Source organism: Lissotriton vulgaris, chromosome 11 (genome assembly GCF_964263255.1).
Source record: "Lissotriton vulgaris chromosome 11, aLisVul1.2, whole genome shotgun sequence".
NCBI classification, from domain to species: Eukaryota; Metazoa; Chordata; class Amphibia; order Caudata; family Salamandridae; genus Lissotriton; species Lissotriton vulgaris.
Window position 1 is genome coordinate 419,945,165 of NC_141699.1, and position 234,249 is coordinate 420,179,413.

The 234,249-nt window shown below is 46.0% G+C and overlaps 1 protein-coding gene across 1 annotated transcript; it reads left to right on the forward strand.

Annotated features, from left to right (window-relative positions):
• Positions 1 to 78,171: 78,171 nt before the first annotated feature.
• Positions 78,172 to 213,288, forward strand: NFU1 (NFU1 iron-sulfur cluster scaffold). The gene is made up of 8 exons (XM_086943488.1): positions 78,172 to 78,346; positions 103,538 to 103,647; positions 123,756 to 123,891; positions 132,355 to 132,421; positions 132,571 to 132,685; positions 154,191 to 154,254; positions 208,023 to 208,197; positions 212,129 to 213,288. The coding sequence occupies exons 1-8, from the start codon at positions 78,294 to 78,296 to the stop codon at positions 212,195 to 212,197; spliced, it is 789 nt and encodes a 262-aa protein (XP_086799614.1). The 5' UTR covers positions 78,172 to 78,293; the 3' UTR covers positions 212,198 to 213,288.
• The last annotated feature ends 20,961 nt before the right edge of the window (positions 213,289 to 234,249 follow it).

The following is a 234,249-nucleotide window of genomic DNA, read 5'->3' on the forward strand; positions in this document are numbered from 1 at the left end:
CACACCGATGCCAACTGGACAGCAGGTTAAGCCTCCAACAAAACCTAATTTCTTTGGTAGATGTAGACCCAAAGAACTTCCAGCAAGTCTGCGGATTTAGCCCTGCACAGGTCATTCAACAATTCGGCAGATGCAGACCCACACAAGACTTTTAGAGACATGTAATCATAGCCACGACCAGGCCTTTGCCCACCATATTGTCAAAGATTGTCAATTCTCACCAACTTCAGAGTGCATAAGATCCAACTGGCACACTTGCTTCAGTTCCTGTATTTTATTTATGCCCCATCAAGGTATAAAAAGAGTAACTGCAAGAGCATTAACAGCAGCAACAATACACAATACAGCATACAACGTCTTAGCATACTTTGTGAGCTTAAAGATGGTACTAACTTGGTGAGGAAAATTGTGGCAAGATAGGGTATCAACCTGCAATATTGATACTGAAGGTATATGATGTTTCCTTCTGAATCATACTTCTTGCAGAATGAATCCCAAAATCCCAAAACAAAATCTGCAGATTAAGCAAGGAAACCTTGTAACACAACCACAGTAAAGTATCTCACTGCCTGTTTGAGCTGTGAGGAAGTGTTGAGCAAAATTATGTAAGGATGACCAGGTATCTCACTGGAAAAGGACAACCACTTGAATGCCTCTGATGAGAGCAGAGGAGGCAGCCATTACCCTTGTGGAGTTGGTATGAATGACACTTTTGTGGCAAAGAGATAGCAAGTTATAATACAAAGGGTAGTCCAAAGCGAAATGGTGCACTCAGTCACTTCTTTACTCGTCTTGGAACTGGCGAAGCCCACAAAGATCCACACTATCCTATTGTGTATGGTTGATGTAGTGAGATACAGGTAGCTAGTATTCAGCCTATGCATCCCTCCTTCTCTTTGGTGGGATGAGGAGGGAAGAAAGATGGAAGAGTAAAAGACTGTTCCATGTAACAGGTAGAACCCACTTTTAATAAGAAAGATGGACAAGTACAAAGAACCATTTTATCCAGCTAAAAGACTGTGAATGTGGATAAACCAAGCCTGGAAGCTGAACTGTCACCATTAAGAATATAGTTTTCTCAGTCAGGAGATGACCTGGGCAACTATGTATTAGCTCAAAAAGGAATTCTATAAGTGATGTTAATGTAAGATTTAAATTCTGTGCTTGGTAGATGCACAATTTATACACTTTCTACTGCAGGAGTTCCATGCCTTTTTCAAGGTTAAATAGGGAAACAAGGATTCTCCCAAGTCGCTGTGGGCAGCAGGGAAGGCTGCCTTTTGGGACATAGCTCAGTCATACCTGAGAAATAGAAAGCGGGTGAAACACGCTCAAATTAACCACTTGGAGACTTCTATTTTTGCCCTGGAACAGGAAAACCAGGTGTGTAAATTATTGAGGAGACAGGTCTAGCAAATTCCTGGACTGGCTATTGATGAGAGGTATCGCATGTCATATGGTGCCCCATCTCATAACTGAGGGAGGGAGACACGTTTCTGCAGCCTCGAAGATAGCCACTAACTGCAGACTACTGTCACTCATTATGCATTAGGCTGCCAAGCTCTGCTCGTGAACATTAGTCCCCACTTATTGCGGATCGTCCCGCCTGATGTCAACAGAGATGGAAGACCTCGATCAACCCCTCTAGCTTGTGGAGATAGAAGAAGCCTTACAGGATATGAATCTTTGTAAGACTTTAGGTTCGGATGGCTTCCTAGTTGAGTATTACTGAGAATTCAGATTAGCGTTGCTTCCAACCCTCCAAGAAAAGTATCAGAAAGGGATAGTTATTGATCCTTGCTCCCAAAGGTGGATCTGGCAACTATAGTACTTCTTGGGGGGGCGAAGCTTGCCGGCGTCCATGAAAGACGTGTGAGCGCTGAGCTCCTCGCCTGAGCCCCTTTAAAATTCGACAAAACTATCCTTTCGGCGCCTAGCTAGCTCTGAAAGCTGTGGTGGACTCTCTATCTACGCCCCGACCTGGTGGGGGGCTTTTCCCCGGTCGAAATCCGGTGTGGTGTCGCTTTACTGTCTGGAGGAGGGCGCAGTGGCGGACCAGGCCGTAGCCACGGTCTATCCTGAGAAGCCGCCCGAGCTGCGTCACGCTACGTGCGGCCCGCGATACTAGAGTGGTGCCGATCTGCCTCTTTTGCGACTACACAGCTGGTCCTGCTGCGCGATATCAAGCCGTGTTCCTGAGAGCAGCTGTGGTGGCCTGACCCTCGTTTGTGCACCCGATGGGAGCAGAAGTGCTGGTGCTTTGAGGTACTATTGGACGCTGAAGGAAACCACTGGCGGGCCGCCATCTCCTTGGGGGGGGTTCCATCGGCCGTTGCCCGAACCTTCCGCGTCTCAAGGTCCGCTGTGGAGCTGTGGATTTGGAAGTGTCCTGGAGTGTGGTGGCCCGACTGCTCGACATTGGTGTGGCCCGGTTCTGAAGGAGTGCTTGGTGGTGTGCCTCTCTGGCTCTTAGGCCTACTCGTACTGCAGGGCGATTAGACGCCATCTTGGACGCATTTCTTGCTGCGCAACATCTCCCCTAGTGTCTCCTCTCTACCCCACTAACTCTCGCTGGCGATATATTGCTGGCGGTTGAACGCCTTGCTGAATGACAACCAGGAACGCTATGGGGAAAGGCGACAAGAATCAACCCAAACTGTCGTTTGATCAGCGGAAAGCGAAAGGTGCTGCGGGGCCGGCCCCGGATGCCTCACCGCGGCCTACGGCATCTGACAGCTCCTTGGGTGCAGACATTCGTGAAATGCTGAGCGCCATGGAAAAGGGCTTACAGGACAGCATGGCAGTGATTGGCACTAAACTCGATGCACTGTCATTTAGGATGGACCGCATGTCTGAGAGGGTGGATAAGCATGCTGAACGGCTGGATATGGCAGAACGGCGGCTAACGGAAGCGGAGGAAGCCCAAACGGAATGGGATAAAGACCGCAAGCAGTTCGGACGCCTCCTCCGAGTCATTCAAGACAAGACGGAGGACTTGGAGGCACGCTCAAGGCGCTCCAACGTTCGCATTACTGGGGTGGCGGAATCTACCAACACTGGCAAGATGGAGTTGTTCGTGGAGAAGCTGCTCCGGACACTGTTGGGGGAGGAGGTCTTCTCCCCTATGTTCATCGTCGAGAGGGCTCATCACACTCTGGGGCCGAAACCGCAACTAGGACTCCCACCGCGGCCGATTATTGCGAAGCTTTTGAACTATAGGGACAGAGATCTGGCGCTCAGGCTGGCGAGGGAGAAAGGAAATTTGCAATTCGAGGGCATGAACATTTCCCTCTATCCGGACTTCACGGCGAGAGTGCAAGAAGAGAGGAAGCGCTTCGCCCCGTATAAGAAACAGATGAGAGACCTGGGGCTGGACTACACCATGTTGTATCCTGCGAGACTCCGAATCAACAAGCAGGGACACTCACACTTTTTCACTGACCCTGCGGACTTGAAAAAATCTCTGACGGAGTGGGCCAAGGAACAACGCAACAACCCGAGGAGCCAACTTGAGGACTCGGATGAGGCTGCTACCATGGACGGCCAGGGGTAATCGAATATGTGGACTCTACTCTGGGTCGACTGGGCCCTTCTGTGTGTTTGACGCTGCTGCAGGTGCTGTGATCCTACTTAATCGAAACTGTGGGGTGCGATCTTGCTACTGGTGGACTGCACTAGGGGTATAGCGGCTGCACGTTTTACTGTTTGCTGGTAGCTTTTGGGAAGGCTCTCCCGCGCGCGGGAGACTAGTTCTTTGATAGTGTGTTTCTTGAGCTGGTGAGGGTGCTGAATAGTACTGGGGGGCTGGGTGGTGGAGCCACTGAGGTTTGAGGTCCTTGACCCAATTGTACTGTTGTCTAGCTGGGAACCTCTGCCCCTGCGCTTTCGGCTTTTTTGGCTCTCCTGAGGGCCCCTTGGGTTTGTAGTCTTTTTCTTTGGGGTAGGGGGATGGTGGGTGGTGGTGGGACCTGTCTGACCGGGTTGGGGTTGGTCGGCTGTGGGTGGGTGGGTGGTTGCTCTACTCTTCTTTTGTTGACCATGTTACGTATGTCTTTTGGGGTCTGTTGGGGGGAGGGTTTAGTGCGGCCTACTACTGGATTGTGTCTACTCTGCCACCTGTGCGACGCTGATTTGTTCCCTGTCCTGCAATGGTGGATGTTGAGATTCTAGGGCCGGAGAGTGGCCCCAACTCTCTCAGACTGCTATCTTGGAATGTGAGGGGGCTGAATGATTTCCGTAAACTCAGGAAGGTACTAGCTTATTTGCAGCGGCACCGGGTTGATCTCGCCCTACTCCAAGAAACCCACCTGCCTCTGACTAGTCCTATGTTGCTGACCAGGGGTCTTGGGAGAGCTTATGTTGCTGCAGGGTTCACTACACATGCGAGGGGTGTGCTTACATGGGCTAATCCCAAATCTCAGTTGACACTGCAGAAGGTTGTTGTGGACCCGGAGGGTCGGTATGCTGTTACCCGCTGTGTGGGGAAAGGCCACGACTTGTTGGTTGTGAATGTGTATGGCCCCAATTACGACACACCCGCTTTTTACACCTCACTGGCGGACCTCTGTAGACAGTATGAGGGTTCCAGGTTGCTGTGGGGGGGAGATTTCAATTTCGTGTTGAACCCGGAGCTGGATAGGTCGGCTGGTGCTTCCAGGACCCCAGCGGCCTCGGCGTTACTTATGCAAGCGGAGCTGGTGAAACTTGATCTGCTGGATGTGTGGCGCCATAGGCACCCGGGGAAAGGTGGGTTCACTCATTACTCAGCCTATCATAATGTACACACAAGGATTGATTATTGGTTTGTCTCCCACTCCCTCCTTAATTCCGTGAGGGGGTGTGCAGTATTGCCCCGCACGTTATCTGACCACTCGCCGTTGCTTTTGCTATTGGAGGCCCCGGCTAGAAGGATACCCCCGTTCACCTGGAGGTTCCCACCGTATTCACTTCTAGATGAGGCCTTCAGAGGGGAACTAGCTGAGGAAATAGACACTTACTTCTCGACCAATGTGGGGTCTGTGGATAGTGTCCAGGTGCTCTGGGATGCTTTTAAAGTGTACATACGTGGGATGACGATGGCCAAACACTCAGGGGTGCTTAAAGCTTTCAGGCAGCGATTGAAATACCTGGAAACTCAACTGTCTGATCTGGAACGTCAAGCGGGGGGTGCAGGAGATACGAACATAACTGAGAGGCTTAAGCCCCTGCTATCGTAATTCCATGATGAGGCGGATAGGGAGACACAACATATGGGAAAGTACGCCACAGCGCGCACGTATGGGGAACGAGACCGCCCTGGCTCCCTGCTGGCTAAACTGATGCGAAATAGCAGACCGCCCCTGGTGGTTGAGGAGTTATTGACAGCTAGTGGTGAGGTGGTGACCGGGGAACAGGATATACTGGCGGAATTAAACGCTTATTATACCGCACTGTATACATCGAGATCAGGCCACCTAGAGGAGGAAATAGATGACTATCTGAGTTACATCCAGATGCCCTTTTTAGCCAATTGGCAACGGGAATTTCTGATGGCGCCATTCCAGAAAGAGGAGATTACGGAGGCGCTGGAGGGGATGAGGTCAGGCAGCGCTCCGGGGTTGGATGGCCTTACGGTGGCCTTCTATAAGGCTTTCAAGACAAATTGGTACCCTACTTGATGCTCCTCTTTGACGACATTTGTCAACAGGGTAGTATGTCGAAATCTATGAGGGAGGCGCTTCTCATCACCATCCCGAAGCCGGGAAAACCCCCCAACGAATGTGGCTCGTATAGGCCGCTCTCACTGATTAACGTAAACGCCAAATTATATGCAAAAGTTCTGGCGGCCCGGTTGGCTCTACTTGTCCCAGACCTAGTTGCCCCGGAACAGGCAGGGTTTGTCCCCGCTCGGAACTTGACTTACAATATTCGTACGGTGCTAGGCACCATTCAGCATGTCCGGCAGGAGAACAAGGCTGTGGCTATTTTCCTGGACATGGAAAAGGCCTTTGATTCAGTGGAGTGGCCATTTATGCTCTGGGTCTTGCGTAAGTATGGGCTCGGCGAACCTTTCCTTCAGATGCTAGGGGCCCTGTACTACAAGCCGACTGCGCGGCTAAAGATATGGAACTCGGTCACTGCCCCAATTGAGATCAGTAGGGGCACTCGGCAGGGCTGCCCCCTCTCCCCGCTTCTGTATGCCTTAGTGGCGGAACCTCTAGCCTGCGCTATTAGGGAATATCATGGGTTCGAAGGGATCAACTTCCCTACCTGTCAGATTGGCATATCGACGTACGCCGACGATACTCTGTTATATGTCCGAGAGCCGGAGGTGAATCTGTCGTCTGTCTTGCGGGAAGTAGTGAGGTTCGGAGCCCTTTCGGGCCTTCGGGTCAATTGGAACAAGTCTGTGGCGCTCCCTCTGACCCCGGTGACCCTCCCGTTTGACTCGGAATACCTGTTGCAATGGACCACGGACTCTATTCGTTATTTAGGGATTCGTATTCACACCGATCCTGAGATCCTGGTACGCAAGAACTATGGTGTTGCGTACTCTAAACTAGTGGATGATGTGGAGGTGTGGTGCAGGCTATCACTGTCTCTGATGGGCAGGATAGCAATTATGAAGATGGTGGTTCTTCCCAGGTTCCTCTTTCTCTTTGCTAACATACCTGTCGTGCTCTCAAAGGCCTTTTTCCGTCAGCTTACGCAGACACTTATCAGGCTTGCGTGGGGTAGTAAACAACCGAGGGTTTGATGGCAAACTTTAATGCTCCCCTATGACCGAGGGGGCCTGGGGGCTCCTGATCTAGAACGGTACTACAGGATAGCACAAGGGGCTCATCTCCACACTTGGATTCATGGGGACCCTGGCATCCCGCACGTGAAGCTGGAGCGCCTCTTCGCGGACCCCACCCCACTCCCGGCCACGATATGCTGTCCTGTTGATCGCAGGGTTGGTAATCTGGACTCTATCGCAGCCACAAACCACGCTTGGCATGAGCTAGTCCGCTCCCGGGATAGCGAGCTGTTGTACTCTTCCCTTATGCGAGTGGAATGGGCGGTGTGGTTGGCCCCGCTGACAGAGAAGGGAGTCCTGAAGGCGTTACGGGACTTGGGCATAGAAAAGATGGGGGATTTCTTTTTGAATGGCACGGTGAAGACATCGCAACAGGTCCTCCAATCCCACTCTAAGACGACGCTGCTACACAGCTTCCAATATCATCGGGTCCGTAGGGCGTTGCAGGTGTTGCTGGGCCCGGAAATGGCAGAGCCGCAGGAAGTACTGGAGCTCACATATGTTATTAAGAATCCATCGTCCAGTAAGTTGGTAACTAACCTTAAGAAACTGGGGGACCGGCACCGGCAGTACCCGCTCTCCAAGGCTAGATTGGCCTGGCAGTGTGATCTCCAGTTGACGATCTCGGATGAGATGTGGCAATACTGCTGTACGAATACTAGAAAGATCTCACTTAATAGTAGACATCGTCTGATACATTTTAAGTATTTACTCTGGGTCGACTGGGCCCTTCTGTGTGTTTGACTCTGCTGCAGGTGCTGTGATCCTATTTAATCGAAACTGTGGGGTGCGATCTTGCTACTGGTGGACTGCACTAGGGGTATAGCGGCTGCACGTTTTACTGTTTGCTGGTAGCTTTGGGGAAGGCTCTCCCGCGCGCGGGAGACTAGTTCTTTGATAGTGTGTTTCTTGAGCTGGTGAGGGTGCTGAATAGTACTGGGGGGCGGGGTGGTGGAGCCACTGAGGTTTGAGGTCCTTGACCCAATTGTACTGTTGTCTAGCTGGGAACCTCTGCCCCTGCGCTTTCGGCTTTTTTGGCTCTCCTGAGGGCCCCTTGGGTTTGTAGCCTTTTTCTTTGGGGTAGGGGGATGGTGGGTGGTGGTGGGACCTGTCTGACCGGGTTGGGGTTGGTCGGCTGTGGGTGGGTGGGTGGTTGCTCTACTCTTCTTTTGTTGACCATGTTACGTATGTCTTTTGGGGTCTGTTGGGGGGAGGGTTTAGTGCGACCTACTACCGGATTGTGTCTACTGTGCCACCTGTGCGACGCTGATTTGTTCCCTGTCCTGCAATGGTGGATGTTGAGATTCTAGAGCCGGAGAGTGGCCCCAACTCTCTCAGACTGCTATCTTGGAATGTGAGGGGGCTGAATGATTTCCGTAAACTCAGGAAGGTACTAGCTTATTTGCAGCGGCACCGGGTTGATCTCGCCCTGCTCCAAGAAACCCACCTGCCTCTGACTAGTCCTATGTTGCTGACCAGGGGTCTTGGGAGTGCTTGTGTTGCTGCAGGGTTCACTACACATGTGAGGGGTGTGCTTACATGGGCTAATCCCAAATCTCAGTTGACACTGCAGAAGGTTGTTGTGGACCCGGAGGGTCGGTATGCTGTTACCCGCTGTGTGGGGAAAGGCCACAACTTGTTGGTTGTGAATGTGTATGGCCCCAATTACGACACACCCACTTTTTACACCTCACTGGCGGACCTCTGTAGACAGTATGAGGGTTCCAGGTTGCTGTGGGGGGGAAGATTTCAATTTCGTGTTGAACCCGGAGCTGGATAGGTCGGCTGGTGCTTCCAGGACCCTAGCGGCCTCGGCGTTACTTATGCAAGCGGAGCTGGTGAAACTTGATCTGCTGGATGTGTGGCGCCATAGGCACCCGGGGAAAGGTGGGTTCACTCATTACTCAGCCTATCATAATGTACACACGAGGATTGATTATTGGTTTGTCTCCCACTCCCTCCTTAATTCCGTGAGGGGGTGTGCAGTATTGCCCCGCACGTTATCTGACCACTCGCCGTTGCTTTTGCTATTGGAGGCCCCGGCTAGAAGGATACCCCCGTTCACCTGGAGGTTCCCACCGTATTCACTTCTAGATGAGGCCTTCAGAGGGGAACTAGCTGAGGAAATAGACACTTACTTCTCGACCAATGTGGGGTCTGTGGATAGTGTCCAGGTGCTCTGGGATGCTTTTAAAGTGTACATACGTGGGATGACGATGGCCAAACACTCAGGGGTGCTTAAAGCTATCAGGCAGCGATTGAAATACCTGGAAACTCAACTGTCTGATCTGGAACGTCAAGCGGGGGGTGCAGGAGATACAAACATAACTGAGAGGCTTAAGCCCCTGCTATCGGAATTCCATGATGAGGCGGATAGGGAGATACAACATATGGGAAAGTACGCCACAGCGCGCACGTATGGGGAACGAGACCGCCCTGGCTCCCTGCTGGCTAAACTGATGCGAAATAGCAGACCGCCCCTGGTGGTTGAGGAGTTATTGACAGCTAGTGGTGAGGTGGTGACCGGGGAACAGGATATACTGACGGAATTCCACGCTTATTATACCGCACTGTATACATCGAGATCAGGCCACCTAGAGGAGGAAATAGATGACTATCTGAGTTACATCCAGATGCCCTTTTTAGCCAATTGGCAACGGGAATTTCTGATGGCGCCATTCCAGAAAGAGGAGATTACGGAGGCGCTGGAGGGGATGAGGTCAGGCAGCGCTCCGGGGTCGGATGGCCTTACGGTGGCCTTCTATAAGGCTTTTCAAGACAAATTGGTACCCTACTTGATGCTCCTCTTTGACGACATTTGTCAACAGGGTAGTATGTCGAAATCTATGAGGGAGGCGCTTCTCATCACCATCCCGAAGCCGGGAAAACCCCCCAACGAATGTGGCTCGTATAGGCCGCTCTCACTGATTAACGTAGATGCCAAATTATATGCAAAAGTTCTGGCGGCCCGGTTGGCTCTACTTGTCCCAGACCTAGTTGCCCCGGAACAGGCAGGGTTTGTCCCCGCTCGGAACTTGACTTACAATATTCGTACGGTGCTAGGCACCATTCAGCATGTCCGGCAGGAGAACAAGGCTGTGGCTATTTTCCTGGACATGGAAAAGGCCTTTGATTCAGTGGAGTGGCCATTTATGCTCAGGGTCCTGCGTAAGTATGGGCTCGGCGAACCTTTCCTTTAGATGCTAGGGACCGTGTACTACAAGCCGACTGCGCGGCTAAAGATAGGGAACTCGGTCACTGCCCCAATTGAGATCAGTAGGGGCACTCAGCAGGGCTGCCCCCTCTCCCCGCTTCTGTATGCCTTAGTGGCGGAACCTCTAGCCTGCGCTATTAGGGAATATCATGGGTTCGAAGGGATCAACTTCCCTACCTATCAGATTGGCATATCGACGTACGCCGACGATACTCTGTTATATGTCCGAGAGCCGGAGGTGAATCTGTCGTCTGTCTTGCGGGAAGTAGTGAGGTTCGGAGCCCTTTCGGGCCTTCGGGTCAATTGGAACAAGTCTGTGGCGCTCCCTCTGACCCCGGTGACCCTCCTGTTTGACTCGGAATACCCGTTGCAATGGACCACGGACTCTATTCGTTATTTAGGAATTCGTATTCACACCGATCCTGAGATCCTGGTACGCGAGAACTATGGTGTTGCGTACTCTAAACTAGTGGATGATGTGGAGGTGTGGTGCAGGCTCCCACTGTCTCTGATGGGCAGGATAGCAATTATGAAGATGGTGGTTCTTCCCAGGTTCCTCCTTCTCTTTGCTAACATACCTGTCGTGCTCTCAAAGGCCTTTTTCCGTCAGCTTACGCAGACGCTTATCAGGCTTGCGTGGGGGGGTAAACAACCGAGGGTTCGAGGGCAAACTTTAATGCTCCCCTATGAACGAGGGGGCCTGGGGGCTCCTGATCTAGAACGGTACTACAGGATAGCACAAGGGGCTCATCTCCACACTTGGATTCATGGGGACCCTGGCATCCCGCACGTGAAGCTGGAGCGCCTCTTCGCGGACCCCACCCCACTCCCGGCCACGATATGCTGTCCTGTTGATCGCAGGGTTGGTAATCTGGACTCTATCGCAGCCACAAACCACGCTTGGCATGAGCTAGTCCGCTCCCGGGATAGCGAGCTGTTGTACTCTCCCCTTATGCGAGTGGAATGGGCGGTGTGGTTGGCCCCGCTGACAGAGAAGGGAGTCCTGAAGGCGTTACAGGACTTGGGCATAGAAAAGATGGGGGATTTCTTTTTGAATGGCACGGTGAAGGCATCGCAACAGGTCCTCCAATCCCACTCTAAGACGACGCTGCTACACAGCTTCCAATATCATCGGGTCCGTAGGGCGTTGCAGGTGTTGCTGGGCCCGGAAATGGCAGAGCCGCAGGAAGTACTGGAGCTCACATGTTATTAAGAATCCATCGTCCAGTAAGTTGGTAACTAACCTTAAGAAACTGGGGGACCGGCACCGGCAGTACCCGCTCTCCAAGGCTAGATTGGCCTGGCAGTGTGATCTCCAGTTGACGATCTCGGATGAGATGTGGCAATACTGCTGTACGAATACTAGAAAGATCTCACTTAATAGTAGACATCGTCTGATACATTTTAAGTATTTACAGCGGGTCTACTACACACCGGAAAGATTGCACAGGTACGGATTGCGGGAGTCGGCGGAGTGTGAGCGATGCCATTTTCCCACGGATGATTTTTTGCACATGTCCGGGACTTGCCCTAGTATTCATAAGTTTTGGCGGGAGGTATTCTCGGAACTTAGTACGATGTTGGAAACGGAGGTTCTGCCATGCCCGGCCCTGGCGCTGCTGGGTTTTTCCAAACCGTTGCCAGTGGCGTTGCGACGCTTGGCCGATATTGCTTTGCTGACGGCCAAGCGCCTGGTTGCGCTGTGCTGGATGAGCGGGCCGGTTCCCACTAAAAAGCGCTGGGAGACGGAATTGCTGTATTGCTGTACACAGTCTGAGGTGTATAATGAACTGCTTCCCCCGAAGAATTTCTGGGGGTTATATAGGGAATATCAGTGCGCAAAGGGTGGCGCTGAGTCGGACCCTGAAGGGGAGGAGTTGGATGAGCTGCAGGAGGGTGGGGTGGAGGCGGCGGAGGTTGGCATGTTACATGGTTGACTGTCCTCTTCCCGGTGGTGGTTGTCTGGTTCCTTGCTGCTGCTAGTTGAGAAGTTGGGTGCGTGAGTCCCCGGGATAGTTGCGCAGGGAGGGTGGTCTTAGTGGTCCCATTTGAAATCTGCATCACACCATAGGGCCCTCGGGTCCTTAGCCGTAGGTGCAATGTTCATCTGTAGAATCAGAAGTTATAGCAGGTGGGTGGGTGGACACGCGTACGGGTAGGCTGGCTTGGTTGAGGGGTGGGAGGTTTTTTTTCAGCTGTGGGTTTATTGCACTTTTTTTCGTCCCTCTTTCAGGGTATTTTGTTTCTGTGATTCTGAGACTTTTTTTGGCACAAACGAGCTATCTGCATTATTTTTGCACACCAATCTATGGTCATGGGTGTCGGTACTAGCATTCACTATTTTACTCTTGATATTTGTCAAAAGCTATTTCTGCAGAACGTTTTTTCTTTCCTATCTGTACGCCGCCAGGCCTCTGGGATGCTGGCACTACGGCTGTGTATGCGACTACTGCCCATTGTCCTAAGTGCTATCTATTGTTGCCGCCGGCCTCCGGGTTGTAGGCGATGAGTGCTGTGTGATTACATTGAAGGTGCAATAAAGTATAAATTTAATTTAAAAAAAAACTATAGTACTTCTTCACAAATCCGGACAACCACCAAATCAGAGAGCCTCTTATCACTTGATCTCTCTTAGTAACACAAAGCTCAAACTTTACCCGAAAGCTTTCGCGAAGAGGGTCCTGCAGGTGTTGACATACCTGGTTCACCAAGATCAATGCAGCTTTATCCTTCACAGCAGTACATGCCAGTGCATACGTAATGGTCCATATAGCCCTTGAACGCTTACAGCAGGTAAGATGCATTAATGCTTATAGACTACTTTGAAAAAGCATTTGACTCCCTGGACTGGACGTTACTCGAAGGGGTACCGCTCAAAGTAGGGTTTGGTCCCAAAATTAGGTAAGATGTTTAGGTGTTTTACACACACTTGCAGGGCCAGGTTTTGGTGAATGAGGTCCTCTCTCCCCAGTATTGAGTTTGCATGGGTACCAGGCATAGGTGTTACTTCTCACCCTCCTATTGGCCTTAGCTATAGAATTTTTGGTGGTATGGGTCCGTTGTGACACCCAACGTTGTGACACCCAAGTATCGGACTTTGACTTTGGGTTGGCTGTGGAAGACCACATTGCTCTCTTTGTGGATGATAGTTGCATATTTCCTTCCTGTCCTCTATCATGGAGCCTGACAAACATTCTCAAGTCATATTGGGAGACATCCAGCATTTAGATTTACAGGTCCAAATCCCTCCTGGTGACCCTGAAAGGCAACTGGTTAAGGAGACATTGCAGCCATGCCTCCTGATTAGTCACCTCAGCTTTCTATATCTGGCAGTTTATATCACTTAAGCTAGGATACACTTGGAGACTCAATCTGAGACCACTGATGCTCAAAACTCGTAGTGACCTGAATAGATGCCGCTCAGTATTTTGGACAGGGTGGCTCTGTTTAAGATAATGGACCTCCTGTGAATAGTCTATGAGCTGCAGAACACCCCCTACTTACTCCTCAGAGTTGGTTCCTATTGGGTAGAGCACATCCTGACCCTCAGTGCCTGGCAGAAAGGGGAGTGGGACAACCCAGCATTATGTGGGGAGATAGGTTTGACTGGCAACAAGAATGTCCTAGGGCTTCTTCATGGCGACCCTATTCCCAGTGCCCTTGTGGAGGTCACCACGGTAGTCCTACTTGTATGGAGTTCCATGCGGAAATGGATTAGCTAGGACCACAAATTGACTTTGGAGACCCCCTGTGGTAGGACTGATGGCTGGTGCACTAAACCCTCTTGAGGGCTTTTGAGGATAGGACCTTTTCAGGATACGAGGGTCGGGATGTTTGGGCAGGGGTGCAGAGTAAATCCTTCATGCTCTCACTTGCGACAGGGAATCCCTTGCAGACCTGCTGAACTATAATTCAATTGAAGCAAAACCCCTTGCCAGCCCGCTGGTTAAAGGGGGGATTTCCCAGATTTATAGATTGCATGTTATTAATTTGTCTGAACAGATGTGGGGACTGTGGACATGCTGAGAGAGGTATCTGGGTTCCCTGGATAATGGTGACTGGCATGATGCTGCTTGTATGGCCCGCAAACGATGGTCATTCATGAGACTGAGGCTAATCCAGCTTAACTACCTACATCACACCTATCTCCTACCCAAGAGGCAGTGGAAGGACAATAGGCTCCCTGAACCCAAATTCTTCCGCTGTCCCACTAACAATGGGGATTGTTATCATATGGCCTGGGAATGCCCAGTCAAAGCAGTATATTGGAGGGGAATTTTTACTGTGCTTTCCAGGGTTCTAGGCAAATGGGTTGACCGACTCAGAGTGGATGGCACTGTTTTGTATTACCGAGGATATGGAAGGTGCCTGTGGAAACCACATTTCTGTGCGGATTGGAACAGTTATTGCTAAAAGAGATATTACTAAACACTGGAACTCTGCACATCCTCCCGCTTTAATTGAATGACTGTCTTCCATGGACTGGTGTGTGAAACAAGAGGTACCTATATATGATATATATGTGGCAAGGGAATGTCCTCAGAAACATGGGGAAACTGTGGGAATAATATGGCCTAGAATTAATTGCCCTGGCTTTTATATGCTGTATTGAATGTGTAACCAAGACTTTTTATGTTATGATGATACTAAGTGCAGTATTTTATTATTTTTTTGAAAAGCAATAAAATTTGATATAAAAAAAATCCAGTTGAGGAATTTATAAAGAGGGTGGGAGGAAAAAAGTAAAGCAAACCTTTTAGAAATTAGCCACTAGAAGCGACTTAAACTTAGAAGGCTTAGACAGCAGATATGTTTGCCTAAAACAGCCATTGCAAGCCCTGCAGCAGTGGAGAACAGTAGAATTGTGGGACTGAACTGGGTTCGGAACTTCTGACATCCACCACTGAACAAACTTGGTGTGAAAACCAGTATGAATGGATTTTGTGACCAGTTTCTCTGCCAAGATGACATCTGCAAATTGAGGCAGCAACCAGAAGGACTCAACATGACATATTTCAATACTAAAGCATGAGACCACAGTGTTTGTCAACTGTAATGAACAAACAGACCACAATGCTGCAAGAGTAGGTCCACCCTTTGCAGGGGAGGAATCGGGGGCAGAGTACTGATTTCCAACTGATCAACCTACCAGATGCCCCTCTCCCAGTCTGGAGTGTGCAGGATCTGATATGCTTGGTTCTCCTGCACCTTCTACAGGACCCTTGACCGAAGCAGGAATATGTACAGCACACCCTCTCGTCCAGTTGAATGTGAAGTTGTCCCCTTGGAAATCATTCAGAGAAATGTACTACACAAAACCAAGAACGCTTCCTGTTCTGGGCAGTGGGGAAGACATCCCCGTATAGACACCTCAATATAGAATATATTGCGTCACTTCGGCATGAAGTTTCCACTTATGGTCCTCTAGGGAGATGTAACTTAGAGCATCTGCTCTCACACTGAGTGTGCCTGTGTGGTGTGCAGCAACTTGGAAAACGCCCTTTAGTTTGGTTCATCTTCACAGACAAATTGCTTCCCAGCACAGGTTGCATGACCCCATGAAGTCTGTCAATATAAAGGACTGTGGTGATGTTGTTGGACGTAATTAGAATGAAACTCCCTTAGATGGAAGTAAGGTCCTAATAGCAAGATAAGCCACCTGCAGCTCCAACACGTTCATGTGTAGCCATTGCTCCGATATAGACAAAAGGCCCCATGCTGTTATGTCACCCACATGAGTGCCCAGCCCAGTAAGGAGTTGTCCGTAACCACGGTAGTCTACAGCTGCATATGACTAAAGGGAAGACCCTCCATCAGTATGGAGAGCCAAATCCAACAGTGCAGATCCAAGATAATAGTTGAAAATCTTCACTGTACTGAAAAGGCTTCCATGACATTGGAGCCATTGCTTCGTTAGCACCACTAATGGTCTCTCATTCTACGGTGGCATTAACAGGATGAAGCCATCAGATCTAAAAGGAGTAGGACTTGCACAACATCTTAGGGTCCAGAAACATTCAAATCACTTCTAGAATATCTGCAAATTGTCTGAGGATGAAGTGTTGAGCCTAGCACCGCTCCTCTGAAAGTCAGCCACTGTGTGGCTGGGAGTTGGAACTACTGGGAGTTGCTCATGATGCCGAAGCTGGGAAGAACAGTTCTAGTCCACTGAAGATAACCAGTACCAGTCCCTGCCTTCAGTAACCAGTCATCTAATTGTGGAAATATAGAGACTCCTGACCTCCACAATAAAAGCACATCTACAGCCATCATGTCCGAGACCCCAAAGAGAACACCAAGTACCACCTGTAAGTGGGCAGGATTGGTAGTAAAAATTAAGCTCCCTGAAGTTCCAGAGACACCAGTCAATACCTGCACTGAGGAACAATATGTCCTATTTGGCCACCATCTCTATGGCCCTTTTATTCAGAAGGGTGAAAACTTCTACCTCCAAAACTGAGGTGTGTTACAAAGAGCACATTCTGGTTGATGGAGGCTGGTCTGGAGGAGAGGAAAGGAAAGGAAATGTAAGCGATAGATCTAATGTATTAGCTGGATGAACCACCTATCCATTCTAATTATCTTCTAAATGGTTGAGAAATGGGAGACTCTTCCCCCATTGGAACTTGGTAGTGTAGGAGGGAGGAGTAAAAGAGGTTTTGAGGCAACGGAGCCGAGGGAGGATGGCAAAGATTGGGGTTGATGCAACATGTAATAATGGCAAATCCTGGATCCACCCAAACCCCCAAAATGAAAAGTAAATTTTTGGGGGGGCATTTGACTGCGAACTGTTGGGTGCTGCAGGGCTATTGCTCTCCTATTTTAGCCACAAAACATCCTGCACTGCTGATGGAATTGTTTCACCAGTGAGGATAGGCCCAGCATGTGCACGGTGGCTCTGCTCTTTGCGAAGTGGTCCAGGGAGGAGTTGGCCTTCTCTCCAAACAGCTGTTCACCACTGAAGGTCAAGCACATTTCCAGTGGAATGCATTCAAGCATTATAATGCAGCGCAATGGCCATGCTTATTGATTAATCCATGATGTCTGCAGAAACCAGACCGCACTTAATGGTCTGTTGAAAGTGCCCAAATATTGCTGACTACATCAGAAAAAAGTTTTTTCCATGCATTGAGATAAACAGATATTAGTTTAGTGTGGACCAAGCAGCCCAGAAGGCAAGTGGTGTTTGTTTTTGCAAGCCTTCCAGAAGAAATGTATTATAACTTGGCCCTTTAAGTGGTATGCATCCATGTTAATGTTAAATGCATCACTAGAACCTTTGGAAGGTACTTGGCAGAGGCAAAGTGGGAAGCTCTGGACTGGCTGCTGGCTGTGCCTCCCGGTGGGTGCTAATGAACCTAAGTTTTTCCATAAACCATGTGTCTACTTCATTTCATCACTGGCGACGAACTGTAGACATGGTTAGCCCCCACCAGAAAACTCTGTGTGAAAAGCACAAAATGTTATCCTAAAGTGGTGTGACATCAAGAATGTAAGGTTACAAGGTACATGCTTATGTCACCTTGCAATTTGACTGTGGACTACCAGACAGAGAACGCTCCCCTGAGGAAGCCAGCGTAGGCTAAAATAGTGCCTCATTATTAAACAGTGGAGACTCGGACTGTGAAGAAGGTTGCAATATTTCAGTCAGGAAATACAGACTTGGCCTTGTAATGGGCAAAATCAAATCAAACACTTCTGCTGCATTTTGAGATTACCAAAATGAATGAAGAAACTTTCTCTTGAGGAAGTCAGGAGGGGAAGAAATGTTCTTATATAGAGATCCAGACCACTTGTATTTTTTTAAGTCAGTAAGAGACAAAAGGGAAGGAAGTTATATGCATCCGCATCATACTCTGTACAGCCATTGTCTTTTTGGGCATGATGATAGCACTAGATTCAGACTTGAAGAGTTCCTTCATGTGGGCAAAGCTCTAAGGAGGTGTTTTGCAAAATGTTCATCAACAAAACAAGCCTTATTTTTTTTCATTTTGCTGGTTGGATAATGCCCAATATTGTGGGTGTCAAAGGCAATCCCGAAATCACCACTGACGGCGCTGATGTTGACCTCGTATTTGGTGCAAAGAGCACAGTCTTCAGCGCCCTCTAAGACACATTGTCAGAAGCAGCTCCAGTTTGTTAAGATGCAAAGCCAGTGTATTGAGGTCATGTTGCTAAAATTACTAAACTGGCACAAGCAGACTTACCCTTGAGCAGTAGCCCAGAGAAAACCGGAGCCATCCTATTATTATGCGACATGTTTTGATAGAATACCTTTACCTGCACGGGATCGGATGAAGGAGTCAAAATTCTGTCTTTATCTTTGTGATTGCCTAAATTTACTCCAATGAGGAGGAACAGCCCAGCATTTAGGCTCCATACACTTCCAGGAGTGGGGACGTTTCCTCAAGGAAGAAGTGTTGTAAAGCATTTTAGAATCAAGCGTAAATTTACAGATTCATGCCCTTATATAGCTATAATTCACATTGCCCTTATATAGGCATAGAAATCATACCCATATTTAGACATAACCCATCCATTCCAAATACAGGCATGGCTACTTCCACTAGTGCCAAAAAGCCACAACGATTTCTTGGAAAACTCGGTTTCAGCAGTCAGGGACATCCCCTTACTTGAATATTGATTTGTCCTAGAAATCATGGCGTTTTCAAAGAACTACCATTCCCTTGGGGTTCTTTGGTGATGTTATTATGTCCGAGTTTACGTCAAACAAGGCACCTTCCAGGAATAAATATACCTACACTTGCCCAAGCAAACACACAGTGGTTCGGAGCAGCTCGGCTATCTACTTGCCGGATGCAGTTCGCTACAGCAATTTTGATGCCGACCCTCCAGCTGACGCATTGACAGAGAAGCTGTCCTTTCTCTCACTGAGAAACCAGCTCCAGTGTTTCCAAGCTCCCCTCGTGGGATGTTGGGAAATCGAGTCCGGACAGAGATACCAGACCTCCTTTATTCTACAACCAAGGTACGGAGCTGATCAGACCCTAAGAGAATAGTTAGATTCTTGGCAAAAACAGACTTAAACCTATGCTACACCTCACTTACTTCTTCCCTCGTACTAGACTTAGGTTAGGTACATTTAGGTACATTTGGGGTAGGCGTATTTTAGAAGCACCAGTTGAGTACCTTTAGCCTTTGTGATTTATGTATGAAGCACCAAGAAGAGCTCTGGACTCACATCATTGCGGTACGGATAAACAGGAACTGATGTCAGCACACCAAGTTGGTGCCTTATATACTTATATGTTGTCAGATCCTGGGCGGTCAGAGCTGCGACCAAGGCCGGATAACGCCACCTGTCGGCCTGAGAAATAATTTCTGATCCAGTGTGGCACTTGGAGGATATTGATAAGATTAGAAATCTTGAGAACAAAATATCAATAGTAATTGCAAAAAACATAAGAGCACGGGCCTAACGTTTTTCTCATTTAACTACTGGCGGTGCTGCCCAGTTCTGGAGTTGCTAAATCTCAAATTTCCTAGTCTTGATTTCATAGCATGTCTCTTTCTTCCACCTCCACTCATTTGCTTACTTTTTATTTCACTCTTGAAGGTTAGTTTTTATTTGTGCTTTCTCTCCATGTTATTTTATTTCTCTTCCTCCTTTTTTCTTCCCTTTCTAACTTCCTTGCTCTGAGTCAAAACCTCATGAAAAACATTCCTACTCCCCAAGAATTAGTAGCGGTGTTTAACAGCTAAAACTACAGGAAACACTTAAGCACTGGCTACCTCCCTACTGAGTGTCTGGCCCACAGATAACACTAGATGTAGGCCATTATTTAATAGGAATATGACAAGAAAAGTTGAGATTGAAACCGAACTATCTAGGCTTTAGAGACAATTAGACTTCTGACAATAGGCACATCCCCACTCTTTTACCTAATATCAGTTCTGTAAACCTACACTAAGTGTTAATTGCACATCATCCGACGTATTAGCATTACAAAAATTACAATGGATGCACACGAATATGGGGAAAAGCAAAATATGTGTCAGGATTTGGTTTTCGTTTTCTGGGTGTGACTCAACTCTGTGCAGAAACTGTGGTTGTTATTGGGCATGACATCTTGTCCAGAGCCCAGATTACAATGAAAGTAACAAGGCAACATATGACCTTCAATGTAGTGCTGCCTAGTGATTCCATTATATGCGTCTCACCTTCAGCCAGCTTAAGATTTCGTCCAACAAATGGCATTTTGGAATTGTAGTTTTGCTAGTAACATTGAAAATACAGACATAAAATGTCCAGCATGCAAATTGCTGCTGCCCAAAACCCCAGGAGTGCACGAAGGTTCAAAAATCTTAAGGGGTAATTTGGCAGCTTAGAATCAATGGGTAGTGTATTACAAATACTTTAGTATATCTCTGATCAGTATGTTCCTGTAACAGCCCACCCCGTTTAAATTCCTGGAAAATCATTGCAGATCCTGATGCGCAATTGCTGCCTCAACAAACTAACAGTGCAAAGAGAGATGCCCAGTCTTTTAGGAAGGCTCGCAACAGAATATATTTACCAGTGTTATATTACAAAACCAAACTCCAGAAACAGTTATTAATTTATCATGCTTCTCATCATATCCAAACTAGAGGAGTTGAGGATGATCTAACAGTCAGAAGTCCCAAAAGAAGAGGACATGCATAAACAAACCAGAAGCAGTCCATCGCCACTCTAAAGGGCAGAGTAGGGCAAACAATAAACAGGAGGAAAAAAAAAGAGACCCCATATGGAACCCACTCTGGAAATAGAAGAAACACCTGAACAGAAAATTACTCCATCTGGCAGATTAAAAGGAATAGAAAAAGGATTGAAATAACAGCATTTGTAAAGTACACAGCTACCTCCTCAGCTACCTCCGGAGAGGTGTCCTGGCGCTGGGGGCCGTCGGGAAGATTAAGCGAGCTATTGCCCAGAGTCACATGGTGCTGGACTAACCTGCCGCAGGGGAACGAACTGTGAACCCCATGGTCCGGAGTCAGTCACCCTGGCCGCTGCGCCACACCCCTTCCTGTGCGCAGGAAAGACCTACCTTAGTTTGACTAATACAACCTAAGCTAGTTCAACCAAGAAAAGTGATGATACATGGAGAGGCATTATACATTTACAGAACCAAGGTCAGAAGAATAAGTCCAGAGCTCAGACCAAAGACCAGTCTTAAATAATTGATGGCAGGCAAATTTGTCCACAGGAGGGATACAAAATGACCCAATCAAAAGTAGAATAGAAACTGTACGCTATCATTTTAGGTCCAATGGCAACAAAAAAGTGCTAAAGCAAAAAAGCTGTAACCCTTCTTAGAAGAAAATACTGGCTCCAGAGCGAAGAAAGGGGCCATATCTAATATACCATGAGTGACTGGCCCACAGAGTGAGTAAGAAACCCTTTGAATCCTCATGAGCCGATCAAGAATGACATTACAGGGGGACAACAACACAAGACCAAAACTGGTGCTCTCCCTCCATCATGCATGCAGATCAAAACCTAATTTGAGGCCTTAGAAGACAAGGAAGGATAGGCACCATCTCCTACCCCCTTGAGGCACAGAGCGGTCAGCTCTTGAAAGTCCAGAAATAGGAAGGACCCTCTTCTCCACTGGCTTCAAGTTTTATGGATATCTCCCCAATGAAAATCCAGAGTAACCTGGAGTCTGAAGGAGACATTCTATACCAGAACCCACCAATCAACCCTCCTCCACCTTACAATTATGGGTCTCGTTTGGAAGGACATCAGAGGTGTGGATAGGTAGAGCAGCCTAGTACAGGTGGTCTCTACCTACAGGTCAACTCTGCCACCTCCATCAGTCACAGAGACTCCAAATATTGCTGAGCACCAAGAAAGATAGGCTGTGGGCTTCACATGTAGAGAAGGTACAAAAGGAAAAGCTTATGCATTTTCCTCTAGGAGACAAAGGTGCATCAAGTGATAGAAAGGTAAACTAACCCTTAGGGGCAGCTTGGGGCATGCCAAAATGTGAACATTTGTAGTCTACACTCCGCTGAAGGAGGTGATGGAGATATCTCTAATATGCTGTTTAGCCCCTTATGAGAGGCAGGCATCCTGTCCCCATTCACTTGAAAAAAGGAAAGATACTGAACACAAGTAAGATCTACAATAATGTTTCACAGCACCTGCCAATACTGGGGAATAGTGATGCAAGAGGGCAGACACCAGGATAACTCCTTCCAGAGGTTGGCATAAATTCCAGCCAAAACAATCCAGAGGATTTAACGTCACATACCTTTTATACATAATTAAAAATCCAATAGCCAAACGAATGTCTCAATGGATTAATCAAACCCCAAACCTGCAGGCATGTACCTCATTAGTGACTCATTGAAGCCTGGTAATGATGACCAGCAAGTGAAGGTAAAGGCAGGAATGAACAAAGTACACTTCATCTGAGTCATACATGAAACTTATATGCCCTCCCCTCGCTGAGATCCATGGACTAAAAGCCTTTGCATTGAACGTTGTGTACATGTGAAACTCTCCACACAGCCAAAGCTCGAGAAACAATGCTCCAATATTACAGAAATTAAATAGAGGAATAGAGGTCATGATTTAGCTCTTTACACAGCTCTGCTAACAAGGAAACCTTTGGACAGCAAATGTGTCAGTTCTGGGAGTCCAATGCATGCCAAACGTTGTGAGGCAATGATATCTATATTTAGAGTTTCTTGGATGGGGACTCAGTAATAAATGTGGTGACTATCCAGTCCAATGCATAACAAGTGCCATTGACAATAACTGGTGAAGTGGTTATCTGCCACATTTGTGGCATAGTAGCCTATCCATTAAACAAAGGCTCTAAATAAGGCCCTGAGAGTTCCTTCGTTGCTTGCACCTGTGCCAATGAAGGGATTATGCCCAGCGCTCTCCCTGCACCTGCTTCCACTTAGTTTTACTGAAGCACCTCTGCTCTTTTTCTGCAGTTGGCTATCCCTGCCCCTTTTAGGCAACCTGGAGTGAAATGCCCACAAGTGGACACACCTGGTGCTTCTACCATGCCCACCCGCAACATATTCTTCCACCTATCAGATCTGGATGGTAATGATCGACTTTCCTAAACCTCAGCTCAAGAAAGGATGCAGGGAACAATGAGTGCTATGGAAGTGGGTAACTGTTACCTTCCATTGGACTTGGAACCTCTACACATCCAGTTGCTAATGCCTGTAGTTCTTCTTCCACTTTGTCTTATGTTTTTGCAGCTGACAGACAGCATCCCTCTGTAGACTCAGTCCCTAGCATTCTTTCGACTAGTGTGTCTCTGTCTAATACTGATTCTCCTTTTCAAATTTTTTCTTGGAACCTTGCTGGTTTGTGCAGATTCGGGTAATTTTGTGTACCATTTTGATATATACACGTTCCAAGAACCCGGGGCTGTCACTCCACAGTTTGGGTCTGGGTTTGCCAGTTTCGATCGACCTGCCTCATTCTCTGGTATGTTATGTTATGTTAAAGAGATTTGTAAGGCGCAGCTAACACCATTAGGTTTCTTGGCGCCATAATGAAGAGAGCAGATGAAGAAGCAGCAGAGGACGTTTTATTGGTAAGATTCGGTAAAAAGAAAAGTTTTGAGAGAAGATCTGAATTTGGGGTACGGAGTGGACAGTCTGAGGGGCAGAGGGAGGGAGTTCCAAAAGGTGGGGGCCAGATAGGAGAACTTAAGCCCGCCATGTTTCTTCCTCTTATATCTGGGAGTGGATAACAGGGCCAGTTGGGAAGACTGGAGAGTGCGAGGGGGAACATAGGGTTGAAGGAGGGAAGAGATGAAGTGGGGGCCCTGACCGGCAAGGGCTTTGAAAATGATGCAGCCCAGCTTGAACCTGCAGCGGGCGGCCACTGGGAGCCAATGGAGGCTCTTCAGGAGGGGGCGAACATGTTGATCTCTTGGGAGAGAGTGTGTCAGGCGGGCAGCCTGATTCTGAATGAGCTGAAGCCGCCTAAGCTGGTAGGCTGGAATGCCAACATAGAGCGCGTTGGCATAGTCAAGCCTCGATATTACTAACGCTAGCAAGGCTAGGGTAAGGGCCTCGAAAGTAAGAAGCCGGGAGATTTTCCTTAATTGAAAATGGCTGGAGGAGACTACCGCGCTGATCTGGGGCGTCATAGAAAGATCGCTGCTGATGACGACTCCCAGACTTTTGGCGCAGTTGGCAGGGCGGGGTGGACTGCCGAGGCTGACCGGCCAGAAGGAGGAGTCCCAGGGGTTGGAAGGGCCCCCGACAAGAACCAGCTCGGTCTTGTCGGGGTTGAGCTTCAGATGGTTTGAGCTCATCCAATTGCTGATAAAGCAGAGGGTGTTTTGGAAAGTAGAAATGGAATCAGCAGAGGAATCAATGATGAAAATTAGTTGTATGTCATCAGCGTAATTGAACGCTGTGACATTGAACTGCCGGTAAAGGCAGGCTATCAGGGAGCCTTGCAATATGGATTCAAACAACCTAGGACTGTACTACAAAAGTAATTGAGTTGGGTTCTCCAGATGTACTATGTGTTATTATGCAATTTTCTGTTGGGGTTTCACCATGTTTGTCTATTGTAGACATGACAGCAATAAATCCAATTTGGTTGTCATTGACATAATTAATGCCGATCAACTATCCATTTCTATTGATACATACAGAATTGTAGCCGGCAATGAATTGTAATTTTGAACCTCTCGGTATTGCCACTGGTATATTCAATGGAGAGGAGGATGAAGTGTGGGCTGTCCCAGGGCTTTTTTTAACATCTGTTAAAAAATTGTTGGTTGCCGTCCTGCAGATCAATGCTTTCACCCTCAATAATGGCTAAAGAGCCTGTAATGGGAGAACACTATCTGACAGGGAAGGTAAACATACATTCCATAAGCAAGGTCAGTGTAGTCGTATTCATTATATACTGATAGACTCTAGATTATGGCCACAAGTGGTAGATATGGAGCTGGTGCAGTGGCAGGACAGTGATCATAATGCCCTGGATTTGTCCTTGAGCCCACTGGAGTCTTCCATTCCTTCCCATTATTATACATTTCTGGACAGGAGACTTGTTCTCACTAGTAACCATTGTAGGCTTAAATGGAGTGCTATTGCAACTTCCTCTGTTATCCAGACTAAATTGTATGAGGCACTTGCCACTACTCTGGAGCCAGTGCTGACGTTGGGGGGAATGCTCGTACAGCTGTACCATGGGAGGCTTATAGTTCCATTCAGAACTCATTATTTTGCACCCTGAAGGGGTTATTTCCGGTGGAGTCTAAGCCTCTCCCTAAACGGGCTAAAAAAGCAGAATGGTACACTAAGAGCTGCAGGTTAGCAAGGCATACCATGACAGCTGTTATTAACAAGCATTGGCATAGCCAATAGGTCTCTCCTTTGGGACTTTATATGTGTTTAGCAATGGAACAGTTGCTGTTGCAGCAATGATATTGTGCTGCATAATTAAATATGTATAAGGTCCTAAAGGCGAGACCTATTGACTAAGTCAATGCTTGTCTGATTTGGATTCTTGGTTGTAGCGTAAAGTCTCAGCGCGGGGACACAAACAGGCGCTTTATACATCCATATTTTATTATTATGAAATGGATCATTAGTGTTTTGCTTGCAAACTGCTGGAGGCTGTCATACTGCGGTGGTCATTGCACTGCATGAAGAAGCGCATGCTGCTGGAGTCCTTTAGCACTGCCAAGGCACTGCAGGGAGTAGTCACACTGCAGTGGTCATAGCACTGCAGGAGGAAGCGTGTGCTGCTGGAGTCCTATGGCACTGCCAGAGCACTGCGGGGAGTAGTCACACTGCTGTGGTCATAGCACTGCAGGAGGAAGCGTGTGCTGCTGGAGTCATATAGCACTGCCAGAGCACTGCAGGGAGTAGTCACACTGCAGTGGTCATTGCACTGCATAAAGAAGCGCATGCTGCTGGAGTCATATAGCACTGCCAGAGCACTGCAGGGAGTAGTCACACTGCAGTGGTCATGGCACTTCAGGAGGAAGCCTGTGCTGCTGGAGTCCTATGGCACTGCCAGGACACTGCAAGGAGTAGTCACACTGCAGTGGTCATTGCACTGCATGAAGAAGCGCATGCTGCTGGAGTCATATAGCACTGCCAGAGCACTGCAGGGAGTAGTCACACTGCAGTGGTCATGGCACTTCAGGAGGAAGCCTGTGCTGCTGGAGTCCTATGGCACTGCCAGAGCACTGCAGGAAGTAGTCACACTGCAGTGGTCATTGCACTGCATGAAGAAGCGCATTGCTGCTGGAGTCATATAGCACTGCCAGGGCACAGCAGGGAGTAGTCACACTGCAGTGGTCATTGCACTGCATGAAGAAGTGCATGCTGCTGGAGTCATATAGCACTGCCAGAGCACTGCAGGGAGTAGTCACACAGCAGAGGTCATAGCACTGCAGGAGGAAGCGTGTGCTGATGGAGTCCTATGGCACTGTCAGAGCACTGCAGGGAGTAGTCACACTGCAGGGGTCATTGCACTGCATGAAGAAGCGCATGCTGCTGGAGTCATATAGCACTGCCAGGGCACAGCAGGGAGTAGTCACACTGCAGTGGTCATTGCACTGCATGAAGAAGTGCATGCTGCTGGAGTCGTATAGCACTGCCAGAGCACTGCATGGAGTCGTCACACTGCAGAGGTCATAGCACTGCAGGAGGAAGCGTGTGCTTATGGAGTCCTATGGCACTGCAAGAGCACTGCAGGGAGTAGTCACACTGCAGGGGTCATTGCACTGCATGAAGAAGTGCATGCTGCTGGAGTCATATAACACTGCCAGAGCACTGCAGGGAGTAGTCACACTGCAGTGGTCATAGCACTGCAGGAGGAAGTGTGTGCTGCTGGAGTCATATAGCACTGCCAGGACACTGCAGTGAGTAGTCACACTGCAGTGGTCATTGCACTGCACAAAGAAGCGCATGCTGCTGGAGTCCTATAGCACTGCCAGAGCACTGCAGAAAGTAGTCACATTGCAGTGCACCTCCACCCTCACCTTCAGCCCCTCCTGCACATTTCCCAGGACCCTGACATCATCACTGAGGAGCAGCACATGTGTCCCGAGCAGGGGCCGGGAGACCCACGGTCTGCTGGGCACATGGATGTAAACAGACAGGGGAGCAGGCAGACAGACTCAGACAGAAATAAATAACGAACATGCATGAAAGCCCATTCACTCTTTGTAGTCCCGTCTGCACTTTTCTGCGTGTGTGCCCGTCCGTCCACCAGCCTGCCATGCTCATGGGTTGGTAGACGTTCTGCCAGATATGACTGACCATTAAAGTATACGCAGCATGTCTACATCTAACCAAATTAATTAAACCATTTTAGCGCAGAGCATCTTCAGTCCAATAAAAGGTGCAAAACCCGGTCTGCTTGAATTTATGGGTCAGGCTAACGGCAGAAAGGCCCATGGCAGATAAGGACAGACAATACATGGTTAGCTTCATATAATTAGGGGGACCAGATTATTAACAAGCATGGGCCGTAAAAGTAACACGGCTCACTGAGAACATTAAAGCGGACAAGGAGGGAAGGGGAGAAGGGAGGGGGGAGTGCGAGCAGAGGAGTCATTAGAACAAGGCTTAATGAGATAAGAAAGGCAGATGGCGCTGTGCGCGTTCAAGTGCACATGCACGCAAGCTTTAGGCCAGGAAAAGCTTGTGGGTAGCACTTTGAAAAGCCCCTCACTAAAAGTCGAGTCGCAACGCATGCGCTGCTCTAGGCTCGACCTAAAAATGGAGACAGACTTTTAATCCAGGAAGCGAGGGCCTCTTACAAGGCCCCACCCGATAGGTCAGACTAAACAAGAGTTTGAATTGGCCAAATGGGAATCACTTCTTCAGGCAGCTAAACCATATGATCACCACCAGTGGATCGTAGCTGACAGGGGCCCAGATCCTGATGCATCCCTAACTTGTAATATAATGGCGGTTGCGTGGGCTGACCACTTTACAGATCTATATGCCCGTAGACAGGAGCCAAATAAATTTAGCCCCAGGAATAGCTGTAAGTGCACTTGGTGTGGTGCCCCATGTTCCAGCTACACTATGTTAAGATGGTGGCCCACCCACATTATTAGAAACGACTTAGGAGGGTCGCCCAATTAGTTACCCCAGCTCCGTGAATGAAGTAGCCATTGCAATTAAGTAGATCACCATGGGGAAGGCACTAGGGCTGGATAAGGTTCTAGGGGATTTATTTACAGCAGAGAAACAGATTAGGAGTACTTACCTTGCCCTTTATTTTAATGGTATTATGGACTGGCTAACAAAGCCTCATGGGTGGGGGCTGAGATCATGCCCATCCACAAGAAGGGCTTGAAGCCTCTACCATCCAACTGTTGTCCCATAAGCCTTATTAATAGTTCACAGAAACTCTTTAGCCTGATTCTGTTGACTAGATTGCAGGCTTGGATGAAGGGGTCAGGCCAGGGACAAGTACCACTGACCAAGTGCTTCGACTTCAACTAATTCACTGGAAATATGTCACACTGGGGAGGGGGGGGGAGGCGGTCGACTAAGTGTTATCTTTGTTGACTTTCAATCAACATTTTACCTTGCTCCTAGGGAGTCCCCGTGGAAAGTTATGATTGACCTGGGTGCCCCGAGATATCTTGTATATGTGATGTAAGTTACATAAGAACAGCTATGCACAGGTCAGATGCGGACCTCTTGGGGAGCTGACAGGCGAAATACTAGCGACTTGGGTTGTTAGGCAGGGGTGCGTTCTTGATCCGACCCTGTTCCCGTTATATATTAATGATATGTTGGTACAGCTTGAGCTATGAAAGCATGACACACTGAGACTTGCCAACAGTAAGTTCCTGGCCCTCCTGTTTGCTGACGATACCTTACTGGTCTCGAAATCTCTGATGGGGATCCAAAACGTATTAGACCAGTTTGGTGTCTTCTGTGGGCAGCAAAGGATGGAGATCAACCTGGATAAAACTAGGTAGATGGACTTGAATCCCTGTGCCTCGACTCGTCCCACCCTGTCCTCAATGGTGAATGTATGAACACGCTCTAAGGGGACACCCATAGAGCATGTTCATACATTCAATTATCTAGGGTATAATCTCAATGAACACTTTGGTTGGTCACCCCCCAGTAACAGAGGTGTAAACTCAGACTTGAGCACTATACAGGAGGTCTCTCTTAAGGGCCCTGCCGTCTCTACTGTTCACCCAATAACCCCAGCCCTGCATATTTATAACTTAAAAGCTCTATTTGGTTGTCTATATCATTGAGAACTCTGGGGGAACAAGAACGCCTGTGATACGGAGCTGGTGGAGAACCGTTTTTTCCGCTTCCTTACTAATTTGCCTTCCAGTACTCCACTCATTCCTTTCTGGCTAGATTTGGGTCTTAGATCTATTGTACACAGAATCAGACTTAGACCCCTCTCATACTAGAGGATGAGGATTTGGTCCTCCTCAGACCTAGAAACTTAATGAATGGGTATGTCTGAAATCCTAGGGCTTCCAGGGGCAGCTAAGATTTGGCTCAATTTTATCAAACACGGTCTAACAGAGATTGGGTCACAGAACCTTTTGGAGTATTCAGAGTCTGCTTGTAGAGTACCAAAGACCATTCTTAAAAGGATGTATTGGAGACGTGTGGAGGGTGGGCTCCTTGACCTCAGCTTTTCTCGTATTCAAGGATGATTACTTTGTTGAAGAATATATGAATCTGATAGAGCCCCCGCTTACTAAATCACTGTACATCAAATTTTCAATAGCGACCCTACCACGGCATTCTTTTACTGCTAAATGGCACTGCCCCCCTTCAAAAAATGATATGAGCTGTCCCTTTTGCCCTGATTTTAAAGAATGTATTGATCATGTTCTTTTATTTTGTACATATATTATGCCCATTAAATCTGACACTGACAAAGGAACCATGGTGCTGGTACTGATTTACCGGCCACCTATATCCATGCCTACCTTCTTAGTCTCCCTGTCTGAGCAACTGGCCGGTTTGGTCGTTGATTATGATAAGGTCATGTTAATAGGGGATTTAAATTATTGGTATAATAACTTGGAAGCAGGACCTCATGCCACATAACTTTTTGAACTCTTCTTCAACCTGAACTTCCTTCAACATGTCTTGATTCCTACCCATGAAAAAGGACATATCTTGGACCACATTTGGTCTCATAATATTCCTATTTCCAGCCCCACGGCCTTACCTTGTATATGGTCTGACCACCATCTACTGCAATTTTCCATCACCTCTCAGGGCAACTTAAAAAACCATGTGCCGTTGGGAGGGCTAGCCAGGAAATGGAGATCTTTAAACATCCAAGATTTCCTTTCCACCTTGACTAATTCCCTTCCTACTCTGGCCCCTGACATCAACTTGATGGATAAAGCACTCACTGATTGGCTTTTTTCTGCTTGTAATGAACATGTTCCCTTAACTAGGTTTTCCCGTGCCCGCCGTATGGACGCCCACAGGTGGTTCTCTACCGACTTAAAAAAACAAAAATTAGAACTCCCCCAACTAGAAAGAAAATGGAGGCATGGCTATCATGACAAAGATAGATTATCATACATGACAGCTCGTAGGAATTACAAGAGCGCCATTTTTTCTGCCAAAGCAGCCTTCTTCTCAGAAAAAATCTCCAACGCTCAAAATAAATCGAGAGAAATCTTTAGAGTCGTAAACGATCTGTGTAATGATGCCAGAACCTCTCCTTCTCAACCTCCATCCCAACTGATGTGCAATCAGCTTAATGATTTTTTTAAGGAGAAGATTGACATCATAAAGGATAGTATTCAGACTACCCATGTCACTGCAGTCAGCTCGGAAATCTGCAGAAACCCACACAAACTCCAGGCTATCCCTCCCATCAACCCACCCAAATTGTTGGAGCTGATGAATCGAGTAAAGTCTGGTTCCCCCAATGATCCCTGTCCTCCGCATATACTGAAGGAAGTCTACTCAACACTCCCTCAAGGAATACTCCCCCTCCTGAACACTTCCTTATCACAGGGAATAGTCCCCAACTCATTTAAAAATGCTACTTTAGTCCCATTAATTAAGAAACCGGGTGCTGACCTATCCAATCTATCAAATTATCGCCCCATATCTCTCCTTCCATATGGCGCCAAGTTGCTCGAAGCCCATGTGGCCAGCTGCATTTCCAACTTCATAGAGACATCTGACTACCTGGAGCCAAACCAAGCCGGATTCCGCCAGGCACACTCCACCGAGGCGGTGATCCTCGCTGTCCAGAATACTCTAAGGACCAACGCCGATAATGGCATACACCAAGCCCTCGTACTCCTGGACCTGTCGGACGCGTTCGACACGGTGGATCATACCATCTTATTACACCGTGTCGAACAAGCCGGCCTTAGCGGCTCGGCTTTTGGCTGGATTAAGTCCTTTCTGATGGACAGATCCCAGGCAGTAAAGCTGGAGAACTTTATGGCACCTAAACTCCCTACTACCTGCGGTGTTCCGCAGGGTTCATCATTATCTCCCCTCCTTTTTAATTTATATCTCAAACCACTACTGCAATCACTAAAAAACAGGAAAGTCACCATCTACAATTATGCGGACGACTTGCAGCTGGCATTCCCTCTCAACTCAACGGACTCTGCTGAGGAATTCCAAACTACTATGCTGCACATTCAGAGCTGGATGGATCAGAACCATCTAAAGCTCAATCCTGGAAAGACCGAGCTGGTACTCCCAGGTAATAGTGCATTGAGTTGGGGCCCTCATTTTTGGCTGACCTCGATGGGCTCTCCTCCATCTCCTTCTCAGTCGGTGAAGAGCCTTGGGGTCACTCTTAACTCCTACCTTTCACTGAAAAGTCAGGTCGGAACGGTGATCTCTTCCAGCTTCTTTCAGTTACGAAAGATCAAGAAAATTGCCGATCTGCTTACTCAATCTGCTCTCATTCAGGTGGTAATCGCCTTGGTCCTTTCCCGACTAGACTTTTCCAACTCCATTTATTTGGGCCTCCCCCTTGCCCTTTCTAAACGCATGCAGATTGTTCAAAATCAAGCTGCTAGATTAATATTTAAAAGCAATCGCAGGAATTCGGCCAAACCTCTGTTAGCCTCCCTTCATTGGCTTCCTATAGCCCAACGGATCACCTTTAAGGTAGGCTGCATAATTTTCAAAGCTCTCCATGGCAAAAGCCCTAGGTACGTCAATCATCTAATAAACAAATACAAACCGACTCGTGACCTTCGTTCTGCCCACTTGTCCCTCCTCACGTTGCCTATGTTAAAAAAGAAACGACTTGGTGGATCCCGATTCGCTTACCTTGCTCCAAAAACATGGAACTCCTTCCCCCTGTCACTCCAGAATTGTACTAAGCTGGCGGAGTTCAGGGGAGCTCTGAAGACCTGGTTATTCAAGCAAGCGCACGATTAGAGTATTGCTTACCATCTGTCTCATTTTAGCGCCATGAAACCCCTGGGTGACCGTGTGCTTGACAAATTCCGAATAACATAACATAACATCAGAGGAAATGGATTGTGCCGCTGTCATAATCTGGGGGCCAGGGACTAGAGAACAGCCTCCAGCCTCTAGGATCCTTAAATCTGTGATAGCACAGCCAATACTATTGGCTGTTTCTTGTTTTCTCTTGTACATGTGGCAGAAGGGGAAGCCTAGCATATTTGAAGTCTAGGATTCCATTTTTCTGTTGGCCGTAGCACACACCTGGTTGTTAACCCATGATCTATTTGTGTTTTTTTACTGCGTTACTGGATTTTTCGTAGCGTTGTTTACTTTATTTATATGTCTAGCACATGGTGCTATTAGAGTGTATATATATTTTTACTTTTTACCAATATGGTTTAACTGTTTTTTATTGAATTGATTTGCTTGTATATTATTTGCTTTTAAGGCAAATGTTGCCGAATAAAGAACGAATGATGATGATGAAAAAACACAAGTGACAATTGGTGACTTGCAGTTCGAGTTGAGTAGAACCAAAAGAAGGGTAGAGGTGATGCAGGTTTCAGGACCAAGGCCTGACAGGGACACTGCACCCCAACCCACCAGTTCGCTGTACGCACAATGGCATATGATGACATCACAGCACTCACTGATCTAAAAGCAGACACTTTCGCTTTTAATCTTGATGATGTAGACAAAATCTATGCTTTGATCCCCGAGGTGGACAATCCGCAAGGATCCGTTAGAAATAAAGAAAGTTGCCTTAAACAGCTACTCTACTTTTCCAAGAAGGAAATTAGTCAAAGGCTTCATGCCAGTACATTAATTCGCTATCACCGAGCTCAACGCATCCCAAGGGGGCTCCGAGTCCCGCTAAAACCACTCTTATGCAGGAACAGCTCGAAATTTGTGGAGAGATGGTATGCCATCTTAAATAAATGCTCGTTGGACTTGATATTACTAATAGTTGATGAACTATCCAGAGCGTTGGAAGAACTCAATAGAGACATACAACAATGTAAACAAGAACTAAGTGACATGTTACCCAAGGAAGAATGGTCCAAGATACTAGAAGACATAACCATCCAACTAGACAAACATACCAGGGAAATCAATGAACGTAAACTACGTAAGTATCGAAGAGATACTATAGACTACAAGCTGGGTGAGGTATACTCCTGGGCTGAGGTCTACGCCAGGAGACATCAAAATAAACCACCGAGGGACAACACCAACACTGCTACAGAGACTTCATCCTCAGAGGAAGACACACGACCTGAACAACGACGTGTCAACTTACAAAAACCGTCAACCAGTGCTGAATCTTCCACCCTCTCTGCGGTTCCTTTTTTAGAGGAAGGCCCGGGAGAAAGAGACGACCCAGGAGGAGCCAGGGCAAAAGAAAAAGAGAAAGAAATAGAGAAAGAGAGGGAGAGGGAATTGAGAAGCACCACGCTGAATCAGAGGGTGGACAAACCGAAGAAGAAGACAACCTAGTGATCAACATATCCTCACACATTTTGTCTGATCAAGAAATAAATGTACTACAGAAGGGTACCTCATTTATCCATACCAGACACACTAATGAGCTAGAACTTGAGGTCAGCTTATTTAAGTTTATGCGCAATTTACGTTTAAGACATTTTTTTGAAAATGTTCTACCTCCACAAGACACTATTCATGAAGATCAACTAAGAGGATTGCGGGCTAAAAGCTCTTTTATGGCACCAATCAGCCATAAATCATTCGACATTTTTGAAAGCCTGGTCAAAAATGACATCAGCAGCATCAATTTTTCTAAAAGGACTAAACATACAAACTTGACCAAAAAAGAATATTCGCTACTGAACAATCTAGCCAACAGGAAAGAGATCACATATCAAACTGCTGACAAGGGGGGTGCACTGGTCCTCATGGACACCACATTCTACAATGAACAAGTTCGTCAACATCTGTCAGACACGAATACATATGGCCTCATCCACTTCAACCCAACTAGACAATATGGAGAAGTTTTGATCAACATCCTCACCATGGCTGAGGAAAATGGTATTATAGACACTAAAACCAAGAAATTTCTGACTCCTGTCAACTCTAGCACTCCAAGCATGTATATGCTGCCGAAGGTTCATAAAAACATCACTCAACCCCCGTTTAGACCCATCGTGTCTACGCATGGCAGCATCCATGAGAACACAGGCAAATTCATTGATCGATATCTCCAACCTCTAATTCAGCAATCTCGGACCTACATAAGGGACACCACACACTTCTTGCAGAAGATTATTGACATCCGATTTGATGAAGACGATACCATCTATCTGTGCTCCATTGACGTGAAATCTTTATACACGAGCATCCCACATGACCTTGGTATGGAAGCAGTGGAAAACATCCTACTACAATCCGATCTCTCTAATGATTTCCAAATCTTTCTGATGCAACTGATGCATTTCACTTTATACCAGAGTTATTTCTCTTGGAACGATCAATGCTATGCACAGTTGTCCGGGACTTCCATGGGCAATTGTGCTGCTCCTGTCTATGCCAACGCATTCATGATCTATTTTGAGGAGAATCATATCTTGAATCATACACCTTGGACTACACATGCCATGGCATTCTTGCGATACATTGATGACATTTTCGTGTTATGGAAAGGAGACTATGAATCTCTGGACAAAGCAGTAACGGATTTGAATCACATCAATGACCGCATACAATTTACTTATGAAATCAATCAAAACACCATCACATTTCTTGATGTGCGAGTGACAAGGGTTCTGGATCATCTGGAGACTGATTTATACAGGAAACACACAGACAAAAACAACACCCTTCACTACAGTTCTTACCATCAAAAATCACTCAAAAATCATCTCCCATTTTCACAACTTCTCCGTGTTAAACGGATTGCATCTGACACCAGTAAATACGAGGAACAAGCTTCCAATATGTTGACACGCTTTGCCAAAAGGGGATATCCTCAAACCATCCTGGCTCATGCCAAAGAACGTTGCGACATAATCAAACGGGAGGAAGCACTAGCAACACAACAAAAAAGTGAAAAGAGAAGACCTGTAATCGTATCCAAATATTCTGAGGCCTCTAGGGCTTACAAAACTGCTATCTTGAAACACTGGCCAATCATCAGCAGAGAACAGGACTTTAATGGAATCTTTAGTGAACAACCCCTATTCGCCTACAAAAGAGGAAATAACCTAAAGGAGATCATAAAAAACCCCAAATCCACACCTAACATCAACTATAAAGGAAATCAACCTTGTTTGAACTGTCAGAACTGCAACAATATGATCAAAGGCCCTGTGTTAAAACATCCCATGAAGGGCACAGATGTGAAATTAAAATTGAATGCTACTTGTGACACTGAAAATGTTATATACATCATCAAATGCCCATGTGGACTGATGTACACTGGCAAAACCACACGCAAATTGAAAGTAAGGATAAATGAACACAAGAGCAATATAAGGACAGCCAACATCAAATCGAATCTGGCACTACATTTCAAAGAAAGTAGACACAATATCAGTCAGCTCAGGTTCGCTGCTGTAGAAGTGGTTAACAAGCGAGACGACAGAGACAATAACAACTTTATACTACAGCGTGAAAACCACTGGATTAAATTCCTTCAAACCATGAAACCATCTGGTCTCAACGATCGGATGGAGTTTCAATGTTATCTGTAGAGCAACTATTTGATCTGATGTGTTTTTTATCATGCATTTACCATTGAACACATATGATTATTGTTTCACTTAATATGTTATGTTTCATTTATATGTTATTTTTTCATTTATATATTGTTTTGCCTTTAACTTGAATTATAGGGAGTGCAGTGATTTCACCCGGTCTATATCTTTCACCCTTTCACACTCTGACGGGGTATCACGCTTTCACTAACCATTCCAATATGGCCGCCACACTCACAGTCCCTCTTCTATGTCTCTCGCCACTTTCGTTATACTTCCGCATATACGGAACGCTTGGTTCCCAAACTAATGGCGAAGGGCGCATGCAGCAGGACGCGTGTTCTTGCTTCCAGTCTATCGTAAGTGTGCTTTACACCGCGTTTCACGTCTATTCTCTTGTATGATTGAGGTTTAAACTCGGGATAATAACGGACCTTACTTTTTGTTTGCACGAAGCACTAATAAGTACGCGAGTTGTCACTTTCTTTGAACGTCTAACTCACCCCGCACCGTTTGGCATTTTGCTCGTATCCTACAACTTTATTTATTTTTTCACTCCATCATGGGTATACACGTTTTTCTCGGGTGCATTCGTGTTATTTTACATTTCGCGCACTTTATTATAAACGGATATTCACTACAATGGTAATTTTTGTAGATACCTTTCTACCTTCGTGGATCATACTTAGTTTATTTCATTATGTTTTAGGATTCCCCTGATGAAGGATCTAGTATCCGAAATGCATTGGGAAATGATGCCCATCCATACACTTTGATTTTGGATATATCTATGATATGAGATTTCATTGATTCTGAAGAATAATTCATGTGGAATTAAACATGGAGAAAATGATAACGAATTTGGTTTAATTATTTGATGACACTTGGAAGAATCTACCAAAGAAACTTCGTTTTGTTTCAACAGAGGTTGTGCGCCGAGAGTTGGCATCTACCCTAGGTGCCACCAACCATTCAGTCTTTAATTTTACCTGGCTCAAGAAGCCCAGGTGCAGAGTTATCCTAGCTGTTCTTGGTGCTGAAGCGGGAGCCGCAGGGGAGCTGGTTTTATCTCTTAGACAGTGCTGGTGAGGAAACAGGTGCAAAAAGCTGATGAGGTCACTGCTGGCGTCGAATGAAGGTGTTGCAGTGTTCCCTCGAGTTGTAAATGTATTGCGATTTATATAGCGCACGTATCACCCGAAGGCATCAAGGCGCTTGCCTTGGGAACCCGTCCTGGTATTCCCCTGTGAGATAACCCCAGCAGGGTATCCACAAGGTGAAAGCCAGGCATCCCGCCGCGAGGGGCCGTAGTGGAGATTAAGCAAGCTATTGCCCAGAGTCGCAGAGTGTGAACCCGTGAGTCGAGTAGGCACCGGAACAAGAATTATCGAGTCCGTGGAATTTTTTTTTTTTTTAGCCCAGACCCGCCGAGGCGGGGAATTGAACCCTGGTCCAGGACCGATCTCAGCTTCCAGGTCTGCCGCCTCTAACCCTTGAGCCACACTTCTCCACTTGCAGCTTGAGTAAAGGTGGTGGTTGCCAGACTGGCCACCAACAAGACTTGGCAGTGATAAACTCAACAGAAAGCTATTTCAATGACCATAGGCCTGGGGAAAAATGGTAGTTACCTGAAACTTGCTGGAGGTCAGGACTACATTTCCTACAGTGCACTGGACCATCTACTTTTGGGAAATCCCTTGGAAGGCCCAATGGCCAGTGATTCTGGTTGTGGTACATTGTTTAACCTGTGGTGTGCAGGGGACTAGTGCCACTAGTCCTAAAGGTTCCAGAGTTGCCTATGGCTCTCAAAGGGGTCCCTCTATCCGGGGGACCTGTCTTTGACCTGGGACGAGTCGCAGTTGTGCAGTTCCAGGAAGGTTGTCACAGGTGCAGAGTATCACGCCTTTGGTTTGTGTAACTCCTGCTGTTGCAGACTCTAGTCTCGTCTGTGTTCTTTGTTGCAAGTCAGATCAGACCTGAAGTTCTGGTGTCAGGGATACCCCATAAATCCTAGATTTAGGGGCGTCAGGAGTGTGGGTGCAAGTGGGCAATAGGTTAGTAGCCCCAACTGCTAATTCGACCCTGAGGAGATCACATCCAGGGGTGTGTGTCACCTCTTCTACCCACAACCCTCTATTCTGCCACTTTTAAAAAGGGCAGAAACCGTCCTTAGATGTACAGACTAGGTAGCCCACCCCAGCAGTTGGCTACCCTTCTGAGGGTACACCTAAGAATACCTCATTTTATTGCCTGCCCGGGTGAAATGTGCCTGGGGGCAGGGTGAGGGCCGTTTCCTCCTTTGAGGGCCAGCCTGGTTGCATATGAAGGCTTTGAAGCTCACCGCCTTGATGTGACACTTCACTAGCCATCCTGTCTGGGAGGGAGGTGTGACCTCCTTCCTGTCCAGGCCATTGTTTCTGCTCCTGGGAGAGTTCACACCTCCTGGCAGGGGGTCAGATTCATGTCTTGTAGGCAGCAGCTGCGGGCTGGAAGCCAGAGCACAGGAAAAGCTGGGGCAACCAGGTGGGCAACCTGTAAGGAAGCCACCTGGGTGCATGCAACATCAGTGGTGATCCTATGGACTGCTGATCATTTATAGTAGCCTTTAATGAAAAAGGCTACTGTAGGGACATATAAGCTTGCACTTATACGTCCTCACCTTTAATATAATTAAGGGTCACTTTTTTCCGGTTTTACACATTTTTACATATAAATACAGACAGAAAACATTGTTTCCTGTCTGTATTTATTTTTTAAAGTAGAAAAATACAGATGAATTGGCTTCTTTTGAGTGACACGCCATGCATAGCTCAATGAATTTCAGACAAATAGCTGTACATATTGGCAGCATGAGGAGTCAGTACGCTTAATGAGATTTGCTTATATTTCTGCATAAAACATGTGTGTGTGATATAATGCAATTAGTTTCATGTGTGTTTATTATATTTTGGCTGTGTAATGGGCTAAAACCTGACAGGCATCAAAGTTTGAGTGAATGTTTATCGGTTAAATAAAAGTGGAAATATACGACATCACTTTTTCTGTCCTCGAAACACAAAATAAATATGGTTAAGTACCAATTAGATGGCTATAAATTAATGTTAAAAAAATAAATACCATAAAACCGGGAGAAATAAATATAATGCACCTTGCCTTCTGTACTTCCTATGGGTGTACTGGCATATATTAAAAATAGTGCATTGACTTTGCCACACATGGTAACGGCAAAGTTTCCGTTCAAGCAGTTTAGAATGCTCCTGCATTCTGCAATGGTGGAACTGATGTAATTAGTTTACTAAGGTCAATTAGGTTGGCACAAACAGTGCTTTCTGCCCTGGTGACCCCTTTAACACCCATGCCCTGGGTACCACAGGTACCATATACTAGGGACTTATAAGAGGATTAAAGTCCTTGCCAAATGGGGTTGCCAATTCACATGTATCAGTTTTAGGGAGAGAGCACTGGCCCTGCCACCAAGCAGCAGGCTCCAGTGTACTTTCAGAGTCATAACCATCAGCATTGGAGCAAAAAATGGGGGTTGACCATACAAAAGGGGCACATTCCTACAGTTTGCTTATTATATAGGGTGACATGTTTTTGTTGTTTATAATGCTGTACACCTACAATCAATATGCTGATCAAGATGACGCATCTGTTGCTATGATTGTTTAGTCTTGTTGATGCTTTATTTCCTGAAAATCAAGCAATTGTTTAAAATTGAAGATAAAATCAATGATCAGTTACTATAAAAACTGAGGGACTCGAACCTTAGGGAGAGAGGGACTTCGTGCTAGGACTATCGAGGCATAGGTCTCCAATCAGCCTCAGTCTGGAACAATAACGCGGGCAGAAGTGGCCTTCAGTTTATTCTCCAGCCCCAAACAAGCTTTGATAGAGAATAGCTGAATTGTTCTTTCATAATGAAAACAGGTATGCTGTGCGATCCATCTTAGAAGCCCGAATACAGGCAAGCAATTTTCTACTTTAGCTAAAAACTTAGAGCCTGATTTAGAACATGGTGATACTACCGTCGTCCTGCCACGGCGGCAGGTCCAAGTACTCCATTAAGCTGATGACGGTCCATCCGCCATACTTAGATGTTGCGGCAATAGCCACTTGATCTCTGACGTGGCAGTCTTCTCTGCTGGCCAACAGTACTCTGTCACCATCAGGCTGGCGCGTTTGCACCAGGGCGAATTAGATGTTCCTGTTGTGCTGACGGTGTCCTGGCGGCGTAGTTCTGACAGAGTGAGGCTATGGTGGTGTTGAGACAAGTAAGTACTACTCAATATTTTACTACACATTTATGTTGTGAATGTGACATAATGTAATGTAATGTAATGTAAGTTTGCATTTGTACCGCGCATATGCATATGTAGGTAACGTGTAATGCCTTCTTTGTTTTTTTACAGATAGCACAGTACACCAACAGCATAAACATACTATTGAATTTACATCCACAATCACCCAAAAATATTTCTATGTGTCAATACAGGTGTGTTCAGTAAACCACAATAAGTCGTAAGAGGAACACTTATGCATGACATTAAAAAAATGCACGTGAGACCAATGTAAAAAAAAAAGACGAAAGCAAATGTTACACCATCATTCATAGGAAGACAAGTTACACAGAAGGCTGCCTTAGATTCCGGCAACAACAGGGTTGCTGAGCATCAAGGTGAAGTAGCAGCAGCACTGGAAGGACCTGGACTGTTGGGTTCCAGACGGAAACAGAAGTGGGAAACTGGAAAAAGGTAAATTTTCACCTCTTTTTCTTTGATTCTACCAACTTGAGTTTAGAGGATTCCCACCACAGGGCTTGATTTAGATCTTGGCAGTACTAACGTCCCACTGCAGTACCGGTTCCCAGTACTCCATCGAGCTGATGGGGGTCCACCCACCGTATTAGACGTTGCAGTAATAGACAGTTGACCCCCGCCACTGTGGTCTTCTCTGCTGGCTAATAGTCTTCTGTTGCCATCATTGCCGACGAGTTTGCGCAAAGACGATGTAGATGTGCTGGCGGTGTCCTTGCAGAAGAGTCCTAACAGAGCGAGTACTACTCATTAGTATCTTACTACGCATTTATTTTGTGAATGTGTCATAATGTGTTTGTATGTAAAGTATAATGCCTTTTTTTTTTTACAGATAGCATAGTACATCAACAAAATAAAAACACTATTGAATGTACACCCACAGGCACCACAAGCAAAACACCCACAAACACAGCACACAAAAAAAATGTATGTGTCAATACAGGTGAATTCAGTAAAGCACAATAAGTTGTAAGATGAACACTTATGCATGACACATAAAAAAATGCATGTGAGAGCAATGTAAATATACATGCGGTGAAAACAAATGTTAGCACACAATTCATAGGGGAACAAGTGACACGGAAGCTTACCTTAGATTCCGTTGACAATGGGGTTTCTGAATGCCATGGTGAAGTAGCAGCAGCACAGGAAGGACCTGGACAATGAGGTTCCAGATGGATATGGAAGTGGGAAACTGGAAAAACGCACGTTTTCGCTTCTTTCTCTTCGATTCCGCCAACATAGAGATTGGAGGTTACTCTGCCACAGTTGGCTTGACGGAAAGACACTTTGTAATAGGGATGGCGGTATTCTTTGTGGGACTCTCTCCGAAATCCGCTTCTGCCTCTGATGCAATTGAAGCAGGAGCAAGATTGTGGCAAAGGAGGCGGGACACAGACGGTCTTCCCAGACCTGCCAGCATCTAAATACAGCAGGCAGACTGACAAGTTGGAGGACGGGGAAAACCATTAAAAAAGTGAAAGTGGGACCAGATCTGCCGACATCTAAATCAGGCCCTTAGTATAGCTCCTAGAATTAGCATCAAGGTGTTACCATGATAAGAACTCAGTAGCCATGTTACAAATGTTACTGCTGTTTTTGCTGTCCATGACATGTTTAGTTGCATTCCTTTTTGCATTTTGTGTGATTATCATTTATATTTAAAGCACTAGGTTATGATTTTAATATAAACATTCAAAAAAACATTTCCTTCTTCTTAGTGCTGTTATAGGTGTGTTATCCATTTAGGAAAGGGTCTGGAGTTCCACTGTGTCCCAGAACTCATCTTGTGGGACTGATTGTCACTAGTAAATGCTTCCTGCACAGTACTGCTTAAAGCGCTGTATATGTGTTGTAGTCCAACTGGATTTTTAATTCATAATGGTGAATTGACTGTGTTTTTTTGTCAGAAGGTTAGAAATCCAACACATGTGGCTTTAGGGAGAACCCCCAATTCTATAATTTCCTGATCTTCCTTAGAAGTCAGGCCTGTAGGGGTAGCGGAGGGGAGGCATACACAAGTCACGAGCTCCACTGTAGGTGCAATGTGTCTCTGAGAGAGAGCCATCTTGAGAAATCCAAAGTGCAAAATAGCTTACACTTCTCGTTCTCTGATGAGGTGAAGAGATCGAGCCAGGGTTCTCCCCAGACACTCTATGCCACCTCCAGGTGTGACTACCACCATTAACGCTCCACTATGTGTCAGCGGCTTCATTCGTCCACACTGGTCCCGCCAGGTGGTATGCCCCCAGGAAACTCATTTTGTGATCCAGCCACTTACAAAAGCATAGTTCCTCCTGACGCAGAGCCCAAGACCCACCCTACCATGCTTGTTGCAGGCGGGGTGTTTTCCATGAGCACCTGAACGAGCTTCCCTTTGAAGGTGGGCAGGGAAGTTTTCAACGCAAAGTGAATGTTCTGAAACTCTAGCAGACTAATGTGGAGCCAAGCCTCTGGTGGATATCTGAGGCCTATGATCTGCACCTCTCCCAGATGACCTACCCATCCATCCATCAACATGGTCAGCTCTAGGTGAGGTAAGGAGAGGGTTTTGCCATTGACCCAATCACAGTCCATCAGCCATCACTTTAGGTATTTTACAGTCTCCTCTGACATTTGGACCTGATTGGGCAGATCCATCTGGTAGTGTGCCCACAGGGACTCAGATCCCACTACATAGCCCACATATGCCGTCTGGCATGCTTCACTTGTAGGATGTAGGAGGCCAATATTCCCAGCAGCCTCAGATTCATCCTCAATCAGATCGAGGCCAGAGGCTGAAACACCGGGATCATAGTCTGAATCTCCTGGACTCTCTGCTCTGGGAGAAAGGCACGCAACTGTACCGTGTTCAGAATAGCTCCCATGAACAGTAGCATCTGCGAAGGTGTCTGGTGTGACTTGGGCACATAGATAATAAACCCCAATGATTTTAGGAGCCTTACCGAAGTCTGGAGACTGGTGATGACTGCCTGAGGCGAGCCCACCTTAACCAGCCATTTGTTAAGATAGGGGAAGACTGGGGCCCCTGACATCTGAAGATGAACTGCGACCACTTCATTCCTTTAGTGAATACAAAAGGGGCACTTGTGACGCCAAAGGGGAACACAGCAAACTGAAAATGCTCTTGCCCCACCATGAACCGCAGATAGCGTCTGTGGGCCTGCAGGACAGGGATGTTGGAATAAGCATCCTTAAGTTCCAACACTACCATCTAGGGTAGACAAGACTTGGGCTAGGGTCTAGAAAAGGAAGAAGGCCTCAGTCCTTCTTTGGCACCAGTAAGTAGCGGGAGTAACAACCAGCACCTACTTCTGATGCCTCTACCTCCTCTGTGGCTCCTTTGGCCATAGGGGAATGCACTTCCTGCTACAAAATGGATAGATGATCCTCCGTCAGCCGTCTTGAGCGGAGTGAAAAGGAATGGAGGGTGAAGCCTGATGGCCCACTTGTAGAAAGTGATTGCTTGCCACTCTGGGATAAAAAGCAAGATCAAGCCTCAGACATGGAAATGTTGTGTCTTGAAAGACACACTAAATCAACTTTGTGGCCACAGCAGCTGGAGGAACGGGACTGCAGGCTGCCCCTGCTATTCACTTTGTCTATGAAGTGTCTGGGAAGCTTGATGGACTGGTTGTGGAGTTTGTTGCTGGGGATATTGCAATTGGAGACCCCTACCGTAGCCACGGAAGGGCGTAATTGCTAGTGAAACTCTTTCCAGGGCAGATAGACCCAGGAAGTGTGCTGTGGCCCTACTATCCTTGAATTGCTCATGGGGTGGGTCTTTTTCTCTAGCCAAACAGGAGGGAGCTACTGAAGGGCATACACACTTGTGAAGATTGGGCATTCAGAGAGAAGCTTAAAGATCTCATCATGGCGGGTTATCTGAGCGCTACACTGGTGCCTATTGCACCGCGGACCAGGGTTCGATTCCCCGCTTCAGCGGGTCTCGGGCTCAAAATTCCAAGGCCTCGATAATTCTCGCTCCGGTGCCTACTCGACTCACGGGGTCTCACTCTGCAACTCTGGGCAATAGCTTGCTTAATCTCCACAACGGCCCCTCGCGGCGGGATGCCTGGCTTTCACCTTGTGGACCCTGCCGGGGCCTCTCACAGGGGAATACCAGGACGGGTTCCCTAAGCAAGCACCAAAATGCCCTTTGGGTGACAGGTTGCGCTATATAAGTACACCTACATTTACATTTACATTTACAGTCTAGGAAGTCAGGAGTACACAGCCCGCAAAGTATGACAAACTCTACTGCATAACATCCATCTTGGATGACCTATGTGAGAGAGTCCCGAGGTCCTTGATTATGGTAGTAAACCTGAGCCATTGAATGCAGACGTGTATGCAAGTAGCGGCCTAGGAGACATCTGCCATTGACATAGTGCGGTAAAAGGCTGGAGGAGGTTTCTCTGAAACATAAAAATCAAGCACTGAGGACAGCAAACGATTAAATTAGCACAGCCAGCCACCTACAACCTCATTGGGCCGGTCGCATAATAATGAGAAACACAAATATTTCGAATTCTGTGTCAGGTCACAAGTCAGAGCTATAATACTAGGCAAAAATAATATCATAACACATCATACATCAACATATTCGTCGTTCAAGAAGACAGTGCATGTGAACAGGCATTTCCGGCATCTCATCAAGTCACATCCCATTATCTGCTAGTAGATCAGCGTTCTGGGCCCCTAGCCCTTGGGTGGGGGGAAAGGTAGTGGGCAGCAAACAATGTACTTATTGGTAGTATTACGCATCTTCTCCCCGAGTCTCATCCTGCAAGTAAGATAGTAATGGCGACCATATATCCCTGGGTCGAGATGTAACGGGTAAGAGTTCAGCATACAGCGCAGATTGTTCCTGGCAGAATATCATATCACTAAGCCAATCTTTAAACTTAGGGGCTCTCCCTCTGCTCCATCTGCAAGCTATTCGTCTTTTAGCCATCAAAAGTGCCAGCGCCGTATATCGACTGTATGGCAATGGGACATGCTCCACATAACTCAGCAAAGCCACCAGTGGTGAGGCTTCTATACATACATTAGTCATGTGATTCAATGCTGTAAACACCCTATCCCAAAAATCGTGTACAGCCGGACAGTTCCAGGCCAGGTGTAAAAAATCAGCTTGTGGTGCCTTGCATCTATCACATCTATCAGTCTCTCTGAGTTTGCGCTTGTGCAAGCTAACCGGAGTGTGGTATAGTCTATGAAGATATTTGTAGTGTATTATCCTCAATCTGCTGCTGGCCGAGATTCGTTCCGTTTGAGAGCAGCAGTACTCCCACTGCTCCTCCGTTATGGTTTGTCCTAGATCCTCCTCCCATTTTGAGTGCGATGGTGTGACCCTGGCAGTATGTTGAGCACGCGTTGTGCGATAAAGCAAGGATACTAGTCGTCTAGGCGTGGGCTGCAGGAGGAGTGTCTGTAGTGGCGGAAGAGTCTGGGGTTTGCATGGGAAGTCTGCGTGTAAAGATCTGATACCCTGCCGCAGGCGGAGGTACAAGAACAGATCCATTGGAGAGCCTTGTGCTTCTCGAAACATGGCGGCTGCCTCTCTGAACGTCCCATTCTCGTACAGTTCCCCCCATGTCTTTAGGGATAGGCGGTCCTGTAGTTTATGAAAGAGTGCTTCCTGCAGAAGGGGCATATCTGGATGATAAACTAGTGGCAGGAGTGGTGAGTAAAGCAGTGGGATCTCAAAGCGACGCGCAGTCTGCTGCCATGCAGTGATCGTGGCATTTACAGTAGTCTGAGTACGTTCCATGGTCGGCACAGGTGCATATATCGCACCCTGTATCGGTATAGGGTGTGCTAACCAATGCTCCGCTGCTAACTGTGGCATATATTTAGGTTGATGAATCCAGAAATATAAATAATGTGCCTGAGCGCTGACATAGTATTGTTCGAAATTCGGTATATCGAAACCTCCGGTTGAGTAGGGCCTAGTCAATATAGCCCACTGCAGTCTGGCTTGCTTACCCCCCCATACTAACCGAATGATCTCGGACCTGAGCGTCTTAAAAAATTGTCGTCCCGGAAAGAAAGGAATATTCAAAAAAAGATACAATAACTGGGGCAGGATCACCATTTTAATCAGTGATGCCCTTCCCGCCATAGACAGAGGGAGCTTCACCCAGCGATCAACCTTATCTGTTATTCGAGTGATGGCTACTCCATAATTGAGCTTCATAAGTTCTTCCTTATTTCTACTGATCCTAATCCCCAAATAGCGGAGCTCATCCTCACACCATTCCAGCGGGTAGTCTAGAGGAAAGCGTGCCACTGAATCAGTGAAAGGGAAGAGGCACAACTTTCCCCAATTAATCTTGACGCCAGATAATTGCCCGAAAACAATAAATTCCCGCAGGAGCGTGTTTAGATTGTTCTGTGGGTCTTTCACACATAAAGTGATGTCACCTGCATACATTGAGATTAATATTGGTCTCATGTTGCATTGTAGGGCCATAGCGTTGTGATGTTGTCGCAAACGTGCTGCAAGGGGTTCCGTAGCCTGAGCGAAGAGTAAGGGAGACAAAGGACACCCCTGCCGCGTACCTCTAGTAATCAAGAACGCTGGGGACACTTGGCCGTTGATTAGCACTTTGGCTCCCGGCCTGTGATACAGGAGACGAATCCATGATAAAAAAAGCGGTGGAAAAACCATTCTTCTCATTACCGCAAATATGTAGTGCCATTCAATAGAATCAAAAGCCTTAGTGGCATCTAAAAATATCGCCGCAAAAGGCAATTCAGGGGTGACATTATTCAACAGGGTAAATAGGGTTCTAAAATTATGAGAGGTGGCCCTCCCGGGGACAATCCCAGACTGATCCGGAAGGATGAGGTGTTCCATTAATAGGTTCAGTCACTTGGCTATGAGTTTCGCCAGGATTTTGTCATCGGATTTGATCAGGGAAAGCGGTCGATGCGACCCGCACTGGTGAGCCGGCTTATCTGGTTTCAGCAAGGACACTATCAAAGCTTCTCGCATAGATGGGGGGAGTGTTCCCACCTCTAGTGACTCTTCATAGACTTTGCGAAGGATCGGGCCATGACGTCAATATACGTCTGGTAGAATTCTACAGGGATACCGTCCATGCCTGCGGCCTTCCCAGACTGCATCCCCATTATGGCCTCACGGACCTCATCTATTTCGAACGAAGCACATAGGAATTCACGATGCACATCGCTTAGCCAGCCAAGGGCTATATCTCCCAGAAAGTCATCTAAATGTATATTCGGAGAACCGGAAGTGGTATACAGCGTTTCATAATGCTGTGTGAATTCGGCCGATATACTGGCCGTATCCCAACAGCGCGTACCATTCCGCCCTTTCTAATTCTACAAATCGCTGGAGTATCGTGGTTTGCGGACCACGTCCGCTAGAGTCTTCCCAGGTCGTTCTCCCTCCTCATATCGGCGTGCGTGCCAATGTTTCCCCCGGAAGTTGGTTACCCTGAGCGCCTCCTCGGTGTATTCCGTGAGTTTAGATCTGATTTTCTCCCTTGTGTCTGTGTCGGGTGCATGATGCAGTGCATGTTCAAGTGTCTGCAGCTTGCGCTCTAACCTATGAAGTGTATTAAGTATGTCCCGAAGTACCCCAGAGCCCTTGGAGATACAGAATCCCCTCAGTGTTACCTTGAAGGCTTCAAGCGAAGTCAAGTCAAGTTAGGATTTTGTATAGCGCACTACTCACCCAGAGGGTCGTAAGGCGCTAGAGGGAGGGGGGTATGTTATTTATCGAATATCCAAGTTTTTAGTTGTTTTCTGAAGGAGTGGTGGTTCTGTGTAAGGAGGTAGGTGGGAGGACTGAGAATTCCAGGTATTAGCCGCTAAGTAGGAGAAGGATCTTCCCCCCATGGTGGATCTTTGGATGCGTGGAATCGCGACAAAGGCTTGATTGGACGATCGTAGTTGGCGGGTGGGGGTGTAAAAGGTCAGGCGCGTGTTGAGGTATTCGGGTCCTAGGTCGTAAAGGGCTTTGTGTGCGTGGGTGAGGAGACGGAACGTTATTCTTTTGTTGACGGGGAGCCAGTGGAGGTCTTTCAGGTGACCGGAAATGTGAACTTGGCGGGGGATGTCTAGGATGAGTCTGGCTGAGGCGTTCTGGATGCGTTGGAGTTTTTTCTGTAGTTTGGCTGTGGTTCCGGCGTAAAGGGTGTTTCCGTAGTCCAGTCGGCTTGTGACCAGTGCATGGGTGACCGTCTTTCTTGTTTCGGTGGGGATCCAACTGAAGATTTTTTTAAGCATACGTAGGATATTGAAGCATGATGATGAGACGGCGTTGACTTGTCTGGTCATCAAGAGGGAGGAGTCCAGGATGAAGCCCAGGTTACATGCGTGGTCAGTTGATTTGGGTGCGTTTCCCAGGGCCGGTGGCCACCATGAGTCATCCCAAGCGGAGGGGGATGATCCTAAGATGAGGACTTCCGTTTTGCCCGAGTTCAGTTTTAAAAGGCTGTTCTTCATCCACTCGGCCACTTCTTTCATCCCATCGTGTAGGTTGGTTTTGGCGGTGTTTGGGTCTTTGGTGAGGGAGAGGATCAGCTGGGTGTCGTCTGCGTAGGAGATGATGTTGAGGTTGTGTTGGCGCGCGATAGATGCGAGGGGACTCATGTATATGTTGAAGAGGGTGGGACTGAGTGATGATCCTTGTGGTACGCCGCAGATGACTTCATTGGCTTCCGATTTGAAAGGGGGAGGCGGCCTCTCTGGGTTCTTCCGGCGAGGAACGAGATGATCCAGTTCAATGCTTTTCCTTGTATTCCGACGTTGCTGCGGCGTTGTATAAGGGTGCTATGACAGACTGTGTCGAAGGCTGCGGAGAGGTCAAGTAGGATGAGGGCAGCTGTTTCTTCGTTGTCCAGTAAAGTTCGAATGTCGTTTGTTGCTGCGAAGAGGGCGGTCTCAGTGCTGTGTTTGGCTCGGAAGCCGGACTATGATGGGTCGAGGGAGCCGTTGGATTCGAGGAAGGCGGCGAGTTGACTGTTGACGGTTTTCTCAATGACTTTGGCAGGGAATGGGAGGAGCGAAATGGGGCGGTAGTTCTTAAGTTCAGTGGGGTCTGCTGTGGGTTTCTTCAGGAGGGCGCTGAGTTCGGCATGTTTCCAGCTTTCCGGGAAGGTATCGGAGTTGAGGGAGCAGTTGATGACGTCTCGGAGATGGGGTGCGATAATGGAGTCTGCTTTGTTGAAAATGTGGTGGGGACATGGGTCGGTTGGTGATCCTGAGTGGATGGAGTTCATCAAGCGGATGGTGTCTTCAGTGGTGATTGGGTTCCAGGCGTAGAGGTTGTTGGAGGGGGGTTTTGGTTCGGAGGTGGGTGGGGTGGACTGGTCGCCAAAGCTGTTATGTATGTCAGCGATTTTGTTGTGGAAGAACGAGGTTAGAGAGTAGCAGAGGTCTTGAGAGGGAGTGATGTCGTTGGTGCCGGCGGTGGGGTTGGTAAACTCTTTGACGATGTTGAATAGTTCCTTGCTGTTGTGGGCGTTGTTGTCGAGTCGATCCTTGAATGCAGATTTCTTGGTGGATCGGATAAGTTGGTGGTGTTTGCGGGTGGCGTTCTTGAAGGTGGCCAGGTTGTCAGTGGTTGGGTTTTTTCGCCAGGCTTTCTCGAGGGTGCGACAGATCTTCTTGGAATTCTTAAGGTCATCATTGAACCAAGGGGCTTTTTTGCTACCTTGCTTGATTTGATGGTTTTTCAAGGGTGCTAAATCGTCAGCGCTGTGGGTGATCCATTGTGTGAGGTTGATGGCTGCTTGGTTAGGGTCTGACGATTTGGCAGGAGGGTTTTGGTGAAGTGATGTGAAGAGCTGGTAGGTGGTAATTTTGTTCCAGTTTCTGCGGGGAATTGGTTGTGGGTGGTTGTGGTCTTTTTGTAGGTGAAGTGAACGCAGCTGTGGTCCGTCCAATGGAGTCCTGTGGTGTGATTGAAGGAGATGTGCTTGCTGGAGGAGAAGATTGGGTCGAGCGTGTGCCCGGCATAGTGGGTGGGGGTGTCTACAAGTTGTTTGAGTCCGAGATTGGCGAGGTTGTCCAGAAGGGTGGTGGTGTTGCTGTCTTTGTTCTTTTCCAGGTGGAAGTTGAGGTCTCCCAGTAGAATGTAGTCCTCGAAGGGGAGGGCGTGTGAGCTGATGAAGTCAGTGATGTCTTCGCTGAATTGTGTGCGGGGTCCTGGTGGCCTGTAGATGAGGGTGCCTCTGAGTGTGGTCTTGGGGTCGGTGTGGATCTGGAAGTGAAGGTGTTCCGCGGCTGCGAGGTTGTCGTCGGAACTGGTCGTGATACGGATGGTGTTCTTATGGACGATGGCGATGCCTCCTCCTGTTTGGTTGATGCGATCCTTTCCGATGATCTTGTAGCCGTCCGGGATGGCTATGGCGATGTCGGGCGCTGATGAGGCGTTCATCCAGGTTTCTGTAAGAAAGGCGACGTCCGGTGTTGTGGTGTCTAGTAGGTTCCATAGTTCAGTTGCGTGTTTGTGGACCGAGCGGGTATTGAGCAGGATACACTTCAAGTGGTTAGTTACGGAGCTCTGTTTGGAGTTTGTGGATTTGGTGTGGGTCCTGATGCATTCGAACTTGCAGGAGTGGCAGGTGAAGGGTCCATGGGTGTGTCCTGGGGCGGCTTGGTAGCAGTCTGGGAGACGGCCGGAGTTGAGTGCTGAGAGGGTTGCGGCGTCGTACGTTATGCGGGTGGAGTGGATTTTGTGGGGGCCAGGGGGTTTGGCACTGGGCGCGGTCCAGGCGCGGACGGGCGTAGACGGGCTTACCTTTGGCGCGCATGGGGCGCGCATGGGGCGCGTCCGCAGCGCGTAAGCTGTTCTGACATATGTGGATAGTGGGGGGGCGGAGCGAGGGAGGGGCAGCTGGGAGGCCGGAGCGGGGTGGAGAGACGGGCTGGGAGGCACAACAACAAAATGACAGCAAAACAAAAGTGAAACAGGACGAGATTGGGGCACAAGCAGGGATATCGCAATTATGTGGGCAGAGGCACCGGCACAATCAGGCACAGATTATATCAGGCACAGATTATATCAACAGGCAATGCGAACTTTACAATATAGTGCTACAGGATCAAACAAGCACTAATGATAATGCGCGCAATGTGGACTACATGCAATATAGCGCTACAATAATTCCAATCAATGAGAGCAGAGCACAAGGTATTGGCAGCAATGAGCAGTAAAGCGCTACGATACCAGGTGACTAGGGAGCGTGGGGAGCAACCGCTTTGTACTGAACCCTTGTTGCGTGCAAAAAAAAATCAAGTATCTCCACACGCAGTTCTTCCTGGAAGACTGCGTCCATCAGCATGCGGGGATTCATTCGCCAAGCGCTGCGTGGGGGGCTGAAGTCTGCAGATGAGAGCATTAGCTTAACAGGGGCATGATCTGAAAAAGTCCGGGCCAAGTGCTTTACCGCACAGATGGCAGGTCCAAGCCCTCGAGTGACGAGGTAGTAGTCAAGCCGCGCCCAAGTGGCCGCATGTGCTGTGAAATGCGCGCCCTCTTTCAACGAGGGGTGTAAGTGCCTTCATGCGTCTAGCAATTGATGGTCTGAGATAATATCCTTAAGCAAACCACCTGCCCTAGTGTGGTGTCGTGAGGCAGGGTGAGATCTGTCCCAGGTGGGCGCGTATGTGACATTGAAATCTCCACCCCATATAATGGGGTTCGACCCAACAGCTTTCACTGCTTCCCATAATCGAAAGAAAAACTCTCGGTCGTCGACATTAGGCCCGTAATCGACTCTACACCTAATCTTCCCCACATCATGCAATATCTACCTTGATCATCACTGGACGATCCCACCAAATGGAAGGGCACCTGTTTCTTAATCAATATGGCTGTGCCCCTAGCATAGCTGGAGTACGAGGAGAAGACCCTGTGCAGAGCCCATTTTGTGTCGAATGCAGCAGTCCGCTGGGGCAAAAAATTAGTTTCTTGCAGCATAGCTATATGTGTATTATGTCTATCTAAATATGCCAGCACTTGAAGCTTCTTACGAGGATCGCCCAGCCCTCTTACAATACATGTGACAATGTTCAGTTGTTTCGTAGTGTCTGTTGCCATGGCTTAATCAAGAAAAAAAGGAAAAAGGCCTCCCTCAGCATGTCTTCTCAGTTCAACAAAATAATCACACACTATAAATCGCAGAGCAGCCAGTGCATGTTGAGCCTTCAACTTTAAGTCACAATTTAGTAGCCATACGCTGTGTGTACCAACCATGAACCTAACAGTGAAACTAGCACTAGTTACTGCTAACCTGTGCTCCCCCTCCGACCCTCCCCCCTCCTACTGAAGCTACCCCAACTCGCCAGCATAGTGACCATCCCATCCCTCCCTCCCCATCCATGCAAACCAACACAAAGAAAAACTCCCGCCAGCTCTTGAGGCCAGGCATTGAAAGGGGAACACCCTATGAAGGCCATCTAGGTGGCGACACGAACCTCCCCACACCCTCGGAGCCCGTGTTGAAACACACCACAACTCCTACGGGTAATTGGGGGGCCCGGTGAGGCGTCCACCAGCAGTCCAGAGTGCCCCCGTCTTTAATAGTACACAGTTCAAACAGTCTTTATCTCATTCTGAGCTAATCGTACTCACAGGAGCGATGTATATGCGAAATCTAGCATAGTGTAGGGTATCTTATTGATCCTCTGCCCCTGCCCCTTCCATTGGCGACTGTCGTCCTCCATCTTCTCCCTCCTTCGATCGGGCTGTGTGCCGAAGGTGCTTGAGAAACTCATCCACCTGCTGTGGTTTGGTGAAGAAATGTTGGCAACCCTGATGGGTCACTCTCAGCCGTGCCGGGTACAGGAGGGCATAGTCAATTTGGGCTTTTCGCAATTTTGCTTGGACGTCTAGGAATTTTCGCCGTTCCTCCTGTACTATTGGTGTGAAGTCTGGGAACAACGTGTAGGAGTTACCCTCATAAGATAGTGCCTGTTTGCCACGGGCTGCCCTTAGTGCAACATCTCGGTCTCTGTAATTTAGCAGCTTAGCAATTATAGGCCTCGGGGTCGCACCAGGCTTGGGTCTAGGTCCCAACGACCTGTGTGCCCGTTCCACAATGAATTGGGAGGAAAAAGCCTCGGTCCCCACCTCGGCTAGCGGGAGGAGAGCCTGTCGACCTTGTCCGCAATTGTAGGAAAGCCGTGTCGGGGGGGGGGGGGGGGGGGGGGCAATTCCATCGTAGAGATGAGAGTTCCCAGTCCGAGTCCTCACTGCAACATCTCCTATCAAACTGCCCAAGAGGCCACCGGACCGCTCAAGGGGTCAACTGGTACAGTGCTGGGGGGGGTCAAGCAGAGAGCAGTAGTAACGCCTCTTTCCAGGAAGTCCCCATCAGGCTAATGTGAGCTGGCAGTCTGGGCTCTGTAGGGAGAGCAGGTTATACGACAGGCATCTTGTGTATGGAGCACAGCACATGTGGAGAAGTGTGGCTCAGTGGAGAAGTGTGGCTCAATGGTTAGAGCGGCAGACATTGATGCAGAGCTCTCGCCCGGGACCAGGGTTCGATTCCCGCCTCGGCAGGTCTCGGCTCAAATATTCCTCGGACCTAATATTCTCGCCTCAGTGCCTATTCTAATCATGGGTCCCACGCTGCAACTCTGGGCAATAGCTTGCTTAATCTCCACAACGGCCCCAACAGCGCTGGGATGCCTGGTTTCACCATGCGGGTGCCCAGGAGTGGACACTCCACAGGGGAAAGCCAGGAAGGGTTCCTACAGCGGTTCGAATACAGCGCTGGGATGCCTCCGGGTAGCCATGCGCTATATAAATGCGTATTCATTCATTCACATGGGCCATTCAAGCAGTTGTTGTCAGTGTCTGTTTAGGCCCAAAGAGGGGAGTGTCCCCAGGATCTCAGCAGAATCAGCCCCCTAATACCGCTGCTCGCGGCTCCTTACTCTGTAATGAGTGGAGGGGGCAACCACCTGCACGACTAAAGCCTGCGCTGTTATCTGGGCTACGCGGGGGCCGCCGTCGCCCCCCCCTCCTTACCGCTGTTGCTCGTGTGGTTCCCCTCGACCCCTGCCCCTGCTCCCGGTCCGGGAGGGGAGCTCCCCCGAGTCTGCCGTCCCAGCCGCTCTTCACCGGTACTCAAGGCGAGCAGGTCGCTCTGCGCTCCAGTTCTTGTTCTGTGCGGATTGTGTTCCCGCGCCGCGGTCTCACGTAATCAGTATGGCCAGCCAGCTCACAGTCCGCGATCAGCCGCCTTCCACCTTACCAAAGCAATATCGGGGGTTCTGCTGCACGGATCGCCTCGAAACTTGCAGACTACGTTCTGGGGGTCCGCGACAGGGATTGCTACTGTTGGGGGCCTCTGGGAAGCCGATTTAGCAGGATAAATGAAGGATTATGCACGCCGGGCAGTGAGAGCCTCACGTAAAGGCAGCCATTCACCAGTGCGCCACCTAGCGCCTTGCTAATTTCTATGTTGCAGGTTTCCAGTGAGGATGCAAATAGATGGAGCGTTGGAGGCTGCTACATGGGAGTTAGGCATGCATATGTGAACTGGCATGCAAAAGCTGAAATAGAATAAGCCGATTAAACTGTTCTGGGTCCTTCCATCAAGTTAGGATTCGGAGAAAGACAGGACAGGCTTGATGAACCACAATCGGACTGTCCCCAACTGCTAAGAACCAAACCATAGCAAGTTGTATTCAATACATGAAACGTAACAAGTGTACACTTATGTAAAAGAAGAAACCAGGTGAAGAGACAATGTTTTTATATTGGATAGCTGTAAGAGTTATTGTTCCACTACCCACCTCGATCCCTATAACATATTAAGTGCTTTCTTGTGTCCCTTGACCTTTCTGCTAAAGGGGCACAATTAATCTTTTCTCTGTGCTGTAGTCATCAGGTGTAGCAGTGCATGCTTACCTCAGAGCAGAAGGACCTCAGAACCAGCCAGATAATTGTCAGGATCTGCATGGTATCAGGACCAAGAAGGCTATCCTCTTAGCCAATAAGCCTAATCCCAGGACCAACAAGACTAACATCAGGACGCATAAGCCTCTCCGCTGGACCAACGTATTCCCCCTCGAAGTCTAATGTCTCAAACTTGCAACCCAACAGCCAGACCTAGTGACCCACCAGGCAGACCGCCTGAGCAATATGATTTGTTTAGAGCATTAGGGCCAGATCTCTGGACCCACAACTTAGTAAACAACAGGCAGGACACAAATCCAGCTGCCGTACCCTCCAGACTGTCCTCAGAATCCACACACTTTACCTTGGCATTTACATACTGACAACTCAGCTGTGCTCACTTCTGAATGAGGCTACGTAAGTTGGTACTTCAAGGTATCAAAAGAATTGTTACGTTAAACCAGACTTAATGCCCAAGTCAAATGTAATGCAACTTTTAGGGAAATGGCAACTTTAGAAAGTTTCCACTATGTTGCCCAAGTTTATCAGTGATCTTTTAAAGGTGCTAGCCATGACACAGCCTACTGCCCTCCTGTGGGGTGGTGTGAACGAATCCCGGGATGGAACACAGAGGGCCTGCCATTGGAAGAGGTGTTAACTCTCTCTGGTAGGAAGGCCAAACAGGGGGTGGCCAAAAGGCGGGTTTCCATGGGGAAGCCGCCTTAAATGGTGGGCACTCTTTTGTTCTGGTAGACAGGCTGTCGTTGGGAACAGAGAGGTGGAAACCCCCTGCCAGGCCAGTTTTTCTGTGAGCATGTATCCCTCAGGTAGCCACCTCTCTAGCATGGACTACCCAGCTCCACACACCAAGAGAAGTGATCTGCCATCTTGGAAGTGGGCAGAATATTGTATCCAGGGATAGCTAGGTGGCATGCTTTACAGAAAGTGATCATCAGGCAGTAGGGAGCCTTCTAGCCCATTGGCAAATAGTGACTGCATCTCCAGAGGCCAAGTTCTGGGCACAGAAGTGGCACCACAGGCTCCCAGACCTGAGATCATTTCTGCACTGGAAAGAGGATGGAAGAAGGAATGTCCTGCTGTTCCCTTGACCCAGCAAAGAGCGGCTGTGTCAAAGACTAGAAGGCACCTATCGCTTTTTGGGATAGCAAAGGGAGAAAGTGCCTGAGGTGCTCTACTCAAGGAGAAGTCATCCCCTAGCTCCAGACAGAAGTGTCTCCAAGAGTCAGTTGGCTGACTTCCTATTAAAGCTCCATGGTCACAAAAGCTGAAGAAGCCTGCCTTGGTGAGTTAGTAGCCACAACTGCTTGATCACCACTGACCGCTGAACCACAGCCAAAGTCTGCTGGACCCAGGAGAGTAGTCTGAGTATAGTTTGGTCACCCAAGATGGACACTAAACCTCAATTAAAAGGAACTGTTGGTTTCTCTGTAATGGGGGACCAGTAGCCCTCTGTTTATTACCTAGCGTAGATGTAAGTTTCAGGTGGTACAGTTCCTTGCTACCTGACTTAACCACTTCTTTATCATAACCACTCTTAAAGAATCACCATTTTTATTATTCTTGGTATGACACCTTGTCAAATTTTAGAAATGTTTCTAGATTACTTACACCAGTGATACAATATTTGCCAACTGGTACTTGTTTGTTTATCTTTTTCTCCTTGTAAGTGGGTTAAAAGCTCGACACATCCATCTATATATTTGTTGTGTTTATAAACTTTTAATAAAGAATTCCTATCTTTTTCGTTAAATTAATTTTTTGGGGTCAAAATATGTCACATGAAATTATTTTTTTTGTTTTTGCAACTACTGGTGGGCGAAGGTACAATAATATTGTGTACCTGTATGTATTTTGATGTATGGTCATTTATTATTTTAGCCCTGAGGAGGTTGGAGGCGAATGTGCCACAACAACAAAACACGGGTTGCCTTGTAGAGTGTATAACTTTTGTACATGAACTGCTGTAAAGAAATAAGGAATCAAAGAAGCATTTGTAGAACAAATAAAAAAGACAACAGAAATATTACAACTCCTTGTTGGACATTTAAACTTTTTCTACCTTTGAGTGCTAAGGACAATTTAATGTGTAAATTTCAACCATAGAAGCTGGGTCTTGGCTTCTATCAGTCATGTGTCCGAGCCCACCAGTCAGACTTTACAACCTTCCAGTTTTACATCTCAACCCTCCAACTGGACCGGGGAACTTACCAGCTAGACTACAGGACTCAGCAGCTTGACCTAGGAATTCACCTGTTAGACCTCTACTCTGATCACCAACCTCTGCTACCATCAAGAAGACCTCTGCCTTTTCAAGCTAGAAGCCTGCACATCGTAACCCACAAGACTAGCATGTGGATTCACAAGACAAATCTCAGAAATGGTCAGTCAAACCTTGGGAAACAACATGTCAGACCTAAGCACCAGCCAGATCTCTGAATGCACCAGCTAGACCTCTGCTGCTTCTAACTAAACCATGTCACTAACCATCAAGTCATTGTCTTCACTGCTGAACAGAATCTTCCACTACATGGATCTGAGCTCCCTGCAGAATGTTCTCAGCTTACCACAGACTGAGCCCCTGACACATAAGCTAGACCTCACCACCCATCATCCAGATCTTGCAATCCACCATCCAGACCTCAACATCCACCAGTGAGACCTCATCCCCCACCAACTAGGCCTTGCTTTCCACTACAGCACACACTGTGAGGTAAACTCCTTCTAGGAAGACCTCAGATACCACCAGGATCCACCAGCCAGACGTCTGGCTCATTGGAAGGACCTCAGCTCTTACCAGTTTCACCTCTCACCAAAAGGACCTCAAAACCTCAACACCAGCCATTCAGACCGCTCACATCCCCCCCCCCACCAAGACCCCACCCACCAGCCAGGCCTCCTCTCCACCAGCCAGACCTCGCCTCCCACCATAGCACACACTAACTTGATGTTAGCTCTACCTATGAGGACTTCAGAGGCCATCAGCCAGATATCAAGATCTTGTTTCCAACCAGGCCACCACTACCTACCATTAAGAAGTTCCCACTAATCAGCTCAGTCTCGCCACATACTAGCAAGATTTCACCAACTACTGACTAGATGTCAGGACCCATGAGACAGACCTCAGAACCCATTTTACTAACCGCTGGAGTCACAAGACAAATCTCAGCAACCACCAGTCAGACCTGAGTAATGGCAGGTCAGATCAAAGGGCACACCCGACAGATTTCAGGATGAACCTTGTTGCAAGACTCTCATAAGATGGACCTCAGCTGGCACCAGACAGAATCAGGAACCATGAGAAAGACCTCCAGACTGACCTCAAGACCTCACTACCCAGCAAGCAACCAGACCGACCCTGCCACCCAGCCTGACCTTGCCATCCACAGCCAAGCCTAGCCAACTAGCAGTCTTCCTATTACCACAATTCAGACCATATAACCTATCAACTTGATTGATCAGCCAGAACTCAAGACCCATAATACTAACATCTGGATTCGCCAGACAAATCTCAGAGTCCACCAATCAAACCTCAGGAATGACGTCAGACCTAATAAACCACTAGCCAGTTCTCCAAGTGCAGCAGCTGGACCGCTCCTCCCACTAATTAGACTTTGCCTCTCACAAGCCAGTCCTTACCTCCCTCCAGCCAAATCCTGCCTACAAACAAATCTCACTTCTCACAAGATAGAGCTCAGTTCAAACAAGTGGTCAGACAGAGCTCACGGCCCACCTTTTTGACCCCATCAACCACTAGCCCGGCCTCTTCTACCACCAGCCCTGCTTCACCTTCCATGGGAAGGATTGGTGACCTTATGACCTTGAACCACTTCATGTGATTTTGCTGTTCCAAATGCATGTGGAATTTAATGAGCATTAAATGATCAAGGAGTATGACTAAGGCTGTTTATTTGGAGAAGGACATAATATCTTTTTTTGTCGTAGAGGTTAGAATCAGAGACATTTGATTTTCTTGGAGAAGGGATGGTGGTACAGGTACATGATGTCATTCCCTCACAGGGCAGGCTTTAGCGCTGGTGGACATTCTTTTTTAGGTTTCGTTCGCCTGGCGTCCGCTGCGCAGCAGCGTTCGCGCAGGCGAAATCTTTTGAGAAGCAGTATGTGGCTTTGTCCCGCCTCTCTCTTCCATTGGCTAGCTCCATAAATGGAGGCTAGCCATTGGAAGAGAGATATGTCCGTCATTGTCCGAGGCGATTCGTGGGCTTTCCGGCGATTTTTTCCCTCTCCGCCCCTTTTAAAACGTCATGCGGCGGTGGGCAGATGTTTTTTTTTTGGGGGCGGGGGCGGCATGTTGTGTTCAGTTCATCGTGGCTTTTGCAGGAGTGGGCTGCGCGATTTCTGTTGCCGGGATGTGTTCCTCGATTTGCGAGCAGGTAAGCAGCATATTGTAACTTTGTACGTCTTTCCGTTTTTGTCGTCTCTGTGTATTGTTGTGGCTTCTCTCCGTCTTGTCATTTCCGTGTATGGCCGCTCACAGAATTGGTGTAAACTCGTGGCTGTCGTCTTTGTTTGCCGTCTTTGCGTGGCTCGTCCCCCTCGCCCCACGTTGCTTGTGTGCGTGAGCTTCTCACCCTCTCCCCCCCTCGTTGCTTGTTTGTTGTTGTTTACAAATGAACCAGTGATAGGCCCCATCTCAGTGGCCCTTAGTCGTTCATATCCCATGTTGTTGTTTCTGCCCTAGACTGCGCATAATAGGGAAGGGGGGACATGTTGATTCACAGTCCTGGATTGTGGCAGAACACAGGACAGTGTGGTCATGCACAGTACTGGAGTTTGCTTCTGGGGCCATGCTTGATGTCCTACAACGAATTCGGTGTGTGTGGGGGGCCGAATGTTCATGCACAATCCTGCATTGTGGTAAAAGGTAGCACACTTGGGTCTTGCACTTGCCTGGAACTCGACGATGCATGGGGCAAAGTGCTGATGTGCAGTCCTGGATAGGCAAAGTGTTGATGTGCAGTCTTGGATAGCGCGAGACCATAGGACAGCACGTTATACTTTTTTTACACAGTCATGAGCTGTTTCAGAGCATAGGGAAGCATGCTTGCGCACCAAACGTATGGCAGTGTGTTGCACGAGCATTGCTGGTCTATGAATGTGCACCGCAGGCACGCTGCAGAACCAGTGGTGTAACGCAAAAACCCCATCACCCACACACAGAATGTGGTGCGATGTCTCCAAAACTCCTGTGCCTTATATATATGATAATTTGTGGGCAGAACGGGGGCCACCAGTTGCGTGGGCGATCCCCTGCACTCCACTGCCTATAGGGGCCTTTGTTACGCTCCTGCATAGATCAGTGACCCTGTCTGGTGACGAGGTTAGGAATCGGTTGCTGGGTGCCAGCCAGGCATTATTATTATTATTGGGAGATTTGTAGAGCGCATGGTGACGCCGACGGCGTGTCCCCGCGCTGAGATCCAAGTGCAGGCTGGAGAGAAGGGGGAAGGAACACTATTGGGAGTAGAGAAGTGTTTTCAGTTTAGCTCTGAAGCCTTACTTGTGAGACAAGAAGCTGCATTCCCATCCCTGGGAAGAGAGGGGGGCCCTGCACGATCTGTGCTTGGATTATCTGCGAGGCGACAAGAAGAGACATCTGCCTCCAGTGTGGGGCTCGCAGTGTGTGGGGGGTCTCGCAGTGTGTGGGGGGGCTCTGTGTGGGTGTGTGGGGGGGCTCGCAGTGAGTGGGGGGGCTCGCAGTGTGTGGGGGGCTCTGTGGGTGTGTGGGGGGTCTCTGTGTGGGTGTGTGGATGGGGCTCTGTGTGGGTGTGTGGGGGGGCTCTGTGTGGGTGTGTGGGGGGGCTCTGTGTGGGTGTGTGTGGGGGGCTCTGTGTGGGTGTGGGTTGGGGGGGGCTCTGTGTGTGTGTGTGTAGGGGGCTCTGTGTGGGGGGCTCTCTGTGGGTGTGGGTGTGGCATTTGCGAGAGATTAAGCTATTGGCATTGTAAATGACAATGCCATTTATTTATCTGTTTTCAAAACCAACACATAAATAAAAATGTTGTCATTTACAATGCTAATAGCTCTAACTTTTGCAAAGGCGAAACCGTTGCATTGTAAATGCTTGTTGTGGCCTCCTCCCCAAGACCACCTCCTTCCTCACTACGACCTTAAAACTGTGCCCCTCATATCTCCATAGCCCCTCTCTCACATGCATTTAGTTTGTTATATAGCACTATTCATACAAGTGACGGATGTCAGAGCACTTTACTTCACACACATTACAGAGAAACAATTAATCATACATGTCTAAATCAGTCTACAGGAAATGTTACATAAGATAGTACTGCTCAGATGCAATTCTTCCCAATTACCCCTAGAATGGATTATAGGACTAACAATCTTTTCCGGGAGAATAGAGATTTTGTGTGCCCAACCTATAACCTTCCAACCTATAATAGATTCGATGTGTTTTCGGGCCTTGATTATGTGAATTGACATGAAAAAGCTGCCGATTACACAAATTCTCGGAGTCTGGTAGAGGCTGACATACCTAAAAGTAACCCTATAATGCCCTCCTTAGGGGAGGAAAGTCAAATAATCTTTCTCTCAGAACTGTCCAGTAATATAAATTTTGGTGCTGGCGAGGAGCCTCCTCCTCCTTCTAGCTCTATTATAGCTCAGAAGGATGAGACCGGGAATAACAGTGGGGAAGTGAGACCTCAATGTAAGGAGATAGATTGTGATATCTCTATGGAGCAAGAGGTAGGAAGAAATAAAAAACAGGATTCCTGTACATTCCTATCCTGGAATGTAGCTGGTTTAAACAATAACATAGACAATCCATCATTTGACCTAATCCTAAATGAGCGGGATGTTGTGGTCCTTCAAGAAACATGGACCACAGAGCCCGTCCATTTGAGTGGGTATAGAACTTTCTTTACCTCAGCTGAGGGCGGTCTACATGGCCGTGCGAAGGGAGGTTTAACAACATTCCTCTCGAACAAGCTTAAATATGAGAAAGTAACTTTTAAATCTAATTCGAATTACTTTCAACTTATAACCATATGTACCAATGGACTTATTGTAATTGTGATTAACTTTTACAATAATATCCCGAAAACTGAAATACTGATTACCTTAAGAACACTAAGAAAAAACATACAACATGAAACAGAAAAATCAAATAAGGAAACAGTAATTTTATGGGGGGGTGATTTTAACTGTCCACTTTGTACAAGGGGAAAAAAGGGGATTTGTGGCCTAATGTTAGAACAAGAGACACATCTAACACATTTTGAACACTCCCTGATTGGGGACCTACTTAATGAACTAGTATTTATGTATGATTTGGGTTTTGCGAATGAAATAGCTCAGAACCCCACTTCATTTAAACCGACATTTGTTGGTAGAGGAGCAATGTCCACTATTGATTTTGTTCTCGTATCAAATAGTTGTGGTAACAGAATCAATAGCTTAACGATTTTAGAGTTGCCCCTAAGTGATCATCTGCCCTTATCATTAGAGGTCGAGAACCTTTTTTATGAATGTTCTGAATATACCCTCATTCGAGACATAGCCTTAGATTTGATTTTAGGTAGACAAAATGGGTATACTCTAAAATGGGGTAAGGTTATGCCAGAAAAGTTTCTGGCAAAATTGTTAAATACCTGTTCAGATAGTTTTTCTATTTGCCTAGGGGGATCGGCCTGCTCCAGACAGATCTTAGAGCATTTTGATAAAATAGCCCTAGAAATTAAGAAAAGTTTGTGGGTGGAGCTAGGAAATAAAACTAGGCGTACTAAAAGCTGGTTTGATACTGCCTGTACCAGGGCACTAAGTGACTTGAAAAATGCCATTCATAGATCACTTAGTAATAAGAGGGTTAAGGAATTCCTATAATAAGGCCCTGAAAGATAGGAAAAACGTTATAAAAAAGGAGGCCCTTGAAGAACTCTGCGAGGCTCCACAGTCTAAAGATGCATCTGCATTTTGGAAGGCAGTTAATGCCCCTTTTCTCTTCGACAGTCATAAGGCTCGTATTGAGACGGCGATTACCGAAGAGGAATGGGTGGAACACTTCTCAACTTTATATAGCTCGCAGGATGCCCCATGTTCGACTAATGTTCTTAAATCTGTGAATGGTGTAATGGGCGAGGAAAAGTTGGTGATATCCCTGGAGGAAGTTTTAATCGGATTAAATGCAACTAAGGGTGGAAAGGCCGCTGGCCCAGATGGGATCCCTGCAGATTTATATAAAGCAAACGTGGAGATTTGGGGTCCCATGTTGGCACAGCTTTTTAATGCCGCGCTAGCCAACGGTATGCATTCTTCCTGGTTTACTTCGATAATCGTGCCAATTTTCAAGAAGGGTGAGAGACAAAATTGTGCTTGTTATAGGCCAATTTCCCTTCTTGATTCAACTGTAAAAAAATTTGGGAGAATAATTCTGGCAAGACTTCAGAATTGGGCTGATGATAACGAAATTTTGAGTGACCTACAGTACGGCTTCCGGAAAGGTTTAGGAACCGTGGAACAATGCCTACATTTAATGATCATCCAACAAAATATATTAGGGTTAAAGGGGAACGGTTATATTTTACATTTGTTGATTTGTCTTCATCATTTGATTGCGTATCGCATACCAAATTGTGGGATATTTTGCAAGGGTTGGGCGTTGACGATGCCATAATTTGCTTCTTGCGAGATTTATACTCAGGTGCTACAGCATCAGTCCGCTATGGCCGTGGGGGAGAATGTACTAGAAGATTTGGAGTGGGGCGCGGAGTGCGCCAGGGCTGCGTTCTGGCCCCGTTCCTATTTCTTCTTTATATTAATGGACTTGAACATCGTCTTCTGCAAGAGTGCAGGGACATGCCTAGAGTGGGGAAGAGGTCGATCCCTGCGCTCATGTATGCGGACGATGCTGTTCTAATGGCTCGAACCCCCTTGGCCTTACAGAAACTGCTAGTATCCTTTGAAAAGTTCATGTTAAGTTTAGATCTGAAAATTAACTGTGGTAAAACATATTCCATGAACTGCGGCACAAAATCTGGTAAAAAATCGAAAACCATGTTTTTAAATAACGTTCCCTTGGAAAATATTTCGTTTTTTCCCTATTTGGGTATTCTGTTTCATGAACGGGGAGGATGGTTAACTGCCATAAAGGCCAGAACTCTTCTGTTCCAAAAAACTTTAATGGCCGTTAGGACTTTCATGAAAAAGCTGGGGAAAAAACCAATAAAAGAAATCTTGACCATTTACAATGCCACATGTATATCCGTAGCCCTCTATGGTGCGGGACTTTGGGGCTTTTGTAATATTGACCGACTGCAAATTGCAGAAAACAACTTTCTATGGGATGTTTTATCTGTACCATAGAGTGTTTCTACTTACATTTGCCATGTGGAGTTGGGACAATCTTATTTATCGGATTTAATTAGAATACAGCCCATTCTTGTGTGGCACAGGGTGTGGACTACTAATGAATGTGTAGTTAACCGGGCTGTGATACAGGATATTTTGAATATGGAAAATTCGGCTAGGGTCGAATGGTTAGCATATATCAAACAATTTATGTTTGATATTGGTCACTGCGAATACTACGAGGATCCATTATCCATGGGAACTATACCCAGAAGATCTTTGAAAAAACTGAGTCTGGAATACCTCATGGATAAAAGAAGAAGAGCAGAGGCCAGTAAAAAGACAGTTGCTTAGCATAACCAGATACTGACTGGAGTAAAAGTACAGCCCTATTTGACCCTGTTAATGTCAAATTATGATAGATTTCTTTTAACCCGCTTTAGATTGAATCTTGTTTTTAGACTTTTATCTTTCCCAAAGATGAATTTATGGTCACAGACTTTACCTACCTGCCCCTGTGATGATTCCTCCTCCCAATCCGACATTCACATTTTATTTTTCTGTAAATTTTATTCTATTCCCCCTCGAAAGATTTTAATCCCCTTTATCAAAGATATGAATTTAAAAAGATGTCGTTTAGCATTCCTTGAATGTCAGAGAATGGATACTGTTTTTACTGTTGTGGTTCTTTTAAACTATTTTAAACATGTTTTGAAATTAAGGAAAACTATTAGTGAAAATGAAATATAACAGTATGTCTATTTTTAAGTCAGTTTCTTTATGTAGTATGCTATTTACGTTGTTGTTACTTTCATGGTTAATGATTTTAGCCGAATAAAGTACTTTCTGATTCTGATTCTGACATAAGATAGTGAGGATTACAAGCTGTAGGAATCACGACATCCATACTAGTAGGCAGAATATTTTTGTTTGGTCTGGAGAAGCACAAACTCTGGATTTAAAACGTACCACAGTGGTTGGGGTTGGGTTTAGTGATAAGAATGTATTTCTACCCAAACTAACCTTTTTTAGCAACAGTAGGATAATGAAAGACTTGGAAAAATATACGGTTCCAATACTATATCATTTTTGATGGCAGTTCATAGGTCACTGTGCTATATTAGGATTGTAACTTATGAACTGCGAGTAACTAAAGGATCTCTGACAAAATCAGTAACCCACAGAACTATACACATTAAGCAGAGTTCTATGGTCTGTGTGGTATATGTTCTTTGAAGCAGGCATATTAACCGTTTGAGCTACTTTAAGATGAGTCACAACTGTCACTAGACAACGAGATCTCTCTCCAGCATGCACATTACTTGCTAGAGTTATCGTCACATTTTTATAGACGGTTGAAAATTGGCTGACACACAAGGAACTCTGCCACGGGTGCTTTTATCCCCATACCACCCCTCCCCCACCGACCATCCCCCACCCCCAACATCCTGCGTTCCTTCATTTGGAGGGTATCACCCTCCTTCAGCTCACCTTCAAAGCAAGCAGAATGCATCCGGTAGATTTCAGTGGGATCACTAGGTCTGGTAACCTTCCTCGCCCCCTCAAAAACAAGCATTTACAATGCAACGGTCTCGCCTTTGCAAAAGTTAGAGCTATTGGCATTGTAAATGACAACATTTTTATTTATGTGTTGGTTTTCAAAACAGATAAATAAATGTCATTGTCATTTATAATGCCCATAGCTTAATCTGTCACAAATGCGAGACCTATTGCATTTGCACCCACCCACACACACACACACACACAGCCACACACACAATGCCACACACAGAGCCCCCCCACACACACACATAGCCAAACACACACAGAGCCACACACAGACACACAGAGCCACACACACACAGATCCACACACAGAGCCACACACAGACACAGAGCCACACACACACACAGAGCCACACACACACACACAGAGCCACACACACACACAGGGCCACACACACACACACAGGGCCACACACACACAGAGCCACACACACACAGAGCCACACACACACAGAGCCACACACACACACAGAGCCACACACACGCAGAGCTGCACACACACAGAGCTGCACACGCACAGAGCGACACACACATCCCCCCCACACACACACAGCCACACACACACACACACACACAGCCACACACACAGAGCAGTGCCGGCTACTCTACATTTCATTTATTTTTTGGCAGTTTTATATAGAGTGAACTCAAAAGTTTCAGAGTGCTTTACACGAGCAACAGTTGCACTACAGAGGGAAACATTCATTTTGTTGTATATTATTTTTCTTGTAGGCACAAGGAGATTAAGTGATTTGCCCAGAATCACAGGATGCCTGAGTCTCCCGCCAGACTCGAACCTGGTTCCCCAGCGTCACCGTCAGCCACTCCAGCCCTTAATCCACTGCCTGCTTCACCTTACAGAGCAAGCGAGCTTTGTTATTAACCCTACCTCCTAGAGGAGCTCATTTCCCTGGACACCTCCGTCTGAGAAGGCCCTCTTCGTCTAGCGCCGACTTCTAGGTTAGCACGCTATATCTGACAGACACTCAAGGAAAAGCACGGTGTACTGCCCTCTACTCCCTATGGCAGCAACGCTGTCCCCGGCACCTCGTTCCTAGAGCAACATATCATGACCCCATGACTGCTCCCTAGTTCCCAGGGATATACACTTTACCTGGTTCCTTCTTCCTAGACCACTCGTGGAGCGTTCTACATAGGATTTAATTATAATTGAATGTGATTTTATATAGCGCAAACATTACCCGAAGGGGTCAGAGCGCTTTACAAAAGAACCAGTTGCGTTACATAAGGACTTTGGAATACATGAGTTACATAAGAGATACAAACAGAAAACAATGCAAATATACAAGTGAAGTGAAAGGAGGGAAAAATTGCAAATGTTCAAGATGCACTCCTTTCAGAGGGTAGCACGGGCCCCTGACTCCTACTTATAGGGCTGAGCGCCACCCCTGACCCCTCTTTCGTAGGGCAGTACGCCACGTCTCTGTCCTCTGGCCACGAGCTGCTTGAGAGAATCACTGTATTGTCCTGGCTTCTTGCTTCAGCTGCGCGGCGCGTGAGGGAAAGAAAGAATGGAAAGTTCTGATAAACCGTAAGTGTACTTGGGGACTGAGGTTACAGCCTCCTCTGTTTGGGATTGCGGTTAGCTGCCGCAGGCGGAATTCCCTTGACGAGGAGAAGCGGCCGTGCTCTTTGCAAGATGGCTCTGCTGCAGCGCGAGAGCTGACCGGTCACCTCCCTCCTCCACAGCCCCATCTGGGCACTTTCTTTCGAAGCGGACAGAAACCCACCCACGGGGCTGTCCGGAGCAAGAGCCGGTCAGAGGGGGACTGTGGTGTCTACAAAAACATTTATTAGGCTTCTGCTGTGACAGTGTTAACCTCCCTCATTCAGATGTTTGCAGCCAGTAGGAAAGATAACTAGAAAACGCCATGTAAAGGACACACCTTACACTTTCACCATTTTACTCATATTGCTACCGAACCAAATACAGCGATAAACAGATGAAAGATGGTCAGTCAGCCTTTGAGAATTGGTTACAACTTTGAAGGAACACGGGTCGCCATTATTTTAGTAAGGCTTTGTCTCTAAGCCCCGTCCTTTTCAGACTGGGCGCCCCGACTTCCTGCTGAGGTAAAAGATTCCTTATCTTCTTTATGGGGCCATCTGGACCCATAAAGATGATAAGAAACCTTTTACTTCAGCAGTAAATCAAGGAAGCCAATCTGAAAAGGACGGGGCTTAAAGAGAAAGAAGAACGTCACCAGGACCTCTTCTCCAATGGCTAGACACTGTTTAGGAGGCCAGCCAATGGAAAAGAGGGGCGGGGCTTAACCCTCGCTAGTGAAGTTCACTCTGAAACATAAAATCTCGCGAGCTCGGCTGCGCATGAGCGCAGTACGTCACGCGAGACCTAAAAACTCTCAATTTTTATTTCTATGTCAGTCCACGGAGGCGAGGATTATGCTTCTCTTATCTTTACTGACAAAACAGCAGCCAATAAAAACTTTAAACTGGCATGACCCCGGAAGGACAACCCCCTCCATCAGTCTGCACCAATCACTGTCCAGTCCCATACATAACAGTCCATGCAAAACCGGAACCTTCCTCTTTCTTTGCTGCTGCAGCAGCGAGTTAAGTGCCTTTCCCTTATTTGCTTTGCGGATGGGGGTTTATGGTGTATGTCTTTGTAAAGGTGTTTGAGTGCGCGAGTGCGTGGCTGATTTGTTTTTGCGCTTTTGCGATTGTATTTCGGCGTCGGGTTTCGTTTCCCGGTCCGCCGTCCTGCGGTGCGCTGTGTGTCTGAGCGCGTTAGGGGGCGGTGGAGCAGGAGGAGGCAGACGCGGCTTCGCCGCGCGCAGGGAGCAGTCGAATGTGTGCCCCCAATGCAACGCGCATGCGCGAGGAGCCGAGTTCCGTTTTTACATTACCGGCTCCTCGCGATCTGCGCGTTAGTGACTGCATCAATCCTTGGCCTTGGTCTAACGCTGACCGGAGCATGTCCGGAGCAAGAGCTTTGCTCTAGGGGAGTTTGGTTGTGCTAGGGGTCTCCTTCCACCGAGTAGTGACCTGCCTCTGTGGTGTGTTGGCAACTGGGGTTGCGGAGTGTGTGTAGAGGCACCCCTGGGTTACTCCCCCCCCTGTTAATCTCCTCCTCACCTCCTTTCCCCTTGGATATGGCGTATTACGCAGAGGAGGGTGACCAGTGGGTCGAATTTAATGAATATGAGCAGTATGAGCCTGAGGAAGAACAACTGGAGGAGAACTTAGGTGAAGCCCTGGCTACCCACGACCAGAGCTCTGTCAGTAAAGCCCTGATTAAGGCGTTAAAGCCTTTTACTAAGTCCCATCATCCATCGGGCAAGAGGAAGTTTAAATCCTCACGAAAGGGGGATACTTCAGATCAGGCCCAGGCCCACAAGTTAGCGCAGATGGCCAAGTCAGTGATGAGGGACCATGGCTCTATGGCTTGTCAGACCTCGGGGGATTCCTCCTCGATGCCACCTGGTACTTCAGACTCGGAGGTGGACTCGATAGCTTCTAGGAAGAAGACTAAGAAAACTAAGCACACGGCATTCAAGGCAGATGATAGTCAGATCTCTAGGAACCTTCTGTTTGACCCCAATAATATAGTTCACCCTAGATCCACGGAGTGGGTGCCCTGTGCCGAGGTTGCGCATTATGTCACCAATAACTTGCGGCAAGGCTTTGAGAGTGGGGTACGAGCCACGTTAAGATCGGAATGCCCCAGACCTTCAGTGACAGGGAAAGTGGCGGATACTCGGTTCGGTTCAAAAACTTTATTCGATTCAAACAAAGAATCATAAAAGTATACATTTTAAATTACAAAACATGATTACAATTTTAAAATGAACCATCTATAATTTACACATTAAGAAGATTAAAACATAAGTTGATACATTCCACAGATCATTTGTCAGGATAAAGACATACAGACAATAGGACCCATACTAATCACCCTAAGTCAGCGAGTATTATTACACACAATAATTATAATTGAGTGGCCATCATACAGCAACAAGTAAATACAGGTTCCCACAACAATGTACAGGTCTAAGGCCAAATTAGCCATACCGTTTCCTAATCTGGAGTGACACTCGTATAAAGTTTAACATGGCGCAACATACTCCAGAAGATGATAGCGATAACAAGTAGTCATAACCTTCTTTATAATTACATGGTTGCCGCCCCTTCAGGATGGGCTTGATAAATCTGGTCCTTGGTTCCTGATATAAAGAACAAAAGAGGACAACATGCATAGTACTCTGACTAACTCTGTTATTGCAGGGGCAAGGGGGCAGCCTCTCACACCAACCCCCTTGTTTAGGAAAGGCGAAAAGAAAGTGAAGAATTTTTAGCCTAAACCTTGTGAGATAAAACCGCCATTGCACATGGGTTGTAAAAGTTAAATAAAACTGGTGCTGTAGTTTATCCACACAACCTGTTGGCCTAACCGAACATAGTGTGTTTAAGGATTTCCGGTAACTTGTTTTAATTTGGGCTTTAATGTCTCCCTGGATATTTTCAGGATTGTCATAAACATGACCCAAACCTATTTTATGTAACATATCACTGACATATGACAACCAAGGGATCTGCTTTGCATTATCAAGACTCTTACAGTCTTGGAGAATATCTCTGGAAAGCTGGAGGTCCTCAGATAGCCATATTTTACCCCATAGTAATAAAGGCGAGAGACGAATGATATCAGTCACATAACTCATTCCCATTTCATCATGGCAGAAACTATTTGATGAACCCGATGGAATTGATAATACGCGCTTTAAAAATTTGTTTTCCATGACCTGTATCGTGGCAGGGCTTTCAGTCCCCCATACCCCTGCCCCATAAGTGGCCACAGATAGGAATTTAGATCTATACAGGGTTTTTAGGTGTGCGACCGGTTTTTGACCCAGCTTACCACAAAAGCGGAACAGGCCCTCTATGGATCGACTGGCACTCTGAACTCGAGCCTTAATTAATGAGGCCCACCTCAATTTGTTATTAAAGAGATTTCCCAGGTAATTAAAGTTGTCTACCTTTTCAAGGGTAAAGTTATTTACCATGAACTTCCTGGATTTTGACCCTTTCGGACCACAGACAATTGCGAAAGATTTTGCAAAATGTACCTTCAGATCCAGGTCCAGCATGAAGGTATTAAAGGCATCAAGACAAATCTGCATACTATTTCCTGTAAGGGTCATTAGTACCGTGTTGTCGGCATAAGAAAGCATGGGGATACTCCTACTATTTACCTTTGGAAAGTCACAGCAGTGATCCAACAAGTACTTCTCCAGGCCGTTTGTATATACTAGGAACAAGAAAGGCGCTAAAATGCAACCTTGTCGCACACCCTCGGTTGAGGGAATAGATTTTGTTTCCCCCCCCCTGGTCCGAACCTTATAGCCACAGTTGTTGCTGCATGCAATCTGCGGAGCAATGTAACTAAGGGTTCCTCAAACCCATGTCATCCATCATTTGCCACAGCTTGCTTCAACAAACAGTGTCAAAAGCACTTGACAAGTCCATGAAGGCAAGGTGGATGGAGGAATTCTTTGCCTTCATGTACTTGCCTATAATTAGTGCCAAATTCAGACACTGTTCGACCGTCCCCTTTCCTCTTCTGAATCTGTATTGGGAGTTCACAATAAGGCCCACAGAGTCTCCCCATGTTTCCAGTCTGGCCAGGATAACCCTTCCCAACAATTTGCATGATGCATCGATTAATGATATAGGGCGATAGCATCGGGGATCACACCTATCACCCTTCTTAAAAATCGGCACCACCACTGCCTCCTTCCATGATGCAGGGATACGGCCAATAACAGCTGCCCTGTGGCGGATACTCCGGACCTTGACCCTACCATGACAGCGTTCATGAGGAAGTTTGCTAAGGATCCCAAAAAAGGACTGGATAGGGCATGGCGGGGGTGCCAGGACAAATTACTGGACGTCTCTGGACCCCTTACTAAGATTCTGGAGGCCGCAGTCAAGGCCAAAGAACAAGACGTGCCTATGGACACGTCTGATATGGAATGGGCCCAACGCGCCATGTGCTTTTTGGGGAACGCGAATGTGGCGCTGTCTACAGAGCGGAGACGCTCTTTTCTGATGCGTATTGATTCCCAATTAGCAGAGATGGCCACCAACGAACCTGGTTCTATGGCTAACGGCATGCTCTTCGGAGACAAGTTCGTTAAGGAGATGGGCAAATACGTCGCCACCTTTTCCGCGCTTGACAAGGCGCAGACCACGATAAAGAGGGTGCTTCACACCGGTGTTTTTGACAGGGCCGGACGTCAGCGAGGTCGAGGGTCCGGCCGAGGTTTTAATCAGACCTCACGTGGAGGTGAGCAGAGAGGCAGAGGTTACCAGCGCCCCAATTTCTACCCCTCCCGTAACCGAGGAGGTCGTGGCAGAGGACAGAAAGGAAATTACCGAGGACAGCAAAATAATTCAGGTACGAATTCTTTGTGCGACAGAACACAAGGTGGGAGGCAGGTTGGCCTTATTTATTCACAGGTGGCGGGAGCTAACAACAGATCCCTGGGTGTTACAATCCGTCTAAGGGTATCACATAGAGTTTTATGCCTCCCCCGCGCAGCGTCAAGCGCCCGCGCCACTGCATTTTTCCCTACAAGAACAGAGATTCATAGACGCAGAGGTGCTGGCTTTGCTCAGAAAGGGAGCAATAGTGGAAACTTTGCCACACGTTCAAGGCTTTGCGAGCACCGTCTTCGTGGTTCCAAAGAAAGACCAGGGCTTTCGATTAGTTTTAAACCTCAGGGATTTCAACGCATGGGTGGTGTATCAACACTTCAAAATGGAAGGCATACACCTACTGCGAGACATTCTGTTAGAACAGGATTGGATGGTACGTCTGGACTTGAAGGACGCTTACCTGGCGGTGCCCATTTTTCCACCGCATCGACGGTTTCTTCAATTTCAGTGGCGCAACAAGTGGTTCGAGTTTGCCGCCATGCCCTTTGGCCTCTCGTCCGCTCCCTGGTGTTTCACCAAACTGATGAAACCAATAGTTCAGTGCTTAAGGGAGAGGGGCGTAAGAATGATCATCTACCTAGACGACATCCTGATTTTGGGATGCTCTCCGGAGATTGTTTCGCTCCATTTTTCATGGACGGTTCACCTCCTTCAAGAACTGGGCTTCCTTTTGAACTTACAGAAGTCCATTCTGGCACCTTCACAGGTTATGGAATTCCTGGGGTTCCATGTCGACTCTGTGAAGGCACAATTGCTCTTACCGCTCAAGAAGAGGGTAGCAATCAAGAAGGAGTTGAGGAAAGCGCTTATCTCTCCGACAATTTCCTTGAGGACCTTAGCTCGCTTGGTGGGGCTGTTGGCCTCTTCCATCCAGGAGATCTTTCCGGGTCCCTTGCACTACAGAGTGATGCAACGATTGAAGGCTTTGCATCTTCGCAAGGGCGTGACTTACGCTCAACAGGTTTTGTTGTCGACGGACGCTCGCACGGAGATGAACTGGTGGTTGGAGCATTTGGAGGCCTGGAACGGCAGAGCCATTTTCGCTGCCACCCCAGAAGTAGTGATAGAGTCGGATGCGAGCCGGTGGGGCTGGGGAGCCCAGTGCGGCTCGGTGGAGACCGGGGGCCGTTGGTCCCGCGAAGAATTGAAACTCCACATCAATTGTCTGGAACTCCTGGCGGGTTCATTTGCGGTGCGGACTCTATCCCCTCAAAAGATCTCTTGTTGCATTCTCCTACGCATGGACAATGTGTCCGCGGTACGGTACATAAATCGCCTCGGGGGCACTAGATCTGGTCTCCTGGCGGAGATAGCCAAGGACTTTTGGCACTATTGCCTGGACCATCAAATATCGGTGACGGCAGAGTACATTCCGGGATCTGTCAACGTGACAGCGGATTGGAATTCTCGGTATTTGAGGGATGCCAGCGATTGGAGGTTGCATCCCAGGATTTTCAGGGCTTTGGACCACCTTTGTGGTCCGTGTGTGATAGATCTGTTTGCCTCACGACTCAACAGACAGTTGCCCCATTTTTTCAGTTGGCGCCCGGATCCGTTGGCGATCAGCTTGGACGCCTTTCTTCAGTCATGGACGATGGTCATTCTTTATGCTTTCCCCCCGTTCATCATGATCCCGAGGGTTCTAGCTCAGATTCGGAGGCAGAAGGCAGAGGTGATCTTGATCTCCCCATGTTGGAAAACCCAAGCGTGGTTTCCGGTCGCGATGAGTCTTGCATGCGCACCTCCGGTTCAAATCTCATTGTTCCCAGACCTTCTGACGGATCCTGTGGGCCTTCAACATCCGCTGGTCCTTCTGGATCAGTTGTCTCTCATGGCGTGGAGACTTTCAGGAGACGCTGGCAAGTGCCAGGAGTTTCTCAGGACACTCTCTTTTTCTTGTCACAGGCATGGGCGCCTTCCACCCACAAGCGTTATGAGTAGGGTTCCCGGTTTTCCGTTTTTACGGATTTATACACATAAATACAGACGGAAAACTATTTTTCCATTGTCTGTATTTATATGTAGAAACAGAAAAATACTAGTAAAACGGTACATGGATGAGGTCACCTTTTGGCATGTTCCAAGAAGCAGTGAGGAAGCACACCTCGGGCGCACGTTAAACTCCTGCTACAATCTTCTGGCGCCAAGCGAGACACTTGCAGTGCACAATATGTTAAAGGCAGGCGGCGGCCCATTGTCATTCTAAATGTGGTAATCATCTGCAGTCAGAATGACAATGGGCTGTCCACAGCCTGTGCAAGGGTGGGGAGGGGCATTTGAATCCCGTGGAGTTCCAAAGAAGTGCGAAGTGCGATTCTAGCTCCAAAAAGCCAGCATGATGGTTTCTGTTTCAGATGCTCACTTCTATGAAACACAGTCATTTGAAGGTCAGGAGTTCGAATCCCAGCGCTGCTGACTCGGCCTTCCTTTATTCTGAGGCTGGTGAATGGTGAACGTTTATATTGAGCACTAATACCATCTGTTATTTTTCGCCCTTGGTTACAGTAGAAGCACTATACATAAAAAAAAATGTTATTGTTATTAAATTCCTGTAAGGTAGCTTAGTATGGTAAGGTTACTGCTAATAAATGTGAATACTTAAATTCTGGGTTGCACAGACCTGGCCATACGAGTTTTACTGAACTGAACAAAAGAAAGTAATATATATGAGAGAGTGAGGCGTTCTCCTTTCCACCCCTTGCAATGCTTCAAAGACACTGCAAACACAAGGTACAGAGATGCGTTTTCCAGTACAGAGTGTAATGTGACAGTGTATTCATTTATATAGCGCTTGCTGTTTCAGGTTTGCAGCTTCGCAAAGCTACAAATAACTACTGCCACTAACGCCCAACTATATCTTACTCATTTTATTGCACTCAGAAGGATGAAAGCCTGAGTCTGCTGAGCCGGGATTCAAACAGAGCTCTGCAGATTTTAGCACTTGCTCGGTGTGCTTCGGGCTGTTTGATTTTATTTTTAATCCAGTGACAAGCAGATTAAAGGGAACAGGGTCCCTGAATGAACTATGGCTACAAAAGCACCGGTAAGGAAACATAAAAAAAAATGCAGCTAATGTATGTAGCATGGCAATCGAAATTTGGATCAATTAATACTGTGATACTAACAAATGCAATGCATTTCTTGTATATTATAGAAGTAGTGCAGCACTAAGTTTACTCAATGCCTTCAAGTTCAAGTGTAGAAAGGAATTTTATTTTCGCTGTGTTTTCAATTTAAATAAATGTGGAAAAATACTAGCTGTAGCGTCGTCTTTTGCGTGTGGCAAAAATAAATGTGGATAAATACAGAAAAAATGCCCAAAAAATAAATACAGATAAATACAGACGGAAAAGGCAAAAAAATAAATACCATAAAACCGGGAGCCCTAGTTATGAGTCAGCTTGGAGATGTTGGGTTGGTTGGTGTAACGAACGACAGGGAGATCCGGTAAGATCCGATATCTCTATGATTGCGAATTTCTTGGCAGATTTGGCTCAGTCAGGCTTGGCATACAGATCGGTGAACACTTTCCGATCAGCTATTTCGGCAGGACATCCGCACGTGGATGGTAAACCTGTCGGTGAACACCCACTGGTGTGTAAGGTTGTCAGGGGGATCCGGCTGGTGAACCCTCCTCAGCCTAAGTATACGGAACTTTGGGACGTTTCTGTTATCTTGAGTTTTTTATCGGCTTGGCTGGCGAATGAGGGTCTGTCTAGGAAACAGCTCTCAGCGAAACTTACGATTTTGCTATGCTTGATTTCCTGCAGAAGAGTCTCGGACATTCGAGCTCTGGATTTATCAGGTAGAGTATTTACTCCCACGGGAGTTTCCTTTACTATTTCAAAACGTACAAAAACACATTCAAAATGTATTTCCTATCCTGCTTTTCCTCACCACAGTAAATTGTGTGTAGTAAAGTGTTTGAAGGTATATGAGGATTGTACTAGAGAGTTTAGGAACGATTTTGGTAAATTATTGATTTCTCTACAGAGACCTTTCCGCCCAGTCGCAAATGCTACTCTGGCCAGGTGGGTTTCCTGGTTGTTGAGTCTGGCGGGTATTGATTCCTCCAAATTTGGAGCTCATTCTGTAAGAGGGGCTATGGTCTCAAAATCCTTTGGTGCCCGTTCTCGGCTTCAGGACATCATGACTGCGGCTGATTGGTCATCTGAATTTACTTTTAAAACGTTTTATCATAAACCTATTGTGGATGTGGCCTCGGTGGTGGTGGAGAAACTTTAAACTAGCATAATCAGAGCCTCCGTGGACTGACATAGAATGAAAAATTGTCTAGCATTCGCGACAAAGAATTTTCAATTCTATTAAGGACACGGAGGCGAGGATTATCCCACCCGGGTTGACAGTGATGTACTTTGTATGTCGATTTGAAGATGTGATGTATTTTACCCACCCGAATGATGTTATGGCTTGTTGTATTCCTTGATGTTGGAATAGCCATTACGATATATCTTTTCCTTTCAGGTGATCAGCACAAACAGACTTGAGTAAAGATCCTGTGGACTGAGCTGGGTCTCAGCTGAGGAGAAGTTTTTCCTTCGGACAGAGGATGCGATAGTTGCCACGTTGGGCTCCAGTCTTGGTTGGACTGCGGAGGACATCGCAAAGAAAGAGGAAGGTTCCGGTTTTGCATGGACTGTTATGTATGGGACTGGACAGTGATTGGTGCAGACTGATGGAGGGGGTTGTCCATCCGGGGTCATGCCAGTTTAAAGTTTTTATTGGCTGCTGTTTTGTCAGTAAAGATAAGAGAAGCATAATCCTCGCCTCCGTGTCCTTAATAGAATTGAAAATTCTTTGTTGCGAATGCTAGACAATTTTTCATTCAAAGGGACCCCCCTTAAAACAACTCGATCTGACCTTTCTTGGCAGCTAAAAATGTTCAGAACTAATACAGTGTCACAGCTTCAGCTCAGTACAGAAGGTGCGATCTGGGAGCATAATTATACTTAACACATTTTACACAGTTGCACGGTATAATTTTTTTAAAGTAAAATGTCTCTAGAAATCAAGAGCTTACCAACATTAAAAACACACTTCCTGACAAACTGAATAAGGGTTAAGTCGCAGCACGTCTCTAAATAGATCCCTTATTGCCTCAATGACTTTCTGAAAGAGGGTCTGTTAAGGCTGCACTTCAGAAACACCCAATCGGAAACAGCTGTTAACCAATCAGATCCGGCGCTACGCTACACCGAAATCGCGTCTCAGGATAAACAAACTCAAACCTGCGTTGCCAACGTCAAATACCAAGCGTTTGCGTTTACAGCCTCGTTTTCAAACAATCGCCTTGCCTTTATTCGTCGCTGCTTTTTGTCGTTGAATGTTTGCATCCCACGCCTCGTTTTGGAGTCACGCTTCCCAGAGGCAACGTCATTGATCGTTTTCGACTTACGCAAGCAAACGAATCCGCGGATTGGCCACCGCACACGGCTATCCTACAAGCGTGACATAACATTTTCACGTTTTGTTTATAGTTTCTTCCTAACTGGCGTTCAGGAAGGGCACCTTTAGTCGGGTCTTTCTGCCACAGAGGACAACAAAGATGGCCGCTGCAATGGGGCGACTTGCCCGGGGAACTGTGGCCCTTAGCGTACGGTGAGTGCGCTCCCAAAGCCTCAGTTTAGACTTCCTGCTTTTATTTTATATTTAAAAGACCATGCATCTAGCGGACACTGTCAGTTTAAGGTTGTCAGTCCTTTGCTTGGATGCTGTGTTACAAGCATGGATAGGTGACTCTGCATCACATCTTAGTACCCCCCCCCCCCCTCCGGCTTTTATTTATGAACATTTTTCTATAGAGCCAATATATATTTACACTTTCATTGTTTACAGCCATCGTATAACAGGAGGACATAGCATGTCTAGAGACTTAAACGCTCAGTTTAGAAGAATGCCGCTTAATTATGGCCTGCTGATTGCTGGTACATGTTTATTTTTGCAATTTTATATAGCGTTAACATACATTCCAACATTTCAACTTCGATAAGAGGGAGAAATATGCGTGGGTAGAAAGACCTGAATAACGTGTAACACGAAAAGGGTCACATGTAACACAAAATGGATCGCAGGCAGTGGTGGCTGGTTACATTTGAAAGTGGTGGGCGCAAACTTTCTGTCGGAGTGCACTGTGGCGAGTATGCGCAGCGTGCAAGCCTGAACATCTTAAAGGGGGTTCTCCCCTGAGAAATTTTTGACAAAAGAGTGGGTAAATGGTGCATTTTCAAGCAAATTTGAGAAGCAAGACGGTTAATAAAGCAATTGTGAAAGTGCAGTTATTACATTAACCCCTTCGCTGCGGCTGCGATTTTACTGCTGTGCGGTAAACAATAGAACAGGGCGGGCCGTGACGAACCCCAGCCGTCATCAGCACATGCCCACCCCGGGGCGGGACGGCTGGGGTTAGTCACCAGCATGGGAGGGGTTAATAAAGGGATGTCATATAACAACATGTAGATAGAAATGTTTCTGAAGCTAGGCCCTGCCAGTGCCATGCACCTCTGAGCAATATACACTCTGTGTGCCAGCAGGACTTGGCGTCAGAAACATGTATATTGTTATGTTTTTGAAGTTAGGCCCAGTGCTGGCACTCAGTGTGTATGCTTCTCGGAGGTGCATCATGCATGGTAGGGCCTGTAGTTTCAGAGTGAGAAACTATTTCTGCACCAGTCTGCGTTCTCACTCTATAAACATTAACACTCTTTGAAGTTCAGAGTCACTCTGCACGTCAAAGAGTGTTAGTGTTTAGAGTGGGAACGCGACCCAAAGGTAGTTCAGAACTGCTTTTGATGAAGGCGCACATTTACTTTGTGCAACTGTCCTTTAATTGTTCCAATTGCCTCTGACGGTCAATGATACAATGTAGGTTTGGGCCATAGAGACTACGACTGTTGAAACCAGTAACAGGTAACTACTCTACCACCAAATTTCGTGGGGGCGTGACTTGTGGTACTAAAAAAATGTCAGGCAAATATTCCATTTGCATGGATGAGTTCCAATGCATACCTAGAGTGTCTAGCTAGCAGTGCAATGTGTACACTGTAGCAGCTCACATGCTCCCGTCTCCCCCTCCAAGAATTAAGGTCAAAGCGTTAACTTTGATGTCTGAGGTAATTCTTGGAGAGGGAGATTAAAGCGTGCATGAATGAAGACTTGCATCAACATTTTATTTTTAAAGAAGCAACTTGTGCACACGCAATTATTAACAGTATTACTACTAGATGTATCCCATAAGTCACACAATCATGCAATATATGATTGCATGATATTACTACTGGATGTATCCCATAAGTCACACAATCATGCAATATATGATTTCCACTAAGTTCTTGTTCAGGTTCATTTATTTTTCAAGTGCCCAGCCAACACGTGTTTCTTGTGTGAAGTCTTGGAGGTCAATACCTTCTTTGTAATGTATTGCCTTTATACACTTTAGCCCTGAAGAAGTCGTGGGATATTCCCAGACGAAACACGTGTTGGCTGGGCACTTGAAAAATATATGAATCTGAAAAAGGAGAAAAAGAACTTCGTGGAAATCATATATTGCATGATTGTGTGACTTATGGGATACATCCAGTAGTAATACTGAAATTTGATTTGTAGAGCGCATGGCTGCCCGAAAGCGTCCCAGCGCTTGCTTAGGGAACCCGACCTGGTATTCCCCTGCGAGATAACCCATTACTGGGCATCCCCAAGGTGGAGGCCAGGCATCCCGCCGCGAGGGGCCGTTGTGGAGATTAAGCAAGCTATTGCCCAGAGTTGCAGAGTGGGACTCCATGATTGGAATAGGCACCGAGGTGAGAATTGTCAGGTCCGGGGAAATTTGAGCCCAAGACCCGCCGAGGCAGGGAATTGAACCCTGGTCCGGGCCAGACCTCTGCATCAGGGTCTGCCGCTCCGCGTGTGCACAAGTTGCTTGTTTCATGTATTAGGACTACTGTCCGCTTTGGAGGTTGTGGGTTATCCCCTCACTTGTTGCACCGTGGATAATATTCAGTTATTCAGATTTACGTGAACCCTAGAGGCGCCAATACTTGCCACACTACTGCTAACCCAGCGACTAGTATCTTATCAACATTTTATTGTTGGTAGTTTTACAAAGTGTTCAAACAAAAACAGAGTTGGAACACCTATTTCTCGGTTTTACTGAATGTTCTTTTTTCTTACCTTGACTTCTTAACCTGTGTCAGGAGCAGGCTACAGCAGTGACTGGGAGCTTGCCAATATTGTGCACTGGCCTGCAGGAGTGTGTTTTTTTCCCTCCCCGCGCCCCCTCGCCGGTCCCGCTTCCCACAGGAACGCCACCCGCTAACACCATCAACTCATCAGAGCCACCAAGAGGGCCTCCATCAAACACCGCCTAGATAACAACGCACACAACAGCTAAGAGCTCTTCAACATCTGGAAGGAACTCTCCAACACAAACACCAGCTCCAACACCAACAACATCCCGCCTTCACAAGACCTGTGCGACTCACTGGCCACCTTTTTCCACCGCAAGGTCTACGACCACTTCAGCGCCACGACCGCCCGACAACTACCACCCCCACGACCACCAGCAGCACCAACCGCCTGCTATCCTGGACCAGCATCTAGGACGAGGACACTAGCAAGATCATGAACACAATTCACTCCAGATCACCATTGGACCCATGCCCACACCACATCTTCAACAAAGCCAGCACAGCCATCGCACCCCATCTCCGGAGAGTAATCAACATCTCCTTCGAGACAGCAACCTTCCCAGAGAGCTGGAAGCACACAGAGATCAACGCCCTACTCAAGAAACCCAAGGCGGACCCCAAAGACCTCAAGAACTTCCGACCCATTTCCCTGCTTCCGTTCCCAGCGAAGGTCACAGAAAAAATCGTCAACAAACAACTAACCCGCTACCTCGAGGAGAACAACATCTTGGACCCATCCCAGTCCGGTTTCCGCAGCAACCACAGCACCGAGACCGCCCTCATCGCCGCCACCAATGACATCAGTAGCCTTGACAACGGAGAAACAGCGGCCCTCATCCTCCTGGACCTGTCAGCCGCCTTTGACACGGTCTGCCACAGCACACTACGAACATGCCTACACAACGCCAGGATCCAAGGGAAGGCCCTGGACTGGACGGCATTGTTCCTCTCCGGCAGAACCCAGAGCATCCGCCACTCCCCCCTTCCGCTCCAAAGCCACCAAGATCATCTGCGGCATGCCCAAGGGCTCTTTCCTCAGCCCGACTCTGTTCAACATCTACATGGTCCCCCTCCCCCACGTCGCCCGACAGCACGATCTCAACATCATCTCCTACGCCGACGTCACCCAGCTGATCATCTCCCTCACCAAAGACCCCCACACCGCCAAAACCAACCTCCATGAAGGACGTCGCCGAATGGATAAAGAACAGCTGACTGAAGCTGAACTCAGACAAGACGGAGGTCCTCATCCTTGGCCCCACCCCCTCAGCCTAGGAAGACTCCTGGTGGCCGACATCACTGAAAACAGCACCAACCACGCACGCAACCTAGGGGTCATCCTCAACGCCACCCTCTCCATGACCAAGCAGGTCAATGCTGTCTCCTCATCCTGCTTCAACACCCTCCGTATGCTCCGTAGGATCTTCAAGTGGATCCCCACCGAAACGAGAAAAACAGTCACCCAGGCCCTCGTCACCAGCAGGCTGGACTACGGAAACGCCCTCTACGCAAGAACGTCGCCAAGCTCCCGAGACTGCTGCAATGCATCCAGAACGCCTCAGCACGCCTGATCCTCAACATCCCCCGCCACAGCCACATCACCCCCCACCTGTGAGACCTGCATTGGTTCCCCGTCGACAAGAGGGTCACCTTCAAGCTCCTCCTCCACGCACACAAGACTCTCCACAACACCGGCCCAGCATACCTCAACAGACGTCTCAGCTTCTACACCCCCACCTGCCAGCTCAGCTCCGCAGGCCTCACCACAGTTCCTCGCATCCGAAGAACGACCGCCGGCAGCAGATCCTTCTCCCATCTCGCCGCCAAGACCTGGAACACCCTCCCCGCTAAACTACGGCAGACCCAAGACCTACTGGCCTTCAGAAGACTCCTCAAGACCTGGCTCTTCCGATCAGTAGCTGCACCCCCCTCCCCCCCCCCCATACCTCTCCCAGTGCCTTGAGACCCTCACAGGTATGTATTGCGCTTTATAAATGACTTGATTGATTGATTGATTGATTGACCAGCAGTGCAGTACTTCCAGTCTTTCACTCTCAAAGAAGATGCCTGCTGTGCTGAAGCCCGCCAAGAAATACTATTACGCAGGGCATATGAGGCAGGAAAATTATTTGTTTGCGGGGTTCTCAACCCTAGGCCAGCCCAAGCTCACATTTAAACCAATAGCTTTTGGGGCAGGCTCAGGCTATTGTGTGGTGAAATGCTTTTTTTTCTGTTGATTTCCCTGACAGTAGATCAAACATGATTCACCATTGGGGAGGCACCTTTTATTTTGATGTCCATGACCTATTTCCTATGTCAGTATGACCTTGCTGGCTGCTGGTACTCCTGTAATCCGGTAACAACAATAACAATGGTTTAAGGGTCCAAGGGACTCAGTTTTAAGACCCACAATGAAATAATCCCCTTCTTATTCAAATAAAAAACACAAAAAATCCTTGGGTCTGAAATAGCGGCCTATGCTAGAGAAATAACAGATCATGTGAAAGTATCTATTCTCCCAATGGGGGAGAAATCCCTTTAGGGCGAATACCCTCACTCACCATAGGTGACATGCTTCATCATTTGGGTATCTCCTCCCAGTGGAAATTCCTAGTTCCACTGAGGGCTACAACTCCATCACTGAGAGGGAGGAGCTCTGGGATGTTTTAGTATATAGAGGCTGCTACACTCTCTGGGATCCTAAAGTCCCTTGGTGAACTAGGAATTTCCACTGGGAGGAGATACCCAAATGATGAAGCATGTCACCTATGGTGAGTGAGGGTATTCTTCCTAAAGGGATTTCTCCCCCAGTGGGAGAGTAGATACTTTCACATGATCTGTTATTTCTAGCATACACCGTTAATTTAGACCCAAGGATTGTTTGTGTTGTTTACTCCTGTAATCCGGTCTGGAGTTTTATCTATCACCTTGTGAATTTTGGACCTTTCAAATAACGTAATTGTAACTAAGATTGTCACTTTTCCGGGACAAAAGTACATTCCATGCTTCACGTTTAAAGATTCTGCAAAGGCCTGCATCTGATCCAGATATTGAAATGCTTTGCTCCCGGTTCCCACTCAACATCACCAGCGCCGCGGAAGAATTGAAATCTTGCGTCACTTCACTGAAGGGCGCTGAGGAAGGCAGGATTTGATGTTTTTAAAAGGGCGTTTCTGTTTTTTAAAAAGCGGGTCAAGTGCATGAAACAGACTCTTTATAGCATTTCCTAACCTTCAAATGGGTGTTATAACTTATCTCAGCACAGTGGGGAGCAATGGTGACAGGTCAGTAAAGGAAGCAAGGAATATATCAGAGGAGAAGGCTGTTGGGGCAGATTGCTCTTCTAAATAACTTGGTCGCATGAAGATGCACGTTGGAGAAGCAGGTAACCTATTTAGTGCTGGCATCGGGTTTCTAAATGCCGGAATCAGGAGGCAGGAGACTAGCCTTCAAATCAGTAGTCTCCCGCCTGAATCGGGAGGGTTGGCATGTCTGCGTTAACGTGGCTCGGAAGCATCCGAGGTCTTTACAGAGATGGATTTTTCAGAGTGCAGTGTAAACAAATGCTCAGCAAAAGAATGATAGATTTAGGTAAATATAAAAGTATGTTTCTCTATATAAATGCAGTGAAAGTAATGTTTTCAGGCTTGAGCTGGAGGGGGGGGGGGGGGACTAGAATGTTGTGGAAGAGGGGAGAAGTACGTAGAAAGAGAATGAAAAGTGGAGAGAGCTCAGGTGTGGGGAAGTCCATGGTAGAATAATTATTTGCGACTGGAGGATAGAAAGGAAAGTCAAAATAGGTAGGCCCAGGATAACTTACAAGAAGATATCTGTAGGAAAGTAGGATCTGCTTCTATGGTGACCCACTTTTTGCCTGGTGCTAAACTGTATTTGTCTACTCTGACTGGGATCCTACTAATTAGGACCCCAGTCTATTTGCTTTCTCCCTAAATTGTTACGTTCAGTGCATGGGTACACTCCATATTGGATGCTGGTGTATCCTTATAAGTCACCATGTATATTGTATTGTATTTGCATTTATATAGCACTTACTACCCCTGACGAGGCGTCAAAGCACTTTTTCGGTGAGTAGCACGCTACTCCGGAACCCATAGAGGATTAGTGTTGAATTAGTATAGTGAAACATGCAAGTACATTTGAAGTGGTGGATAGGTTAGTCAGTTATTTGGATTTGGAATGATAGCAGAAGGATAGAGGAGGACAAAGGTTTGTATTTATATAGTGCTTGTTGACGCACGCTATTCAGGAAGTCTACAAAAGATTAGTGGTGAATTAATATGGTGAAATATGAAGTAATTTCAGTGGTGGATATTAGTCAGTTACTTGGAGTGAGAAGGATAGTGGAGGGATTAAAGGGGAAGAAAGATTTGCATTCATATAGCACTTGTTACCCCTGATGGGTGTTGAATCGCTTTTCTGGCGAGTAGCACGCCACTCCGGAACCCATAAAGGATTACTGTTGAAAATTAGTATAGTAAAAAAAATATGAAGTAATTTGAGTAGTGGATATGTTATTCAGTTATTTGGGTAGTATAGTTTAATATGGAATTTGAGAAGTGAACATGTTAGCCTGTTAATTTCGATTGAAAAGGATAGTGGAGGGATAAAAGAGTGAAAGATTTTATTTATTTTTTTATTTTATTTTTTAGGTCTAAGCAATAGGAGGAGGCTTTTGGATTAGTAGAAATGAGTTTTGGAGGGGATGACTCGGAGGAAAGAGTTTAGAAAGGTTTGTTTTAGGGGATTGGTATAATAAAAGAGGTGTCAGATGATACATGGAGGGGTAGAGTAGGAGAGAGTCTAGAAAGGGTTAGTTTGGCATTCATAGTAGTGGTATGGGGTTTGGGATAAATGAGAGAGTGGACGTAGAGGCTATATTGATAGATGTATAAGATGAGAGATAAGGTAGTGCATTGGAAGGAAAAGTTTGAGATGAGTCAGAAGGTTGGGCTAGAAGATATATTGAGCGAAGTATAGGCTGAGAAATAGAGTAGTGCATTGGAAATGCTAAATTAGAAGAAAGTGATAAATATGTAGGTCCATAATTACATTGAAAATATATAGATACATAAAGGAGGTAAGTATATGTAGATTAATGATATTGATAGATGCATAGGATGAGAAATAGGGTAGTGCATTGGATATGCTTTTTCAGGAGAAAAGTAACAGACATACAGATCCAAGTACATGGAAGGTACATAGATGCTCAATGGAAGTATGTACATGTGGACCAAAGATGATTTTTATTTATTATTATTTTTTATCTCAACAACATAATTATTGTACATGTTTATACAACGTAATACGCAAAGATAGGTACATATCTATAGTGAAAAAAAATGCTTGTATACAGAGGGATATGCTGTAATTTTCTGTTTGCGTATGGTGCTTATGTGGGGAAGAGCCAAATCTTGAGTAGTTTTCTGAAAATAAGGTGGTTGTCGGTGGACCTTATGATCGGGGGCAAAGAGTTTCATAGTTTGGCTGCTTGAACAGAGAAGGATGTGCCACCCATGTTTTTTTTCCTGTATAGTGGGATTTTGAGGCGAGATGCTCCTTTAGAGCGGAGGTTCCTTTGTTGAATGTGTTTGGTGATTTTATTCCTGATGAAGAGCAGTCCCATTTCATGTATTGCTTTGTGGGTGATACAAAGCAGCTTGAACGTGGATCTTCTGGCAACCAGTAACCAATGCAGGGCTTTCAAAGCAGGGGAGATGTGGTCTCGCAGCTTGATATGCAAGAGTAGTCTGGCAGCCGAGTTCTGAATCCGTTGTAGTCTTTTCATGGTCGTTACAGGTGATCTGTGGTAGAGGCTATTGGCGTAATAGAGTTTGGACAGAACAAGGGAGATGGTAGCTTGGACCTTGTGTGGAAATCCCAAATGAGGGAAAATTTGTTGCAGCGTTTTTAGTAGCAAAGCTTGATCTTGCTACTTTATCCACTTGGGCATTCATCAACAGTTTGGAGTCCATGGTCATTCCGAGGTTTCTTACTTCCTTTGATACTTAGGGCAGTGATCCCAGTTCATCAGGCCATACGGCAAGCGGGTTGTAATGTTTCCAATCGCCACTCGTGAGTATTTCAGTTTTTGAAGCATTCAATTTGAGATGGCTCCAGGTCATCCACTGATCCACGGCTCTGAGACAGCTGAAAATCTGTGATTTTCCAATGTCTTTGGGGCATTCCAGTTGAAGGAGTATTTGTGTGTCATCTGCATAGTTATAGCACATGAGGTGAAATTTATTGATCAGTACTGGTAATGACTTCATGTAGATGTTAAAAAGCATGGGCGAGATGATAGAACCTTGAGGGACCCCTACTTTTGTGGAGTATGGTTTGGATGACATTAGTTCTGTTTCGAAGGTAGGACGCTAACCAGTCTAAAGCAGTTCCCTCTATGCCGGCTTCATAGAGTCTTTGTTTCAGAGTGTCGTGGTCAACCGTCTCACAGGCAGCTGAGAGGTCCAAGAGGAGTAGCGCAGCAACCACGCTGCGGTCAACTGTATTCTTTAGGTCATCCCAGATGGCAAGGAGGGCAGATTCAGTGCCTCTTCCCGGACGGAATCCTGTTTGGAAGTCTGAAAGTATGTCATTCTCTTCAATGAATTGTGACATCTGGGCGAACGCTGCTCTTTCTATCAGTTTGCCCAGGAACAGTCCATTTGTAATGGGTCTGTAGTTGTCAGGGTTCAGCGGGTCCAAGTTTGTTTCCTTCAGTAAAGGGCGTAGGTATGACTTTTTGAGTTCTTCTGGCAATATTCCAGTAGTTAAGGAATCGTTGATGATTCTTCTTACTGGAGTCGCAGCAGAGGTTGTTAAAAGAATTGTCTTGACAGTTTGTGGCGGACAGGGTTCAGAAGGGCTGCCGGTAGGCCTGCTTTCTTTGACCAGGTCTATAAATTCATCGTGTGAGATGTGTTTGAAGGAACGGAGAGGCTTGATTAGAGCATTCTTGGATTGTTGTTTTGTACAAGTCTTAGTGCTGGTGCTTTGTTTCTGTTTTAAGTATGATTTCAATGTGTCTGTTCATTCAAAATGGAACTAACGGCCTGTCTTTACAGCCTGTGTAAGTTGGTGTTTGCACCACTTACTAAAGTTATAGGTTTCCTATATCTAGGGACACTGCACTTAAAACCTATAAGTCACCCCTCTAGCAGGCCTTTACAATCCTGAAGGCAGGGTACTTGGTTCTAAGTGAGAGGGTTCCCCTGCATGAGCAGAACACCCCTGCAGCCTACGGAGTCCATTCTCCCGGGTTGTCAGTGAAGCAGCCATATACTATGTAGAGGGGTACCTTTTAATTACGCGATGACCACCTTGAAACTGGCTGCAACAAATTCTATCATGTTTGATATCAAACATGTTGGAATCATACCCTCAAGCCGTAAACGGTGTGGGAGCATGATTCCAAGCACTGGAAGAGCCCTCCGTTAGGCTCTCAGTGTTCCCGGTACCAGCCTTCTTGACCCGGACAGCACAAAATGGTTGCTGCCGACCAGAGACACGATTCTACCCACCTGCTGCTGAGCCAAGCTTGAGCAGGGGAAGGCAGAACAATAGGCTTCCTGTATTGGGGTGGGGTGGGGTGGGGGCGCTTGCTAGCACCACTCAGTCTGCATGAGGGGCCGTTGGCTCCCGCTCTGGAGCAAAACTGAACAGAGGACATGGGAGTAACCTCCTCCTGTCCGGACCCTCTCCAGGGAGGGTCCCCTGAATCTTTCCAACCCTTTCTCTAGGGTACTTAAGGGCTTACCTTGGTGTAGGTCCCTAAATTCGTCGTGGTATAAGATTCAGATCAGACACCACTTCTTCTACCGACTTCGTTGGACTTCGATTGTGCCTGACTTCATGTCCCTTCCAGTCTGTTGCATCGTCTGCGCATCATACAGGAATCTTCCGAGGCCTGTGAAGCATCAAAGGTACACTCCCGTGCATTCGCAGCACCGCAACTAAGTCGACTGATCTACTGATCCTGAGCTCATTCAGACTCTGCAAGGTTCTGCAACACAGGTGGTGGGGATGTACCATGTTACAACGCATACCGTTACAACTACCTACCATTACAACGCGACCATTACAACGCGACCATTACAACGCATACCATTACAACGCATAGCGCTTTGAGGTGCTGGATAGTGGTAAGTATAATTTACTATTCTAACTCCAGTCCCCGTGGACCCTAGGGAAGGTGTTGGATAGTAAATTATACTTATTCCCTATCCTAGAGCGCCCCCCAGCGCAATGCGTTGTAATGGTATGCGTTGTAAAAGTCGCGTTGTAATGGTAGTGCGTTGTAACAAATGCGTTGTAACAGGTGTATATCGGTGGTGGTTTCCACAGCTCGTGAGGCCTGCCCTGCCCTCTCACCAAGTTTGAGGGCTGTATCCCTTGTGGGGGTTGCAATAACCTAACCCGTGTGCACCGGTTCAACTTGCAGTTGCAAAGGCTTGTTGGATTCCTTCCAAGATCATCTTTGGGCCCCAAGTAGCCCCAACCTCGAGCACCTCCATTGACCAGAATCTATAACTACACCGCATCTTGTGCTCCGTGGCTTGCTTCTTTTGGTGAGCTGCTTGAGGTCCTCTTGCGGCTCTAGCGCCTCCGGCCTGTGGGTCAATTTCATTGTCCCACTTGTTTCTTTTGGGCTTCCCTGCTTGCTACGGGCCTGAACTAACTCCCCGGCTTGGAGTGTTGCTGATCCTGATGGACAACGACCTCCTCAGCAATCAACATCCTCCTTTGGGCTGCTTGTACACAGCTGCTGGTCCACCTCAGCATCGCTTGGACCTCACACCTGCAGAGTCAAGGTCATCGTCACCCATCCTGCAACACCCGGTTTCGGAAGGCATTCTTCTTCCACTGTCCTGGTCACTCCTGAGTGACATAGACTCTGTCATCTCTGCTTGCATGTACCTCTCATCTAGAGTCCACCTTCAAATTCCACCAGACATTTTCCCCTTCTTCAGCACAAGCATTTTCCTGAAGTCCTCCATTGGATTTGACGGCGGTTTCCGACACCACCTCACACATATGCACCCGGCTTCCCTGGTGGTAACCTGGGTACTAGGGTATCCACAGGTGGGGTGGCTCTCCAACCATCTGTCTTCCACAGGGTTTCTTCAGGGTCCATTGGGAAGCGTCCTTAATCTTTAAAAATCCAACCGCGACTTACACAAAGAGTTGTACGGAGCACGTAGTCGTGTTCCCACACTGCACACACTCTCTTTCTGGGGTCCCTATCTACTCCCCATGGGTGGTTCCTTGGGTCCCCAGCACTTCTACATCCTCTCAACATTGTCTTGGCCTGAGTCGTGGTTCATATACTACTTTCTTAGTATGTGGTTTGGTCCCCCCCCTGGGTCCACTGTGTATTACGTTCTATTTACAGTTTTTTTTTTTTTTTTTTTTTGCTAAAGTATTGTGTGCATTGTGTTCATCTCAGTGTAGGAGATATTTGAACGTACTGGAGAGTTTCATATAATAAATACATATTTTTATAAATACTTGGTGTGGTTCTTTTCACTTAATCTATACTATAAGATTGCATTCTGGTGAAACAAGCTGCTTTACATTCCTTCTGGACTAAGCCTGAAGGCTGCTCTCCACAGCTACTACTTAAAAGAGCTTTCTACGGTTGTATAAGACCTCTTAAATCACCATAAGGATTGTCTGGACTTGTGCAAGGTGCCCACTTACATAAGTGGACATCATATACCAGGCCAGCTTCTCACAATATCTTTGGAAAATAAATAGTTTCAGCTCTCACTTCTTGAAGATAATAATGAGGGAGTAGTGCAGAGGCAAAAAGGTAGAGAGTTCCATATTCTGGTCGCTTTACTAAAAAAAACAAGCATTTACAATGCAACGGTCTCGGCATTGCAAAAGTTAGAGCTATTAGCATTGTAAATGACAACATTTGTATATATGTGTTGGTTTTGAAAACAGATAAATTGTCCATCCCAATAGCTTAATCTCTGGCAAATGCCACACACAAAGACACAGACCCACATACACACAGAGCCACCCCCCCCCCACACACACACATTGAAAATGCAATAGGTCTGGCCTTTGATTAAGTTAAAGCCATTTGCTTCGCTAATGGTATTGTATAGCAAAGAAAATGGCTTTGACTTAATGAAAGGCAAGACCTATTGCATTTTTACATGCTTGTTTTCCTCTGTCACTTTAGCCCAAGCCTCCCACGAGAGGGTTGTCTCTGCACACAGTAAATGCAGATAGCAAATGAAGTGAGAAAATAAATGTACTAGTGCGAAAGAGAAACAGTTCATGTGCACATCATATGGCAAGAACACAAATCCCATCACACCTGGGATCACTGTACATTGTGGGAATTTTGCTGAGACTGCCCTTCCCCATCCCCCTCCGCGTGTTGATTTTGTGTTCGTTGTATTTAGTTTCAAGTGTTACTACAGGCAACTCCAGTGAGCCGCTGGCTTTAGGAAGGTGAGAGGTGGCAGCTGCTGATGACACTCTCATTTCATCAGATCTGAGATTCTGATCAAATTATTTGACTGACCGGTGCTTTGAATTGCCAATGAGAAAATAAACGTGTAGGCACTAGCTAGTACCCTCCCTTTGACTTTCGCCCCCTTTCAACTGCCCTAAGGGCCTCACAGCAGTGTCTGATTTCTACACCTCCTGTGTAAATGCTCCGGTTACTATAAAATGAACGCTTTAAACGAGGTTCATTGGTTTTCCAGCCGCTGGCCCTTGCCACTTTTCCAGGTGTCGGAACAAAGTGTAAAATACAAAAGCAATAAAGACGGCGTCTGGGCAAATGTTGTTAGTTCTTTGGCACGCCTGTTAGCCGGCTATCCACGGACAGGACAGGGTTGCGGATGCCCTCTCTAGTCGGGGCTGTGCGAAGATTTGTCTTTGTTCTGTTGAATGTCAGGAAAAGAAAAAAAAGATGCTTATCAGGGCGGGCCGCAGGACAGGACGTGGTGTTACTTACTGCAAAGGCTGCCGGCTTTGGAATTAGGGAAAGGGGTTCAAGTCTCAGCATCGACTCAGCCTCATGTGGTTTTTGTTAAATCCCTAATTCCCCGTGCCTAAAACGGAATATGTAATGCAACTGGTGTTCATGTAAAGCGCCCCAATGCTTTCGGGTCGAGTTTGCGCTGTGTAACATTGCAAAAAAAAAAAACAACGGAATCCCTTCCCATCCTGCCTTCTGCGATCCTGTTTGGAATATAAATCACGCCAACACCTCTTACGTTCAAGCTGGTCCTATCACATATCAGCGCTGCTCGCCTCTCTGCAGACTCCCCCTGCATTCCAGAGAGGCGCGCGTTGCGATCCGGTCTGCCATGCCATGCTGTGGAGACAAGACCTGGCCGAGCGCACCATGTTATCCTATGGGGAAACGCTGCGTGCGGCCAGGTCTTGTCTCCCTTCGTCATTCTGAGACGACGACTATAGTTCTCTGGCGAGAACGCGCTTCGTGCGTTTCTAGCCGAGACCTAAAAAAGTATTACATTTTACTTTTATTTTGAAGATGCAGTCCTAGGAGTAGCGTTCTGGTACTGAAAATTAATCTGCCCCCGCCCAACCCCTGATGTTTTTACTTCAGATACAATATATCAGTAGCTGTTGTGTGTGCATGTGTGTGTAATGCAGGCATGTATAGAGATCAGACTTCCATAGCGGCCACTGGAGAAAAGAATATATCAGAGAGATATTGTTACTTCTTTTCAAGCCCGAAACAAAATATACAACTGCTCGTATTACTGATTTTAGATGGGTTAGATACGTTTTAGGTTGATCCTTCTGAAAAGAGTTCCCAGAACCAGAGGTTGAGCAGGGGTTTTATGGCTTGTTAACCAATCAGTTGGCAGATCCCCCATAGAAGTCGTAGCTGAAAGTGTGCATTTTTGGCCATTGCATGCATTTGAGTTTGAAAATGAAGTCTGCTGTCTAGGATGAGTTTTGTCAACAAAACTGGGATTGCAATCAAGCACACTGCAGGAATATTGGTAGCTACGAGTAAGTAGGCTAGTTGAGAAGAAAATATCTTTCAATTGGATTGAGTTTTAGGCAATTTAATGTAATCTAACCTTGCATCATTTGCAAAGTTTTGGGTAGCAGTTAAACCTTCTCAGACTAAGGGATCATGAGATAGATTTGAGTATCTTCAATGTAATGATGATAAAAGTTGCCAGGACTTTTGAGCTGGACTCCAAGGGTTCTACATATAAAGATAGGAGACCAGAACAGACCCTTTTGGCACCCCTTGTGCCAGGGCGACAAAAGGCATCCGATACAAGCTGTCGAGTGCAGTTGGTTAGGTAAGTTGAACCAGTTGCGGGCTAAGCCTTCCGTGGCTCTGTTATTTAGAGTCTTGGTACAAAGAGAGTGATTCACTGAATCAAATGATGCTTAAAGAACCAGGAGACCGGAATCGCCAACTTCTAGAATACGTAGTGCGTCAATTACTACCTTCAACATTGCCACAGTCCTACTATAGCCTTGTCTAAAGCCTGATTGAAACTCATCTAAGAGATCGTTATGTGCTGTGTATTGAGTGAGTTGCGCAGCAGTGCAGATTTCGAGAACTTTTGATAGGAAGGGCAGACGTGAGACAGGTTGTACTTTTTTTGTATCCCTGGGTCTGCTGTTAGTTTCATCATTGATGTCGTTGTATGGCTTTGTTAGATCACCGGGATGACAAGAAAGGTTAATCAGATTGGTCCAGTTCGGCAGAATGTGTGGTGTCAAGCCTTTTGTCTATGTTCCACGGAAAAGGGTCCAATAAGTGATTAGAGATTTTAACTCTAGCTATGCTATTTAATAGATCGCAATCTGATAGGGCCTTTAAAATGAACCATTTGGTCTTACCTTTACAAACAAAGTAAGTTTGTCTTTGGAAACTGGGATGTGAGAAAGAGGAAGTTCTACGGAATCAACTTTCTTTTCTTAAAAGAAATTCCCAACTCCTCAGATTTGGCCTCACTGTCTTCAGATCTTAGAGTAGGGGAAATTTATCGACAGTTATGATGATATTAAGTAGCTGTTTTGGGTGTTTTTTGGCAGAGTTAATTAGGAATTTGATATGGATAGCCTTTGCCTTGTAGTCGTGACCCTTAAATCAACCACTTTCAGGCTGGTCTGATGATCTCTAGGCAAGAGGGAGAGGGTGATTTCCCCCCCCCCCCCCCCCCCCCCCCCCCTTTTCCTTACTATCATTCTTGGTGATTTATATCTTAAATAGCTCTTTGCAAAACTGGTGGGCTGATGGATTTGGGCTTTTCCATGTACTTTTAAGCAATGCTAATTTGTCCAGTGCATATGCCAGGCTGTTGTTGAGACTATTGGGTGGGATATTGAGATCATCATTGGATCTTATCAAAGGAAGGCTGTCAAGAGTCCGTGCTGTGCAGCTGTTTATATCAATTTTTTAGTGTCCCTAAACCAACAAAGCACCTTTTTTATGACTATAAATTATTTTCTGTTGAAGGAGCACTATGAAAGGAATCGGGTGGTAATAGGCCGAGTTTACAGGTATTGTTTCACCTGTGGAAATAAGTTCCTTTTTTGTGATTATGAGGTCAAGTATAACTCTTTTTTTAATGTGTGTATGTTAGGAGCAGTGTTGAGATAAGTCCTTCTCGGAGAGAAATTATGAAAAAAGTTAGTTTTTTTCACCATTTAGGCCAACCCGCTGGAGGTTGAAGTTACTTAGAAAGATGTTGGTATCCGCAGAATGAGTTAATTGGTCATGTGTTCCGTGCATTCTTCAGTAATGGCCTAGTTTTTCCCAGAAGGGAGATGCATGATTTTTAATCTGATGGAGGAAGAATTTTCAGTTTTAATTTTACCAGCCTGTCTCGACAACAGGGTACCATGCTTGATTGGTTCAGGCCCTTCTTTGCTTCCCAGTCTCAGGTGGTATTAATAGGTCTATACCATTCCTCATTCAGAGTACTAGGATGTGTAGTAACACAGGTGTCTGCTTTTAGCGTGGCTCTATTCAACCTCTGCATGGTACCTCTTGCAGACCTCATCTCAACCTTTGGCTTCCAATTTTATGCATGTCAGTGATACTCCGTTAATTCTTCCCTTTGAATATGGATATAACTTCCAAGATTGTTTTAAATCATGCATGGTAGTGATTGTTAAATGGATGACAACAGTTCACTGCGGCTCAATTTGGATGAAATTGAAGTCTTGGTTTTCGGTAAACCTTCCTATTGGTCCTTATCCTGGTGGGCTCACTCTCTGAGACCTTCCCCTGATTTTACCACTAAAGTGCAAAATTTGGGAATCTTCTTTGATACTAATTCTGTCTTTTGACGCTACTTTTCAGGAACGTAGATAACTTGTTTCCTTATTAAGTCCTACCCAATGCTGTTCTAAGTAGATTGGAATGCTGCAATGCCTCATTCGTAGGCGCTCTCGCCCTATTTTTCCAGCAGGCAGCAAATCATTCAAAATTGTGCAGCTTGACGAATACTGACTATTCCAAAATATTCAAGTGTATCAATGCACCTTAAATTGCTTTACTCGCAACTGGTGCCGAAAAGATGCATTTTTAAGGTGCTATGCTTCTGCCACAAGGCAGCACATCTGCACTTTTCATAAAAGCTACATTTCTATGCATGTATTTGAGGTATATTTCTTCCAGACCTCTTTGCTCTGCTACCTCTTTTTTGGGTTTCTGTTCCTTGTTTTCAGAGGGCGCGCTTTCTTTGTGATCGCTGTTAAAGCTCAGAACAATCTCCTTCTTGCCATTTATTTAGGTTCAGAAAAACCTTACAAACATAGCTGTTCCAGTAACTTCTTAATTTCCCTCTTTTTTTTCTGTTTTCCTTATTTCAGTTTGCAGCGCCAGAATACCCTTGGGTAGTTGCACGCTCTATAAAATCCAAAATCAAATCATTGAAAGGAGTCGTAGTAGTCTGCCACAATCTTTTTGCATTGGATTGAGTTTTAATAAATTACTTCTATTCCTCCTCCAGCCATAGCCCCTGGTCAAAACGTATGATGAAGTAGATGTTGGAAAGAACATCTTTAAAGTTATGAGATGTGATGTTGAACCATGTTTCAGTGAGCATAAGGAGGTCGATGTCATGCCTTTCAGTGATGCCAGTGATTTCAAGCTTGTGTTTCACTGCAGACCTACATTTTGTACTAAACATTGCAATGTTGACTTCACTTTTTTAATGAACAGGGTTGTCATTGATTCAAGATGGTTCTGGATAAGGACATTCTAATCAGTTTTTTTAAGAGAAAGCTTTCAATGGTGGCCTGTGTTAAATGTCAATGGGAGGCAGGCTCGCTAGGTGAGTAAGTTGCCTTATGCTTTGGAATAGTTGATGCAGGACCCAGGTTATGCAGATTGAAGAGTGTAAGCTAAGTAGTGATGTTTCAAATTGGGTCATCAAGTTGATCAGCTTGTTGGAAAGGAGTCTTAGAGAGAAACGGTTAGATGAGATATGAGCTGAAAAAGATAATTCCAACATGTCAGCCTTTCTGTTGGGGCTAAGTGAAATGTTCGGGATGGGAAGGCTTGTACAGTTATCAGTAGCGCTGAAAGAATTAGCCTCAACAGACTTGGATGGGATGATGAATTGGTATGGTACAGCAGGGGCAGTATCTCTGGGGTTTGTTGCTTGCTCTGGTTTGTTCTAGTTGGGTACGTTAGTACCAACATTCAAACTGACCAGGTGGAAAAGATCAATGGGGTAAAGCTCAGTCATGGCAGGTGGAAAGAGGTCAAAGGGGGAAGGAGGAGTAAACAACTGAAGAGTGGAGAAGTGTGGCTCAATGATTAGAGCGGCAGACCCTGATGCAGAGGTCTAGCCCGGGACCAGGGTTCAATTCCTCGCCTCGGCGGGTCTTGGGCTCAAAATTCCACGGACCTGATAATTCTCGCCTCTGTGCCTATTCCAATCGTGGAGTCCCACTCTGCAACTCTGGGCAATAGCTTGCTTAATCTCCACAACGGCCCCCACAACGCTAAGGATGCCTGGCCTCCACCTTGGGGGTGCCCAGGAGTGGACGCCTCACAGGGAAAGCCAGGATGGGTTCCACAGCGGTATTCGTACAAGTGCCTTGAGACCCTTGCGGGTGAGTAGTGCGCTATACAAGTATCAATTTACATTTAAAAGGGTGATGAGAGGTAAGGGATGGTGCTGGAAGGGATAATTAATGAGTAGGGTAATTGTCTCCGGGGTCTGTTGGCTGCTCAGGGTTTTTCAAGTTTGGTATCTTGAAACCAATTTTAGGCCTGAGCAGGGACCGCAGTCTCATTTGTGAGCAGTTTAGGAATGTATCACTGAGTGATATTATTCCAATCTGGGTCCAATTCAGTAGTGTAGTTATGTTAAGGGCCACCCATCTGGTAATATCCTTAGTTTTGTTGGTATTAACTAAAGGCTGTTGGTCGAGACTGTTACTATCTCCATTCGGAAACTCTACTTTAATTCACCGTAGTCTCATTTATGAGCACGTCCGCACTGTGTAATCCAGTGTGTAGTTCAGGAGTGGGGCTATGTGAGTGTACACCCCACAGGTACCAACTTTTGCACTTAACCATTAACTTGTTTCTCATCACAGTGTCTAGGTCCTGTTTGGCAGTGATCATGATTCTTCCTTTTTTGCAGTACTGCCCATAGGCCTCTCTCAACGGGCATTATAAACTTCACTTCCTGGACTAACTGATGGTCACCCGGTACAAGTGGTGGAGATCCTACCACCTCTTCTTAGGCTGTCTTGGTCATTGTTGGACCAATATCTTTGTTTATCGTCTGCAGTGTTTGAGGTGAGAGTCCAGGAAGGTTCAGTTGGATTGGTGTCTCAGACAGCTCTTCCAAATAACATGGAACCAGGATTGAATTTGATGGAGTGGTTTGGGAAATTGTGGTAGCTGGGGAGGAAGTTGTGTATTGATCATTGCAAATCTTCTAATTATGATGCAAAGATTCAGTATGGATAGTATGCCGTCCCCCCATGAAAGACTTTGTTAAACATATTCTGTAATGCACAGAACACCAACTGTGAGTCAAGCTCTCAGTGACATTGCTCTTAAGGAATATTCCTCTGTGAATTGGACTATGCAGCTTACATAAGTCTGTAGACACTTGTCATTGCCTTTTGCTACCTTGATTTTTTTTTTGAGACTCATGGTTCTAAGGCATGTTTCCAGCACAACAAGTGTAAGACGTTCCATGTTTACAGTCTGTTTACATTCTGATTTTTGTCTGTGGTCCTGGGTGTCTGTACAAGCTGCCAGCTGGGTTTTTTACTCTTGACATTTTAGTACATGGCAATACCGACACACTCTAGGCGCGGAGGTTTTCCCACTGGTGATTGCCCCTTGACATTTTGTATTTACAGTGGTTCCTCACTGCTCCCCTGTACCGTCACATCCTCTTTCCACCTTTGTGCCAAGCACTTTGCCACCTGAATCTGCTCCATTGTTTATTTAAGCAGTGCACTGCATGCTGTGAAATACCAGTCATAATAAACAAAAATGGTTCTGTCGGGTTTCTGATTATTTCTGTTAGCGCATTAAGTGTCGCAAACGTATCTTAAATGACTAGATGCTGAGAGAATTTTTACAAACAAAAGGCACATGACTCAAATTGCCGTCTAATGTGTAAGTTTTATCCATTCACATATTTTACACATATAATCATGGCTGTCAACACAAATAAAATATCACAAGTAAGAGGTGGCCAAGTGACATTGGTGCTCAGTGGTGTGCAATATATACAAGGTGGAGAAAAATGATGTACACGTGGGTAATGGGCCAGATAATATAGGGAAATGCAACAGTTCTGCAGGATGATGATTCATTCTTTGGGCAGAGCCTTTTGGACGATCTGGGCCTAGTGTGTTCGTCGACGTTTCGACCCAATATATGCTCCTTTTGGTAGTCAAGAGTGGGTCTTCATCAGGACAGGAAGGGCGGGGAGAGGTGAAGGACAGCCCTAAAAGGACCATAGTAAATCCTGGAACAAGACCTGGTGGTGCAATCGAATGTGGCCCAGGGGGCATGAGTCTTAGAAGCAAGTGGCTGGGTTATTCAAAGCATGACATTGGTGTACAGGCATGTGTCCTGTAACGCTGCAGCGTTACAGGACACATGCCTGTACACCAACGTCATGCTTTGAATGACTGAGCTACTTGCTTCTAAGACTATTTGAGTCATCTGCCTTATTGTTTGTAAAAATGTTCTCCGCATCAAGGCATTTGAGATACGTTTGCGACACTTAATGAGCTAACAGAAGTAATCAGAAACCGGAGAGAACCGTTTTTCTTTATTATGATATACCCAGGTTCTGAGGGACACCGGGTCACCCGATTTTTGTACGGCTACCCGTGAAATACCAGTCAGCAGGAAGGATGAGGCACAAAGGCCACACACCGTTTACACTTGATCGGTATGCAACGAGAAATCAGTATATTACCAATTACAGTGCCCAATTTTATATCTTGCATTGTGATTGTGTTCCTGTGCCCTGGAACTGAGATGTATAGCATGTAGTCCATTACCTTTCTGAATTTATTGCATTAGAGGCATAGATGAAAATGTTCGCACCCCACTTGATGTCGATTGTCTCTCTTTCTACTTTGTAGAATTAGTATTCCATGTTTGTAAGTGCTTTACTGGCTACACCTTTTGCGTATTGCTTCTAGAGCAGCACAGCCACTGTGTTACAAGGGTTGCTGTCGGGTATCAGCGCAGTGTTCTTGACAGTGTTGAAGTCCTTCTTAACGTCATCCTGGAGTATTGCTGTAGTATTGTAAGGAGGGGAGACACAGGGAAGTGTTATGGTGATAACTAGATGCTTTATTATGGAAAAAGGGAACAGTCAGTTTTTGTTCTTGTCTTAGTCCGGCTGAAGGCTCATAGTCTTGTGTGGGGAACTTCATTAGTTTGTGTTGTGCCCTCTTCTCAGGTGCCCCGGAGGCGTCACATCACTCAGGCGCAGATGGGGAAACCAAAACCAAAATAGGCTTTTAGAAGGGTGTACATAAAACCGACCACAGTGCCACCTTCACCAGTCACGATGTTAGTGAATAGGGGGAGTGAGGAAAACATTTGCTGTGACACTACGCCATGCTTTCCTCTGCCCTCCAACTGAGTCCTTAGACACCTGTGGCGCCCCACCAAAAGGATGGCTTTGTTGGCACTTGCCTCTGGCCCGACCCATATCCAAGGGCGTGATGTATGGACCCGGGGCGTGCATGTCACTCTCCTGGCCACCGGGCGCGGTGGCTACATATAGAAGGGGGGGCTCGTCCGGTTCTTCCCGTCTCTCTATTTTAGGGATGCCACCTGCTTCCCTCCACCAGCCTAGTCCTACGACGTGACTTCCAAGGAAACTGCCTGTTTCTCTGTCGTCTCACGTGCTGTGCTTCTTCCGCTGTCTCAACCCTCTACTTCTCCTTGTTCTGACTCTTTGATTGCACTGGGTTTCAAGACGTCTCTTTGTCCGTACGATTCCCACGACGACGTGACGTTCTTTCTGTCCTCCTTTATGCTTCCTGAGCAGCGTGACCACTCCCCTGCCTCCTTTTCAGGCAATACTGGAGTGCTGCTAGTCTCCTGTGCGGGGCCTAATATGTCGGCTATGATAGATTCCTGATCGACTCTTCGCTCTCTCTCACAATTGCGTTCTTTGAATCTTGTCGATCTTTTTAGTATCTTTAAATCCTTGACCATACTGTTTTGTTTTTGGTCAGATTCTGGAGGGGCTCAGTCGTAATGGCCAAGTTCGGAATCAGTCTACCACAATATATAGCCATCCTCACAAAGCAGAGGATGGACTGTTTTTTAAGGGAGGGGAGAATATTTTAACCTCATTTACACTTTTTCTTGCGCAGAGTTGAGGCACAACCCCATATTCTATGTAGAGCATCTCTCATGTTCCTGTTATGTTCTTGAATATTTGTTCCCTAAATTAGGATGTCATCACTCCTTACATGACTACTTTGAGTCCAACCAGGACTTCTGTTCTAGCATTCAGGAAGACTTTGAAAGCTAATGAGATGTCAATGGGAAACCTCCAGCATCACTATATCCCCTGGTGGGTGGGTCACGATGTACCTGCTTGAGTCTTCTAATGACAGTTGGTGGCATCCCGCATTGAAGTTCAGCTTTGAGAGCCACTTTGCTCCATTCAGGTCAGCAATAATGTCAATAGATCATGTCTGTCATGTGTCTTTCTTTCTTGATTGCCTGATCAGCTCGGCACATGTTGATGCAAATTCTGATGGCACCAGGCTGTTTCAGGTAATGGAGATGCCCTTGGGGACACCCATGGGCCGAGGCCAGTTACAATCTCAATTACACCCTCTTTTTCCAGTTTGTTCAGCTTCAGTTCCTGTTGTGGAACTACTCAAGAATGGATATTTCATTGTCTCATGGCTACTGGCCTATCTATTAGATCAATGTTGTGCCTCATCAACTTGGGGCTGAAGCACTGAGACCTGTGCCGGAATTCATGCACCAGATGATCTGGGAGGTGCTGGTATTCCTTGCAGATTGTGCTGGGTACCTCGGTCTGCCAGACTTTTGCTTTGACCTGTTCTTCTTCATGGTCATTTCAAAAGTACCAACTAATGGCAAAGGCTCCAGATTTCCCTATGATTAAATACAGGTGCTAGTTTCAACCTTGGATGAGCTGACGGTACTTAGTGTATTTGTTAGAGTGTTGGGTCCCTGACCAAAGTGTAAGATTCTGGCCATGACATTTTGGTTTCATGCTTCTATCGCCAGATGACAATAAGAATTATTTCTTTGCTCTTCACTGAGCACAGGGCCCACGTTAGGAGTGTACCCCTCGCACTTAGGACATCAAAAAATAAGGAGACGGATGGAACGCTTGAATTAATCTCCGCCACTGTCAATCACACAGGCAGCATACTAATACAACATGTGTTTGATGTAATGCCCTAAGTGGTTATGGCATTGTTGGGCTGGACTGTTCCTGATGGAGCAGGAATTAGACCGTTTTGCATAGGGCTGGGTGTATTCTGAGGTGGCATGTTGGATAATAGAAGAGTGGGTTGGAGTGCTAACCTGAGCAATTGCCAGCGTTTAGACTTATTGCAGGCATCCTCCGACCACCCTTTGTGTGAGCCTAACTGTAGGTGATGTAAAGGCACCCGGTAAAAGGAAAGTGTCTTCAATGCTCACAACTGAAGTGAGCTGGTATGGTGGTGATGTGATGAGAAAACAGGAGATCTGTAGTCTGTCACTTCAAATGTTATGACACTGCCTCCCCCCACCCACCCAATGTTTACCACAGGTAGAGGCACCTGCCTGATAAAATGCAAGGGGGATATTATCCTATGTGTAGGTTTTGTGATATCTTACTAGTTGCAGCATTTGCAAAAAACTGTTTTCTGTTCTTTGCATGGTCAATAGATCGTTGTTGCTTTCATTGTTGGATCAGTGCACTGTAAAGAACCTAAACACGGAGATATCCAGTCTGGTAATTTATGTAGAGGAAAAGCAGGTACCCTCGTCAAGCACTGTTCATGGCTGGGAGATTGGGCACATAATGTACGTTTTCAGATTTTCTATGCCTTTTTGTAAATTGGCCAAGGTCAGTGCATGTTTGGGCCCACATTGCACTAAAACTGTATCTGCACGCTAACAATTTAACAAGCCTAAAAACGTGTTTAGGGAGCCCGTACTTTTGTTCCATATATGAAGTTCTGGGACACAAGGAAACCCATTTAAGCAATATATTTTTAACATCTGCATGCCATAAGAACTCTGTTGCTGGCTAGGAGATCTCGTTACTATTGATTGCTGAAACCCAGCAGAATATGAAATGTTCGTGTTTTCTGTAAACTTGGGCAAATAAGGACGGTTCCCATTAGGACTCTCTTGCAGAAGCATATCTGAGACAAATAACTCTGACATGGCCACAAGGTGAGTTTGATTTTATAAAAAAGACCCCAATAAATAATTACATCAGTTTAGAAGATAGCTGCATATGTCATTTTTCAGTTTGCTTAGTTTAGAAATTGATCTTTCTAGTGTTTTGAGATGTTTAACGTAGGTGTTTTTGTTTTGGGGAAAAATTGAAAAACAAGGGTTTCTTTAGTAATTCAGAAAGTGGCCTAGAAGAGTAGATGTGATCTAAAAGAGGTGAAAACCTTTGTTTAGAATCGAAGTTGGATAAAAAATAAATCACATTATCCTTGTCAACCTTCAGCTACTCCTTGCAGGATTTGTATCCACTTGCACTCAAGGGAAACTGCATTTTGTTTGTGGTTTGCATCACTGAGGATTATGGCTCCATTGAGAGGCTGACTTGGAGCCAGTTACATAAATAACTGTTGCCATCACTTTTTCCAGAGTGCGCTATTGCAGTTTAGAGTTATGAGGGACGAAGCTTATTCACCCACCTGTGCACAGCAGCATAGACAGAAGCAGCACAGCAAATCTTAACTGATTTTTAGAAACCGTTTTGAACTTGCGATAGCCTTCCACTGCCATTTGGCTCTCATGCCTTTCTCCTTGTTCATTACATACAGCATTTATGGGAGGTGTGCTTAAGAATTTTCTAAATACAGATTTATACCATTTGTCCTTTCTAAGGTTCTGTCGACAGGAAATCAAGAGAGAATTGTACTCTACATTTAAGCCAGCTTTGAACCAGGTGGGGCGACAGAAGCCATCTCTTCCCTCAAGCGTGTTGCACAATTCAGGTAATGGTTCATTGTTTGAAGCTTTTCAGTTTTTTTTCTTAATACTTTTCGTAAACCTCAGTTAAGTGCCATCATTTAAGCATTCTTTGAAAGCAATTGTTCTTGCACTGCAGAAGCTGCAGTGTTTGGGGCATGTGTTGATACTGAACTTGCACTGTACATGGTTTCATTCTTGGTATTCATTGTAGTGTTTTGTTCCCATCAGCACATTATTGTTCAGGCCTTCTTTTTATTTAGTTCACCAAAAAATGCTCAAGACTCGACCAGTGGCCACCATTCTGATCAGACCCCCTCTTAGGATATTGGAGCATAGATTTTGAAATATTGCAGCTCAATAATGTAAATTTTGCACTGCATTATTGCTTTTTTGTGTCAATTCTGCTGCTTTTTATTTTTAACCATGCATTATTCAGATTTAGGAGTTGTGATTTAGGTTTAAACCAATGGTCTCAAATCTAAATACCTGCCAGGTGCTAATTACGACACCTTAAGTCAGTGCTGGCTTTTTAGGGACCCGAACTTTGTATTTTGAAAATGCACAGTCTCTTCTGTCACAAGGGTTGAAGGTATCGTGAGAAAAGGATTTTACAAGTTCTTGCTGAGCTCACACCTGCAGGTAAGAACCGTAGTATTCCATGCTAAGGCCTTCACAAAATATGACTCCCTGTGCCTGTCTTGTCTTTTGACAATCTCTATACTGATCCCATAAGCCCCCCCCCTCACTCACTACACATTATCTATTCATATTTCTGTACCAATTCTCAATTGCGCGCTGAGGTGACATTTGTGTAATGTGTAGTGCTATATAAACCGTAAACAAATTAATAACCAAAACTCTAACCTAAGAAAAGCCCTCAACTGAGGGTTCAGACCACAGAAGCACCTAGCAACAACATCAAGCCAAGACTGAGTCAAAGCGAGAACAAATATTACCAAAACAAACATTCTGAAGTCCTAAAGAAGGAACGGTACCCAAAAACTTGCCCTTGAGAGCTCTTTTTAGAACAAAGATAGTTATACCCAGGACCACTGAAAGTATGCTACACGGGAGGACCAAATGGCAGGGCTTGCTAAATTATGTTGTATGAACATGCAAATTATGCGCCACAGTTTGTGGTAGTATCAGTTAAACATTTTGTCATGCTTAAACGGGTTAACATTGTCTGGACAAAAGTTTCACCTTATGAGTACTAGTTTAACACCCAAGTACTGCAATATGCAAGTAAAAAGTGGACAGTCAACCTTTGCGAAGTGCAGTCCACTGGACAGCAACACGTTTTGCCACATTTTTAGTAACCTTTAATCTGAATAATGAACTAAAAACAATTATGTTTCGTTAAAATTTGCAAATTATGCTGCAGATGATAGATAATGTGACAAATGAAACCAAAAAAAATCGCTGCTGCAGCAGAATCTCATAATTCTAGTGGCACTGGCTATACCATAACAATTTATTCTCTATTAAAGATTGTGATTATTTTGGTTAGTTCTGGGCGTTGTGGGTGGCCTTCCATCCACAAAAAGTGTGAGGTATCAGGAGAGGATTAAAAGACTATATCAGTCCTGGATCCCTGCTGACAAACACTGTGTTAAACACCTTCCTCAGTCACCTTTCAGAAACTGTTCAGACCCTCCCTGCAAGCCAAGGAACAAATGCTGTTTGAATTCAACAGGCACAGGCTGGTAATGAAAAATTATGACCCATGCTGGGGGATGGGAGTGACAGCACAAAATAAAAAAAATAAAAAAACAATGGGCACAAAGTTCAGCATTTGCAGCTAAGCTAATTACTAAAGGCCAGACCGTTGTGTGGGTTTTATCTGCACAGCATATTCCGACACCGAGATATGCACATGACTGTGTCCCTGCCCTGGTGGACACAGTCAAAAACCTTGGCATACTTCTTGATTCTAATCTAGCCTACACTAATCATGTTGATAATGTTGCAGGTAAATGCTATGGCATATTGAAGGTCCTGAGGAAAATCCTTGACCTACTGCCTCCCAGCACCAGAAAAACTATGGTACATGCCTTGGTCACCTCCCATTTAGATTATGGGAACTCCCTCTTATGTGGACTCAGTAAAAAAGGCCTAATGCAGTTGCAACTCGTCCAGAACGCAGCTGCCAGGCTTGTCCTGAACCTCCCTAGGAGGGCCTCTGGGAAACATGCATTGCGTTCCCTGCATTGGCTTCCAATAAAGGAACGAATTAAATTTAAAACTATGTGCATTACCCATCGCATAGCTCACAAAAAAGCACCTTCATATCTCCAGGATTTGCTTCCAATCTATCGTCCTTCACGCCTTCTTAGGTCGATGGGCAGCGTGCTATTAGTGGTTCCACGGATCCACAGAGCAAGGATGGGAGGACGGTCCTTTAGACACCTGGCTAGTAAAGACTGGAATGACCTGCCCATCGAATTGAGGATGGAACCGTCTGAAGCAAGGTTCAGACAGAGGTTGAAAACCCATCTTTTCCCCAAGACATAATCAGTTTAGTTTCCCCTGGCCCTAGTGCTCCTCCTCCGTGAGCTAAGCTGAAGAGATGATTAGTGGGATTTTCAGCGCGGGGACGCACTGTTCCTTGTGCAACCATGCGCTTAACAAATGTCATTAATAATAATAATAATAATTAATAATAATAATAATAATGACAGCTAGCATGGCATTCTACAGGTGGGTTGGTCACTGAAAGCTAAAGCCAGATGCCTGGATCTTACTGAGCTCAATGTCCTTTTGGAATCTCAAGCCCAAAATTAACATAGCTTTTGCTGGATGAGCCGTGGTCAAACGGTTAATGCTGCTAAGCCAGCCATGTTTGGGACCAGATTTGAAACCTGGCCTTGCTAAACTAATATCCTGTGAATCAAAGGAAGATAACTCTGTATTTCCAAAAATGCATTAATTAGTTTGGATCTTTTGTGAAGTGCTTTTATGTCCCTGTAATAATTTCACACTATGAAGAACTACAAAAAAAGTTGGCTTCTGTCTGCCACCTACACACTAACATATGTCAAGAATTAAAGCCAAAGCATTAACCTGTGATATAAGAAAGGGATACTCACCTAGTGGCTGAATTACATAGTGTGCAACCTGAAAACCTGTGCTCAATCCTGACTACCCCGCATGTCCAAATTGTGTGATCCAAAGTGTAGGAATCTGGCTCTGTATATGGTATAACAATCTCACAACAAGGTCAAGAAGGAGAAATGTATACCATCCACGGTACCACTCCACTCTATAAATCTCACGAAAGGTAACCGGATGGTGTATCTACTATACCTCAATGTAAGTGTGAAACCAGGGTGATAAAAATGAATAAAATAGTGGGAGGACAATTCTATTTGAAAAGACAAGAACCCTCACTCACCAGAGGTGACATGCTTCATCATTGGGTTCCCTCTTGCACACTACAACCGCAAGTTACACAGTGTCTGCTACAACTCTCCCTCAGGAGAGGAGTGTGAGGTGTTTTTATCATCCAATGTATAAATGAGTGAGGGGCAGAGTGCAAAAATAATATCAACAAGTGAATTAAAACTATCTCCTCCAGGGACAAAAATTATTTTATTGGCTGTCCCAACGTGGATTGAGTTAAAAGACAGTGTGAGGAATAGGGATATGGATGTACTCTAAACGATTAGGTCAACATGTTTCTTCCTTGATGACCATAAGTTCTTGGTGTTCTTCAGGACCAATATCATGTCACTCTGCTGTCAATATGAAAAAAAATTATATAAATGTACCATTCTTAGTTTATATGGACCATCTAAGGACCATCTGCAGTCTGGTATGTAATCTGTAAATATAAAAAGAATACATTCAAAATCAAAATGTTAAATATCAATATAAAAACCAAAAACACCCAGTGTATATAGAAAACAGTGCATCATCCACCTGCACACGTGAGAGTTGAAATCTATTATTTTCTTTTCCTCTCACCAATCTCAAAACGATAGTCTACTTCATCCTTTAGACGCTCCTGTATGTTTGAGTCGCAACAATCTAGAAATATGGCGATGCAAAATAGTTAAAAAACAAACTCATGTCAATGATCTTATAAACATGTATATTTCTTCTCTCCTATTCATAATCACTTGACAGATCTGGGGCCCATATCCTTTGACAGCCTAATCAATCGAACACGGGGCAAAAAAGTTTATTTCCATGGCACAGTATTAATAGTCTATATTCTAATACACCATGTTAGACCTGTCTGGCTTTTTGGCGAAGTCCCTCCTAATTTTTATTTATTTTGTCCCCTTTTTGCCCCTCATACCCTTATTAATGTTTGTGTCTACTGACTTTTTGTAGGTGTTGGCCAGGGGGATGGGTGTTCTTTCTCCCCCTCATAATCTTTTACCTCAGGCCCAGAGGCCTGTTCTGACAGGAAAGTTGGCACCACCTAAAATGGTGGCCACCAACTGCCCTAACTGTCACACACAGAACTTGGCCATAGCCTAACATAGGGCATTCCAGAACCTTCTGGTCCATTCTGGACCACTGAAGGGCAGCCTATATAAGGCGGAATGCGGGGCAGCCATTTTGTCTACCTGTGGAAGTCAGCTGGAGGACAGGCTGTAGCTAAGGGCGGGAGAGGTTAGACATAGGGTTGACCTCCTAGATAGGGAAGCTGCCTTGGGTTGTCACCTCATTATCCCCTTTTGGGTTACTTGTCCTGACCCCGCTGTGAAGGGTTACTGGAGACCCTGGGCGCCTAGCTTGCCCCTTGTCCAAACTATACAGGGGAAGTCCTAGGAGAAGGAGACTGCAGTGCTGCGGTGCGCAGTCCTCTGCCCAGCAGAAGGAGACTCAGCAGAAGGAGACTCAGCAGAAGGTTAGCCTTCTTCCCTAGATCCCAACCCCTATCTCAACTTGAGCACTAAAAGGACCTGGCAGAGTGGGCACTGGGGTTAAGGAAACGAACTAGCACAGTTCTCCTACCTTCCTGGGTGCTGAGGAAGACTTGTCCCCTGGTTCCCTGGAAAGTCCTGGTTGTTCATGCAGCTGGCCTGTCACTGGAGTGCCTAGTGAAGAGAAGCGCCTGCCCCAGGATCCACTGAGCTTGAGAGGCTTCTCTCTGTGGACGGGACCCCCGTAGCGCCTTCCGCGCTGCTGGCGCGTTGCCTGGAAGAGTACTGTCTCCCTTAGAAAGGGAAGGGCGAGACACACCTCAAAAGCGCCTTCGCGCATGCCCGCTGTCGCGATCACAATCCCCGCAGGAGGGGCCTAGGACCGAGCAGGCCCAGGCGAGTAGCGTCCTTCCTGGGAGCGGCCGCCGGGAGAGGCGGGAGAAGAGTGAGCGCTTCCGCGCATGCCCGGCGAGGGAGTGTCTGCCTTGAGGAGAGGCGCTGAGGGAGCGTCTCCGGATCGTCGAGTGCTGCCAGATTGATCGACGCGCAGTGGGCGCAAATCCTTCCTGGTGAGGAGCCGAGCAGAGGCTAAGGTGTGTGGCTTCGTCTTCCCCCCGCTCGAGCGCCTCAGGAAGGAGCTGGCGCGAGCGGGAAGGGGGGAGTTGTGTTCACCGTCGTTCCTCCGCCCCAGCCTCAAGTAAGCAGCTGGTACGGCGGGAGTAAGTAGAGTGAGGCATTGAAGTTCAGAAGGAGCCTTAAAGCAGCGGCGACGCGTGGGGACTGGGACAGCATCGTCCCCACCCTAAAGTAAGGAGTAGAGAAGCGGGGCCCCTGGGGAGTTCTGAGTAACGGGGGATAACTTAACTCTGGTCATTGTCCTCAGCTGTGGAGAGGAGGTGGGGCCAGCTGAGTAGATTAGAAAACAGCTTCTCTTGGAGACTGTTAATGCCTTTGAACCTCTTGTAGTTCTGAAACCTCACAGTGACTGTTGAGTTGTTAGGAGAGTGGGAGGAACTGTGGGAGGAGGAATAAGGGCACCATATGGAAGCCATAGTTAATTAATGTTGAAGTCCAGCTATATATCTCAGAATATTTACAGAATTGAATGCAGAATATTGAGGCTGGAGTCTGATGCAAGGTTCTATTGATAACAGCTACTGAAGCAGGTTACATCTCTGGAGGTGGCACTACTGACGTACATGACATCTAAATATGATGAAAGATATTATTAATGCGGATTCTTAATGCCAGTTATTCTGTTGAAAAGATTGCTATTAATTCTATGATATCTGCATTTGTTTATATCTGGTAGTATCTTTCTCTCCCAAGATTCTAGCGGATTAGTATTTAGCCTGATTGATTATAAAGTACTGTAGATGCTGAATGCAAACGTGTGATAGGAGTTCAAGAGTATAGTAAATGTTTTCAAGACAGTATTGTAATGCCTAAACTGTAAGATTGTGAATTCAAAGAGCGAAGATTTATTTTTATATAAAGCAGTACGTATTTTCCCACATTTTTGGTGTAGTGTTTTCTTTTTGAGTGCTATTGCGTGGAATTACTTTTGGGTGGTCTGCAACCTTTACACTGTGCCTCTGATATGCTAGTCTTGCCCTAGGCCAGGCTACCCCAATTCCAACACACCACTAATCCCAATAGTCCGTTTGGAATTCATTATGGGCACAGGTACAGCGCACAGAAAAATTGTGGCATTGCCCTAGTGAGGGGGTCCCTGGGTACCCTCTTCAGCTCCCAGTTCTTAGGTAATCCGGGTACCATTTACTAGGAGTAGGAAGCTAGGTTTCTGTTGCAGTAAGCCCCCCTCCACACTTTTTGCTTGACTACTGATGCACTTTGACTTGATGTGCTCTGGGACCCTGCCAAACAGGTTCCCAGGGCCTGTGTTTTTTCCCCAAAACTGTACCTTGAACCCCCAATTGTCACCTTTCTGGCCACATGTTGTCCAGTGTAAAAGGTACCATGGGTACTGTGGCCAGGGAAGACCTCGAAGAGCTGCAGCCCACATACGCACACTACCATTGCAAGCTGCGTGTTTTGGTGCAGAACAAAGTGAAAAGTCGACATGGCACACATGTGATGTTAAATGGGTTTTATAAATCGCTCGTACACTGATTGGTTTCATGGCTCTGATACCAGGAAATACCGAACCTGGAGCAGTTTATTCGTAGGTCTGGATGTACAGCCATATTTTGAGGGATTTTCTGAATATCAATAGATCAGTGCTTGACCTGATATCTAGGGGGATGGAATTCCACATTCTGGGGGCCAGAGTTGCAAACCTACAACCCCTTGGCGCTTCAGCTTGAAGGTCGGTACAGTCAAAAGTTGGAGAGGAGCCGAGACGAGGTTGCGTGAGGGGGTGTAGCGTGATATGAGGCTGTCTATGAATTTAGGGCTCCGGCCATTCAGGAATTTAAACACCAGACAGCCAATTTTAAATGCGCAGCGTTGAGGAATAGGAAATCAGTGCAGTTTCCTTGGGTGGGGGGGGAGGAGGGGAGGGGGGAGTCATTTTGCCACCTGGGTTGTTTGTATATCAATCTTGCCACTTTGTTCTGTAACCATTTTGTAAGGCAGAGTGGTATGCCAAGATAGATTGCGTTGGATTAGTCTAAACATGAAAGGACCATGGCTATCAAGACCTGTATCAAAGCTGCTTGTGTAAGCAGCCTGCTTATCTTCCTAATTTTACACAGCTGAAAAAAGCAGGTGGAGATCACAGAGCCTACATGAGTTTTTAGGGAAAGGTCATTGTTTATAGTGACCCCAAGGCTTTTTACTGTGTGCCATGCCTACAAACCACCGCCCTGACATAGTTCAGCCACCCTTCTAGCTAGGTGTACTATACCAGTGGTGAGCGTACAGGTGCATGAGCCCTGTACCCCTACAGTGTCTAGACCAACTCTTAGACAATACCATTAAGAGTATATGATGCTGGGAGTTTGCCATTACGGACTCCACAGCACTGTACTGAAAACTGGGAAGTTTGGTATCTAACTTCTCAGCACATTAAACCCACACTGATGCCAGTGTGGGATTTAATGAAAAATGCAATCAGAGGGCATCTTACAGATTCCCCTTGAAAAACGACCATCTCTGGTGGGATCCTTGACTGGTACACACCAGCCAGCCACCACAAGACCTGTTTCTGGACCCTTGCGGTGGGAGCCTTCACTCCCTGAGCCCAGAAACCAAGCCTTTCCTGGGCGGAGGTGGCACACCTCCCCAGGCCAGGAAGAGCCATCTGTCGCAAGAGAGCCTCAAAGGCCTTGGAGCCCTTGTAACGAGACCCCCAGCCTCTCCTGCTATCAGGAGCAGCCCCCCTTCCTTTTCTGTGGCAAGACTGGCGGGAACAATTCGCACAGCCCAGAAGGTGTGCCCACCTCTGCCAACCCCACCCCTCAGGTGGGGGAGGCGAGGTGAAGCCCACTCTCAATGCCCGCCATCTTGCACATGGCAGGCTCTCTCCAGTCAGGATTAGGAATTGTGCCCACTCCCCCACATGGAGTGAGCACTCCAAGGGTGTAGCCACCCTAAGGTCAGAAGGGATGAATGACGTAGCAGAGTGGATGAAGAACAGCTGCCTGAAACTGAACTCAGACAAGACGGAAGTCCTCATCCTTGGATCATCACCCTCTGCCTGGGACGACTCCTGGTAGACCCCGCCCTGGGCAGCGCACCCAAACCAACTGACCACGCACGCAATCTAGGCTTCATCCTGGACTCCTCCCTCTCGATGACCGGACAAGTCAACGCTGTTTCCTCATCGTGTTTCAACATCCTTCGCATGCTCCGAACATCCTTCGCATGCTCCGAAAGATCTTCCGATGGATCCCCACCGAAACCAGGAAGACGGTCACCCAGGCACTCGTCACCAGCTGACTGGACTACGGAAACACCCTCTACACCGGAACCACAGCTAAACTACAGAAAAGACTCCAACGCATCCAGAACGCCTCCGCACGACTCATCCTTGACATCCCCCGACACAGCCACATCTCCGGACACCTGAGAGACCTGCACTGGCTCCCCGTTAGCAAGAGAATCACGTTCCGTCTCCTAACCCACACATACAAGGTCCTCCACGACCTGGGGCCCCAGGTACCTCAACAACCGCCTGACCTTCTACACTCCCACCCGCCAGCTCCGATCAACCAGCCACGCCCTCGCCGCCGTTCCACGCATTTGAAGAGCCACCATGGGGGGGAAGATCTTTCTCCTACCTGGCAGCCAAGACTTGGAACTCCCTCCCCATTCACCTCCGTCTTACCCAAGACCACCTCTCCTTCAGGAAGCAACTCAAGACCTGATTGTTCGAGTAGTAGCAGAACCTCCTCCCCCAAGCGCCTTGAGACCCTCCGGGTGAGTAGCGCGCTATACAAATTCTTGATTGATTAATTGATTGATTGATTATCCCATTTGCTTATCCGTAATTCAACCAACTGCATTTGAACGGTTGTATGACGATCCATCGCCCACAATATCATCGCGGGAGTTCTCATTGCGGCAATTACATCGCAAAGGCGGTCACACCGGCAATTTTCTCATCGCACGTTGTTGCAACGCAAATGCGGCCATGTAATTGGATCACGTATCACATCGGCGACTTTACATCGCGCAACATGACACCGCGATGTTTGAGCTTACACAGCTGAAAATGATGGTGAAATGTTAGCTGCTTTGTTTACCCTCTGCACCGAGGGAAGTGACAGAAACCAAGCCCCGTGCAGATCGTTTCTGCAATGTGCTTTATATGTTAGTTTCTGTAGCGATATCTTATGATTAGCCTTCTTTCTCTCCAAGGACCGCGTCTTTGTATTAGAAAAATCCTCAGACAAATATAATTAAACTGCATTCTTAGCTTTCTGGTCCTCTGTACTGGGTGGGGTGGGGTGGGGTACAGAGCGCGGCGGCAGAGGGGCGGTGGCCTCTGTTTCCCTCGTTTTTTGTGGCCCTCTGCCCTCTGTTTCCCTCGTTTTTCCCTGGTTTTTTGTGGTCTTCTGCCCTGTTTCACTCGTTTTCCCCTTGTTTTTCGTGCCCTTCTGCCCTCTGTTTCCCTTGTTTTTCGTGCCCTTCTGCCCTGTTTCCCTCGTTTTTCGTGCCCTTCTGCCCTGTTTCGATCGTTTTCCCCTCGTTTTTCGTGCCCTTCTGCCCTCTGTTTCGATCGTTTTCCCCTCGTTTTTCGTGGCCTTCTGCCCTCTGTTTCGATCGTTTTCCCCTCGTTTTTTGTGCCCTTCTGCCCTTTGTTGCACAGACTGGGCCCTGTCAGTTGTTACCTCTGGGATTGTTAGTTTGCTCTCCAATATTACTACAGATATTGGGAAAATGTTAGTTACACGCAAATAAGAGTAGCAGGAATATTCTAAAGAAATACCGAAACAAACAGTATGACTCTATGATAAATTAATCAGGAAAAAGCAATTTAAGAAAGACAAAGGTACTGAGCAATGTCTTGTCGACACATCTTGTTGACACGATATGTGCACCTGGCACCTGTTTCTTAATAGTTTAGATTTGCAACCCGTTGTAACGGGTGTTCCCCAGGAAAAAGGCTTGGGGTATTACAAATCAGTTTATGGATGTGAGTAGGCAGAACAGAAACATGACTTTTCCCCATCCATGCATCCATCCAGCCGCCCACCCACCACACACTCATCATTATACGGTCCGCCATCATGCACCCATTCATCCATCCGCCGCCATGCACCCATCCACACGTTCCCCCATCCATCCAGCCATCACCCATCCATGCATTCATCCAGCAATCACCCATCCATCCACCCATACACCCTTCCATGCATAGCCATCTACCCAGCACCCATCCATGCATCCATCCACCTATACACCCATCCATTCATCCATCCATTCATCCACCCATCCATGCATCCATCCATACAGCCATCCGCCATCCATCCATCCATCCAGCCGCCCACCCACCACACACTCATTATACGGTCCGCCATCATGCACCCATTCATCCATCCGCCGCCATGCACCCATCCACACTTATCCCCATCCATGCATCCATCCAGCCATCCACCCAGCACCCATTCATGCATCCATCCATCCATCCACCCACCCATCCATGCATCCATCCATACAGCCATCCGTTCATCCATCCGCCATCCATTCATCCACCCATCCATGCATCCATCCGTACAGCAATCCATTCATCCAGCCGCCATCCATGCATCCATCCATCCAGCCACCACACACTCATTATACGGTCCGCCATCATGCACCCATCCAGCCATCCACCCAGCACCCATTCATGCATCCATCCATCCACCCACCCATCCATCCATGCATCCATCCATACAGCCATCCATTCAGCCATACAGCCATCCATTCATCCATCCGCCATCCATTCATCCACCCATCCGCCATCCATTCATCCACCCATCCATGCATCCATCCATACAGCAATCCATACAGCCATCCGCCATCCATGCATCCATCCAGCCACCCACCCACCACACACTCATTATACGGTCCGCCATCATGCACCCATTCATCCATCCGCCGCCATGCACCCATCCACACTTTTCCCCATCCATGCATCCATCCAGCCATCTAACCAGCACCCCTTCATGCATCCATCCATCCATCCATTCATCCACCCATCCATCCATTCATCCACCCGCCATCCATTTATCCACCCATCCATGCATCCATCTATACAGCCAGCCATCCATTCATCCATCCGCCATCCATCCATTCATCCACCCACTCACCACACACATCCTTCCACCCATCCTTAATTCATTCATCCATCGACCCAGTAGTGATACATCCATCCACCCAGCCAGTCATCAATATTGACATATGCTCTATTATAACATCCACCATAAGCCATCCTTCCACCCATCCTTAATTCATGCATCCATCCACCCAGTAGTGATAGCGACTATTTTTTTTAAAATTTACATCTTCGCCATTATAATTTAGGCTGTGAATACATAAACAGTTAAGGTAGCGCTGCACTTGTAAGTGTGGCGACTTGATAGGAGGCTCGAACCCTGGTTGAGAGCACCAAAGTCGGCAGAGCTATCCGTCAGACTAACATCCTCTCACTGTCAGCGGTAATTCTAAGATATATAAAATAATAACAACGTTTCTGTTGCGATTGTGTCGCCCAACAAGATTGTAGCCAGCATCTCAGATTGTTGCATGCGTCGCATCTCCGTTTCTGTTCTGCATTTTTATAAAGTTTGGCATGTACGTGACATTGTATTGGCATCATTTTTTAAAGTTGTCTCAGCCCGTTAATTGCAACAAGATTGTAGCCAGCATCTCAGATTGTTGCATGCGTCGCATCTCAGACCGTTTCTGTTCTGCATTTTTATAAAGTTGGGTATGTACGTGACATTGTAATGGCATAATTTTTTTAAGTTGTATCAGCCCGTCTCAGCCCGTTAATTGCATGTGATGTTTCTGTTCTGACAAGGAAAAGCCCACTTTATATTGCGTTGTAATGGCATCTTAACATCGCATGCGTTATAATTGCATGCGATGTTAATGCCAACGCCCCGTTGTAGCATGCGGACTAAAAGGCTGCCATGTCAATGACCATGCGATGTAGAAGTCGCAATGTATTTACATCGATGTAATGGGTCTTTCTCTCCCTCTGTCTCTTGTCTGTCTCTCCCTCTGTCTCTTGTCTGTCTCTCCCTCTGTCTCTCTCTCTCTCTCTCCCTCTGTCTCTTGTCCGTCTCTCTCTCTCTCCCTCTGTCTCTCTGTCTCTCTCTCTCTCTCTCCTCTCTCTCTCTCTCTCTCTCTCTCTCTCTCTCTCCCTCTGTCTCTCTCTCTCTCTCCCTCTGTCTCTCTCTCTCCCCCTCTCTCTCTCTCCCTCTCTCTCTCTCTCTCTCTGTCTCTCTCTCTCTCTCTCTCTCTCTCTCTCTCTCTCTCTCTCTCTCTCCCTCTCTCTCTCTCTCTCCCTCTGTCTGTCTCTCTCTCCCTCTGTCTCTCTCTCTCTCTGTCTTTCTCTCTCTCTCTCTCTCTCTCCCTCTGTCTCTGTCTCTCTCTCTCTCTGTCTTTCTCTCTCTCTCTCTCTCTCTCTCCCTATGTTTCTGTCTCTCTCTCTCCCTCTGTCTCTGTCTCTCTCTCTCCCTCTGTCTCTCTCTCACTCTCTCTCTCTCCCTCTCTCTCTCTCCCTCTCTCTCTGTCTTTCTCTCTCTCTCTCCCTATGTTTCTGTCTCTCTCTCTCCCTCTGTCTCTGTCTCTCTCTCTCTCTCTCCCTCTGTCTCTGTCTTTCTCTCGCTCTCTCTCTCGCTCTCTCCCTCTGTCTCTCTCTCTCTCCGTCTGTCTGTCTCTCTCTCTCTCTCTCTCTCTCCGTCTGTCTGTCTCTCTCTCTCTCTCTCCGTCTGTCTGTCTCTCTCTCCCTCTGTCCCTCTCCCTCTGTCTCTGTCTTTCTCTCTCTCTCTCTCTCTCCCTCTGTCTCTGTCTCTCTCTCCCTCTGTCTCTCTGTCTTTCACTGTCTCTCTCTCTCTCTCTCTCTCTCTCTCTCTCTCTCTCCCTCCCTCTGTCTATCTCTTCCTCTGTCTCTCTGTCTCTCTCTCTCTCTCTCTCCCCCTGTCTCTGTCTCTCTCTCTCCCCCTGTCTGTCTCCCTCTGTCTCTGTCTCTCTCCCTCTGTCTCTGTCTCTGTCTCTGTCTCTGTCTCTCTCCCTCTGTCTCTCTCTCTCCCTCTGTCTCTCCCTCTCTCTCTGTGACACACCCACCATTTGCAGGCGACACAATACTGTGTCGGGACACACAGTTTGGAAAGCTCTGGCTATGCCAATGCTTGTTCTTTTGCCATTTAACTAATACAGGGAGGGCTATTGGATGGGGAGCCCTGTATCTCTCTCATCACTCTGTTCTTAAGTAAGTCCTGTATCACTATTTCCTTTCCCTAATCTTTTCTGGTGATATTTTGTACTATGGCACTTGTGGCAGAGGAATATTTTGTTTCATAGTTATTTGTACAGGTGCCATTGTCATATGTCCCACATCATTCCTTCGGAGGCCCAAACATTGTTGTCTACTTTGTCAAACACCCATTCAGGTACTGCAGTTTGGGGTCGGGCTAAGTAAAGAAATATGCCATCTGTGGTGCATTTAATTGTTGCATGTAATTTTTTAAGTAATGCTATGCCCAACAAGTTTAGGGCGCAGTTGTCTGTCAATACAAAACAATGTTTATCAGTTATTGGGCCAATGGTGTATGTCAGTGAGGCGGAGACAGGGACTGTGCACAGGTACATTTGAAAAATCGCACAGATCTATTATATTTTTCTGAGAAGGATGCATGTATGATTATTATTCTAGTAATGGAGGAATTAGTGGCCCCTGTGTCAAGGGGAAATTTTACCTTCTGTCCTTGTACCTTTAACATATGGCTCTCTTGGATCCACTGGAATTTCCACCCGTACTCCTTCCCGGGTCCCCCTGTTGGACAAAATCATAGTCTGACTAGGGGACAGTTACCATATGAGATTTGGTAGCCTGTCTTTATAAGTAGTTTTGTTGGTGCCCTCAATAAGTGGTGTCATTGGCATGATATTCGGCATTGGGGCGATTTTTAGACACATCAATGTTAAAAAGGAATTTCTGTATCCCCCTTGGGCACGTCCTCGTGACTTGTATTGTATTGTATTGTATGTTGGATTTATATAGCGCTTATCACCCAGGGGTCTCTAAGCGCTTGCCTTGGGAACCCGTCCTGGCTTTTCCCTGTGAGATAGCCCCTACAGGGCATCTTCAAGGTGAAAGCCAGGCATCCCGCCGCGGGGGCCGTTGTGGAGATTAAGCAAGCTTAATGCCCAGAGTTGCAGAGTGTGAACCCATGATTAAGTCAGGCACCGAAGCGAGAATTATCGAATCCGTGGACATTTGAGCTCAAGACCCTGCCGCGTCGGGAATTGAACCCTGGTCCCGGGTCTGACCTCTGCTTCAGGGTCTGCCTGCTCTAACCAGTGAGCCACACTTCTGGAGCACCCTCTGGTAGTTTTCTGTAGTAACGAGCACTCTCCAATCTAATTATTGGGGTCTTTACAATTATGGAACCATTTTGTGTTTGGGCTTTATGGAGTCTGTAAGTTGGTACAGAGTATCCCCTTGTTTCCAACCCGCTCCTGTTGTCCCTGGCATGTGGACCTGCCTTTTCCTTGCTGTAGTTGTTAGAGCAACACTTAACTCTTTAACTCCTTGTGTTTTTTATCCTTATTCTGTTCTTCCTGCACCTACCTCTCTGCGTGTTGTTGGGCGATGGCCAATACTTCTGTTAGTGGCTTTTACTCCCCATGTTGGCTCATAGGTAGGGATGGATAAACTTATACAGTCCTGGGTGTCATTTACAACTGGAGAAGGCTTTTGGGGCCCCCTCGTCAGCAGCATCCATCCCACTATGGGCAGAGAACACCTTTTGTATTCAGTAGAAGAAGGCTGCTACATTTTCATCCTTTTCTTGTTTAGTTTTATTTTGTCTAATCTAATCTCTTATGAGGCACTCATTCTTGCAGTCTAATACTTTATTTGCCTGGCAGGGCATCTATTTCATCAGTCACTTGACCATCAGCTTTCTGGGCATCTCCTGTAGTATTAATTGTGGGTCAGTCAACATCTTCAAAGTTTTCTTTCCTACACTTTTCCCATATATCAAGTGGGAGAATGCAGGAAAAAATTTGGTCTGTGTCATTCAATGTTAACTGCCCTACGCGCAATATCTTTTCTGTTTTGGCATACCATTCATTAGTGTTTACCTTCATGTCAGGGTAGTCTTTGGAAAAGGCAATGAGTTTCATTTTTTGTCCACGCGGCATATATATGATGATGATATTGGCGTCAAAACCTGCTACTTCATGCGAAGTGGCCATCATAGAAGCACATAAGCATTGGTATGTCAATCCATTCTGGATATAGAACAAACACAGTATTGCATTCAGCATCGTCAGGCCAGATGTCTCCGATTCAATGTCATAATGGGTGAAATTATTGGAAGGCGTCCGGTTCTGCGACAGACCCTGTTTAAACCTTATTGGATTATAACTAATGTACAGGGAATGTATAATCTTTCCGATTTCTTGTATTATAGAGTTTTTCAAATCCTTTGTTCCTTATCTGCATATTAATTAGTGTCATGTTTCATGCAGTTCTGAATGAATATTTTAATTTGAGCTCTCATTTCCGGTGCTATGGTACTTCTAAATAATTTAGTACTGGGAGCAGGTCCCCATATAGGCGGCAAATTGGGGAGGAGGAAAAGGAGGCTTATCCTCCATTGGGTCTCCCTGTTCTTCTAAGATAGGCATATCTGAACCGAAGGTTTCTTATATGACCTGTGTTTGCCTTAACTGATCAGTGGACGCTTGCATATTTTTCCCAACGGTTCAGCAAACTGCAACAGTCTCACTTTCCTCTTTCCTTTCTCAAATGTACATTCCCTTAGATAATTCAATTGATTATTATCAGAAGTGCCACTCAATGGAAACTGTTTAGTCCTTATCTCCCATACTGCAATTCCTTCTACTGGACATGGCTGTACTTCCACTACATAATGTTTTTGTACCACAGCATTTACTACAGCAACTGCCCATATTTTTACTGTATAGCTATTAAAATTCACCAAACATGTTGGACTTTCACATAACCAAATACAATGCACTGTACTGTCCCTATGGCCATATTTATCATTAGACGTTGCTTATATCATTACACATCATTAGACAAATGCATGGTACTCCTCACTAAGTCGAGGACACTGTGTTGCCTCTGGGTTCTTTGGATCCAGCCGAGTCAACCTCTTGTCTAGGGGTTCCAGTGATCTCCTCAGACCGTGGCAGCGGTAAGCGCAATCCCCTCTGCGGGTACGTTCTTCAAAGTCAGCCGGTTCACCAAATAGCCCCTTGACGGTGGCTCTTTCTGGTCTGTTCTGATTGACTTGGCAGACCCTGGATCATCCTCCAGTTTTTAAATGCACTAATTAGGTACCCTTGTCTGTTAATGAGAGACAACAATCAAACTCCGTTTTGGAAAGAATATTTATTTAAGCTTAAGTCTGAGAGATACAAAGTATTCAGCTTCCAAGTATATTCTTCCAGACGCAGCTGGACAATCCTTTCATACTGTTTAAACATCATTGACCTATATTGAAATAACTGAGTCGAAATCATCTGCACAAAATAAACTTTGAAAGTTAACGCCTTAACCGCGGCGGTTTTTCCGCCGCGGTGCGGATGTTCTGAAGAGTGGGCGATGCTGCGTCGGCCGTTGGCCGACGGCAGCACTAGGGAGGTAGCAGCACGCAAGGAGTTAAGCTAAAAGAAAACACTGACCGGAATCTTATCAAAGCATGAATACATTCTTGCAGTGCTGAGGACAAGTGTGGTTTACACATTTGTTGCTTGTTGTCCTTTCTTATCTATCTACCTGATACTTCAGTTCTTGAAAACAAAGGGGAATTTGGCATAAATAAACAGTTCATGGACGCTTACCCTCCTCGTTTTAAGTGCAAAAGCCAGGGTTTGTACAGCTGTATGGCTCGTGAGGTCACTGCGATTAAACAACATAATGAACAGTTGCTCAACATTCTATTTATCCTCCTACTTTCCTCTTTCCTCAGCCTCATAACTGTAGGACCTAGGATTGTGTTGCTTACTCAGATAGACAATGCACAAGATGTTTACAGGATTATCTTAATTTCCCTTAAACAAGTTACCTAGGGACCTGTGACCACTAGAGGTTTGAGCTTATCACCGACCATGATTACTAGTTTAGTTGCAAAATAAAATAGTCAAGCCATCTTGGTTGCTCACATGGAGATAAAATATCTAGTTCGGGCAGCACATTGATTATGCTTCGAAAAACAATGTCCAAGTAGTTTTAGTCTTTAGAAAATGACTTCTGTTATCAATAAAGTCATATTTATTTTAACGTCTTCTTATAGCATTAACAATTATTCTGCATATGCATCTCTGTTACTCTGTAATTTCCTTGGGTTTAACACCTTTGCACACTTTTCAGAGAGTACCATTGTAGGTCTACTTTCTGTGTTAGTGAAGTGCAGTACCTTCTTGCAAAGCTTTCTTTTTGCCACAGTTCAATACATGTTTCAGAGCTATTAGATTCTTATACACTGCTGCACTGGAGCGACTAATTGAGCTTGGACAGTCTAAGGCATCCAGGTGGGGGGAAAGCATCTATCGCAGCTCCAAATGAGAGGTCTGGGGCAGAGGTCCATGGACCCTGCGCATGGGACTTGACGCTCAACAAGCAAAGGCTTACAGCTGAAATGTGGGTGTGCTGCACTTGAACCTCGAATGCAAAACAACATGGTGTGGAGAAAAGGGGTACACTTCAGGGAGTATCCAGGCACATAGACCTCACATGGATATCTTAGTTACTTGAAAAAAAGCACTATTAGCATTGCACTGTGCAGGCACCTGAGCCTCATTTGGATACCAGTTGTCCCTAAGAAAGGGTGTATGTCAAAGAAGTGTGGCACACCACTCTCATACAAATATCAGCGTTGTTCATACTGCTGACTGTGTAGCAATTGCAGGCACCCTGTCTTGAAATGCTTGGGCTTTTGGAACACTTCATAGCAATATTATGGAATCCTGCACTTTGTTTCCGGCTGAGCAGGACAGGTCATCTAGTCTCAGAGCATTCCATCTCCTCAGGCAGCCCTGCAACTTACTACAGTCTCTGTAGTACACATTTATTATAAAAAGTATATTCACTTTCCTCCTTTTTTAAACTGCACCGAAAACATACTCAGTCGGTCAGAAATTAAACAGATACTTATATCTAATCCAAAGTACTGACTGTATCCTGCATATTGCAGCCATTCATATCTTGATTATAAGCAGTATTCGTAAAAATACTGTAGACACTGAATTTTTAATGGTTCCGTTTTTATTTTAATACATGTATGATTTTATAAATGTTTCTTTAATTGAACAAGGATAGGGTCAATAAGAAGGATAGGTGATATATACTTATACACAATAGAGACTGGCGTAAGATGCTTATTTATTAAATTAGGGCGTTGCTGGTGAGTAAAATTAAAAGTGTGATATTGTAATTTTACCTGAAGATAGATCAAAACTAATTTAAGTCACTGTATACCTTAAAGCTTCAGCACTGACGATTTTAGTAATACATGTTGTGGTTAGTTACATAGCAAGAGATCAGATTATTCGAGTTATGTCTTTTCAACCCTGTGCTCATGGTTTTGAAGGTTGGCTCTGTTGAAACTATAATATTTCAGATAACTCTCTAGCCAATCAAATGTTGATGAGGGCCCTCTCCTTTCCAGGGATCCAATCTGTTTTTTATTAGGTGTACAGGCTTAGCCATACCTTTTGGCCACTTCATTGTTCAAATGAAGTTCCTATTGGCTCACAGACTGATCTGCTTGAACTGGCTTGGGCCAAGCCCAGTGATCATCAAAAGGTGCTCATTCTTTATTCACTGGGTATCTGAACTTGAATGCTTTTGGCTTCACTGTGAATTCCACGGATATGGGAGAATCACAGAAGCAGAGAAGGGGCACTCAGGGAGAAGTAGAGAAGGAAGCATTGTATCCCCACATAAATTCTGGAGATCCATTGGGCCCAGTGATGACATACTCTATGGTTTTACTAGGGAGAGCGAGTAGATTCTCTCAACTGGGGTGTGGGTCAAACTAGCTGCCACCAGCCATTAGTTGTGCCGTGGGAGGGGGGGGGGGACAACAGGAGTACCAGCATGGGGAATGCCTCTGAATGTCAACAGGGTGTATGTACCACTCTGTGAGTGCACACAAAATAATTGTGGAGCACTTTCATGAGACTCGTAGCATTTGTCGTCGTCTTAAATAAAATTTAAAGTGGGTCTATTAGAATGATAAAATGGTAAGCAGCATGTAAAATGGATGCAGAGCTGGGGACTTTCGAGCCTACCTATAGCAGAGACTGAGGGCACCTGCACAGACATGGTAATGCGTTTTAGCATATTTACAGACTGTGAGTTGCTGGTGGCTCCCAGACATAGTTTTTGAGATGATTCGGAGAGATGAATAGAATGAATGAGGATGTTGAGGCATTAGGACAGTGGGTGCAAAGAAGTGGGACCGATGGATACACTGCTTGAGGTTTTTGGCTCATTTTGGTCCTTGTTTTTTCCCATGGAAGAAGTAATGCTGCGGCTTATCACGTAGCTGGGATACAAAGAGCAATGTGTTTAATTTTTCCACCTTTTTTTTGGTTTACAGTGAGGTGCATGTTCATTCAGACGCAAGACACGCCTAATCCCAACAGTCTGAAGTTCTTGCCTGGCAGGGCGGTCTTAGAAGGAAGAACTATGGATTTCCCCTCTCCTGCGTCTGCCTTTTGCTCACCCTTAGCCAGGTATTTAGAAAGATGTCAGTAACCTATGAATTTCTCTGCTGTAACATATCAGACACAAACACTAATTAAACACTTCAGGATAAGAGATCTAGAAACAACATTTCACAGCGAATATGCACCTCCCAGCCTATTTATTTTGCATAAACTTAGCCACTACTTGGTGTTACGCTTCATACTATACAGATAAACAGGGCTTGACAGTGGATAGGAAGTGCTATGTGCATTCAACCTTCACATGTCCTGTCTATTATTCACACACATCAAAACACACATACATACATTAACCCGTGTTGTGTGCACAGTCTCCATCTGGAAAATGAGCAGTTCAGACCTCCTGCTTCAAACCTGCCAGCGCTAAAGGGTGGAAAACGAGAGTATATAGGTGTAAAGGCGTTGTCAGACACGTTCTCAGTGGGCAGGTCTGTCCACTTTTCTGGGTTTACTTGGTATCATTTGGTGAATAGGCTAGTCTGGCTGCACACCCTGTATGAGCTCTAGGGTAGACTGCTCTCTTGATATGCAAATATAATTGCCAAGTACTTTACCAGGATTGCTGGAATTTACATGACAATGCCAATTATCACAAGCTAGTATTTTTCCTTTAGAAATATACACTTAAAATACCATTACTAAGAAGAAATACCTTCAAACGTATTTTAAGGGTGTCTAACTCTTTTTGTATGACATACAAAGTAAAAGTAAACTGAGTTGCAGTGTTAAAATGAATACAACAGATTGTATGTTTTTTTTAAATTTTATTTTATTGTTCTTTGTACAGCCAAACTGCAAACGGAGTCACAAATAACAGTATATATCACATTAATCATAAGAAAGAAATGTCCGAATTTTTGCTTTCAGGAGAGAAAAACTCATGATTCATAATAGTCCAGAAACGCGCTCCAAATTGTTATACCAAGTCTCTTTTTCCTTGATCCTTTAATTGAAAATAAACTCCACTCTAAATTATATAGGCTCAGCATTTTAGCACGCCATTGATGAAAATCTGGTTGTTTTTCCTGTAGCCACTCCATGGCTATGCATAGACTTGCAACAGTCATTGCAAAGAATATGAAATGTCGATATTGGAAAAAAAAATCCGAAATATTGTCTTTTTGTATTTTACCTAACACCATCATTGCTGGGGAGATAACAACCGTTGTTTTAATCACCAAGGAAATACATTTTTCCAAATGTTCAATAAACCCCTGCAGCTTAACACAACTGTAAAAAATGTGTATCGCCCCAGCATCCCTATCCCCACACCGAAAGCATTTTCCTTCATTTCCAGCTCCCCATTTTGCCATTCGCTTAGACGTATAATACAAATCATATAGCGTTTTAAAAAACTGAGCTTTCAAGTTTGCAGACATGAGCGCCTCCTTTGACAAAATTAAAAGGTCCTCATCTTCAATCTCTGAATCTCCTAGAGATTCTCTCCATTTCAGCTGCACTTTCTCAACATCATCTTTCTTAGCTGAGACCAAGGATTGATATATCACTCCAATTTTAACCGATCTACTAATTCCTTCAATGACTTGATGTTGAATTAAGTTCGTACCTCTTCGATTTAAATAATCTCGAATTTGTAGATATTTTAAAAAATACCATCTGGGCAGTGAATATTTTTCCTTGATCTCTTCAAAAGATTTACAAATCCCATTCTCGTTTACAATGTGTCCTAAGATCTTGATACCTTTCTGCTGCCACTTATTAGTCATTACGTCTGAAAAAATTCCAGGTAAGATCCTATGTGCATTGAGCGGGGTATAATATGATACTCTTGCTAAATCCATAGTTTTTGTAAACCATTTTCAGACCTTAAATGCCCCCAGGGTTACCTTAAACCTTGTTCGTTTATAATAGCTCCCATCAATTTCTTTGATTAGAATATGCTTTGCATATGGCCCTAGCTGTATATCAAAGATATTCGGAATGTTAGCATCATCAATTTCTTGCTCTCCAGTTATCAGGACCTTCATTTTCAGTAAAAAACAAGTTATATAATAAAGAAAAAAATCAGGTACCCCCACCCCTCCCCTTAAGACCGGCAGCGTCATATAATTCATTGCCCTTCTAGGTCTCCCAGGGCTCCATATGAATTTCCCGCATTTGGATTGTAACGCCTGTATTTTATCTTTAGTAATTTCTAAAGGTATAGATCTAAATAGATACAAAACCTTTGGCAATATATTCATTTTTATGACATTTGATCGTCCAATAATAGTTAAATACAGCCTCTCCCATCTGTCCGGAGATGACGTGATTTCTGCCATTAACATATTCCAGTTTGCTTGCACTAATTCCGTCATATTTGCCCTAATTAAAATACCTAAATACGTTACTTCTTTAACCACCCTACTATCTTGCCATTTAATCGTCTCAGAGCAAAGAATTTGGGTTTTTGACTCTTTTTTTGGGGGATTGTATGAATGTTAATTTTCAAGTAATGTCCTGTGGCCCTTCCAGCATCTCAAAATACCAACAAATGGCCAGTGTTTTCCCCTAGGAACGGTGGTAACCCTAACTGCAATCAGAATGAAGGGAATCCGAGTACCAGCTATTGATTTGATTTATGTTGTGCAGGGAAGAGCAAAACAAACACAAGCTCAGCCCCATAAACAAATGCAAAGTGAGTCCACATTCAAAGGTATGCTGGTTTTTAGGAACCCGTTATTTTTACACAGAGCAGGCCAATGTCGGGTTCAGCTCTCAAATGGCTGTATGACTGGGGCAGAGTCAGTCATGTGGTAGTTCACATTTGAAAGGCCAATAGTGCGAGGGAAGAGTGCCATAGGTCAGTCTTCCCTCAGAAAAGGCTTCTGTGCTGCGACAGAGTTAACTCCTACATCAATGAACTACTGGATGTAATTGACTCTTTCCCAACACTATGGCTCTCCATATATTGCTTGGGCCCGTGGGTTACTGAAATGAGCTTGCAAGCTATCACTTTTTGTAACCAGAATGTTTATGTGAAATTTGGTGACCAAATATTGTTCAACATGCGCTTAGATTAGTAAAGGTGTTATGGGTATGACATTCACAGGGATTGTCACTGGAAATTGACCCATTTTCGAGAATTTGACAAATTCAATATGGCAGCTAATAATCAACAATAAAAACCACTCCATTTTTTTACCCTGTGTCTGAGAGTAGCAGATATGGTGGCCTTACATAATTAGGTCTCGCCTGGACATCGCATCCGAAGGATGCGTCCAGGCTGGAGACTTAAAGCTGCCTGACACGGGGGAATGAGGGACAAGAAACTGTGACGAGCTTATCCTGGCTGGATTGAGCTGCGTGCACGCGCGTCAACATTCACGCATGCGCACATCACAGCCACACGCATACACAGCACTCACGCATGCGCACATACACACGCACACCCCCGTCACCTACACGCATACACAGAGACCCCTCCACACACACCAGCCCCTCTCCTCTCGGCTCCACACACACGCACACGCATTTACACTTACACAGACACGCAGGCACCCAGACAGGCAACCCCCCCCCCCCCGTCACACACACGCATACACACAGACTCCAGGACACATACACACACACATGCACGCTCACACACACATACACAGTCCGCCGCCGCGCGCGCACACAGATGCCCCCCCCCCCCCCCCCAACAAGGCGAAGCCCCACTCACCGGCATCCTCAGTGCAGCGGCTCCCACCGGCAGCAAGACTCTTCTTCCCTTCTTCGGCACCGGGGCGCAGGGTAGGCTCCTGCCTGCTCCGGTGCGCCAAACAATCGCGGCTCTTCCGTGGGAGGCGGGGTAGGCTCCCGCCCTCCTACTTCCGGTTGTCCCGCCCGGCCTGCCTGACTTCCTGGTCGCAGGCCGGCGCAAAACGCTGCATAAAAAATGCGCACGTCCCCTCCAGCCACTGGCGTAGCTAGGGGGGGGCGAGGGGGGCGGTCCGCCCCAGGCGGCACTAAGTTGCGGGCGGCGGCTGCGCAGGATTTTGGTAGGGAGTCAGTCGGGACTGAAAGGGACAGTGATGTACAAGCCGGTCACCCGTCACCCCGACGTCCGGCTATAACTGAGCAGCTGGCACTGCACACGTGTTGGAAAGTGCAAGCGCACATGCTTGCAAATACTGCACCACCTACCTTAGTGGTGGTGCAGGGCTCGGCCTACAGTGTATGTGGATCCCAGGGCCGTCAATCTGGTAGCGCGCGAAAGCGCTAATGACGGCCCTGGGAATCTTTTTCAGCCAGTCCCCGCGCTGTACAGAAAAATATACTAGTTACGAGCACCACCGCCATGGCCTCTCTTTAGTGGATTCGCTGCAGTGAAGAGCGATTTACAGGCAGCGATCAGACAATCCAGCTGATTAAGAACAGCAGCAGTCTGAGTCTCACAAAGTTCGAGACCGACCACCGCACCGCTTCGAGAACCCCGACCGGGCTGTGAGTATTTACTACATATAGTGCTAATTATGCCTGGCGAGGCGCTAAAATATTTATTAGTTAAGAATGATTGTAGTAAAATACCTCGTCATTCATGGCCCACTTCTCAATTTGGAACAACAACAATATTATTACCGGAACACTTTGACCGTCACTTATGAGTTAATATAACAGATTGAAAACGCTTTTCCGTTTGTTCTTTTTTTACACCTGTCATTTTCTCAGAGTTTTACATACACGCTAAGCACATGGTCTTTGATTTGTGACTGCTTTATCCGCTACAAAACATAGCCAAAGCTCTTTCAGTGCAAGCTTCCATACAACACCAGATTTTCCCACATAAATGTCAGACAAAGACAACATCCTGCCTATTTATCACAGGCAGAGTTTCACTCCTAGTCGTTTAACCACCAGCACTTTTCAGGAGTTTTACAAACGTCCAAAGTTAAGACAAATCCCCGAATGCTACTTATTATTGACTTAACAACAGCCTGCACTTGCTTAAGGCGTCATACTTGAAATGGGGCCACTTAGCTGCTGTTAAGAGACGTACAACATACATTACTTTTCCTTTGCACGTAGTTGATGTGGGATAAATGTGTTTTTAACCTATGAGGCTTGGTATTTTGTTGGAAAAAGGTCACATACAGTGACAACCTTGATGTTGATGAGCGTTTGAAAGCATACTGGGTGAGTGCACAGTTAAGCTTTCTTGCACAAGGCACACAACTAACTAAATCGACTTTTAATGCTTTTGTAAACAGTGAGTGCAGAGTGACAGTGAGTGCAGAGTGACAGTGAGTGCAGAGTGAGTGCAGAGTGGCAGTGAGTGCAGAGTGGCAGTGAGTGCAGAGTGACAGTGAGTGCAGAGTGACAGTGAGTGCAGAGTGAGTGCAGAGTGAGTGCAGAGTGACAGTGAGTGCAGAGTGACAGTGAGTGCAGAGTGCGTGCAGAAACAGTGAGTGCAGAGTGCGTGCAGAGTCAGAGTGAGTGCAGAGTGACAGTGAGTGCAGAGTGAGTGCAGTGACAGTGAGTGCAGAGTGACGAGTGCGTGCAGAATGACAGTGCGTGCAGAGTGCGTGCAGAGTGACAGTGAGTGCAGAGTGCGTGCAGAGTGACAGTAAGTGCAGAGTGCGTGCAGAGTGACAGTGAGTGCGGAGTGACAGTGAGTGCGGAGTGACAGTGAGTGCAGAGTGACAGTGAGTGCAGAGTGCGTGCAGAGTGACAGTGAGTGCAGAGTGAGTGCAGAGTGACAGTGAGTGCAGAGTGACAGTGAGTGCGGAGTGACAGTGAGTGCAGAGTGCGTGCAGAATGACAGTGCGTGCAGAGTGACAGTGCGTACAGAGTGCGTGCAGAGTGACAGTGAGTGCAGAGTGCGTGCAGAGTGACAGTAAGTGCAGAGTGCGTGCGGAGTGACAGTGAGTGCGGAGTGACAGTGAGTGCAGAGTGACAGTGAGTGCAGAGTGACAGTGAGTGCAGAGTGACAGTGAGTGCAGAGTGCGTGCAGAGTGACAGTGAGTGCAGAGTGAGTGCAGAGTGACAGTGAGTGCAGAGTGACAGTGAGTGCGGAGTGACAGTGAGTGCGGAGTGCGCGCAGAGTGACAGTGCGTGCAGAGTGACAGTGAGTGCAGAGTGACAGTGAGTGCGGAGTGACAGTGAGTGCGGAGTGACAGTGAGTGCGGAGTGACAGTGAGTGCGGAGTGACAGTTAGTGCAGAGTGACAGTGAGTGAGAAGTGACAGTGAGTGAGAAGTGACAGTGAGTGCGAAGTGACAGTGAGTGCGGAGTGACAGTGAGTGCAGAGTGACAGTGAGTGCAGAGTGAGTGAGTGCAGAGTGACAGTGAGTGCAGAGTGACAGTGAGTGCAGAGTGACAGTGAGTGCAGAGTGACAGTGAGTGCAGAGTGACAGTGAGTGCAGAGTGACAGTGAGTGCAGAGTGCGTGCAGAGTGACAGTGAGTGCAGAGTGACAGTGAGTGCAGAGTGACAGTGAGTGCAGAGTGACAGTGAGTGCAGAGTGACAGTGAGTGCAGAGTGACAGTGAGTGCAGAGTGACAGTGAGTGCAGAGTGACAGTGAGTGCAGAGTGAGTGCAGAGTGACAGTGAGTGCAGAGTGACAGTGAGTGCAGAGTGAGTGCAGAGTGACAGTGAGTGCAGAGTGACAGTGAGTGCAGAGTGAGTGCAGAGTGACAGTGAGTGCAGAGTGACAGTGAGTGCAGAGTGCGTGCAGAGTGACAGTGAGTGCAGAGTGACAGTGAGTGCAGAGTGACAGTGAGTGCAGAGTGACAGTGAGTGCAGAGTGAGTGCAGAGTGACAGTGAGTGCAGAGTGACAGTGAGTGCAGAGTGACAGTGAGTGCAGAGTGACAGTGAGTGCAGAGTGACAGTGAGTGCAGAGTGAGTGCAGAGTGACAGTGAGTGCAGAGTGACAGTGAGTGCAGAGTGACAGTGAGTGCAGAGTGCGTGCAGAGTGACAGTGAGTGCAGAGTGACAGTGAGTGCAGAGTGGCAGTGAGTGCAGAGTGGCAGTGAGTGCAGAGTGGCAGTGAGTGCAGAGTGGCAGTGAGTGCAGAGTGACAGTGAGTGCAGAGTGACAGTGAGTGCAGAGTGACAGTGAGTGCAGAGTGACAGTGAGTGCAGAGTGACAGTGAGTGCAGAGTGACAGTGAGTGCAGAGTGACAGTGAGTGCAGAGTGACAGTGAGTGCAGAGTGACAGTGCGTGCAGAGTGACAGTGCGTGCAGAGTGCGTGCAGAGTGACAGTGCGTGCAGAGTGACAGTGCGTGCAGAGTGACAGTGAGTGCAGTCACTCAGCACCACCACATTATCAGTCAGAACCACCACAGCATCACTCGGCACCACTCAGCACCACCACAGCATCACTCAGCATCACTCAGCACCACCACAGCACCACCATAGCACCACTCAGCACCACCACTGCATCACTCAGCATCACCACAGCCCCATTCAGCACCACCACAGCATCACTCAGCACCACCACAGCACAAATATGTTCTCTCAATGTTTCAAGCTTTATTACAAATGTCACAAAAAGATGTTAATATTTCACTTCTGTTCTTGGATTTTGTTACAATAAAATACACTGAACATAATCTTCACAAAAGTTATTTACAAAAGTTTAAGCTATTGCCATTATAAATTACAATCCCTTTTATTAAGTATTAAAAAAATTAAAAGCCATTGTTATTTGTAATATCAATACATCTAAGTCACGTAAATACAAATGTTGCATTACAAATGCTATAGGTGTCACATTTGCGAAAGTTATAACTATTGGCATTGTAAATGACAAAGCTATTAATTTAGCTATTTTCAAAACTAACACATAAATGAACATTTGGTGAATTTCCATTAAAATATTTGACTTTTTTACTAAGATATTATTATACTGTTTTATGCAAACAAAATTTAGATACTGCATAAATAACTTTAATAAAACATATTTTATATGAAGCTTTTTATGTAAAAAAAAAAACTATAGCATAAAGCAAAAAACAATTGCCATTTACAATGCTAATAGCTCAAACTTAAATAATGCGAGACCTATTGCATTGCAAATGCTTGTTCATAAAGGTAGTGGGAAATGTTGCTCAAAGGGATGTTTGGAAGTTCTTGAAGCAATCTGAGCACATGAAGATGAAAAGGGCTGTTCGTCATAGTTTATCTTTATTTTTGAAGGCTAATCCTTCTTTTGTTTGTATTGCCATTTTCATATAGCATCGTATTGCCACAAAAAAACTATTTGCAGTACAGTGTGAAATGATTGTTCTCCTGCTTTATATCTAATACATTTTAGAGGGTGAGTGGGTATTTTATGTGACATAAGTGTAATGATTGGTCTCTCAGACTGTGCAGATCTAGTAGCGAAGCATGTTCTGTGCAAATTACTTGTATGCATTTGTTAGTGTGTGCATGCATGAAAGGATTTTTGATAGAATCTGTGAGTGTGTTTGTGTTGATAGGTAGTTTGCGACTTAGGTTACGAGTTTGTTTAATGAACGTTGATGTCCAAAAAAATATTATTTTTCAGACAGCTATTTAAGGTTGAAGGAGTGAAGAGTGTCTTCTTTGGGCCGGACTTCATCACCATCTCGAAGGTAAGCAGATACTCTGGTGACTTGGGTATCCCATCTGCCTCTCTATTCAAATTTGGCACACCTGCAGAGGTTGTGGTCTGCTCTGGTTCAGGTATGCTTGAGAAAATGTCAGGCCTTAGATTTCTAAATAATCATTGTTGCCTCTACAGGAGAGTCAAGAGACAGACTGGAACTTAATAAAACCTGACATTTACGCCACAATCATGGATTTCTATGCCACTGGCCTGCCAGTGGTGACAGAAGAGGCAGCTCGTCCAGATGGAGGTAAAAACACTTGCATGCGACACAGGCACTTTCCTTCTTTCTTTTGTGTGTACTACTGTCAAATCGAGATCTTCTTTTGGAAGCCTTTCTGCACCTTGGATTGCATGCTAATTGTTTGAAAAGGAGAAACTGCTATAAAAAGGACATACATTTGTTATGGCACAGCAAATTTGTACACAGTCGACATTGCCCTGACTGGGAAGTTCAGTGCTCTGTAGGATCCTGACTCTATGAGTCAGCAGAGGCGTAAGATGTCTATTTTCAACTTAGTAGTGGCAGAGCCTTCCAGGAAGATTTGCTGGCTTGTGGCAGGGTGTTGTTTTCTGCAGAAGAAGAAAGGGTTCAGTGTTTTGCGGTTCTTTTCGGAATGGGTTTTGTGGTTTGGTGCCTAAGGCCTCTATGTCCCGCTCCCAGGTGGCATTTTCAAAGAGCGGTCCTAGTCAAATCCGCGTGTTCAGGGCTAAAGTGCATTCGGAAGTTGTTGTTTTTTTCTTACTTAAATCCTTTGTGTTTTGATTGAGGCCTGTGCTGAGTTTTGCCTATGATGCAGAATGTTTGGAATAGATAGCTTGATCTACCATTAACAGCCAAAACATTTCATGCCAGTCTGGTTATCATAGCCACACAGTGTGCTGTTTTATCTGTCATGCTTCCATTGTGTTGGGACGCTAATGGTTGTTGCATGAGATTAGACTTGCACCCTTGCCTGGAGTGATCCCAGTGATCTTGTATCCGGAGTGTCTTTTGGGCCCAGAACACCTGCCTTTGCACTCTGAGGCCTAGGCTTTTCACAATGTTCTGATACTCATGACCTAGCTCTGTGTTAGTGTGGGTCGCACAAACCAGTCTCTTTAGTCGACACTGGAATATTATTCATGTCCTGAGTCACATACACGAAGCAGTGATGTTAACCTACTGTTCTTCTGACTGATACTACTTCCCACATCTCCTTTCTGTTCAGTGATAAGTGTCATGCCTATATGCCCCACACCTGTAAAGTTCCACTTCAACATAAAGCCCAGATCCTGCACCGACTTAACCATGTGTTTGTGTTTTATGATTTGTGACTGGTAGCTGGGCTCCATATTGTTTGTGAGTGTGTGGCTGGAGAGAGCAGTGGGATCTACATTGGATATCTCTGGTAAAACAGAGCACAAGATGAAGGTTAAAGTGCAGCCCTCCCTGTCAGTTGAATTATATTTCTTGCATTCCTGAGCTTAAGGGTGTAGCCTCAGACAGTGATGTATGAAAGCATGGAGCCAGCTGCCGTAGTTATTCGGTTGTGACCTGTTCGCAACGGTTCAGATAATTATCTCCTTCTGAACACTGCCATTTGAGTTGAAGGGAAGAGGTCAGTCAGTAGATTCTCTTGTGAACGAGAGGTAGTCTTCCATTGATTGTATCTCCTATTGCTACAACCCCATAAGCTCATTTAACCCAGTTTGATTGATTCACCCGTAAGAACCAAGAACCTTCGTATTGAGACATATTAAGACTAGCCTATGAGTTACAGAACAAGGAAAGCTGCTTGCACCATGTTACAGTTATCATGCATGTGTGCAGATTACTCCTGAAAACACCTGCATGTTTAGAACCCTGCAGCATCCATCTTAGGATCATGTAGTGTATTAACGAATCTTGTGTGTAGAACTAGATTCTGGTGATTAAAGCTCTCTTTTTTTCAAAGGAGCTGGAAGTTTTAACTGTGTGTTGTTTGGATTCTGAGTCTCTACCCACACACTACCTCTTTGAGAAGCCTTTGACTCCTTGCCCTTGATACCCGGAGAGTCCGGTTTGGAAAGGGTGTCCTTGGCGCCCAGTTGGCAGTGCCACAGTTGGTCAGCCCATGAGACTTCCATTTCAAAAGGCCCCAAACATTGCGGTTGTTACCCACTAGCGTCTGCTTCCTTCCCAGCAGGTTATCACTAGTAGTTTTGAGCAGCTCAAGATAGATGATGGTGCAACTGGTAAAGACTGAGTGTCCATGCCCTATTTAGACATTGTTGGAAAAGCTTGGGGCTCAGGAGGATGCTTCTCAGCCTTCCATCTTGACTATATTGTTGTCTTTGTGATTAATTTGTGGTTCAAGTGGGTCAAACTAAAGCTAATGCTTGAAGTGCACATCACATTTTGTACTGGCATATGGTGATAAATAGTTGAAGAGGGCAATAATGTTAGCTTTATACCTATCTCGATTTTGTTCACTTTCACTTCAAGATGTTTGACATCCTGCTAGGTTTTACCCTCCCAGGCGCTGGTGGTGAAAGCATGTTGCAAAACGTTTGTAAGAATTCCATTATGGAAGGCGTCTTATCACTGTGAACATTGTTAAGAGTGGTTCAGATGGTGTCACAGATCCAAGTGTTAACAAAATTGACACAGCTCCCTCCAAAAGCCCTGGTATCAATAGGGAATGTCATCTTGGCATATAGAATTGGTAGCAAGGGAAAAGACCTTTAAAAAATGTAATCTAAATGTTTTCAAACTTTCTGTCCAGACAAAGCATAAAAGCAGAAAGAAGAGTGGGATGTGCACACTATAAAAATATTGGAAGTCAGTATTTGATGCACCATATCTGTGAAGTTGGGCTTCCTTGTGGTTATAGTCAAAATCACATTAAATGTGATGTAATTTAATTTATGAAAGAGAACATTAGTTATAGATTCCTTACCTTAGAATTACCCGGACTAGACTTGGCTGGGGGCCCTGGGCCTTCGATGCTGGCGGCTCCGGTGCCAGAGGGCCCACGAGGATCAAGGCCTGGATCCGGATCAATGCCAATCGCCCTCACCGTACCTTCCCTAGCACCGATTCCAGTGATGACACCCCCAACGCAGGTCATGCTCCTGACCAGCGTCAACCCCAGCCTCACCCCCGACTTGGACAAGGTGCCGGACTAACGTTGGCACCGGAATTATGCCAGCGGTCTCGGTACCACCCTTCCAGTCCTTAGCATGCTTTCTCACCCTTATGTGGCTACAGAGGAGGGAATTTCTTGGGCTCTAGTGTTGCGTTAGGCGGCTGATGCCTTAGGCTTTGAGCTTCCTACGGTGGCTCTCTGGACTAACCACCTGACGGAGGTGCTTCAACCGGCAGCGGCCTCTTCGGAGCCCCTTCTGCCTTTCAATGAAGCCCTCACCGATGTCCTTCTGGGCACTTGGTCCAAACCCAGCACAGGGGCTCCTGTGGATAGGACGATTGCCCGATGCCACCGCCCGGCCCCGGGTGACCCACTTTTCCTCTCCCAACATCTGTCCCCCGAGAGCATAGTGGTCAAAGCCTCGTCTTCTAACGGCGCATAATCCAACTGTTCCCCCAGATAGGGAATCCAAGAAGCTGGACCACCTTGAAAAGATGTTTTCTTCCACCAGTTTAGCGCTTCGGTTTGTGAACACCGAATGCCTCTTGGGCCGTTATACCCATACGGTGTGGGATATGGCTGCGCAAGTGCTGCCATGGTGCCCGAAGGAGGCCTGGACCATTCTCACCTGCACAGCGGCAGAGGGTAAAGACCAGCTAAGTTCCCCATCAGATGTGGGTTGGATACCGCCGACTCTCTGGGAAGAACGGTTTCCTCGTCAGTAGCTTTGAGGCGCTACACCTGGTTGAGGACGTCTGGTTTCTCAGGGGATGTCCAATCCACCTTACTGGACATGCCCTTTGACGGCTGTCGCCTTTTCGGTGACAAGTCAGGCTCGGCACTCAAGCGCATCAAGGATTCTAGGGCTACGGCTAGATCCTAGGGCCTCGCGGCAGCCTCTCACCCCACTCAGTCTGCCTTTCACACAGTCCAGCCACAGGCCCACGCAAGCTGCCCCCCCTCTGCGAGGCCGCAGACATTGGACGCAGGTCTTGGGCCAGCGGGCAGGCCAGTCCACCCACAACCCCCCTGCAGCAGCCTCCAAACCCTACTAGTCCGACCTTTCAGGGCCACCAGAGGCCAGTGGGCAGCAGGATTCTCCCCACTGGTAAAACATCGGACAGGTGGGTGTTGCAGATAGTCTGAAGGGGCTACTCACTCCCCTTCAAGACTACCCCTCTCTCCATGCCGCCATCCTGCCATCGCATGTCGGAGGATCATTTGGCCCTTCTCCGCCAGGAAGTTGTAGCTCTCTTGGCCAAGGGAGCTATCAAAAGGGTCCCGGCGCCAGAAGTAGGTTGTGGTCCTTATTCCCACTACTTTCTGGTCCGCAAGAAGGACAAGGCCTGTGTCGTATCTTAGATCGCAGGGCCCTTAACCGCTTTCTCCAGAAGGAGAAGTTCAAGAGGTTCACGTTGGCTCAGGTCCTGTCTGGCCTTGACCCTTGAGACTGTATAGTAGCGCTGGACGTCCAGGACGCATATTTCCATATTCCCGTCCTGCCAGCCCACAGGCGTTACCTACGGTTCATGGTAGGCCACAAGCATTTTATGTTTACCATGCACCCCTTTGGTCTTAACAGTGCCCCTCAGGTGTTCACGAAAGTGATGGCGGTGGGAGCAGCTCATCTGCGCAGATTAGGGGTTCCAGTCTTCCCCTATCTCAACGACTGACTGTTGAAGGCTAGCTCACCCCAGGCTGTCGTCTCCCACCTCCAGGCTACTGCGGACTCTCTGCATTCGCTGGGGTTCACTATCAATGTGCCGAAGTCACACCTGACTCCCTCCCAGAAGCTCCTTTTTAGGTTTCGCCTATTATCATTCGCTTGCGAATGTAATAGGCGAGAATTCAAGTGCTCCATCGACTCGTCAAACCACTGCGGTTTTTTCACAGTGCATGTGAGTCACATGACCACAAAAGCAGGTCACGTGACCACACAAGCACGCGCATCTCCCTAATCCGCCTGCCACACTTCTTCTCCCCTCGCATCCCTCGCAAACCGGTCTAAAGATGGCCGCCGGAGCAGGAGCCTGCTAAGAGCTCCTGGTGCCTGGGATACCTCTTGTTGGATTTATCCCTGTCAGCGCCCATTGCTCCGTGGAACCGAATTCGTGAGAGTAACAGGATTGCAACTAGCATCTTTTATTTCCTCATACCTTGTCCGGTGGATGGTTGGAGCCACCCGTCTCAGCCTGGGTCACCTGGAGACATCTCCACTCTCAACGGACGTCTGCTGACCATTGGAGCGGATGTCCCGAGACTGCGGAGGGTCGGCGCTCTGAAGCTCCGCTCTGAAGCTCCTCCGGCACTGGATTGTGGACCCCGTGAAGGGCTCTTGCACCCGTCGAGTCTCGTGCCCACGGTGGGTTGTGGAGAGATCTGAAGCTCACCACCTCCCCCACCCCTGCATCGGAGCTTCGAGCCTCCGGAGGGTCGGCGATCTGAAGCTGAACCCTCCCCCCTGCACCGGACCCCCTGCAACGGACTGGACGGTGGATACCTTGGAGAGCAAGTGGATGCCCGTAGTTGGTGACAAGCGCCGGGTATTTGACTAACGAAGAAGAAAAACCGCAGACACGGCGTGCGTTCCACCGAACCACGCAATAACAAAAATGGCCGCCGCAGTGGAACGCAAACCTTCGAAGCTGGGAAACAACCTACAATGACCCCGCGAGGAGTGCTTTTTACCGTGTACGCTCGGCGGTGTAAACACTATGCGGTAAGCGGCTATCGACGCATTGATGAAGACATAAATGTTACTTTGCTGAGAATAGCTGTAGCATCAGATATGGCAGGTTCTACAGCGCGCGTCCTCTCCTAGTGGTCAGGAGTTTCTCTATGCCGTATGTGACATCGTCTGCCAGGCGTGGGGTACAGCCACCAGCAAACCTCATTCTATCATTTTGGCTGACAACTTGAACATTAAATGCACGGCAGGGAAAGGGCTTGTATCTAAAAACACAGGTCACGTGGTGTGGATCCCCTCGGCAACTTTATGTCCATGATTCAGCTTTGGAGTGCCTGAACTGCGGCGTGGGGGTGCCTTCCTGCCTGCTTCACAGAACTATAGTCTGGCTCGTCACTATAGGGCTGGTACATCGTGTTGGTTATCGACCTCAATGTTTGCTGAGAATACAAGGTTTGCACCTTCAAACAGTAACTGCTGACTCTCATTGCATTCTTGTCCTCTCTACTGCCCAAAATGGCCGTGGCCATAAACCTGGAGCAATTAATCACCTTCATGGCACCCAGATTTCCACGAGGCTGCGCAACATCTCGGCCAGGGTTCTCCAATAACAGATAAGACTTTCTCCGCCCCTCTTAGCTGCTGGATTAACTCGACCTGCCTCAGATTAGAAAGGGAAACTAACTGTAACTACAACAGACAGAGGACTTTCATTCTTATCTCCCCTTCTCCTTCTTGGAGGCCATCTTAGACTAGCTAGTCTTCCACTCTGCTGACACTATTGTTACTAGTTTATCTTCTCCCCACAGCACAGCACTACACCCACCCCCTACTTCCAACATGGAACCCTTGGGAAAACACACTTATAAAATAAATTACCCCACTGGGCTCACCAAAAAGAACGCAAAAAAGTTTAAGCACAACTTCTTGAAGTCCCACCCTGAAACCCCTTTTGTAGACTCCTACTTCTCCCTCAACAATGGAACAAAGAGCACAGATATCATCCTATACACTACACGCAGAGCACAATGGAGAAAAGCACTCCTTACCCTACTCACCGTCTCGACCACTAGGAAAACTGCCTTTGGTGTAACACTCTCAATCACACCATCACAACGATATCCTGCTAGAGCAACCATCACCATCTACAACAACAGCACCATCTTAATTCAATCCACAGACAGAAACCTAGACCTATTTGACATCCTGTTCCCCACCTTCAAAGAATACTTCTCTAAACCTCAGAGCCCATGCCTCCAGCATTCACTCCCAACTCCCTGGACTCATCAGCGCCTCCTAACACTAACACTCACCCCTCCCTCCCCCCATTAATCTACTCTATCACCCTCCGTCTACAGACACCTCACACCCTTCAACCTTAGAAGCCGAACCCACCTCCTCGTGCGTCCCACACACCGCCACAGCCTCATCCCCTCCCCCACATATCCCGCCAATCACACCTCCGACTAGCCTCTCAGAACACCCCCCCTTCCCTAACTGCACCCAACGTAACATGATTTGCGCTCTTCCCATATCCCCCCTACACTTTGCACTCCCGCCCCACCCCGCCCACCAATCTTCCCAGAACACCCCTCCTCCCTCAACTGCACCCCACACAACATGAGTCTCTCTCCTCCTATCTCCCCCCCCCCCCCACACTTGGCCCTCCCACCGCGCCTAACCCTCACCCCTCCCTCAACCTCTCACCCCCCATTCTCACTCCCCACTATCCCACCTCCACCCCCGCAACCCCCAGCCTCCACACCTCCCCCACTTACCCTTCCCTTCTTAGCACTGTTGCCTTGCCCAATAACGCCAACACCCACACTAACACCACCCCTCTCTCTAACTTTTCCAAACCCTTCCCCAGCACCGCCCCTCCACCCAGTCTCCCCCCCCCCTCCTCCAGTAACCTATACTCCTGTTCACCGCCAGTACCCCTCCCCAACTCCGTACCCAACACCAAGCTGGACATGATTATGTCCACCCTCCTCCAAATGAAAGAAGAACTACACACCGTCAAAGAGTTGCTCATCACACACCTCAGACACCCCCCCCCTCCACCACCACCAGGCCCAGACACCCCCCCTCCACCACCACCTGGCTCACGCCTAACAACACTCTCCCCTCACTTCCTACTCGCCTTACCACACAACACGCCCCACTCCGGACCTCTATCCCCTCCCGCAATACCACCAATCGCCCCAGACGCACTACCAATACGCTCTCAGACAATGACATACACACCCTTCTCCACTCTTACGTTTCGGCTCCCCAAAATCGCCTAGCCTTCAACCACCTGTCCATCCCAACGATTCTCTCTAACCCCCTCAGGCACCACATGCATAACACCAGAGGCTCCGTCCCCAACAACCTCACAAATGTACCCCTCACTATAAAACCTTCCTACACCCTCTGCGCCCCCAGACTCAAATGCATACTTCTCAATTGCAGATCGGCCCAAAGGCATTCCGCGGGGGTCGCCGATCTCATCATGTCTCTGGAACCGGATCTAGCCATTCTGACTGAAACATGGTTGTCTGATTCTTCTACACCTATCATGGACATTCTAGTCCCCCCCCAACTACAGTATCAGTAGACTTGACAGGCCCAAAAAGACAGGCGGTGGAATTGCTTGTATTTATAGAAGCAACCTCTCAGTTATTAAAGCGTCTGTACCCTCTCTTACCTCTTGTGAATACCTCTGCCTTGATGTCATCAGCGAAAGCAAGTCGGTATGCTCACTACACATCATATACCATCCACCTGGGGACACGCTCTCCTTCTCCCAACAACTCATGGACTTAATCTCAACCAACTCAGGATGGCAAAACACCCAAATTTTCCTTGGCGACTACAATCTCCACTGGAATGATCGCTGTGACACAGTGGTGAATAGCCTCAAAAATTTCCTCGACGCCCTTGATCTCACCCAAATATGCAATAGCCCGACTCATGAGAAAGGCTCTATCCTTGACCTCATCATTTCCAAAGAGGACTCTATTCAACTTGAGTCAATCCAACCTTGTGACTGGTCAGATCATCATATTGTCTCCTTCTTCATCAATGAAAAAGTTAAACTTAACCCAGCTCAACCCTCCAAGCCCAAAGTTTGGAAAAGAGACATGAAGAAACTCAACCCAAACTCCTTACCGCCTAACAGCTACAATCTCTTACTTCCTCCGTCCGGTGTTACGGACGTTCAACTGCTGACTGACCATTATTTCAATGCTATGACCACGATAATCGATGAGGCTGCACCCATGCAACTGAAAAGAGTCGCGTCCAAGATCTCCAACCCATGGTATGACGGGAGCCTCAATGAAGATAGATGGGCTATGCGAATGGCAGAGCGCACCTGGAGATCAGCCCCCTCAGCACTGCACCTAGAAACTTTGAAAAAACAGAGAAATGCCTACTTCAGGAAAATAAAACGCTCAAAGAGAGATTTCTTCAGCCTCCAGCTCGCCCAAGCAAAAAACCGCCCAAGAAAACTGTTTGAGCTAATCAGAACACAATCCAAAGAACAACCCCAGACACTCAGCACCAGGGGCGCTACACCTTCCTGTGAAGACTTCTCGGCTTTTTTTAACCAAAAAACCGACAACATAAGAAGTGATCTCCTCAGTGACGCAATCCTTTACTCCAACCCCCAACACACAGCACCGCCTGAACCAAAGAACAATGCTACATGGTCATCCTTTGGCACCTACTCCGAAGAAGAAATTGGCAGACTGCTCAGCACTCTGAAACCATCCAATCACCTCTCTGACCCCCTTCCTGCTAACGCTTTAAAAGTCTTTACCCCGTCGCTCCTCCCACTTTAGACTAAGATCATCAATAGCTCTCTTCAACAGGGATCCATCCCTAACGCCCTAAAGTCGGACAAGTCACACCGTTACTAAAAAAAACAACAGCAGATCCCACTGATCTAAACAATTACCGTCCTATTACAAATATTCCCACGCTCGCTAAACTGTTGGAAAAATGCGTACAGCTACAACTGACTAATCACATAAATAATTTTGATCTCCTCAACCCTCATCAATCAGGCTTCCGAGCAGGGCACAGTACCGAAACTGCTATGACTCACATAGTTGACGACGCCCTCCAAATCCTAGACCAAAATGATACCTGCCTCCTCATCCTTCTTGATCTCTCTTCAGCATTCGACACAGTTAAACATGAGAACCTACTCGAACTATTAAACACAAGAATGGGTATATCTGGGACTGTTCTTAAGTGGTTCACTTCCTTTCTACACGACCAGTCTCAGCGATTCAAAAGGAACAACCGGTTGTCCTCCGCGGTACCTGTATCGTTAGGCGTCCCTCAAGGTTCCTCCCTCTCCCCTACACTGTTCAACTTAGTCATGGAACCCCTCACTACTCTGTTACAAGCATCCAATGTTCACTTTCACATGTATGCCGACGACACCCAACTTTATCTCAAAATGCAATCCCCTAAGGACATCTTGCTTCCGAACTCCACGATCAGAAACACCCAATCCTGGCTTGCAGAAAATCACCTCAAACTCAATGCGATGAAGACTGAGTTCCTCCTGATCTCACCGCCCGCAAAAATCTCTACTGCTCAAACTTGGCTCAAGCACCTAACTGCTCTCAATGTACAACCTACCATCGTTGACTCAGCAAAATCTTTAGGCATAACACTTGACTCCAATCTCAACATGCAGCAGCACATCAGCAAGGCAACCAAAGGAGCGAACTTCCAAATCAATACCTTGAGAAAGCTCAAACCCTCCCTGCCAGCCAAAGACTTTCAAACAAGCTGAGTGGTCGCTCCCCTGCTGCTAAGGTACCGTCTGTGCAGCGCTTTTGATCTACTCCTGACTGCATATAATCGCGTTTTGCTCCTGCCGCTCTGCCCTTGTTGTTCGCTGCTTTGACCATCTAATTTGCTGTAATTGACGATCTGCCCATTCGCAGTGTAATTCCACCAGCGTGACTCTGCAGTTTAATTTATTTACTTATCGCCGCTTGTGCTAATTTGCATTCTGTGGACCAGCGCGACCCTGTTTCAGTCCTTGCGTTTCCCCCCCAAGCTCTCCTGCCGCCCTGACCCCTCCACCTCCATTTTGTTGTTGTTTTCGTCCTCCTTAGCCCGCCCCGCCTCCCAGCTGAAGCGCCCTCGCCCCTCCCCCCCACTATCCATATATGACAGGAGTTCCCGCGCGCAGCGTTCACGCGCAGCGCCCGCGCCGAAGGTGCGCCAAAGGTAAGCCCGTCTACGCCCGTCCGCGCCTGGACCGCGCCCAGCGCCAGACCCCCTGCCCCTCGCGCTCCCCAGCCCTCCCGCATTACCTACGATGCCGCCACCCTTCTAGCCCTTAACCCCGGTCGCGCCCCCAACTGCGTCCAAGCCGCTCCTGGACGCACCCATGGACCGTTCTCCTGCTTCTCCTGCAAATTTAGCGGCACCGACAACATCTCCGCTACGACCACACCACAGATTCCCGACCCCAACCACCTACAATGCATCCTTCTCAACACCCGCTCGGTCCACAGGCACGCCATTGACCTTTGGAACCTACTTGACACCATCTCTCCTGACGTCGCCTTCCTAACGGAAACATGGATGAACGCTTCCTCCGCCCCTGACATCGCCATCGCTATCCCTGATGACTATAAGATCACACGCAAGGACCGCTCCGACCATACAGGAGGAGGAATCGCTATCGTCCATAAGAAATCCATCCGCATCTCTACCAGCTCCGACGCCAACCTCGCCAACTCCGAACACCTTCACTTCCAGATCCACATCGACCCAAAGACAACTCTCAGAGGCACCCTCATCTACAGACCACCAGGACCCCGCGCAAAATTCAGTGAAGACATCACGGACTTAATCACCCCACACGCGCTCCCCTCCAAAGACTACATCCTTCTGGGAGACCTCAACTTCCACCTTGAAAAGATCAACGACCACAACACCGCCACCCTCTTAGACAACCTCGCCAACCTCGGACTTAAACAACTGGTCACTTCCCCCACCCACATCGCAGGTCACACACTCGACCCCATCTTCACCTCCAGCAACCATGTCTCCTTCAGCCACACTACGGATCCCCTCTGGACTGACCACAGCTGTGTTCACTTCACCTACAACAAGCCGAAACCCATCATCCACCTCCAACCAACTCTACAAAGAAACTGGAACAAAATCACCACGGATCAGATCTCCACATCGCTCCTTCGAACCTCCCCAGCCCTCTCCTCTAACGCCAACGAAGCCGCCTCCAACCTCACCCTTTGGTTATCCAACACCGCCGACACCTTAGCACCATTGAAAAAACGTCAACACAAACTTGGCAACAAGAAGGCCTCATGGTTCAACGATGATCTCAAGAAGTCCAAGAAACTGTGCCGCGCCCTTGAAAAGGCCTGGAAAAAAGACCCATCCACCAGCAACAAGGACGCCTTCAAAAGCGCCACCCGTACTCACCACCAACTGATCCGAAAAGCCAAGAAAACAGCATTCAAGGATCGACTTGACAACAACGCCCACAACAGCAAGGAACTTTTCAACATCGTCAAGGAATTTTCCAACCCCTCGGCCAACTCCAACGACATCACCCCCTCTCAAACCCTCTGCGACTCCCTAGCCTCTTTTTTCCACAACAAGATTGCTGACATCCACAACAGCTTTGACAACCAACCCGGAAGCCAACCCACCCTACCATCTGCTGACCATCTTCCTCCAGCAAACACCCTTAACGACTGGAACCCAATCTCCACTGAGGACACCATCCGCCTGATGAATTCCATCCACTCTGGATCCCCCACAGACCCATGCCCCCACCACATCTTCAACAAAGCAGACTCCGTCATAGCTCCGCACCTCCGAGACGTCATCAACTGCTCCTTCAACTCCGCTACCTTCCCAGAAAACTGGAAACACGCTGAACTCACCGCCCTTCTGAAAAAACCAACAGCAGACCCCACCGAACTGAAAAACTACCGCCCCATCTCGCTTCTTCCATTTCCGGCCAAAGTCATCGAGAAAGCCGTCAACAACCAGCTCGCCGCCTTCCTCGAAGCCAACAAATCACTCGACCCCTCACAATCTGGCTTCCGAGCCAAACACAGCACTGAGACCGCCCTCATCGCAGCAACAGACGACATTCGAACTCTACTGGACAATGGAGACACAGTCGCCCTCATCCTCCTCGACCTCTCTGCAGCCTTCGACACAGTCTGCCACAGCACCCTTTTACAACGCCTCAGAAACATCGGAATCCAAGGAAAAGCACTGGAATGGATCACCTCGTTCCTCACCGGAAGAACACAGAGAGTCCGCCTCCCACCATTCAAGTCCGAGGCCTCTGAAATCATCTGCGGCGTACCTCAAGGATCCTCACTCAGTCCCACCCTCTTCAACGTATACATGAGCCCCCTCGCGGCCATCGCCCGCCAACACAACCTCAACATCATCTCTTACGCAGACGACACTCAACTGATCCTTTCTCTCACCAAGGACCCCAGCACCGCCAAAACCAACCTACATGAAGGAATGAAAGAAGTCGCCGAATGGATGAAACAAAGCCGTCTGAAACTGAACTCAGACAAAACAGAAGTCCTCATCTTAGGTACATCCCCCTCTGCATGGGACGACTCCTGGTGGCCGGAACCCCTCGGAAAAGCACCCATCCCGACAGACCACGCACGGAACCTTGGCGTCATCCTGGATTCTTCACTCTCAATGAACAGACAAGTCAGCGCCGTATCCTCTTCCTGCTTTAACATCCTTCGCATGCTCAGAAAAACATTTCGCTGGATCCCCTCCGAAACAAGGAAAACAGTCACCCACGCTCTAGTCACGAGCCGACTGGACTACGGAAACACCCTTTACGCAGGTACCACCGCTAAACTCCAGAAGAAACTACAACGAATCCAAAACGCCTCAGCCAGGCTCATATTAGACATCCCACGCAACGAACACATCTCTGGTCACCTTAAAGACCTCCACTGGCTACCCGTCAATAAGAGGATCACTTTCCGACTGCTTACCCACGCACACAAATCACTCTACGACATCGGACCAGATTGCCTCAACTCTCGACTGTCCTTCTACACCCCCTCCCGCCAACTTCGCTCTTCCAGCCAAGCCTTCGCCACTGTACCTCGCATCAACAAGACCACCATGGGAGGCAGATCCTTTTCTTACCTGGCTGCCAAAACATGGAACTCACTCCCCGCTTACCTCCGCCTCACCCAGAATCACCTAGCGTTCAGAAAGCAGCTTAAAACGTGGATATTTGACAAATAATCCTCCTCCCCTTCCTAAGCGCCTTGAAACCCTCTGGGTATGTAGTGCGCTATACAAATTTTATGACTTGACTTGACTTGACTTGGCTGAAGGAATAGTCATCCCGCACATAGAATACGGCAGCATCGCCCTCTGTGGGCTCCCCATTACCACAACGGCACCCCTAAGAGCTTCCCTTAACGCTGCAGCGAGACTCGTCACTGGCTCAAAAAAACACTCGCATATCTCCCCTGACTTTAAATCCCTGAACTGGCTACCTTTTGAAGCCAGAATACATCTGAAAATCGCCTGCATGGCACACAATGCTATACACATGAACTCACCCGCCTACCTCTCTCAAAAGCTGACAATTTCGGGCGGCTCTAGAACTACTAGAAGCACAAACAATCTTCTGCTGAAGCCTCGAAGATTTCGGAAGGTAAAAACCTATAAACGCTCCTTCTCAGGAATGGCGCCCAGGATCTGGAACTCACTCCCTCCTGAAACCAGGCTCATCTCCTCCAACAAACTTTTTAAGAAAGAAGTAAAAGCGATCCTCATGGCTAAATACACATGAACTATTATTCTGTACTTCCAGGACTCCGCGTTGTACTACCTCCCTGACCCCTTGGCCTATTTGTATTACTTGTATTATCGACTCACTTGATTGTATACGTTCCCTCTCTGTATATCTTATTTTATATTATTGAAGTACCTATCTGACTTTGCACACTTTACCTACACCACTTCAAATATCACCTACTGTTACTTTTCTGATTCTCCTGCGTGACTTTGCACCCTGTACTCTCCTACCTCAACTATGCCTACCTCTATGCTATTTACAAAAGTAGTTTAAGCACGCTTAAACAAGTATATGCTCCCTCTTTATGTACTTTCATATTATTGGCGTACCTGTTTGACTTTGCACCTTCTACCTACACTACCTCAACTATGACCTACCTCTTGTATTGTGACCTACATATGTAACTATGCATATCGTACCTAACTACCTCAACTATTACCTACTATTATGCTATCACCCCATGTCCTGTAAAGCGCTCTGATATCTGCAAAGATCTTGTTCGCGCTATATAAAACTTTGAAAGAAAATAAATAAATTCCCGCCCCCCCCACCAGGCTCTCCCGCCCCCATCCGGCTTCCCTCCGCGCATCTCCCTAATCCGCCTGCCACGCGTTTATCTTTAACAATGGCTGAGGCTCCTTTCATTTCTCTGGCTCGGCTTGTTTTTCTTTGGCATTCATCTCCAAGCGCGAGCAAAATGCTTTCACTTTCGCGCTTACTGAAGCTTCCCCAGCCGTCCACTGGTAAAACACTCCTCCGGACACAGTGCTTCATCTTTTTTTTTTTTGCTTCCTTTATTTCATCGGTTGGCAATATGTTTTTTTTAATTATTTGTTTAGAATGCAGCGTGTTTTGTGTGCTTTGAGGCGCATTTGCTGCTGCCAGTTTAAAGTTTCATTAAAGCTGCTTCCTCCTGGTCGTGTCTTCATTTTGAGATGGCTGGTGTGGTCTCTCTGCGACATGCCTCCCATTTACTGTGCTTACTAACGCTTCCCCAGCCATCCACTGGTGAAACACTCCTCCCGCCCCCAGCCCGCCGCCTCCCAGCACAAACACACACAACGCTTTTAGTGCTGTCACTGCGGATTGTTATCCGAGCGGCGCCAGCATGGAGCCGTGTTCTCTGTGACAAATAACATCCCGCTGTGAGAATACCAGGGTGCTCTCGTGTGTGGCAGGGGGGCTTCTGGTAGTGCCACTTCTGCAGCCTAAAGTGACCGGCTTACAGCCTCGCCCTGGCTCATTTGAAAGAGGGGGAGGGTATTTCTTCATTACATGGAGGTGGGCCCAGGGGGCACCGCAGTCTGTGAAGGGTTAGCAGAGAGGGGCTGTTTATGTAACACTGAGACATCCTTGGCACACAAATCACAGTAGGGGAGAAATTTTCAAAACTGATAGTGTTTCATTTTTGTACATTTACAGACCTTCGTGCGTACATTGCCCTCGGTAAAGGCATATATGGGAAAGAGGAACATAGCGCTAGGCGGAGGAAGGGAGACAACATGCACTCTTGGAGAGAGCTGAAACAACTGAAACAAGCCTTAACAAGCACTGGCGTTGCCAATGGTTTCGCATTTGGAAAGTTGGAGCTATTGGTTTTGTAAATGACATTTTATATTTATATATCGTTATTGGCATTGTCAATATCACCGACAACACCACCGCCATGTGGTACTGCAATAAGCAGGGTGGGGTGGAGTCATGGACCCTGTGCCAGGAGGCCCTTCGCCTCTGGACGTCTCTGGAACATCAGGGCATGAGCCTGTTGGTTCAGCACCTGGCAGGTTCTCTGAATGCCAGAGCGGACAAACTCAGCCGCAGCTGCCTGGTGGATCACGAATGGCGTCTTCACTCGGAGGTGGTGCAGGTTCTCTTTCGGCAGTGGGGAGAGCCTTGGTTAGATTTGTTCGCCACCAAAGAGAACGTGCAATGTCAGCAGTTTTCCAAAGCGGCACTTGCTCAGCGACGCTTTTTTTCGCGAGTGGAGTTGCGGTCTCTTGTATGCCTTTCCGCCTGTATCACTTCTGTATCACTTCTACCCAGAGTGCTGAAGAAGATCAAGCGCGATCGGGCCCAAGTAATTCTTGTAGCCCCGGACTGGGCAAGGAGAGTCTGGTACCCCGAGCTCTTGAGCATGGCCATCGATCCTCCGATCAGACTGCCTATTCGGGAGGATCTTCTGTCGCAGCAGCAGGGGAGGGTTCTCCACCCGAACCTGTCCAGCCTCCACCCCTTGCATGGAGATTGAGCGGCGGCAGTTGACCGCTATTGACCTTCCTCCCAAAGTCTAACATCATCTTGGCAGCCACCCGTCCCTCAACCAAATCTGTATATGTCTGCAGATGGAACAAGTTTGTGGCATGGTGCGCAGCAAAGGCTGGTGATCCCCTTTCTGTCCCTCTGTCTGAGGTTCTTTTGTACATACTTTCTTTGGCCCAGCAGGCTACTGCCTGGTCACTCTTAAAGCTACCTGTCATGCCATTTCGGCCTTTCTTCGCCTTCCTAATCCACCTTCTCTTTTCAAGTCCCCTATTGTAAGTAGATTTCTGAAGGGCATTGCTCATCTTTTCCGAACCTTGTATTGACATTTCTGATGTGTTCTCCCTTTGAGCCTCCACATAACTGTCCTCTCATACTTCTTTCTCTGAAGACTGCATTCCTGGTCGCCATCACTTCTGCTCGCAGAGTGAGTGAGCTGCATGCCCTGTCCTCAAAGCCTCCTTTTCTGGCTTTGCAGCCGGACAAAGAAGTCCTTCGTACGAGGGCCTCTTTTCTTCCAAAAGTAGTTACTCCTTTCCACATAGGACAGTACATCACTTTGGCCACCTTTCTCCCATCTCCGCAACCTAACAAGGAGGAGAGACTCCACTGTCTGGACATCAGACGTGCGCTTTAGTTCTATCTTGACTGTACAAAAGATTTCCGGGTGGACGATAAATTCTTTATTGGCTATGTGAGTGCCAAGAAAGGTCGGGCTGTGCAAAAACGCACCATCTCTCGATGGGTTGTCCTATGCATTAAAATCTGCAAATCTTTGGCAAAAAAGGAAGCTTCAGTGGGATTGTGTGCCCACTCCACCAGGGCTACACCGGCTACCACTGCCTTGGGAGTGGAGTTCCCCTCCCTAATATCTGTCAGGCAGCCGCATGGACATCCTTGCACACGTTCACCAAACTTTACTGCCTAGACAGCCAAGTCCGGAGGGATGGCTACTTTGCCCGTTCTCTTCTCCAGGACTTTCTAGTGTGCACTTCGTTCGTAGAACCACCTCTATGGTTGGCATTGCTGGGGTATCTATTCTATGGTAAGGAATCATTAACTTATAGTCTCTTTCAGGTGAAAAAGTTACTTACCTTCGGTAACGATGTATCTGTAAGAGACCTACACTAGTTATAGATTTCTTACATCCCTACCCATCCTCCCCATTCTGAAAACTGACGTCTAGGTATAGGGACTCCCTTTCAGGGCCCTAGTTATGTGCACCAGGTGTAAGTGTTTTGCATGGCTCTGCGCTTCTGGTGTGGAAAGTCGTGTCAGAACAGACGTCCATGTGCAGAGGCTGCGTCTAAGTAGATACCACAACGTCATCCTGGCGCCCACAATGCCGACAACAGACGCGGAGTCTACCGACGCCACCTACCAGCGCTCAGATGTACTGCTAGAGAAAAAAAAAATCTTTGGATCCAGTCTGATGCCTGGGGGTAATTCTAAGGTAATGAGTCTATAACTAATGTATGTCTCTTACCGAAAGTAAGTAACTTATTCATTAATATTGCTAAATGCCTAGTATAAGATGATGGGTTATATCTACCCAAGCTTGAATATAGGCTGCTACCTTGTCCTTTCTCTGGTAAAATTTCCTATCACAGGTTTTAGGATGTTTGTACCTCTGACTTTGTTTGCTTGGCGCTGATGAGTGCTATGGGTTATGCTCCCTCCCTTTTTGCAAGACCTAATTCCAATTTGTAGGTACTATGTTGTTTACTGGGCCTCTTTCTTGTTTGGTGGTCATCAGGTGTAGGAAGCGCAAGCAGACTCTTGACGTTTAGTAGGGAAACCAGGGATGGCTGGACTCTGCATAGAAGACTCCATAGTCTTCTGTGGCTCTTTCACTGGTTGCAGCACTTTATGCTGTACTTCTGAACATGAGGAATTTGGCCACATCATGAAGCAAGACCGGTGTATCAAAGCACAGATCAGTCAGAAACTGTTGTCGTACTGGATGCCGTACCCCTTGACTTGTTTAAATCTGATATCGATTTGTGGGCGCCGTTGCTGTCACTCTATATTAACACCGCCATTGGACATCAACTTCCACCCTCCTGGTCCACCTCCATCATTGTGTCTGTTTTCAAAAAGGGTCATAAAGATGACCCGCGTTGCTATCGCCTCATCTCTTTTTCCACTGTCAAGGTGGTGGGGAGAATGGTTCTAAATAGACTGATGTTGCGGGTTAATGCCCACCAGGTTTTGGCAGATGTCCAAAATGGATTCCAATCTGCAAGGGGGACAGTGGGTCAATGCTTAAACCTTTATCCTATAACAAAATATACCAAATCTAAGGCGAGCTCTCTTTACTTGGAATTCATGGGTTTGAACTCTGCTTTTGACATGGTCAATAGGGACAAGTTTGAAACCTTATGTTGAGCATGGAAATAGAGAAGTCTATTGTTGCCTTTTTGTGTGATCTACACATGGACTTGACCGCCTCAGTCTGTTATGGACTCAAGAGAGAATGTACTTCGAAGTTCGCCCTTCAAGGGGAGGGGTCCGACTGGGTTCCAAATGATCTCCCTTCTTATTCACGCTGTATGTTAATAGTTTTTGGCATGGTCCTATCCTCAACAGGGCCAAATTTGCCCTTGGTCAGTGGCCGGGCAGTGCCTTTTTTGCTATATGCTGACAATGCTGTGCTGATCTCCAGGGCAGCCTTGGGCATACAATGACTATTGGATAGTTCTGTGGATTTCATGGACAGCCTCGACCATAACACCAATTTTACCAAATCTAACATAATGGTAAATGGCCCTAAGAATATCAAATGCAGATCCCATTGTATCCAGGGCAATAAGCTGAGGAAGGTAATGGAACTTCCATATCTTGGGATTCTCTTTGACTCCTTGTTCAACTAGTCGTCTTTGGTTAATGATATACTTCACGCCTTTGCAAGAAGTAATGCCTCAGATTTAGATTTTGCCTTGAGGTGAGGGCACTGACCTGTTGTCCCGTTGCTTAAAATTTATCAGGCCAAGTGCATTGCAATTGCTTCTTTTATCAGTGAGGTTTGGGGGTACGCAAATTTAACGCTCTTGCAAACAGTGGAGATCACTTTTCTTAGGCAACTGCTTTTTTGCCTTGTAGTGTAGCTACTTATAACATTCCCGAAGAATTAGTGATTGGTTAAATTTCTGATCTAATTCAACTCAGACCCTTAATTTTGTGGTTCTCTGTTTGGCTTAAGAATTAGATCAATTGTCAAGGATTGTCTAAATCTGGATAACACCCTTAAAATTCAGATGCTCAAATATGTCAGGGACTTTTTCACTTTATTAGGCCAACCTGATCTGTTTCACAACCCTGAAGTTATTGTTAAGGGGGATGTAATGTAGTCTGGGCCCAAAAATCTTTTTTGGTGCTAAGGAGGGAAGGAATCTAGTGCCCGGTCTATGATTACTGTTAGATCCAATGTCCTAATGCAAACTAAGCTTTTTATTGACCTGTTTTAGGTTCAACTTTATACACCCTCTGTTACGAGTTCTGAAGGGTCAGGCCAATGATGTAGATAGTATTCCTTGCTTTGTGATGGTGTATCTGTTCAAGACATCTTGCATTTTGTTTTTATATGTCCTTTTTTATTATCATTAGCACAAAAGGTTCGTAAAGCCTATTCTTGTTAATCAGAATTTTAGTCAAGCCAGGTCCACTCTATCAAATCTACAGATGTTGTTAGATGTTAGAACTTGTCATGATGGTGCTTGGTTTTTTAGTAGTACAGTCAGAATTAGGAATACTATGATTATAGATTGATTTTAAGAATTATTATAATTTTGATTAGATTTGTTTGCTTTGTGAATGCTGCTCATGATATTTCCTTTTCTATGGTTTATATGCGATTTTATTTATAATGAATTAGTATTTTACTGATTAGGCTGTATTTTTTTGCCTTTTCCAGTTTCAATTTAAACCGAATAAAGAATTATGAATGGTATGAACTGTTGTAGTGATGGCTTCCAGTTTATGATGGCACCTAGAGGTATCAAAGTGGGAATTTCTCTCCTCTTTCCCCACATCCTATTGCTAGGTTTGTACCATGAATTAGAAGAATCATCTTTTACTCTTTCAAGCATTCCCAGCTTAACTCACAGGTGATTCACTTCTGTCTTTCAGTTATAAGGCATTTCTTGACAAATGTAACACACTAATATCATAAATCCTGTTCATCAGTCTTGACATGTACTGAAGGGGAGAGCTTTATCAAAAAGAATCAGAACCCAGTTGTCTTTGTGTGCTGTTTGTTTGGAATGGAGTGTTACATAATTACTTTAAAATGCTATGTTTAGATTGCCACTTTTTGTTAATTTTTTTATTGAATTTTTTTTTCCAATGCAGGAAAAGTATTCTGGGATCCTGTTTATTGGTAGACAGATTCTGTGTTTATAAACTGTATCAATGACTGATGGAGAAAACTTTTATTTTCAGGAAAGCCTTAAGATGTATTTTTTACTTTTACATTTTTGCCAACTAAAACAGTGCCGTCAATCCCTTCAGAGGTTGGTTAATGCATCCCAGCAGCTGACAAGCTTGTATGAGATTTCACTAAGGCACATCCCGCCGACCCTTGCTGCCTTTATGGTGTTGTTTTCAGTAGACTTGTATTTTTGTGCTGTTTGGATGCTTCCAATTTTATTTTAAGCATGCGCTGTCGCCAGAAACACACAAAATTACCTGCTTTGGTAAATTATTTTCTTTTAACATATTACCAACTCTCATGCAAGTGTACTAGGAAATGGGCTATTCCATGGAATGAAAGACTGTTTTTGCAAGCAAAGATGTTTTGTGTTCTATTTATTGAGATGGTTGATAATGTTTATTTCTCTCCCCTTTCTAGTTGCATCTGAAGACGATGATGAGGTGGTGGCTATGATTAAGGAGCTTTTGGATAGTAGAATAAGGTAAGTGCAGACTAGAGACAGAACTGATAGCACATAAGCAAATGTCATGTATTAAGTGACTGTCAAGCTCTTCTTGTGGGCCACTTTTGTCTCCCATTTGGGTATATGTTCACACATGTATCAGTAAAGCTCATTCCAGTGTTTAGGCTTGCTGGTATGGAAGGACACTTAGGGTGTGGTAATAATGCGGCAGGTACTAGCTGGATAATATCCTGTACAGAAAAAGGACACAAGACCTAAATTAAGATTGATCGATTCACAGAAATATATATGTTAAGGAAAGTGGATGACCGATTTACTGTATTTTTTAAGCCGGAGGTCATTTTACGTTAAAATTGGGGAACCGGAAAACCTTTCTGGAAGATGAATATTTAACTAGAGAAAGCCTTAATTTTGCATTGTTAGTTGGTCTCCTGGTTTGAAGTGGCTCTTCACCAAATGTGATTTGCCCCTTCAGAACGCCTTGCAACTGTGCAATGTAGTGGCAGTGTGGGAAAGGCATGGGGAAGCTGTTGAGAATGCAAATTTTGGCCAAAACATTAAGGTAAGTATTAAAATGAAATTTTCCTATTTTCTCAGCCACCTACTTCCTCATGTGTTTGCTCAACATTTTATCGTGAGTTGGTATGTATTTAAGATGAGTGAATAATGTTTTTTACAACTTTAAAATTTCTTGTGAAGTCTCAGAAAAATCCATGAAACTTTAATGATATGTTCGAGGCATATGGGCTGCAGATGGTACATTTATGAATAGATCGCCATCTGGTGTTGGGCTCGGATGATTGCACTTGTTTTACTCTTGGAGAAGTCTTTTGTCGTCAAAAGACCGATGACTCCTTCTTTGGGTGCTAGTGCGCATGGGCATCGACTCCATCCTTAGATTGTTTTTTTCCGCCATCGGGTTCGGATGAGGATCGAAGCGCTCCAGATCGACTTTGAGAAAAAAGTGATATTTCGGCGCGTATTCCCTTTCCAATTCGACGGTATTGTTATCGAACAAGAGTTAATTTCCATTTTGACGCGTTTCGACGTCAACAACAACATTTACAACTTCTACGTCGACGAGACCGGGAGGCCTATCTCAACGTAGTCCAGCCCGGAGTCCATGGAAAGGACTCCATTCAAAAGATGTCCAACGTGTGGTGCTAAGTTCCCACACAAGGACCTACACGAGGTGTGCAATCTCTGCCTATCACCTGAACACGAATCCAGGGACTGTGAAGCCTGCGCAGCATTCTCCTCCAAGTCGACAATTAGAAACCGTCGAGCCCGAAGACGCGAGGTGTCGAGAATGCAGTCAGAGGCAATCCCGGAGCTGTTCGATACCCAGCACCCCGAAGAAGAAGATGAGGACGAGTCGGGGTCGGAAGTGGACTAGTCTGATGTCGAAGAAATCAACGCTCATCAAACCGTGAGTGACGATGTCCCCTTACCAAAAAACCGACCCCGTTTGGTGTCGACCCAGCCTTCGAGCCCGGTCAGACTACCGAAAAAAGTTTCCGACGCCCCGCCTTCGGGCCCGGCAACGAAACTGTAACACTCGGCCTCCCACCATGTCGGATCCGAGAAGCGGTCGACATCGACACCGAAGCTCCATACAAAGGAAGGCTCGCAGTCGAAAAATTCCATGTCGAAAGCGAAACATGCTTCGACGTCGAAGACTTACTCGACACCGAAAAAATCTGAATCGAGCAAATTCTCGGTGCTGAAAACACAGAACACTGACGGTCAGAAGCAAAGGCACCTTTCGGAACCAAAAACTTCGGTACCGACACAGGAGCATCAGACAGATCCAAAACAAAAGACTTTGTTTATCGATCCGCAAACTGGCAAAGTGGTGACAAAACTACCTAAAAAGAGGAAGAATGAACAGTTGGACAACAAAGCTCTTCCTCCTAAAAAGAGAACAATGGGGACAAATACAACTCCTCCCCTTTCTCCTCAACCTAGAGACACACCCTCTTCTCCTCTTCCTCACACTCTGCCAGCTATTCGTCCACCTTCTAAACCAAGACCATCTACACCTCAAACAGATGTAGAAAGTGATACAGGGGAGGGAGAACTTCATGGGGATGACGACACTGCCCCAGATGAAGCAGACCCATGGGAGGATTATAACGCAGGGTCAGATAATGATAATGACCCCGAACTATATCCCTCAAAACCTTCACCACCTGATGATAATACAGGTTTTGCACAGTTAATTAATAGGGCAGCAAAATACCACAAGGTAGACTTACACACAGAACCTCAAATAGAGGATTTCCTTTTAGAAACACTACCTTCTGCACAAAGAACATCAGGAACACTACCAATGCTTAAGGGTCTCCTCAATCACACATCAGACATATTCAAAGACCCAGTGAGGGCTAGGGTATTAAACCCAAGAATTGATAAAAAAAATATAAGGCAGCCCCAAAGGACCCAATATTTATCAAAGGACAGGTAACTCTGGACTCGCTAGTAGTCACAAACGCTCGTAAGAGAGCAAACTCATTAACTACAGGAGAAGCTCCTCCTCCTGACAAGGAGTCCAAGTTAATAGATGCCTCTGGCAAGAGAGTAGCATCCCAAGCGGCAAACAGCTGGCGCATAGCTAATACACAAGCGCTACTTGCACGCTATGATAGAGCTCATTATGATGAGTTAGAAAAACTCATTACACATCTCCCTAAGGAACATCAAAAAAGGGCAGACCAGCTCATACAAGAAGGGAAGATAATAACTAACACTTCCATTAAATGCGCCTTAGACGCAGCAGACACTGCAGCAAGATCCATCAACACCAGTATCATGTTAAGAAGACATGCATGGCTCAGAGTCTCAGGGTTCAAACAAGAAGTACAAACATTCTTATTGAACCAGCCTTTTGATGAAAAAACACTTTTCGGCTCAGGTACAGATGAGATGTTAGAAAAGATGAAAAAAGACACAGAAACGGCTAAATCAATGGGAGCATTGCAACAGCCAACTCAAAGGGGTTCCTTTTGTTGGTCCACCTATAGAGGCGGGTCAAAGAATACAGGCACAAGCCAGCAATCTACCTCTTTTACACCAACATCACCCAGAGGTAATTCAAGAGGCAGTTACAGAGGTAACAACAACAAGGGTAGAGGTCGTGGAAATAACACCCGCAACTCCCCAACCCCAAAACAGTGACTTAATACAGCTCCCCCAGACCATATAACACCGGTCGGGGGACGTTTATCACAGTTCCTACCTGTCTGGGAAAACATCACATCAGACAGGTGGGTGAGACAAATTATCCAACTCACAGCTACCCCACCAAACACCCCCCCCCCCCCCCGAAACAGCGTCCAATGAGTCAAGATCATCTAACCTTGTTAAAACAGGAGGTACTATCACTGCTACAAAAGCATGCCTTATTGAAGGTTCCACAACATCAACAAGGAACAGGGGTATGCTCTCTATACTTCCTAATTCCCAAAAAAGACAGGTCTCTAAGGCCAATACTAGACCTCAGACCTCTCAATGCATACATAAATTCGGAACATTTCTACATGGTCATGCTCCAACAAGTACTTCCTTTACTGAAGGAAGGGGACTTTCTTTCTACACTGGATCTAAAAGACGCTTACTTTCACATCCCAATTCACAAAGCCCACAGGAAATACCTCCAGGTTTGTTGTAGAAGGACAACATTATCAGTTGAAAGTCCTTCCGTTTGGGGTCACAACAGCACCAAGGGTGTTCACAAAATGCCTAGCAGTGGTTGCAGCACACCTAAGAAGACAACAAATACATGTCTTCCCTTACTTGGACGATTGGCTAATAAAGGCCAAATCACAAGAAGAATGTCTTCAAAACACACAAAAGACCATTCAGTTGCTGCACCAGCTAGGGTTTACGGTGAACTACACAAAATCCCACATGCAACCAAACAAAGTTCAACAATATCTAGGGGCTACTATAGACACAGAAAAAGCCAAAGTATACCTCAATCCAATCAGGATCCAAACAATGCTCGCGTTGATCCAAAGATTTCAACCACAACACTCACTAACAGCTCGAGTGTTCATGCAGCTATTAGGGATGATGTCCTCTGCAATACTGCTAATACCATATGCCAGATTACAAATGCGTCCGCTGCAAGAAGGTCTAGCAACACAGTGGAATCAGGCTCAAGGTCAGATTACAGATCTGGTGTTAGTAGACGACCGCACACATCGCTCTCTGAAGTGGTGGAACACAACAAACATTTCTAAGGGGCGGTCGTTCCTAGAACCGATTCCACAAGTGATACTAACAGCGGATGCATCGCTCACCGGATGGGTAGCGCATATGGAGAAATATACAGTGCAGGGAAGATGGAGTGTGCAGCAAAAAAGACTGCACATCAATCATCTAGAACTACTAGCAGTGTTTCTAGCATTAAAAGCTTTTCAAATGCAGATTCTCAACAAAGCAGTCCTGATCAGAACAGACAACATGACAGCGATGTATTATATTCAAAAACATGGGGGGGGACACTCTCTCAACTATCCAGACTAGTGCAGGACATTTGGAGATGGGCCATTCCTCAAAAGACCTATCTGTTAGCCGAACACCTACCAGGAGTTCAAAATTAGATAGCAGACATCTTAAGCAGAGAGTCAGAACAAATACACGAATGGGAACTGCACGACCAAATACTGCAGCCATTCTTCCAAAGATGGGGACAACCAGAGATAGATCTCTTTGCCACTCATCAGAACGCAAAATGCCAAACCTTCGCATCCAGGTACCCACACCACCTGTCGCAGGGCAATGCGTTATGGATAAATTGGTCCAACAAATTTGCATACGCTTATCCCCCTCTCCCACTAATTCCATTAGTGGTTCGAAAACTGCAACAACATTCAATGACAATGATACTAGTAGCACCCACGTGGGCACGACAGCCGTGGTTCACCACGCTACTGCAACTCTCACAGGTGCCACATCAAAAGTTAAGAATATTACCCATGCACCTTACACAGAACCATGGAGAAATAATGCACCCAGATCCCAAACAATTGAACCTAACGATCTGGCTCCTGAGGTCATAGAATTTGGATACTTAAATTTACCTCCAAACTGTATGGAAATCATTAAGCAAGCAAGACGTCCTACCACCAGAGCATGCTATGCAGCAAAGTGGAAAAGGTTTGCTGTATACTGTAACAGTAACAACATCAACTCTCTGGACGCATCCACTAAAGATATTATTTGCTATTTACTACACTTACAGCAATGTAACTTGCTTACACCTCTATTATACATCTTGCAGCTATAGCAGCGTACCTACAAAACAGGCAACATCTATCCCTGTTTAAAGTGCCAGTAATAAAAGCTTTCATGGAAGGCCTCAAGAGAGTCATTCCACCAAGACTACCACCTTCCCCGGTCTGGAATCTCAACATAGTACTTACCAGACTAATGGGACCACCTTTCGAACCGATGCATAGGTGTGAAATACAATTCCTTACATGGTAGGTGGCCTCTCTTATAGCCATTACTTCACTCAGAAGAGTAAGTGAATTACAGGCATTCACAATACAAGAACCATTCCTACAGTTACACCAGAATAAAGTGGTTCTTAGAACAAACCCAAAATTCTTGCCTAAAGTAATTTCAGCATTCCACATCAATCAACCAGTAGAACTACCAGTCTTCTTTCCAAAACCACAGACGGTAGCGGAAAGGGCCCTACATGCATTAGATGTCAAAAGGGCAATATTGTACTGCATAGAAAGAACACAAACTTTCAGAAAAACCAAACCACTATTTGTAGCGTTTTCTCCAACACATAAGGGCAATCCTATCTCTAAAGCAGGCTTTGCCAGGTGGATTGTAAAATGTATACAAATATGTTACATAAAAGCAAAAAGGACATTAACTGTTCCTCCTAGAGCTCACTCTACACGTAAACTAGGGGCATCTATGGCATTCTTAGGAAAGATTCCTCTAGATGACATATGCAAAGCAGCAAACTGGGTTACACCGCATACCTTCACAAAACACTACTGTATCGATGTGCAGGCAACACAACAGGCTAGAGTGGGCCAAGCTGTACTAAAAACTTTATTTCAAACTGTTGCAACAGACACTGGTGACCACCGCTAGGGAGGTAACTGCTGTATAGTCTATTCATAAATGTACCATCTGCAGCCCATATGCCTCGAACGGAATATGTTACTTACCAGTATGCATCTGTTCTTGGCATTGAGGGCTGCAGAGTGGTACACGCCCTCCCAGCCTCCCCGGAAACCTGTGTCTGTTCCAACACTATCTTATTTAGATACACTTACATGGGCATTTCTCTCTGTATTCTATCATACTACTCCATCTAACCCTACTATGGCAAAACAGTCCAAGGATGGAGCTGATGCCCATGCGCACTAGCACCCAATGGGGGAGTCATCGGTCTCGTGACGACAAAAGACTTCTCCAAGAGAAAAACAAGTGCAATCATCCGAGCCCAACACCAGATGGCGATCTATTCATAAATGTACCACTCTGCAGCCCTCTATGCCAAGAACAGATGCATACTGGTAAGTAGCATATTCCTACTGTAACATTCTGGTAGGTCTGGGACAAAGTTAAACATGTGCCAGGTAGAAAAGTGATGTGGGTAACTCTCTCATGACAGCCAATCAAACTAGTTTGCCTCGCAGTAGGCCTCAATGCCTACTCCAATAAACCAATACATCCACTCTCTGCAATTGATAGCAGACTGATTTTCAGTGGAAAATCCAGGTTTTTTTTGTCGTTGTGAAGAAATACGAATTACAAGTTGTAGGAATATGGATCTTCACCTCTGTGCTTTCCATTGTTAGCACAGCATATTACCTGCAGCAGGATCCTCTTGAACAAACACCTGGCGTTCTGCCACTGCTGTCAGAGATCTCAAACTGCCACTAGTTAGTAGAGCACACAATTCTGTTTGTTAAAGTATTTAGAAGGCTCATAACTACCACGCAAACTCTGCGCACGGACAAACACGGCAGCATATGAGTCCAAGGACTTTTACCTTGTAGAACCTGAATAAACCTTTTTCCTAATGTTTACTGAATACATTGGTATTCAGCTAAGCAGATTTCAAAGAGTCGTGGCATGAAATAAATGAATGAAAGCACCTTTCCTGGGTTTGAGGAAGTGCTGAGCTGTTCAAAACAATTGTGTTCGAAGTCTGAAGATTGCAGGGAGAAATGTGAACTTTTTATTTTCTTTATTAGCATACAAACCTGCCAAATACAAAAATAGCACAGATACTTTCACTGTGTCCACTGCCATACAAGTCGACAGGTCAATGCTTAGAAGCGCATGTGTCAAACACAAGATAAACTTTTTGTTTCTATGTTCGAGATAACAAAGGTCGGCATATAGACTTCACAGGAACAGATGTTATCTGTAAAAACAGTTTAAATATGATATAGCACACATGTTGCCCTTGTCTATTCAGTTAGGATCCACTTCTTGGATACATTAAGAGTCTTTCTTCTGAGAGTGATAAAAATTGATTGATTCACAGAAATATATATGTTAAGGAAACTGGATGACAGATTTACTGTAGTTTTTAAATCGGAGGTCATTTTACGTTAAAATTAAGGAACCGGAAAACCTTCCTGGAAGATAAATATTCATGAGGGATTTAACTAGAGAAAGCCTTCATTTTGCATTGTTAGTTGGTCTCCTGGTTTGAAGTGGTTCTTCACCAAATGTGATTTGCCCCTCCAGAACGCCATGCAACTGTGCAATGTAGTGGCAGTGTGGGAAGGGCATGGGGAAGCTGTTGAGAATGCAAATTTTGGCTCAAAACATGAAGGTAAGTATTAAAATGACATTTTCCTTTTTTTCTCAGCCACCTACTTCCTTTTTTTCTCAGCCACCTACTTCCTCATGTGTTTGCTCAACATTTTATGCGTGAGTTTGTATATATTTGAGCTGAGTGGATAATGTTTTTTACAACTTTAAAATTTCTTGGGAAGTCTCAGAAAAATCCATGAAACTTTAATGATATTACTGTAACATTCCGGTAGGTCTGGGACAAAGTTAAACATGTGCCAGGTAGAAACGTGATGTGGGTAACTCTCTCATGACAACCAATTAAACTAGTTTGCCTCGCAGTGGCCTCAATGCCTACTCCAATAAACCAATACATCCACCCTCTGCAATTGATGGCAGACTGATTTTCAGTGGAAAATCCAGTTTTGTTTGGTCGTTGTGAAGAAATACGAATTACAAGTTGTAGGAATGTGGATCTTCACCTCTGTGCTTTCCATTGTTAGCACAGTTAGTAGAGCACGCAATTCTGTTTGTTAAAGTATTTAGAAGGCTCATAACTACCACGCAACCTCTGCGCACGGACAAACACGGCAGCATATGAGTCCAATGACTTACCTTGGTGAACTGAATAAACCTGTTTCCTAATGTTTTCTGAATACATGGGTATTCAGCTAAGCAAATTTCACAGGATTTCAGAGTTGTGGCATGAAATGAATGAATGAATGAAAGCACCTTTCCTGGGTTTGAGGAAGTGCTGAGCTGTTCAAAACAATTGTGTTCGAAGTCTGAAGATTGCAGGGAGACATGTGAACTTTTTATTTTCTTTATTAGCATACAAACCTGCCAAATACAAAAATAGCACAGATACTTTCACTGTGTCCACTGCCATGCAAGTCGACAGGTCAGTGCTTCGAAGCGCATGTGTCAATAACAAGATAAACTTTTTGTTTCTATGTTCGAGATAACTAAGTTCGGCAAATATACTACACAGGAACAGATGTTATCTGTAAAACAGTTTAAATATGATATAGCACACATGTTGCCCTTGTCTATTCAGTTAGTATCCACGTCTTGGATACATTAAGCGTCTTTCTTCTGAGAGTGATAAAAACTCTAGCAGGGGTCCTCAGATCAGTTAGTAATCCAGTGTAGGCTTCAGGTCTTAAAGATCTTCATCTTCACCAGCACAAGGGCAGAGACATTTTGCATACAGCTCTATTGTTCCTTTAGTTTAGGGAGTTTTCATGACACCCACTTTAGGGGCAGTAGTGCATCCTTTCATGCCATCTCAGTGGGTCAGTTTGTGGCTGTATCAGAAATTGGTATCGCTCTGCAATCCCAAGCAGTGTAACAGAAATTAGCTTTGTTGTTGGTACAGCTAGAGCAGATCTCTGATTGGACTGTATTCGGCACAAGAGCTTGCAACCCCCACTTTATCCATCTGGTAATGACTGCCTTGAAAATAGATCATGCAAATGTTCTTCTACAGTGAATGGCAATATCCTTTAGGTGCAATTATTTGCATGTATTCTAGCTAGTCTGTATCACCCAGAGTAGTTGAGCCATGGCTGGTGAATATTATTATATGAAGGGACTGCCATCGCCTAAGAGATGCCAGCATTAAGATAAGAGGATGTTGCGATCGCAAAATACTCTGTGTCACAGTGCCAAAAGGTAAAGATTATCTTCTGTCTTTGAGGTTTTGTCTTTCCAACAGATAGGGAATTTAATGAACTATCCATACGCAGACTGGATACAGAAATCTTGAATTCCAGCAGTGAACACTTATTAAAGCTGATATGGCAATGCCTTTGGAGTACCCAAGTGCACCAATTAGGATGTATTTTCTCTATAAATATGCAGCTTCAAACCCTTGACGGCAGATCCTTTTTTCTGCTCCTCAGATGCTGAGATCATTGGGTTTTCTTTAACATGTTTCAATTTTTTGTGGCAGGATGTTGCTGCCAGCATTCGACTTCATGCACTGCATCAGCTGGTGCAATCCGATATGTTTCCGACCCTTCTGATAATTGGATGTTTTGCCTGAGTTTGAGCCACAACTGCCCATAAATCCACCACCAAGTTTAACTTAAACAACCGAATATTGTGGTTAATGGTTGTTGTTTTAACTTAAAGTTGCTGGCTGTGGCAGAAAGAAGGGACTGTGCCTCGTCTCTTCAAATCTAAGCAGAGTAAAGGAAGTACCACCATTTCTAATTGAAACTGTCCTCTTCATTTTGACACAAGGTATCTGGAGTTAATGGGTTTCTGTGGCACCACATCCTTCCTCTAAGTACCCCAGGATGGTTCCCTGTTCGATTCAGATTCTTTACTCCTCTAGCAGCTCACTGCTTTTCAGAAGTTGGTACTTAAGATTTCTGCCCTCCTCTCAGACCCTGACTGTCCGCCACTAGATATCACAATTCTTGTTAGGTCTTGAACTAGCATTTCTCAGCAAGCATGTACTTCCATCACATGCATACATCCTTGGACTCAGTAAGGCATCATCATTTTTGCCTGTTGGACTCAAATTCACGTCGATTGCCTGCTCTGAAAATGCCAGTTGTTTGGATCCTTCTTTGGAAGGGAGTTTCCTGGGCAATATTTTTTCTCAATTGCTTTATTTATTATCTGTGAAGCCAGGTCTTCGGGAAACTGCAGTAGGACACAGTCACAAAAGTTGTGAACTAGGGCTAGTATGCTCACACACATGCTGGAGCACAAACGAGAGCAGAGAGGGTTTCTGTTGCCTTTTTGTTGCTGTTTGTATTTGCGCTGATTTTCTTGTTTGGCAGAAGCTAAAATCTGCCTCTCTGGTGGAGAAATAGCCGGCATCCTCTGCCCTTGATTAATTTTTCTTTTTTGACGGCGCCCTTAGGTGGAATTTAGATAGTGGGGCTAGAACTCAGGATATTAAGGAGCTGCAGTACCCCAGATATCATGGAAGAAAATAAGCAAGAACATTGGACATAAAAAAGTTTTATAATAAAATTGTTGTTTTTTTATTTGCAACATATCTGTTCAGATGCATAACTTGGAAAGAAAACTGTCAGATGTAATTTAACCATAATGAATGAATATAAAACTTCTAAAGCGCGAACTTAGCCCGAAGGCATCAAGGCGCTGCAGACAGGGTCAGTATATCAAAGTTCACAAATTACTAAAACTCGGGGTTTTAAGGGATATGAGGAGGACTGGAGCAAGAGAAAAAACAGGTCTTCAAAGATTTCCTAAAGGCAGGATGCAATTCCAAATTAGAGATTGAGAGAGGAAGCAGATTCCACAAATTTGCGCCCAACAGCAAAAAAGGCCTTCCTCCCCATCTGGCTTTCCTGAACCTAGCAACTGTTACCCAATTCCTAGCAGCAGATCTTAGATTCCTGCTCGGAATGCAACGGTGAAACAATTTATTAATGCCTTCCGCACCCTTGTTGTGCAAGTCCTTGTGTACCATACACAGTGCTTTAAAAGCAATTCTCCTCCCCAGCGGGAGCCAGTGAAGGCTCTTAATGGTGGATGAGATGGCATGAAATTTAGGGAGACCCCTCACCAGCCTAGCAGCTGCATTCTGCACTAGTTGGAGTTGGCGCCAAAGTACCCCATTTATTCCTAAATAAAGGGCATTGCAATAATTCAACCTAAATACCACAAGAGCAGCCACTGCCTGTTTCCGAGCTGAGAGGGAGAGAAAAGGAAAGATCTTCCTAAGAGTCCTAAGCATCCTAACTTTTTTTGTTAAAAATGAGTAAATCTGTTTTTATGTATAAAAAAAATCGACTTGAAACTAATAATACACATGTACAAAGTATGCCCATTTTAAAAATGCAAACCCCTTTTCTGAAGTGCAAATCGGGTGTTTCCCCGTGTATATTTGAATATGAAGAGAACAAAGAGTTCGATATACCAAGATATTTTACAGTTGCAAGCTCTACGATTAACAAAATCAAAGGGTTTGTAACGACAAAATGACCTTTTCAAACATACTAAATTTATTTTGTGAGTTGGTATACTATTATAGTCTCATAAAATAGGTTTATCAACCAAAACCAAATCGTATTTAGGAAGGGATGTGAAAGGTGCGTCTCCTCAAATTTGCAATTCAATGTGGTATGTATCAATTGTCTGCAGTTCCTGTTGCAAATCAAAAAGATAGTTACTGATTTACAACAGGAAAGCTATCCCTGTTGGGCAGCCTCCCCTTTGTGAAGCCTATCAAGAGATCTGGGTGGAGCAGGCAGTGGTCCTAGTGGCCAGTACCTCCTCCCCTTTGTTCCAACCCCCAAATGTGTGCCCACACCTTTTTTTATATATGCATTGGTTCCTTTGAGAAACATGAGCTTCTTTAATAACAAACAAATCCTATTTGCAAATTCAAATGATGGGATGTGTGTCTGCTGCTCCTTGCAGCCCGCCCTGCCTGTACCTGTAGCCAGTCAGATTGTCACAAATAGCGACACTCTAATTAGTATGCATAAGGAAGATCATTCTGAGATCGATCCCCTTAACTAGATATTTTGTGATTTGATTGACCTAATAGCATATAGGTTGCTTCAAGAAATTAAAGGCTTGTTTCAAAATCCGGTGCACAATTTCGACCAGTTCTTAGGACATCAGGCCCAAAGATTTTTAGTAAGGTGAAAACAAACACAGGTGCATAGTTGTGCTTTTTGAGATGCATGCCTACCTAAAAGCACTTTTCTCAACCTTAGACCAATGTATTCATTGCAAGGCTAACTTGGCCTTCCATCCTTCTAAGCTCAATACAATGATAACTATTTGATAATGAGTGATTTGAAGCACTATAACATAAGTTATCATTAGAAATTACTCACTTTTGTACTTGTTGGATGATTTGGTGAGGCATGAGGGTTTCATAGATATTTAGAGGACAGGCTTAGTTCAGCCATTGCTCCCTGTGTCAGGCATCTGCCTCTGGTCTATATGTTCTTCCTTGCATAGCCAGATGCCCACTATGGTGACTGTGCTATAACTGTTCAGCAAGTACTTTATGTAATAGCCTACTGCACCACTCATGGCGCTGAACAGAATGTCTGCAATGGAAGGCCAAAAAACAAGCTAATTCTTGTGGTCAGCCACTCAGAACCTAATTTACACACCCAGTGCTTAATGTTTCTCCATGCTTTTTTAGTTAAGGGTTACATCTTCAAGTTTTATAAAGAACTCCGCTCATTTTTTTCTTTTACCCCATGACAAGTGGGGTGTCCACCTCGGCATGAGTTCCCTCTTCCCCAATCTCGCCATAATTTTCAAATCACTCACCTGTACCTGAACTCAGTCAAACACCTAAAGCCAGAGTTTCACCAGCTCACATTTTTGGGATGGGGTGTCTGTAAAGATGAAATGAAATTAAATGTAATTTATAAAGCGCATGGCTGCCCGAGAGCGTCCCAGCGCTAACAGAAGAAAAATAGAACAAAGAACAACCTGAAGAGTGTACCGATAATTAGGAATCCTTAGGAAAAAAATGTTTTAAGGGCCTTTCGAAACTTAAAATAACGGTTCGGTACGAATCCGACTGGGGAGAGAGTTCCAGTTTTTTGCCGCATTTACAGAGAAGCGGCGACCCCCTGTGCGTGCCTTCCTAACTCTGGGAACCCTGGCAAAATTTCCAAGGTCCGACCGGAGAGCCCGAGATGATTTATAAGGGCAAATCAGGCTCCTGAGGACCGGAGGTCCTTTACCCTGAAGAGCCTTATGGGTTATGCATAGCGATTTAAAGATGACTCTTTCGCGTATAGGCAGCCAGTGAAGCGCTCTCAAAGCCGGTCTAGCTGAAGATCTTCTTGAGGCACCCGCAAGCATCCTGGCTGCAGCATTCTGCACCCGTTGAAGAATATTAATGGTAGCTTCGGGAGCTGCCAAAAACAGGGCATTACTATAGTCCAGTCTGGATAATATTAACCCCTGAATCAGAAGTGTCCTGGACTGGGGAGGCAGAAGAGAGAGAACTTTCCGCACTGAACGTAGCAGGCCAAAACAGATGCCTGCGATTTTCTGTGCCTGTGTCTTGAAAGTTAGGTCGGGCTCAAACCACACCCCTAAGCTTTTAATTTTATCCGGCTTTGGGGAGAGATGTAAAGTGATGACCCAGGAGCATGATCTCCGTTTTTGATCCATTAAGTTTGAGCCGCGAACTAGACATCCAGGAGAATATTTCGACAAGGCAGGCTGAGAGATTATCCAGACATCCCTCTTGTTGGGTTAGCGAGACGACTAGTTGGGTGTCGTCCGCGTAGGTGACTGTTTTGATCCCAAAGGGAGCCACTACCTCCTCCAGTGGGGCCATATATATGTTGAAGGGAGTAGGGCTCAACGAGGAGCCCTGAGGGACACCACACTGGAGAGGGGTAGATCTGGACAGCACACCATCTTGCCAGATTCTGAAAGAACGATTATTCAGAAAGGATATAAGCCATTTCAGGGCCATTCCTGTTACGCCCATTCTGGCAAGACGGTTAGTTAGAATTTCGTGGTCCACCGTATCAAATGCCGCACTTAGATCCAGGAGGATCACAACAGCGGATCCTCCTGAATCTAAGATACACCTTGCCTCCTCCGCCACCACTATAAGGGCTGTATCCGTGCCTTGCCCTGGACGAAAACTCGTTTGAGAGTTACTCAGCAGCAAATTATTTTCAAGGAATCCTGAGAGTTGCTGATTGACCAGTTTTTTCAGCGATTTTACTCAAGCCGGGTAACAATGAGATCGGGCGGAAATAGGCCAGGTCTAAGGGATCAAGCCCCGTTTTTTTTCAAAGGGTTTTGACCCTGGCCTGTTTCCAACTGGGTGGCACGACCCCGCAGGAAAAAGAGGCATTCAGAAGCTCTGTTGCCAGTGGGGCGATCGTATCTGCAATCCTCTTCAGGATATACATGGGCGCAGGATCAGCCGGAGGACCACTTTTCATGGAGGATAGGGCTTTACCTAAATCCTCCAAGGATATCACTATCAATCCCTCCAAGGCATTTTCATAGAAGTATTGAAAGATCATGACCTTTTATTGTACTTCATTTCAACCATACAACAGTTGTATTTGCTTCTGAAGCAGCACACCCTTTGCTCAACAAAGCACCGTTATGTTGCTGTTGATCATTCTGTGGAGCGTTGCACAACACCAAAATTAGTTTTAATACCTAACATGATGGGGTATCAGCTGACACATGGACTCCATCAATCCCACAATTTACCTAAGAAATTGACAAAAAAAAACTTTGGAAGATAACCCAAAATAGGAAGTTAATTCCTATTCTGTGTTTTGAGAGTCCATCTCTAGTGGAGGGGGAAGAGGGGGTAGATGTCGCAGAATGCATATTATCAAGAAGAGACCTCTAATTTAATTAATCTGTGCATTATCGCAAGAAAAGCAGAGCAGTATATTCTAAATTAGTCGGCATGTTATTAACTGCAGAGCTTTGAGTGGGTCTGGATACCATGAACGGAGCTCTTAATTAGTTGGTGAAAGTCCTCTAAATGAAACTATGTATTATTACGACAACCTGGGTATGACTAAGAGCAGATGATAAGATTAATTTAGATAATATCGGAGAACTAAGCTCTGTGTGATTCTGAATTTTATCAAAACAAGAACTCTGAGTTAGTCTGCACATTAACAGAAGCAGGTCTGTGAGTTTGTCCAGTTATTATCAAAAACAGGGGTTTGGATGACTGCATTATCAAGCTCTTAGCTCTGCTAAAAGGTAGGTGTTGTAAACTAACACCATTGTTGCAAATCGCAAAGAAACAATTAAATATTATGTATTCAAGATGAAGAACCTTGCCGAATTTATTAATTTTAACTATTTCTGCGTCAACAAAATCGACAGGATGAGTTTTAAAATACCCTTATTGAACAACTGCAAGCCTTAAACATTGCTTTATATGGTTACAAGTAAAAAGGATAACCTGGTTAATTTGTGGTAGAATTGTCTTGTTTCAGTTTGTACTAATGATGATTAACATAATCTGCTGCATGTTATGAGATAATATGCTTTGGGCATGGTTTAACTCCTATTCTGAAAGTCATTGATGCATGCCCCAATATTTTGATGGTCGTTGTACCATTGCACAGCACAGCTATGTGGGATTACGTTAGTGGTGCACATTATTTCAAGTGGGTATTTGTCATCGCATAGTATATAGGATGACTATTATATCTGGCTTTTCCTGTTCAATTTGATATTGTTTCTGCTGTTAAACACATTTGGTCATCCAGCGTTCCATTCGGCCACATAATGTTTTTGCTAGGCCTATTAAAGTTTTTGGAGCTTTATCTGTTGCACTGTGTTGAATTGTGAAGAATTACTTCAATTTTTGATAAGATTATTGTTTGGCAACTCGCAGCATTTGAGGTCTGAGTAAATCTATACTGAAATCTGGGTGAAGTAATTGTGTTATTAGAAATGTTTTGGTTATAGGCAGACGATCATTTTGAAGGAGTTTTTTGTCAAGAGCTTAGCTTTGAAAATACTATGTGTATATTCAGGTATAATAAGAAACACTGTTCAGAGTGACCCTCAGGAGTTAGAACAGGGGTCTGAGCGTGTCTTGGTATTAAGAGCAGGGGTCTAAGTGTGTCTTAGTATTAAGAGCGGAGCTCTGAGTGAATCTCTTGCAAATCTAGAGTTCTGACTGGGCCAGACATATTTTAATGAACAACTTTCAGTTCTATCTTAAAATGGCCTTACAAACTGTACAATGATTCAAATGTGTACTTAACTAAGTAAGACTTTGAGTTGGCTTTCTAGCATTTTTTACTAATTTCAAAGCACGAAGCGGCCATCTCGATAAAAAATGTGTTTTGTAGTCGTGTTGTGGATAAATTGTACTTTAAAAGAACACCATCCCATTTTTTTAAATGCCACGCGGGGCAGATTACGAGAGTGTCAGCAGTGTCCTATGAAAAGGGCTTGGCTTTCTCAGTAATGCCTGTTTGGTTACACCACAGTTGTTTAAAACCCCTCTGACCTTAGTGAAGTGGTATCACTGGCCAGCAAACCCATTATAAAGATTTTTAGAGCTCCAGTGAGCCTAGTAGCTCAGAATCTTCAACCAAGCATTGACCAAATGCTTTAAAGTCACAAAATGCTTGTGTGCACTCAGTAAATATTAATCATGTTTAGAAACGAGATATGTGCTTCTGTAGGGACCATAAGCCCATTAAATTACCTATGATGCATGATGCATGAGATATACAAGCTCGCCACAAATCAAAGTGTAGTTTATTAGTTCTGTTTTTTTGTGGTAAGCATTTTGTGTCATGTGAAAATTACATTTTGCTCCATGAGTAAAAAATGCAGTGGCATTTTCCGAAAATGTCCCTCTAGCTTTTCATCATCATAACAAAAGGATATATTCTGGATCAGTTCTTCATTGATTTCTCTGCAGCCTGAAAAGAAACACTGCCTGGTTTTATTTTTTATTTGAGTTTTGTTAAATAAAAATATAATTACCCTCTGCATCAGACTCCTTTATATGCTCTGGAAACAAAAGACCCAACAGGAGACATTCAAGCTCCTCCCATGATAGTGCGGCAACTGAGGCCCTTTCAAAGATAAATCCCCACCATTTTTAGGACTTGGCTACAACAGCGCGTGCACTGCATGGGCTCTCGCTTGTGAGCGGTATTAAATACAACATTGTTGGACCCCACCCATTGCTTATATGTTGGCTTCACTGTCACTCTTGTTTTCTGCCTCCTAATGGGGCAGTGTCTGCCAGCTTCACTTACTCTTCTTTCCTTGGGAGCATTGACCAAGTACTGATTGGTTGTCTTAGATAGTCTTCTTCCACTGTTGCTTGTGCTGCGCTTGAGGTACTTTTTTTTTATTATTGTTACCTCCTGTGTTGCCCTCTGCCTTCCTGTTGTGCTTCCCACACATGCTTCTCTCCACCTGTGCCCTCCTTGTTTCTTTGGCATATCCCCCCCCCACCCCCCATTGCTTTTTTGTGCAGTTTTATATAGCACAAACCTGACGCAAAGGTATTGAAGCACTTTACATTAGCACCAGTTGTGAGAAAGTGCCATCTTTCTTGCATGGTATGCCCCCACTTTTTGCTGAATTGCTGATGTGCCCTGGGCTCCTAACAACCAGGTGTCTAGGGCCTGTGTTCCTTCCCTAAAACCGTGTTGAAACTAAAACCCAATTGGCATCTCTGGCCACCTGTCACCCCCTGGTAAATGGTACCCTAGGTACCCAGAGCATTGTGACCAAAGAAGACCCCTAACGGCGGCAGCACTTATTGTGCCACCCATAGGATATATATATATATATATGCCTGCTGAAACTGCCAAAATGGATAATAAAAGCTCGTTTTAACACTCAGGAAGTCGTGTGGTGGTCCTTACCTTCTGTGATCTCGACGGACGAGCAGATATTGCTTTGCATCTAAACGCGGAAGTTTCTGGTTGCTTTCGCCTTTACGGACCCCGCCTCGACTGTTGGAAGCCGCCTTCAACCCGACAACCTTGCTGCTCCGGAAGGAAACCTACAGGCTGGCTGAACCCCTTGTGAGCTGCGATAGAACGAAAACCGGTAACCGAGGACGCCGACGCTTGAGTCGGAGGACCCGCGGCGGCTTGACCTCGTCTCCGGTGAGTAATCTGAAAGCATACGCAAGACGGGGCTACGACTAACTGTAATTTAGCGAGCATTTCCATTTTAAACGCCTAGTTGCACTTAAACGTGCAGGTCATTAATTATTGCAGTTCAAACCAACTGAAGGGAACAGGCACAATGTGGAGTCACGCAGTACAGGAGAGAGAGCAAGAAGCGGATGCGCTCTTTGATAATGTGGCTAAAAATAAGAGCAAAAAAACCAACAAGAATGCTCAAAAAGAAAATACTGAAGACGTGAATAAAGACGCTAATCTGGTGTTGAAGAATCTGGAGAAAAAAATGCGAGCAGAGCTAACAAAATGGTGGGAAAGCAAGTCCCTGACAAAATACGTGGAAGTCAATCGGGTCCCTCGGGGCCTGCGCATACTATTAGCTCCCAGCTTTGAGCACCCTAATCCAGCAATGCTACTCGAGTGGGGGGAAAGTAATTTACAACAATCCATGAACCTTGTAAGGATTTTAATTAAGTATGCTGACATAGACCGTTTAGCTCTTGCTAAGGAAATTGAGGAAATGGAACAGGATTTGAGTAAAATGGAAAACCAGGACTGGATTTCTAAAAAAAAATGAATGAAATTAAAGAACGTTTGAAAAAATATGAAGAAAAAATAAAAAATAGAAAAGTACATAAATTTGCCAGAGACCTGGAGGAATATGAAAGAGGCCAGATCTACACTTTTGCAAAGAAGTATGATAACATCCGCAAAATGAAGAGTACAACAACAACCAAACCAAATACCTTGGAGGCTAAACAGGCTACAGTGGCCGGAGACTCGCCTGAATTAGACTCAATATCTCTTACAAGCGAGTCCAGTTTAAGCTCAGCAGGTTCAAGTTCTAGCATCGTGGAACCCGTGGATACTATTCCTGGTTTGGGTGAGGAAGTTGATTTTTTAGTGCAGGACCGGTTGAAAACCCTGAGACCAAGGAAGGAAGGAAAGAAAGCAAGCCGACGAAGGCGGAACACCGTTAGAAAAACAGCCCGGAGAAAACGTAAAAGACAAGCCAAAAAAGAGGCAAAACTACTGGCGGAGAAAGAAACAATAAATGACAACACAGTAGTTAACCTCAGCACTATGACTCTCACAAAAGCTGAGGAACAATTGCTTTCTTTGGGTCTAAACTTTTGTCCCAACACTAACTTTGATTATGCTTCAACACGTGTAGACTTATTTTTATTCATCCGAAAATTAAAGCTCAAAAAGTTTCATGCCCTAAAAAATCTGGGAGAGGACAAACAAAACAAGCAGGAAGCCTCTAACTCCTCTGGCTTGCAAGTCGGAGAAATACCAGCATTATGGGCATTACATGGCTTGAACAATGAGGATGAGTTGAATTCCCAAGCACCGACGCAAGCAAGATTAAGGGAATTGAATTTATTACAAAAGGGTGCAGGGGAAAGCCCTTTCAAACCGAAGTCCACCTTCATCCCACTAATGCGGAGAGACTCAATTGATGTCTTCCATGACCGCGTTGTGGAGGAAATAAAAGAATTAAACTGTTCCGTCAATCGCAACAGAAACTTCACTCCAAATCAGCGACAAGCTTCTCTGAACAAGCTAATTAATAAACTAGCCAAGGATGCTTCCATTATCGTCAAAAAATCTGATAAAGGGGGCAATGTGGTCCTGTGGCCCAAGCAACAATACGACTCAGAAGCCAATAGACAGTTGAATAACAATGAATGTTATGAGTCAACAACCTGGAGCAAATACAATAAAGCAAAGGACAATCTTAAAAAAGAACTATCCAAATGGAAATCTGAGGGTTTATTATCAAATGATGAGCACAAGTTTTTGTTCAAGACTCACCCAAGATTACCCTTCCTTTATTTGTTACCGAAAATCCATAAGAACACTACTCCAGTTCCAGGACGCCCTATAATTTCGGCGATAGGGAGTATGACCGAAAATGTGGGCTCATATATTGACTTCTATTTACAGGACTTAGTTAAGACCATGCCCTCTTACATAAAAGACACTGGTGATTTTTTACGGCACCTCAGTAACATAACTTGGTCAAAGGAATGGATGTTACTAACTCTAGATATAGAGTCTCTCTATACTAGTATACGTCACGAATGTGGTTTACGTGGTGTTGAACATTTTCTAAATACACGTCCTGCTGAATATGCTATGCATAATAAGATGTTATTGTCCCTCATTTCATGGTGCTTAAACAATAACTACTTTTCATTTGAAAAGAATATGTATAGACAGAAACAAGGGGTAGCCATGGGGGCCTGTTTTTCTCCAAGCTACGCGTGCTTGCATGTGGGGTTTTGGGAAAAGCAGGTCCTCATGAAGGAACACAAGGCTATATTTGAAAACAATGTGATTTCATGGCTTCGTTATATAGACGATGTTTTTGTTATTTGGAAGGGCAATATGCAAAGTGCACAAGAGTTTGTTGAACTATTGAACATAAATGATTTCAACTTACATTTTACTTCTAACATGAGTGTCACTATGCTAGAATTTTTGGATGTCCAGGTAAGAAATAACTGATGAGACTTTGACCACCACAGCATACAGAAAACCATCAGCTGGGAATGCAATATTACATGCATCAAGTGCTCATCCACGTCATTTAATAGCTAGCATACCCTACGGGGAACTGTTACGTCTCAAGCGGATTTGCAGTACAACAGAGCAATTTAATGTCTGCAGTCAATCATGTTTGGAACGTATGCGACAGAGAGGGTATAGCGAAGAGATTCTTGAGAGAGCCATGACAAAAACAAATGAGAGACCTAGAACTGCCTTGTTACCCTATACTAATAAGTTAAATATCAATAGAGCAGAAGAAAACAGTTCCCCGAGACTTATCACCACCTATTGTAGACAGGAACGCAGAATACGTCAAATCTTGAATAAAAATTGGCCCATAGTTCTTACTGACCCAATTTTGAAAACTACATTACCAGAACATCCTAATGTGACTTTCAAAAAATCAAAGAACGTAGCCAACCTCTTATCTAAAGAGATTCCCGCTGGATCCACCAGTATAGCTACTTGGATGCCCACAAGTAATGGCTTTCGTAAATGTGCCACTTGTAGGGCTTGCAACTTCGGAGCCAACACTGCCACATATAGCACCCCATTTAAAACCAAAGAAATACCAATCAGGGGTAAATATGACTGCCGCACTGAGTACGCTATATACGTTCTCACTTGCACATGCGGCTTACGCTATGTAGGCAGTACAAAAAATCCAGTGTACATGCGTATCCTGCAGCACATTCGTGCAATCATCAATAGTGACCCAGCTTACCCGGTTGCCAGACACTTTAAAATTAGTCACAAAAAAGATGTAAATTGTTTGACTTATTTTGTCATCGATCAGGCACCGGCATTGAAGCGAGGTGGGGACAGGGATAAAGCTTTAAGGCAGTTAGAGACTAGATATATTCTAAATCTCAACAGTAAACATCCAAATGGCCTTAATGACAGGGAGGATATGCACACCTTCCTGTAAAATTGAATAAATGCTACCTATCCTGTATCCCATCTCAGTATGTTGACATAGGTTACTTGGGTCCATTCAACCACCAGTGAATGTCATTTATCAGAATGTACGATTCAATAATTATCAAGAAGCATCCTCTATGCAAATATGATATAAACTGTAATTTTATCTCTCTCCATCTTTATCACTTTTTTAAACCTTCATATTCCTTGGTTGCACTTTAATCACTCAGTACACTTACATTTGGGATTTAGGCTTTCATTACACTTGGTTGTCTAACCTCGCTACAATCAGCATAGCATTAGCACTTTATTTAAAGTATGGTCACATACAAAACAACATGACATCAAGATGTGATATTTTAGACATCGCATGAGGACAAAATTATAACTGGTTACACTAGTGATATATTATTTCTTTGAAAAATTGCCATTTGCACATTCAATTTTAGCATAATATTTATTTATTGATGCTATATAATTATGAATTGACCCTCCTTTTTTATACATGGTCTTTTATAAATTTTAACATATTTATATGTTATTTATTCGTTGCAATGGAGTCACATATTGAAATATTATATTAATGTGTATTTATTTGTTTGTACTAGTTGTAGTGTCAACCTTATCATGCTACCAGTTCTAAATTTGCACAAGCTAAAAACGCATTTATGCAGTAATACTTGTTTGTTGTAAATAGAACCAAATTGAAAGTTTTTACTTTATCGTGCAATATAAAATATGCTGTCAATATTTTAAGGACACCCTTAGAAAGCTACCAATTGTTTGTTTCTATCACCCTACACGATTAGTTTTTTTTCTATGTCTATTGTTAGAACACGTGGTGGTATCACGAAAAGAAAAAATTGAGTGTGCGCTCTATTTAAAGTGACCACAACTGCATTTCCGTTATGTGATCAAGGGCAGTCCCTGCCCGAAACGCGTCATGCCTGCTGAAACTGCCAAAATGGATAATAAAAGCTCGTTTTAACACTCTATGCCTGCTGAAACTGCCAAAATGGATAATAAAAGCTCGTTTTAACACTCAGGAAGTCGTGTGGTGGTCCTTACCTTCTGTGGTCTCGACGGACGAGCAGATATTGCTTTGCATATATATATATATATATATATATATATATATATATATATATATACACACACACACCCCCCTTTGCAGGCTGAGTGTCTTAGTGCAGAACTAAATAAAGAGTCAACATGGCACGCATCCCTGTGTGCCATGCCCACAAACACACTGCCCTGGCATCCGTCAGTCACCCCTCCAGCTGGGTGCACTACTCCAGTGGTGTGGGCACAGGTGCATGAGCCCTGTGCCCCAACAGTACCCAGGGCCATTCCTGGGCACTGTAAGTGCAGTGCTGCCATTAAAAATATATGGTGCTGGGAGGTTGCCATTACGAACTCCACAGCACCATGATGGCTTCACTGAAGATATCAAACTTCTCAGCACATTAAACCCACACTGATGCCAGTGTGGGATTTAATGCCAAATGCACGACAGAGGGCAACTTAGAGTTGCCCCCTGAACCTAACCTACAACCCACGTCTTGTCTGAGAGGCTGCCTAGGCTGCCACACAGCAGATATGTTGCTGGACCCCTGGGCAACAATGAACGTCCCGGGCGAGGTGCTAGATCTCCTCCCCCAGGATGGGCAGGGGAAGCTTCAAAGGCATGCCGCCTTTGTGAGCTTCTCCAGACCCCTTGCTCTACCCAGCAACTGGCCCCCGCCGGTTCTGACCCACAACTCTGGCGGGTAGACTGGTGGGAAACCCTATGTGAGGAAAGGGGGTGTGCCAGCCTGTGCCAACCCCACCCTTCAGGTGGGAGAGGCAAGGTGGAGTACAACTCCGGGCTCTGGCCATCCCCCATCCCACAGGAGAGGAGAAGGCTAGGGGGTGTATTCACCCCAGGGCAGGGTATTTAGGGGCACCCTGAACCTTCCGTCCTCCGATCCCGATTTGAAAACAAGAATGAAGAAGATGATCTGCCGTGCAGCTGCTAACAAGAGGACAACACCAACTGACAGGCCTGTTGATACTTGAACCGGCTCCTGCTAAATCCCGGCGTCTCCTGTGGGCAGCAACCTTGAAACCCCAGAGGACCTGCCTGCCTTGAACCTCTTAAAGACTGGGTCTCCCACGAGCAGTGGTCCTGCTCAAACACCGCGAATCCAGCCCACTCTGCACCCCCGGAGCCCGGCCTGTGCCAGAGTGGACAAAGACCCAGAGGACATCCCCCGGCGATTGTGACCTGAAATCCAGTGCCCAAGGCCCCTCCTCGACAATCCAGACCACGCCTGCAGCCTCACAACCAGGGACCTCCCCCCAACCGCAACCAGCAGAGGGTAAGATTTCCTGACATCAAAAGACATCCCTGCACCCAACTGCCCCCTGTGCACAACTCCGGGGTGCCTACCTATCCTCCAAGCTTCCAACTTACCCCTCGAAGTGTTGGTCGCTCCTGAAGAATCTCTGCCACCTTTGTACATCTTCCATGACTCCCATTGAATATATTGAGCGCCCGATGGCTCAAAGCACCCTGCACCCAGCCGCCTGAGTGCCCCTGGCAGTGCAACCTTTGTCCTAATCTACTTCCTCATTTGCCCTTGGCAAGTGACTAGGAGCCCAGCTCCCACAACTGCGTGCCCTGCTTGCCAACAGCCACCAACCAAAGGCCCCCTGCCTCTCATTGGATAACGTTGGGCCAAACAACCTCTGCACTGGGCTGCCCCTGTGCCGCTGCGGGTGTACCACTTATACCTATCTGACCCTGGGAGACCCCTGAGTCTATGCCCAGAACCATAACTCTGCCAGTCGAGTACTTACCCAAAAGCCGATAACTCACTTTTCTTCCATAGGGTAACATTGACCTGTTTCACTTGGAAATTCTTCTAAGTGTGTAGTTTTGCAACTTTAAAATATTCATCTAAAATCAGCTGAACAACGAATTCCGATTTACTCACCTGTTATCAGGAGAGAACCCAGTGCTGCATCTTTTAGCCCAGCACCCACTCTGAAAAGTAATTTTAACCGTACTTACCAGTAATTTGTATTTCCTTCCATAGGAATCCATTGTCAGGTTTTCACGTGAAAAGTTTCTGTCTGTTTTTCACAAACTGCAAATATTCCTTAAAAATCGCCTGTATGACTTAAACACATTCTTTCAATTGTTTACAGGAGATGCTCCAGTGCTGGATCCAGGATCCACCACTGAGTGAGAAAAAGTAATGATAACACTACTTACCTGCTAAGTGAATTTCCTCCAATAGGATAACATTGGTGATTCTATGTGAAAAAGTTTCAAAGTGTCAACTTTTAAAATACAATAATATTCCTTAAAAATCACTACTGTAACCAAAACGCTTTTACTCAGCTGTTTACAGGAGATGTCCCAGGACTGAATCTAGGATCCAGTCCTGTGGTTAGAAAAGTAATTCATAAAGTAACATTGCATTTAACTAGCTCAATGTTGCATTGTGTTTGAAATTGTGTTGCCCAATGCAACAATTGTAACTACTGTACAACAGTCTATTGCCTATTTGCAAAGTATTTAAACTAAAGTAATTCATTCTGAGAAAGTATATTTTGATACCTTGTTGTTTCTAAAATAAAGCAACTATATATTTTGATACAAAACAATTGAGAAAGTATATTTTGATACCTTGTTGTTTCTAAAATAAAAACACTATATAGTTTGATACAAAACAATTGACGTAGAGTTCAGTTCTTGAGTGTGTGAGACCATTTGCTGACTGAGTGTGTACAACAAATGCTTTACACTGTGTTCTGATACTGCCTTACTGCTCGACCAAGCTACCACTTTAGAGAGTAAAGTTATATCTAACTTTAGCCTCTGCCAAACCTCTGGGGACTGGGGACTCTGTACACACTGTACCTTACTTTGGTCCAGTATATACAGAGCCACTTTCTTACACCAGTTACATTACACAAGGCACTGTGATTTGCCCAGAATCACAGGATGTTGAGCCGGTTACTCTCTTCCACTGTTATCCCTCAAACCCCAATACCTACATCCACCAGACCCCGCCACCCCCCCCCCCCCCGCCCCCCCCCTCACCCCCACATACTGCTTAAAAACACTACATTGCTCTCAGAAACAAACATAAATAATAGAAGGAGATGCTGATCCATTGTAAGCTGTTTTTTCTGCAAGGTATTGTGTTAATCCTTTAAATCAAATTGCAACTAAATTGATGTTTTTATTCTTGAAAATGTGTGTGCACCGAAGCCTGTGCAAACTTTTCCCCGCGGCATGAAGCATGTACTGCAGTTTATTAAGCTAGTCGGACTGAATTGTGACAGTGGTTGTACAATTTAGACTTGAGAGGGCGACAGATTTGTGTGCATGCCACACAATTCCACTCCACGCCACACAATGCTATACAGTTGCACTCTACACCACCCAGTTGCACTTCACGCCATAAAATCCCCCTACACCCAGTTCCAATTCACTCTGTGCCATCCAACTCCCCTCCACACAAAGCCATGCATTTCCATCCCAGTCCTTTCCACACAATGCCACTTAATTCCACTCCTCGCCCAACAGTGCCACTCAGTTCCTCTCCTTTCTGTGCCATACAGTGCCACACAATTCCACTCCACACAATTTCAATCCATGCCACACAATTCCACTTCACTCCACACAATTCCTCTCTACGCAATGCATACAGTTCCACTGCTTGTCTCTAAATGTCACTCCACACCACACAATGCCACTCCACGCAGTGCCACTCAGTACAGTTCCACTACAAACAATTCCACTCCACAAAATGTAATGCCACGTCTCTCGACTCCTCACAATGATGCACAAGTCCACTCCACACAATGCAATGCCATTCAACATAACAGTGCCACTTCACTTCATGCAGTGCCACTCCACACAGTGCCACTCCATACAATGACATTGCACGTCATTCAGTGCCACTCCACGCAACACAATGCAACTCCACTCAGTTTTATTCCGCTTTACGCAATGCCACTCCATGCCTCTCCACTTCAATCAATTGTATTTGTATTTACATAGGGCTTACTACCCCTGACAAGATGTTGAAGCGTTTTGTTATATGCCTCTCCACGTCACACAGTCGCTCCACACTACAGTCCATTCCACTCCATTCATTGCCATTACTCTCATCACAGTGCCATGCAACTCAACTGTAGTTGTATTTATATAGTGCTTATTACCCCTGACGATGCGTTGAAGTGCTTTGCAGCATGCCACTCCACTCAGTGCCACTTACTCAATGGCTCTGCCTTCAACCACACACAGTACCTCTCCACTCCACACAGCGCCACTCTACGCACCTCCACTCCAGTCACTACAACTCCACTCAGTGCTAATCCACTTCACACAGTGCCACTCCACCAAAGCCAATAGATCTCACCTAGGCGAAAACTATTGGCCTGATCAATGATTGTTCATGAAGCAGCGTGGGCTATCGTTGTGCTCTTTTCCTTCAGTTGTTGTAACTATTCGCACTCTCTTCTTTAATGTGTTTTTCATACCTGCCTTCCTTGGCGCCTACGTCTTTAGGTAGTTTCATATTTTTAATCTGTGTGAAGAAGCTTTCCATTCGAAGCATATGATACTTAAGTTTGATGAGGCGTTTTGTGATGCTCTGTTTTCCACAGATGCGTCCTCACCCTGTTCCCCTCCCTTTCCTGAGAAGGTGATGCAGTATTTCGTTTTTTCTTGAAAGGTTTTGAGCAAGCATGTGTAAATCGGGGAAATAAGGCAGAGCTGGTGTCATTATTATAACAAGGCGTGCTATTAAATCACTTCCTGCGTTGCCAACGCAACTCACCTGCCAGAATAACACGAAAACCGAGCGAATTGTGTCCATTGCTAAAATCACATTTTCAAAACACTTTCTATCTTGTCGTGGATGGCACTGTGCTATCCTACGCGTTAAGACTTTGATAGAAAAGCAGACATTTGAGGTGAGCACATTTGGAGTGTAGCTGGTGTTGAGAGTGCTCTATATTGGAGCTGCTTTTCACCTAAACTGGAGAACTACCCAGAGTTCTCTGCTTCTTTTTTTGTTGCATAATTTATGCAAAACTCCATGGCTGAAAGGGTTTTGTTTTGACTTATACTGGGTGCTCCCTTGTGTTTGGACAAAGCTACTCCTCTCTGAAGAGCTTTAATGAGAGTGAAAAAAGTGTCTGGTTGCTTTTATTCATTTCAGGTTGACTTGGATGGTATTTTACCAATCCAAACCTGTAATACTGTGCTTGGAGTGGTAAATGGCTTTGGCCATTGTACAGCTCAGCATGGATAGCACTGTGCTAATCCTATGCTTAAAGACTTTGCTGTAGAAATGGCAAAAGACTTTGTCCCGTTCTATCTCTGTGTGGATGGCACTATGCTAATCATACGCTTAAAGACTTCAGTACAAAAGCAGACATTTGAGGTGAGCAAATTTAGAGTGTCATTGGTGTTTAGAGTGCTCTATTTTGGAGCTGCTTGCCACCTAAACTTGATAATTACCCAGAGTTCTTTGCTTCTTTTTTTGACTAATGTTTGCGTCAATCCATGCCTGAAAGGGTTTTGTTTTGATATATATATATATATATATATATAAGTTCAATAGTAAGGTACACGGGAGAGAGGAAAGTGTCTTACCGGAATCGGTGTCGGGTTGCCTGCCAGTCAGCCGACCTGTTTGCCTCATTTTCTTGATTTAGTCCTGTCTGGTGTTGACTCTTACTAATTACAAATAGATAATTAATTGGTAGGTACTGGTTTCCCAGATTTGAGATGTACACTGTGAGATCATTCTGATTCATTCTGTCATCTTCTCAGTTGTGGTCTTCAAATAGATATTCAACAATTTTTTATTGTTTGTCTTTCTTGCACTTTTCTTTACAATATTTTGACATCGCAGTCTCCTCTTATTCTTTGATTTCTTTATTTAGTGTGTAGACAGTATTTTTCACGGCTACCATCAATAATGTGTTCATTTTGTTTGACTATTGATTCTAATTATATCTCTGATATGGTGCTTTGATTCTATCATTGTGAACACTCATGTTTCTCTTCATTCTAAGGCACTATGTCGTTATTCTTTTGGATGATCAGTTTTGATAGTTCACAATGCAATAGTTGGCATTACATTAATGTATATAAATTTCAATCTGTTCATTTATGAATTTATCATTCTCTCCATATGCACTTTATATCCATTGTTTGTTATCGTTTCGGAGATTTCTCATGATCACATCCTCAAACAAATGAACTGTTATTTGTATTTTTAAATACTAGTCTTACATTCATGTTTTTGTGCACTTGCTCGTAAGTTAGTCTTTCCACCATGTTTATGATGAAATGTAGAGAAGGCGTTCACTACCTTTTTTTTTTTTTTGCAATGTCCTACTTTTATTTTTACTATTTAAATGTTTCTGTGTCTTGGGCGCGCTATGTGAACAAGCTCCCCTGTGGAGTGAAACGCGTCATCTGTATTGAATAAACCGTCTTCCCTGCTTACCCATTTGAGGATTTGCTGCTTTGCGTGTGGCTCTGGAGGTCCAGACCTACTAGGTTCCGCCATTCATTGACGGGACAAGGACTGCTTTCGTTATATATATATATATATATATTTCTTCAATATTAATGCAGGAATTCATGCGCCACCAGGATGTGACGAAACCAGAGCAGGAAGCGGCAATCAGAGTTGTTGCGGGACACTCCAGATTCAAAATTGTGCTATAAATGATTAATGAGGCCATCTAATAAAGAATGAGGACCCTTGTGGGTTAGGGAGGGAGTGAGTGTAGATTGTGCCACGGAGGAAAACGCCCAACATATGCTGTACAAACTGATAATTCAGCTTTGCCAGCGTTTTTTTGCTGATTCGGGGGTCTAATGTGGAAATAAAAACCATCCTTTATGTTGTTCTCACTTGAGGGGATATTTGGGAACTTATGGTCGTCTATTCCCTTATAATGATATTATGTCTTCTCCGGCATGTTGACTGTATAATTATAAGAATGACCATTTTTGTAAATCTGTCAACATTTTCGTTACACTTTCTTACAAATTCTGTAATTTTTCCATTTAATATTCTCGTTTATCTCTGAATATCCACATAAAATCCATCATAATGTGGCATTTCTGGAGTGAACTAACTTTCAGCCTGACTTTTACATGTAATCTGCTACTCCGGACTAATCCATTCTAACCTGCTCTTTACAAGCACAGCACCTGCATGCTGTACAGTTTAAAAGGAATATTGTGCAACGCTGCACAACTTCTTGGGCAGTTCTAGACCTGTATTCTTTCATCACCTTCTTTTCTCATGACTCAGTATATCCAGTCTCTTTTCGAGCATTGAAACTAACATGGCTGCCTTAGCTGTGCTGGACCCAGAGGCATTTCATTGGCATTTCACTGACTGCACCAGCCCTTCCGATCTTTTAGTCGCAAAATACGTAATCTGCCTCAAACCAGCCTATCTTTTAGTAGTGAACCTGAGTGTGACTCACTCCCACGAACCTGCCTGTCATATCCAGGGCGCATCTTGGGAATCTTTAGATCTCCATGTAGGACAGTCTGCCTCTGGCGACGGGTTGGTCTAGATGACTTTCTGTTACTTAATTTCGTTTTGTGCCCTTCCTTAAGCACACACAGTTGAACAATCACTTGGCTAAATCTCATACTTTGAATGCTGTGGAACCAGTCTAATCACTAGTGTAATCACTAGGCACCACTTTGAATATTCAATATATAATTGTGTTTGCAAGAGTAAAGGTCTAAACTTATATTAAAAAATAAAATAAAAACACACACACAGCGCTTAGCTGGCCAACCCATTTACCACATATTCTTTTCTTAATGCCATGGCCCTACCAGCCTTTCAGCTGTGAGCCTGCTCCTTCATGCCTTTTAGAGCCGAGTTAGTGTTTATAAACATGTACATGATAGTGGCGTTGTGACCTCCCCTTATTCACCCACTGCAGTATTAGTGTGGTTTCCACTAGTGCCTATGGCCTGGCTAGCTGGGTCAAACTAAAACCTTTATTTGTTTTTATTTCGGCCACTTCAGTTTTTATGATAGTCTGTTTGCAGACCTGTAGACTGGCTACCAGGGAAGAGTCGAGCGCTGCTAAGCAAGCATAGTTCTGTGAAGGAGACGGAGAAAGAAATAAAGAAACGTGGACAAAAGGACAGAGAGAGCACCAAATAGAGCAAGAGGAAAGGGGAAGAAAGGAAAAATAAGGTGATAAAATACATATAGATATATACAAATGGGAAAGGAGGGAGAGGAGAATGGTAGGTGGAAGGAAGTATGAAGGGGAAAGGTGAAAGAAGGGTGAATAAGGAAGAAACATTTTAATGCTGCATGAATGGGAGTGTGAAAGGATGGATGTGAAAAAGTAAAGGAATCCATTTGTGAATGGGCGGATGGATGGGGAGTTGAACAGAAAAGTAAAAGAATGACTGGATGGAAGAGAGAGAGGATGGGGCATGAATTGATCAACATGTGAACTAAATGGTCAGCGGGTAAATGGAATGGTGAAAAAATGGATGGAAAGGTGAAGGGCGATGGAGTGTGAAAGAATGAATGGCATAGTAAGTGCACCGATCTGGGATGAAAGATTGATATTATGATGGAAAGTTGAAAAGGTGGATGAACGATTATGCCAACAGATTGATGGGAAGTTGAATGGATAAAATGATGGATAGGAGGGTGAAGTTAACTACTGTAGACAGTCAGTCTTACTTGCTTTGCTCACTGTGCATCATTAAACGTTTGACTAAAAGTTGGGGGTATTTGAACTTTCTACCTACTTCCTTGCGAAGTAGCTTGGGTGGAAGGCTTAGAGTGGTTAGTAGGCTTTTCTTGTTTAGTAAAGTGCAGATATCTAAAGTGTTACTTAGGAACCGGTTTCAGAATACCAAAGTTGCCTAACTTTAATTCTGCCTAGTGCCTCTTTTTCACCTTGTGCTTATCTATTGCTTTTTCTCGCTCTTCTAAGTGTATATTTCATGCCTACTGTTTACCTTTATTACTGTTTTTCTATTCTGTTTCTTAGTTAACCCCTTTTGTCTCTCTTGCTCTGGATCAACTCTTGATGATGAAAAATAATTCCTGCTCACCAAAAATAAGTCAACAAAAAACACTGAGAGAATAAGGGTTAAAGGGATATTTAACAACCTGCCACGGTTCACCTCCCCAAATACTTAATTACAAATACAAACTAAACCGGAGGTCTCAAAAACAAACACTACCAGATATTCAATTGAAAAGTAGGAGTACTATGGAATCCCATGTCGCAATAGGAAATAAAAATAACAAGCGTTTGCAATGCAATAGGTCTCGCATTAGGAAAGTGTGAGCTATTGGTTAGTAAATGACACATTTTTTTAATATGTGTGTGCTCACAAAGCCAATGGTTTACACTTTCCTAATGCGAGTCCTATTGGCTATGGCAATGCTTGTTGGTAGCAAGCAAGGACAGTGCTGTTGTGGTGCTGAGTGATTATGTGGTTGGGCTGAGTGATGATGTGGTTGGGCTGAGTGATGATGTGGTTGGGCTGAGTGAGGATGTGGTTGGGCTGAGTGATGATGTGGTTGGGCTGAGTGATGATGTGGTTGGGCTGAGTGATGATGTGGTTGGGCTGAGTGATGATGTGGTTGGGCTGAGTGATGATGTGGTTGGGCTGAGTGATGATGTGGTGGTGTCCCCGAGTGATGTGGTGGTGTCCCCGAGTGATGTGGTGGTGTCCCCGAGTGATGTGGTGGTGTCCCCGAGTGATGTGGTGGTGTCCCCGAGTGATGTGGTGGTGTTCCGAGTGATGTGGTGGTGTTCCTGAGTGATGTGGTGGTGTTCCTGAGTGATGTGGTGGTGTTCCTGAGTGATGTGGCGGTGTCCCTGAGTGATGTGGCGGTGTCCCTGAGTGATGTGGCGGTGTCCCTGAGTGATGTGGCGGTGTCCCTGAGTGATGTGGCGGTGTCCCTGAGTGATGTGGCGGTGTCCCTGAGTGATGTGGCGGTGTCCCTGAGTGATGTGGCGGTGCCCTTGCGTGATGTGGCGGTGTTCCCGAGTGATGCCCCTGAGTGATGTGGTGGTGCCCCTGAGTGATGTGGTGGTGTTCCCGAGTGATGTGGTGGTGTTCCCGAGTGATGTGGTGGACACAACCACATCACTCAGGGACACTACCACATCACTCAGGAAACCATCTGTGATCAGCTTCCTTAGAACATAGGAATTGTTCCCTTCTTTCTGGTTCTCCTTTCTCGACCCACTTGAGATTTATTCCAAGGAGATAGCCTCTATGATCAAGAGGTATATTGGTTGGTTGGTAGGATACCCAGATGATGAGACTGATCACCAAGGTAATTGATGGGAATCCAGTCTCCCACTAAGGGTCCCTCCATTCACATCTCTCGTTTTTTAGGTTTTGACTGGCCATGCGCTTTGCGCATGTGCCAAAAAACCTCTTGAGTTGTGTGTGTGTGTTTGGGTCGGCCCTCGTCATTCATTGGCTGGCTCCGTAAATGGAGCCTTGCCATTGGACGAGGGGCCTGTCCGTCAATGCCGGACCAGACACGGGGGCGTTCCCGACATTCTTTGGCTTTTGCCGACGTCACGCGACGCCGGGAACGCCCCCGATTCTGGTCCGGCATTGCCGGCACCTGCCTCTGCCTTCCTGCTCGGGACATTGCACAAAAGACGCTCGATAGCCCCTCCCTCCCGCTCCGTGGCAGCCCGTCTCCCTCCCTCTCCTCAGGCCGGCCGGCCAGCCGAAGGAAGCAGCCGTCCGCCTCCAGCCAGGGCCGCGCTGGGATTGGCCCAGCCGGCCGAGCCTCCACCACGTCATCGGGAGGAGGAGTGGAGAGCAGGAAGCAAGAGATCTGCCAGATGTCCAGGTGAGTGCTTTGTTTTTTAGTTTGTTGCTTTGTCCGTGTGTGTGTGTCTGTTCCCGCCCCTCACCCTCCCGCTGTTAGTGTGTGGCCGTTCCCGACCCCCCCTCCCGCTCTTCGTGCCTTTCCGCCCCCCCTCCTCCGTTTACCTCGTGTGTGGCCGTTCCCGACCCCCCTCCCGCTCTTCGTGCCTTTCCTCACTAACCTTTCTCTTGTACCCGCTCGGTGCACTCTTGTGAGTACAATTCTTAAGAAAAAGCACAGGGCCGGTTTGGAGTGCTACATAAAAACGCGGTCATTAAAAGGTTAAATCTTTCATCGTGCACTGTTATAAAGTGAGCCCTGAAAATTAAAATCAATGACGTGGGAAAAGAGGGGTGTGTGGTAATGTTGTAAAGCAATTAAGTTAAACCGAAATTCGCTGCCGAGGTTTGTGTAAAGTGAGGGATTACGGGGGACGCGGGAGGCAAAATGTGAGCTGTTCGGACACCGTCCCAGAGGCATCAAGTAATTCTGGAAGTCACTTCGGCGGGTGTCTAGACAGTCCGTGATAGTGGTGACTTGTAGCTGCCCGTGTTGAGTGAGGGGAGTTAAGGTGCTGAAGCACGTTGTGCACACAGTGCAGCACGTGTGCAGTAGGGGTGAGGTGACTGTAGAACTAAGGGTGATGACTTTGGTTGGGACTCCGGATTCGTCAGTGGTGATGTGAAATTAATTCCTGTGACGAGGGTGTGGTTGCGCTGCGGTACGCTGATGAACGGGAGGTGTGTGGAAGGGCCCGTTGCCTGTGACGGGTCCCAAGGGGTCCGTGCCTACTAATGGTCGAGCAGCCTCTGCAGAAGCAGGACCCAGGGGCTGCTTACCTTGGGGCTCAGGGGTGTCTCCTTGACAGCAGGGGCCTCGCGCACCGGAGTTTCCATAACACATGCGCACCGAGGCAGCCTTATCGCCGAGAGAAGGGAAGGGTCTGTTCACTGCGGGAAGCCTGGGTCCCGCCGACATCCCAGCAGGCAGTGGGGGATTGTCAACACCACGGTGGGCGGGCTGCACTGGCCCAGGCAGAGGGGGACCCTGTGATGGGTAAAGGTGCATGTAGCAGCGCCATGTCGCTGAGGGGCGTCAGTTGCTTTGGAGCACACAAGACCACAATTCCCAGAATGCACTGTTTTTTATGTAAGCCTAGGACTGGAAACAAGATGTCATGTCAACACCCACCAGAACCTCTACAGAAAACATTTAGCTGCCAAGTTCTAAACAGCAAGCCCGGCCGGGGAGACGCTATGCCCCCTCTGCTCGGCTCCTCGCTGTGGCTGAGATGCATTAACCATTAACCCCTCTTTGCCGCACTTGCGTTTTTGCTGACTTTAGTAGGGGCTGGGGCACTTTCGCGACTTATTGTGAGAGGTGGGTGGTCCCACTCATAACGATGCAGCTACGTTTTAAGGCGCTGCTAATGTAATCTGGAACACAAAAATGCTTATTTGTGATTCAGTGGCAACCCTTCGTGCTTTTAAAGGCCATGTGTACATTGAACCCCGCTCCCCCGCTTCACCCCACAAGGATTGGTATAGTCCACTTGCCATTCCCATGCCGCTCTGCGCCTGGAGCCCTCGCCGGGCGGCGGTGTTGTTGTGTCTGGGGAAAGGGTCCGAGTGCGCTGCCCTGTGGTTTATTCTCAGCGTGGACAGGGAAGCCCCCTCCTGCGCTTGTTTTTGCTGTGGGAAAGCGAGTCTTCATTACCCCCTTGCCCAGGCGCCAATGCTTATTGTGTCCAGCCAGCCTCTTTCCGTGTTCTACTTCTTCACAGAACAGCAGTTTGTGGCCGCTTGATGCCACATTCGGGACCTTGCATCAGAATCCAGAGCTAGGCTTTAGGGCACCCGAGGCAGGCGCGGCACTGGAATCCCCAACACTTTACATCCTAAAGCTGCCAAGGTTTTATTCAGTGACGTTCAACTACCAAATGCGGGACACTTTTCTGTGAGTAAAACCGAGCGACCATTATATATATCAGAAAATGTACCCTTTTGAGCAATGAAAAGCTCCACCTTCCAGTTTTAGTAACTAATAGACACCGTTCTGCTTAAACAGGATCAAAGCAAGCTTCCCCCATGGCATGTTATTGACATACCATACATGCGTCATTGGTGAGCACAGCATACACATACACGCACCGTTCCACTCAAAAATCCCCAAACTTTTCACCGTGTGATTCCTTCGCAGTACCAGTGCATACTTTACTCACACGCTGCACAGACCGTAGCTGTGAAAGCTTCCCTGGCATGCGTCCTTCCAACACGTCACATGTGGTATGGGAAGAGAGACGGACGTGAAGGATGGAGGGGGTGGTAAACAAACTGCACCCATGTCCTGCGGTCATTGTTCTAGTTTTGCGTTGCCATCAGTTTCGCTTTTCATTCATCCTGGCACTCGGGTGAGTGGCATTGTGGTTTCACTCTAGCCTGTTTTGCCAAAAAGGGCACTCTGAGATCTTTTATAAGTTAGATGTCTTTGTCAGCAGATCTTGGGTTTTCTAGACGAAAGCATGCATTTCCAAAGGCCCCTCATACCAGTGTCCAGACTTGGAGATAAATAACTATCTCAATATTAGAAACCATGTTACATGTAAATAATGCACTAATTCCAAACATACTCAGTGTGTGTGTGCCGCTCCCCGCATTCTAACCAAGAGGTGCACTGAGTGAGTGTGAACATGTTGTAATGAGGCTGGTGCCGAATGCAGCGCACTGCTCTGAGCTCTGCCACAGGAGCCTTCACCTGTGTCAAAAATAGGAACACAAGTGATTCCTGTGTCTTTTACCCTGTGCATGGTTGTGTCTGACTGGGGCAGAAAATACGCCACCCCATTTGATGATCGCGGCAGTTTTTAACTTGTGAAGGGCAGCTGTGTGGATGTTTCGCAATGGATGGGAGACTGCATGCATGTGTACTCGCTGCGGGCAATGTTTGTGGGAAAAGTTGTCAAATTAACAGTAAAGCCAGGCTCGCCAGGCCATAAAAAAGGCCCACAAACAGCCAGCTCACACACTGACTTGTCGGACCAGTTCTTCTGGCACTGCCAGTTTGCCCTGTAGGTCAGCTGGACCCAGGCCCCAAGGATGCAAGCAAGTCTAACAGGAATGATTTGGCGACACCAATTCCCAGAACTTGCGCTACAGTCTACACATTTTTACAAGCGGAGCAATCTCTCCCTCATCCAGTGGTGGGTGTAATCAAGGTATTTAGCAGAACCCGCCTCTCTGTTCTTCAAGTAGATGTGCTTGGGTGTCATCAGACATTTGCAAGAGCATCTGATGTTGTTCTGATATTTGAGCCTGGGGTGGGTGTAGCCATTAAAGGGCAGAGGTGAGAGGGAAGGCACCTGTTGTACTCCCTGTGAAACTCTGAGAACATATTTCTGTTGATCTAATTCAAGATTTCTGGCTGCAGTTGAGGAGGAAGTGTTGAATCTACTCATAGGCCATACGTAGCTCCCCTCCCCAGACCTAAAGCCTCTTTAGCAGAATGGCGTGGCCTACTGCATAGGTTGCTGAGAATCCTTGAGATGGTGGCCTGGCATTAATGGCGGGTGGTTAGATGATAATGTACTTGCTAAAAAGGATTCAGTGCCTCTGTCTTGTCGGAAGCCCAACTGGAGGATTTGCAAAATTTGATTTCTTTTCACTCATTTTAGCAGCTGTGTGTTTTCTCTTCATGTACCCCTGTTAAGAATTGTGTCTGCCTATGCAGGCTGGAGATGAGTGAGGGGGGCACAAATTTAAGATTGATAGTGGCAGGGCATCAAAAGGAAATGCTGCTCAGGGTGCCAATTGTGTCAGACGTCTAGACTAAAAATATTGTGACTGCTTCATGCACACTGAATCTGGGATGTGTGCCCGTCAGATCAATAGCAGCTCTGTCTGTTGCTAGTGTTACATTATCATATGTTCAGGGATTGGTCGTGGTGCCCAGATGGTGACCTTTGTTTGATAATGTCATTAAAAAACTCAACGTTCACTCACTGTTGGTGTCTTGTATTGCGGTATTATTGCGTTACTTATGTCTCTAAAGTGTGTGTTTGTGTGTGTATACATACACCGTATGTATTGTAATCTATGTGGTTTGATAGCTCAATCGGTCGCTCATTCAGCGCTGCATTTTAGCCCCGGTCATGGCGCTCGAGAGTGGACATTGCCGTTGATTGGCCGCCGCCCGTGGGATGCAGTGGTTCAGATGCGTTTCGGGCCCCAGAGGGCGGGGAGGGAGGGAGACCTTGTTTTGGAGTTGAGGTTTGCTTTGTTTTTTCTCGGATGCGGTGACAGAACTCCTCTTCTGTTTGCCATAGTCTCACGGTCATGATGACAAAGGTGACACGGCGCAGGGCTGGGCCTGCCAACCCGCCACACAATATAATCCGTTAGGGCCTTCAGAAAGATGTTCAATGTATTTTATTGTGACGAAAATCCAAGAACAGAAGTGAAATATTAACATATTGACATTTGTAATAAAGCTTGAAACATTTAGAGAACATATTTGATCCAGTTGTTGAATGGTTGCACAGATTGATGCTGTGGTGGCGCCGAGTGATGCTGTGGTAACGCATAGTGAGGTTGTGGTGCCCCTGAGTCATGCTGTGGTGGTGCTGAGTGATGCTGTGAATTGTTTCCCCTCGTTTTTGTATCCTTCTGCCCTCTGTCTGCCTGGTGTTTTGTGCCGTTCCTCCACCTGAACTGAGCCCTTTAAAATAAGGCCATGCTCCAAAAAGTACCGCAGCCCCCTGCCCTGAACCATAAAAAACTGCCCCCTACCTCCGTGAAGTACTCTGACTCTGCTCTCTACCCTCCCTTGGCGCCTAAAACTGTCCCCTGCCATGCACCCTACAACGCCTCGACTTACTAAACTGTCCCTTCTCTGTGTGCTTAGAGGCCGTAAAATGTAAGCCTAGGCACAAATGGATGGTTGGATTTGTGGGGTAAAGTTTTATTTAATGTGATTTTATGTAGCACGAACTTTACCCGAAGGTGTCACAGCGCTTTACATAAGAAACAGTTGCCAAACCTAAGGACTTTGATTTACATGCGTTAAGTAAAAGATACAAACAAGAAAACAATTGAAATGTACTAGATGTAGTCACACAAAGAAGAGACTGTTGATTCTCGTTATATTTCTATATACATATGGAAGGGATATGAATAGATGTACTGCAAGAGTCACATAGGAATCAGACCCCCCAGGATATAGCGGCATGGATTGGCAAATTTAGCGGCACAAAAATGAAAATTTAGCGGCACAAAAATGGAAATTTAGCGGCATTTAGCGGCATTTTATTTTGGGTTTTTTGCAACACCAAACACAGATATCTTACTGTTTGAGTTATTTGACAACATGGAGCTATGTACATTTTGTTTATTTACAATTCAGGCCATTTGTTTTAGGTAAAAGGCATATATAATAGTGCATTCATCTGTGGTCAACCCTGTGACAAAAAGCATAAACAAAACGATGTACGGCCCCCCGGGGCCCGCAGGCCCCCACAGGTTTCAGACTAGGCATGCTGGAGGCAGAGACAGGTCTCTGAGCGAGTGGGACGGGTATGCTCAGACGTGAGTTCCGTGCTCTCCATGCCACTGGAATCAAGCTATCCAGGCTGATGAGGGCTGAAAGCCCGAAACCTGTCCTTGGATGCTTGTTTCCAGTCCAGGGAGGACTTGGCTTGGCAGTTAGGGCTGGACTGTACCCATGGGGCACAGGGTCAAGACTGATTTGCATATGGCTGGGTTCAAACTGGAATGGCATGTGAGCAAAAAAAATAACAATGGATTTTGGCCCAGATCTCTGAACTGGGGTTTATGTATACTGTAGAGACTTACGGGCTGCTCCCCTCGAGCTGCCCGTTTATTCTATTTTGTCCTGAATAAATGCCTACATTTTTTAGGTACCCATTTTTTTTAATAATGGAATGACATACATCACAATGTTTTATACTTTGAGTTCTACAGAAATGTGTGCTAAATTTGCTTAAGACCGTCACTTCACCAGCACACACACTGGCCTGGGAAACATCATTGAACAAGAGGTTGGCGGAGTACAGGAATGGACCCTGAAGCACAAGGCTGCCAGCCTTGTTAAGAAGACTGCATCACTCTTTTGTAGGAAGGCATAACTCGCCCAGGGTCACCTTCAGAAGTCCCAGCCTGTCCCTTTTTGGAGGGCGACAGCAGGGGGCAGCCTACACATGTATGTTACCGCCGGCTCAGCTTGAATTCGCTAGTATTAATTTATTTGAGGTTTTTACAGAGGGCTGCAAGTTGCACTTCGGTTAATTCACAGCACTGCGCATTGGGTAGAATTGTAGCTTTGTGCACAGAAGAGGTGACAAAATGACTAAAGAAACCGTGCTGGTATTATTCAGTAGCGAGCAGCCCTTGTTCTGTACAGATGCTGAAGCGAATATTCACTATAAGGACACTCGGACCCACACGCCCATTATGAAAGCAAAACTATCATTCTTGGCAGTTCAACAACACGATGCAAGCTCATTTCACTCGAGAAAGAGTAAAGTGGGGAAAACCTCGATTTAGCGCTTGACTACGTAATCAAAAGTCACGTTCCCATTTAATCACCAACTGAGGTCGTGGGAATTAATTTCACTCCCACCTCCTTAAGGTAGACCCAATACAGAGCATCTTTTGAATGTAATCATGCCGCACTGGCTGCTGTTCCTGCACTCATGTGCACAGGATGAGCAACAAAGGCCTGCAGGTGGAACATAATGTTTGGCAAAGAAAGTTGTTAAATATGTGGGTGTGATACACATATTGCAGTACAAAGGCAGAAGCCTGGATGTTTCACCCGCGGCCTTTAAACACGCAGCCCTGTCCGGGGCCGGCCGGCCACATCTCCACTGCCCCCCTCCCACCCGGGCAGCGCTCTCCCCTATGTGTGCGGCGGGCCCCCACCAGCGTGAAGGGCGGACGTACCTGTGCTCTGTTCACCGGCCGGCTTTCCTCCTGCTCCGAGCCCTTGTCTCTGGGGAAGAGTCTTCGTGTGTGTCGCTGCCGCTTCCTGCTCTCTCCCCCTCTTGCTGGTGTGGTGCTGGTCTTCTCCCTCGCTCGGCCGCTGTCCTCGACCTCCTGGCTCCTTCTCTTCTCTCGCCGCAAATCAATCCTGGGGGGGAATGAAAGCGGAAACGGGCGTAAAGACAGCGAACGGGCGGAAACGGCAAATTTCGCGGGCCTTTTGCCAAATATCGCGGCATTTCCCGAGATCGGCCGATTTCGCGATTTTTTTGCAAATCGCGAAATCGCGATAAGCTGGAGGGTCTGAGGAATGTTAGAGTAGAAAGGTCTACTGCATATACTAGTGAATACAGTCATCTCTATATAGAGAAAAAATGAGTTATATTTAGAGGGGTCGGAGTGGGACGCAGTGGGTGGATGGATGCATGATGGATGGATGTATGCATGATGCATGGATGTATGGGTGGATGCATGGATGGGTTGTTGGTTGGATGGGTTGGTGAATTGCATAAATTGTTGAGGGATTGGCTGTATATATGCATCTACCCATCCACCCATCCATGCATCTATCCATACACCCATCCATACACCCATCCATGCATGCACCCATGCATGCACCAACTCATCCATGCAACATTACAACAAGAGCCCGCAGCTCTCCTTCGTCTCTCCTCGCCCCCCCTTCCCTGAGCCCGCAACTCTCCTTTGTCTCTCCTCGCCCCCCTTCCCCGTGCCCTGCCCTGCTATTGTAAATGACAATGCCATTTATGTATGTTAAAAAAAAAAAATGTCAAGAGCAATGCCAATAGCTCTAACTTTAACAAAGGCAAAACCATTGCATTGTAAATGCTTGTCTTTTGCTTTCCTATTGCGCCAAGGGATTCCATAGCACTCCTACTTTTCACTCGAGTATCTGGTAGTGTTTGTTTTTGAGACCCCAGGTTTAGTTTGTATTTGTCACCAAAAATAAGTGCCTGTGCTTACCACCTGCAATCACGAGTTCAGATTAAATAATTCGATTTTCAGCCCTTCTTGAACCTTTAGAACACCTTCTTGTCTTACTTGGGCCAGGAAGATGTCTGGAGCGAGTATTGTGAGTTTAGGGTTCAACTACTTTATCTTTGATATGTGGTGACAGGGAGTGTCTTGGGGAGGTCGATCTCCAATGTCTCTGGCTGGTAGAACTGGAAGACCTTGTCACAGCCGACTGCTCTATGTTCAGGTACGGCCCTAAAATGTAACACATGGTCTCAAACAACAGTCTCTTCATAATGGGTAGTTGTTATGGTCTTCATGGTGTGTGTGTTGCAAACCCAGCATAGCATATTGCAAAGGATTAGGACCATCTGATTCTGCACCCTTTGGTGCTTGTAGACCTGTTGTACTACGGAAATTCTGTGAGCGCAGTTCAAAAGGGAATAATTCCTCGTATGTGAAAGGAGTTCTTTCTGATTGCATTGACTTCGCGACTGCTGCTTCACTCATCAAGGTTCTGGACAGCTTTTAGTGATGACTCTGTGGAGGAAAATCATATAAATAGATTGGGAATGGTCAGCGGTTCTCTTTACGCATGAGAAAAAACTGTCCTTTTGCCACTCAAGTATAGAAGTTTCTGTAAGTTTTTAGGCAGTTACCCACTTTATGCCTTTCTCTGGGCCTCGGACATCTTTTTGTGAATATCAAATAGTAGTGCAAAAGAGGATACCGGATGTAGTCAGTGGGGGGAATATTTCAGTTGTTCTTTTCTATTCTTAAGTTCTACCTATTTAGGCACTGATCGCATTTGCAAACCAGGAATGTGTAATTTGCATTTTGACTGAATGTGATTGGAAATACAACGTGCGGTACAACTAATAAAGGTTTCACCGAAAATTACACATTCACTAGGTGTCAAAAAAAAAATCTTCCTATTGAATATTAAATAGGCAGGTCGTAATTTACAACCCCTTTTGATTGGCTAAGAATGCCACGATGGAGACCTGCAAGGGACAACATCCCCTGTCCCTACATTTGCATTGCAAAATGGACTTTATTTTTTTAAGTTGCACATGGCCAGTAGAGGAAGAGGTACTTCTTGAAGAACAAAATTCCATCTGGTGCACTGCAGCGTGTCAAAGTTTCTGAGATGGCTAGGAGCACGTATACATAGGGCTGGCCTTTATCATGAGCAGACAGCAGTGTCTCAATATAGTTTAATATCATGTTTTACATCGCATGGCGTTGTCAGAAACAGGCTAGAACTCTGCCGCTTGTAGGCAATGGTAACCACAGTTTCCCAGGTTCTTGCAATGGAGTGTGGGTACAAGCCTGGCCACAACTGGACTGCATATTAAGATCTAAATCCATTTTTAGGTAGAAGCCTACACCAACAACATCTTGGGGACATTTGAAAAGTTTCCCTTGGATTACATTTCGCCTGTTGCTTACTATTTGCATTGTGGATTGTAACTCACATTTGCCTGCTTTCTATTTGCTGGATTTATTTGTTTTAGGCGGTCTAGCTTGAGTTCACCCCTTCCCTTGCCCAACCCTTTTTTACTGTATTCTTCCACCAGTATTGGATTTCTGTAAACAGGCCATTAAATATTTTTCTTATCTTGTCACATTTGCTGTGCAGACTAAGACCGAGGTCAGATGTCAGGCTTTGTCTGCCAGGGAGCTTGGTGTTTAGTTTTCTTTCTTTGACTTCAAAGTGAGAGGATTTATGTGACGATCATGCTGGCTACTGAGGGCATGCTGTTCGGAAGGCTGTAGGATGTTATTTTTTTTCTAGCACACAACAATTTTTTTATGTCTAAATGAACTGTATAGATATTTCAGAATATATCCGAATTAGGACATCCCAAATGAAGCTCACTTTTGGGGAATTTTGAAGTGTGGTGGAAAAAAATATTTAAATACAATCTAAACAAATCAATATACTAGATGAGACATTTCCACCCTATTGTTTGTGCGCTGTATACTTTCATCAGTAAAAACTGTATGTCTGTACACATTTAATGGTTGTTTCAATTGGGGAGTTGTTGTCTGTAATGGGAGTAAGCTACCACAGCATGCATACTCCACTTTATTCGACTCTGCACCGCTGCACGCAATTGCACTCTACTTTGCAGCACCCTACTCTTCGCCTCTCTACTTTACTCCACTCTACTTGTGCCAATGCACTCTACTCCATATTACTCTAATATACACCACTGCACTCTACACCACTGCACTGCTCTGTCCCACTCCACTCTACACCAGTGCATTCTGTGCCAGTTTACTCTACGCTCTGCTCTGTGCCACTGCACTCTGCTCCATGACACTCTGCACTCTACTCTGCACCACTTTACTCTGCTCTGCACCACTCTACTCTGCAACACTCTACACAACTGCACCCTACTCTTCCCTACTCTACGCCTATGCACTCGATGCCACTGCACTTTACCCTTCACCATTCCCCTCTACTCTGCACCAATCCACCTTTCGCTACAACACTGCAGTCTCCGACACTGAGCCCTGGACCACTGCACTCTGGGCCACTGCTTCTACCCTGCACCGCTCTCCTGTACGCCAATGAAATGTTACCACTACACTCTACACCGTTCCATCCTACGCCACTGCACTCTATGCCCATACACTCTACTCTCATACACTCCACTCCAAGCTACTCTGCACTCAATGCCACTCTATTCCATTCATATATTGAAAACAACAAGGGGCCCCAATTCAGTCAGCAGGGGACCTCGGGGAACATATTCATTCAAACAACAGTGGTCCCATACATATTCGAATGTAGAACCAATAAATATAGACGGAATCAAATCTATATTTGGAATGACATGTCCAGCCGGACAGAGGTCATTCAAGTTTTACTCAATAAACAATGTTTCTGAATAGCATAAAGATACCTTCCACAAGAGCCCTGTGTGGTGCACAAGCCTCCACTCTATATCACTCCACTCGAATCTATTCTGCAATCCACACCACTGCACTCTACACCACTCTAATCCACTGAACCTTATGCTACTCTGCACTCTACCCTGCCCCACTCCACTCCTTCACTCTATGCCACTGCACTCTGTGCCACTGTGCTCTACTCCATTGAACTGTAGGCCACTGCAATCTACTCTACACCACTCTATGTAACTACACTCTACACCAATGCAGTCTATGCTACTTTACTCAAAACCAGTGCACACTACACCACTCTACAACACTACACTGTGTGGCTTTCTCCGCCATTAAACTCTATGCCACTCCACTCTACAACACTCTATGGCTGTCTACAACACTACGCTACTCTATGGCGCTGTAGGCTATTCCCTCTATGCCACTCCATGCTACTTTACTCCACTCTATTTTATGACACACTAGTCCACAACTCCACTCTATGCCACTCCATTCTATGACACACTAGTCCACAACTCCACTCTATGCCACTCCACTCTGACATTCTATGCTTCTCCACTCCACAACACTACTCCAAGCAACAGCACCCTCTACGCCACTCCACTGTGTTCTATACCACTATACAACACTCTATGGCACTCAACTCTACTCCATCTATGCCCTTCCACTCTGACTTTCTGCTCCCTCCAAGACACTCCAAAACACTGTACACCACTCCACTCTGACACTCCACTTCATGCTGCTTCTCGACTCTACGCCACTCCATAACATTCCACCTACTCCTCTTTATAACTCTCCACTCTCCTTTTACCCTCCCACTCCCCAACATTTGGCCATGCTGAACACCCACCACGTGTACAGCAGGGTTAAAACATACTTTGGTAAATTGTAGGAAAGTGCCCTTTTTTACATGATCACCCCCACTTTTTGACTGGTAAGTGATGCATTTTTGACAGAAGTGCACATGGTTCCTGCTATCCAGTACCCCAGTGCCAGATCGTTTTCCCTAAAACTCTACAATCATTCCCCCAATTAGCAATACTTTTAGCACTCTTGTATGTCCCTAGTAAAGGGCACCCCAGGTACCTTAGGGACTCATAAAGAGGGTTCCTTAGGGCTGCAGCATTTATTGTGACACCACAAAGGACCCTTTACTACACTAATGCAAACTGCCATTGCAGGCTGCGTGACTGGTTGCAGACAAAAGTGAAGACACGACATGGCACAGCCCTTTCCATGCCTACAAACCCTGCAGGCAGTATATGTAAGTCACCCCTACAACCATCTTGACTATATGCACTGGACATTGGTGATTAAGAGTTCCCCAAATACATGATGCCTTCAGTGAAACCAAAGATGACTGGTATCAAACATCTCGTATTAATAATCTCACACTGATTCCAGTGATTGATTTATTAATACATGCACCCAGAGGGTATCTTGGAAGTACCCCCTGAAATCTGGTCCAATAGAGTGCTGGCTGAATGATCCAGCCTGCCACCACAAATGCACTTCTGACTCTCCTAGGAAGTGAGAGCCCTGCTCTTAGAGGTCAGAAACAATGTCTACTCTGGAAGGAGGTGTTTACACCTCCTTCAAACGGGATGGCTAACTGTCAGCATGCTAAGGCCGGAGGCTTCAAAGCCATGCTGCCTTTGATATGTGACCCCAGAATCCCCCAGACCTGGGAAATGCCACCTCCTGCCCTGAGGCCAATTTGGCACCAGGGCAGGCAGAAGATTAGTATGCAAAGTAGGTGTGGAGCATACTCAAATCAGTTCCACCCCTAAGAAGTTGAGCTGGCTGAGGTGTCCATCGCTATGAAAATTCCACCATCGTGGTGATGGCAGATTTTACAAATTGGGACAGCGTTATGCCCACTTCTGGAAGTGGTCATATAGAGGGTGTAGTGATCCTAAGGATAGGTAGCCCATTGGCTGCTACTCTCCACTCCCCTAATGCCTCTAAATGTAGTATTTAGGGGGCATTCTGACTGTAGAACTTCAGATACCACTGACTGCAAAGAGGAGGACAGTGAAGAGCCGACTCCCGTAAGAACTGAAGACTGCTGTGGACTTTTGCCACCAAACTCTGTCTGCACCCTCCTAAACTCAACAATTGCAAAGACCCAACTTGTACTACAGCTGTGCATCCTCCACAAGCCCCAGAAGGTTGCCAGTACTTCGCCCAACAGCTAGCATCTCCCTTGGAGCAGAGGAGCTACTCGCTTGCAGGCATAAACAGCTACATCTGGTTTATAAAGAAGCTGCTGTCCACTGAGCAGTAGCCACCCAGGAGAAGGTTGGCGCCCTCAAGGAGGTCAGATCTTCGTTCCAAGCCTGAAGATGCCAGGATCTCCAGTAGCCCCCCTGCATCAAAACCCGAGCTACCGGACCCTTGCCGCGACCAAAGCATGTTGAAAGTACAGGCCGGACTCCAACAACATCAGACAGCCATCCGACGAGAGAAGTCAGCACAGCAGAGGCCAGCACCAAGAGTGGCCCAGTTGTCCTGTTTTTGTCCCCCTTGCTGACCTTTATCAACAAAAGTGAGTGCCTTGATGCACGAGAACCAGCCAACTACAAACTTTCTGCACCCGAGCAGCCTTGCACTGGCCTAAGGAATCTGACTGCTCCCCCATGCTCCAAGGACTCTCACAACCGAAGCCACCTGTTGGGAGCTTCTGGACTTGTCCTCAAGTCCCCCTTTGCAGCCGATTTCCAAGTGCCCCCTCTTTCCCAACCCATCCAGCACCTCTGCACCCAGACTCATCAGGGCTGAAAATACCGATCTGCTGGTAGAACTTTGGTCCTTATCCCTCTATCAACTCACAATCAAGAGGGGTCCAGCGCAAAAGGATTCCACGTATAGGAAAGCGTTGCGCATAAAAACGCACTCTTGGTTAAGATTGCTAAAACTGTGAAGTCTATTACAAAAATGTACTTACCGTTTTATGAAGTTCTTGGTTTCAAAATCTATATAAAAATACCAATTTTTTTCTAAAATGGTGTGGATCTCATTTTTGAGTGTGTGCATCATTTTGAACTATGTATGCAACAAATGTCTAACACTCCCGTCTTATACGCGTACGGCTGCTCGAACACATTACCCTAGATGAAGCACATTGGTAGAGCAAGTCCCTGTTCACTTATAAGGGATATCTGGACTCTTTACACAGCGTACCTGTTTTTGGTATACTATATAAAGAGCCAGCTTCCTACACAAAGCCAATTGCTCTTGCATAGGCAAGACCTATTGACTTTGCCAATGCTTGTTGTCAAGAGTGTAGTGATAATTGCATGTCCGACATGTTTTGGGTTCATGACTGTAACATCTTGATTATGCTGGTTATCTGCCAACTCCAGTGCAACGAGGCCAACCTGGATCAACTTCAGGTTGTAGCTGTCTAGTCATGTTCAGGTTCCTTGTTCAGTACTCTGCGTTTGTGTCTCACTAATGTGTGCCTTATTTTTTCACCGTGCATAGTTTACGAACAAAACTTGTGCAAAAAATATGTAAATTATGCAAAGAAGTAGACGTATCTTGTACATGGAGTAAGTCACTCCAGTTTCCCTTTTATGAATCGATAAGCTGTCTCCCTATTTTGCTTTCTGTTACCAGATAAAAACAAGCATTTACAATGCAACGGTTTCGCCTTTGGAAAAGTTTGAGCTATTGGCATTGTAAATGACAAAATTTGTGTTTATGTGTTGGTTTTGAAAACAGATAAATAAATGGCATTGTCATTTACATTGCCAATAGCTCTAACTTTTCCAAAGGCGAAACCGTTGCATTGTAAATGCTTGTTTATTTATGTGTTGGTTTCGAAAATAGCGAAATTAATAGCTTTGTCATTTACAATGCCAATAGTTTTAACTTTTGTAAACGGGACACCTATAGTATTTGTAATGCAACATGTTTTGTATTTACGTGACTTAGATGTATTGATATGACAAATAATGGCTTTTAATTTTTTTAAATAATTAATACTTAAATAAAAGTTAATGTAATTTGTAATGGCAATAGCTTAAACTTTTGTAAATACCTATTGTGAAGATTATGTTCAGTGTATTTTATTGTGATAAATCCAAGAACAGAAGTGAAATATTAACATCTTTTTCGTGACATTTGTAATAAAGCTTGAAACATTGAGAGAACATATTTGAACCAGTTGTTGAATGGTTGCACAGATTGATGCTGTGGTGTTCAGTGATGTTGTGGTGCCCCTGAGTGATGCTGTGGTGGGGCGATAGATAGATGAGTGGGGGTGATAGATAGACGAGTGAGTGAGGGAGATAGATAGACGTGGGCGCGAGATTGGGCGCGTGGTGTGGTTGTGTGTGCATGGTTGTATGTATGTGTGTGTGCGGTTAGAGAAGGATGTATGTGGAAGAGAGCAGCAGATCAGCACAGACGAAGAGAACAGGGAGTTAAAGAAGGACGCAGTGGAAGAGAGCAGCAGATCAGTACATGAGAAGAGAACATGGAGTTAGAGAAAGAGGTGGGTGGAAGAGAACAACAGATCAGCACAGGAGAAGAAAACAGGGTTTTAGAGAAGGAGGTGGTGGAAGAGAGCAGCAGATCAGCACAGGAGAAGAGAAGAGAACAGTCAGTTAAAGAAGGTGGGGTGGAATAGAGCAGCAGATCAGCACAGGTGAAGAGAACAGGAAGTTAGAGAAGAAGGAGGATGGAAGAGAACAGCAGATCAGCATGGGAGAAGAGAACAGGGAGTTAGCTAAGAAGGTGGGGTGGAAGAGAGCAGCAGATCAGCACAGGAGAAGGGAATAGAACAGGGAGTTAGAGAAGGAGGCGAGGTGGAAGAGAGCAGCAGATCAGCACAGCAGAAGAGAACAGGGAGTTAAAGAAGGACGCAGTGGAAGAGAGCAGCAGATCAGTACAGGAGAAGAAAACAGGGAGTTAAAGAAGGAGGTGGGTGTATAAGTGATTAACAAGGTATGAAAGACTGCAGGTCTGTAGCAGGAAATGTTTGTTTTAACATCAGGGAAATCACCACTAAAATCTGGCCCAACAGACCATAGAACACATTCACAGACAAAAATAACAGACAATATGCGGACCTATGAAACCAGCCCTTTGGTCACTGCGTTATTGCCCTACAGGCCAGTCCAACCTTGTTGGCAGTCTTGAAAGGTCATTCCCGCCGGGAGTGTATCCCTGTAAAAGTTTTAAACCAGCTCTTTGGATCAGAGTTTGTTTGTTGAGGGAGTGCTCGTGCTTTGTAGTGTCAGTGCTAACACATTACGCTATCTTCGTTGGCATTGCCTGAAGAGCAGGAGTTCTAGCCAATTATCACCATGAACCCCTATGGAACAGGACAGAAAGGTTTGTCAAAAGAAAGAATCCCGCCCACATGAATACAAAGGAATGTTTCATTTGACCTAAAAATCAGAAGGCCTCATTCCGATTGTGGGTTTTGTTTAAGCTTCTAATAGAGAATACACCAAAAACAGCTATGTGGAGAGAGTAGCCGTCCACTTTTTTTTTTTGTAAAAGCTTAGTGCTAAATTCACATTCTTTAAATATTCTTGTAAGCCTGCATATCTAAATGAAGAAAGCCGATTTAATCGACTGTCACCCATCCGAGAGCTGACAGTTTTTTAACTAACATGAAAGCCGGATTTATTCTGAATTATTTGGTTGTTGTGGAGGAGCTGTGTGGACGCGTGCTCATTCCTGCACAGTTTGGTAGGCCAGCATAAGGTGACAGATAAACTTTTCACTGCTGTAGGTGTGACTCAGTGAAGGGAAGGCTATATCATTATGAAATAAATTGAGAGGTGCGTTCAAACCCTCCTATTAACTCTTAGCTAACGGTGGTCCGAATTTGAAGGCTGTGAAAACGATTATCTTCCTTCAAGTTAAAAAAAGAAAAAAATCGAAAAAGTCGCAATGGTTAAAAGACATTTGCTATATCGCAGTCCGGAGAGGGGTCTTGCAAAAGAGCAGAGTGTGTCCTGTGGTTTCCGGGGAGATGTAAAGGTGCGCGGAGAGTCTGAGGTTACGTGAACATAAAAATTATAAAACCGGGCACCGTGGTAGGCAGCGCGGCGCCCAGGCACATTAATTAAATAAACAACGCATTGGAAACATAAAACAAGGCTACTGTAAACAAGCACGGTAGGCTTTCACTTTCGTCCAGAAAAACGGTGCAGAGAACGCCGAACAAAATACAGCTACCCCGTGAAATCAATGCAAAAAAAAAAGCTCTCGGCATTGCTGTGGCGGGGGGGTTAGTAGGGGGGGCGGGAGCGCATACCTTTGAAGTCTGATGGGGGGGCGGGAGCGGCTTACTTTGAAGTCTGATGCACTAATCAGGCCTTTGAAAAAGTCACATTGGCCAAAAGCATGGCACTGGACAATGACAACTGAAATAAGCACTTGGGAGTGATATGAGAGAAGAAACCAAAACCCGGGTGAATTTGGTAGGAAATATCTGATGGACCCGGAATTTGCGTGCGATATACCAGAAATAATAACAGCGGATGCAAGAGGCTTAGTGCTCAGTGCTCCGAGAGGACCACGCCAGGTAAAGGCAAATAATGGACACAGGGATTTAGGGTCCATAAGACCCTGATTCAGTCATTCACCAGCTGAATCCAAAAGAAAAAACTCTTTAGGTCACTTGCTACAATGAAGTGGCACAGAAGTCGGTTAGTGACATTTACAGGCCTTAAAACATTTTATTTCAACTGAATAACCAATGTATTGCCACTTACTTTTAAACTTACCTTTTCAAATTGTTTTCTATTGCTTTTGCCCCTGGATAAAGGTTCTAAATAAACTGTTAAATAAAATAGCCTGTTGATTTAAATAATGATTTGCCCTGTGGGTCCTCGTTAATGAATTTGCCAAACACAGGATGTTATTTCACATGTATTAATTACGTTGGCGAAGGCCTCGAGTAAAGCCTTCTCGAGCCAAAGAAGATTTTGGGGCCAGCCCGGCCAACCACCCTTATCATCCCGTGTAAGGCACCTGCCTTTGCAAGATTGGATGTGCCCAGAGGGAGGGTTAGCCGTACATACAGGCAGGCAACACTAGGTCAACTTGCGCCTTTGAGACAAAACAAGAGCTAAGGAGTTCAGTAACTAGCACTGATCAGAGCAGGGGTGCTGGGTGAAGGGACAGCGCGCGCCATTACACCACCTGACCGCCTCCGTGGTCCACATTAACCAGCATCAAATGCAAGGGCCGGCGCTGCGTCACAGCCCTGGTATTTAAGGAATGCCTGTGAGAGGACTTAGCCCTTATCGGAGCACATTCCTAGGCTTCTCCGCCCACAACACGACGAGCGAACAAGAAAGCCTGCCTACACATCTTGATATTTTTAAATCCGCCTCGCTTTTCACAAACCCCCATACGCAAAAAAGATAGAACACCTTTCAAAATTATTCTTATGCTATCTCGAAGATGCCAGCTCAGGAAAGGGTAAAACGCTATTACTTTAACAGTTGAGTGGAATCTGTCAAAATATCAAGGTCAAAAATTATCAAACACACACTTATGTAGATGGCGCAATCAGAGCCGGCTGTAGTGTGAAGAGTGCCATCACACATGCGCGCACAACACTGCTATGTGCACCGGAGACCCCTTGAAATGGAAATCAGCCTTGCCCCTAGGAATAGAAGCTTGGAGGAGAGACGGGATACACTGGGGGGGAAGAGGAGAACAAGCACCTACGGGCACAGCGGGAGGGGGGTCGGGCGGGCACACAGACAGCGGGGGGGGGGAACGGGGAGAAGCACACGGACGGGGGGCGGGAACAGACAGCGGGGGGGGGTCGGGAAGGAGGGGGGTACGGAAAGCACTCACCTGGACTTCCGGCGGCGGAATGACGAAAAGCAACCTCGACAAAAACAATAATAAACCCCGCCCACTGCCGCGATGACGACCTCGCAGAGGCGGAGAGCGAAAAAATCTCGGGAACGCCCACGAATCTGGTCCGGCCATGACGGACAGATCTCTGTTCCAATGGCTAGCCTCCATTTATGGAGCTAGCCAATGGAACAGAGGGCGGGACTAAGCCCTACACTGTAGGGACATAAGATTTCTCCTGGGCGGAGCTAGGAGCTCCGACACCAGGGGAAACCTAAAAATCGAATAGGCTACAGCCAGTGAATAGGCGAAGGCACGCACTAATGAAAGTCTGTTTGTCAATGGTAGCTTCCTCATTCACAACTTTTAGTTTTATAAGTGGTGCACTGTTCTGTAGTTTTTAATTGCATAGCACTCTGTTCTTTATATACAACTTGTTCGATTTGTCAACCTTAAATGATTAATGGCAGCCCTGCCGGGATTCAAACCTGTAAACTGAATATTACGCGCAGGGTTCCTTAGCTGCCGAAATTTAACACCTGGCCCTGAGTGGCATTTACACAGTATTCTATATCGTCCCACACGGTGGAACTAATATGGCGATCTTCTAAGGCAGCTAAAAACAGACTGCTCAGGTGTGCCAAAAAATGATTTCTTGCTTAGAAACTGACATATTCAAGCCAGTCAGGGGTTACCTCCAGTCTGCTTAAAATTCAACGTTCATTCCATATAGTCTGAAAAAACGGCTATTGAGCAAGTAAACACTGCTGCCTTTTCCCACAGTCTTCCTTCTCAAATTCGTAAGCAAAAGCAATGTCGGAAATTATTTGGCCACTTGAATGTGCAAACATTTTGTTTCATGTTTTCACTGGATGGTTTTTCGTGTTTAAAAACATGCACAATGTCTACATAGTGTAATTATTTTTGTTTTATCTTTGTTTTCATCCCTTGTTGGGGTTTTCATTAAAAATACTAATTTTTGAGCAAACCAGGCACATATTCACGTTTTGATTTAATGGTTGTTTTTATTGAGGGTTGTTTTGCTATTGCTGCTCATTTGCATCTTTTTCTTAAAACACCAAACTAGTTGTAACACCTTCCCTAGGCGCCTTGAAACGTTGGTGATTAGTACTGTGAAAGATCGGTTATTATCAATCCTTGCCAGGCTAGTGCCTATGGAGAGTCATTTTCCTGGTTGTGCTACATTTGAATCAGTTTCCACCCTTTCTTTGCTGTCTCACTAGGCCCACGGTGCAGGAGGATGGCGGGGATGTGATCTACAAAGGCTTTGAGGACGGCATTGTCCAGCTGCGGCTTCAGGGCTCCTGCACCAGCTGCCCCAGCTCCATCATTACGCTCAAAAGTGGCATCCAGAACATGTTACAGTTTTACATCCCGGAAGTGGAAGGCGTGGAGCAGGCAAGTAAACACTGACCACACTTGGGTATGACTTGTCCAGCCCAGAGCAGCTCTCGCTTCAAAGTTGACATTACCGAGCACCACATACAGGGTTTGCCTACAGTCAACAAAACACTGATGTCTGCTTCATTTTACTTACACCTGCTTTGTGTGCTCTGTGCAAGAGCAAATGTTGTTCTTAGCCATTAACTGGTTAACTCTGTATTGGCAAAGTTGTCAGCTATAGAATGGAAAACAGTCCTTTCGGTACAAACTGCCATAAACCAAACAAACTATAGTACTCTTTTGGACTAACACTTTTTACTTTCACATTAACCAAAATTAACCATTACTAATTTTGTTTCAGCTGCAGTACTGGGTGTTGTTTTGGTAGAGTACTTTTTGTTGTGCTTAGAACAATGACTGTTATAACAGGAAAGGATTGTTGAACAATTTGTGACTAGGAACCAAAATGTTACAGTTGGTGTTGGCTAGACTTAAATAGGTGGTTGTAAAGTGGTTTAAGACTCCTGTTTGGATATACCAGACGCCCTTCGTCTTTTTGTTTTATTTTTAATCTGGGATGAATGCAGATTTTTTAATCTGCGGTGTCCTGTGAAGGCATGGTTCATACCCATCATTTGTAATAATCCCAAACCCCTGTCAGAATCGGGGTTGCTTATATGGATCTGGGATTTTTGTGGAAAGTTTCTGAAAGTGCTCCAAGACTATAGAGGTGGGAATGCACTATACATTTGTAGTCCTCAATAGCGTGAAACGCTTGCATCCATCCCAAACTGCAAACGAAAAAACTAAAGGCATCAAGATTTGTCATGCAATCAGTAGCCACTGGATTTTCCTAAATGGGTGCCTTATATGTCAGTGCAAGGTCTTTTGCCCCATATTTTACTATAGTTGCTTTTGTATTTCCTTAGTAGTTTGCGACCTAGCAGCTAATTTGTTATAGTAACAATGTTACCTGTCCTGGCTAAGTGTTTTGCTCACCCTTGGTCTGTGGATTTTCCAATGTTGCTGCAGAAGCTTACTACATCACTTATCACCCATCCATTGTATTCAGTTTGTTGAAATGGAAGTTGGAAAGAAAAATCTGAGAAATGATGTGTCATAGGACATTTTTCAATCGCCAATATTCCTCTTCAGTTAGGTGCCCAGGGTGCCTATTGTTTATTCTTTTAGTGGTTGAGTCGCCCTCAGTTACATTTGAAGAAATAGGCTTCATCCTTAAAAACATTTCTTATTGTTCTACCCACTATATGCCACACTGAAGAGGCAGTGATTGGCACCAGCGTTTATTTATTTGTGTAAACCATTCATAGCCCATAACAAACACAAAAGGAGTAGAAAACGAAGTGGGAAAAGGTATTCTGTGACGTTAGCACAAAATACATTCTTAATGATTAAAACCCAAGAGCATCAGGAGAGAGAAATATATACATACCAATAACCAAAACAAAGTGAGCATAAAGCGAGCAAAATGCAATAATCTGTTGAATCAAAATATATTTGAGATGTCTTCCAGTGATTTGTGTAGCTGTTACATTCTCTGACTTTGTTGTCATTGTCTCAATAGGGACAATTAGTTTGGAAGTTATTTATGACGGTGTGAGCTGCAAGGTGAGGTATAGTTGCTCCAGCCCCGTCTGCTAGGGTGAATCCATATGGACAGTTGTTTAGAAAGATGCTGGGGTCTTGGCCTAATCTAGTGACTCAAGAGGAAGGGATTCATGGAAAACAGGTTTCCAAAAATGTGTAGATTCGGACAAGCATCCAACATATATGTAGAATTGACCCCCAGCAGCATTTGGGGCATTGCTATGTCACCTGGATACACTATTTAGTTATCTTATCGTAAATATTGACAACAATTGTATTAAAGTGTTGTAGGCCAAGAATAGACATGTCAACTTTAAAATAAAATAATTGGAATGATGGGGACCTGCACTTTCAAGATACAAATAAAGAGACATCCTCTATTATTTATTAGTGAGAGATGTTTGATCATCCTTTTGGTTCCTACATGCTAGTTGATAATAGCCAGCTATACAAAGAATGAAGCCAAACCCCTCTTCCAACGTATTCCGAACTGAAGTGTATTTTTACTGACCATGGAAATAAAATATTATCTCACCTGTAAATCTTTTAATGAATCCTACTTCAGAAGATTTAAGGCTGATCGTGAACCAACAAAACTGCAGACCTCATTGGTGTCAGAGATTTGTTGAGGTCTTAATTACCAATTTACCCCTCTCAGCCCGTCTAATATTACGTAAGGTATACAGCGTCTCAGTTAATAGTTAGCTGAAGTGGGTGAGTGTACATAGATGGTCGCAATCTTAAAACCATGTGCGATAAAGTGCACAATCAGCGTTGACACCCGAGATGTAGGTGCTTAACGTAAAGCAGCTATTGGAATTTTATCACTACAGCTTCTTTGATTTTCAGCAAATAACCATTCAAAAAACGATTGAGGACAGGGAGTCAAATTATTCATGTTGGCAGCCAAGTGAGCACATTAGCCATCTAATAATATAGCTGGTGGACCATCATGCAAAGATCCACTCAGTTGTACAAGAGCTTAAGCAATATCCTATCCCTTCTTGGGCGTTGTTTTTTCACCACAATCCGACAGCAATGTCTTAGAATAAAGTTGCTGTAAGTGTTTCTTTGGAATATTATTAATTATTTTTTTCAAGTCAGTAAAGCAAGATCAGTCGTGTGTCTATTTGATAACATTATTGATAGGGAAGAAGATCCAACATGCATGCAATTCAGATTCGACTTCACTTAAAAGCAGTATGTATTTCAAAGACACAGATGCATTAATGGAGGTGCTAAAGAGAACCCATAAATAAGTAACCCCTTACTGAAATAGTTGGAACGAAAGTCTGGGACATGTGTTGTTGATACTTGTTTTTTGCATTCAGGAAAATGTCTGCTATAGATCTAAATTCAGCAACGTTGGCCCAAAATGCAGAGATTGTGCTATACGGTTGACTTGAAAAAGCATCTGTGTAATCTGACGCCAATCTGTTATGTCTAAAAAGAATTCGATATTTGGATGATGGCACAATTGAAATAAAAAAAGGTTTGAGATCAACTATAACGCTGGATGGCTACAGCAAACATCCTTGTCCTGTGCCTCTTTAAAAGAGAATTTCTCAGAGATCTCATCATTAACCAAGATTAAAACATTGCTCTTGTGCCAATACTAAATCTGGGAGCAAAGACATGAAGTGGTTAGCCAGGTATTTAGAGCTGATTTTGCTGTCTACGTTTAAAAATGATAGGGCACTATCGAATGAGGTGAGAGTTTTGTCCTTGCTGTATTTGGAAAACATACAGAATATTGCCTTGTGTCACAAGGAAGAACTCCCTGTTTTGGAGCAGCACGAGAGCAGTAACTTCAGGGAAGTATTTATACAACTTGGTATGTAGCCTGTATACCCTGACTGCCTTTCGATTTGCAGTGATTTAATTACAAGCATCACTTCTTCTAAACCTTTCTAAAACATAGCATCAAGAGTGTTGTAGAAGTGCTAGTCTTCCATCACATTGTGGGAAGAAACAATTTATTTTCAGTAGCAACATTTCTGTGGGCGGTCTTGAAGGCTAGGAATAAAAATATATGTACAACTACTACATATTTACATAACCGTAATAAGTCCACTTATGAAGCATATGAAGGGTCTGGAATAACACACTTCATGAGACTATAATCAAGTTGACTAAAGTATTGTTTTAAAACACTGTATGAGATTTTTACACTTATTATTGCTTGTAGAAACGTTTTATTGTGTACTCTGGATGTACTGTGTTTTGGCTTTGTAGAAACCGATTTCTATACTATAATACTGTTTTTTTATACTGAAATGGTTTCCCACCATATATAGACCAACTAATTTACTGAAGACCATTTCCTTATTCTTTGCAGGTTATGGACGATGATGATGATGAAGAGCCAACGGGCGCAAACTCCCCCAGCATACCCCAGCGTCCTTAATTACTGTGGTTTCACCATACGTTTTCCTCCCCCCAAAAAGTTTCAGACCCTGTATTTATTGGAACTTGCTTTTGGTGTCCGCTCTACCGACCATACCGAGGTATAATAAAGACCGCTTCTTCGTTTTCAAAATCGAAGCGCTGGTGGGAGTTTTTGGTTTGCATTGCCCTTTGCAGCGCTGAAATCCTTGCCCGGTTTCAGTTTAATTTAGTGTTTTCTGTTTTGCGCACTTTCAGAAAAATAGCGGCACCAAAAAATGAGACGACCTGCATTTGTCGAATATTAGCGGGTGTGGTCAAACTGTATTGCTAAATGTATTTATTTTTAATCCATTGAGATATATATGACATTTTTCTTACTGTACGTAGGGAAGGTAAGAAATGATGTGCAAAATGTCAGGGATCCCTTGGACACTTCTGTAGTTTTAGTGCCCCTTCATTTTGGTTCCATCAATCCTTTGCAAATCAAATTTTCTTGAGGCAACGAGATGTGGCAATCCGGATCCTTATTTGTGTATTGTGATTGCACTTTCCTGCACCTAGGCACATTCTCTTTATAACGACCAGTACAATTCAGTAAGTGCCTTAAGTGTTTCAGTTTTTTCTTGCTATTTTCCCAGGTAGTCCTATCGTGCCTCACCGGATTCATTTTTGTTTTGATGTCCTCTTATTTACTTGTACAGGTCTGCTCTTCTAACACCTCCAATAGTTTTATATCCGTCCTTAAAATTATTTTTCTAATAAAGTTTGACCCTTAATCTGTGATCATTATTTCTTTCATTCAGCAAAAACCACTTTCATTTTATTTTCCCCAGTCTGAGGCTGCTGAATTTAATTATCCTTCTGGGAAAAACTATGTTTAGGGCTTCTGAAACCTAGTTCACACATCCAGGCTTTTTCCAGCAGCTGGATACGGAGGATGAAAACATGGCCAGGTAGTGATTTCAGTGTTCTTTGGTGATCCCAGACTTCGTACAATAGGTTTTTATGTCTGTTTTTTTATGTGGCTATTTTAGTTGTTTGATTTTATGCACGTTTGTTCAGTTTTAAAAGTATGTGAAAAAATAAAGCTGATAACTTTTTAAATATTCAGTGAGGAGTTTAACTATATTGTTCAGAATCTGGCACTTCTAGTTTGTGTTTCTTGTTCTAAATGCAAGGCTAATTGTTCATGAATACAAACATAGTCTGTAAGAAATACTCATACTTGATGAGGGGCATCATGGATGTGTTACATACTAAAATGATGATTTGTGAAATATTAACAGAAACATTGGGCTCTAGTTCTCATACCATTAATTGAACTGTCACTATGCCCTAGAAACGGTGTCAATGGCTTAAAAGGTATGCCTCTACCAGTTTAGTTTTCAAATTATGTTAGTGCTTATGTAAAGGACTTGGCCCCCTCCGCAGGGTCACCCCCAAAACCTTTGCCTTCACCCCTCCTGATTTGCTGAATTTATTTTTGTTGTGCACCTTGCCACTGCTAACCAGTGTTTGTGCTCACTCCCTAAAACATTGTAACATTGTCATATTCAGTTTACTTGTAAGACACTTGTAAAGTGGTACACAACATAGCTAGGACTGGTCAATTAAATGATATTTGTGGGCCTGCAGCACTTATTGTGCCAACCACTTAAGTAGCCCCTTAAAACATGTCCCGTGCCTGCCATTGCCAACTGTGGGCAGTTTTAAACTGCAATTTCGAAATGGCAAAAGAAATTCCTTGCTAGGCCTGAAACTCACTTTTTAATACACATCCACCCCTAAGGTAGGCCCTAAACAGCCTATAGGACAGGATGCTTTATATTTAATTCGGTGGACATATAATTTTGTTTTAAATGTTCAGAAAGTGAAAAGCTCTCATATTTGTTTTTCAATACTGTGAGGCTTACCTCTCCCATGGGATAACATTGGGTTACAGTCAGTCAAATTAGCTTTATTCGAGCAAAAACTCATAAAAGCAAAATAAAAATGAACATTCCATTATTAATGTGAGTACATTAACAATGACTAAAATACTTTCTGTTACAATTAAAAAATGATTTGTCATCATATAAAAGTTTTAAAAGAAAAGTAGAAAGAGGATAAAGCATTTTGACAGCACTATACCGAAAATTTAGTAAAATAGGCGACGATTCGGTTACCTTAATGCATTTTTTAAGTGATAACTTTTGTATGGAAACAGGTAGAAATATCATATTTGGTGTCTGAGGAATTGTAATTTAAAATCCTCTTTAATGGTAAAGCCGGATTGTAAGTCACAATCCTGAAAATGCCACTTATAGAAAGTTGATATTTTCTTGCCCTAACCATTTGCGGCCTGCAGCCTGTTTCTTGGGTCACATAACTGTGTGTAGATGGAAGTTGACCTGTGTGTTCTTCCCAGAAGGTCACACAATAGAAAGACTGGATTTTGGCGGGGTGGGGGCAGGCAGAGTTGTGCACAGCCCTACTTTTACTTCGAAAACCCTGCCTAAGTTCACACACAAAAAACTTCACTCTAGCCTGTTGTGCCCCCTGACAGACTGGGCCCAGGTCAGGAAGGCAGGACATTTCAGACACTTTTGTGGAGAGAAAACTCCAGAAGCTTCTTCCACTTCATAGCTGACATCAGGTATAAAAATAGGACCATTGGACCCACTACTCAGTTCACTTCTGGACCTGCGAAAGGACTCTGAGAACTGTCCTGCTACCTTTGGCCTGCAGTGTATTTCAGAGGACTACCTTGCTGCATGAAAAGGACAGTCTTGCTGTCTGAAGTCTTTCTTGTGTCCTCAGAGGACTGCCCTGCTACTTATGAACTGCTTTCCAACTTAAACACAAGACTTCCAGAGTGACTCCAAGGGCTAGTTGGCTGTCCTACTGATCAGAGACTCTGGGACAGAAAAGGCTCCAACCATCTCAAACCCGTACCTGGACCCACTCCTAATGAGTCCTGACACTCCAGGTGGTGCCCCTCCAATCCTGGACTATTGGAAGTGCTGCTAAATGTGCCTGGAAAACCCAAATTCACAATTTGGAACAAAGAACATTTTCTGCCAAAAAGTGTTCTGAAAACCAAGAGGAGAGACCTGAGACATACTTGGTCGCTGATCCCCTGCCCAAACCCCCCCCTCCCCCCCCCCCTCCCCCCCCCCCCCCCCCCCCCCCCCTGGGCATTGCCGATTGGCCTGACTTTGCAACAGCTCCCTCTATGTTCTTCTACACAGCAGCAAATCCTATTCTGCGGCTCCTCGCCAATGTCATATCCGGCCTCATAGAGACCTCCTCTGCAACAGTTTGCATCTTTGTCCTGCTGAAGATTATCGACTTCCAAAAAAGAGACTAAGTACGAACGTAGAAATCTTCACAGCGACTTCGTCCAACAACTCTCTGATGACAGCGCCTTCTCCTAGGACAACACTGGCTGCATTGTATCTATGAACTTTACCTTCTCAAACATTTTTCCCCCAAACTTTATCCAAATCCGAAGGTAAGCGGAGACCAGCACCAATCTACTTTGTGTATCCAAACCACTCTCCATCAGACCAGCCATACATTTCAACTCGGTCTCTTGATCTTTTAGGTGCTGTTTAACGCATTAAACTTCAAAAATTCATAACTACTGTTCTACTGATTGTTGTTTTTATCATTTTGGGGTAAAATTATTTATTAAAATGTGCTCTATTTTTCTAAATTGGGGTGAGAATTTTCTTGTGGAGTTTTCGCTTTATTACTGTAAGTGCTGCATAAATACTTTACACATTGCCTCTAAGTTTAGAATGACCGCTTTTGTGCCAAGCTGTCAAAGAGTTAAGCATAGGTTGATTTATTGCCATTTCGAGACTACTGCTTGAGTAGAGTTTCACCCCCTCTCAAACACCCACCCAATTTCTCACATTATGCTTTCTCTTGAACTAGTATTCCTGTTCACATTTTTGATATTCGGTACCTTGATGTAATCCTTTCCAGAAAGAATGCTTAAGGTGCATGTGGTATCCCCGAGACCACTTCTTAGCTGCTGTCCCAACCAGTTGTTCTCTGATGAATTACTGCAAATGCCTCGTCATCACTCTGGAAATCACAGATCTCCATGTCCACCAGGTTACCAAAGTACATCCACTGGTCTGATCCTTGGTCTAGGATGAGTGGACCATATATTAGCCACTATGAGTCTGCTAGACTAAACTTACTCCAAATTTCTCTGCATCATACAGAAGTATTTTCACATGAGGTACAAAATGCATAGCCTGCCAAGTGCCCCGACTCCCACCCATCTTATCCATCCATTTCCTAAGGTATAAACTCACTTCTTTGAGTGGCCAGTCACTTTAACTAGACTTATTTGTCCCTGGAACACCACCATTCACCTTCAACCTCATCTAACGGCCTTGTTTAAATGTGAAACAGACTTTCATTACAGGGACCACTAACATGATCACTTTTCCATCTCTGCATATAGAATGCCCTATGACTTTGCAGTAAGAAACCATCTGTATCAGTGACCACTTAAGAGTCAGCGCTCATGTCCTGCACTTTTTAGTCACCAGAGACCTGGATAGACCCTTAGGGTGCAACCAGGGTATATAATGCCCTATGACAGTACAATAAGATCCCATAGATATCACTGACCACTTTGCCTCTCAACCCCACGCCCAGTATTGCACATTTATCACCGAGACCTGAATTTATCCTAAGTATACAACCATCCCAGCAATACTTTCGATAGATCATGCCACGTTTCAGCAAGCCTTCATGAAGGTCCCTACTTAGATTAATTTCCTTTTTTTTATGATTTCGGATTGCATTTAGATATTTGACTTTCCCCTTGATGATGTCTAACTCATCAGTGTCACTATTTCACTGGATTTTGTAAAAATAACACTTGCTTCTACCTCTCCGTTGCAGATTATATAAAGATTAAACCAGTGAACACCTTGAACTGTCTAGTGCTAAATCATCATAATTCCAGGATGTTATTGTCATTTTGCTTGGTCTTTCTCAACCACCTGCCTGGACAGTGAATACTTTCGTTTCTCCTCGCGCAACTGTCGCATTTACTTCTCCTCCTTGCAAACCTGTCACCTATCTCTGCCCCCTAATTATGAAACCTCGTTCAGTCATCAAAACCACACACCTCAAAGTTTTACAATCCACATCTTCCTATACCCCTCTTATCCTCAAGCACTGTGCTCATCCCGGTTTACCCTCCCACATCTACCTCAATCTGCAGTCCCTTTTCGTGCATCTTCTGACCTAGTCCGCTCCTAAACTATCCATCCCTTGACCACCTCCTCCTCCCATATTTTGTTCTGTTGTCATTTATTTATTTAAACGGTTTTATATAGCGCTGGCTAGACCCAGGGGTAACAGAATTGTTCATAATGTAGAATTCGAACAGGCTAGATTAAAGGAACAAATGGCATAATACAATTTACAACTGTCAGAGTGGCAAGAAACCACTATCTACATAAATAAAATGGATACATGTAATCACATTTTATATAGTAACATGAGATGGAGGTAGGCTCGATGGTATGAGGGTAGTGAGTGGTTAGGTGTGAATAGGGGAGGGAAAAATAGACAAAGGAGGGGAGGTAGTAACTGAGGGAGGGAGTATGGAGGAGGTGGGTAAGAAAAGGGAGGCGGGGAGGGGAAAGGAGGGGGAAAAGAGAGAGTAGAAAAAGTGAGAAATGAATAGGATTATGGACCCCAATATTTGTTGAGCAGGTGCAGTTTGAGGTCTTTTGTAGAGCAGATGTAGGAGGGGTTACAACGCAGGTCTTTAGGGAGGGCATTCCAGATGTTAGAGACGTTCCCGGAGAAAGAGCGAGATTGTGTGGTTTTCTTTTTTAACAGAGGTGGGACAAGGAGGGAACGTTGGTGCTTCTCAGCGGTCGGGAGCAGCCCGCTTTGTTGAGTTTATTAGTGAGTTACGGTGGAGCCTTTTGATGAAGGGCTTTGTGCATAATGCATGCAATCTTGTAGGAGGATCTGCCTTCAATGGGCAGCCATTTAAGGGCTGGGGAGACGTGGTCAAAATGTTTGCAGTCGAGATTAGCCTGGCTGCTAGGTTGGGCACAGATTTGAGTGGGACTATGTGAACTTAAGGGGTTCCGGAGAGGATAGTGTTACCACAGTCCATTCTCGAGAGGACAAGAGATTGTACGACCGATTTAAAGTCATCCGCTGGAGTGAAGGGTTTAATTTTCTTGAGATGACGGAAAGTGAAGCGGACTCCTTTAGCCAAGTTATTTATGGGGGCCTGAAGAGTTAGGCTATTGTCAATGGTGATATCAAGGGATTTTACTGAGTTGGATAAGGAGAGGGGACAGTTGAGGGCATTCTGGTCAGAGATCCATGTTTGGATAGGAAGAGGGTTGTTGTTTGGAGAGAAGAGAATGATTTCCGTTTTTTAGGGCTGAGTTTGAGATGATTGGTGTGGAACCAGGATTGGATTTTTGTCAGGGTGTTGTTAAGGTGCAGAAGATCAGAGTGGGCTTTAATCTTATAGTAAAGTTGGATGTCATCTGCATATAGGTGGTAGTTGATTCCAGCTTGTTTTAGAATGAGGGTAAGGGGTTCCATAAAGAGGTTAAAGAGAGAGGGAGAGCGAATAGGTCCCTTGGGGACACCAAGGGAGACCGGTGTAGGGTTTGAGAGGCAGTTGTAGATTTTGGTTTGTTGTGTTCTGTGTTGGAGGTAGGAGGAGAACCATTTGAAGAAGGACCATTGAGGCCAAAGCCAACTTCGAGCGCGTGAAGTAAGGCCAGGTGGTTAACAGTATCAAATGCTGCAGAGAGGTCGAGGAGAATAAGTAGGCAGGTCTCGCCATTATCTAGGAAGTGGTGGATGTCAGCAATGATATTTAGCATGGCAGTTACTGTACTGCAGCCGTTTCGGAAGCCGGATTGTAAGGAGTCCAGTAGGTTAAAAGTGTCAATGTGTTTGTCCAGTTGGAGTAAGGCACATTTTTCAAGGGCTTTGGAAAGTGGGGGGAGGTTGGAGATCGGGCGAAGATTGTTAGGATTGGCATTGGGATTTTTAAGAATGGGAGGGATTTGTCCAAGTTGGAGGGAGGCAGGGATACATCCCGTGGTAAGGGAGGAGTTGATGATAGTAGTCCAATAAGGGGCAATGATGTGCTTTAGCTCCTGGACAAGGTTAGAATGGAGAGGGTCTTTAGTGTGTGAGGATGGTTTGAGTTTAGAAGTGGTGTTTGAGACTTCAAGCTCAGTTACAATGTGGAAATTATGCCAGAAGGCGTTGTTTTTAAGCTGCGAGTTTGAAAGGCTGTTATCTGGAGGGGTGATGGTAAGAAGATGGGAGGAGGAATAAGGGGGTAGAGTTAATAAGGAGGGTGATTTAGAAGTAGAGTCAGCAGTAAATAGGGGGTTGGGAGGGATCTGAGATACAAGGAAGGATTGATCTATTTTGGTGATTTCTTTCGGAGAAGTTTGCAATTTCTTCGCGTCTAATCAGCTGTGGCAGTCAGCTTTGGTGGGGCAGAGGTGTTTGGTTTGAACTATGCTGAACAGCTCTCTGGGTCTATTTTTGGCACAATCAAGTTGTGTGCGGAAGAATGAAGCATTGTCAGTGAAAATGTGTTTCTTGTAAGTAGATCTAGCGTTTGAGTAGGGCAAGAAGGGCGGGAGATGGGTGTTTTCTTCATGTTTTTTCAGTTAGTCTGATTGCACGTCTTTCGTTGTTGAGATTTGAATTGAACCACGATTTGGATGGAATATTTCTTTGGGTATTTAGTTTGGACAGGGCCTCTGTTCTTCCCAGAAGGTCACACAATAGAAGGACTGGATTTTGGCGGGGTGGGGGCAGGCAGAGTTGTGCACAGCCCTACTTTTACTTCGAAAACCCTGCCTAAGTTCACACACAAAAACCTTCACTCTAGCCTGGTTTTTTGTGCCAGAACTAAGTCCCACTTTGTTTTATCGGCACTCTTTATTGTTAAGGTCCTGACAGGAGTCAAAGACTATTATACAACTTATCAGTGTGAGTCAGAACAATCCAGCTCTACTAGCTAAATCAAACAGCGTCCCTTGGTGTCTTCTTTAGCTCTGGACCGCTAAATGATGCCAACGCGTTTCGACCTTATAGATGTGGGACCATTACTTTATACAAAGGTCTTCATCAGGGCGGGATAAAATTAGGGTAGGACATTGTTGAATCAGCTTCTTTTGCAGAATGCAATTGCTGTAGATTTTCTACCGATATTACTTGTAGGTATAGCGGCAAATCGTCTGTTTTTGTCTTCTATGGCGTGTCTGGACTTGTTGGGTACTCTTAAAGCTGTTTAGTACGCTGTATTCTACTGCTTGAAAAAGGGATCCTCGTTTCAAGTTCTTGAAGCCATCTGTCAGTATCTCGACCCTAGGTTAAACAGCTCTAGGTAGGAGTACACTAGACATAGTTTTCATATACCAGCATATATTCACTTCTTTAGCGGAATGGTGAAATTATCCATCTTTTTCACAGTTCTCATAATGCTAATTCTGCTACTCTGTTTCATTCTACTAATTATCGCTGCACACACATTTGTTTTCAATGCTTCCTTAAATATTGAAATGCCTTGCTTAGTATTTCTTGTGTAGTTCTTTGGGTATACATGAGAGTCTGAACGAAAGGATTCTAGTTCTGTTACCACAATGTCCTTTGGGGATCACGGTTCTCATGGTCTTAGGTTGGACACACATCTGTTACCCTGTAAGGTTAGGGGTGCATATGGTGCGCTGTGAGCAGGACCATAGGCCAACATATCCTGAGGGTATGCACGGAATCAATCCAACACAACGCTGATGTTTAAGTTGTACGACAAACGCACATTTTTACAGGAGAGGTACAAGCCGTAGGACACTGCCTCGCCTCACTTTTCAATCACTCCTTCACATCTGATCCTCAGCCCTATGCTTTAAGGAAGTTTTGACCATAAAAGTAGCAGTAGTTCCTCATAGGCCGAGTGGTCACAAAGTGACTAGTACTGCTGTCGTGGGGAGACAACAAGGTCTGATCTTAATGCCCTCACACACCTGTTAAGGTGTCATGCTTCATCATTGGGTGCTCCTTGTCTGACCGGTGCTGCAATGTCGGATGGGCCTGGGGGCTCTTTGTCGCAGATCTTTTGATCCAAATTCACTGTTTAGGTGAAAACATGAGAGGGGACTGTGCGAAAGTGTCAGGTGAAAGATGAGGTGTGTCTAAAATAGACTCTGGTTCCCTAAAAACAATTTTTATGGGGTAAGGGTACCAGGACTGAAAAAATAAATTGCGGTGCTATTGTCCAGTCACAATGTACTTGGATAGCTGTCAGCAAAGTGAAGTTGACATGTTTCGTGCCTTGATTGCCCAAAAGGTCAGTTGGCACATCATTAGGACAAGAAATAGTGATTTATCACCACCTGAGGGGCATGCGACCTCCTTTCTAATAAAGGATGGCCGCTCAATATGTATGATACTGCACCTGAATGGTTGCAGCGTAACTATTCCACCCCAAGGTGAGCAGAGCAATACCCCTTAGGCAAGTTGGAGGGTCCAGGAAAACTGCGGGACACCTAGTCAGCTCCAGGACAGTGCTGCAGGACCTACCCTCCCCCAAGGTGCCTGGAACGTATTGGTCATATTACTACAATGTGCCTCCTTCCCCTGCTTTTTGACTACTACACAGTTTCCCAACTCCCATTCTTCTTCAAAGCTCTCATATGCCTAGGATAAACCACTTTACCATATTTCTCACCAGAGACAGCCACAATTCTCTCTGGTCTATCCTTGTGCAAATGGACACCACTGGTGTTTTAATATTCCACTAAGCTATACCCCTCCAGCACACATGTAACACAGGAATGCTTGTCTAGGGCTCTTCCAACTTGTGTGATTGGTGCTTCTCGGTCTCATGGAACTTCTAACCCTCCCTGCCAGTCACCCTCCACCTAGGTGTCCCCAACGACTCCGTCCTCTACGCATTCCAATTCTCTCTTCATAGCACCTCATCCCCGTCAGATATCCATGCTATTGATGTCGGTGATGCCCAAACGTTCTGGTTTTCAACCTTTACGTACTACCTCCAGTCACAGCCTAACTGCCTCAGCCTTTGGCCACAGGATTTTGTTTTCTCCCGCATGCCGAGCTCCTATAAAACTGGATGATCTATTTTCCCACTGCCTCAAAGTCTGTCTCTTTACCCAACCCCATCTAATTTCCTTCATACACTTAATTCCCGCCTCGGCGACTGCGATCTTTCAGTACCATCATAGTGTCTAGGTGTTTGTTTTAAATAGAAGTAATATCCACCCTTAACATTATTACATTCAAGGACGTGCAAAAATAAAGGTAAATCACAGGTCCTTTGAGTTGTCATGTTTCAGGTTACAGATATAGATTAGGCAGATTTCTATTAACACTCCCACTAGAAGCTTCAGGACATATCACTCAGCCGTTCTAGAAACACTTCAGCTGTTGCAGCAGGTGCACTCTCAGGGAAAGAAAGTGACAGCAGATGCAGTCCCTACATTGCACACCAAGGGACAAACATTATCACACATCTCGGACACATGAAGCACTAGGGCCGCGATTCAGTAGATCCTTAAATTCCGATATGTGGCGTACTATTTAAAAACATGAAGAAAATCTTCGCACACCTAACATAACTCCCGTCACTGATATGTAACCAGGAAGGAAGCAGTCGCTAAAAATTCAGTGCTGTGAAACGTGCAGAATATAATATACCAGGCCAAGCGTGAAAGAAATTGGCAAAACCAACTAGTTTAGTCTTTTATTGCAAGTATCTGCCATAAAAATGAAAGGAAGAAAAAAAATCAGGCATCGAAAACTTGACAAAAACATGCTTACAATAAACATTTAAATTAAATGTAAAGTTAACTATTGCATATAATTTTAATAGAACAGTACAGGTGCTTCTTAGGTGGGAGGTGTACTTAGAGCAGGTAAATAAACTCTTGAAACTCCTTTAACTTTCAATGCAAGTCATAGGAAAATATGGTTCTTTTTGGTACAAAAAAGGTATTATTAGCTTTGAGTTACTGAAATCTGAAGACTTAGTTTAAACACACAAGGATGACAGAAAAGGATAAAGAATTTTGGGGGAGGGTGAGACCTTTGTCAAACTATTGCTCCAAAGTGCCCCTGAATGGGTCGGGCCAAAGGATATGTGGAGGCAGGACAGGAAAGGGTGCCATTTACAGTCTGGTGGACCATGTGGAGATTTTGATTGTGTAAGGGGTGTGGTCTCCAATGTCATGTTATCAAGGGTCTCATGATTTCAGCGTGGCAGTGGGTGTGGCTATCCTTAAAAAGTGGGTGAGATGGGGCTCAGTCTTTTTGCTACCTCATCTTGGGCAGGTAACTACCAGACGCAGCGCAGCAGTGCAGGATCCTTTTTCATGTGACCCATCACCCATGGCATTGACTTGCAGTTCTTTTTAGGGGGATGTGCACATGTGATGAGGTAAAATTCCGTCACTCCTAGAGTAAGAGAAACAATGGTTCAAATGGGCTGGCCCACTGCCCCCTTCTGTATGCTGCGGTGGGTGGAAGTAAAATATGACTGAAAGTGAATGCATTATGCTCTTTCATGAGGAGTACATATTCACACAAATACGTTAGCTTAAGCGTCGGAAATAGTGTTTCTTTGTGTGCTTTTGGATACCCTAAAAATATTTTCAATTTTCGATTTTTTTTTTTTAAATATATTGGTGTGGGCCTGGCTGCTTCTTCAATAATAAAGTTGCCCAAAATCCTCCATTACATAACAAGTATTGACAAAGCCAAAAGGCTGGCAACGAATACAGACCTTTTGGCTTTACCAATGCTGTTATTTTTATTTATTGTTTTTAAACTGATTCTTGTGAGTGAGAGTTCTGAAAGAGACCCGTTCGTGATAGATTCCTTACCTTAGAATATCCCCAGGTGTCAGACTGGATCCGGAAAGTTTTTCGTCAGCAGTACCTCTGTGTGTCGGTAGGTGGTTTTGTGCGGCTCCGCATCCGTCGCTGGCATCGTAAGCACCGAGATGACGTCACGGAGACTACTTAGGCGCCATCCATGCGGTCTGACGTCAGTTCTTTTTTTTTTTTTCGCGCCAGTAAGCGCAGATCCGGTTAGAGCACGTACCCTAGTCCCTTTTTGACTAACTTTTTTGAGACTTTTGTCTCTACTTCTTTTGAGTCTTGACTCCTGGTGCTGCGTAGGGATGCCAGGATTTAAATCCTGCGGGGCCTGTCGCTTTACAATGTCGGTGGCCGACCCCCACGGCATTTCTCTACTGTCTGGAGTGCGACCCTGACTCCGGTCATGTTCCGACTGTCTGGCCATGGCTCCGAAGGCTTTGTAGGAGCTGTCCCGAAAGCTGCTGGAGACCCCCGCAGTCGTCTCCGCGCTGTTCGAGGTCCAGGGGTCGCTCTAGAAACCGAACGCGGTTCTACCATCATCGTTCCTCGGGGTCATAGTCTTTACCCTTGGAATCGGGTGGCTCCGGCCCCGGCGCACCCTGCAGCTCCGTTCCCGGCGCCGCAATGGGTCCCGTTTGTCCCACCTCCACCCTTGCTCGGGTTTCTAGACAATTTTGCTCCGGCTTGGGACCCTAATTGGGACATGTAGCCGTTCCCGGCGCCGTTGGAGCATTTGTGTTTCCCTGTGCCTCCCCCGCCGCAGCAGCCTGTGCCTCGGACTGTCGAGGAGGTGGATCTGGGAGGGGTCGGAGGACCCTCTTGCACGGCAGTGCGAGTCCAAACAGGAGTGGGCGGAGGAATCGGAGGATGCAGGTGGCCTTGACCTCTCCTCTTAACCTGGCTTTCTGTCTCCTCCCGCTGTCCTGGAGGAGGGCGCCACATATACTGTGGTGCTCCGTAGAGCAGCTGAGGCCCTTAACCTTGATCTGCCTACTGTCACTCTCAAGACGAACCTCTTTACTGAAGTGCTTTAGCCGGCGGTAAGTTCTATGGAACCTCTGCTCCCGTTCAATGAGGCCTTGATGGATGTTTTGATGGGCACCTGGTCTAGATCAGCCACAGGGGTTCCTGTGGATAAGAACGTGGCCAGGCGTCATCGCCCAGCACCGGGTGACCCTGCTTTTTTAACAAATCATCTGACTCCGGAGAACCTGGTCATTCAGGCCTCCACTTCCCAAAGTGCTTTCTCTACCGCCCGCTGGATAAGGAATCAAAGAAGCTGGAGCAGTTTGGCAAGAAGTCGTTTTCCTCTGCCTCTTGGGCTGCTACTCTCACACTGTGTGGGACACAGTGGCGCAGACACTGCCCCAGTGCCCAGAGGAGGTTCGGGCTGGACTTTCCCAAGCTGTTGCGAATGGGAAGGACGCAGCAAAGTTCGCCATCCGGTGTGGGCTGGACACCGTGGACTCTTTGGGTAGGGCAATCTCCAAGACGGTGGCCCTAGGTCGACACACCTGGCTGCTTTCCACAGGGTTTTCGGGGGATGTCCAGAGTTCCCTCATGGCATTCCTTTTGATGGTACTCGCCTGTTTGGCAATAAGTGCGCTGGAGCGTTTCAAGGACTCTCGGGCTACGGCCAAGTCCTTGGGTCTGTCCGCCACACGCCCGGCCTAGTCTACCTTTCGTTCCTTTCGTGGCCACGGAGGGGGCACCACTGCACGTTCGTTCAGCCAGAAGCCTGCGCAGAACCAACCTCAGAGCGGACGTGGAGGCCGCCGTGGCGGCACAGGGGCCCAGCGTGCGGGTCAATACACCTCCGCTCCCGCATCTGCCTCAAAGCCTTCCTAGTGTGAGCTTTGGGGTGCATCCCACGCCGGTGGGCGGCAGGATTCAGCATCATCTCCCCCCTGGCGTTCTGTCACTTCAAACAGGTGGGTCCTGCAAATCATCCGAAGGGGTTACTCCCTCCCCTTCGAGACTGCCCTGCCAGCCATGCCACCTCAGTTCCACCGCATGTTGGGGGATCACTTTGCGCTTCTCCAACAGGAAGTCACGGCCCTCTTGGCTAAGGGGGTTATGAGTGCATTCCTGGGCCAGAAGTAGGACATGGTTGTTATTCCCACTACTTTCTGGTTCCCAAGAAGGACAAGCGGGCCCTGCGACCCATCTTGAACCTCAGGAACGTCAATCGCTTCCTCCGGAAGGGGAAGTTCAAGATGCTGACTCTTTCTAAGGCCTTGGCTGCCCTCGACTCTGGACACTGGATGGTAGCATTGGACTTGCAGGACGCATATTTTCACAAATTGCAACAAACGGGGCGGGTGAGGCCGTGGACCCTATGTCAGGAGGCTCTTCGCCTCTGGACATGGCTGTAACATCAAGGCATTACCTTGGTGGTTTAACACCTGACCGGTCCTCTGAACGTCAGGGCGGACAAACTCAGCCGCCGGTGCTTGATGGATCACGAATAGCGTCTGAACTCGGACGTGGCGCAAGGTCTCTTTCTGCAGTGGGGAGAGTCTTAGTTAGATCTATTCGCCACTGAACAGAATGCACAATGTCATCAGTTCTGCATGTTGAAATTTTCAAGGCGGCACGCGCTCGGCGACGCTTTTTGTCGCAAGTGGAGTTGCGTCTGTTGTATACCTTTCTGCCTATACCACTTCTGCCCAGAGGGCTGAAGAAGATTCGGCGTGACCGAGCCCAAGTCATCCTTGTGGCTCCGGATTGGGCACGAAGATACTGGTATCCCGAGCTACTCAGCATGGCGATCGATCCCCCGATCCGACTGCCTCTTCGGGAGGATCTTCTGTCCCAGCAGCAGGGGGCGGTCCTCCACCCGAACCTGTCCAGCCTCTTTCTCCTTGCATGGAGATTGAGCAGTGACAGTTGACAGCTTTCGATCTTCTTCCCGAAGTCTGTGATGTCATTCTGGCAGCCAGGCGTCCCTCCACTAAGCCGGTATACGCCTGCAGGTGGAACAAGTTCGAGGCATGTGGGCTGCTAAATTCATATCTAGTGCATAGATCGCCGCCTAGTGTTGGGTCCGGATGATTGCACCTTGTTGTCCTGGAAGAGTCTTCGAAGTATCACGAGATAGGTGGCTCCTCCCCTGGACTACAGTGCGCATAGGCATTGACTCCATCCCCAGATTGTTTTTTTCCGCCATTGGGTTCGGATGCGATTAAGACGTCTCCTGTTCGGAATCGATAAAACAACTTCTTAAAGGCCAAAAGGCTTTCCTTACTTCGTCGGTATTGTTCGCGTTCGGTCTCGTGTATACTCCGGCTCGTCGAGTCTGATATCGGAGTAGTCGGGTGACTCTTCGGTCATCGAGGCCCTGTCGACGCAGCAAGACCCTGACGATTCTACAATGGAACGGAGTCAGTTCAAGTACTGCCCCGTGTGTGGTTCTAAGTACCCACACATCGACGTGCACCCTGTGTGCAACAAGTGCTTATCGCTGGACCACGACGAGGCCAGCTGTATGGCCTGTTCCAGGTTTCGATCGAAGAAGACGATCAAGCTTCGGCGCGTGGCGCGCCTCGAGGCCCAGCGATCGGCACCGGCACCAGTGGACATCTTCGACAGCCCCGACGCAGGCGAGCAAGAACTTCACCTGCAGATTTCACCTCCATCGGCGGAGGTCGAGGCCGACTACGGAGAGGACCAAGACCTCGAGGAAGACGTCGAGGAGGTAGGGGATGACGAAGAACCTTTTGGGGCCGTGGAAGATAGCTCGGAGGATGAGCTATGCCCCGAACAAACTATTACAAAGGCTCAGGTCACGGGATCGCCACAAGGCCTTACCCACGACCCTACACCTCGCTCCTCGGCCCAGCCTCCTGGCCCGGCTACGGACACCTCTACGGAGCCGCCATTGCCTAAATCGAAACCGAAAGTGAAACCTTCGGGATCGACCAAATCTAAGATGGCCGACGCAGCGCCGAAACCGAAGACGCCATTGACGGCGTCGTCGTCGGAGCCCTCGAAGCCGAAGAAGGCTGTCGAACAAGCTAAAGTGCCTAAGGTGGTCAAAGAGCTAAGCTCGAAAGCAGTCGCCCAGCACTCCAGTAAGGTGGTCGAGTCGAAGTCGAAGTCGGCCGTCGAGCCTTCAGCGGTCAAGCCTACCGCATCTACAGGCAAACCAGCCATCGAGGCCAAATCGGCAAAGGGCACCGAGCCAAAGTCTGGAGCCACAACGCCGAAGGGAAAGTCCGCCGATCCGAAGCCATCGACGTCGACGCATGGGGCCGAAGATGGTGGCGGACGCGCAGTTGTCGAGACTACGTCTGCGCCTCCAGCAAAGAACATGGATTCATCGACGCTCCAGTCTTCCCCTGGGGGTGGATCGAGGTCCTCAGTCGGGTCAACGAGACCGTCCGCTTCTTTTACAAAGCAAGTGGCAGACTCCCTCAAACGGATTCGCGAGAAAGAGCTGACGTCGGTGCCGAAAACGCCCTCGGTACCTTCTCCGGTAGCGGCAACGAAGAAGACCTCCAAGCCGCTCCTCTTTACTCTACCACCCAAAGTGGTGCCAAAGGCCTTTGCACCACGGTCGGTGCCTAAGGACTCAGAAGAGGTAGGGCATGCTCAGCTGAGTGGCAGTTTGAGTCGACAACCCTTATTAGAAGAGCAGTCGGAACAGTATATCGACGCCGACACGGGAAAATTAACGCTCTATAAGAGGAAGGTTACTTCACAGCCTTTGGAGTAGTTTGTAATCCCTCTGAAAAAGAAAAGGCCAGCGCCAGAGACGCCGGAACTTGTTGAGCGCATTCCTCTGCATCCTGCAAGGAGGCCATCGCCTTCACCCACTTGCTCAGATGGAGATCTAGGTGATCAGGACGAGGAGTATACTTTTCCCGAAAACACAGACCCTGATGAGCAACAGGACTCGTGGTTAGCCTCAGGTGATCAAGGGGACCAACAAGCTGTCCATGACCCACAAGCTTTTGGCGCAAAGCCTTCTCCTACAGAAGATTCTGTGGCGTTCAATGCCTTAATTGAAAGGGCAGCTGCGAACCATAAGGTGGAAATGCATGCCGACCCTGTGGACGTTGACTTTCTATTTGACACTTTCTCTGCTGCTGAGAAAACCGTAAAAACGCTTCCAATGCTTAAGGGTGTTCTTAAGCATGCCACAGACATTTTCAAGGAAACTACAAGGGCACGGGTTGTAAACCCTAGAATAGAAAAAAAAATACAGACCGGCACCTGGGGACCCAACTTACATACGGGGCCAGTTGCCTGTGGACTCTTTGGTGGTCTCTAATGCTCGCAAACGGGCAAACTCACAAACAGGTGAAGCTCCTCCCCCGGACAAAGAGTCTAAAGTGCTGGAGGCATCGAGGAAAAGGGTGGCAGCGCAGGCAGCCAACATCTGGCGCATATCCAACACACAAGCTCTGCTGGCCAGATACGACAGGGCACACTATGACACCTTAGAGCAGCTTTTACAACACCTTCCAGACGAGTTTAAAGAAGGAGCTGAGATGCTTATCCAAGAAGGCAAGCTCATCTCCAACGCTGCAATTAGATGTGCGCTCGACGTTGCGGATACGGCAGCAAGACCGATAAATACTAGTGTGATGTTACGGCGTCAAGCATGGCTCCGCATCTCAGGGTTCAAGCCAGAGATACAGACTACTATCCTCAACCATCCCGTTAATCCAGACAGACTATTTGGCCCTGAGGTGGACTCCACCCTCGAAAAAATTAAAAAAGATACTGAGACGGCTAAATCCATGGGTGCACTTCAGTCTCAGCAATACAGAGGGAGCACTTTTCGTCGCTCAGGCACTCGGGGTGTTACCAGAGGACACTTGGCACAACAGGCGCAATTCAGTAAAAGTGGGGCACAGTCCTCATACACCAAACAGGGTAGAGGAGGTTACAGAGGAAACAACGCCAAGGGCAGGGGCAGGGGCAGAGGCAACAACAGTTCCCGTTCCTCTGCCGCCAACAAACAGTGACTTCCTGTCACTGCCCCCCGACCATCCAACACCTGTCGGGGGAGACTCCAGCAGTTCCTGGAAGTCCATCACCACAGACATGTGGGTAAGGAAACTTATCCAGTTCGGCTATTGTTTGGAGTTAACGTCCACTCCACCCAACATACCTAAGACAACGTCCTATGTCGGCAGAGCACTTGCACTTATTGCAGCAAGAGGTTCTTGTGATGCTGCAAAAAGGCGCAATAGAGCTCGTGCCACTGGAGGAACAAGGCACAGGGGTTTACTCCCTGTACTTCTTAATCCCAAAGAAGGACGGCTCACTCAGACCCATTCTGGACCTACGCCCCCTCAACATGTATATTCTTTCAGAACACTTCCACATGTTAACTCTGCAGCAAGTTCTTCCACTGTTAAACCAGGGAGACTTCCTTGCAACCTTGGACCTCAAGGATGCTTATTTTCACGTACCACTCCATCCATCCCACAAAAAATACCTCCGGTTCACCATTCTAAACAGGCATTACCAGTTCAGGGTCCTACCCTTCGGTGTGACCACTGCTCCCAGAGTGTTCACAAAGTGTCTGGCAACGGTGGCGGCGCACCTCAGGAGACAGAACATACATGTCTACCCTTACCTGGACGACTGGCTCGTTCAAGCCAAGTCGGCACAGCAGTGCGCCGCAGACATGTCCCGCACTATTCACCTTCTTCACAGTCTGGGGTTTTCGCTCAACTATCCAAAGTCGCACCTTCAGCCAGCCCATGTGCGGCAGTATTTGGGCGCGATTATAAATACTCTGGCTGCTACAGCTCAGCCGAACCCAGCGAGGATCAACAACATCCAGTCGCTGATACAGAGGTTCAGACCGCAGCACTCACTCCCTGCGAGAGTGTTTATGCAGTTGATAGGCATGATGGCCTCCTGCATCTTCATAGTCCCGCACGCGAGGTTGCATATGCGTCCGCGCCAGGAATGCTTGGCACGCCAGTGGACTCAGGCTCAAGGGCAGTTGAAAGACCTAGTGTTGGTGACTGGTCGGGCATACAACTCTCTGCAATGGTGGACTCCACACAACCTCTGCAAGGGCCGACTGTTCCAGGAGCCTGTGCCACAAATTATCCTGACAACGGACGCATCTCTCCAGGGTTGGGGAGCGCATGTACTCCACTACACAGTGCAGGGGCTATGGTCGACACAGCAGAAGAAGATGCACATCAACTACTTAGAACTGATGGCAATCTTCATGGCACTCAAGTCAAGTCAAGAGATTTATATAGCGCGCTACATACCCATAGGGTCTCAAGGCGCTTGAAGAAGGGTGGGGAATTACTTGTCGAATATCCAAGTTTTAAGTTGCTTTCTGAATGCTAGGTGGATCTGAGTAAGGCGAAGGTGAGTGGGAAGTGAGTTCCAGGTTTTAGCTGCCAGGTAGGAGAAGGATCTACCTCCCATGGTGGTTTTGTTAATGCGAGGTACAGTGGCGAGGGCTTGGTTGGAGGATCGTAGCTGGCGGGAGGGGGTGTAGAAGGACAGTCGTGTGTTGAGGCATTCGGGTCCAAGTTCGTAAAGTGCTTTGTGTGTGTGGGTTAGGAGGCGGAAAGTAATCCTCTTATTTACGGGGAGCCAGTGGAGGTTTTTCAGGTGACCAGAGATGTGTTCTTTACGCAGAATGTCTAGTATGAGCCTGGCTGAAGCGTTCTGGATGCGTTGGAGTTTTTTCTGGAGTTTTGCGGTGGTACCGGCGTATAGGGTGTTTCCGTAGTCCAGGCGGCTCGTGACCAGTGCGTGGGTGACCGTTTTTCTAGTTTCGGTGGGGATCCAGCGAAATGTTTTTTTGAGCATGCGAAGAATGTTGAAGCAAGATGATGAAACGGCGTTGACTTGTCTGGTCATCGAGAGTGAGGAGTCCAGGATGACGCCCAGGTTCCGTGCGTGGTCCGTCGGGATGGGTGCTTTTCCAAGGGCCTCTGGCCACCAAGAGTCATCCCAGGCGGAGGGGGAGGTGCCTAAGAGGAGGACTTCTGTTTTGTCTGAGTTCAGTTTCAGACGGCTGTGCTTCATCCACTCGGCTACTTCTTTCATTCCTTCGTGTAAGTTGGTTTTGGCGGTGTTAGGGTCTTTGGTGAGTGAGAGGATCAGTTGAGTGTCATCAGCGTAGGAGATGATGTTGAGGTTGTGTTGGCGAGCGATGGCCGCAAGGGGGCCCATGTGTACGTTGAAGAGGGTGGGGCTGAGTGACGATCCTTGTGGCACGCCACTGATGACTTCAGTGGCCTCTGACTTGAATGGTGGGAGGCGGACTCTCTGGGTTCTTCCGGTGAGGAACGAGGTGATCCATTCCAGTGCTTTTCCTTGGATTCCGACGTTTCTGAGGCGCTGTAAAAGGGTGCTATGACAGACTGTGTCGAAGGCAGCGGAGAGGTCGAGGAGGATGAGGGCGACTGTGTCTCCATTGTCCAGTAGAGTTCGAATGTCGTCTGTTGCTGCGATGAGGGCGGTTTCAGTGCTGTGTTTGGCTCGGAAGCCGGACTGTGAGGAGTCGAGGGATTTGTTGGTTTCGAGGAAGGTGGCAAGCTGGTTGTTGACAGCTTTCTCGTTGACTTTGGCCGGGAATGGAAGAAGCGAGATGGGGCGGTAGTTTTTGAGTTCGGTGGGGTCAGCTGTGGGTTTTTTCAGAAGGGCGCTGAGTTCTGCGTGTTTCCAGCTTTCTGGGAAGGTGGCGGAGTTGAGGGAGCAGTTGATGACATCTCGGAGGTGTGGTGCTATGATGGAGTCTGCTTTGTTGAAGATGTGGTGAGGGCATGGGTCAGTTGGGAATCCTGAGTGGATAGAGTTCATCAGGCGGATGGTGTCCTCAGTGGAGATTGGGTTCCAGTCATTAAGGATGTTCAAGGGGGGTGAAGGTACGGCAGAAGGTTGGGTGGCATCTGTGCAACAAGGTCGTGTTGATCCGGACAGACAACATGACGGCAATGTACTATATCCAAAAGCAGGGAGGCACACACTCTCCACAGTTGTCTCATCTGGCTCAGGGCATGTGGAAGTGGGCCATTCAGAGGAACATCTTCCTCATGGCAGAACACCTCCCGGGCGTGTACAATCAGATGGCGGATTTTCTCAGCAGGTACAGCCACCAAATGCACGAGTGGGAGCTACATCCATCAGTACTCCACCCGTACTTCCAGCAGTGGGGTCATCTAGAGATAGACCTGTTTGCCACAAGGGAGAACGCAAAATGCCCAAGCTTCGCCCCCAGGTTCCCACACCCACAGTCGCAGGGCAATGCGATATGGATGAACTGGTCAGGCAAATTTGCGTACCCTTTTCCCCCAGCACCTCTCATACCGCTGGTGGCACGGAAGCTGCTGCAACACTCGATGACACTCATCCTGGTTGCTCCAACGTGGGCACGCCAGCCATGGTACACCACGTTTCTGGAACTCTCCGTGGTACCGCATCAAAGGCTGCGCCTCACACCCAAGCTCTTGACGCAGAACCATGGCGACATTCAGCACCCAGATCCGCAACAGCTGAACCTAGCGATCTGGCTCCTGAGGTCTTAGAGTTTGGCTACCTTGATTTGCCCCCGGAATGCATGGACATCATCCGGGAGGCAAGAAGGCCAACAACCAGAGCTTGCTATGCAGCAAAATGGAAGCGGTTTGTCATTTACTGTACAGAACATCATATCAACCCGCTAGATGCATCCATTCCTAATATCATCTGCTATTTGTTACATCTTTACAAATGTAATCTGGCGTATGCTTCCATTCGGATACACTTATCCGCCATAGCGGCTTATCTCCAAAACAGGCAGCACCTCTCAGTTTTCAGGGTGCCTGCCATCAAAGCATTCCTGGAAGGGCTGAAACGAGTCATTTCCCCCAGGACCCCACCAGCTCCTGTGTGGAACCTCAATGTGGTCCTCACCAGGTTAATGGGACCACCGTTTGAGCCTCTACACTCCTGTGAGATTCAGTTCTTGACATGGAAAGTGGCTTTTCTCATTGCCGTCACGTCGCTACGACGTGTTAGTGAGCTACAAGCGCTCACAATACAAGAGCCATTTATTCAAATTCATCCTAACAGGGTAGTGCTGCGCACTAACCCTAAGTTTCTCCCTAAGGTGGTGTCGCAGTTTCATGTCAATCAAACCATTGAACTACCCACATTCTTTCAAAACCCTGAAACAGTAGCA

Excerpts from the sequence above, each read along its gene's own strand:
- NFU1 (XM_086943488.1), top strand. The coding sequence starts at position 78,294 with ATGGCCGCTGCAATGGGGCGACTTGCCCGGGGAACTGTGGCCCTTAGC. Across the intron at positions 132,686-154,190 it reads GGCAGCTCGTCCAGATGGAG|TTGCATCTGAAGACGATGAT; the intron begins GTAAAAACACTT and ends TCCCCTTTCTAG. Across the intron at positions 154,255-208,022 it reads CTTTTGGATAGTAGAATAAG|GCCCACGGTGCAGGAGGATG; the intron begins GTAAGTGCAGAC and ends CTGTCTCACTAG.